Source organism: Staurois parvus, unplaced genomic scaffold (assembly GCF_062004578.1).
Source record: "Staurois parvus isolate SC_StPar_1 unplaced genomic scaffold, SC_StPar_1.0 ptg000299l, whole genome shotgun sequence".
NCBI lineage: Eukaryota > Metazoa > Chordata > Amphibia > Anura > Ranidae > Staurois > Staurois parvus.
This window is the reverse complement of record NW_028318095.1, coordinates 22,199,627-22,482,476: the sequence shown is the minus strand read 5'-3', so window position 1 is coordinate 22,482,476 and position 282,850 is coordinate 22,199,627. Positions and strand designations below refer to the sequence as shown.

Here is a 282,850-nt window from a genome sequence, read left to right as displayed (position 1 = left end):
CAAATCTGGTGACTGTGGAGGCCATTGGAGTACAATGAACTCATTGTCATGTTCAAGAAACCAGTTGGAGAAGATCTGAGCTGTGACATGGTGCATTATCCTGTCCAGTAGCCCTCAGAAGATGGGGACACCGGAGTCATAAAGGGACGGACATGGTCATCAACAATACTTAGGTAGGCCATGGTGTTTAACACCCTCCCACCCAGCCTATTGCAGATTGACGGCCAGACGGGACACTCCTCGTTGGGACTGGGCGTCATATGATGTCTTGTCAAAATGAGCCGCTTGTGGGGCCACGCAGCAGCGCTATCACGGGGACACAGCCGATGACATATTACTACACTGGCCCAGTGTCATGTGACCGCTGTGACCAATCACAGCAAATTACATGTCACTATTATACAATGGATAGCTTCCTGTCATGCCATCCATTGTATACAATTATGTTGTTAGCTGTGACTGGTCAAAGCAGTCACATGATACAGACAGGGCCAATCACAGCCCATCTGTATCATCTGATCAGCTTTGCATAATCACAACAAAAGATTGAATGAACCAGTTTCTTTCAGTAACAATGGTTGCAAATATCAATGAAATACACTGGTATTTGCAATCATGTGTTAAAAAAAAAATAGAAAAATCCTGATCACTTGCCCAGAGTAGTTCAATGTCACTATGGTAACATTGAATTGCTTTGGTCACAGTGTGTTTGGAAAAAAAAATAGAAAAAATAATGTAATGAAAAAAATAGAAAACTTTGAAAAAAAAACGTACAAATTAAATTATTATTTAATTTGCGTCAGCACTGAAAGCTGAAAAATGGCCAGGGCAGGAAGGGGGTAAAAGGGCCCAGTATTGATGTGGTTAAACAATGCTGAATTGGTACTAAGGAGCCCAAAGTGTGCCAAGAAAATATCCCCCACACCATTACATCACCACCACCACCAGTCTGTACCATTGATACAAGGCAAGATAGATCCATGCTTTTGTGTTGTTTATGCCAAATTCTGACCCTACCATCTGAATGTCACAGCTGAAATCAAGACTCATCAGACGAGGCATTTTTTATTTACAGGTGAAACTCAAGAAATTAGAATATCATGCAAAAGTTCATTTATTTCAGTAATGCAACTTAAAAGGTGAAACTAATATATGAGATAGACTCATTACATGCAAAGCAAGATAGTTCAAGCCGTGATTTGTCATAATTGTGATGATTATGGCTTACAGCTCATGAAAACCCCAAATCCACAATCTCAGAAAATGAGAATATTGTGAAAAGGTGCAATATTCTAGGCTCAAAGTGTCCAACTCTAATCAGCTAATTAAGCCATAACACCTGCAAAGATTTCCTGAGCCTTTAAATGGTCTCTCAGTCTGGTTCAGTAGGAATCACAATAATGGGAAAACTGCTGAGCTGACAGTTGTGCAGAAAACCATCGACACCCTCCATAAGGAGGGAAAGCCTCAAAAGGTAATTGCAAAAGAAGTTGGATGTTCCCAAAGTGCTGTATCAAAGCACATTAATAGAAAGTTATGTGGAAGGGAAAAGTGTGGAAGAAAAAGGTGCACAAGCAGCAGGGATGAGCCTGGAGAGGATTGTCCGGAAAAGGCCATTCAAAAGTGTTGGGGACTTTCACAAGGAGTGGACTGAGGCTGGAGTCAGTGCATCAAGAGCCACCACACACAGATGGATCCTGGACATGGGCTTCAAATGTCATATTCCTCTTGTCAAGCCGCTCCTGAACAACAAATGTCAGAAGCGTCTTACCTGGGCTAAAGAAAAACAGACCTGGTCTGTTGCTCAGTGGTCCAAAGTCCTCTTTTCTGATGAGAGCAACTTTTGCATCTCATTTGGAAACCGAGAACCCAGAGTATGGAGGAAGAATGGAGAGGCACACACTGCAAGATGCTTGAAGTCCAGTGTGAAGTTTCCACAGTCTGTGTTGATTTGGGGAGCCATGTCATCTGCTGGTGTTGGTCCACTGTGCTTCATTAAGTCCAGGGTCAACGCAGCTGTCTACCAGGAGATTTTGGAGCACTTCATGCTTCCTTCCGCAGACAAGCTTTATGGGGATGCGGACTTCATTTTCCAGCAGGACTTGGCACCAGTCCACACTACCAAAAGCACCAAAACCTGGTTCAATGACCGTGGGATTACTGTGCTTGACCTGAACCCCATAGAGAATCTATGGGGCATTGCCAAGAGAAAGATGAGAGACTTGAGACCGAACAATGTAGAAGAGCTGAAGGCCGCTATTGAAGCATCCTGGTCTTCCATAACACCTCAGCAGTGCCACAGGCTGATAGCTTCCATGCCACATTGAGGCAGTAATTGCTGCAAAAGGGGCCCAAACCAAGTACTGAGTACATATGCATGTTTAGACTTTTCAGAGGTACGATATTGTTCTATGTACAATTCTTGTTTTATTGTTTGCATGTAATATTTAAATTTTCTGAGATTGTGGATTTGGGGTTTTCATGAGCTGTAAGCCATAATTATCACAATTATGACAAATCACGGCTTGAACTATTTTGCTTTGCATGTAATGATACTATCTCCTATATTAGTTTCACCTTTTAAGTTGCATTACTGAAATAAATGAACTTTTGCACGATATTCTAATTTTCCGAGTTTCCCACACACACATATACTATATATATATATATATATATATATATATATATATATATATATATATACACACACACACACACATACATACATACACACACAATCTCCCAGAAGTGAGTACACCCCTCACATTTTTGTAAATATTTTATTATCTTTTCATGTGACAACACTGAAGAAATGACACTTTGGTACAATGTAAAGTAGTGAGTGTACAGCTTGTATAACAGTGTAAATTTGCTATCCCCCCAAAATAACACACAGCCATTATTTCTAAACCACTGTCAACAAAAGTGAGTACACCCCTAAGTGAAAATATCCAAAGTGTCAATATTTTGTGTGGCCACCATTATTTTCCAGCACTGCCTTAACCCTCTTAGGCATGGAGTTCACCAGAGCTTCATGGGTTGCCACTGGAGTCCTCTTCCACTCCTCCATGATGACATCACGGAGCTGGTGGATGTTAGAGACCTTGCTTTCCTCCGCCTTTTGTTTGAGGATACCCCACAGATGCTCAATAGGGTTTAGGTCTGGAGACATGCTTGGCCCGTCCATCACCTTTACCCTCAGCTTCTTTAGCAAGGCAGTGGTCGTCTTGGAGGTGTGTTTGGGGTCATTATAATGTTGGAATCCTGCCCTGCGGCCCAGTCTCTGAAGGGAGGGGATCATGCTCTGCTTCAGTATGTCACAGTACATGTTGGCATTCATGGTTCCCTGACTGTAGCTCCCCAGTACCGGACCATGACACTCCCACCACCATGCTTGACTGTAGGCAAGACACACTTGTCTTTGTTCTCCTCACCTGGTTGCCACCACACATGCTTGATACCATCTAAACCAAATACGTTTATCTTGGTCTCATTAAACCACAGGACATGGTTCCAGTAATCCATGTCCTTAGTCTGCTTGTCTTCAGCAAACTGTTTGCGGTCTTTCTTGTGCATCATCTTTAGAAGAGGCTTCCTTCTGGGATGACAGCCATGCAGACCAGTTTGATGCAGTGTGCAGCGTATGGTCTGAGCAAAGACAGGCTGACCCCCCACCCCTTCAACCTCGGCAGCAATGCTGGCAGAACTCATACATCTATTTCCCAAAGACAACCTCTGGATATGATGCTGAGCACGTGCACTCAACTGCTTTGGTTGACCATGGCAAGGCCTATTCTGAGTGGAACCTGTCCTGTTAAACCGCTGTATGGTCTTGGCAAATTTCTTATATCCTAAGCCATCTTTATGTAGAGCAATAATTCTTTTTTTCAGATCCTCAGAGTTCTTTGCCATGAGGTGTTGTCACATGAAAAGATAGAATACAATATTAACAAAAATGTGAGGGGTGTACTCACTTCTGGGAAATACTGTATACACATACACACATCCACAGCATATTTTGTGGACTTTATAACTTTCCTACAGACTAAATACATACTGATATGGGCTATTTTCACTCAAGAAATGTAGCAGAATACATCTTGGCCTAAATTTATTAAGAATAGTTGTTTGCAAAATTTTATAACAAACAGAAAAAAAAAAAAACAGAAAGTAGGTTAAATAGTTGTCAATGTCATAGTTCACATCAGTGCTTGCAGTTCCAGTGCATTTTGGTTGCAGAAAAAAAGTAGAACATGCTGCCTTTTTTTTGCACAGAACTGTACTGGACCACGGTAAAACGCATAAAAAACACACTGGAACGCACATATCCATATTTAGGTTGAAGAGAAAGAGGGGAAAAAATTAACTGGCATGCATAAAAAATGCACAATAACATGCCAAAAATGCGCATGCAAAAATGCATTTGGAACACATCTGGACTGCATTTCTATAGTGTGAACCGGCCCTCACGGAATTTAGTTTATCAACATTTTATGAGTTATTTACCTCGTGTTTTTTATTTTTGAGGTAAATACCTGATAAGGTGATGGTGACATTTTCAGCATCTCATGAGATAATTGGAAATCATATGTCACATGATTCAATTATCTCATCAGATATTCTTTAGTAAATTGAGTCCAGAGCCCAGTAAATGTCTTACAGGGGTTCCAGCCCTACATCTCCCTGTTCCAGACAGTTTTGACTACAGGTCCTTAATTACCACTGTGTGCCAGTCACAACCCGCTGCAAAACTTCCTCAGTGCTTAAAACTGCCTCACTTTTGGTGGAACAGTGAGCCATTCTATTCACATCTATGGAGCCGTATCCCAAGACATCTAACTAAACTATGACTTTTGGGTGAACTAATGATTTGAGCTGATTTTGCCAGAAAGTGTGTCAAATAAAATTATATAATTATAGCATGCATAGGACCAAAATATACAGATGGAGCAAAAGGACCAAAAGATTTGAAAGAATGCTCCTAGTTCAGCAAGTAGGAAAAATAATGATCCTTAGATATAAAAGAATATTTTCAAGAAAATCCACAAGAGGGCAGCAGGCAGCAGAAACTGTAATAATGGGCTGGTTCATGCATTGGCCTTTAAATGTTCTTCCAAGTTTTAAAATGTTCATGTTTTTGACATATTTTTGTAGCAGTACTTCCATGGGAGCCTTCCGTATTAAAAGATCCCTTAGGGCTTTTCCAGGTACTCCCCCACAGCCAGGCACACAGTCAGTCCTTTGGCTCAAAGAACAGTCCAGGGGTGTGTTTTCTTATGCTTTATTGTAGAACTTGAACTTTGATAGTAGGGCAGGGCTTTTTTTTTTCCTTCAGCACAAATATGGGGTAATGCAGTTCCAGTACCTCCAGCCCTGAATGTATATAATGGTAAGGGGTGCTGAGGTGTACTGGAGGGTCATTGGATGCTGGCTGCTGGAGGATCTATTGTTGCTTGGGGGGGGGTGAGGGAGATTGTTGCTGAGAGGGTTCTACAGTTGAGGGAGGGATCTGGGGCTTCTGGGAGATTTATTTATTACAGATACTGCGCCATCAATTTTTGCAGTGCTTTACACACACACACATGTATATAGTACATTCATATCAGTCCTATCCCTCAAGGAGCATACAATCTAAGGTCCCTAACTCACATTCATACATACTAGGGCCAATTTAGACAGGAACCAATTAACCTACCAGCATGGCACAGGGAGAACATGCAAACTCAAGGCAGGTGGTGCCATGGTTGGGATTCAAACCAACGACCATAGTACTGCCAGACGAAGTGCTAACCTTTTTAGCCACTGTGTTGTGGAGATCTATTGTTGCTGACAGGGTCTATTGTTTCCAGGGTGGATCTATTACTGCTGTGGGGGGTATTGTTGCTGACTGCAGGGGATATATTTTACAGCTTATCAGTAACAAAATTACACACAAATTATGTAAGACCACTAAAAGGATACTTGGTTCTGTATTCTCTAAATGGGGCGGTGGGTAGGGGGGATCAACCAAGAGATGGTGCTTGGAGGTGGGTAGGGGGGCAAGACAAGGGGTGACTTGAAAGGGGGAGTTCCTGCCCCTATTCGCTAAGGAACAAAAAGCCCTTGTGTAGGGTAACTGAGATGTTCCGGTAACCATTAGTAACAGAGGACACTAAACATTCTACTTTAGAGCTATGAACCATAAAGTCCTTGCACAAGTAAATGATGGACTAAGCTTTGTAGTAGCAACTGCTGGATATTAATCTCTTAGAGATCTGAGCAGAGTCCTTTCACTAGGAATTAATTAGACTGAGCTCTTCAGGACACCAGACATAGTGCCCCTTTTGAACAAAGCTGATTCTAAAGCACCAGAGGGGTGGCAACAGCACACAGTCTCTAGGATCTCTCACACCCATCTGTACTCACTAATGTCTTTGAATGAGTGGTTACCTCCTTACAATATCTTCTAGATACTTTCTCCCTGTGATACCAGACAGCATCTTTAGACGAAAAGCCCCTCAGTCAGCTTTAGGAGCTTTCATCAAAGTAGGCCTCTTCAGCTAGGGGGCACACAGAAACCTCAGGCTGTGATCTTCTCTTTAGGGGCAAGATACTTCTGTACTAGGTTTCAGGCTATTTATACACCTTCCCAGCAACCTTTTGTGCAGTCTGCCACAGGGATTGGCTGAGATAGTATAAATACAGTTGCAAGAAAAAGTATGTGAACCCCTTGGGATTACGTGGAGTTTTGCATGAATTGGGCATAAAATGTGCTCTGAACGTCATCTAAGTCACAATAGAAGAACACAGTCTGCTGAACATAATACTACACAAACATTAGATGTTGCCATGGTTTAATTGCACATAACATGTAAACATTCACAGTGCAGGGAGGAAAAAGTATGTGAACCTTTGGACTTAATAACTGGTTTACCATCCTTTGGCAGCAATAACCTCAACCAAACGTTTCCTGTAGTTGCAGATCAGACCTGCACAACGATCTGGAGTAATTTTGGACCACTCCTCTTCACAAAACTGTTTCAGTGTAGCAATATTCTTGGGATGTCTGGTGTGAATCGCTCTCTTAAGGTCATGCCACAGCATTTCAATCAGGTTGAGGTCAGGACTCTGACTGGGCCACTCCAGAAGGCGTATTCTGTGCTGTTGCAGCCATTGTTTTGTTGAATTACTTGTATTCTTTGGGTCATTGTCCTGTTGCATCACCCATCCTCTGCGGAGCTTCAGTTGGCGGACAGATGGTCGTACGTTTTCCTGCAAAATGTCTTGATAAACTCTGGAATTCATTTTCCCATCAATGACAACAATCCGTCCAGGCCCTGAGGCAGCAAAGCAGCCCCAAACCATGATGCTCCCTCCCCCATGTTTTACAGTGGGGATGAGGTTTTGATGTTGGTGTGCTGTGCCTTTTTTTCTCCACACATAGTGTTGTGTGTTCTTCCCAAACAACTCAATCTTGGTTTCATCTGTCCACAGTATATTTTGCCAGTAGTGCTGTGGAACATCCAGGTGCTCTTTTGCAAACTTCAAACGTGCTGTAATATTCTTTTTGTACAGCAATGGCTTCCTCCGTGGTGTCCTCCCATGTACTCCATTCTTGTTTAATGTTTTCCGTAGATGTGTCAACAAAAATGTTAGCATGTGCCAGAGATTTCTGTAGGTCTTTAGCTGACACTCTGGGATTCTTCTTTACCTCATGCAGCATTCTGCGCTGTGCTCTTGCAGTCATTTTTACAGGACGACCATGCCTAGGGAGAGTAGCAACAGTGCTAAACTTTCTCCATTTGTAGACAGTCTGTCTTACCGTGGACACATGAACGTCAAGGCTTTTGGAGATACTTTTGTAACCCTTTCCAGCTTCATGCAAGTCAACAATTCTTGATCGTAGGTCTTCTGAGAGCTCCTTTCTGTGAGGCATGGTTCACATCAGACAGTGCTTCTTGAAACCAGTAAACCCAAAACAGGTGTGTGTTTTTTAAGGGCAGGACAGCTGTCAGCAACACATCCAATATCATCACACTGATTGGAGTCAAGGTTGGCTCACTCCTGGCTCCAATTAGCTCTGGGAGAAGTCATTAAACTAGGGCCTCACATACTTTTTCCTCCCTGCACTGTGAATGTTTACATGTTATGTGCAATTAAACCATGGCAACATCTAATGTTTGTGTAGTATTATGTTCAGCAGACTGTGTTCTTCTATTGCTGTGACTTAGATGACGTTCAGAGCACATTTTATGCCCAATTCATGCAAAACTCCACGTAATCCCAAGGGGTTCACATACTTTTTCTTGCAACTGTATTAATGCTGCCCATTCGCCTTGCTCCACACCTATGTACCAAAATGACCCAGAAAGTTCTGGAGTGCCGTAGAAGCAGTCATACCTGCAGCCTATGAAACATAGAACAGACATAAATAATCACATACAGCTACACTGCTCACAGTGAGCCCAGAACTGAATAGACATTTTCAGGTAGCTAAGGGGGTAACCTTTTGCTACCTGAAAATGCATTAACAAATACAAAGAGAAACACTTGAAAAATATTAAAATGTGTGTAAAATGAATATTGTGTGTGTTTTTCATGTAGTTTCATTTGTGTTTTCTATGGTATGTATTGGTTCACCTGGATGCACTTGTGGTTTTTTCAACCAGATTGACTATGTAGTTATGCTTATGTCAGAATGCAGCACAATGGTGCTTTTTGAAAATCTCCGAGGATGGTGAATGACAGAGAAATGTAATATACATGTAAAGTGCATTTTTCAATGTACAAGTGGCAACAGACTCAAAATCTGAAGGGTAGCTAGTGTGACATGGCCCTGACATTGTACTGTTACTTGTTACAATGTAATCTGTTGGCACACACATGAAAGCAAGTCAGAGCTCCTTGGCAAAAAGGTGACCTTGAAATGATGGCCCACCTTATCGAGGGGACCCTACACAAAGAAAAGAGCAGACCTCAAACATGAACTGACAGCTATTGATACCAGGGTGATCTCTTTAGATGAGGATAGGAACACAATCCAGTTCTCTCATCAGTGCGTCATATTGATGATAGTGAAAACTAGAGTTATAGAAAATCTCCAGCTCAAGGGGATACCCAAAGCCATTGCTGGTCTGGACATGATATCTGAAAGAGGAGATCCTGAGAAAGGCATGACAGAGGGGCAAGTGTGAGTTTGATGGGGCCCTTAGTACTGCTTGACCTTTCCCATAACCCTTTCTGGATGGGAGATCTGTCACACAGACCTCCCAGCTTTCTGAGAAGGGAAAGAGGGACACTGTTCAGCACAATCTGGGGAAGTAAACAAATCTCCTGTGCCATTATAATGATGCAGAAAATTGTCTATCTTCACCACCGGCACCAGTCTCTGTTTCAGAGTGAAATAGAAATTACAGTACAATAGGTCTGCCCCTAATTAATAAATGGGAAGATGGCAGTTTTCAGTTAAGAAAACTGCCGCAGATTCCTGCCAGGTGTGACCTGTCATATGGGATGTGAGCTGTCAGTAGCCAGATCTCATCCCTTTCTCTGCTCGTACAGTGAATATACTTCACAAGCAGAGCCTGCAAGGTTAACTATTTTCCTCTGAGCAGAGCGGGTGGAGGGGGATGGTGGGCTAGGGACAGCAAAGAGATCAGGTCATGTAGCTCCAGCTCTCACATTCCCTGTGCTGCCTGTCAGACAAGGCAGAACAGAGAAGGGTTCTCTCCTAATTAACAAAGGAGTTTGCAGCCCTTTTGGTAATAAAGTGCATAATCTGCTCCATTTTGTATGTTTAGAAGAGTGGTTCAAGATTGTGCTTGCATTCCTCTTTGTCAGTTCCCCCCAATGTGTGTTGGCAAAGAACTTGCCCCCAGTTACAGTCCAGATAGACCATGAAATTTTATCAGCAAAAACTGATTAAACCCACAAGTGCTCATGTGAGCAGGGCGGAGCCTAGACATGGCGGCGTCGGAGAGCACGATGTGAGTGCTCTCCGATAATCTCATTCCCGACCACCCCGAGACCCTCATGAAGTGAAGCCCTACCTGATTGTGGAGGGACCTGGGGAGCGAGCGGCAGAGGCGGTGAGCGGAGCGTGTGCGGACATCCGGGAGGTGAACTTGCTGGGGAGATCCAGCGCAGACGCCGGGTTGCCGGGGAAACGAAGCTGGGAGGCGTGAGCCGCAAAGGACGACTGGGAAGTAGAGACGCCGGCCGGTTCCCTCGTGGAGAGGTAGTGACAGGTCGGCTCCCCTGGCACCACATGAGTGAAAACCCGTGCGGCTAGAGGAGGAGAGATGCTGCAGGAGTAAGGGGCCAGCTACGGAGGACCCCTGGAGGGAAAGTGGATGCTGGCTGGCGCCCTGATGTGACAGGGTGTTGCCGGCGTATAGCTGCCAGTACCCCCTGGACGGCTGTTTGACCCTGGGGCAGGGAGACCCATAAATACCAGACGAACCACCCTCCTTCCCTGAGTCGACTTCTAAGGACCGAGAAAGGAGGAGGAAAGAAAGAAAAACAGTATCGGAAACCCTGAGGAATCCCCCCCCAGGACTGAGCAGCAGTGAAGACCTCCCACACAAGTATGGAGTCACCGTCCTGAGAAGGGAAGGGTGAGTGAAAAATGCTGGGAGCTTATTGTGTGGTGAACCCCTGAGTGATTTAGGCTACTAAGGGGTGAAGGAGGGGGAGGATTCCCAGGGGTTTGAAGATAAGAAGAGAGGAGGCCCAGGTGCCCTAGGAGAGTAAAGGTTATAGGAAAAATTGCAAGTCTACCAAGATATTTAAAGGATATGAAGAATAAAGGTCCCAAGGGAGCAGGGCCCAAAGGGTCCCAAACAGGAACAATAAAGAAATATACATCATATGGAAATACTACGCCAGAAAGGGCCCAAGGTACAAAGGGGGAAATGGACACTAGTTCAGGAAGTAGTCCTAGATTATCAATGGGCTTGAATAGCAGCAGTAGCCAACAAACAGTGGATGGCCTGGGAAGGAAAGGATCTGAAGGTGAACTACAGGTACCAAATAAGAAGGAGATGACTGAAATGTTTCGAAATCTGGAAAAAACGATAAAACATGAAATGACAGCTATTCGAAACGATTTAGGACATCTGCTAGCAAGAATGGAAGAAACGGAGGAGAAAGTTAAAACCCAGGCCCAGAACATAGATAATCTAAGGAAAAAAATAAGCCAATTAGAAAATAACCAGAAAAAAATGATCTATAGGATGGAAGTTCAAGAAAATAAAGAAAGAAGGTGTAATCTTAGATTACGAGGAATCCCAGAGACTGCTAAAGGGGAAACATTATACGAACTAGTTAAAAAAATTCTAAACTCCATAAGAGATAGACCTGAAACAGATGGGATCAAGTTAGACGGAGTATTTAGAATAGGAAAGTTCAATCAGGCTACCGAGAAGGAAAGACCGAGGGACATAATTGTCCAGTTCCAAAAATTTGGGGTCAAAGAGGAGATCTGGAAGAAGACCAAGGGAAGATCATTAATTAAGTTCGGGGACCTGAGTATCCAAATTTATGCGGACTTAACAGTAGAGACCCTAAGGAGAAGGAGATCCCTGAAACCCCTGTTGGAGCAGATGAGAAAACAGAATGTGCAGTATAGATGGGGTTCCTCAGCATTTCTAACTGGCTGGAAAAATGGGGTTACAGCGTATTTGCGATTTCCGGAAGATTTAAGAGATTTTTGCGATAGACTGGACTTGCATAGAATGGAGATAGCTGGGTGGGAAGAAGAAAAAGAAGACAAAGGAAATATAACTAATGCAAGAAAAGAGGACTGGCAGCACGTGGGGGGAAGGGGGGAGGGAGAATTAAGTAGAGACTGAGTTTTTTTTTTTTTTTTTTTTTTTTTTTTTCTCTCTCTCCACTCTCTCGCCACTGGCCTTCCTCCTCAGGAGGTCGTGAACCGCTTAGAGGATACGGTTAAGGGTGGGAGGTAAAGAGTAAAGACTCTTGCTAAGTCTAGACTATAGAGAGAGGGAATCGGGTGGCTCGGAGATGAGGTGAGCCGTACATAGGTGGAGCTTACGCCCTAAATTTTAATCAATGGTGGAAATGGATCCACAAATGATTTGTAGGCAGCTTATACGCCTAAAAATGGGAAGGGGAAAAAAAAGAGAGGGTGGGAGGGGTGGTAGGAGGGGGGAAGGGGGGGGGGTGGGACTAATATTCTGCAAGTCATTTGGGCCTAATAGGAGGAGACGAATTAGAAGAGAGATAATAAAAATTAAGAAGGATGGATGAAATACAGTTTATAACATATAATGTGAATGGGTTAAATTGCCCTGGGAAAAGATTCAAGTTGTTTAAAGAGCTACATCATAGGGCAACGTCAGTGGTATTTTTGCAGGAGACACACTTTGAGATAGAATCTAATGTGAAACTAAAATCCAAATATTATCCTACATGGTATTATGCCGACTCTCCAACTAAAAGAGCAAAGGGGGTGGCAATAGGATTGGCAAAAAATATGAGGTTTGAGCTGGAAGATAGAAGGACTGACCCGGATGGGAGATTCCTGTTTTTGAAAGGTAAACTACAGGGAATTGAATGCACACTAGCCAATATATATTGCCCCAATAAGAAACCTGAGATCTTTCTAAAGGGTCTGTTAAAAAAATTGATAGATTTCAAAAAAGGGCGTTTGATAATAGCAGGAGATTTAAACCTCTGTATGGACCCACAGATGGATGTAACCTCCCTGGTGCAGAGAGAAGGGGGTAGGTCCCTGAGAGCTTTGAGGAAGGTGATCCACGAATACCAACTGGTGGACACCTGGAGAATAATGCATATGAAGGACAGAGACTATACCTTCTTCTCTAACGCACACGAGATGTATTCGAGACTGGATTACATCTTAATAGATCATCAACTCATTGAAATGCTGGTTAAAATAGAAATAGAGACAAGAACTTTTTCGGACCATGCCCCAGTTGTGATGAAAATGGGATGGGGAAAAAGGTGGACGGGAGGTTTAGGTTGGAGGTTAAATGAGGCTTTACTCTTTGATGAGGATATTGTGCAGAGGATCAGTGAAGAGATTAAGGTATACTTCCAGGAGAATGAAACGCAGGAAGTATCGACAGCTACAGTATGGGAAAGTCATAAGGTATATATAAGAGGAATCCTGATTGCGATGGGAGCAAGGAAAAAAAAGGAAAGAAGAGAGAGGGTTAGTGGACTCTTAAAGGAAATCCTGGAATTGGAGTGGATACATAAGAAAAAAATAACAATAGAAACAAGACAGAAGTTAAGGGATAAAAAAGATGAATTAGAGAGATTGATGGATGAGGAGAGGAGAAGAGTATATAATAAAGTATTAAGTGAAAGATATAGATGGGGTGATAGACCAGGAAAATACTTAATGAGAGCCCTGAATAAGAAAAAAAACAGAAACTATATAGAAAAGATAAAAAGCCCTAAGGGGGAGATAGCCCACTCAACTAAAGAAATCATAAAAGTATTCACGGAGTATTATAGAAAGTTGTATAACATCAGCCCCCAAGGAACATCAAAAGAAATTAGAGAAGGTATTAATGAAAAAAGGAGGATATATTTAAAAAATGCGGGATTGCCAAAGCTTAGTGAAACACAACTGAACTCCCTGGAGGTAGAAATCTCTCAGGAAGAAATAGAAGTGGCATTGAGAAGTACAGGGGGAGGGAAAAGCCCAGGCCCGGATGGTTATACCGTTAAGTATTATAAAAAATTTAGTGAAGTACTGTTACCAAAGTTAAAGAAATATATGAATGACTTGGGAGACGGGATGGAGGTGAGGAGGGAATCCCTTCAGGCCCATGTAGTTCTCATCCACAAGGAGGGAAAAGATCCCTCTCAGTGCTCTAGCTACAGACCCATTTCCCTATTAAACACAGATACTAAGTTGTACGCAAAGGTCCTAGCAAACAGGCTGAAAGATCTAATGCCCGATTGGATCCATGGAGACCAGGTGGGCTTTGTCCAGGGGAGAGAGGGTAGAGACAATGGTTTGAGAACTCTGATGCTTATCCAGAAAAGTAGAAAAGGGAAAGCCCCGGTGGTGCTCTTGGCGATCGATGCCGAAAAGGCGTTTGATAGAGTGGACTGGGGCTTTATGATAGACAACTTGGAAGGGTTGGGGATTGGAGAGAGAATGCGAGAATGGATAGGTAAACTATATAAGGAGCCCACCGCAATCATTACGGTAAATGGGGAGAGGTCGGAATCCATTGGGATGTCCAATGGAACAAGACAGGGATGTCCATTGTCCCCCTTGCTGTATGTATTGACATTGGAACCCCTGCTGTCAATAATAAGGAATAGTGGAGCGGTAAAGGGAATCCAGATAGAAAATATAGAACATAAAGTAGCGGCCTTTGCGGACGACCTACTGTTTTATGTAGGCAACCCCCGAATAACATTACCAAATATAATGAAGATTCTGAAGGAATATGGGGAATTATCTAATCTAAAAATTAATCCAACGAAAACTGAGATTTTGAATATTAATATACCAAAGAGCGAAAAAGAAAGGCTACAAAAAGAATTCCCCTTTATTTGGAGAGAAAAAGATATAAAATACCTAGGCATAAAACTCGCTACCTCATATAAACAACTGTATAGATTAAACTATATTTCTCTGATAAATGAGATTAAGGACGAACTAAAAAGATTAGAAGGAGGAAATCCATCATGGTTAGGACGTATGAACCTAATTAAAATGGTAATTATACCTAAAATACTCTATAGATTTCAAATGATCCCGATCAAACTCCCAGAGGTGTTTTTTAAGATAATGAGAAAAATGTTAACAAGATATATTTGGAGGAATAAAAAACCAAGAGTATCATATGAAACACTAAGTAGGACTAAAGAGAAAGGGGGGATGGGACTACCTGATGTCAAGAGATATTATAAAGCAGTAATGTTAGCAAGAATTTATGATTGGACTTTTAATCATAAGGGGAAAAGTTGGGTAAAAATAGAGAATGATATGAGTGGAATTAATCTGAGCAAGATGATATGGGTTCCAGCCCACTATAGGAGAACCAAAGAGGGCACAAGCACTTACACTTTAACTGTCTTAAGGATATGGGACAACTTACATAAACACATGAAATGGGAATTCAACTCTATATTAATGCCTCTTGCAAACACGGAATTCTTCCCTCCGGGAAAAGATGAGATATCAGGGAGATGGATTAAAAAGGAAGATATCCAACTGAGAGATGTATTGGTAGAGGGGGAATTGAGAACATTTAGAGAATTAAAAGAGATGGTAGGAGATATGTTTAGTAAAATAGATGAGTGGAAATATCATCAATTAAAATGTTTTATAGGAACTCTCCCAAAACCCTTGAGATTAAAAAAGGAATGGAACATGTTTGAAAGGCTATTAGAAACACGTAGAGACGGGAAACACGGAGTTACAAAAATGTATAGAATACTCACAGAACTAGACACAGACACAAAGTTAATTTTTATAACAAATTGGGAAAGAGATATGGAGGTGGTGATAGATGAAGATCAACAGAATAAGATATTTAGATTGGTTCACGAGAATGTTAGTATGAGAGATGTTGAGATTAACTATAAATGTTTGACACGATGGCATATTACACCGAGCACTGAGCACAGGATGAGGGGGGAGAATTCAAACATGTGTTGGAGAGGATGTGGGGAAGAGGGCACGATGTTTCACATATGGTGGCAATGTCCAAAAATTCAGGTTTACTGGAAGACAATAGTCAAATTAATAGAAAAAATAACTGGAAATGACATAGGACTAGACCCAACCATTTGTCTCCTACATAGTGTTGAAACAACAGTGAATAAATATAAGGAATCAGGTATATGGCACTATTTAAGTGCTGCAAAAGGGTTGATCCCCAAGTATTGGCGGAAGGTTGAGATACCAACGGAGGAGGATTGGATCAATAGGGTAAACCAGATTAGCAGAATGGAAAAATCTTATCATATTCAGGAAGATAGGATGAAAATATACTATTCACGATGGGAAAAATGGGAAAAATCGGAAATGAAAGAGAAATATAGAAAACTCTAAGTTAGGAAGTTATCCGAAGTTACTGGGCCTAGAGAGGTTTGAGATCTTGCAGAGGGTAGGGGGGGGGAGAAGAGGGGAAATGGTGGGGAGGGAGGGAAGGGAATAGAAAAGAGGTAAATAGAAGGGACAGAGTAGAAATGTATGGATATTTATATGTATTGTGTCTCTTCTTATGGATTTTTGTAATAATATGAAAAATTAATAAATATTTAAATTAAAAAAAAAAAAACCCACAAGTGCTTTTATCATCTACATTTTTCCTATATACTGGCCTTTTATAATAACAATGTGATAATAAACACATATAAGGCGCATATGTATGTGCTACTGCCGGACAGAGAATGCCTTGGCCATGTACGATCGGCCCAGATGGCCACTTGTTAAATGCAGCAAAAACGTGTCTCCCTGTCCTTTGGAAGCAGACCACAATGTCATCCTCGTCTCAGTCGTCTCTTTGCTTTACTAAAGTTAATGAAATTTTAAGGATGGAAGAGCTAACCTCTTTCCTCCATAATAATGAGGAGAAGTTAGACACACCTAGCTCCTATTTGCCTATTTACGAACATGCCAACTTCCAATAGCTGAAATGCTGCAGATTGGAGGAATGCCACAGCATGACCTGCACAGAGTTTGTATGTTCTCCATGCGTGGGTTTCCTCTGGGTACTCTGGTTTCCTCCTACACTCCTTAGACATGCTGGTTGATTGGCTCCTGACTAAATTGACCCCAGTATGTGTATGTATGAATGTGAGTTAGGAGGCTAAGATTGCAAGCTCCTTGAGGTCAGGGATGGGAGTATATATATATATATATATATATATATATATAGCACTTTGTAAAGTACCTGTAATCAATAAATAATGCCCTTCAAGCACATTTGGCATTTGGTCCAGTTCCTCATTCTGGGCATAACCTAAGACCATCTCACATTCATCCCTCTATCCCGGGTCAATATTGCTGCACTCCTGATGCAACCCCCCTTACCCTCTGCTCCTGCGCTTTCTTACCCCCCAATACCCACAGACTCTTTCCTCTCTGCCCTCATTGTTCCCTTGCTCTATGAATCCCTTTTCCCACTCCCACCTGATCCATCAGCAAAAGTAATTTACAGGTCAACAGTTTACTGTTTAAAACAGACATATGCATTTTACTTTGTGTTGTCCAGCTGACAGAATGGAATGTTTACAGATTTGGTTTAAACACTCCTCAATAAGGCCTCTTGCACACAGGCGTATTTTTACCAATTTGAATGCAGCCCATTATTTTCAATGTGCCTGTAAATATGCACTGTGTTGATCAGTAAAAAAATAAATAAATAAATTGCAAAAATCTGAGCTGCCACTCAGTATTTGTGCATGTATACTTGCAAATAAACACAAATTCCACCCTTCCTGCTTGTGTGTGCATACTCAAGTACACAAAGAACAAAAGGTATACCGCTCAGGAAAACAATCCAGATCAATCCACAACAGGTGCAGGCTCTGGCTCGCCACCACACACGATGCAATAGAAGAAGGGTCAGCCGCACACCGGAGGATAGATGAATATAGTGTGTATTTATTGATCCATAGGACACACAAAACACCAGGACATGAATACAGGCCTGTTAATGCGTTTCCACGATCTCGTGCTTAATCATAACCAATAAATATACCCTATACTCATCAATCCTCTGGTGTGTGGCTGACCCTTCTTCCTGTTGCATACTCAAGTACATGGGATATACAGCCAATCCTCATGTTTTTTTCTGCCAGGAATGTCTGATGCTAAAATTGAATGCTGTGATTGTTACAGCTAGATTTTTAACTTGCTTATTACCCTCTTCAACCCAGTGGTGTATTTAGGTTTTGTGCTGCCGTAGGCAACACAAAAAATGGTCAACCCCCCTGGCAGAGGACAACGATCAACACCACATCACCCTGTGCCCTTCCGTGGAGAGACGAAAAAGAATTCTCCTGCGCTCCAAGACTCAGACAGGTGGCACAAGATGGAACCAGGCCTGGGGAGAACGAACACCACTGCATAAAGGGCTGTGCAGCTCCAAACCAAGGCTGGGGAAGCCCAATCAGCACTGTAAAATGAAATAAAAAACAAGAAGCGCACCAGCCTTGCGCATTACCTCAGCGACCAAAATTTATTACTTGTAAAAAACATACTCACAAACAGCAAATAAAATCAGGCATGTAAGTCCTCTCAGGGACTTGAAGATAACATGAGTCCCATCAGGGGAATGGGTGTTCAGTACAGCTGACGCGTTTCGAAGGGAGTCCCTTCTTCCTCAGAGCTAACTGAACCATAAGTGCACCCTCCTATATATACACATATCTCTGGACTAAAACTAAGCCCTCCCTACCCGGGTTGGGCAGTCTCAGGATAGTAGGAGGGGCCAAAATCTCATAGACTAACCATCAATATTTACAATGCCATTAGAGAGAGATATAACATATAAGTTGTAAAATGAATAAAATACATAAAAAACCTATATAAAATATATATCTAAAAAATATATATATATAAAAAACACATATATTGCATACGCCACTTGGTGTGCATCTAATCCCTCAATTTGACTATGACACCAGAGGAGATAATGGTCTTCCACAGTTATGAATCATTGTCATGTTCCGTGTTGCATTAGTGAACAATGTGTCCCATGGATACTTCATCCAGAGGACTTGTCATAACGCTGGATGGAAATATAACGATCGATGTGACAATAATCATAGATTCTCAATACAGATTATTAATCACCGGATATTTTGATGGTTAAGTGTCCATAGTGTCACAACCCCATGTATATATATATGTCCAACCATATAGTCAAATCCACCCACACTCAGACCTTCAACCCAGGGCTGTGTGTTTTTTGTATTTTCTACTACCAGGCAGCTGCATGCGTTTCATGATCAGATAATGAAGAGGATTAGATCAGAGCTCTTAAATCCACATGTATATACATTTACACACCCACAGACGTATACATCCACACTCCCACCTTCAATCCTGATGCTGTGTATATTTTATATATATAACTAAATATCACCAGGCAGCTGCATGCGTTTCCCGATCCATTGATGAAGGGGATTTGTAGTCAGCTGCATAGGGAGGACATAAACTTCCCTCATTGCTTGCTGGTTTACCCTGTGGAACGCACGCTACTACTCCATGCTCATAACTGCGCATGCGTGAACCAACATGCGCATGCGCAGTAAAAAAAAAAAAAAAAAAAAAAAAAAAGAAAAAGGGGGCAAATGTATCCTTATAGTATGAAGCAGTGAGAAGAACAATTATTACTATCAGGGCTAATACTAAATAACCATATTCCTTACACTCAGAACATTCCTGTTGATAACAGTATATGTAATGCTGAATACAGAGAATATATATAAATTATATATATATATATATATACATACTTCAAATATATTCAATACACTAGATACATCAAATGTATTTAAATCGCAAACTAAAATTGGGGTGGAACAGTAGAGATCACTAATTGTGTTCGTACTTCCTGGTGACTAAATAAGAGTATGAATCTCCAGGTCATCATTTAAACCTCTAGGGGACAAGGTACCCAATGTGAAGATCCAAAAACTTTCTCTTCTACAGAGTTCTTGGTATCTCCTCCCACTATCTAAGTCCTTTGTGATTGCTTCTATTCCAAAGACTTTCAGTCCATCGTAGTTGCTCTGATGTGTTTCTTTGAAATGACGAGGGACTGAATATTTATCTTTTGCCAATTTTATATTACTTTTGTGCTCGCTGATACGTGTCCTAAGACACCGTGAGGTGCGGCCTACATACAGTAGGCCACAGGGGCAAATTAAGCCATAAATGACAAAAGACGTCCCACAGTTAATAAACTGTTTGATGGAAAATCTCCTGCCGTCTGTGCTCAAAAAATCTTTTTTCCGATGCCATATGACTCCACATGTGCCACAATTGGGAACGCTACATCTGTAGCTGCCCTTTTGGTCGAATAGCACTGACCATGGACCTGGGTTAGATGTCTGCTGGTAGTTCCTTTTACGTACTCTGCTAGGCGCTATTATGCTCCTGAGATCCCTAGGTTTCCTGAAAATTAATGTGGGTTTATCAGGAAGTACCTTCCCTAGAGTAGGGTCGTTTTTTAAAATGTTCCAGTTTTTCGACAGAGTGTGTTTGATATCCCAGGCTTTGTTACTATATCTAGTACAGAAACGTACTACGTTTGTATTGCAAATGTCAGTCGTGGTCTCAGAATGGACACCAGCTTCCACGACAGTACAATCTATGGGATTACTATCATAAAGGGCTAAATATTTATTACATGCTGTTTGAATAAGCTGTGCATCATACCCTTTCTCCTCAAATTTCTTTTGAAGGATCAGACTTTGTTCCAAGTAGTCTTTTTTCATAGTGCACGTACGTTGTAGCCTGCAGAACTGTCCGAAGGGAACATTACGAATCCATTGCGGATGATGATTGCTCTTGGCGTGTAAATATGAATTCCCCGCTGTGGGTTTGAAATATGTTTTTGAGCATATCTGACCGTTTATATCATGTCTTAATTCAAGGTCTAGGAAGACCAGATTATCATCATCAATAACATGAGTGAACGTGATGTCATACGGATTGTTACTGCAATGTTTAAGGAACCCCTCCAGCTGGGAATCTGTACCATTCCAAATGATGATAATATCATCAATATACCTTCCATATAGGATAAGGTTTGCACTATAGGGGTTATTCGTCCAGATATAGTTCTTTTCCCAGTACCCCATAAATATATTGGCATAGCTAGGAGCAAATTTTGCGCCCATGGCAGTGCCCTGTGTCTGGCGATAGTGATTATCCAGAAAGGAAAAGTTATTATGCTCTAGGGCAAATTCAATGCAATTGTATAGAAATTGCATTTGTGTATAGTGAAGTGATGAATTTGTGGCTAGAAAATGCTGAATGGCTCGAAGACCATGCTCGTGTTTAATGGACGTATATAGAGATACCACATCCAAAGAAAGCCATCTATAACCCTCCTCCCACTTGTACCCTGCCAGTATATCCAGTATGTGACTGGAGTCTCTGACATAGGATGAAAGATTTACCACTATATCTTTTAGGAAGTAATCGATATAGCTGCCTAGATTGCTTGTCAGGCTACCTATCCCAGAGACAATGGGTCTCCCAGGGGGATTGTCTTTATTCTTGTGTACTTTTGGAATGTGATAAAAAAATGGAGTAGTAGGGTGTTTAACAAAAAGAAAGAGAAATTCTTCTTTGGTAAGTATTTCTTCTTTTAGTGCTGTTTCTAAGAATAATTTAATTTTAGATTGGTATTGGACTGTGGGATCATTGGGTAGAATTTCATAGGTTTGGCAGTCATTGAGGAGTCTCAGGGCCTCCGAAATATAGGTGTCACGATCTTGAATGACTAGACCTCCTCCCTTGTCTGCTTGCCTAATCACTACATCCTTATTCTCTTTGAGGATCTTAAGTGAGGTTCTTAGTGGATCTTGTTGTAGATAGTGTCTCTGTGGGGATGCATTTCTATTACAGATTTTCCTAAAATCCGCAAGTACTGTCTCATAGAAAGTAGGTACAAAATGACCTTTGACCCAATGCGGATAGAACAAGGACTTGGGTTTAAACCCCGTATGTATAATTTCTCCCTGAGAGACAGTCGCCAATTCTGTGAGAGAAAGATGTTCTAAATCACTATCCATAAAACCATCTTCCGTGTAAAGGTCTTCAAGAATGTTTAAAATAGGCTTTTCAAGTGAAACGTCTAAGACAGGAGAGTTCAATGGAAGACTTGCACCGTTGGCGCTGTCAGTAGTATTGTCATTTTTGAGGAGAAAAAATCTCTTTACTGTCAAATTCCGAATGAACTTGTTTAAATCCACAAACAGTTCAAACAGGTTAGGTGGATTTGAAGGTGCAAAATTAAGACCCTTTTTCAGGAGTTCAAGTTCTGAGTCGGAAAAAGTCGATTTTGATAGATTATAGATTTTAATAGTAGAGAGGGGAACTTTGCTATTCATCTCCTTCCTCTTTTGGTGTCTCTTTCCCCCTCTCTTCCCTCGTCTCGTCCGCTTTCTCTCTTTTTCCTTGGGGGGATTGATGGTAATGTTTGATCTGCTGGGGCTGCGAACAATGAATGGTTCGCAGCCGCTTCCCTTAAAAAATGGAATTGATTTTGATCTGAATGTGCATTGCCATGCCCATCCGCATCCAATGGTCCCTTTGGGCCCATATAATTAGGATGACCAGATACATGGTTAGAATCTTGGTGAAAACTAGGACAGTTCTGAGCTGTTCTATAATTGTAAGGAGATAGTGGTTCTCTTGTTGTATTTTCATGGGCTAGTGTCCCTTTATACTGAGTGCCCGTATGGTTCCTAGTAGATGTTGTTGCTAGGCCATTGGAATGATTGACATATGATGAATGGGCTTTATAATGTGTGGTCTTATACGGCTGCCTGGTGGAATAATTTCCTTTATTACTGGCATTCTGATTATTGTTCTGTGTGTAGGAATTATACTGATGAGTCTTAGACTGATTATAGGTACGTTTAGAACCTTTATACCCATTTTTTGATTTATGGGGCCCTTGTGAATTATGGCCTGTTGGGTTATTTGTGGTTTCAGGTCTAGATGGATGTGTATTGTTCCACTGGCTATTAGACTGTGAAGCAGGTGCACTGGAAACCTTCTGTTTCCAATTGAACTCACGCCCATGTGAGTAGTCCAATCTATCCCTTTCAAATTTATCTGATTTACTGCTGATGGTATTGGTTTCAAAATACATAATCTGATCATTAACCTTGATATCCCATTCATTGAATGTAGGAATGTCGATGTACGCAGCCAGTTCTTCTTGTAAACCGGCAATTTCTGATTTAATATTTAATAAATTCCTTTCTCTTTGTTGGATTATGAGATTCATCCAAATTCTATTGCATTTGCGGAGTTCATCCTTCCAACTACTATCTAGATCTTCATCTAGGAAGCTACATAGTTTAGTGATTCTAAGACCTCTAGGGGTCCTATAGGTTTCTAGATATTTTTGCAACAATAGTATGTCCCACCATTGGACAATTTCTCTCTCTAAGGCATGTTTCAAATTATAGAAAAGTGATACCATTTTATCTTCCCTCATAGCCATGTCCGACTTAGTATTTACACCAATTGCTTCATTATTACAACCTTTTGGCTGATGTTCAAATGCATTAATGCTACATGCAAAACCTTTCGCTAGGGAAGTTCTCCTGACTTCCCTTTCTTCAATCGATAAAACCATGATAGAGCAAAATATGACAAAGGAGAGTCTTTACAGTCTTTGCAGTCTAGTGTGTCCTGTAACAGTTGAAAATGCTGAACTAGGAGAAAAACAGGTCAAAGGTATTCAGAGGCTGAGTCCAGGCTGCAGGAGCCCCAACAAACACACCACGGAAAATCGAAAAAGAATTCTCCTGCGCTCCAAGACTCAGACAGGTGGCACAAGATGGAACCAGGCCTGGGGAGAACGAACACCACTGCATAAAGGGCTGTGCAGCTCCAAACCAAGGCTGGGGAAGCCCAATCAGCACTGTAAAATGAAATAAAAAACAAGAAGCGCACCAGCCTTGCGCATTACCTCAGCGACCAAAATTTATTACTTGTAAAAAACATACTCACAAACAGCGAATAAAATCAGGCATGTAAGTCCTCTCAGGGACTTGAAGATAACATGAGTCCCATCAGGGGAATGGGTGTTCAGTACAGCTGACGCGTTTCGAAGGGAGTCCCTTCTTCCTCAGAGCTAACTGAACCATAAGTGCACCCTCCTATATATACACATATCTCTGGACTAAAACTAAGCCCTCCCTACCCGGGTTGGGCAGTCTCAGGATAGTAGGAGGGGCCAAAATCTCATAGACTAACCATCAATATTTACAATGCCATTAGAGAGAGATATAACATATAAGTTGTAAAATGAATAAAATACATAAAAAACCTATATAAAATATATATCTAAAAAATATATATATATAAAAAACACATATATTGCATACGCCACTTGGTGTGCATCTAATCCCTCAATTTGACTATGACACCAGAGGAGATAATGGTCTTCCACAGTTATGAATCATTGTCATGTTCCGTGTTGCATTAGTGAACAATGTGTCCCATGGATACTTCATCCAGAGGACTTGTCATAACGCTGGATGGAAATATAACGATTGATGTGACAATAATCATAGATTCTCAATACAGATTATTAATCACCGGATATTTTGATGGTTAAGTGTCCATAGTGTCACAACCCCATGTATATATATATGTCCAACCATATAGTCAAATCCACCCACACTCAGACCTTCAACCCAGGGCTGTGTGTTTTTTGTATTTTCTACTACCAGGCAGCTGCATGCGTTTCATGATCAGATAATGAAGAGGATTAGATCAGAGCTCTTAAATCCACATGTATATACATTTACACACCCACAGACGTATACATCCACACTCCCACCTTCAATCCTGATGCTGTGTATATTTTATATATATAACTAAATATCACCAGGCAGCTGCATGCGTTTCCCGATCCATTGATGAAGGGGATTTGTAGTCAGCTGCATAGGGAGGACATAAACTTCCCTCATTGCTTGCTGGTTTACCCTGTGGAACGCACGCTACTACTCCATGCTCATAACTGCGCATGCGTGAACCAACATGCGCATGCGCAGTAAAAAAAAAAAAAAAAGAAAAAGGGGGCAAATGTATCCTTATAGTATGAAGCAGTGAGAAGAACAATTATTACTATCAGGGCTAATACTAAATAACCATATTCCTTACACTCAGAACATTCCTGTTGATAACAGTATATGTAATGCTGAATACAGAGAATATATATAAATTATATATATATATATATATACATACTTCAAATATATTCAATACACTAGATACATCAAATGTATTTAAATCGCAAACTAAAATTGGGGTGGAACAGTAGAGATCACTAATTGTGTTCGTACTTCCTGGTGACTAAATAAGAGTATGAATCTCCAGGTCATCATTTAAACCTCTAGGGGACAAGGTACCCAATGTGAAGATCCAAAAACTTTCTCTTCTACAGAGTTCTTGGTATCTCCTCCCACTATCTAAGTCCTTTGTGATTGCTTCTATTCCAAAGACTTTCAGTCCATCGTAGTTGCTCTGATGTGTTTCTTTGAAATGACGAGGGACTGAATATTTATCTTTTGCCAATTTTATATTACTTTTGTGCTCGCTGATACGTGTCCTAAGACACCGTGAGGTGCGGCCTACATACAGTAGGCCACAGGGGCAAATTAAGCCATAAATGACAAAAGACGTCCCACAGTTAATAAACTGTTTGATGGAAAATCTCCTGCCGTCTGTGCTCAAAAAATCTTTTTTCCGATGCCATATGACTCCACATGTGCCACAATTGGGAACGCTACATCTGTAGCTGCCCTTTTGGTCGAATAGCACTGACCATGGACCTGGGTTAGATGTCTGCTGGTAGTTCCTTTTACGTACTCTGCTAGGCGCTATTATGCTCCTGAGATCCCTAGGTTTCCTGAAAATTAATGTGGGTTTATCAGGAAGTACCTTCCCTAGAGTAGGGTCGTTTTTTAAAATGTTCCAGTTTTTCGACAGAGTGTGTTTGATATCCCAGGCTTTGTTACTATATCTAGTACAGAAACGTACTACGTTTGTATTGCAAATGTCAGTCGTGGTCTCAGAATGGACACCAGCTTCCACGACAGTACAATCTATGGGATTACTATCATAAAGGGCTAAATATTTATTACATGCTGTTTGAATAAGCTGTGCATCATACCCTTTCTCCTCAAATTTCTTTTGAAGGATCAGACTTTGTTCCAAGTAGTCTTTTTTCATAGTGCACGTACGTTGTAGCCTGCAGAACTGTCCGAAGGGAACATTACGAATCCATTGCGGATGATGATTGCTCTTGGCGTGTAAATATGAATTCCCCGCTGTGGGTTTGAAATATGTTTTTGAGCATATCTGACCGTTTATATCATGTCTTAATTCAAGGTCTAGGAAGACCAGATTATCATCATCAATAACATGAGTGAACGTGATGTCATACGGATTGTTACTGCAATGTTTAAGGAACCCCTCCAGCTGGGAATCTGTACCATTCCAAATGATGATAATATCATCAATATACCTTCCATATAGGATAAGGTTTGCACTATAGGGGTTATTCGTCCAGATATAGTTCTTTTCCCAGTACCCCATAAATATATTGGCATAGCTAGGAGCAAATTTTGCGCCCATGGCAGTGCCCTGTGTCTGGCGATAGTGATTATCCAGAAAGGAAAAGTTATTATGCTCTAGGGCAAATTCAATGCAATTGTATAGAAATTGCATTTGTGTATAGTGAAGTGATGAATTTGTGGCTAGAAAATGCTGAATGGCTCGAAGACCATGCTCGTGTTTAATGGACGTATATAGAGATACCACATCCAAAGAAAGCCATCTATAACCCTCCTCCCACTTGTACCCTGCCAGTACTAACCATGTATCTGGTCATCCTAATTATATGGGCCCAAAGGGACCATTGGATGCGGATGGGCATGGCAATGCACATTCAGATCAAAATCAATTCCATTTTTTAAGGGAAGCGGCTGCGAACCATTCATTGTTCGCAGCCCCAGCAGATCAAACATTACCATCAATCCCCCCAAGGAAAAAGAGAGAAAGCGGACGAGACGAGGGAAGAGAGGGGGAAAGAGACACCAAAAGAGGAAGGAGATGAATAGCAAAGTTCCCCTCTCTACTATTAAAATCTATAATCTATCAAAATCGACTTTTTCCGACTCAGAACTTGAACTCCTGAAAAAGGGTCTTAATTTTGCACCTTCAAATCCACCTAACCTGTTTGAACTGTTTGTGGATTTAAACAAGTTCATTCGGAATTTGACAGTAAAGAGATTTTTTCTCCTCAAAAATGACAATACTACTGACAGCGCCAACGGTGCAAGTCTTCCATTGAACTCTCCTGTCTTAGACGTTTCACTTGAAAAGCCTATTTTAAACATTCTTGAAGACCTTTATACGGAAGATGGTTTTATGGATAGTGATTTAGAACATCTTTCTCTCACAGAATTGGCGACTGTCTCTCAGGGAGAAATTATACATACGGGGTTTAAACCCAAGTCCTTGTTCTATCCGCATTGGGTCAAAGGTCATTTTGTACCTACTTTCTATGAGACAGTACTTGCGGATTTTAGGAAAATCTGTAATAGAAATGCATCCCCACAGAGACACTATCTACAACAAGATCCACTAAGAACCTCACTTAAGATCCTCAAAGAGAATAAGGATGTAGTGATTAGGCAAGCAGACAAGGGAGGAGGTCTAGTCATTCAAGATCGTGACACCTATATTTCGGAGGCCCTGAGACTCCTCAATGACTGCCAAACCTATGAAATTCTACCCAATGATCCCACAGTCCAATACCAATCTAAAATTAAATTATTCTTAGAAACAGCACTAAAAGAAGAAATACTTACCAAAGAAGAATTTCTCTTTCTTTTTGTTAAACACCCTACTACTCCATTTTTTTATCACATTCCAAAAGTACACAAGAATAAAGACAATCCCCCTGGGAGACCCATTGTCTCTGGGATAGGTAGCCTGACAAGCAATCTAGGCAGCTATATCGATTACTTCCTAAAAGATATAGTGGTAAATCTTTCATCCTATGTCAGAGACTCCAGTCACATACTGGATATACTGGCAGGGTACAAGTGGGAGGAGGGTTATAGATGGCTTTCTTTGGATGTGGTATCTCTATATACGTCCATTAAACACGAGCATGGTCTTCGAGCCATTCAGCATTTTCTAGCCACAAATTCATCACTTCACTATACACAAATGCAATTTCTATACAATTGCATTGAATTTGCCCTAGAGCATAATAACTTTTCCTTTCTGGATAATCACTATCGCCAGACACAGGGCACTGCCATGGGCGCAAAATTTGCTCCTAGCTATGCCAATATATTTATGGGGTACTGGGAAAAGAACTATATCTGGACGAATAACCCCTATAGTGCAAACCTTATCCTATATGGAAGGTATATTGATGATATTATCATCATTTGGAATGGTACAGATTCCCAGCTGGAGGGGTTCCTTAGACATTGCAGTAACAATCCGTATGACATCACGTTCACTCATGTTATTGATGATGATAATCTGGTCTTCCTAGACCTTGAATTAAGACATGATATAAACGGTCAGATATGCTCAAAAACATATTTCAAACCCACAGCGGGGAATTCATATTTACACGCCAAGAGCAATCATCATCCGCAATGGATTCGTAATGTTCCCTTCGGACAGTTCTGCAGGCTACAACGTACGTGCACTATGAAAAAAGACTACTTGGAACAAAGTCTGATCCTTCAAAAGAAATTTGAGGAGAAAGGGTATGATGCACAGCTTATTCAAACAGCATGTAATAAATATTTAGCCCTTTATGATAGTAATCCCATAGATTGTACTGTCGTGGAAGCTGGTGTCCATTCTGAGACCACGACTGACATTTGCAATACAAACGTAGTACGTTTCTGTACTAGATATAGTAACAAAGCCTGGGATATCAAACACACTCTGTCGAAAAACTGGAACATTTTAAAAAACGACCCTACTCTAGGGAAGGTACTTCCTGATAAACCCACATTAATTTTCAGGAAACCTAGGGATCTCAGGAGCATAATAGCGCCTAGCAGAGTACGTAAAAGGAACTACCAGCAGACATCTAACCCAGGTCCATGGTCAGTGCTATTCGACCAAAAGGGCAGCTACAGATGTAGCGTTCCCAATTGTGGCACATGTGGAGTCATATGGCATCGGAAAAAAGATTTTTTGAGCACAGACGGCAGGAGATTTTCCATCAAACAGTTTATTAACTGTGGGACGTCTTTTGTCATTTATGGCTTAATTTGCCCCTGTGGCCTACTGTATGTAGGCCGCACCTCACGGTGTCTTAGGACACGTATCAGCGAGCACAAAAGTAATATAAAATTGGCAAAAGATAAATATTCAGTCCCTCGTCATTTCAAAGAAACACATCAGAGCAACTACGATGGACTGAAAGTCTTTGGAATAGAAGCAATCACAAAGGACTTAGATAGTGGGAGGAGATACCAAGAACTCTGTAGAAGAGAAAGTTTTTGGATCTTCACATTGGGTACCTTGTCCCCTAGAGGTTTAAATGATGACCTGGAGATTCATACTCTTATTTAGTCACCAGGAAGTACGAACACAATTAGTGATCTCTACTGTTCCACCCCAATTTTAGTTTGCGATTTAAATACATTTGATGTATCTAGTGTATTGAATATATTTGAAGTATGTATATATATATATATATATAATTTATATATATTCTCTGTATTCAGCATTACATATACTGTTATCAACAGGAATGTTCTGAGTGTAAGGAATATGGTTATTTAGTATTAGCCCTGATAGTAATAATTGTTCTTCTCACTGCTTCATACTATAAGGATACATTTGCCCCCTTTTTTTTTTTTTTTTTTTTTTTTTACTGCGCATGCGCATGTTGGTTCACGCATGCGCAGTTATGAGCATGGAGTAGTAGCGTGCGTTCCACAGGGTAAACCAGCAAGCAATGAGGGAAGTTTATGTCCTCCCTATGCAGCTGACTACAAATCCCCTTCATCAATGGATCGGGAAACGCATGCAGCTGCCTGGTGATATTTAGTTATATATATAAAATATACACAGCATCAGGATTGAAGGTGGGAGTGTGGATGTATACGTCTGTGGGTGTGTAAATGTATATACATGTGGATTTAAGAGCTCTGATCTAATCCTCTTCATTATCTGATCATGAAACGCATGCAGCTGCCTGGTAGTAGAAAATACAAAAAACACACAGCCCTGGGTTGAAGGTCTGAGTGTGGGTGGATTTGACTATATGGTTGGACATATATATATACATGGGGTTGTGACACTATGGACACTTAACCATCAAAATATCCGGTGATTAATAATCTGTATTGAGAATCTATGATTATTGTCACATCGATCGTTATATTTCCATCCAGCGTTATGACAAGTCCTCTGGATGAAGTATCCATGGGACACATTGTTCACTAATGCAACACGGAACATGACAATGATTCATAACTGTGGAAGACCATTATCTCCTCTGGTGTCATAGTCAAATTGAGGGATTAGATGCACACCAAGTGGCGTATGCAATATATGTGTTTTTTATATATATATATTTTTTAGATATATATTTTATATAGGTTTTTTATGTATTTTATTCATTTTACAACTTATATGTTATATCTCTCTCTAATGGCATTGTAAATATTGATGGTTAGTCTATGAGATTTTGGCCCCTCCTACTATCCTGAGACTGCCCAACCCGGGTAGGGAGGGCTTAGTTTTAGTCCAGAGATATGTGTATATATAGGAGGGTGCACTTATGGTTCAGTTAGCTCTGAGGAAGAAGGGACTCCCTTCGAAACGCGTCAGCTGTACTGAACACCCATTCCCCTGATGGGACTCATGTTATCTTCAAGTCCCTGAGAGGACTTACATGCCTGATTTTATTCGCTGTTTGTGAGTATGTTTTTTACAAGTAATAAATTTTGGTCGCTGAGGTAATGCGCAAGGCTGGTGCGCTTCTTGTTTTTTATTTCATTTTACAGTGCTGATTGGGCTTCCCCAGCCTTGGTTTGGAGCTGCACAGCCCTTTATGCAGTGGTGTTCGTTCTCCCCAGGCCTGGTTCCATCTTGTGCCACCTGTCTGAGTCTTGGAGCGCAGGAGAATTCTTTTTCGATTTTCCGTGGTGTGTTTGTTGGGGCTCCTGCAGCCTGGACTCAGCCTCTGAATACCTTTGACCTGTTTTTCTCCTAGTTCAGCATTTTCAACTGTTACAGGACACACTAGACTGCAAAGACTGTAAAGACTCTCCTTTGTCATATTTTGCTCTATCATGGTTTTATCGATTGAAGAAAGGGAAGTCAGGAGAACTTCCCTAGCGAAAGGTTTTGCATGTAGCATTAATGCATTTGAACATCAGCCAAAAGGTTGTAATAATGAAGCAATTGGTGTAAATACTAAGTCGGACATGGCTATGAGGGAAGATAAAATGGTATCACTTTTCTATAATTTGAAACATGCCTTAGAGAGAGAAATTGTCCAATGGTGGGACATACTATTGTTGCAAAAATATCTAGAAACCTATAGGACCCCTAGAGGTCTTAGAATCACTAAACTATGTAGCTTCCTAGATGAAGATCTAGATAGTAGTTGGAAGGATGAACTCCGCAAATGCAATAGAATTTGGATGAATCTCATAATCCAACAAAGAGAAAGGAATTTATTAAATATTAAATCAGAAATTGCCGGTTTACAAGAAGAACTGGCTGCGTACATCGACATTCCTACATTCAATGAATGGGATATCAAGGTTAATGATCAGATTATGTATTTTGAAACCAATACCATCAGCAGTAAATCAGATAAATTTGAAAGGGATAGATTGGACTACTCACATGGGCGTGAGTTCAATTGGAAACAGAAGGTTTCCAGTGCACCTGCTTCACAGTCTAATAGCCAGTGGAACAATACACATCCATCTAGACCTGAAACCACAAATAACCCAACAGGCCATAATTCACAAGGGCCCCATAAATCAAAAAATGGGTATAAAGGTTCTAAACGTACCTATAATCAGTCTAAGACTCATCAGTATAATTCCTACACACAGAACAATAATCAGAATGCCAGTAATAAAGGAAATTATTCCACCAGGCAGCCGTATAAGACCACACATTATAAAGCCCATTCATCATATGTCAATCATTCCAATGGCCTAGCAACAACATCTACTAGGAACCATACGGGCACTCAGTATAAAGGGACACTAGCCCATGAAAATACAACAAGAGAACCACTATCTCCTTACAATTATAGAACAGCTCAGAACTGTCCTAGTTTTCACCAAGATTCTAACCATGTATCTGGTCATCCTAATTATATGGGCCCAAAGGGACCATTGGATGCGGATGGGCATGGCAATGCACATTCAGATCAAAATCAATTCCATTTTTTAAGGGAAGCGGCTGCGAACCATTCATTGTTCGCAGCCCCAGCAGATCAAACATTACCATCAATCCCCCCAAGGAAAAAGAGAGAAAGCGGACGAGACGAGGGAAGAGAGGGGGAAAGAGACACCAAAAGAGGAAGGAGATGAATAGCAAAGTTCCCCTCTCTACTATTAAAATCTATAATCTATCAAAATCGACTTTTTCCGACTCAGAACTTGAACTCCTGAAAAAGGGTCTTAATTTTGCACCTTCAAATCCACCTAACCTGTTTGAACTGTTTGTGGATTTAAACAAGTTCATTCGGAATTTGACAGTAAAGAGATTTTTTCTCCTCAAAAATGACAATACTACTGACAGCGCCAACGGTGCAAGTCTTCCATTGAACTCTCCTGTCTTAGACGTTTCACTTGAAAAGCCTATTTTAAACATTCTTGAAGACCTTTACACGGAAGATGGTTTTATGGATAGTGATTTAGAACATCTTTCTCTCACAGAATTGGCGACTGTCTCTCAGGGAGAAATTATACATACGGGGTTTAAACCCAAGTCCTTGTTCTATCCGCATTGGGTCAAAGGTCATTTTGTACCTACTTTCTATGAGACAGTACTTGCGGATTTTAGGAAAATCTGTAATAGAAATGCATCCCCACAGAGACACTATCTACAACAAGATCCACTAAGAACCTCACTTAAGATCCTCAAAGAGAATAAGGATGTAGTGATTAGGCAAGCAGACAAGGGAGGAGGTCTAGTCATTCAAGATCGTGACACCTATATTTCGGAGGCCCTGAGACTCCTCAATGACTGCCAAACCTATGAAATTCTACCCAATGATCCCACAGTCCAATACCAATCTAAAATTAAATTATTCTTAGAAACAGCACTAAAAGAAGAAATACTTACCAAAGAAGAATTTCTCTTTCTTTTTGTTAAACACCCTACTACTCCATTTTTTTATCACATTCCAAAAGTACACAAGAATAAAGACAATCCCCCTGGGAGACCCATTGTCTCTGGGATAGGTAGCCTGACAAGCAATCTAGGCAGCTATATCGATTACTTCCTAAAAGATATAGTGGTAAATCTTTCATCCTATGTCAGAGACTCCAGTCACATACTGGATATACTGGCAGGGTACAAGTGGGAGGAGGGTTATAGATGGCTTTCTTTGGATGTGGTATCTCTATATACGTCCATTAAACACGAGCATGGTCTTCGAGCCATTCAGCATTTTCTAGCCACAAATTCATCACTTCACTATACACAAATGCAATTTCTATACAATTGCATTGAATTTGCCCTAGAGCATAATAACTTTTCCTTTCTGGATAATCACTATCGCCAGACACAGGGCACTGCCATGGGCGCAAAATTTGCTCCTAGCTATGCCAATATATTTATGGGGTACTGGGAAAAGAACTATATCTGGACGAATAACCCCTATAGTGCAAACCTTATCCTATATGGAAGGTATATTGATGATATTATCATCATTTGGAATGGTACAGATTCCCAGCTGGAGGGGTTCCTTAAACATTGCAGTAACAATCCGTATGACATCACGTTCACTCATGTTATTGATGATGATAATCTGGTCTTCCTAGACCTTGAATTAAGACATGATATAAACGGTCAGATATGCTCAAAAACATATTTCAAACCCACAGCGGGGAATTCATATTTACACGCCAAGAGCAATCATCATCCGCAATGGATTCGTAATGTTCCCTTCGGACAGTTCTGCAGGCTACAACGTACGTGCACTATGAAAAAAGACTACTTGGAACAAAGTCTGATCCTTCAAAAGAAATTTGAGGAGAAAGGGTATGATGCACAGCTTATTCAAACAGCATGTAATAAATATTTAGCCCTTTATGATAGTAATCCCATAGATTGTACTGTCGTGGAAGCTGGTGTCCATTCTGAGACCACGACTGACATTTGCAATACAAACGTAGTACGTTTCTGTACTAGATATAGTAACAAAGCCTGGGATATCAAACACACTCTGTCGAAAAACTGGAACATTTTAAAAAACGACCCTACTCTAGGGAAGGTACTTCCTGATAAACCCACATTAATTTTCAGGAAACCTAGGGATCTCAGGAGCATAATAGCGCCTAGCAGAGTACGTAAAAGGAACTACCAGCAGACATCTAACCCAGGTCCATGGTCAGTGCTATTCGACCAAAAGGGCAGCTACAGATGTAGCGTTCCCAATTGTGGCACATGTGGAGTCATATGGCATCGGAAAAAAGATTTTTTGAGCACAGACGGCAGGAGATTTTCCATCAAACAGTTTATTAACTGTGGGACGTCTTTTGTCATTTATGGCTTAATTTGCCCCTGTGGCCTACTGTATGTAGGCCGCACCTCACGGTGTCTTAGGACACGTATCAGCGAGCACAAAAGTAATATAAAATTGGCAAAAGATAAATATTCAGTCCCTCGTCATTTCAAAGAAACACATCAGAGCAACTACGATGGACTGAAAGTCTTTGGAATAGAAGCAATCACAAAGGACTTAGATAGTGGGAGGAGATACCAAGAACTCTGTAGAAGAGAAAGTTTTTGGATCTTCACATTGGGTACCTTGTCCCCTAGAGGTTTAAATGATGACCTGGAGATTCATACTCTTATTTAGTCACCAGGAAGTACGAACACAATTAGTGATCTCTACTGTTCCACCCCAATTTTAGTTTGCGATTTAAATACATTTGATGTATCTAGTGTATTGAATATATTTGAAGTATGTATATATATATATATATATATAATTTATATATATTCTCTGTATTCAGCATTACATATACTGTTATCAACAGGAATGTTCTGAGTGTAAGGAATATGGTTATTTAGTATTAGCCCTGATAGTAATAATTGTTCTTCTCACTGCTTCATACTATAAGGATACATTTGCCCCCTTTTTCTTTTTTTTTTTTTTTTTTTTTTTTTTTTACTGCGCATGCGCATGTTGGTTCACGCATGCGCAGTTATGAGCATGGAGTAGTAGCGTGCGTTCCACAGGGTAAACCAGCAAGCAATGAGGGAAGTTTATGTCCTCCCTATGCAGCTGACTACAAATCCCCTTCATCAATGGATCGGGAAACGCATGCAGCTGCCTGGTGATATTTAGTTATATATATAAAATATACACAGCATCAGGATTGAAGGTGGGAGTGTGGATGTATACGTCTGTGGGTGTGTAAATGTATATACATGTGGATTTAAGAGCTCTGATCTAATCCTCTTCATTATCTGATCATGAAACGCATGCAGCTGCCTGGTAGTAGAAAATACAAAAAACACACAGCCCTGGGTTGAAGGTCTGAGTGTGGGTGGATTTGACTATATGGTTGGACATATATATATACATGGGGTTGTGACACTATGGACACTTAACCATCAAAATATCCGGTGATTAATAATCTGTATTGAGAATCTATGATTATTGTCACATCGATCGTTATATTTCCATCCAGCGTTATGACAAGTCCTCTGGATGAAGTATCCATGGGACACATTGTTCACTAATGCAACACGGAACATGACAATGATTCATAACTGTGGAAGACCATTATCTCCTCTGGTGTCATAGTCAAATTGAGGGATTAGATGCACACCAAGTGGCGTATGCAATATATGTGTTTTTTATATATATATATTTTTTAGATATATATTTTATATAGGTTTTTTATGTATTTTATTCATTTTACAACTTATATGTTATATCTCTCTCTAATGGCATTGTAAATATTGATGGTTAGTCTATGAGATTTTGGCCCCTCCTACTATCCTGAGACTGCCCAACCCGGGTAGGGAGGGCTTAGTTTTAGTCCAGAGATATGTGTATATATAGGAGGGTGCACTTATGGTTCAGTTAGCTCTGAGGAAGAAGGGACTCCCTTCGAAACGCGTCAGCTGTACTGAACACCCATTCCCCTGATGGGACTCATGTTATCTTCAAGTCCCTGAGAGGACTTACATGCCTGATTTTATTCGCTGTTTGTGAGTATGTTTTTTACAAGTAATAAATTTTGGTCGCTGAGGTAATGCGCAAGGCTGGTGCGCTTCTTGTTTTTTATTTCATTTTACACTTCCGTGGAGAGAGCCTGACATTGACCATCAGCCAACCCCCACCCCCCCAGCCAGGAGAGTCTTCCACCTCTCCCTATTCACCTGCCACCTCCCCACCCAGCAAGACAGAGAGACACACACGCACACACATCTTCACAGCTCTGGACATCCTCAGGCATGAGAGTCGGGCTCTGCATACACAGTCAAGCATCCCAAAGCCTCTCACAGATCCCACCTGGCCGCCATATCACGTGTGTCCCTTTTTTGTCCATTCCTCTTCCCCCCTGAAAAATGCCACCCTAGGCAAACACCTTGCTTGCCTTGTGATGAATACACCCCTGCTTCAACCATCAACCAGACCAGACAGGTAAACCTGGGTTATGAGAAAGGGACAGTTTAATTATTAACTATGATTCCACAATATACAAATACAGTTTTAAATTACACATTAAAATAAGGTTTTTAAACTGGACTCTAGACAAATTAATGCAGCCCTCTATTAATAAACCATTACATTCATACAGTTAGGTCTATATATATTTGGACACAGACGCAATTTTAGTTTTTTCAGGTATTTACTAAAACATATTCAAGCTATAGTTATATAATGGTTATGGGCTGAAAGTGCACACTCTCAGGTTTCATTTGAGGGTATGTACATCCAAATTGGAAGAGTTTAGGAATTACAGTTCTTAAGTTCCTTTTCAAGGGACCAAAAATAATTGGACAGTTGAATCAAAAGCGGCTTCGTGGCCAGGTGTGGCTACTCCTTTATTATTTCTTCATCAATTAAGCAGATAAAAGGTCTGGAGTTGATTCTAAGTGTGGCATCTGCATTTGGAATCTACTGCTGTGAACCTACATCATACATTCAAAGAGCTGTCCATGCAAGTGAAACAGGCCATTGTAAGGCTTCAAAAAACGAAACAAAACTATCAGATAGATAGCGGCAACATTAGGAGTGGCCAAATCAACAGTTTGGTACAATCAGAGGAAAGAAGAACGCACTGGTGAGCTCAGCAACATAAAAAGGCATGGACGTCCACAGAAGACAACAGTGGTGGATGATCACAGGATCTTCTCTGAGGGGGAAAAAAAAAAGTGTAGAGAAGGCTTGAAACAGCTCATGATCCAAAGCACACAACATCATCTGTAAAACATGGTGGAGGAAGTGTGATGGAATGGGCATGCGAAACTTCCAGTGGCACTGGGTCATTGGTGTTTATTGATGATGTGACAGAAGCAGCCGGATGAATTCTGCAGTGTTTAGAGAGATATTGTCAGCGTAGATTCAGCCAAATGCAGCAAAGTTGATTGGATGGCGCTTCACAGTACAGATAGACAATGATCAAAAGCTCTTGGGTTGCTTTTGCAATATGTTTTGGAAGGAAAAGTGGAATATTCTGCAATGGCTGAGTCAATCACCTGATCTCAATCCAATTGAGTAAGCATTTCACTTGCTGAAGGCAAAACTAATGGCAGAAAGACCCACAAACAAAGAACAACTGAAGACAGCTGCAGTTAGAGCCTGGCAAAGCATCAGAAAGGAGAAAACCCAGTCTCTGGTAATGTCCATGGGTTCCAGACTTCAGGCAGTCATTGCCAGTAAAAGATTCTAAAAAAAATATTACAAATAAACATTTTATTTATGACTATATTCATTGATTGTCCAAATACTTTTGGCCCCTTGAAAAAGGGGGGGGGGTGGCTCCTCTTAAGAGCTGTAATTCCTAAACCCTACCCAATTTAGATGTACATACCCTCAAATGAAACCTGAGAGTGTGCACTTTCAGCCCATATCCATTATAGAACTATAACTTGAATATGTTTTGGTAAATACATGAAAACAACTAAAATTGTGCCTGTGTCCAAATATATATGGACCTAACTGTATATGTATTTTTAACTCTGTTAAAGTATATAAATTTGTTTTAATGTCAGATTCCAGCAATCCCTTAAACTGCAGCACACAATAAGGTAAGCTCAGTGAGTTAAAAGTATAACTAAATGCAAAACTTTTTTCTATAGTTTTGAATGCACTGTAGATGGATTAGGCAGTACAACTAGATTGTAAGCTCTAATGTGCAGGGCTCTCCGTTTCCTCTTGTACCAATTTGTATTGTAACTGTAATATTTACCTTCATTTTGTAAAGCGCTACGCAAACTGTTGGTGCTATATAAATCCTGAATAATAATAATACAACACCAATGCAGAATAGCGATTGCTATCTTAGCCGTTAAAACTGCTTGAACTTTACATACTGTACATTTATTTTGAAATGGTTTAATCAATCCTTGTTGCTGTTTGGATAAATCATTATGCAGGAAGACCTTACTGCTGATGGGAAATATAGTGACCGATTTGCCTGTTATTGCCATGGCTATAGCTTTCTTCCACATGAAAACCGCAAACGCAGCCAAGACTCACATGCTGTTTAAACACATCCAAGTAAAAAGCCTGCTGCTGTTACAGATATTTGGACACCGTACAGCAGAATCCAAAGCCCTCATTAAAACGTGATCAGTTCTTCCACACTTGTCTCTAGATATTTTAAACGTGCTTCTGTGATCCCAAAAAAAGGGAATAAAGCACAGCTTACTGAGCAGCAATGATTTTATTTCATTATTAGGAAACGGTACCTTTCCTAATAGGTCATTGCTCAGCAGATCACCGGCACAGAGGATACAGCCACAGGCTCTTTTTAAACATAAACATGAATCACTGTTCAAACAATTTGGCACACAAACAGTTCAACCTCTTCTAAATCCCAATGCCAATTGTGAGCAAAACACTTAAACAAATAAAGCCTTTGCTAAGTAAGGGAGAAAAATGTTTGTGTTGACCAAAGGTTCAAGGACAACAGATCAGAAAAGGTTACACATCATCTGTGAAGCCACAGAAAATGATTGCGGTATCAGCTTTGTGGAGCGCTTTCTGTTCTTTTCTATGGTCTCTGCTGAGCATTTTTAGCAAAGTTCTATTAAGATTTAAAACAAAAAAAGCTAGCAGGGAAGGAGATGACTACCATGGAGTTGTTTTTGGGAGTTCCTGGGATTACTGTCCTAGAGGGTATGAACTGATATGCAAATCATCAGCTCTTGCCAATTGGTTTCTTAAAGATATCCAGTGTTTGCCAGAACTGGAGCCAATTCGCTGGTGCTGGAGGAGCTGCCCACATCTTCAGACTCTTGTTCAACACTTACTACCAGCTGACAGACCGTTGGAGTTATGCAGAGACCACTTGCAGCTTGCAGATAGTGGACTTGTTGCTTTAGATTGGGTAGTGGGCCCAAGACAAAGTTTAAGAATGAGAAGAGGAACAAATGCAACCGGCAACCCACCACTGCTCCTGGTCATTCCTAACCCCTTTGGAAAATTAACAAGAAACATTCAGAACCTCTGTTTTCAGGCTCTAGAAAAAGGGTACTACCCTGTCATATTTAACAGACGGGGCCAAAATGAATGCCCATTGACAACCCTCAAGCTACAAGATTTTGGTGAACCAGGAGATCTGAGAGAAGCAGTTACTTATATTCGTTTTAGGCATCCAAGTTCCTTGCTCTTTGCAGTCAGTGAAGGGCTAGGTTCTGGACTTCTGCTGTCCTATTTAGGAGAGTGTGGCTCATCAAGTTATTTGACAGCCGTATCCTGCATTTCTCCAGTGTTTCGTTGCCAAGAGTGGTTTGAGAACAAGCTCCCATGGCTGTATGAATGGGCTCTACTGCTTTATCAGAAAACTATTCTCAGCAGGTAAAATCAACCCAGCAAAGATTGTGTGTTTGTTTTGATGACATTCATGGATGATTATGAAAACGTTTTAGGACATTGAAAACTAGGATTTTTTTCTTTTTTAATAAGAAAATTAAGATATTTAGACTTAAAGATGCTTTACTATCAGAAATGAAAAATGATATACTGAAATATATGTATAACATTTGCAATGCTTGCATGTGGTGGGTTATCCTTTATACACGTAGTTATACCTGTAGTGCATCAGGTCACTCACTATTTTAAACTGTCATGTTGCAGTAAGCGCTAGAGTACACGCAAGCCAGTTTGCTGCTATTACTCAAACAGGGAAGCTGGATAGCAACTAATGCAACAAAAAGCTGAAACCCCAATGAGTGTCACACAGAAGGATGAGAATCGATGAAATGCAGAAAAAGATACATTGAATGAACTTTCACTCTATTAGTCTGATGCAAGGTACAAAGTTTTAAAATATAATTATTTGCCAAAAACTGCTATTTCAGAGCTGCCTTTTTCCATAGGAACAGATTGGCTCTCTGTCCAGTTCAGGACACCTCTCCTAAACATCTTAAAAGTGACAATCCTAATGTAATGCACCCAAAAGAATCTGATAAGCCACTTACAGTCCACACTTTTTTTTTTTACCTAGTAAATTGAAAGTAACAACTTTAAGACCAGGTTCACGCAAGTGGCTGGTTTCAATATGATTTGTAAAAAAAAGTCTGGTGCAATTTCATTCAGTTGTTCAGCTGCAAATTTGTATGACACTGGAAATCGTACCTGAACGGGACTGAAAATCATACCTGACCCTTTTTAAAAAAGAACGCACTGTGGTCGGCCTGTATATATGTGAATCGGCTCCATAGAAAGACAGTTTGGTTCACATGTTATGCTAATTCAATGCAGTTCAAGATGCATCCAATTTGCATATATGTGAACGGGGGCTTGATGTCCAAACCAATGACAGTTTCTTGTGGATGAGACCACACTTTGTCAAAGAAGTTAAAGTTGAATTGCAGGTATGGCATTTTTTACATAGTTACATTGGTCCAGGTTGGACCAGTAACTATGCATATACCATACCTGTGGGATTGCTCTAGATCTAGAAGCTGGAAATCACTGTAGCAGACACCAATAGCCAGTGATCTCCACAAGCTTCAAGTTCAAGCATCTGCCATGCTGCATTCTGAACACAGCAGGAAGGCTGCTCAGCATCTGCACCGTTCAGAGAATGTTTTGCATTTTCTCAGTGAATGCAGAGCATTCTCTGATTGGATGAGGGGGAGAGCATGACATCACTGTCCTGTCTCTCCAAAAAATGCAAAACATTCTCTGAATGGCACCTGTGGTGAATGCCTGACATCCTGTGTTCAGCATGGAACTTGGAAGCTAGTGGGGATCACTGGAGTAGCCATGCGTACTACAGTGATTCCCAGATTCCAGGGGATTCCCACAGGTGTGGTATATGCATAAATACATTGGCCCAAGCAGGAACAAAGTAACTATGTAAAAAAAAAAAAAAAAAAGCCATACCTGGCTTAATTCTTTAAGTCTGATGTTAGGTGGATTAGTGCATAGCTTTGCCAGCATAGCTGACCACTAATCTCGTAGAAGAGGATTACTAACTTTCATTTTTATATAATTCTAATTTGCAATGACAGAACAATGCCCCCTTTTTTTAACACAATATTCACATCCAATATAAACCTATAGCAGCATCCCTCACACTTCCCACACTGAACACCTTTGTCCTAGTTAAGACGACCACACATGGATTGAAATTGGGCCAGTTTAGCATGCAGTAGAATTTCAATCCATGTAATGGCACCCTAGTTGAACACAAGTCAATCTATCTTAAGATGACCACAGACTTGACAGATATTGGTCAACAATGGCTATACAGTCCCACTGCCTCAATGATTCACTAATAGACTGGTTGGTATAAATGATATTATAGACACAACTAATGACTAATAAGGTGAATTGAAGAGAAAAGAAAAAAGCATCCAATAGCAGCAGGTTACAATATAGCCCCCATTCCCTTTTTAGCCTTTGTCCAGTCCAAATATAAGAAAATAGGGGCCAGGCTGGAGCCATATCCATATTTTCATACCAACATTAAACCAAAATATATTTAGACTTTACAAGTACTACTCAGGGATGCACCTATAAATAAAAGTATTTGACTTTATTGTTAATTTTATAATTTACAACAAAATATTAAAAATGTATATACAGATATGCATCCATAAATCCATTATATAGTGCAATAAACCCCTCTAATACTGTATATGGAGCCACCACCCACATTTAGTTTTAATGTTCCAAACTATATACAGTTGTGCTCAAATGTTTGGCTGCTCTTTGACTGTGTAGTTGTTTCAAGGAGCACAACACAATAGATGAACAAAAATGAGCTGCATAGTCAGGTTGCCAGAAAGAAGCCTTCACTGCACCGATGCCAGAAAAAAATTCCCTGTGAGGCAAGTCAAGGTGTTGTCGGGCATATTGTAACCAGGCTTTTTTTTTGTGGCATTGGCGCAGTAAAGGCTTCTTTCTAGCAACTTAAACATGTAGTTCATTTTTGTTCAAGTACCATTGTATTGTGCTCCTTGAAACAACCACAAAGTCTCTTTCCAGAGCAACCTGTATTTCTCCTAAGGTTACCTATAGGTGTTTCTTTTGTATCCCAAACAATTATTCTGGCAGTTGTGGCTGCAATCTTTCTTGTTCTACCTAACCTTGGCATCAAGAGATCCCCAAATTTTCCATTTCTTAACCACTTTAATACCGGGCACTTTTACCCCCTTCCTACCCAGGCCAATTTTGAGCCTTCAGTGCTGTCACACTTTGAATGACTATTGCATGGTCAGGCAACACTGTACCCAAACTAAATTTTGGTCATTTTGTTTACACAAATAGAGCTTTCTTTTTGGTGGTATTTGATCACCACTGTTTTTTTTTTATTTTTTGCTAAACTAAAAAAAGACAAAATGTTGAAAAGTGTATATTATTTAGTCTGTTGGACAGTTACAGAGTCCACAAACTATGGTAAATTTAATTCCTATAAACAAGCATTTTACTGAATGAAATCAATTCAGTTTGTTTTGTTGTGGTTAGCTGTGATATAGCTGGGTATACAAACTTTGGAGTACAAGTCTATCCTTATCTCACCTCCTCTATATAACTAACTCCAGGTGGTTTCTACCCCAGGGCCTGAGGATATCTAATTTGTTTCCTGGGGGGGGGTCATGGGGCACCTATTAAACAGGTATGTGACAAGTAAAGATTGACTTACCTGAGATATAATGATAGGCTACAGTGCTCTTCTATGCAGCTGTACTGGTTATTAATCTTATTACTCCTTGAAGTCAGCATAGTTTCCCATTTTAAGATCAGTAGGCAAGAAGCTAGGACAACCTCTCTTAACCAGGGTTCCGATGATCCCTGGGGCTTCTTCAGGGGTTACTAGAGGTCCCGTGAGCAGCAAGCAACTTATTATATTACATTTAGGCCCTGTGCTGATGAGCAAATGTGGATTTCCTTTGAACTTTGTTTGAAATGCTGCTCAATGCGGTCATAATTTCTAATTATTTTTTTCCATTTGACCTACAGTTGACTTCTTTCTGGCCAGTTCCAAACTGCTTTGCATTCTCAGACTTTTAGGGGCACAAAGACCATTGACAGGCTCTTAGAGCTACATATGCTCATGTCCCCCCTGTGGCCCCAGGTGGGAGATCCATATTTTGTTGTATGTACTTTGTGTCATTAAGGACACACATTATGGTGTTTTGCATTACAGCACCCATCGATTATTAATGGAAAGTCAATGCACCACAGAACATTAAAAATGTGCATGACCCTTATTACCAAAACAGAGAACCACAACACATAATACAGTATATGCATTGTGGTGCGCTGTGGAGTGTTTAGCTCCCCAGCAGATTGTACAGTAGAACCAATCACAATGAATGCCACAGCAACACATATAGAGCAAGTCCACCGCCATGTCTTGTGGTAACGCTCAAACATATGCATTTTAATTGCATTGCTACAATGTGCAAGTATGCATGAACCTTTAATGTTCCAGCAGTTGAATGCATAAGGTCTCCTACAGTGGGTAAAAGTAAGGGAGTTGAGGCCCCTGAGTATTTAGTGACATCCCAGCATTTTAGTAAGTGCTGCAGAACCAAATCTTTTATGGTGGGACATACTACACTTAGGCAAACACATTAGGGGAGTTCTGGTGTGGCATGCAGAGTTGATAACAGAGCTATCTGAGCTGGGGAAGAAGATAAGGTAGGGATGAGTAAGGTAAGGTACTAAAAGGTCAGAAAATATCAGTAAGGAGGCATGGCCTCGGTAGCATCCACGATGGACGCTCTGTAGTGAGGCTCTGTAACAAAGAGGGAAATTCTAGCCACCCTGCCAAGCTTATTGAGCGCAGTCAACCATGGGAAAGATCAGGTCCGGCACAGCCCCAGTCCCTGCACTTGCAACTGGGCTACCGCCTATGTTCCGGTCCCAGCACGGAGATACCCACTCATGAAGCTCCTCTCCGCCTCAGGCCGCAACGCCATAGGCCTCCGCACAGGCCGCAACCACGAGTGCTGGAACAGGGGACTCACTGACATCCATGTCAGAAATCTTCCAACAGATGACGCGGATGAGTAACCTACAGAATATCGCGGTTGACATCAAAACAACTCTAACATCAGCTATCACTAAACTTAGAGAGGATCTCCGGTCAGTCACAGCCAGACTCACGGATACTGAACATGCGGTAACGCGTCATGCCACGGAGATCGCTGACATACAATCCACGGTGGCACATCACAACCTTCAACTAATAGAAGTGCAATGCCACATGGAGGATTTGGATAATCGGGGCCAGAGACGGAATTTGATGGTAAGAGGCATACTAGAATCAGTAGTAGTTGAACAGATACCCCAGGACCTACAAACTTTATTCAGTGACCTGCTAGAATGACCTCCGGATTCACCGGTCACATTTGAAAGAGATCACAGAGCTTTAAGGCCTAGGGAGAGAGGCACTGACCCACCTTGAGACATTCTTTGCTGCTTTACAGACTTTCACCTTAAGGAAGAAGTGATTAGTGCAGCATGTGATCAAGATGAATTTACATTCAACGGGTCTGAAGTTCAGGTCTTCCAGAACTTATCCCAAATTACTCTCTATAATCGCAGAGCGCTTAGACCCTTCCTAGAGGCACTCAGAGAACGCAAGATACCATGTAGTACATGCGGTTCCCATTTTGTATGACAGCCTCGCATGCAGGCCGCACAGCAACTCTCAGATATCCGGCAAATCAACAATTTTGCGATACCCTGCATATCCCACTCACAGAAGTGCCGAACTGGTACCATGAGTTCCGTTCTATCATGGAACAGACTAGTGATCTGAATGCTTCCAGCACATCATCCTGCAACAAACGCAGATCTTACTCTTCTTGTCGGGGCCCTCATGGGTGGACGGCGGAGAACCCAGAGGATCCCTTTGAACCTCCACAGCCTTAGAGGGACATTAAGTGGTATTATGGCTACACATTTGTATTGAGCTGTCAGAATGCCTTTGATTTAGGGGACGTCGCACCAAGGAAGCTGTAAGGTTGTGATTTTCTCATTTGTATCACATTGTATAACCTTGGCTCTGAATGTCTTTTTTTGAGGGAGATGAGGACGGGCGGCCAGGGCCCCTGTGATGCATTATGTACCAAGGGGCTGTCTGCTGCCTTTCCCCCATATACTGTATCTCTTTACATGCGTTGTTATATGGCTTATGCTTACCTACACCTATTACTGACTCCTATGGTGTTATGACTACTTTACTTAGCTCACTTCCTGATGGGTATCAGGGGCCGGATATACTACGTAGGCCCTCCCTCCTCTATTAGAGATTTTCCATTGCTAGCAACATTTTGCAATTGTCTTCTTCACAGATTTTTTTTGTTTCCAATGGAATCTTAGGCACTTTGCACTACTCAATAATAGGAAGGGTGCTAAGGAATGGGGATGGTTTATGTGTGTACAGCCGCCATTGATTTAACAAGGTTAGCAGAGTGTTACCCATTTTAGTCCCTTACCATATGCAATGTCAGGGATAGGTACGCCCTAATCTGGCAGCACTTTTGATCTGGGATACTTTATGAAATGGAATTCTGTGAGATGGGCCGTCCCCCAAGGCTTAGCTTATATATTATATCCTTGTAATGTGATGCTGCCTACCTGGGCTGACTATTAATATGAATACTGTTTATTGTAGCCATTACCCCATTTTGCCAAACATAGTTAATATGTTCCTACGTTGAAATTTATGTTATGGTTGATCTTCTAGCCAATGTGGCAGGGCAGCTTACATGCTCTCTCTCTGTATATTTTGCATTTTTTGTGTTTCTACGATTGTGCAATTTGAGCTTGCTGCTCAGTATTTTGGTCCAGCTCTTGCCTCCGATTTTTACCACTCCCCACGTGACAAGATCCCCTTCAAGGAAAGGAATTTTTCCTCTCAGGGGACTCGCCAACGTTGACTGTCTCTGGAAATGACTTCTCTCTTTTAAGACCACTGGGAGGTTATTATTTTTCCCTAGGGTCTTGCCGGAGTAAGAACTTTTCTCCCCTTCCCCCCTTTTTTTTTTCTTTTTTGTTTTTGTCACGCGGGCGGGATTGGATTTCGGGAGCAAGGATGGCCCACGGTAGCTCCAGGGCATTTGACTTGGAATATAAATTCCTCTCCTACAACGTCAAGAGCCTTAATATGCCTGAAAAGAGAACCATGGTCTTACAGGATTTACACAGGAAGAGATGTCAGATAGACTTTTTACAGGAAACTCACTTCCATTCTGATATGCCCCGGCTTTCTGATCATCTCTTTCCTAAGTCTACCATGCCGCGAACCCCCTCGCTATATAAAAGGGTGTTGTCATTCTGTTCTCACACATTATTCAAATTAGAGGATCGGATGGGTCATGAGGGGGGTAGATTCCTTTTTTTGAAAGGGACGTTGTCCAGTAAGCCGATTACCTTAGCTAATATATAAAGCCCAAACTCTAATCATGTCACTTTCTTTAAAAAGTCTGCACTCTCAACTTTAGGAAAGGCATTTTACTTTTGGGGGGGGGGAGGGGGGACTTTACTGTTCCATTAAACCCGATGTTAGATACTTCTAATGGGGCTTCAGTGTTACCTTAGCTCGATCAGGGAATTCCCAATGCTCCGTAAAGCTCTCTAACTCTTCATGACACTTGGAGAACGCTGTATTGTACAGCGAAAGAATTTACATTCTTTTCTCTCCCACACAACAAATACTGTAGGATAGACTATTGGTTCTTATCACAATCTGACCTACATGTCTGTGGATACCACAGTCATTTCTGACCACAACTCTATCTCTTTGACACTGATTTTTCCATCCACAGAATGGCATACAAAAATCTGGCGGTAAGATGCCTCTGTTCTGAACGACCCAATCGACTTTAGTGAGCTTCAAAAATCTTTGAAAGAGTACTTTCAACTTAACATCTCTGATGAAGCCCTTCTCATAACTCAATGGGAAGCACATAAATGTGTCATCAGGGGAAAATTCCTGGTCTTAGCAGGGAGACGCAAGAGGGAGTCACAACTTCATATTGAGGATCTCACGAACAGCATTCGCATATTGGAACAGGCACACAAGCAATCAAAAAGAACTACTCAAAGTCCCATGCATTGGACAACAACTTATCATCTGAGGAAGTTGCCTTTGCTAAAAGGGAATTTCATTTTGTATGGAACACGGAGTGAATCACATACTTAGGAATAATACTTCCAGTGGAACTTCGTGATTTATTTGAGAAAAATGACTGGCACAAGGTACACAATATTATTGCACAAGTGACAGGAGACACAATAACATTCTCTCAGGCCCAATACCTCATATGACTAGCCAGCCATTCGATAGCTACAAGAGATCACTAGCCTCACACATGATCAATGCTGCTCGAATGTGCATTCCTATACTTTGAAAACCAAGAGAGTTCCAAACCTGGGGGATTGGCTCAGTAGACTGAATAGGATAGCTGAAATGGAGGAATTGATTTACATTTTTTATGACCGAAAAGCTTCTTACTACTCCACCTGGGCTTGTTGGATCAACTTTCTGACCACAGATACAAATTATGACCTGAGTGTGTTGACCGGGTTCTCTTTTCTTTGTTACTTGCTGGCTTCCCTGAGAGGATCCAAATGTTGGACTTTGAAGTGAAGAGAGTTTTGACATTGAGGAAAAATGCCATGCTCAGGATATTCAGGAGACCTCAAGCAACAGAGCAAACTGTTATTTCCCTTACTACTGGGTTGTCTCCAATCCCTTTTTGGATAGATGATATTTAACCTCCCTAGTGGTCTGATTATGTCCATATTTCTGTGCTCAAAGTGGTACATTTTTTTGCATGGAAATATGTAGTTTTTTTTATTGTAGGCCTGTCATTTTTAGGAATAACTCACTGAAATCTGTCCACACAAGAGTCTAATAAACATTCCAGGTATGTTAAAATTTGATACAGGAAACCATAAATGATAATTTAATCATAAAAAAATTATAATCATAAAATTCAATAATATAATCAAACAAAAAACACTGAAATTTGAAATATAGCGCCAAGTTCGCACATCACTGAGCAAAGTCGCAAAATCTTTTTCAGTGTCTGATGACGAATTTCCCCACGAATCATCACTCAATTCTGCAAGTGGTTCTGATTTACTATCGCTGTTCTCTAGCTGGTCTAAAACCGATTTTGACCTAAAGGGATGCTTTTTGGACGCCATGGACATTTCTGTTTCCAGGCAGAAAGAACAGTAAAAATGCAGACAGGGCACAGAACAAAGCAATAGGGACAAAATGTATGTGAAATGGTTTGATACAGTAATGTTTTACTATGTGATTTTAGTGAATTTAGTGAACGTCACTTTTTGTCATTTTCATATTTCCTGCCGTTCTGTCCCGACGTCGCAGGGAATGGAACCCAGAAGACAGATGCTGGCATCCACTGGAGGACATTACAGGGGACACTGCAGGAGGGACATTGCGGGAGCGCAGGACAAGGTAAGTAAAGAAGAGATCCCGGAGCAGCGCCGCATGGTAAACCCGAGTGTAGCTCGAGGTTACCGCTTGTGGTACTGAAACTTTACCCCGAGTTTCAGTACCACACTTGGGAATACCGCCAGGGAGGTTAAGTGAGTAACTGGCACTCGAGTTTTTGGGGAGCTGTCTATCCTGGGCTGACAGGATCTTCTCTCCCCCCTTTTATTTTTTTCTCCCTTACCCTCCCTTTTTTCGTTTTTTGTCTGGTTTATGGTTAATGACCAGACTGTTTATACTGTTTCATGTGTCATTGAGCTTGTTTTGTACAGATGTGTGACTTTATTGTACACTGCTGTTATCTTGTTATTGACTGTAAAACTTAATAAAAATCTTATGGAGGAAAAAAGTCATTAAAAAAAAAACAAAAACAGATGGCAATACCTGGGAACTGCAGTGATGGAAGCTGCATCAATGCAATCATATTGAAGCCTTAAGGCGGCTGTGAAAATGGTTAATAACTATGCTAAAAGTTTTTTTTTTTTTTCATCATGCACAAGGTTTCTATAGCACCATTATCACACTTGCCTCTGTACAAAAGTACATACAAAAAGTGAGCACTACAAGACCATAATCATTTTCATAGACAGAAATCATACCTCAGATTATTTCTCTATTTCAGATACTTCACTGTTTTAGGAGAAATTCTACCAACTGAGAAATTATTTGACAGTCAGTCCCTCCAAGAACTACATGAAATTTTGCATTGTGAACGCAAGACTAAAAAGGTTGGTTGGGACGATTACTGGGAACAAAATGATCCGCTCCGTGATGTGGATGAAGTTGCTGTCCCTGTCCTGTGCATCTGTAGCATGGATGATCCTATCCGAGGTCCACCAGAGTCTACTGTCCCCATTGAACTTTTCAGAACCAATCCTTATTTTCTGCTGCTGTTGACACGTTATGGAGGCCACTGTGGCTTTCTTACAGATTCCACTATAGCTTGGAGTCACGAAGTTACATTAGACTACTTTAGGTCAGTGACTGAGTTTTTTAAAGCTGAGGAGAAAACCAAAAGGTTGGCCAACCGGAGATACTCTAACATGATGAGCAAGCGCAGAAGACCAACTTTGCAAAGACGGGATCTTTCTGCTTATAGGGACCTGGAAGAAGAGATTTTTAGCTGGAAGAGATCATACACCAGATGAACCTCACTGAAATATGTGAATTTTATTTTTTAAATAAACGTATTAAACTTAACCTCTTTCTGTCCAGCCTATGGCCGAATGGCAGCCAGCAAAAACACTCACCTTTCCGGGTGGACGCCATATGGTGTCCTATTAGGCATGCGCAGTTTGTGCACCTGCAGAGCCGCGCGTTCTGTCACCGGCCCTGTACCTCGGACACGGCCGATGACAAATCTGAGTATCAGCCCCGTTGCCGGTACCATGTGACCTGCTGTGACCAATCACAGCAGGTCACATGACAGTTGTATACAATGGATGTCTTCATTCATGCCATCCATTGTATACTAGTGTGTCTAGCTGTGAATGGTCACGGAGATCACATGCACAAGCTGGGCCAATCACAACCCAGCTGTTTCATGTGATTAGCCGTGGCCAAATTACAGCTAAGCACAAAAAAAAAAAAAATTAAAAAAAAAATAATAAAACCCGGAATGATGTCGTTCAGGTAAATGCTTGCTTATAGCAAAGTAATTCTTTGTTATAAGCAACTTGTGTAAAAAAAAAAAAATACTGATCACTTCCCCAAAGTAGTACTATGTTACTATGGTAACATTGTATTACTTTATTCATAGTGAAATATGAAAAAAAAAATCTTAAAAAAAAAGAAAAAAAAAAAGGTAATAAAAAACTAAAATACAAATTAGAAAAAAAAAATTAAAAAGTATAACTTTTTTTTCCATACCGTCACCAGTGTCCCTGATCACCACCATGCCAGTTATATGATGACACTGTACTGCACTGGTGACAGTATGTAAAAAAAAAAAAAAATAGTGAAAATAATTTTTTTCATTTTCCGAAAAATGACAAAAAAAATACAACTTCAAAAAACTCGCCATGCCTCTTATGAAGTACGTCGGACTGTCTACTCTGCAAAAAGGGGTCATTTGGAGGATATCTGTACTGTTCTGACATTCTTGGACCTCAAGAAATTAGATTGGCTGTCAGTACTTCAAGATTGATCAATATTCAGATCTATACCATAGTTTGTGAACTCTATAACTTTCCTACAAACTAAAAAATACATCCTAATTTGGGTTATTTTCACCAAAGACATGTAGCAGAATACATCTTGGCCTAAATTTATGAAGAACAATTATTTATTTGCAAACTTTTATAACAGAAACAAAGCAAAATGTGTTTTTTCAAAATTTTCTGTCTTTTTTTGTAAATTTAGCAAAAAATAAAAACACCAGTGGTGATTAAATACCACCAAAAGAAAGCTCTAGTTGTGTGAAGAAAAGGATAAAATTTTAGATTGGGTACAATGTTGTATGACCGCGCAATTGTCATTCAAAGTGTGAGAGCGCTGAAACATGAAAATTGGCCTGGGCAGGAAGGGGGTAAAAGTGCCCAGTATGGAAGAGGTTAACACAAAGAATCTGTTTTGCACAAACAATGGTTCTCTAAGCTGTTTAATACTGCTCTATATCTGCAAAACACTTTTTTTTTTTAAATAAACATGATGGGTGCTTTATACAGGACAAAAGTCACTGGGGAGGTCTATTGCACCATGAATGACTTTACGCAAAGTACTTCCTGTACAATTCCTTAAACTAATATGCCCTGTTAAAGTCCAGCTTCAACAAACTTTTTTGTTGTGGGAGGCTTGAACATTTTTTTTTTTTTTTAAATTAAGCTGTGTTGTGTCTATACTTGGGAGATTTCCCCTCGTTACCTGCAATTTTTCAGGAAACCAGGAAAGGGTTAGAACCTCTGTTAGGTTTATATTAACCTATCTGTGATAACTGCTCCCTGAATTTCTTGCTCTGCTGTTACAAGGACAAGAAGGGAGGCGAAAACTCTCTAACAAAGTCACAAACCACAGTTAAGAAAAACTGACAAAAGTATTCACTCTTTCCAAATCTAATGGGAGGTGGGCTTTAACTTAATCATTAAGTTGTAAAAAAAAAAATTATTATTTCAGTCCCATCTGTAGAATAACAGAGGGGTCTCCTCTGTTAAAAGAGAAGTTCAGGAATAAAAAAGAAAAAAAAATTATATAATATATATATATATATACAGTCAGGTCCATAAATATTGGGACATCGACACAATTCTAACATTTTTGGCTCTATACACCACCACAATGGATTTGAAATGAAACACACAAGATGTGCTTTAACTGCAGACTGTCAGCTTTAATTTGAGGGTATTTACATCCAAATCAGGTGAACGGTGTAGGAATTACAACAGTTTGCATATGTGCCTCCCACTTGTTAAGGGACCAAAAGTAATGGGACAATTGGCTTCTCAGCTGTTCCATGGCCAGGTGTGTGTTATTCCCTCATTATCCCAATTACAATGAGCAGATAAAAGGTCCAGAGTTAATTTCAAGTGTGCTATTTGCATTTGGAATCTGTTGCTGTCAACTCTCAAGATGAGATCCAAAGAGCTGTCACTATCAGTGAAGCAAGCCATCATTAGGCTGAAAAAACAAAACAAACCCATCAGAGAGATAGAAAAAAAACATTAGGCGTGGCCAAAACAACTGTTTGGAACATTCTTAAAAAGAAGGAACGCACCGGTGAGCTCAGCAACACCCAAAGACCTGGAAGACAACGGAAAACAACTGTGGTGGGTGCCCGAAGAATTCTTTCCCTGGTGAAGAAAACACCCTTCACAACAGCTGGCCAGATCAAGAACACTCTCCAGGAGGTAGGTGTATGTGTGTCAAAGTCAACAATCAAGAGAAGACTTCACCAGAGTGAATACAGAGGGTACACCACAAGATGTAAACCATTGGTGAGCCTCAAAAACAGGAACGCCAGATTAGAGTTTGCCAAACGACATCTAAAAAAGCCTTCACAGTTCTGGAACAACATCCTATGGACAGATGAGACCAAGATCAACTTGTACCAGAGTGATGGGAAGAGAAGAGTATGGAGAAGGAAAGGAACTGCTCATGATCCTAAGCATACCACCTCATCAGTGAAGCATGGTGGTGGTAGTGTCATGGCGTGGGCATGTATGGCTGCCAATGGAACTGGTTCTCTTGTATTTATTGATGATGTGACGGCTGACAAAAGCAGCAGGATGAATTCTGAAGTGTTTTGGGCAATATTATCTGCTCATATTCAGCCAAATGCTTCAGAACTCATTGGACGCTGCTTCACAGTGCACATGGACAATGACCCAAAGCATACGAGCGGAGGGGGAGGAGCCTGAACATGGCAGCTGTGGGGAGCGAGCGGCTTTAGCTCCTTGCTGGGTCCCACTTCCCGACCCACCCAGTGACCCTCATTAGGTGCTGACTCACCGTAGTCTGGACGAGGTGGAAGGTGAACCCGGAGAGCCGGAGATGGGAGCTGGTCTGAGGCTGCAGTGTCACGCCGGATCCCCCGGCGAGGTATGAGTGGGAGATCCGTGCGGTTGAGTGGAGAGGAGACGCTGCGGGATCACGTGACCTGCCGCAGAGCATTACTGGGGGAACGAGGAAACCGGCCGGCTTCCTGATGTGACAGGGAGCCGCAGGTCTATTGCTGCAAGCTCCCCCTGGCTGGCTGTCCGATCCTGGGTCAGGGAGACCCATGAACGCAAAGAGACCCATCCTGCTTCCTTGGGACGAATCCAAAAGAAAAACAGCATCGGAAACCCAGAGGAATCCCCCCCCCCCCAGGACTGAGCAGCAGGGAAGGCCCTCCACATAAGCCTGGAGCCACGAGCCTGGAGCCACCTCCTGAGAAGGGAAGGGTGAGTGAGTGCTGCTGGGGGCTTGCTGTGCTGTGGATCCTTGAGTGACACAGGAGTCCAAGGGGTGAAAGAGGGGAGGGGAGGATTCCCAGGGGTTGGAAGAGAAGAAGAGAGGAGGCCTAGGGGTCCCAGGAGAGTAAAAACACATAGGAAAAACAGCAAGCCTGTCTGGTCCATAAAACATAAAGAAGCGGTAAAATCCCATCTTGAGAATATGAAGAATAAAGGTTCCAAGGGAGCAGGGTTCAATGGGTCCCAAACAGGAACAATAAAGAAATTTACATCATATGGAAATATTACGCCAGAAAGGGCCCAAGTCGCAAGCGCAAAAGGGGAAATGGACACTAGCTTAGGAAACAGTCCTAGATTATCATTGGGCATGAATAGCAGTTGTAGCCAACAAATAGTGGATGGCTCGGGAAAAAAAGAATCTGATGGTGAACTACAAGTACCAAATAAGAAGGAGATGATAGAAATGTTTCAAAATTTGGAAAAACCGATAAAATATGAAATGACAGCTATCCGAAATTATTTGGGACACCTGCTAACAAGAATGGAAGAATCAGAGGAGAAAGTTAAAATCCAGGCCCAAAACATAGATAATCTAAGGAAAAAAATAAACCAATTGGAAAACTCCCAGAAAAAATTGATCTACAGGATGGAAGCTCAAGAAAATAAAGAAAGAAGGTGTAATCTTAGAGTACGAGGAATCTCAGAGACTGCAAAAGGGGAAACGCTATATGAACTAGTTAAAAAAATTCTGAACTCCATAAGAGACAGACCTGATACAGATGTGATCGAGTTGGACGGATTGTTCAGAATAGGAAAGTTCAAACAGGCTACAGAGAAGGAAAGACCGAGAGACATAATTGTCCAGTTCCAAAAATATGGGGTCAAAGATGAGATTTGGAAGAAAACTAAGGGAAGATCATTAATTAAGTATGGAGATTGGACTATCCAAATTTATGCAGACTTAACAGCAGAGACCCTATGGAGAAGGAGATCCCCGAGACCCCTGCTGGAGCAAATGAGAAAACAGAATGTGCAGTATAGATGGGGTACCTCAGCATCTCTAATTGGCTGGAAAAACGGGGTCACAGCTTATTTGAGATTCCTGGAGGAACTAAGGGACTTTTGTGATAGACTGGACTTGCAAAGAATGGAGATAGCTGGGTGGGAAGAAGAAGATAAAGGAGATACAGAGAATACAAGAAAAGAGGACTGGCAGCGGGTCAGGGGTAGGGGGAGGGAGGCTTCGGGGTTGGGGAGGGAAGGGAGGGAGAATTAAGTAGAAAATAATTTTTTTTTTTTTTTTCTTTTTCTCTCTCTCTCTCTCTCGCCCCTGGTCTCTCCCCCCCGGAAGTTGAGGTTCTCCAGGAAGCTTCGGTTAAGGGAGAGAAGTAAAGATTCTTTCTGAGTCTAGCTGGTAGAGAGAGGGGATCTGGGAGGGTCGGAGGAGAGGGGAGCCGTACATGGGCGGAGCTTACGCCCTAAATTTTAAATCAAAAGGTGGAAACAGATCCACAAATGATTTGTAGGCAGTCTATAAGCCTAAAAATGGGTAGGGGAAAAAGAAGAGAAGGAGGGGAGTGGGAGTGGGAGATGGGGGGTGGGCGGGAGGGACCAGAGGGAGGGGAGGTTGGGTTGATATGCTGTAAGATAGTAGGGGGGCCTAATAGGAGGAGACGAATCAGAAGAGAGATAGACAGAATCAAGAAGGATGGAAGAAATACAGTTTATAACATATAATGTGAATGGGTTGAACTGTCCTGGGAAAAGATTTAAGTTGTTTAAAGAGTTACATCACAGGGCTACGTCAGTAGTATTTTTACAGGAGACACATTTTGAGATAGAATCAAATGTGAAACTAAAATCCAAATATTATCCAACATGGTATTACGCTGACTCTCCAATTAAAAGAGCAAAGGGGGTGGCAATAGGATTGGCAAGGAATATGAGATTTGAGTTGGAAGATAGAAGGACTGACCCGGAGGGGAGATTCCTGTTCTTGAAGGGTAAATTACAGGGAATTGAGTGTACACTAGCCAATATATATTGCCCCAACAAGAAACCGGAGATCTTTTTGAAGGGTTTGCTGAAAAAATTGATAGAGTTTAAAAAAGGGCGTTTGATAATAGCAGGAGATTTAAACCTTTGTATGGACCCAAAAAAGGATGCAACCTCCCTTGTGCAGAGAGAGGGGGGTAGGTCTCTGAGAGCCTTGAAGAAGGCGATCCACGAGTACCAACTGGTGGATACTTGGAGAATGATGCATATGAAAGACAGAGACTATACCTTCTTCTCTAATGCACATGAGATATACTCGAGACTGGATTACATTCTAATAGATCACCAACTCATTGAAATGCTGGTTAAAATAGAAATAGAGACAAGAACTTTCTCGGATCATGCCCCTGTCATAATGAAAATAGGATGGGGAAAAAGGTGGACGGGAGGCCTAGGATGGAGGTTAAATGAGGCTCTTCTCTTGGATGAGGAAATCGTGCAGAAGATAAGGGAAGAGCTCAAGGTATATTTCAAGGAGAATGAGACAGAGGAAGTATCGACAGCTACAGTATGGGAAAGTCATAAGGTATATATAAGAGGAATCTTGATTGCGATGGGAGCAAGGAAGAAAAAAGAAAGAAGAGAGAGGGTTAGTGGACTCTTAAAGGAAATCCTGGATTTGGAGCAGATACATAAGAAGAAAATAACAATAGAAACAAGACAGAAGTTAATGGATAAAAAAGACGAATTAGAGAGATTGATGGAAGAGGAGAGGAGAAGAGTATATAATAAAGTATTAAGTGAAAGATATAGATGGGGAGATAGACCAGGAAAATACTTAATGAGAGCTCTGAATAAAAAGAAAAACAGGAATTATATAGAAAAGATAAAAAGCCCCAAGGGGGAGTTGGTTCACTCAACTAAAGAAATCATTAAAGTATTTACGGAGTATTATAGAAAGTTGTATAACATCAGTCACCAAGGGTCACCAAAAGAAATTAGAGAAGGTATTAACGAAAAAAGGAAGATATATTTAAAAAATGCGGGATTGCCAAAGCTCAGTGAAACACAATTGAACTCCTTGGATGCGGAAATTTCCCAGGAAGAAATAGAAGCAGCATTAAGAAGTACAGGGGGAGGGAAAAGCCCAGGCCCGGATGGTTATACAGTTAAGTACTATAAAAAATTTGGTAAAGTATTGTTACCAAAGTTGAGGAAATATATGAATGACCTGGGAGGTGGGATGGAGGGGAGGAGGGAATCCCTTCAGGCCCATGTCGTTCTCATTCACAAGGAGGTAAAAGATCCTTCTCAGTGCTCTAGCTACAGACCAATTTCATTATTAAACACCGATACCAAGTTGTACGCAAAGGTCCTAGCAAACAGGCTGAAAGATCTAATGCCCGAATGGATCCATGGAGACCAGGTGGGCTTTGTCCCGGGGAGAGAGGGTAGAGACAATGGGTTGAGAACTTTGATGCTTATCCAGAAAAGTAGAAAAGGGAAAGCCCCGGTGGTGCTCTTGTCAATTGATGCCGAAAAGGCGTTTGATAGAGTGGACTGGGGCTTTATGATGGACAACTTGGAGGTGTTGGGAATTGGAGAGAGAATGCGTGAGTGGATAGGTAAATTATATAGGGAGCCCACCGCAATCATCACGGTAAATGGGGAGAGGTCGGAATCCATTGGGATGTCCAATGGAACAAGACAGGGATGTCCACTGTCCCCCTTGCTGTATGTTTTGACATTGGAACCCCTGCTATCAATAATAAGGAATAGTGGAGCAATAAAGGGAATACAGATAGAAAATATAGAACATAAAGTAGCGGCCTTTGCGGACGACTTATTGTTTTATGTAGGCAATCCCCGAATAACACTACCAAGTATAATGAAGATCCTGAAGGAATATGGTGAACTATCAAATCTAAAAATTAATCCAACAAAAACAGAGATCCTGAACATTAATATATCAAAGAGTGAAAAAGAAAAGCTACAAAAAGAATTCCCCTTTATGTGGAGAGAAAAAGATATAAAATACCTAGGAATAAAACTTGCTACCTCATATAAACAACTGTATAGACTAAACTATATTTCTCTGATAAATGAGACTAAGGACGAACTAAAAAGATTAGAAGGAGGAAACCCATCATGGTTAGGACGTATAAACCTAATTAAAATGGTAATTATACCTAAAATATTCTATAGATTTCAAATGATCCCAATCAAACTCCCAGAGGCGTTATTTAAGATAATGAGAAGAATGTTAAAAAGATATATATGGAAGAATAAAAAACCAAGAATATCATATGAAACACTAAGTAGGACTAAAGAGAAAGGGGGGATGGGACTACCTGATGTCAAGAGATATTACAAAGCTGTAATTTTAGCAAGAATTTATGATTGGACTTTTAACTATAAGGGGAAAAGTTGGGTAAAAATAGAAAATGAACTGAGTGGAATTAATTTGAGTAAGATGATATGGGTTCCAGCACATTATAGAAGAATTAAAGAAAGCACAAGTACTTATACTTTAAATGTTTTAAGGATATGGGATAATTTACATAAACACATGAAATGGGAATTCAACTCTATATTAATGCCTCTTGCAAACACTGAGTTCTTCCCTCCAGGAAAAGATGAGATATCAGGGAGATGGTTTAAAAAGGAAGATATCCAATTGAGAGACGTATTGGTAGAGGGGGAATTGAGAACATTTAAAGACTTAAAAGAGAGGGGAGGAGATATGTTTACTAAAATAGATGAGTGGAAATATCATCAATTAAAATGTTTTATTGGAACTCTCCCAAAACCCTTGAGATTAAAAAAGGAGTGGAATATGTTTGAAAGGCTATTAGAAACACGTCGAGATGGGAAACACGGTGTCACAAAAATGTATAGAATTCTCACAGAATTAGACACAGACACAAAATTAATTTTTATAACAAATTGGGAAAGAGATATGGAGGTGGAGATAGATGAGGATCAACAGAATAAGATATTTAGATTAGTTCACGAGAGTATTAGTATGAGAGACGTTGAGATTAATTATAAGTGTTTGACACGATGGCATATTACACCGAGCACTGAGCACAGGATGAGGGGGGAGAATTCAAAAATGTGTTGGAGAGGATGTGGGGAGGAGGGCACAGTGTTTCATATTTGGTGGCAATGTCCAAAAATTCAGGTTTTCTGGAAGACAATAGTCAAATTAATAGAAATAATAACTGGAAATGACATAGGATTAGACCCAACCATGTGTCTCCTACATAATGTTGAGACAACAGTAAATAAATACAAAGAATCAGGAGTATGGTACTATTTAAGTGCTGCAAAAGGGTTGATTCCCAAGTTTTGGTGGAAGACAGAGGTGCCGACGGAGGAGGATTGGATCAATAGGGTAAACCAGATTAGTAGAATGGAAAAATCTTATTATACTCAGGAAGACAGGTTGAAATTATACCAATCGCGATGGGAAAAATCAGGATTGAAAGAGAAATATAGAAAACTCTAAACTAGGAAGTTACTTAAAGTTATTGGGCCTTGAGAGATTGGAGACCTTGCAGAGGGGAGGGAGGGGGGAAGGGGGGAAAAGGTGGGTTGGGAGGGAAGGGAAAGAAAAGAGGTAAATAGAAGGGACAAAGTAGAAATGTATGGATTATTTATATGTATTATCTCTCTTCTTATGGAATAACATGAAAAATTAATAAATATTTAAATTAAAAAAAAAAAAAAAAAAAAGACCCAAAGCATACTGCAAAAGCAACCAAAGAGTTTAAGGGAAAGAAGTGGAATGTTATGCAATGGCCAAGTCAATCACCTGACCTGAATCTGATTGAGCATGCATTTCACTTGCTGAAGACAAAACTGAAGGGAAAATGCCCCAAGAACAAGCAGGAACTGAAGACCATTGCAGGGCAGAGCATCACCAGGGATGAAACCCAGCGTCTGGTGATGTCTATGCGTTCCAGACGTCAGGCTGTAATTGACTGCAAAGGATTTGCAACCAAGTATTAAAAAGTGAAAGTTTGATTTATGATTATTATTTGGTCCCATTACTTTTGGTCCCTTAACAAGTGGGAGGCACATATGCAAACTATTGTAATTCCTACACCGTTCACCTGATTTGGATGTAAATACCCTCAAATTAAAGCGGACAGTCTGCAGTTAAAGCACATCTTGTTCGTTTCATGTCAAATCCATTGTGGTGGTGTATAGAGCCAAAAATGTTAGAATTGTGTCGATGTCCCAATATTTATGGACCTGACTGTATATATCTATATCATACCATACCTCAACTGCTTGTAAGACCACCAAGAAATGAGCCGCTGATCAAAGCTCACTGATTATTCAGTTATTGGTCTTCAGTGGGCAGCGAGCTGGCGATTGTCAGTCACCAGCTTTCTGTTCTGCCCCTCCAGTGCTCACTGAAGCTAGCTGCTAGTCCAGGCACCCGGAATGATCCCCACATTAAAGTAGGGATCTTTCCAGAGCCTGGATCAGCTCTGTAATAGCCAACAGGGGGCTTTAGCTTGCTGATGGCAGAAAACAGGTCACAGGAGTGCAGAACGAAGTGCCATCCTGTGACCAACAGGAGAAGTAGGGCCAAAAGAGCTGTGTGTAATAATGGGGCCAATGATGTTTGGGGAGCTTTAGAAAACTGACTCTCGTATTCTCAGTACAGATTTTGCCATCAGATGTCATTGTAACACAATTAAACAAAACCTGTAAGGATAGTTATGAATGCTTCAATTACTGATTTACCTGGCAAGTAAAACATTGACCTGTAACAAACATGCAGCCAGTGTCATCTGAAAATTCTATACTCCTGTCCTGAAAGCCCGTAATCCAGTATAGAAAGTCTTCAAGCTGTACTATTCAAAACCAAATTAAGAATGTCAAGTCCTTTATTTCTATTCTTATTGGTTACCTTTTAAGCAAACCTGTCAAAGTAGAAATATGGAAGCTGCCATTGAGACTTTTGCAGAGTCCAGGGTTTGTTATGTTCAAACTTTCCCCCCTCAAAGGGCCACTAATAAGGGAAAATGACTTACAAAAGTGGGTAAGGAAGGATAACAAAGATGGCCACAAAATGTGCACTTTTGTAAGTTATTATTGGCAGCTTCCATATTACTTTCCTGTCAGTCGCACTTTAAAGTGAGTCTGCAACTATGAAACTGAACATATGGCCAACCAGCAAAGAAAAGCATAGTTACCTGTCCCACCGCCAAACTCCACCAGCCTATGTGGAAGGCGCTAGCATAGTTCTGGGCGGGGCCACCCCATCTGTGCACACGGGTCCTTTCCTCTGTTCCTTCTTCAGACTCCTCGGTATGCACACTCGCTAATGCCCAGGACAAAGCGACATTAAGGTGGCACTCCAAATTAGAAGCGAATCGTATACCCTGGGGCATTTGTACCATAAACTGCAGCTTTACTGTACGTGCCACACCATCCCCTGATACATACACCCATTTGGAATGAAACATTTTGAAGGGGCACTATGGAGTAAATTCCCATTCCACCTACCGTCATCACTCCCAGTGATGGCACATGCCTGTGAGAACCCACTTGTGTTCACGATTTAACTCCTTCTGTACTTTTGGCTAGGTCCCTAGGGTCTCCACCATGTGAATTTGGTTCTGATTACAGGGACACCGACTGCTCAGGACAACTGCTTCCCACAGTATGCACGAGATGTGTCATCACTGCCGGTATGGTTCTCCTACTGCCTGGCTGTTCTGCCATTCCCTTGTGCACTTGTTACCCTTAGAGATAGTATGTTCTCCACTTCAAACTTTGTGTGCATTTAAAGGCCCTGTTCTTCCAATACACCACTACCACCATGCACCCCCTTAGGATATCTTCAGACCAGGCTTGGAACTTAAAACTTTACTGGTAACTTTCACATTCATACAGTCCCATCTGTACATAAGTCCCTAACTAGCATCCCTAGGTTACCCAGGCATACCTCAACAGGTAGAAATCCATATCTGGAAAAGTCCACTACTGGTAGGTCCCCTTTAGAAGCACTGATGGGTTGCTACTGCTTACATCCTCACATATGGATCCCTTAGCTCTTTCCCATGGGGTCCTCCTGGCTCTGGACACCTGCGGACCCAGCCTTCCCTCTTTTTATATGTACCACAGAGTGGAGGGCAGAGCATAGAAAAAAACCCAGGATAACAGCAGACTAGCGTTAACTCTTCCCCACCTGGGCAGTCCAAAATCTAATGATCCAACTTGTAGGCACCTGCCTACATTTCTGGGTCTAGTGACCAATGGAAGGAAGCACAGGGCTCAGCAGGGGCATACAAGCATGCAACACTCCCTGCAGTATCCGATGCAAGATTAGGATCAGCGGAGTTCTTTGCCACATGCAGCAGGATAGCAAAGCATCTTCTTTGCAAGCTATTCTTGGGTCTAGACTTTTTTTCCATAGTGACAGAGTCCCTTTAACTCCAGCTTCCATGTTCATTAACTAGACCTTGTTGGGTTTAATCTGAAACAAAGGTTTTTTTTTTAATTTTTTAGAACAGGGACTTTCAAACTTTCTAAACAAAGGGACAGTTTATTGTCCTTCAGACTTTAGGGGAGCTAGACTGTGGCCATTGGGAGTAGAAAAGGTCCCAATGTCCGTGGGAATAGACAATGCCCCATCTTTGGGGTCATTGGAAGGAATAGCGCCTTATTTTTGGTGTCAGCGGGAGGAATTGCGCCCCACTGTGGGCGTTAGTGGAAGGAACTGTGCCCTGTCGTTTGTGTCATTGGGAAGAATTGTGCCCCATTGTTGAGGTCATTGGAAGGAATTGTGCCCCATTGTTTGTGTCATTTGGGTGTTGGGGGGAGAGAGATTATGCCGCATTGTTGGTGTCAGTGGATGAAACAGTGCCCCAAGGGCCAGATAAAAGCAAGTAAGGGGCCACAGTTTGGAGACCACTGCTGTAGAATATTAATATCATGCAAATGTAAAAAATTTAAATTTTTTACTTCGAGCTAAAAATACATTTCTGAATATAACTACATCTTAGCCTTCTGTAATGCCCGTACAGCAGGCCTGACTGAGATTGGCCAAACTGGGAGCAATTCATTTTATTGCACAGTGCTGTCAATCACTAGGTGCTAACTGAAAAGAAGAGAGCTGAATGAGTGAAGACTTCATCGGTGTGATGGTGATTCTTCACTCTCAAACCAATGGTCAAACTATGAGGCAGCAAAAAGTAAAGGTCACCTACCTATTTATGTGGTCTGGTAGGAGTACCTGGATCACAAGACTGGCTGAACAGAATTGCAAATATTGTGGTCATTTTATTTTTAAATGTACATATCAAAACATTATTTTAGTCATTTACCTGAGCTTTAATTATTTTCCAAGGCAGATTTTTTACCTTCACCGGTAATCAAATTCCATCATAGAACATTTACAAAAAGAAAAAAAGCAATTTAAAGGATGACTGCATCACTGCATCCAAGATATACAATTTCAGACTGAAATCACCATTTCGCTAAACAAATTACATTCTTACAAATAAGAAAACAAATATATACTTACTCTCTATAACCCTTGTAAATGTATTTCACGCCATCAAAGTAAAATATGCATATTTACAATGTGAGAAAATAAAGTAGCAAAGAAACTCTCGATGTGTACTAAAATTACTTTATTACAGTTGATTTTTTTAAACATTTCCTTTGCTATGATACAAAGGATAATTACAAACAAAATATTACATAGGATTTCTCTCCTTTTCTGACAACTTGGTAACAGCTTTAAATGCACAATCTATACAATTAATACAGGTTATATAATTATATTGTGAAACCAGAGGAATACCAGAATACTGACATTACACTGTACAAGAGACCTCACTGTACAAGACCCCAACAGGCAGTGGTGTGGATACACAGCACTGCAGATAAAATGCACACCCGCAGGAACTCATACCAGCAGAATATGGTGGAAAAGTGACTGGAAATTTTGCTGACCTGTTTAGTTCCAGAAAGGTTTGCTTAAGACCTAATGCTATCAACAGAATCTTTCTGAAAAGAAATCGACCCTCAGCTCTATTCCACATAGGGTGAACTTGCTACCTGCATATACACCCACCCACTCTATTCGTGCTGGTAAAAGGACAACTGTATATAAAAGGATTTAAAAGCAGCTGTTAAAATGTGTGCATGATGTAACAAGGAACTGCTCTGACTGGTAAAAGCTAGACGTTCCTGCAAGTGCTTGAAATGTTACCCATGTAGCAGATCAGTCCATGTCACAAAAGCCTTACTTAAAACATGGAACAGGTCTGGTAATTATAAAAATAGAACTTTGCTTTTTTCCTGAAGGGAAATTCCTGTGGCATGACTTACAATCACGGCCTTGTAAAAGGTTTTTGCTATGCGGAGAGGCAATAAGGCACGGCATTGGGGTTATTGATTATCAAGTGATCAAAGGTGTCATGCAGAGTGGTGACACTGCTAGCTTTAAGTCCTAGCTATACTTGCTGCAGGCATCTCATGAACTTCTACTGAAACACATTCGCTAGTAAACGTTATGATAGCACATGGTTGACTGGGAAGCAAGCTGTGCTTACTTGCTTGTATGTAAGCAATCCTTATGTCAGCTACACAGAGCAGATCCACTTTGTCAGGTGGACACTGCAGCAGTCGCTGATAAGTTAACTATACCTGTGGCTTTTAGGCACAGTGCAGACAGCCACATTGAGGAGAAAAAAAAAACAACAAAACTGTATAAGGCAGCCTAACTTTCCATTTCTTAAAATAAATTGAATTTCCTGTTCGACTGGGTTCCATCACCTCCCACATCTCTGGGATTAAAAGCAGGACCACTTTTTAAAGTGAAATGCAATACCCAATTTCACCAGTAGGGATTGCTACAGGTGAAATAAAACAAATGGGTATCTGCAGAAGGAAAATGCTTCCAAGTTACAGTGCAGCAGAGGGCTTCTGAAATGGACGAAAAATTAGCTTTTTTAAATGTATTTATTTTTTTACGCAAACCACTTTGATAAAGTCTCTTGTCGCCTCCCTCACTAGTTCCTGTAAATCAAAAGGCTGCTCACATGCAAAATATATGAGCTCAGCAAACAAAAATGGCTGCTCCTAAATGTCTGCTGAAATTGCACCTTAGAGATTACATTAAATGTACTTTGTTTAATCCAGCTTTAAATAGCTGACATTTCAAATGCTTGTTGATAGTTCACTGAATATAACTCTGGAAGTTGGTTTTTGGTAATAGATAAATCTGGGGCACCTTTTGTTATCTTTCCCTGGTATCTGCGGGTGTGCATTCATATTCTCTCTAATTAAATGGCATTATTAACCAAAAATGTCTTCACTAAATAAAAGGGGGAATATGCTTGTTTCTTTGTCCAGATGTTGCAGACAGTGGGAGTGTACAGAGTAAAGTGAATAAAAAATAAAAAAAAGAAGAATCAAACTTAAAAATATATATTCTTGTAACTTCTACAAATAAATGTGCAAATAAAAATTCAGAAACATGCCAGGAGCAGGAAATGCAACAAGAATATATAATTAACATGATAAATAGACTGTGGTTGGTTTGCAATTTGATGCTGACAGAGGTGACAGGTATGCATTGCAATGAAAACTGATACATTTTAAAATGTGCTTCATCCCCACCCTTTAACCTACATTCACATTCATTCTGGTGTGAAATGTAGCAGAAGGAATCTTTATCTGATTCCTGTTGCGGATTCGAGTAGCCGCCAGCCCTTTCCACTATGACAGGTCGTTGTCGGTGGCAGCTATTCGCACAGCCAACAATTACCTGTGGTGATCACTGTCTGTGTAGAGAGGCGCAAATAGCTGTGGCTGCCAATGACCTGTCATTATAATGAACAAGGCCGAGGATCGCACCTAGCCGCTCAAAGCCACAGCAGGAATCAGAAGGTTCCTGCCATTATAATTCACACCAGCCTAAATCAGTGGTGTAAATGTAGCCTTAGAGTCCTATCAACAGCCAAAATGTAATGACTCAAATAAAGGACTTTAACCTAAAAGGGGAATTCCAACTTATACCATGTTGCTTTTGGAAAACTACACATTGAGAGCCTTACACTTTTATCTGCAGCTTTGGGGTTGTCCTCCTTGACAACAACCTTTCTAAAGCTTCAAAATTCACCCATGGCCCAGCAATACTGATATGTGTGAGAGACGACCATTATCATCAATGTACAATTTCTGTATTAGGAATGGAGGAAGAATAAAGGCTTCTTGGATTCTGCTGTTTGCCTCCTAACATGCAAGAAAAATTTCTCAGGAATACTGAGCTTTGGCATGGAAACAGTCGTCTTGTAAGACTGGAATCAGTGGCTATTATCACGAGGTTCAAAAGGGGTCTGCATAAACCTAAAGGTAACGTCCAACTTGAACTTCATGATCAAGACAGGAGAAATGAATTGCAATACCAAAAACTTCTGCTCTTTGGAAAGATTAAAGGCCTGGTCACATTTGTCTGGTTTATTGCATGACAATCCATTTCAAGTAAAGTTACGTGGCTAACAAACATCTATATGCTGCATAAAAAGGGCACATAGCATTTTAATTTATTGACCTACATAATAGCCTGATTAAATGAAAATGCACTTCTGTACCGTGCAATATCACTGCATTTCCATTCTATTTTAAAAGGTTCACCAAATTACTTAACATAATGCACACATAAAAACACATTTAAAATGCACAAAAAAAGTTGTCAAAACTGCATACAATAACATGAGTCACCACTGTTTGTTACTGCATACGCATAGTTGAGAAAAGACTCTAAAGCTGCACTGCTTTGTGTGTGTCATGGCCAGCAAAGAACAGGCTCATTTTCAAACTAACAAATGAAGCTGCTGAAAACTTCCCTCAATGTTTTTCATCCAATGTTGAACCTTTAAAGTAATAGTATTCTGTCATACAAAAGTGCCAAAATTACCTGTGATGTCTGACACCCAGACTGTCACTATGGGTAGTGGTACTACACTCATCTCATAGGACATAAGTATATTAGCTTGGCTTTTTTTTTTTTTTTTTTTTAAATAAAAGAAAGCTAGTCACTCCCAGCAGTCTGAGTTCATGCTTTATCTTTAAGCTATTCAAACTTACCACTGTCCATGTATCACAAAGTCCTATCTACAATGCCAATCAAAGAGGCCTTCCCTCTACATTATAGGGATATTTAAAGCAGATTGTACATTTGCACTGCAATGTAGAACATTAACGATTTTACTAAATTACTTTTTCCCCTGCAGAAAAAAATTTCAGGATGTATTCATTGCAATGTATTCCTGGTGTATCTGTCAGCAATTTGGCAAATTTCGCCAGAGATGAGAAATAAAAAAAAAAAAAAACAAATAAAAACCTCTGACAAGGTTGAGGGGAGGCTGTATTCAGTAGACAATGTTAGACATTTGTTAATATATATGTTAGACAATTCAAACGTCGTGTGTTTTTTTTTTTTCTCTGCCAATCTTTTTTTTTTTTCTCTACACAATACAAGCAAGCTATTTTAAAATGTACAATATACACAAACCTACCCCTTTCCCCACCTCAGCTTTTGATATTGAACTCTTCACAAGCTCGATGCCACACAAATTTGGACTAGGCCGGTCCAGCGATAAATGTCTGTTACATGGCTGGCTGAAATGGGCACAGGAATCTCTTATAAATAGAAATCTCTCTCATGTTTAGCAACTTAAAGTGTTAATAAAAAAGGCTCTAGCATTTACAATTTATTAAGTCAATATATCTTTGTGTATTTATGCACTAAATATTTCTTTTCTTAACATTGATTATTTACACCAGTGTCTTTGCTGCCCTCTCACCTCCCACATATTCAACAGGAAGAATAATTCCTGTTGGGGAACTGGTGATAGACCAAAATAAAAAAACAAACATAAAAAAAAAGTGTGGTACTAAAAACAGGAATAAAATGTGACTTTATAAAACAAGGGTAGGCAACCTGGGGCTTTCTAGCCACCTAAGAACTACAGGTCTCAGCGGACCATTACTAATAACATGCTGTGAGCTGTAGTTCCTCTAATGGGTGGCCAAGGTTACCTATGCCTGTTTAAAACTTTCTCCATCTCAGAAATTCTTATACTTGAAATTTTCTCTTAATCAAAAATACACTATAGCCTTTATTTGATAAAGCACAGAGCAAAGTGCCTTGATGCAAAGCAGCCAATCAAAATTCTTTTTTAATTATCTCCATTACTCTGACCTGCTGAGTTCATATTGGCTCCTTAGAACTACTGTAGAACATTGCTCTTTGAAAATAAATAAAGCCATAATAAAGCTGCCCTAAAAACAATTTAATTACTTACTTCAAATTAACAGGTGGGAGAGATGCAATCTATGCCATCTCTTCTCTAATTTTTTATTTCTTTTTTTCATTATTACATAAAAACAAATGCCACAGCGTCAACAGGAAGCATGTGGACAACCTCACGAAGCAGATCATGTGATTAGTAATTAAGACTGGTCTTGAAAAATTCTGTCTCCTTAACTTGGTAGTTTAGTGTTGAATGGTATCAAGAGAATAGGAATGTTTTTTCACTTCACGCCGCACACAAGACGAATGTGTGCAGTTTAAACCAATACAAAAAAAAACCCTCACCAAATTAATATAAAACTTCTGTATTTCTCAAACATGGCTTGGTTCCTAGCTTTAAATGCAAGTACCACATTTTTTTTCTTAAAATTTATCCTAGGATTAAAAAGTGCAATGTTATTATCAAGCCAAATCATGCAAAAGCTGCATACAAGCTAACCACCTCCCTACTGAGCACATTCTTGTTCACAAGCTGAAGCCTCCGTGCGCACACACGCTTTTACAGGCGTTTAGAGGCAGAAAAAAAAAAAAAAAAAGTCAAGCACGTTCAGCAGAGGTGAGTTTTACTGGTAAATGTTTCCGGACGTGCCTAAACTCGTGTAAACGCATCTAAACGAATGTGAACGCTAGGCACGACAACAGCTCGAGCATTCATTTCAATGGCCAGAATAAACTAACATTCAGGGTAATGCAATGAATGAATACACAAGTGCTTGACGAGCTTAAATGTGTCTAAACGCGTTTGTAAAAACATGCCTTCAGGTGTGTTTTTGATGCCGATTTTCTCTTGGCATTTAAAAAAGCTGGGCAACCAGTGTACATGGGGCCTAAATTGGCACATCTAGCAAAGGTAGCATAATGTGGTATCATTATACATATATATTTGGTGGGAGATCTAATTGTTGGCACGATTCCTGTCTACACCTGTACAGTAATTATCATTTAGGGTCTAATCACACTTGTACATTTTTCTGCAGTTAAAACACATACACTATACTGCCAAAAGTATTGGTCGGCCTGCCTTTACATGCACATGAACTTTAATGGCATCCCAGTCTTAGTCCATAGGGTTCAATATTGAGTTGGCCCACCCTTTGCAGCTATAACAGCTTCAACTCTTCTGGGAAGGCTGTCCACAAGGTTTAGAGTGTGTCTATGGGAATGTTTGACTATTCTTCCAGAAGCGCATTTGTGAGGTCAGGCTCTGATGTCAGACGAGAAGGCCTGGCTCGCAGTCTCCGCTCTAATTCATTCCAAAGATATTCTATTGGGTTGAGGTCAGGACTCTGTGCAGGCCAGTCAAGTTCCTCCACCCCAAACTCGCTCATCCATGTCTTTATGGACCGTGCCTTGTACACTGGTGTGCTGTCATGTTGAGACAGGAAGGGGCCATCCCCAAACTGTTCCCACAAAGTTGGGAGCATGAAATTGTTTAAAATGTCTTGGTATGCTGATGCCTTAAGAGTTCCTTTCACTGGTACTAAGGGGCCAAGTCCAACCCCCGAAAAACAATCCCACACCATAATCCCCCTCCACCAAACTTTACACAATGCAGTCAGGCAAGTACCATTCTCCTGACAACAGCCAAACCAAGACAGGTCCATCAGATTGCCAGACAGAGAAACATGATTCATCACTCCAGAGAACATGTCTCTACTGCTCTACAGTCCAGTGGCGGCGTGCTTTACACCACTGCATCCAACGCTTTGCATTGCACATGGTGATGTAAGGCTTGGATGCAGCTGCCCGGCCATGGAAACCCATTCTATGAAGCTCTCTACGCACTGTTGTTGTGCTAATCTGAAGGCCAGTTTAGAGGTCTTTAGCTATTGACTCTGCAGACGGCGACTTCTGCACACTGTGCGCTTCAGCATGTTCTGAACCCACTCTGTCATTTTATGTGACCTATCACTTTGTGGCTGAGTTGCTGTTGTTCCCAGTTGCTTCCACTTTGTTATAATACCACTAACAGTTGACCGTGGAATATTTAGTAGCAAGGAAATTTCACGGATGGACTTATTGCACAGGTGGCAACCTATCACGGTACCAAGCTTGAATTCACTGAGCTCCTGAGAGCGAACCATTCTTTCACAAATGGGTATGGAAACAATCTGCATGCCTAGGTGCTTGCTTTTATACACCTGTGGGCATGGGGATAATTGGTACACCTGATTCCAAATATTTGGAGGGGTGTCCCAATACTTTTGGCAATATAGTGTATATTTTAATGCATGAAGAAAGCAGAAGTTCCATTATTGCATATGCGGCTGGTTCTTATCCCTGTACATCAGCAAAATTGTTTTTTAAAGGGAAACTATAAGGGCCCCTCCACACCGACGTGTGCATTACTACATGTGCTGACACAGGAGTGCATAGCTATGAATCAGCCTATCCAAACCAAATTTCTTCATATACTTGTGCTCCCAGCTATAACTTTCCCCCTGCAGCCACTGAAAAGTCACATAAGGGATTCAAACACAGCTTCACCATTATCCATATACTACAGCAAAAAGAAATGAGAAAGAAAACCCCCCTTAATAGCAGAAGCAGATGGCTGAATCTGGAAAGATGTGAATATTTGAGTCTACAGCAGATTTAAAGAGGAACTCCAGGAAAGACAAACTGCTGGGTTACAAATTGTTAAATTTCAGGAGATGTATGTCACTTCTGTGATCTCTGCCTGTTATTTAAAATTTTGACTTTTCAATGAGGGACAATAGTATAGCTTCCATTATACTTGTGGCACTTCGACAGGAGACAGCAGCCATCCTGTTCTGTCCATCCCTCTTCTTCTCAAAACTTTGTATTCTGTGATCCCATTTAGAAAACACTGCAGCTTGTGTGTATGAAAGCAGCAAGTCTGCAGTCAAAGAAATGGAAATATAGCAAAAACTACTGGCTCTCAATGGAAGTCTAAATTGTAAGCACCATGCAGTGATCCAGCAGGTGGCATACACCAGCTGAGAATTATCACTTTGTGACCAAACACTTTTTTTTTTTTTTTTTAGTTTCTATCCTCACGTTCTGCTTGAAAATGTCAGAAGGACATACAAATGAGTGGACATATGAAAGCCAAGCATGCCAAAGGAGTAATGTCTTATTTTGAGACATCCTAGCAATTTGCATCAACTAGGTAACGTCACCATAATTAAAGGAGAAGTTCACCTTTTCAGGAAGAATTTCATTTTCATATTAAATAGAAGCGTTTTCCAATACCATTTCTGGCCCAGCCATCTAAATGTACTTTTTCTCTCACTTAACTTAGCCACAGGTTTAAAATCTTGTCAGTTTAATTACATTTTTTAAATGATTTTCAGATTCCATCACTTCCTGTAGATCATCTCTCAGCATTCACTTCCTGTAGCCATCTCCCAGAAGCCTTCACTTCCTTTTTGCATCACAGAAGAGGGTGTGATAGAGTTTGTTCACCACTCTGGACCACGCCTCCCTCATTACAATGCTACCTTCCACCCACTTTCTATACAATCTGATTGTACAATCTCCTTTAGATCTCCCATCAGCTATGTAGTACAAGGGCCTATCTGATGTGATACAGATTGAATGGATTGTTCAGGTGGGTCCTCCTATTCCATAGTTCTGGTAACTCTAAAGGAAATTGTACAGAGATTGTACAATCAGGACTGCATAGTGTATGGCCATCTTTATACAAGCACATAGGAGGGAGTGGATGGAGACACTCAGTTGTCAGGCCCCATTCACATCTCCACATAGCGAAAAACTCACATTCCCGCATGCATTTGTTTTGGGTGTCCATTCACTTGAATGGGCTGCCATACGTGCGACAATTGCCCCAGAGAAGCTCCAAAATAATGTTTTTTTGGAGCGAAGCTCGGTGCATTGCCGCAGTTTTTGATGTGTTTGCCACACTTGGGGAGCCTTTAACATGTAATGACAACACAAACACAATGCACATTTGCAGCGTGTTTCTGAAATGCATGGCAAAGCAAGCATTTTCTGTGCAGTTTGCTGTGCATTCAGAAACACACAGATGTGAATGGAGCCTCATTGTTATTGTGTAAACACACCAATTTCACTTTCAGGCCCCATTCATACTGAGGACTGGGAGCGCATGTTTTTTGGCCTGTTTTCCCCATAACATGCATAGGGCAGCCCGTGGATTTCAATGGATTGTGCTACATGTAGCATAGTAGCTCATGCGACATTTTGACGTGATGTTGGTTGAACTTTTTTTTTTTTACTGTGCATTTTGCTGTGTTTGTGACTTGTTTTTTTTCACGTCGCAAAATGTGTGCTTGTTTGTGTTTGGTGTGCCATTAACAATTAATGGCACCAAAAGCGCAACTAGATAATTAAAGGTGTATAAAAGGTGGCCATAAGCTATACGATTTGATTGCACAATCTCCTTTAGATTCTAAACTATATCATAGGAGGACACACCATCTATCCAATCACTCTGCATCCAATCAGGCAAGTCCTTGCATTACAAAGTTGATGGTAGATCTAAAGGAGATTGTACAATCAGATTGTATAGTGTATGGTGAGCTTTACAGAACCCAGGACACACACCTCCTGTTTTCAAATACCACGGCTCCATCCACAGACTGTTAACTGATCGCTCATCTTCTGCACACTCTGCAAAATGAACGATCTATGCAAGATGAAATTAAGAAAGAAAACAAAATTGATGCCTGCGTATTTCGTGAGAACGGTGATCGCTGATTACTTGCATTGGAAATCCGTGCACCTGTGGAAGTGGGTGGTAGTGATCTGCTGGAAGGGGGGAAAGCAGCTACAGGTGTGTGCTAATGAGGTCAGCTGATTAAATCCTTCCAGTGTATTACTGACTTTTCTGTCCTAGATCTACAAATTAGCAAGTGATGACGCTAAGAAATTTGGCAAGGGCTAAGGTAAGGCCTTCCCAAAATCAAAGAAAGCTTTTATTTTTCTGCAACAGAGGTACATTAATGGTATATTGGCACATGAGGGAGCTGAAATTTAAAAAAAAAGAAAAAAAAGAAAAAAAAGAAAAGGTGAACTTAGCCTTTAATGCAGCACAATTTCAGAGGGGTTATGTTCTACTCCCTGAAAGATCATCCTGTGTGGAAAAGCAAGTTTGCACACTACATTTCTACTGCTAATGTGAAACGCCCTGTGTGCCTGTAAGTGATGCTGTTAGCTTTGAGAGCCGTGAAAACAGCCAAGGCAGAATCCTTTCCAAAGAGATCCATCACAAATCCAATTACATATATCTGAAAGTACATGTCTATGCACAACTTACCATAGTAATAATTCTGACTGTAAAAACTAACACTGCTTGGCATTATCCGATGTGTATCTATGAAGGATGGGGTACATTTAGTCCAACCATAGTGGCTTAAAACGGATTTGCAGCTAGGCAAAGATGTGTTCTTTAATATTTTACTAAAATCAGCAGTCTTTGGTCAGTCAAGCAGAACATTTTACAGGGAATATTGAAAACCTGCACAACTGAAACAGATATAAAACAGCTAACAATAAATGAGAAGATATTAAAATTTTCTTTGCTTAGCAGCCACATTCACTGTCCAGCGCAAAGGTCACTAGTAAGCCAAATCACTGGAATGCAGTCAGGGTTATCACTGCACTTACACCCATCACATTGGATTAAAGTTTACAACTGAACAACTTTCTGCTAACTTGACTCTGGTTTCCTAAGGCTACGATCAACTGCAAGAATTAGCCAGGATATCACAGTACACAGAGTGGCTGTGTGATATGTACAAGACATACTGTGCACTCCAGTTCACTGAAGCTTTGATATCATGGGCCAAATACGCGCTTGATGAAGGAGCTGAAATGATTAGTCACCCAGCGTATATATCTACTGGCACTATAAATGTAGGGATAACCAAATCAGACCAGGCAACCTGTTTAAAACAATGACTTATGCTGGTAATAGATGGATCGAAATTTGACCGGTTTAGCAGGGACTGGTCAATATTCAAGCAGAGTTTGGCACTCCCATTTCAAAAGAAGTTGACGGTTCCATCGACTTCTGTCGAATGTACAAGTTACAAAACTTTTGTATATCAGCGGCTTCAGCTGCTGATCAGTGTGTATTATTCTGACTATATGTAAAGTGCAGTAACCCATAGCAATCTTATCAGATTTCAGTAGAATAAGTGAAAGAGGCTTTGTGATTGGTTATTATGGGCTCCAGAACGTTATAGTTTGCTTATTTTGATTCTGTCCCCACATTAGAAGCTTTGCCAGTCTACCAAGTATAGACATTAAGAGATGATGTAATAAAGGAGTCATTTTTATCATGGTTTATGTCCCCTTCAAACACAATATCTGGGTCAGGGGAAGCTTGTGTTTTTTAAATCTCCATAAAAACAATTCGGCGTATTCAAAAATCACAGGGTTAATGCATGAATTACTAAATCAGCCTGATTGTTAGGGGGATTAAACTTCAGATTTCATATTTGTTTCATCAGTGTAGCTCTATGCCAGGATATTCACCATGCAGTAAATAGACTCCTTAACTGCTTTTCACAAAAACGTGAGTCTCTCACATATTGGGTGTCCAGGTGGCAAAAGGGACAGCACCAAACAGCACAGTAGAGAAAGCACCAGCCCTACAAACCTTGCTAAGTTTATAGTGACTTTATTCATGATTAAATTAAGTTTTGAGATCTCCCATTATCAAGTAGGTCATGAATACTTTGTCAAGAAGAGAGCTGCTTTAATATTTGGAGTGCTGGTGGCTCCTGTTCTCTCCCATTGCCTTAAAAGTTATTTATATACGAAGCCCACTTTAAATGAACAGTTAATAAACTTGGGCAAGGACATAAATCCTAAGATGTAAATCTAATATCTATCATGTCTTTGTTTTGTGAAGATGAATATACAAGACAGATCCATGATGGCATGAAAGAAGCTGTATACCGTAGTGCCACTCTGCTGCATGCACAATTTTTGCATCTTTGTAGAGTGTTGGGCAGCCCATTTTAAGGAGTAGGCTGTCCTCATGCAACATGCGTTAACACGCACATTTAATGTACTGCAGTGCACAAGGTTTGTGTGAACAGACCCTGAAAAACACTATTCACACATTCAATGTTCAATTTACATTTCAGAATCCCTCATGAATAAACCATGGTGTCAGATTCCCAATTGCTGTGTTGGAACAACATCAGGCAAATCATTACAAAGTGTTCTACATTTGCTCAGGTCTGAAAGGTAATAGGCAAACACATGCCATCATATTGTGCAAACAATGTGTAAATATTTACTAAAGCAAAGAGGTTAAAATGGCTCTAAAGTTTCAAGGTTTTTTACGCTGTATGCATGAAGGTAAAAAAGAGCATCAGTTAACCAGGGCTTCTCGCTCCTGATTGGTAAAGGCAGCAGCGTGAGGCATCAGTTCCCGCCACTTTCATTCACAGCCAGTGAGCAAATCAGGAGAGGGAAGGGGCCAAGCCGTGGCTCTATGTGTGAATGGACACGTACGCAGAGCCGCAGCTTGGCAGCATGCCTGCTTGGGTGCCCCCATAGCAAGCTGCTTGTTATGGGGGCACCCGACAGAAGGGAGGGGCAAGGAACGCTGGTGAGAAGAGGAGGATCCGGGCTGCTCTTTGCAAAACCATTACACTGAGCAGATAAGTACAACAGGTTTGTTATTTAAAAAAGACTTTAGTATCACTTTAAGAACCAAAATACAAACAGAAGCATTATTTTGGTTGTTCACAAACAAAATTCTGATCAGGGACAGTTTAGGGAGTGTTCTATAAAAATGAATGTACTTTAAATGGTTCTCTAGCAATGTGGCAGCTAGATATGGACTGAGGCAGTTAACATGCCACCATTCCTTTAAAAGGGCTGTGTTATAAAATTTTAAATTTTCATGTAAGCCTTAAAATACCAAATCAAATAGGGTTATAAGGAAAAAAAAATAAAATAAAATAATTTAGTTCAGACAAAGCCAAGACGGAAATATTCTCATTTATATATGGCTGAAAAAAAGAGAACCAGCAGCTTCCAAAAACAAAGCAATTACAATGCCATGAAAAAGTATTTGTTCACAAGCTGAAATAATTAACAGATGCTCTTTCAAATAAAAAAAAGGACTTGTAAATCATAAACTGCTCCAGCTGAGAATGGGTTTTATACTGTAGTGAAAAGGGAAATCTTAAAATACAGGACGTGTGTGCAAGATAAACATTTGTTGTTTACACTTCTCTATAGCATGCTCTATAGTTTTACTAATGCCTCCCAAAAATAATAATAATGACCCGGTAGCTAGTGTGTGTGGCGCAGCCCATTTGTTTAATGTAGTGAGTATAAAAATTTAAAAAAGCAGCATACCAATTTAAATAGAACGATACGTTCTGAACCTTAATTACCCCAATATTCTCCCATTCTTCCAAATGGAAAAATATTGACTTACTTAAACACTTTGTTCTGTTTTAATATGTAATGCTGCTTGTATAGAGGAATATTTGTTCTAACTGAATTGTTAAAGTAGGACTATAAATGGCACAGTCAAACCCCATGGATATGAACAGCTATTGTGGACTGAGATAACATAGGATCTCAGTGCACAAATTAGAATTTGCCTTTCCCACAAATCCACAGTTTTTACAATTGATAACCCTTCAGGCTTTAGTGCAAATGCACAAGGGGACCTATAATGCATATTTCTATTTTCTAAGTCCTGCAAACATACCTGAAACACTCATTTTTTTTCTCCATGCTTTCCATATCTGACCCACCTGCCAATTCAATTCTGCCCCCAAGTTCAGCAGGATTCAACTTCCTGCTATTGGCACTAACAATAGCACCTAAAGAATTAAGAAAGCATTGAACTAAAATTAGCACGATTCTTCAATTTAAAAACATACTTGGCCCACATACAGTTGAACATGTGGCATGACATCACTGATGTCTTGTGCTGCAAGAACTCTAGGTATTAAAATATCAGAATATAGGTAAATTGACAGCTGCTGGCTGTAACAGGAATGTCCCTTAGCAGCACACCTTCCAGTGCAATGGCAACCAGAGAACAAAATGGATGGCGGTTTGTGGCAAGATCAAGATATGTAAATTCAAAACTAGCTTAAGAAAAATAAAAATGTGGCATTAAACAAGGTTTTCTGCTAGTCTCTTGTACCTGCTGAGAAGTTCTTGCATTCAAAAAGTGACACACCCATAAAAATAAACCACTACAATAGCACAAATGCTGTCTGCAAACAAGGCTGAAATATACTCCCCATACTAAGCACGCAAATAAAGCCCAAAAAAGATTATTCATCACTGCGCTCCAGCCAGGTACATTAGAATGCAACAGAAAACTGCAACTAAAATCCGCGATTACTCAGCCATTTAGTTTGACACATGGCACATACTGATTGCCAATATTCTGTGGTAGCCTTGAATAGATACAAAGTGCACAGACAGTTTTCGCATGAAAAGATATACAAGTAAGAAGGTAGTGCTGGTTTGCGTTAACCACATTAACATGCAAGGTTAATGCAGAATACTCTGAAAAATCCCTGTTAACCAGCACATTCTTCAAACAATAGAACCTGATTAGAAAGTTTTTGGCCTAACTGCAGATAAAATAGTTTGATAAGCAAGAAATATTTGAATCTATTCAATGATGGTTATGACCCTTGTAATATCACAGATTACTGAAAATCCAAATGGGTTAAACCACTCACACAACAGAAAAAAAAAAAAAAAAAAAAAAGACTGAATGACTTCATGAGAGTTAGAACAGACAATGCCCTAACGGAGTGTAATGATGGACATTTTGAGTCAGGGAATGTACCAAGTGCTCACGCTATGGATATACTTCCCAAATATTTACCTGTGTGTCTTGCTTTGTACAAGTAATGCAGCTTCACCAACCACTTTCAAACTATAGCCACCTTCAATACAAAACCACATACTTTACTTTCTTCCTCCCTCTCACTTATCTGTATTATATACCCAGCAGCCAATGCAATCATACACTAGATACACACGTACATGAAACCCTGTACAAACTGATTAAAATACAGCATGTGTAGGAAGCCTTATTTTTGCAGCTGCTCAGTACCATTGAGGAAGCTGCTGTGAGGACATCTGTAGGCAGTTTGTGTTGAATGGTCAAAAGGAATGGCCATTAAGTTCTTCTTGCAGTTATGTATAAGACATGTGTGAACCATTGGATATCTGTGAAGTAACACTTGTGCTCCTGCTCATTCCCTGCTCTGTCCGTCCCCCAGAAGCTGTCCGCCTCAGAGCCTGGGGGCTGTTGCGGACCCCCATTGTACTACCACGAGGGACACCTTGCACAGACCCTGAGGGATGACCCCATGGTTGGGGCCCACCTTGCATTGGGTGGCCCCAGGCTTGTGGTGGGCCTCCCATGGGGTGACCCCAATGAGGTCCAGGGCCTCCAGTGGGATTGTGGGACCAGCCAGAAGCTCCCGGGTAGCTGTGGCTGAACGCCTCGGGGGAGAGATTGGAAAGTATCATGTTGCTAAAACCTAGTCTCATGCTTTCAGAGTCAAATGCTTCTATTTCACGAGCTTGACGTTCAAGAAGGCTTCGTATTCGCTCTGTTCTCTCATTCTGAAGAGCCAGCATTTCTTCTTCAATCTAGAAAAAAAGGCATCAAACCAGGTAAGAATTTTAGAACATGAACAAAGTACACAAACTTGTTTCTATAATGTCTCATGTAAAACTGCTGAACATTTACATTTCATGCACCACTGCCATTTACAGGATTTCATAGTCTGTAAAATTTAAAAGTTCAAATATGGCAGGTGAGAACATTTGGACACCTTCCTATTCCATCCACTGGTTTCAACTGTTTAAACACTTGCCCTCTACAGGATTTACCCCTCTTGCTGACCAGGCCATTTTTTGCAATACGGCAGTGCGTTACTTTAACTGACAATTGCACGGTCATGCAATGTTGTACATAAATGAAATTTATGTCCTTTTTTCCCTCAAATTTTCTTTTGATGGTATTTGATCACCATCTGTGTGGTTTTTAATTTTTCTGCTAAAAACAAAAAAATACCAACAATTTTGAAAAAAAAATATTTTTTTTATTTTGCTATTAAACTTTTCCAATAAAAAACAAAACAAAAAAAAATTTCTTCATAGATTTAGGCCAAAATGTATTCTGCTACATGTCTTTGTTAAAAAAAAAAAAATCTCAATACGTGTAAATGAATTGGTTTATGTGAAAGTTATAGCATCTATAAATGGTGGTATATATACTGGAATTTTTTTTTTCCCCACTAGTAATGGTGGCAATCAGCGACTTATTGCGGGACTGTGGCGGGCATTCTGACACTGGAGGGGAACTGCCACTGACATCTTCAGTGACACTAATACAGTGATCAGTGCTAATATAAAGCACTGACACTGTACTAATGACACTGGGCTAAAGGGGTTAACATCTGGGGCAATCAAAGGGTTAACAGTGTGCTGTGTGTGTTTTACTATGTACACAAGCTGCTTTGTATTGCTCTACTGTGCAGAGCAATACAAAGCAGCCTGTTCGTGCTGACAGGGGAGAGATCTGTATTGTTTATATACAGACATCTCCCCTGTCAGCTCCGGCGATGATCACAGAGTCCCGGCCGAGAATCGGCAGCCGGGACCCGGTGATTGACATGCCGAGGAGCCAATAGCGGCGCGGGTAAGGAGAGACCGAGCATCCCCTGCCCGGAAATACAAAATCACATATAAAATATATATATATACACATACATTCATATACACACACATTATTTTGCACATCTCTGCTGCCCTGTAGCAGTACTAGGTCAGGAAGAGGTTAAAGTGCCTATCACAACAAGTTTAAACTGCCTAAATGGTTTATTAGGCGTTAATCAAGTAATGTGAAAACAATTTAGGCGTTTAATTCTCTGTTCCTTGAAAATGTCTCATGTTGTTGTGATTACATCCAACGGGCAAGAACGTCTCTACACAGCTGAGTGAGGATCTGAAAATAAAGATTAGCAACTCCTAAAAGGCAGGGGCTATTTTAAAGGTTATTGCAGTAATTTCTATTTGGAATGCTTAAATAAAAGTTAATTGTCATTGTTGGGTAAGAAAAAACAAAATGCAGACTCCCTTAAAGAACCTGTAGAAAAGACTGTACAGCACAGCTTTTCACAAATATAGTCTGCATGGTACAGTCAAATAAAGGAAACCCTACCTCTGACCTTATCATAAAAAAACATCAAAGAATTGTTACCTTTCCATTTTACATTATTGAGTTCCCATATTCCTTGGTACCTTGTAACACTAGCTGTGATGTCAGACATGACGCCCTACCTTTCGGGTCTGGCCACCCAAAACCTGAGTTAGCAAGAAGATGGCAGCTTTGTAGTGTCTGTCTCACACTCCTAGCACTTTCGCAATGCAAGCACCAACCAGCAGGTGGAATGCAGAGAAACATGAGGCTAGCTCACCTCACCAAACTCTGCATGCTGGAAGATGGAGACAGGCACTAAAAAAAGCAAAGCAGCCATCTTCTTGCTAGCTGCAGAGTTGGCCAGCCATGTGGCAGGGAGGGGGTTAGCTTATCTGACTTGGTAGCTAAAGTTACAGGACACCTAGAGAGAGCAGACAAAAGTATATGTACTTTTTCCCCATCAGGAACTCAATAACCTAACAAAATAAAGGATATTCTCCAAGTTGGAAACAGCAAGTCATAAGCATTTTGGTACAACCTACTACAAGACTTCTTTGATGCATGTAAGGCAACCCAATCAAATGAAAAGGTCGCCCTTTATATGAAGCACACCAATGCGCTAAAGCACAAGCATATGCGTGACACATGATAGTATGCTCCATAGTGTGAACGGGGCTCTCTGCAGAGATTTTTTCAAATTCTTTCCCTGAGAAAAGCATCTAAACACAGACTGATCAGAAACGGCTACACATGAGCATAAGACCATTGAAAAAATAAATAAAAATCGTACTATACCCCTTTTACTACTAAAAATTGGGCTTGCCATAGACATGAGATTATCATTACCTGAACAGGCCAGCCTGGATTTCATGCCTATAGCAGAAGAAAAACACCTAATGGTCAAGCACACTTTTATGACAGCTCATATTATTGAATAATTTGTCCTTTAAAATATAAACAGGCACTATTAATGCCTATGATTCTGCAGGAAACTGCCCCAAAAAAATATATTCCAATGGTCAGTTTTTGTCTGCAAGTTTGACTGTCTGTAATCATCTTCAGGAGGTAAAAAAATTAGTGCAAAAAAAAAATCAACCCTCTGCAATGCCAGGACACATTACAACCTTCTACTTACCTTCTGTTCAAGAAGTGCCCTGCGTAGAGAAACCCTTTGTTCCAGTTCACGCAGTTCCCGATCATGTTGAGCCTCTGCCTGCATCTTAATTTTGCTCTGATAAGCATTTAGTAGCTCTAGTTCTTGTTGCAGCTGCATCTTCAAAACCTGGCACTCAGCTTCCTGGGCCTCGTCCAATCGCAGCTGAAATACAAGGGGAAATTAGTTATCTAAAGAGAACCAGTCTCCTGGGCCTAATGGAATGCTTTTGCCTCAGCATATCACTGGTGCACATGGGAACAAAGTCACCAATGATGGTGACACAAGAGAAGAGAAAAGTAAACAAGCAAAACAAAACATTTCTAAATGGGCACTGAGGTCGTCAACACCACTGTTTTTAGCATAAACATAATTTATCGGGAATAAGTATAAAATTAATTTTTGGATTTCTGTGCTGGACTTCATTTTATCTAATTTCTACAATCTCATTAAAATTCAGCAGTCAACTTCTGTACGTATATGTAGAAGCATACATAAAGCAGAAGCGTCTAAAAGTCAAATCAAGCATTTAGACATAAAATGTGATGGAACGCCTAGCGATTGCAGTTGGAGGATAACTGCATTTACAGTATGTCGACTTCCAAAAATACAAAACAAGTCAGTTGTAAATGACAGAGCAGCTGTAGAATTGCTACTGTCATTGCTATCTCACCTCAAGCTACTTTTCCATCCATTGCAGTGTCAATGTGGAACGTCGGTTTCTAGACTCTGCCCATGGATGACACTATCAATGTGATCCAGTAAACAAAAGTGGGCGGGGTATGCCTATTAAAGTTCTGATAAGTTCCCTTGAGCACATAGCAACAGAGTATGCCCAGGCACGGTTACATAAGTGGAAATGGTCAGCTGATTTTTAGCAGAATGATATGCTAAAAGGTATTTTTCTTAGCATTTGCATTATTCCATTAAACTGTGCTAATGAATTCCCCACAGGTAGCTTTGGCAGGGTCAGGAGCAAAATCTTGGGTGGGGACTGGGCATGTACTGTATTAACGTCCATTGGGTGTCAATTACAGAGCGTGGATAATATAGTTGCATGCAAAACCGAAAAAAAAAACCACTGCACATACTTAAAGTGATATTAAAAAGGTATATATATATATATATATATATATATATATATATAATGTATAATTTTTTTTTTTAAATAAACATCATACTTACCTGCCCTGTGCAGTGGTTTGGCGCAGGACAGCCCTGATCCTCCTCTTCTGGTGTCCCCCACTGGCGCTCCTAGTCCCTCCCTCCTGCCAAGTGCTCCAAGAGCAAGTGCTGCTTCCCCCACACTTTCCTCACTGGCTCACTAGCTGTGATTGACAGTAACAGGAGCCAAGGTTTTTTTTAACCTTCTTGCATAGAATGCATGAAGGTAAAAAAAAAACAAAAAAAAAAAAATGTCAGCGTTTACAACCACTTGAAAGAATTTTGCAGAAAATTTAAAATGCAGTGATATTTAATATTCTCCCTTTACTTTCTCAAGTCACAGCATTACTTTCTTGAGCTACAAACAAATCCTCGCACTTACTGCTTGTGTGGACAACATTTCATTAATGCTATGGTCATACTGCTCAGCCAGTATAGCCAGCTTGCGTGTCTGTTCTTCTTTCAATCGCTTCAAAACAGCTTTGTGTTCGTTCTTTGGTGTGGTTTCCAAAAGGTGGTTTCGCAAAGCTTTATACTGCCTTGTCTGGATCTTGCAAGTGTCCTGGAACTGCTTCTTTATCTGCAACTCTTTAGACTGAACACAGATTTAAAGTAACGATCAGTTAAAATTATACAGACATGAAATCTTAACCAACAGTTTTAAATATTTTAGTCACAATGTATTGCAAAGGGTCATGAACAGTAGTGGAACTGAAGTAGGCTACATCTCACACTTTTAACTGGAGAGTCCTGTGAGCAATCAGAAATATGTATGCAACAATACATTGTAAAAATAACGCAAATACTATTGGGAATAGTTGCTTCCAAAGATTTAAAAGGGTCAGCCAAATTATCATAGATTTAGAAGTTTGTTTTCTTCTATTGCTATTTTGGGCTGATGTCATGCAGGGATTTTGGGTGTGGATTGCTCCATCACTCTTGTGTGACTAAGGGCAAGTGATCTCAATTCAAATGCTCAACATAACATGCAGAACATCTGCCTGAGACTGCCCACATGGGTACTTCTGCAAGGCAAATACTATTTAAAAAAAAACAAAAAAAACACCACCTAATAACCTCTTGTATACTTAGAAAAAAAATGTTGTTTGTATGTCAGGAAAAGCGTAAAGAAAAAAAAACAAAAAACAAAATACGACTTCCTGGCAGCCCCTTTTCTCTCATCTGCTCCTTCACGCTGTTGCCACTGTACACTTACAACAAGATAGTTTGCCACTTCACATCACCCCATTAATAGCCCAAGTGGCCTTGCTAGACAACTTCCTACTTATTGTTTTATCTACCCCCTAAGCATCTCAATCTGTACTCTTTAAATGTACGCGATTAATCTTACCTATACATGGGTTCCGCAACTTCTGGCATATTCCTATGTATATTGTTTTTGTTTTTTTCTTTTGTATATTTTGCAAACATCAATAAAAAAAGATTGAACAAAATAAAATATATATAAATATTTCACCTTTTATACAAATACCCCTGTATTCCAGAAAAAGACGTGTCTTAAATCCATAAAGATTCAAATCAATTAGTAAAAAAAAAATTAGCTACAGTTCCCCTATCAAGATATAGTCCATTGTACAACACTGAACAAAAGGAAGCTATTTATCACCACTTGTTATCAATGGTTCAGCTTCAAATAAGAAGGCAACTGGCAAATTAGATTTCCTCTACGTGTACACTGTAATAAATGGATGTAAAACCCAGGAAAAAGGGCATTTTAAAACAGGCTTCACTGGAGATTTTTAGTTTCACAGCAAGCACATCTTTGATTTTTGAATATGTAGGTAGTTTGATTACAAATTGTCTGTGTAACCCTGCCCTAACTTTTTTCAGCCTAAATAATAAAAGTTACCTTCAGACTCTTGGGTTGCTGCCGTACTTCCATGACATGTTTGCGCCTCAGTTCTCGCTCACGTCTCTTGTTGTATTCCAGCTGGTTTGTGAGTTCAGTTTGGTGTTGTAACTTAATAAGCTCACAACGCATTCTCTGTATAGTATTGAGATGCCGAAATTCTAGTTCCTGCATGGATTCGTGCTGCCGTAATAGCATGGCGTGCTCCAAATCCTTTTGTGTCTGCCTCTTGTTCAGTTCCTATTAAATAGAGCAAAGAACCTTGCCTTAAGTAAAACCATTATATAATTACACAAAGAGGACCTATGCATATTTCAATGAAAACGTGTGTGTGGATTGCTATGGGCCTCATGTATGAAACTGCTTAATAGGTCTGTTCTGCCCACAGCAACATCTTATTTTTTTAACCCTCCAAAAAATGAAAAGGGAGAAGCTGACTTGATATTACAGCTGCCATAAAGCTGAATGCACACATTTATATATATATATATATATATATATATATATATATATATATATATATATATAATAGATTTATTTATATATTATATTTAAATAAAAATTCTGCTTTAAAGAAAGTTTAGAATATGCTTGCAAAAATGCTGTACTCACAGCTCTTCTACATGAAACCCATGTGTGCAATACCGTAAAGTGGAAGGAAAGACTACATCACAACCCTAACTATTCAGGCAGAGGTATGGCAACTATCATCAAATAAAGTATTAATCTTGGATTAAGTATTGCACATCCACTCTGCATCATCTGAATAGCTCCGCTCTATCCCCTCACAGGTAACCTATGTTGCTTTCAAAATCCACCTCTAACTGAAGTTGACTCATTACTGTCAATGTCTTTAATGGTAACCTATGCTGCTTTTAATACCTGTAGCCCTGTCCATTATATTGTGATGTTTATTTGGTTCCCTTATTGTCTCACGTAAATTATGAGCTGATCTTAAAGCAGAACTATACTCACCTCGGCTTTAGCGATGCGGGGTTCCCGAGCTCCCCACTTAGCCGCTGGCAGCTTTGGACGGCCCGTTTCCTGGTCTCGATCGCCAACCGCTGTCATTGGCTTCGCAGGGATGATATCACTCCGGCACATGCATGGGCGTTCAATCAGGTTAGGTGTTGCAGAATTTGTACAGTGAGCTGCACTTGCGTGGCTCACTGTACAAGGGTGGACAGACAAGTAAGCCAGTTTCTCATACCATACAGACGTTCAGGGATGCTGTGGTCCCTGTTCAGCTTTATGGTAAGCCAGCGGAAGGCAGAGCCCAAACAGGGAGCAGGGGGTACAATGAAAATCTAATTAGCCGCTCGGATCGCCTTTACTAAATAGAGCATTGCCAACTGAAAAAAAATATCGGGTTGATGCCTGCAGCTGGTTTAATTTCTCCTCTTCCCAGAATCAGTTCCCCCTCTCCTGTGCCCCTTGGAATGCCCACTCTGTTTGTAACAAACTCCCCTCTGTCCATGACCTATTTATCATTAACTCCTTTAACTTGGTTGCAATTACTGAAACCTGGCTTCAAAAATCTGATTCTACCTCTCCTGCTGCCCTCTCCCATGGCCTGGTGGATGGAAGGGAGGTGGACTTGAATCCTTCTATCCACTCAAAGCACTTTTCAGGGTCCTCATTACCTCCTGCATTTGAAGATCATGGTATTTGCCTATTCTCACCAGTATCTTTGAGAAATGCTATGATCTATCAGCCTCCTGGATCAGTATCAAACCTCTTGATAACTTCTATGCCTGGCTACCCTACTTTCCCTCTCCTGAAATTCCCACAATTATTCTTGGTTCAATATCCTTAATAATTCCCTTGCTACTTCTCAGCCTAGCCTCCTCTTTTGACGTAAAACAATGAACAAAATGCTTCTACTCACTTTTGACCTTGTATGCACTTATCTCTGCACTCCTCTCCAACAAACCTTTTCCTCTCTGATCACTACCCGATTTGTTTCGCTCTCTCATCTTTCTCTTCCTTTCAAACCAACCACCTAATAGTTACTTGTAGAAACTTCTGCCAACTTAACTCTTCTCTTTTCTGCAAAAGACTGTCTCAAAGACAAAATCTCACCCATCCTACCCCAACCTAGCCACTTCTGCCTACAACAGTTCACGGTCATCCTCTCTGGATACATTGGCCCTTCTCACTACACATAGAATCAGGCCCAGACCGCTACAACCTTGGCAGACAATACCAGAAGTCTCAAAAAAAGAAAGTCGCAGTCTTGAGAGTATGTGACATAAGACTAAAGCCTGGTGCACGTGTTAAGTTTTTTTCCCGTTCATCAAGAGAAAACTGAGGGGCTTTCGAGGAGGTCTCTGTACCAACGATGTGGAGTCAGTACAGTGATCTCCCCGCTGAGCTATTGTGTTCTGACAGGGGGACCACTGCCATCCCCCTGCCAGAACACACAAGGCATTGGCTGAGAGAGCTGATCAGCTATTGATTTTCCAGCGTTCTCGTTCGACAGAAGCCAGTCGTGAGATCAGCTTCTGTCAAACAAGGACCTGCACACACGGACCGAATGTCAGCCAGTTGTTCAGCCCGTTTGTACGGAGTTTTAGTCCCAGCAATACATCAACCAATATAAATCTTCCCTCCAAAAATACAATTCCTGCCACTACACCACCAAACAGATATATTTTATCTCTCATTAACACCCGCTCATGCAGTCCCCGTCAACTCTTTTCTACATTTAACTCTCTAATTCATCCTTCACTTCCTCCACCCACTAGCTTGCGATCTTCTGGGCATTAAGTAAAACACAAAAAATAAGACTGATACAATGCATGACAAGATCTCCACTGTACAGATATATCCCCCACCTTACATTCCATGTCCACCTGCACACTCAATACTTCCCTCATGATGGTCACTAAATATTTTTTCTAATGGGACACCTTACCACCTGCTCCCTGGACCCAGTTGACCAACTCCTCCTCCGAAGACTCTATTCCCTTGGTCTCGGACTACTCTTTTTGGTTCTCAACTTACCCATCTCACCGCACCTTCAGTGTCACTTACAACTCTATCTCACTCTCTCCTATACTTTTCTTTCCTGTTGAGGTCTCCCATGGTTCTGTCCTTGGACCTCTTTTTCTCTTTTCTCCATGTACACATCCTCCCCGAGTCAGATTCCCATGGCTTTCAATATCATTTCTATGCTGATGACACCCAAATCTTTCTTTCTACCCTTTAGCTCACTCCATCAATCTCCTCACACATCACCGATTTACTAACAGACATATCAATATGGATATCACATCATCATATCTATAACTGAGCTCATAATATTTCCTCCACCACATGCCCCTTCACCTGACTTCTGTCAAGATTGGTGGCACAACCATCAATTCATCTGCACATGCCAGGGTGCTAGGGGTAACCCTGGACTCTGAATTCTTTTGGTCCCACATCCAATCACTGTCCAAATCATGCTGCCTTAATATTTCCAAAATATGACCTTTTTTAACCAATGACACCACAAAGCTTCACTCCCTGGTTATCTCTGCACTGCTTCTCCTGCTAACCCCCTAAACAACTCCAAAAACATATTACATCTGCAGCAGTGTAAAATACAATTCAGCACGATTACTTGCAGAGACTATAAGAGAAAGGCGCGTAAACCATCAACATTTTAAAATGCAATAAGCAGTTTCAGACAAATTTCCCTATAATTCTGCTCTAAACAGCAACCTACCTGTCCTGACAGATTCTATCTGAGAAGCCCTAATTATAGTAATCCCTAAACCTGACAAGGACCCCTCCTGTCCAGAATCCTATCGCCCTATCTCCCTCTTACAGGTAGACATTAAGATTTTGGCTAAAGTTTTGGCCTTGCGTCTTAGTCAGGTAATCCTATCTCATATACACCATGACCAAACGGGATTCATGCTGGGTAGAAACACCACCATGAACATTCAAGCTTCTCATGATGAAGTGGGTACCAGAGCAGTGGTGATGCTGGATGCTGCGAAGGCAATTGACTGAGTGGGGCTACCTCTGGGAGTGTCTGGGGGGATTTAGTATTGGTCCCAATTTTATTAAATGGGTGCAATTGCTGTATTACTCCCCTATTGGTAGGGTAGCTGTCAAAGGGTGGGTATCAGACTCCTTTCCCCTGGGTCGAGGGACCAAACATACCTTATTGTATGTGCTTGCGGCAGAACCCATAGCCATTTTGCTCAGACGCCATCCCGATATTAGGGGCCTCCAGGTGGTCTCCCTGGTGGAAACAATTGGAATGTATGCGGACGATATGCTTCTTTACCTGGAAGATACAGGCCCCTCTCTATGGACTGCTTTACAGACTATTGAGGATTTTGGAGTACACTCTGGGCTGCATAGCGATTAGAGTAGGTCGCAGATCCTTCCCCTGGATGTCTGTCCTCCATCATACATTTCTGGTTCCCTGCCTCTACGCAGAGTCTCCGTAATTTCAGTGTCTAGGGGGTTTCTATTCCCAGGGAGCTCCGGGATTATCCTACGCTTAATATCAAGCCGCTATTTATCTTCCTGAAGACACATATCCAATCATGGGCAAGGTTCCCACTGTGGGTCATGGGGAGAATTCATTTAGTTAAAATGATCCTCCTTCCCAAATTCCTTTACATTTTCAGGCACTCCCATGTATTACTACCCTTAAAAACCTTTACAACACTTCAAGGAACCTCAACTCGTTTATTTGGGGTTCAGGCAGCAACAATCTCTCCTGGCTTGCACTCAAAAACCCCACCACGATAGGGAGGGGGCACCATCCTGGATCTTCCTTCTTACTATTTTGTGGCGCAGTTGTCCAATTTTTTTTCGCCTAGATAAGTTCGAGGTTGCTCAATATCAGGCCCTAGTGTGCAGGCAACCTGGTCACACGTTTTCCCCTCTACAGCTGGCTCTGCGAGATGGTGGGCACCTCGGTGCCTATGTGCCTCGAAACCCATTAGCACACCAACATAAATGTATTTGAGAGCTAGCACATCAACATGTAAATGCCCCTTCTTACCACTCACATGTTCCCCTCTGGCTCAACCCCCAGCTGCCCAAATTCCTCACTATTACTAACTCTGAGGTATGGTCCTCTAGAGGTATTATATACCTTTGCCAGGTGATAGTGCCCTCTGGGCCCAAGCCGTTCCAAACCCTAAAAGAGGAATTTGATCTCTCCAATCATATGCTATTTAGATACCTACAGCTACGACATGCCTTGCAGGCCCACTTCCCTGAGCGAGCCCCTCTTCTTCAACCCTTATCTCTGGGTCTGAGCTTTCCAAGTGGATTTCGGTTTTATATACTGCATTGCTCACTCAGATGGTGATTAGTATAGTGAAAGGGGCCAAATCCTGGTGGGAGACAGATGTTGGGCCATTGGAAACAGAGGTCTGGGAACAGATATTGGAAGGCACCAAGCTGGCATCACCGAGACTACCTGATAGACTTACCCAGCTTTACATCATGCATCAAGCTTACCTTACACCACTTCAGATCTCCAGATTTTGCCCCAAGCAAAGCCCCTTGTGCCCCTGATGCCTCAAGGAAACTGGTACTTGTCACCTCCTATAGTCCTGCCCAATCATCCAGACATACTAGGAACAAATCATTAAGTTCTTGCATGACCATATGGGCTCTCCTCTACAATTAGATCGCAAAGCATGTCTGCTCAGCCTCCTCCCAGACCTGTTCGAGGATAAGTTCCCCTCTTCAGTCTATCATGAATGCTGCTGCCAGACTCATCCACCTTACTAACCGTTCTGTATGTGCCACTCCTCTCTGCCAATCCCTCCACTGGCTTTCCATTGCCCAATGGATAAAATTCAAAACATTAACAATAATGTATAAAGCCATTTAGAACTCTGCCCCAAATTACATCACCGATCTTGTCTCTAAATATCACCCAAACCGTACTCTCGCTCCTCGCAAGACCTCCTGCTCTCTAGCTCCCTTGTCTCCTCCTCCCATGCTAGTCTCCAGGACTTCTCCAGAGCTTCCCCATCCTCTGGAACTCTCTACCCCAATTTATCAGACTATCGCCTACTCTGCTCACTTTTAGGCGATCTCTGAAAACCTCTCTCTTCAGGGAAGCCTATCCTGCCCTCAGATAATAATGGAATCTTTTACTCTTCCAACCAGTCCATCCCCCACAGTTACTACCTTTTGTACCACTAGCCCCTCCCTCCTAGATTGTAAGCTCCGAGGAGCAGGGCCCTCCTATCCCTCTTGTATTGAACTGTATTGTTGCTGTATTGTCTCTCATTATATTGTAAAGCGCTGAGCAAACTGTTGGCGCTATATAAATCCTGTATAATAATAATAGTCACCCTTTTACATTAATCCCTATTCAGTGCTCAGAACTTAGTTGCATGCCACTGGATGCAAGCAACCGTTCATGTCCTTCAGGCATGGTTGATTGAAGTGAACTAGACTCTACCGTGTAAGAAATTAATTTTTCATAGGGGTTGCCCCAACACAATATGGGACAGATGGAGTCATACAGTTATTACTTATGTGACTTGATTGAGCAGGGGTGCTTGTGCCCGTTTACCCCGCCCCCCCCCCCCTTCACTGAATTTCTCATCACTCTACATAGAAGGCATAGAATATTTGAGTCTATTGATATTCTGTTTGAACTATGTTGTATCCACGGTTTAATGTCTCGTTTTCTCAAATGTTTATTGGAAGTTTCCTTGTTACAGAGCATGTAATCTTTATTGTGCAATATGTAGTGTCACTGTACCTTGTTTTACCTGTTGTTAATAAAGTTGTTTCAATGTTAAACAGCAACCTACCTCTCTAACTAGATCCTGCTCAAGATTATGCCTACTAAGCAACATTCGCCTCTTGAACCGACGGCACTCCAGCTCTAGGTACTGCCTCTGACGTCGAAGAAGATTGGCTTCTTCCTCAGCTTGGAAATGCTGGAAATTTTCCTTCTGCTTTGAGAGCCATTCCTGTTTCTCTTTCTTTGGAGTGCTCTGGTTTTCATTCAGCTCCTGGTGAGGAAACACATGTCAGCTATGAAAACCAAACAATGCAATGAGTTGTATTTTCAACAAGATTTCAGTGCTCATAACTTCGTACCTACACATCCTTATCTTATAATAATTAAACTAAATTATCTCGAACACATTGTTTGCTACTAAAAAAATAATCTTTTACCTTCTGTACTATTTTGTATTACTGCTTAGAATAACAAAAAAAACCAAAAAACGTACATTAGCATCAGGTCTTTTCTTGAACCCTTACCCTCTCACTGTCAGCCTATGTTGCGCATATATATATATATATATATATATATATATATATATATATATATATATATATATATATATATACACACATATATATATATATATACACATATATATATATATATATATATATACACACACACACACACATACATACACACACACACACATACATACATACATATATACACACACAAATTTATACATGCATACATGCGCATATATACACACATACATATATATACACACACACACACACACACACACACACACACACACACACACACACACACACACACAGTGCACAACTATTAGGCGAGTTGTATTTTTGCGGATTAATTTCATTATTGAACAACTAGCATGCTCTTGCTCAATCCAAAATATTATTAAACCTCAAACCTGAATTTTAAGAATGTAAAAGTGAGCCATTCATGGAGTCTGTCAGTTTCTTGATATGTTGACTATCAACTTTTTGTGCAGCAGCAACCACAGCCTCCCAGAAACTGTTCAGAGAGGTGTATGGTTTTGCTTCACTGCAAATCTCCCGTTTATGAAGGGCCCACAAGTTCTCAATAGGGTTTAGGTCATGTGAGGAAAGGGGCCATGTCATTATTCTTTCATCTTTAGGACGACGGAGCATTGTCCTGCATAAATATCATGGTCTTCTTGAAAGATGCAGGCTTTTTCCTGTACCACTGCTTGAAGAAAGTGTCTTCTAAAAACTGGCAGTAGGTTTGGGAGTAGATTTTGAGTCCATCTTCTGCCCGAAAAGGTACAATTAGCTCATCTTTAACCACTTGCCCTCCTGAGGATTTACCCCCCTTCCTGACCAGGCCATTTTTTGCGTTACGCCGCTGCGTTATTTTAACTCACAATTGCGTGGTCATGCATTGCTGCACCCAATTGAAATTTACGTCCTTTTTTTTCCCCCACGAATTGAGCTTTCTTTCGGTGGTATGTGTGTTTGTTTTTTGTGCTATAAAAAAAAAAATAAATACCGACAATTCTGAAGAAAAATCAATATTTTTGACTTTTTGCTATTTAATATGTCAAGTAAAAAAAATTTTAATAAAATAAAATTTTGTCATAAAATTACACCAAAATGTATTCTGCTACATGTCTTTTATAACAAAAAAAAAATCCCAATACGTGTAAATAAATTGGTTTACGTGAAAGCTGTAGCGTTTACAAAATGGCAGTATATATACTGGGATTTTTTTTTAATTTTTACTAGTAATGGCGGCGATCAGCGACGTATAACGGGACTGTGGCGGACATTCTGAAACTGGGGGGAACTGACTTGGTGTCACTGACATCCCCAATGACATCAATAGTGATCAGTGCAAAAAGAAAAAAAAAGCTCCGACACTGTATTAATGGACTAATGTCACTGGGTTAACATGAGGGGCGATCAAAGGATTAACTGTGTGCAGGAAGTGTTTTGCTAGGGGGCGGTGTCAGTGTGCTTCACTGTAATCACACTGCTTTGGATGGCTGTGCAGTTCTCCTCCCTGCAAGCTCATGCACACTGCCATGCAAAGTAGTATGCTTACAGTGAAGCACACAACACAGCACATAGTAAAACAGCACACAGTTAACCCTTTGATCGCTCCTCATGTCAACCCCTTCCTGCCCAGCACCATTAGTGTAGTGTCAGTGCTATTTTTTTTTTTTCCAGCATTGATCACTGTATTGGTGTCACTGGGGATGTCAGCGACACCAAGCCTGTTCTCCCAAGTCTCAGAATGCCCGCCGCAGTCCCACTATAAGTTGCTGATCTCCGCCATTACTAGTAAAAATTAAAAAAAGAAAATCCCAGTATATATACCGCCATTTGTAAACACTATAACTTTCATGTAAACCAATTAATTTACATGTATTGGGATTTTTTTTTTTTTAAAGCAAAGACATGTAGCAGAATACATTTTAAATTTATGATGAAATTAGATTTCAATTTTTTTTACTGGACATGTTTAATAGCAAAAAGTCACAAATATTGTATTTTTTCTCAAAATAGCTGGTCTTTTTTTATAGCACAAAAAATAAAAACCGCACAGGCGATCAAATACCACCGAAAGAAAGCTAAATTTGTAGGGAAAAAGGCCGTAAATTTCATTTGGGTGCAGCGCTGTCAATTGTCAAAGTAACGCAGCGACATAACGCAAAAAATGGCCTGGTCAGGAAGGGGGGAAAATCCTCTGGTGGGCAAGTACTTTTCCAGCAACAAACGTCAATATTCTAAATTTCCATAGGCGATGCTTTAAAAGCCCCCTTCAGTATAGGGTTACAATGGGCCTCTCTGGCATGCACGACAATATGTAACATTTGAACCGCATTCAATATTCTTGTACATAGGTGCCCTTGACATTCGTGTTTACATTCATATGTAAGGATGGGTGCAAAATCTTTTTGAGGGTAGGGGGGTTTAAGTGCTTGGGTGCAATTACCCTTTTTTCCGACTAAACATTTTGTTTTTTACTACATAGGGTCTAAAAGTCCCTTATGTGATATTTTGCTGCGACAGATTCTCTTTATTGAGACTTCAGTGTAATCTGATGAAACCCCTAATGTCACATTAAAGAGAACTATTAGAGAGAACTACTCTGAGTAATATATCACATTTATGTGCTCTAAAATTAACTTTTGGGTAATTTTGTATTGAAATTTTGCAACTTAATAAACGCCTGTGTGAATATAGAACATGAAATTTGGACTGCCACCACAAAACTTGTGACAAACTTGTGTAAAAAAATGTGGCTGGGTCAGGGACAAATTTGGTTCTTGAGCTTCTTTGGAGTGACAAAGGTGCAAGGGGCAACCCATTCAAATGAACATGCTGTCCTTTGTAAGACAGGGAAAAAAAAAATGAGCAGGAATGCACATTTCTACTAAGCGAAATGTGAATGGGGCTCTATTCTCCGGTTTGTCGGCTTTCATAAAATATATACTATTGGAGGTTGTAAATAATCTTGAGGCTTACAATTATTTTTTAAAAATGAGTGCCAAAACTGCAAAAATGACTGACAGCGAAAAGGTTAAAAGATAAGGCCAGAAAAAAGACAAGAAAATAATTACCCTGACAGCAATTTGTACCTCAGGTACAAATACTCCTTCCAAAGCAGGAGTTGCTACACACCACCCTGGAAGTCAGCTATCAGATTTCCATAGTAGCTCAATTGCTGGAGACCTTCCTCTTCAACTTTGCATATATGTCCTGCAACCCCATAGATTGTAATTGTACCTCCTTAACCCAAGTGGTCTGGAACAGCAGAAGATAAAATGTTCCTAAACTTTCCTTTTGTCTCTGTCAAGTGACCTGTGACTCAGAGAAAACCTGGCAATGTCCCCTCTCAGTCTGCACTGGGACATGCTCGGGTGGTACTACATTTGCACACTACCAGTGCTGCTGCTCCATACCATGGCATCTACACTACCAGAAACAGAATCCAGGCATGCTAAGGGAAACATTCACTGCACCAACCTTGTCTGGGAAATGGTTTGAATAGTTTTTTTTTTAAATGCCTTACCTCTTCACTATGCCGTCAAATTGCCTTTTCTATTTTTACACATGCTTTTTTGCGTCTATTATGTTGTAATTTGCTGTAGGGAACACCAAATGTGGAGAGACTAATTAAGTGGACTGTCTGTAAGCACAGTAAATGGGGTTGTAAAGACAGTGATCTGTCTCTTGTAATATGCTGACAGTCTCTGTTTCCTACAGCAAGTTTGAAGTCTGACCGTTACTTACACAGCATCTCTGCAATCCCCGATTCCTTTATAGCATTTGTGCAGTTCTGGACATCAACATTTCATGTGCCAATTAGTATATGTGGCCCTTCAACTACATGAGGTATTGCAAGTGAGGGCTCCTAAATCTAGTACAGTGACCACCACTGATGTAAAGCATACCTCTTTTAGCTGTTCTTTGCGCAGCTTATATTCACGTTTCTGTGACTCTAAGAAGCTATTCAGCTCTTTCTTCTGTTGAGCCTGAATGTGCTGCTGGAACTTCTTTTCTTCATTAGCCATCAGCTTTAACTGTTACAAAAACACATACAATCAATCAGATAGTGTCTTATGGCTTTAAAACAAACATATATGGGGAACATTGTTATTCTTTAAGGTCTCATACATTAAATCAGCATTATCGTAACTCACAGACAAAAGTAATATCAGTTAATTCTCAATCATGGGCACATTAGTACTAGGTTTCGATGTCATACATTAAAGTGTATTTCCACTTCCGCAGCTAAAATTCAATAACCCCTACTTTATATTTGTTATGCGTTTCCATGGAAATTCCTACTTCGCTTTTCCCCAATGTGTCATTCTAAGGAAAGGGCTATGGAGTTAAAGTGGAGTTCCACCTGAAAAAAAATAAATAAAAGTCAGCAGCTACAAAAACTGTAGCTGCTGACCTTTAAAACACAGACACTTACCTGTCCCTCGGACCACCGCTGGTTTCACTAGCCGTCTTCTCTCCCTGGCTGCAGCATCTTCAGTGTGGGCACCCGGCTGTGACAGCTTGCGGCTTCACAGCCGGGTACCCACTGTGCACGCGCTAGAAGCGCTGCATTTTGTGAATGGCCCCGTACTCTTCTGGGACCTGTCACGTGTCCCAGAAGACTACAGGGAGGGCGGGGGTGGGGGGGCGGTTGACAACTTCCGCTTCCGATCGTCAAGGTGATCGCAGAGGAAGTGGGAGCGAGTACCTGTCAAATTCAGGAACCCGCTCCCTCTCCGCTTCCGAAAGGTGCCAATCCTTAATAGGGAGCAGGGGACAAAGGCTTAAAGCAGAACTTCCCTTTTTTGGTGGAGCTTCGCTTTAAGTTAACCACTGTCTGTACTGTGATGGCAGATCTTCAGTGTCAGTTGTAAACTAGACGTGCACACTGTCCCAACAAAGGGTTAAAGTTCTTAAGTCTAGGGCTGTACATTGCATGTTAGTTCATTTTTTAAAAACTGCCCATACACCTGTCACCTAATTGCACACTGGAAACCATTTTGAACAATACAAGCTGCCTATGGAGTCCTATTTATAAACCTGCTTCAAAAAAACAACTAGAAAAGGTAAGAAATTTGTATTTTTAAATTGCACTTTAAGCTACAAGCACTAAAAATACCCAATAATTAAATATAACATCAGATAAAGCACAGCACACCTTGCAATATGTGCAACCAAGAATCCCTTATTTAACAGTTTGCCAGACATGCTTATCTGTGTATAAAAATGCACATAAAATTGGCTTATTATCTACCTCATTTTCTTTCTATGTCCTTTGAAGAAAAAAACTCGAGAGAAAGAGGAAAATTAGTTTTAACTGCATGGCCTTAAAAGAAGGCCATGAATATTGTATACAGGACAAAAGAAGGCCAAGTGAGCAACAATTCTCCATAAAATTGAATCTACACAAGAACAGCAGCCAGAACTTTTTTTTTTCCTTAAACTGAATTACAGTATGCTTTGCATACTGGCAGAAATCGTGAAATTTTGACATCGATATTTAAAATATGACTGATCATGCCAAAAAGACTTTTATTTAAGGATAATGATCACATGAAGCCATTTATCATCACATAGTTGCTTGGCTCCTTTTTAAATCATAACGATAGCAGAAATCACCCAAATGGCCCAGATCAAAAGTTTACATACCCTGGTTGGCCTTGGTACAGACACACAAAGTGACAAACATAAGTTAAAATGGCAATTAAAAGGTTAATTCTCAACATCTGTGGCTTTTTAAATTGCAATTAGTGTCAGTGTATAAATAGTCAATGAGTTTGTTAGCACTAAGCAGGCTAGATACTGAGTCATGGGGAGCAGAAAATAACTGTCAAAAGACCTGTGTAACAAGGTAACGGAACTTTATAAAGACGGAAAAGGATATTAATAGATATCCAGAGCCTTGAATATGCCAGTCAGTACTGTTCTATCACTTATTAAGAAGTGGAAAATTTGTGGATCTCTTGATACCAAGCCAAGGTCAGGATGACCAAAAAAGACTGCAGCCACAACTGCCAGAAGAACTGTTAAGGACATAAGAAAAACCACACAGGTGACCTCAGAAGAAATACAGGATGCTCTGTAAAAAAAAAAAACGTGTGGTTGTTTCAAGGAGCACAATACGAAAACACTTGAACAATATTGAGCTGCATGGTTGAGTTACCAATTCCCGTTTACAACATGCCCAACAACACCTTGACACATCACAGCTTCTGATACACTGTAATCTGCAGTGACGAGACCAAAATAGAGCTTTATGGCAACAACCATAAGTGCTATGTTTGGAGAGGGGTCAACAAGAATACCATCCCCACTATGAAGTATGGTTGTGGATCACTGATGTACTGGGAGTGTGTGAGCTCTAAAAGGCACGGGGAATCTTGTGAAAATTGATGGCAAAATGAATGCAGCATGTTATTAGAAAATACCGGCAAACAATTTGTTTTCTACACGAAAGCTGCGCATGGACATTCCAGCATGACAATGACCCTAACCACAAGGCCAAGTTGACTCTCCAGTGCTTACAGCAGAAAAAGGTGAAAGTTCTGGTGTAGCCATCCTAGTCTCCTGACCTTAATGTCATCAAGCCACTCTGGGGAGATCTAAAATGCTGCAGGTCATGCAAGACGACCAAAGACTTTGCATGACCTGGAGGCATTTTGCCAAGATGCCTGCAAGAATTCAGGGACTCAGACAACTATTACCATAGACTGCACACGGTCATTGATGATAAATGGGGCAATGAACAGTATTAAGGTATGCAGATGGGGAGTCACTTAATTGGTTTACTTCCGGCCATGTTTTGTTTTATGATTGTGCCATCGGTTATGACATACAATTTTATATGAATCCCATAAGAAATAAAAGAATCCCATAAGAAATAAAAGAAATGTGCTTTGCCTGCTCACTCAGGTGTTCTTCAAAAATGGCACATACTGTACAAACTCTACAAGGGTATGCAAACTTTTAGGCACAACTGTATACAAAGCTGCAGTAGCCTCAAATAATCCCTAGACCCAAACAAAAAATGTATTATATTGCAGCTTACCAATCATTAGATGTGGTGGCTGCATTAGTTTAATTTTTTTTGGGGCTTTTTTAACCTCTGTTTTCACCTGGTGATCTGGCTAGTAACACGCCTCCTGTATTAGAGTACCCTAACTCTTGATGGAGTACAGGGGGCACCTTTGGACAGCAGCATTGTCAGTCGAACTCCAGGTTCGCTGAACTCCTGGTACTATTTTGTAAGCAGTTACAGCAGTTTTTTTTTCTTTTGGGTAAAGATTTTACATAAACTGGTCATTGCAAGCACCCCTGCTAGTGTTAAATGGTTTGTCTCATCCATGTAACTGATGCATTCTGCTGGAGAGCTTGTTTTTTTTGAAAAATAGATTTGCTGGCTGGATCACCAGGTGGAAATAGAAGTAAGAAAGCCAAAAATAGAAAATAAATACATCCATCACTTCTAAGAATTGGTAAACTGTAATAATAAATGTTTGGTTTTCAGTTTAATACTGTTGGAAAGTTCAGACTCCTACTGGCTCACCTCTTTGTCCATAGCCGCTTGGTGTTTTTTAATAAGTTTTTCCATTTCTGCTGCAAAGTTGTTACGTTGAGTTTCCAAATCTTTGTCTAGTCGGAGCCGGTGTTCGTCCATCTCGGCCTTTAGCTTGTTTTCCAGTGCCATCAGTTGCTTTTGATGCTGCCGCCTCATGCGCTTGTATCCAGACATCTGTTCTCGAAGCTCTGAGTCTTGCTCATGTTCCTGTATTTGCCTCGTCACCTGAAGAAGACAGAATGGAACAACATTTGGTTTTCTTATCATATTCATTTATTTTTAAACCGGATTTATTTTAGAATATGGTCAGTGTAATTGCTGCTTTTTTTCAAAGACTCCTTGACCAACAACATCGCTGCATAAGGAAAATTCTATGTTGAAAAGAAACAGTAGAAAGATTTCTGCATAACCTCCTCAACCCTAAACCTTTGAAAGAGTATTGCATCTTACTAGTCAAGTGAATATAACATGGCCTTTATACAATCTCAAGCTAAAAATGTCAGGGTGACCATATACATTACAATCTTAATATAAGTCCATCTACAATTTGTGGTGCATTTAAGTATATATATTCTAGTTTTGGACAGGAAGGGGGGGCAGTTAGAATCTCTGTTAGGGTTACATTTCTTTCTTATACCCATTTAGAAAGAATTATTCTTGATTTTGTCCTAGGTACTGGTAATGATAGAAAGTGAATGGATGTCTACAAATTTATAGCTGTCATTAGGAAAAAAGTAAAGAGAAAATTTCATGATAGACAGGTGTTCCAGTGACAACTGGAACAAGACGGGATTCTCCTTAATCTACAGGACAGGAAATGAAAGCAAATCTTCACAGTGTAGATGCAAAAGGAATGAAGACCTGACAGAGGTCCTCACTCAAAAAAAAACAAAACACTATTATGCCTTCAGATATTGATACCAAAAAAATGAACCTACCAATGAGGCAGTACGAATGGTGGCAAAGTGCTCTCTGTTGCGATAATGAGACTTGTGACGAGAGACCTGGGGAGGAGACTGTGGCTCTGATGGTCGGGCTCTAGGTTCAGATTCCTCTGGGTAATTTTCTTCCTCCTTAATATTAAACAGGAAACATTAGTAAAGTTCAAAAGAGAAATTTTACTTTCTGACATGTTGACTCCAGTAGTAAAGCACCAAAACTATCACAATGTCCAACACATCAACTAATTGAAGATAGAAGATAAAATATAGATCACACTGCAGAACCCAAGAACCAGATCCTGGTTGCAGATAACCATAGTATTACTACCTGTCCACTGGAAGCAGGCCGGTCTCAGTATAAAATGCACCTGATTGTGCAGTGCTCAATCTGCTCACCCGACACCATTGAAGGGAGGTGTAATAACATAAAAACCTCAAGAACTTTGGCACCTTTGGGTGTGGACTGGATTATTCTATGTGTAAAGCAAAAACCTTTATAAAGAAAGCTCATCTAAATGTAATTATCCTTAAATCCATTGTTAAAAACAACCTACTGGGAATGGCAGTGGTTTCCCTGAGGCTTTTCACATTTGACTGTTCCACATCTTTTTGATGGAGAAAAGACAAGTGAATGGCTGAGGAATACAGAAACAAAAATGATCAAAAAGGATGAAAACTGATGAAAATGACAGAGAACATAACCTAGAGTTCATGGAAAAGATACTTGTTATTTATTAGAAAACACTGCTTCAATGCGGTAAAGCAAAGAAAAACCCAACACTCCCCCTTTTTCCACTCCCAAAACGACCTAAAGCCTAATCAGCTAAAAATATGCCCGGTCATAATAAAACAGTAGTTCAGACACAAATGCAATGAGCATATCTGCCTCTACACAGCTCCTACCATCACGATGTGACCGTGCTGGGACCGGAGCAAGCCAGTAGCTACTTCTAGGCAAATATCACCTGATATCAAGGGGGCAACGGTGATGAAGTTCAGGTTGCAGTTTAATAACCTAAAGTATTATATATATACTGGTACTTTCAATATTGTTAATTCTGCAAATCCTTGTCTTTCAGTTATATTTAAACATTCAGAACAGATACTTACTGTTTTGTACACATATACTGTATCAAAAAGCCACAGACTGATTTATTCAATCAGTAAATACTCACAGGTTTTAAATGGATGACGGAGCTGTTTGACATCACAGTATGATCTCCTTCCATCATGTCCAACTCACTCTTGTCATCTGAGGCATCCGGAAGACTATTCACACTACTGCTTTGGCTACTGGCACTAATGGACATGCTTGGAATAGACTGGTTACTGCCGATGCTGTTCACTGTTCCTGTTCTGCCAACTCCATGCTCTTGCTCCTAAGAAGGATATCAAGCAGTGTCATGAGAAGACCTTTCCACCACTCATACACCATCACAAATAGAACATAAAATCAAGTGCAAAAAGTACAATTTTAACAGGAAGGAAAAAGGTAAAACCTAAACCATAGTTAAAATAAAGTCTGCTTCGGTTGATTAGGTAGGCATTGCGAATCAAAGATGGAGTATGGAGGTGCTGTGGGTCCCACACTGAGTTATAATCACATGACCAAGAAATGAAGTGTTATAGGAGGTGTTCATTACAGCTAGTAATGGGGGGGGGGGGGTAGAAGAGGAGGATCCAGGCTGCTCTGTGCAAAACCACTGCACAGAGAAGGTAAGGATAACATATTATTTTTAAGGGGGGGGGGGGGTGAAAGACAAGACTTTAGTATGACTAGCTGCTATTAGACCACAAAGGCCAATTTAATTTCACACACCAGTACAAAGTGATCCTGAGATAGGCATTTTTCATTTGCATGGTCAAAGTTGAATATACTGTAAAATGCCAAGTAAAATGTGTTTGCAGTAGTGTATGGCAGAGCACTAAGAATGGGTCTCATACCTCTTCCTCCTCTTGAGTTTCCACAGCAGGTCCATTGTGGGCCTCCTGGAAAAGCAGCTTCTTCATTTTACGGTATTGTAGGTTATCCAACTCTCTGACTGCATCCTTTGTCCTCTGGATCAGGTCAATTAACACTGTTTCTGGTCGTTCACGCAAAGCAAACATGTGCTGTAATAAAACATATTATAAAACATAAGAAAGATTGACTCATAACACACCACATCTTGAAAAGAAAAAAAACAGACAAACAATGCTATATTTATATCCTCTTTAGAAAACATTTACATTGAGTGTACTATGGGCAACAACACTTATATGGGAAAATGTTTACAAATATACCATCAAAACTGTATATGGACATCCAGACGTTGCTGAGCTCTGGATGCATTATTACAAGCTCCTGTATGTGTGCATACAGTTGTTAATGACTGGTCAGTAAGTATAGTACACACTGCATCCAGAATGCAATAAAGGCAACTGTTATGAACCTAACCTACAGATCAACAATTATAATTAGAGATTATTCACCCTACTCACAAACATACCACACAATGAAAGTCACTGACCTTAAGCAGCTCATCTGATGTTGGCCTGTCTTGAGGGATTTTCTGCAGACAAGAGTCCACAAAGTTTCTGAAGTAGTCAGACCTTTAATATAAAGAGAGAGCACATAGATTTGTATTGAAGTAGTCACAGGATATTCTCATCAACAGAAAATTATAAGTGACAATATATATCATCTGAAATATGTTCACATAAAATCCATCATGCTATAGATTTGAAATGCTGCATTCTGTAATTAATGTACCTTTTGGACAAGAGATATTGTAACACCTTTAGGACCAGTAGATGCCTGTGCACCATTGTGCAGGTGCTCGGACTAAATTTAGCAGTTAATTTGATACCTCTAGGACTCATTTTTTTTGTTAAATGTTCTTGCATGGCAAGACCACTTACTGTTATCTCACATATATATTCTTATTATAGCCAAATTTACCACTCTAACGCCTCCCACAGTTTTTACACTACATAGACAGTAATATACCGAAACGTGCGGATTGTTCCCGATTGGTGTGCTATTATTTTCTGGAACGTTTCGCCGAATGGTTCACGAAATATCGGCGTTTTTGTGGTGAAATTGGTCCCATAGGAATGAGTGGCGGAATGTTCAAAACTAGAGTGGGAGCTGACAAAAGCTAGAGTGTGAGCTGAAAAATCAGGACATGATTTCTAAACTGCCATCACTCTCTCATTTTCAAGCCACTCCACCCAGTTACTCTGCCCACTCCAGTTGTAGACTACTGGTGGAGGAAAGAACACTTCACACAATTTCCCCAGAAATTGTAGCTTTTCTAGTTTTATTTGGTACTTCACAAATACCCTGTGCTTGGACTTTTTTTTTGACAAATGAAATAGTAAGAAAAATGTTTCACATTAAAAAAATAACATGTATCACTATTTTATTAAACAATGTTCATATCTTAGAAAAAAAAAAATTCTGTGTGTGCAGAACGCATGCACCTAGAAGGAAATAGCTTGACAAATTCGAAGCACAAGAGGTTTGTTTATTGACAAACCTCAAGGTGTTTGAGAAGCTAGTAACCGATTAAGGGAGTGATGTCTCATTTCCGTGCCCTGCCTCTGCTAGTGGATTCTAAGGGTCCAAGCACACTGGGCTTTAAAAAAAAAAAAAAAAACCGCCAGTTATTTTGGCAGAAAAAAAAACAAAACAAAAGAACGCTCATATACGAGTGTTTTTGTACAGCCGTTTAGGAGCATTTAGCATTTTTTTCTGCCAGAAACCTCTCAAAAACACAAGTCAGAAGTGTTATTTTTTTCTGCCTCTAAATGCTGAGCTTAAAATATGCCGCTAAACATCCTAATGTGCATGGACATATAGGATACATTGAGCTGCTTCTACAGGCAAAACACAAAATTCCAGTAGAAGCAGCAATTTTTTTTAAGGGCAGTGCATGAAGCCTAAATAGCAAATACAGAGAGCTCACTGAAGTAGAAGAGAACTTTTGCTTGGCTTATGCTGAGATTGTCATGTCACAGCCATAGCGGGGCAGAGTGAAGATCTCTATACAAAGCTCCCAAGGTTCAGCAAAAACTCAGTGGTAAAATCAAACCATTTTGGCTGGAAATGTGCTTTTATACCCACATTTTAATCAGAAGGGAAAAGGGATTGCAGGGAAAGAGCTAGGACCTTTGTTACTGCTTAAATAAAAAAAAAGTCACAGCTTTATCTATACATTACAGCTTTGTAAGGGTTACCACTTTTGTAAGGCACAGCTTTGGGATGTTATGACATAAGCCAAGGTACGTTTTTTTTATCACACTTGCAGGAACAGGCTGGGCTAGCTGCCAGCATACCAACCACAGTTCAATGGAGACTGCTCAGTTACTGGGTGGTGACCAGAAAGAGAACCAAAGAAAATAAAATGCCATGCATGTACTCTGACTGAGGTTGTAGAGGAGATATCACATGTTCACACCGATTCGGGATCCTGCCAGCTTCCACAAATCGACAATGTAATTCCACACTGAGAACTGAGTGCACACGTGGAAGAGCCATCAAGTGTGAAGCAAATGTACTGCTTAGACTATTATCACTGCTCATCCCAATCATTCTCAAGATGTAAATCTTCTTATTAAGCAAAACACAATGCTACTGCCAGCAGATGGAATATTAATCAGAAACAAGGTGGGTTTGTTGGGAATATAAAATTCTAGTGGGCTCATTAGTTAAATACTGTGAGGAAAATGCTTCAGCAACCCATAGGAGCCATTCTGCACAGCCATGCTTCTTTCTGTTGGAGGCTACACACAGGCATAGCTGGAAGGTAAACATTCTGTCAGGTTCGTTCACACAGCTAGGAATCGCAGTGACTTGCCACTCATCTAGTTAACATTATACCGTGTTCCTGCTGTAAAGAAAAGACAATGATGTAATGTCTGTGCACATAATGAACACTCACTACGTTTGGAGTACACTCACTAAGTTCTAGTATTCTGGAGAACAGCTGTAACAGTATGTGTTATAGGTAGTGGCGTCCCTAAGGTTGGTGTCACCCGGTGCGGGAACACTTGGTGACACCCCCTCCCCCCCCCCCCCCCCCCACCTACTCTCTCTCCCCCTACCTACTACATGAAGCTGCAGTGCTGTCACCAGGGTTGGGGGATTACACACTGACCTGCTGCATACTCTGCCTGCCCCTCCAGCTGTCCGACTTCAGCCCCAGTGGCAGGTATGTGGACCCACCCCTCTGCTGAAACGCCGAGGATGAGAGGTGTCCGAAGTGCCTGCCTCACTGTCCGTCCCCTCAATGCTTGCTTATTTCAGCAGCGGAACATACAGGGACGGACTGAGCCTCTCATGGGGCCCTGTAGTGAACCCGGGCCCTTGGTCAGTCCGCCCCTGGTGAAGCGGGTCTGGTGAAACCCCCGTACAAAAGGTGTCACCCGATGCGGCGTGCACCCCCGCTACCTGCCTAGGGACACCCTGGTTATAGGAAAGCTATATTGAAAGAAATAGAAGGGCAGCAATAAATCAAGATATAAAAGTGTTTTTATTGATTTATCTTTTAATAATTGCATGTGGTGGCAAGGAGCACGCTGGCAGGAGAAAAGTGCAGAGGGATAAGCTCATCAGCCTGTTGCTACTCCTTAAAGTGGATGTAAACCTAAAACGTTAAATATGAAAAAAAACACATGCTTCTAAACTATATACTTGCCTCTCTCCAAAGCACCAGTGATTTCTCTCTGCTGCCTGGTTCCTCTGTTGTCAGCATTAGTTAAAAAGGTGAAACGGTGATGGGGAGGGAGCTGTAGCACACTGTCAATAATTCATATCCAAAGTTGTGCCTGTTGTCCATACTGAGTGAAAGGAAGGAGAGGTTTTCCTTCTTTCCAATCAATCCTGCCCCTGCTGCTAGATGCTGCAAACAATCCTTTCCTCTGTGTGCTCAGAACGATCTACAGAAGAAATGATTTCAGATATACAGCGGAGGCAGATTTTTTTCATCTCTGTGTATCACCTAATGCTAGTCACTTCACTGGGTATACGTACGGGTTTACAACCATTTTAACGGTCTAATCACAGGCTGGGTGCAGGCAGGTGACAAAGCTGTATCACTTAACTGCAATGGAGAAAAGTGAGGCCACCAACCAGCATTTGCTGTTTGACTGGGATGTGTAAATGTCAATACTAAATTGAGAGAGCAAATCCTCTGGAGGGTAAAACAGCTCACATAGAGCAGGTAAAGTAAGTATTGAACGTGTCACCAATTTTCTCAGTATATATATATTTCTAAAAGGTGCTATTGACAAGAAATTTTCACCATATAAATCGGTAACAACCCATGCAATCCATACATACAAAGAAACCAAAACAAATAAGTTCAGAAATTAAGTTATGTGTAGAAAAATGGAATGACACCAGGAAAAGTAATGAACACGCTAACTGAAATTTATTTAATACTTCGTACAAAATCTTTTGTTGGTAATGACAAAATCAAGATGCCTCCTGTATGGAGCAGCTAGTTGCACGCATTAGTTTAGGTGTGATTTTAGCCCATTCATCCACACAATCAGTCTTCAAATTTTGAAGGTTCCGTGGGCCTCTTTTATGAACTCTGATCTTCAGTTCTTTCCATAGATTTTCTATTGGATTTAAGTCAGGAGATTGGCTGGGCCATTCTAGCAGCTTTATTTTCTTTCTTTGAAACCAATTGAGAGTTTTCTTGGCTTTGTGTTTGAGATCATTGTCTTTTCCATTCATCCTTCCTTCAATAATATGAAGTTTGCCAGTACCGTATGCTGAAAAACAGCCCCACACCATGATGTTCCCACTTTCAAACTTCACTGTTGGTATGGTGTTTTTGGGGTGATGTGCAGTGCCATTAGACCTCCAAATATGGTGTGTATTATGGCAAAGAGTCCAATTTTTGTCTAATCTGACCAGACTTCCAGTAATTCACAGGTTTGTCTAAATGTTGTGCAGCAAACTTTAAATGAGCTTCAACAAGCTTTTCCTTCAGCAATGGAGTCTTGTGTGGTGAGCATGCATACAGGCCACAACACTTTAGTGCATTACTTATTGTTTTCTTCTAAACAATTGTACGTGCTAATTCCAGGTCTTTCTGAAGCTTTCCACAAGTGGTCCTTGGCTCTTGGACCACTCTTCTGATAATTCTATTCACTCCTCTGTCAGAAATCTTGCGAGGAGCACCTGATCGTGGCCAGGTTATGATGAAATTATGTTCTTTCCACTTCTGGATTATGGCCCCATCAGTGCTCACTGGAACATTCAGAAATTTAGATATCCTTCTGTAGTGTAACCAATGCTATCAGTATGTTTTGCAACTATAAGGTTGCAAAGGTCTTGAAAGAGCTCTTTGCTTTTACCCATCATGACATGTTTCTTTTGTGATACCTTGGTAACGAGACACCTTTTTATAGGCCATCAATTGAGACTGAACCAGCTGATATTAATTTACACTGAAAAGGGGCAGGATTGCTTTCTAATAGATTTCTGCTGGTATCTTGGCTTTCCATGCCTTTTTGCACCTCATGTGTGTTCAATACTTTTTTCCTGTGTCATTCCATTTTATTACACATAACGTAACCGCTTCCCCTCCGCCCTATAGCAGCAATACTGCTACAGGACGCAGGGGTACACAAAAATCACATTTATATACGTGATTTTGCATTTCCGGGTAGGGGGCGCGCGAGCCCTACCTGCACCGCCATTCGCGGCCTCAGCTGTCAATCACCAGGTGTATGTGTATAAACACAGCTCTCCCCCCTATAATTTCCTGCACCCTGCTTCATATGGCTCTGCATAGCAGAGCCATACAAAGCAGTGTGCTTACAGTGAAACACAACACGCTTAGTAAAACACACACAGCACAGTTAACCCTTTGATCGCCCCAGATGTTAACCCCTTCCTGCCGAGTGCCAGTTCTCTGGAGGGCAAGTGGTTAATTTCTGAACGTCTTTGTTTTGGTTTCTTTGTACGTGTGGATTGTATGGGTTGTTACAGACATGGTGAAAATTTCATGTCAGAAGCACCTTTAAAAATATATTTACTTAGGAAAATGGTGACGGATTCAATACTTATTTTATGCGCTGTATATACATTTCAAAGGTGTATTAGAGGTTTGCTTGGAGTTGAAATGTAAAATGAAAAGGGTTAACAAATGTACACCCTACCTCCCCCAGTCCCTGCTCCACTTATTTTGAAGATTCTTATCTTTCACAGCCCAAACAGCCGGTGCAAAGAGCTAGCAATTTGAAAGCTACGGTGCAAAGGTCTGGCAATTTGAAAGCCACAGTCTTCTTCCAGGACGGATCAGAGCGATTCTGGTTGTTCATGTGCTGGCACATGACTGCTTTTGCCAATTAGAATTGCTCTGATCCATCATGATATTCCAAAGGACAGAAGGGGAAGAAAACTTCTGCTTTCAAATCATTGGACCCCTTCACTGGCTACGTGGGCAGTGAAAACTAGGTGGGAGAGTGGAAGGTGTACAGCATTACCATCTTTTTCATTTTTTCTGAAACTGTGAACTTACACTTAAAACTATAAAGCGTACAAGATTGCAAATTTAACTTTTATAAAATTTAAATATTATAGAAGGTTTAATTAATTCCTTTTTGGAAAAGGGCAAAACTGAATGCAAGAGAATTTGTTTTGTGCAAATTTAAAAATGGATAAACTGTCCATTCTGGATATTTCAGATATTTAACGAGATGTCTGAGAGTCTCTTCCCTTATCTGCCAAAATAGCCTTACTGTATCCTACCGGGCACCATTAAATCCCAAAAGTCTAATCTACTGAGATTTCTTCTATCAGCTGCAAGAGAGCTTATCTGTAAATTCTGGAAAACCACGATCACCCCACCACTAACTTTATGGGTGGATAACATTAATGATATCATGCTGATGGAGGAAATGCCGGCTAAGGATTCAGACATTTGGGAAAGACATAAGAAATTATGGTTTATATGGTTACATTACTCTTCTTCGAATAAGCTCCGCAATCGACTCCCCCACCGACCAGGTCTGTCGACGAGTTGATTTCATCCTTTTAACAGGTTACCTTTTTAATTTTGGTCTAATTTACAGTCCCTCTCATGAAAGTATTATTTACCTCTACTTGTGATTCAGGGGATTTATTTACTTAGGTTGACTATTAGATGGAAGTTTCTCGCTGCTTCAGTCTTCTTGAATTTGCAATGTTATTAATACTGTTCATGTCTAAGTATAAGAGCAGCTGTTTTGTAATATCCGAATGCTACTTTCTGTTCTTTAAATTGTTCTCACTGTTTCATCCCCTCCTTCCCTCTCCCATTTTATTTTTCTGTACCCAAATTTCTATGTTTCAATAAAAATATATTCAACATAAAAATGGATACACACAATTAAGTTGTAAAATTATACAGTGGTTTTAATAATCTACGTCATATTACTCCAAATAGGACTCAAACAAACCAAAGGTAAAAGAAATGACCAAACAGTTGGGAGAAAGAATCAAGATGTTCAAAAAGTGGTTACAACACTATTCACAAACTGCTGCAGATAAAAGATTTATCATTCAAGGGCGAATACATCAGGGTTTCATATCATTATCAGAGCACAAGATAATTCAAGGTACTGTGCAATCAAAATGCGAACAGGGAGTACAGCCTAAATGCTCAAGGTTTTCAGCCCTATATCTATACACAACTGTGGTAAACCAGTCCATCCTGCTATCTCTACTATGTAACTAGGGAAGTGAAAAAACAAATATAATGGAGAGCTTTTTGCAGTCTCTCATATAGAAAGCCTTAAACAAAAATGCCAGCAGCTAAGAATTTTATTACAACCATCAGATTAAAACTTACTAGAATGTGAGGGTGAGAACATTACAGCATGTTTCAAAAGTACACTATGCGTTCCTCCTGTACCTTACTCCAAAAGCAAGTTTTAATTTGCAGTGGTTGCCATTTTTTTTCTATTTCTCTGCCAAATCCTCTCCCCCCCACCACCACCTCCATGTGAAGGGGAAGATGGGAAGAGAGGGGTGAATAGGTCCCAGTACTGTGCACGGTTGCATCTATTCTCCTCTATCTTCATCTTCACACAGCACTTGAGCAGCAGCAGGAGCCACTGGATTGTGCAGCTGTCAATCAAATGCAAGGAGAAGGAAGTGGGGGGAGGGGCTAGGTCTTGCTGTGTAAGTCTATTGACCGTGGCTCCATAGACACACAGCTCAGGAGCATGCAGACACTGTGTGCCTCCATTGCAAACGGCTAGCTATGGGGACACACGAAGAAGAAGAGCCAAAATCACCAGCAGGGGACCCAATAAGAGGTAAATCTGCACACAGCAGGTGAATATAACAGGTTTGTAATTAAAAAAAAACTTTTTTTTTTTTTTTTGAGTTATCACTTTAATGCAATTTGTTAGTGTATTTTTAAAAAACATTTTCTGGTAGGCGAGTCTGCTGAGAAATAAATGCTGCTTTATCTACTCTGAAAAGCTCTTCCATGTGCTCTCTGCACACGTTAGAGCATACGACACACAGACCGGGTCTCGGGAGTTAACATACACTTGGGCCCCCATAAAAAGCGGCTTGCTATAGTGGGCACTAGTAGAGGAGATGTGGCCAGGAGTGGCAGCAGCGGACCAGAGAAGAGGAAGATCAGGGCTGCTCTGTGCAAAACCATTGCACAGAACAGGAAAGTAAGACTTGTTGGTTATTTTAATTTAAAAAAAATGATCAGCTTTGCAATCACTTTAAGGTAAACGGAGTGAACTTTGCCAGAAAGCAAAAATAGACTGCGGGTGATATTTTCTAACACACTGCTGGCTTCCTGTGCAATAATATTAAAGAAGAAGTAATATATGATAACCCACCAACTATATTTTATTGCCTCCTTTTGAGTCCAATGGATGCATACATTAGCAACAAAGCTACACTAAATGTCAAATGATTCAATGCACATAAAGCAAAATTTCTTATCTGTTTAGGACATTTACAAAATCCCCAGATGAGCCCTTCAGAACATCATCTAGCTCGTATCTGTAACAAGGGAATAAGCCGACTTCCCCAACTGAGGTCTGTGGGGAATTCTTCCTTTGCCTCCTTTGAACACTGAACAAATCGAGCAAACTATCTACACAAAAAGGTGAACAAAGGTAACTATATATTTTTTAAATATTTTTTTACACTGAGAACTATGTAGCTTAGACTCTGTGAAAAATAGTAAATCATTACTTACGACATGAATTGTGAACATAAAACAACTGAGCTTTTCATAAGACTTTGTTACAGTATATATTTCTGAGCAGAAGTCAAACACATTCTGTATGCAAGTGTTGTCAGTTATCATGTATACAGCTGTATGTTCAATTCACAAAATGTGTCACTGCAAATGAATTACAATATTGTATCATCAACTTCCCACCACATGGTACTTTGAACATGTAATAGAATTACACTTTTTTTTTTAGTGGAATATGAAATTTTCCATAGTTCTCTTTCACTTCAGTTATGAGTAAACGGCTAATTTTAAACTGCTTTAAATCTGATCTCTAAATGAACACCATTGAGACTGTTTGGAAAGCACACAATGCCAGTGATGAGGATGGAACATTTGGACAGTCATGTGAGGTACTCACCATTCACTAGACTGAAGTGTAGGAGAGTCATTCTGCGCTATATGGTATAAGGCACTCATTGCATTCATATTAAACAAAGGAGGTTTCCTTTCAGCTGTGGAGAAAACACATCGAAGTGTTACATTTTACAAATACTGTACATATTCTTCCTTGAATTACAATCAGTAGATTATTTTCCCTGCCTAAATCAATCAAATCAAAAGGTAACATAAAGATGAATGTGTCTTTAGTTAAGCGGTTAATACACCAGGTTATATATACATATACACAGTTTAAAAATTCCATAGAAATTTCTAAACAGCAAAAGAGAAATCACGGAGCATGAGACAGAAGTGTGTTAGAAGAGAATCATTAAAAGAAAGACCATTGGAGAGAACCATAAAGGAGGAAGAATGAAAGAACATAACCAGGGAGTGAGTGGGACAGCATGATATAGAAACAGAGAAAAGACAGAAAAGAAAAGAATAGGTAAAAAGCTGCAGCATTGACCATACATTGCCTATGAGGAAGTCGAATGAATGACAAAATACATCAGTCGGATGTAACGTAAGACGCAACCGGAAGTGCCGTGGCGGCCATTTTGGAGATTGGTAGAATCAAGCTGCTTGTACCTCAAATATATGTAAGCGCAATTGTACATTATTAAATTGGAATTTTAAGCAATACTGCAGTATGGGAGCATGTTTAATCATTCATGATCACTGAGAGTTTATGAAGAAGCGAGGAGGAGATTGAGTACGTTGATTATATGATTTTGAAAAGGCTATTCACAAGACATGCATGGTAAGATGCATGCCTGAAGGGGAAGAGATTGAACACATTTGGCTTCGCACACAGGTGGTGGATGCAGGATGGACACGTGTATTGTGGATTTTATTCACAGTATAAGAGTGAAATGCACATTCTCACCCTAAGAGGGTAAGAGTATTTCAGGGAAGAGTGGTGTACACCTTCTATATATTGCACACGGGTGCACATGTAGCACCTTTATATAACAAATACTACACTATATTAGTTTTTTTTCTTTTGGAGATTTTGGATCAGTACACTGGAAGATCACATGAAACACAACATATTCTGGCTAAAGAGATCTTGATGAGAAGACAGGAAGATTGTAGTATGAAGTAGTGCGCTGTTGCTGGCATATAATTGACCATACAGTATAATTCAAGGAATTATCCAAACTGGGTTTGGCTGAAATGCCTGACAAATAGGGACTGACAAACCGCTTATGGAGCTAGACAGTCATAAGAACAAGATGACCCTTTATACTTAGTAATTATGGATTATGCATTATAAAGGAGAGAAAAGACTGAGGACTACACACATTAGAAAGAAGGCCAATGTGCAAAATTGGGATTCCACCTGAACTGATAACACTATGGCAAGTGGTTGTGGCTTTAATTGTCCAGGAGGCATTTATGGGAAAGTGAACTAGTGAATAAAATGTGGAGCAGGTGGGTCCCTGACAAGCACATCACATAGTTTATAAGATACAAGGAGCCAAAAGAAAAAAAAAAGTCCAAAACATGAGAAATACAAAAACAAACAAAATTTCAAAGTAAAGTGAAGCTAGGCCTCAAAGGACCCAACTGTCTAAAAAAAAAAAAAAAACACAATAAAGGGAAAAAATAAAACTTCCCCCCAGCACCCCTGTGCAGTACCATCCCCATCAAAAACTAGAAAAGTATACATTCCACAAGGACTGACGAGAGCAATTTGTGTGTACATTATATCACTGGAATGACTCCCTTAAAAATGTTAACCATGATTCCATGCTGGTCATGTAGGACAATAATGTCAGATATTCAACAAACATTTATCCCCAAGTCCCAAACAGAGCTAGGTGATAAAGAGCACACCACTGTTGTCCCAGGATTTACATTCCTGTTCTGGCTCATATCTCTTAAAGTGGAACTTTACCCACAATAATTTGAGAATAAAAAATATGTCAACCCTCATCTTTGCATATACCTATAAAAACAAAGCAAATTCCTTCCCTCTTCATAAGTGATCATATACCCTCTGTTCTCAGCTGCATAAGGAGCTGGGGGGGGGGGATAAACAGCACCCCCCTGATCTTCCCAATGAATGGCTGTGTGTATGTTTGAGAAGAAAGCTACATATATATAGTGACTGAACCAGGAAGCGCCATACAGTCCATCTACCCGGAAGTGACGTAACAGATGTCCTGCCCTACACGCTTTGATATGTGCAACGTTCTCAGGAGTTTCATGGGACTTTATTTTGTACATGCATTGTGTTTTGCATCATTTCTTTGTTTTTGCAAGCGGTGTTTAATTTTATTCCAAAATTAACATGTGCTGTAAATTGCCTCCAGCATTGTTCCTGTTTCTTCTTGCTGTAGGCCGCTATTTTGTTGAAGCCCAGTGCAGTCACTTCCTTATTAGATACTCTCCCCCTCTCCTTGGTCTCAACACACTATATGTCACTTTTAATTACTTCAGTTTTTTACCAAGCAATGCAGAGTAACACAGGAACAGAAGGGTACGGTGGTCTGTCCTATACTGTACTGCAAGATAAGGAATATATGGGTAAAGCAACATTCCTTTTAACCTAATTGTACAGTACAGGGCTCAGGCTGGATATTTAAAAACCCTGGGACATCCACAAGCAATGAATCAGAAGGGTGGGCAAGACCAAGGCAAAGAAAAGCATGCCAACAGGTACAACAAAACAGAAAAGGGTCAAAGACACAACTAATGAGTGCTCCTGAAAGAACCTAGCGACCAGAAGCTCCATACACAGCGGCCTAAACATCCACAGTGAACTTGAAGGAAGTACAAACTGGATACCAAGTGGTGGTCTTACAACTCCTAAGGTTTTTGAATTAGGATGCACAGGGCTAAAACCTGTCTCGACCGCAAGAAAGCCAGAAAGTGAAGTACCAAGTAGTCTCTATAGGGTTTAAATGCTTGACACTAGATGGTCCTCCAGGTAGGGTAGTAGATTTTTTTGGAAGATGCTTTTCTGGATTTGAGTATTGTGGGAATAAAAGTCAGATATACCGTGTCCTCCAAGACAGTAATGCAGTTAAAGTCAGTGACTGAAAGTAGGATGTTACAGGAGGCTTTGAGACAGCATGACTGGCCTGTAAGGAGTGGCCAGGAGTTGTCCCCCTAGAAGTTTGAGTACATCTTTTTACCAAGTTCTTCTGGACCAATTGATGCAGTGACAGCTTTCTTCATTTCCTCTTTTCTGTGTATAAATTATTAAAATTTTTATAATTGTTTTTATATATAAAACTTTTCTCCCCCTTTTTCCCCACTTTCCACTCTCTTTCGCTCGCTCTGTTCTATACCCATTTTCTTCCAACTCAGTCCATCCTTATTAGTGACATTGCTTTTCATCACACGCAGCCTCACATGGACTCCGGTAACAATTCATCTCCAGTTCCAGGCCAATTATTAAATAATCCACCACCTCAGGTTAGCTGCATTCTCTATTCAGTTTCCCTCCTCATCTACACAATAGAATAGCCTCTGCAAAGCTCTCATAGGCAGCTGTGCCACGTGTTCAAAATTTCTATGCCCGCTAAATATAGGATATGGCACATCAGTGACACCCACACCAAAATCATGCACCACTTTATGAATTATCTCCATATTATACAATTCTTTCCAAACAGGAAAATAGTCTTAAAAAATTCACCCATTATCGCCTCAGAAATTGTATCACAGATATACTGAATTTTATTTTGAACGTTTGAGTTTCACTACAAACCTTTAAATTTTGTCAAAATGTTTTTCACTTTTATTGCAATTACAAAATATTTATGATGTATTTAAATTTTTTTTTGTATACTAGCTGTGATGAAGGAGGGTGCTTTTCCCCCAAAATGTGTTGGCTCCATTTGTACCCGGTGAACAGTGAATATCAATAAATATGTTGTATAAAAGCCTGAAGTGTGACATCCCTGCATATCAAGTGTGCCTCCCATCTCATCTACACTTACCCTACAAAGCGATCGCACGTCGCTACCAGAGAAGCCGCAGCCGAGTCCCCATCAGGATTAACTTTCCCTTCACCCTTGGGTACCCAAGGAATCCATTTGAAGAGCACCATATCACCTCCAGAGATACCAGAGTCCATATTGGTCCAGTGCTGTCTTATACACACACACTCCTGTGTAGCAATTGATGAAGAACCTGCTCTGGAGGCAGTGCATATTTCAATCTGAAGGAGTCCATGAAATTACCATAACATCCAATGCCACTGCTAGAGGATCCATGGTCCTGGACACAAAGAGGGGTAACTTGCTGAACCTGGAGGCTAGGATGTCCAAATCTGGAGTCCCCCGTTTCGGACATTGCAGTTTAAAGATGTCAGAATGAAGGGGCCATTCCTCTCGGTCCAGGTTGTAATGACTGAGGAAATCCAGCTTCCAACAGTCCACTCCCAGTTTGTGAAGAGCAGAGATTGCTTTTCCGTCCAGGATATAATCAGACTTGCTTCCTTCAAGTCATGCCTGATTCTAGGTTCGACCGGATGATTAAATTAGGCCACTGCCATGGCACTGTATTATTGCACCCTGATTGAGTGTCTCTGGAGAAGGAAGGGGTGTCTATTGGTGCAGAGTAAATTTTTTTACTCTGAGAGCCAAGATGTTGATGGGGGCTATGCTTTCTTGTGTGACCGGGTTCCCTAAATTGTGAGAGACTGAAACACTGGCATCAGTGGTTATCTTCCATGGGGTTGTAAGAAAGGAATTTCTACTTTCCAAGGCAGGATTGGTAATCCACAAAGTAATGGAGTGTCTTGCTTGACTGGAGAGAAGCACAGGAAAGTTGAGCGAAGCGGTATGTCTGGCATGCCAACAGAAAGTTTTGCTGGAGGGGTCGGAACAGAGAAATAGGAACAGCCTCAAAGGAGGCAACCATGAGTTCTAGGACTCTCATGGAGAATCTTATTTAAGGATGTCTTTTGGATCTTAAGGTTTGAGCCTGAAACATTAGGAAGATATGTCTGTCTGATGGAAGGAAAATTATCTCCTGGGCCTTGCTTAGGATGAGACCTAGGTATTCCAGACAAAGGGAAGGCCGAAGGACAGACTTTTGGAAATTGATTACCCAACCCCAAAGAATTTGGATTGTTTATTGGACATTTACAGACAGTTGAGAGGGTGATAAATGCTTCAGAATGTTGCCTAGGTACCCAAGAACATGGATGCCCTGAGTTCTTAAGAGTGTGAGAAAAGATACAAGCACTTCTGTGAATACTCTGGGTGCAGAGGACAAGTCAGGCTGCTATATTTGTCTCATACTGCAAAACACAGAAAGTGCTGATGAGGTGGGCAAATGGGAATATGGGGGTCCCTTTAAGTGCTCTCAAATTAATCAAACATATAAAAACTAAATGTATACAAAGTGCATCAAGTGAGTAAGTTAATCATATAAATCACTTAAAGTGAATAAAGTGCATAAGTGATTAGACAATAAAGAAATAATTATATGGCATTAACAAAACAATGTCAATTTGATTCTCCTTCTTTAGGGTCCTCTGAAAATCTTCCGTGGCAATGAAAATGCACTGAGCAGGTTTAACTGTGATGTCATCTCACACGGTGATCTCAATGCAGTTACATCTGTTCATATCGTGAGTACTATTTACTGTGCTAATAAACTCCTTCTTGAAGACATTACAGGATACAGTCTGTTTTGTATACTTTCCTCAAGGTGTGATTTGTACACTGCAAGTGACTGCTACTGAAATCAGGGGTCTCAGGCATTGTGGGAACATAGGCTGTATTGACCTCCTATAGCACAGAGGTTATCAATATCTGGTAAGAAGTTTGTGCACCTGGAGATGGGGGAGCACATGGAGTATCACCTGTTTGGGCAGTGATTTTACAGCACTGTTTTTGGCACAGTTTTTGGACTTTGACAATGTGACATTTATGTTTTAATGTTATATAATTATTTATTGTCTAAGCATTTATGCACGTTATTCACATTACCTGATTATATGTGGGAAGTTATTTCATATTTATTAATGCATCTATTAATTTACTCACTTGATGAATTTTGTGTAAATTAAGTTTGTATAGGTTTCATTTGAGAGCACTTAAAAGGGACAGCACATTTACGTTTAGTATTTATTTCTACGTATCCCCCATTCGCGTATTCGTGTGCTGCAGTACTCGATTTATATATTTTATTGACACAGAGAAGCAGGTGTTTGTTAATCTACTTAATCTTGAATATCTACTTATGCCAAGTATTCCCCGTGTCTTAGAGAGGTAACTGACCTTGAGGATTCCATGAAAAACATGTGAACATAAAGGCACTTGTTCAGGAACTTTAGGTCCAGAATTAAACAAATACCTCTGTTGGATTTTGGTACTGTGAACAGGCTTGAAAAAAAATCTTATGGACCAATCTTCCAGAGGGATAAGAACAATACTCCCTGGGACAAAAGATCGCTCAAGGCAGTCTGTAAATCTGACTGTCCTTGGACAGATTTTAGAATGCAAACAATAACAGATGTCCCCCACACTTAAAAGTGAGGGTGCACCTTCATTGTGGAGAATGCTTTTTGGCAGACTGGGTGGGCTTTGTGTTCCAAGTCTTGCACTGAAAGGAAGGACAGTTGAAGCCTGAGGAGAGTTTTGTGGTACTCTGCATTTTGAGTAGGTAGATGCCCTTGAAAAGAGGGGCTTTGAAGCCTCCTGCTGTGGGAGAAGGACCTATCCTCTAGTGAAATCTCTTATGAACTTGTCAAGTACCTCACCAAAGAGTCATGGATCCTCAAAGGGCATATGAGCAAGGCATCTTTTATAGGCTGCTTTATCTGACCAGGCCTTCAGTCATAAGATTCTGCACATATGAACAGAAATGAGAACTCTTTGCTTTTTTAAATTTAAGACTTGTCCCCAGAACAAGACATGAAGGAAAATCTTCCCAATGGGGACACCTATTCCACGGACAGCTAAGAGGGAATGGAACTCCCCGCACTTTGGGAGATATCCTTAATGCTGAATCACTGGGGCAGTAAGTAATGGGAAATATCTCCAATGGTACACAGAAAGCCAAAAAAAACAAAACATAGAAAAAAAGGAGAAACAAAGAACCTGGTAGGGTTCTTAAAACTTCCCTACTCTGTCAAAAAAACAAAAAAGGTAAAGATGAACTAACACTAACCAACCCTCTGTATCCCCATCCCCCTACTCCCATTCACTGATGTACTTACCTCTGAGGATAATGATCTGCAAGCGTCCCTGCAGCTGCTCTAGGGTATTTGAGAACCCCGCTTACGGGTTGGACCAGATCAACTCTGACTGGTCAGTGCCAAAGTTAGCCGTTCTGGTCTGTCCGGAAGCAATGCACAGAAGAACAAGAAGAGGGGGCAACTTATTCTCAGACAGCTGTACTAGTTATGGGGGCATTGACAGCCCTGCATCCCCGGAAGTACAGCAGAGACCAGTGAAATGGGGAGGGCATATGGTTTTGATCTTTAAATTATTTTTGTAAAGGTGGTGAATCACTGTAATTTACAGCACAAGAATCAGGTAGTTTGCCCTGCAGTGAATGTAATATTCACTTCTTTATAAATATGCCCCATAAGGCTAATCCTAAAGCAAAAGGACGGAGCATTCTTGAATAAACGGGTTTGGGTACTGACAGCGATTCAACAGTTTTGGAAAAGTATTTCAAATCACAGCAAGTTCAAAACGCCCAGGAAACATTTCAAGCTTTTTGAGCAACTAATCACATATTAAAAGTATATTTTCTTATCAATAATTTCTCAATCAAAATGAACCAACCAATCTATGCACAAACCGTTCCATAGTAGATCAGTCAGACTAGGTTACTGAAACCTATGCCAACAGCAAATTACTTTCTTATAATGCAGTCTTTAAAAAGCGTGATTTTGAGATATGCCATTCAAGATCTATAAATTATCTGATATAGTACTGTAGGGTTTCACATGACATATTACATATTTTGCATTAAAAAACACACGTCAGGGTGGACATACCTAGTTCAATACAAGTAATCCCCAAAGACCAAACGTCTACTTTTCCATCATACTGTCCTTCATCCATGGCTAAGATTACTTCAGGGGCCATCCTAAAATATAAACATGAAAAATTAAAATGGAATCCATGAAGTTTCCTGAAAAGTCCTAATATTTTCTTGCAAAGTCATTTTTTTTTAGAAATGAAAACCAGGTTCCTGTTCCCTTGAGGGTCCTCCAATTAGTACCAGCAATGTCAGGTGTCCTCTAAGATAGGCTCTGTGAATGGTGAGACTCACAGAGAGCCTGCTCACACTGTCAGTGTCCTCTGTCTGGTGCACAGCGTACAGGCAGGAGATCTGCTGCTACTGGATCATTCTCATCATAGGATGAGAATGAACCAGTAGCAGATCTCCTGCCTGTACACCAGACAGAGGACACTGACAGTGTGAGCAGGCTCTCTGCGAGCCTGACGTGTCGCCTCCACTAATGAATGTGAAATATACTCAACGGACTATATCCATAAATAATATAAAATTCAAAATCATTTTTTAATTAATTATAAATAACATATGTGAGTCCAACTTTGGTTTGCAGTCCTTCTGAAACTGCGTGCTTATTTAAACACAATCGGTGCTTATTAAGGAGTCTTCCTTTAGTGCAGTGCTTCTCAAATAGTGGGGCGCGCCCCTCTGTCAAGGGGGGCGCGTTTGACCTCGGGGAACATACCGTATTTTCCGGCGTATAAGACGACTTTTTGACCCTTGAAAATCTTCTCAAAGATGATGGGGCATTATTCCTCCCACTGACACAAACGATGGGGCACTATTCCTCTCCCCACTGACACCAACGATGGGGCACTATTCCTCTCCCCACTGACACCAACGATGGGGCACTATTCCTCTCCCCACTGACAGGATACTATTCCTCCCACTGACACCAATGTTGGGACACTATTCCTCCTACTGACACCAATGTTGGGACACTATTCCTCCCACTGACAGCAATGATGGGGCGCTATTCCTCCCACTGACACCAATGATGGGGCGCTATTCCTCCCACTGACACCAATGATGGGACGCTATTCCTCCCACTGACACCAATGTTGGGACACTATTCCTCCCACTGACACCAATAATGAGGCACTATTCCTCCCACTGGTATAAAATCAATAAATAATAATGAATTCAAACCGATCACCAACATTTACTTAGGTCCTAAGTAAATGTTGGTGATCGGTTTGAATTCATTATTATTTATTGATTTTATGTATTTTTTCAGTATCATATGGTTTGACATGTCCAATCAAAAAATGTTTATAGTTTAATTAGGGATTTAATTTTTTTTGAATTTCTAATGCACTTTAAATCTTTTCTGCTACAGTTAATAAAGCTATTCTTTGTTGTAAATTGATCCACATTTCTTTCTTTTTTTATTCTCTTATACGTTAATAAGGATACAGTGTTATGCAGAGGTGTACTTATAACAATTTTATAGACAAATTATACTATTTACAGTCGCACGGGGGGCGCGAAATGTTTTCTTCTTCCTAGGGGGGCATGACAGAAAATAATTGAGCACTGCTTTAGTGAAACATACAAAAGTCCACAAAAACTTTTACTTCCCCCTGATGAAGCCACGTGACCCGGTGGCGTAACGCGTAGACACAGCAAGTATAAGGAGTGTGAAAAACACACAGAGGATCATATAATATTGTACCAAAAAGCGATTTTATCATGTATATCATGTGAGTGCACTACAATTTGTTTAAATAAATACATTTTAAAGGAGATAAGGCACTATATTATATTCTTTGATTATATGACATCTACATTCATGAAGTAATAAGCCAAAAAGGAGTGAAGAGACCCCCTAGAGGAGAGAGGGATAACGCCATCCATCCAACTCCAGGAGAAAAAGGTCCCTAGGAATCGGCGAGACCCCCTGTTGAATAAAAAGGGAAATACTCCATCCATCTGGGACAGGGATACATAAATCCATTCATTTCCAAGTCCATTTAAAGGGACACAAGCTGTTTTTGACCTCACTTAAAGGTTTGGTCATATAAATCAAGTAAGTCCACACTGGTGAAGGAGCACATTAAAAGTAAACGTTTTTGTGAACTTTTGTATGTTTCACTAGAGGAAGACACCTTAATAAGTAGGAATTGGGTTTAACCCCTTGATGCCAACGTCACACAAATGTGCGGCCTCATGGAACTGGGCTTTTTTCCGTGGGGCCGCATATTTGCGTACTTGTCTTTGTGCTGGGAGCGTGCCGCTCATTGCGCTCCCAGCACAAAGACCACGGTGTCACTGAGAGCCCCGGGACTCCCAGTGTCGGGTCACATGATCGCTGTAATAGCCTCTGATTGGCTATCACAGTGATCAGTCACTGTACAGCCCGGTCCCCTTGCTTTTTTTCTCTCTCTGTGAATGTAGAAGAGAGATACATTGTATCTCTCTAACTCCTGGCATAGAGAGAAAAAAAATGTGTGTGTAAAAAAAAAAAAAAGAAGATAAATATTAAAAAATAAAATAAAAAATAAAGAGAAATACCTAGATCAAGGTTTGATCTAGTGCAGTGCTAGGGTTAGTGTTTGGGTCAAGGTAAGGGTCAAAGGTCGAATGTCAAGATTTAAAAAATAAAAAAAAATTGGTATCAGTGTCAGTTAGTGTCAATGTCAGTGTGTTTTAGGTAAAAAAAAAACAAACTATTGTTTCTGGGCTGTACTACAGGTACACACAACAAATAACGTACACATATATGGTATCGCTGCGATCGTCAAGAGCTGGAGAATTTATTTTGGGTTGTTCTTTGGTGGTAGGTTATGGTAGTAGCAAGAAACACACAGCTAAATAAAAAAATGATTTTTTTTTACTATTTTGGGCCAGTTTTCCTTTGATAAAAAAAAAAAAATCAAGAGCTATCTATTACCATTTACCACCAAATGAAAGCCCAATTTATCCTGAAAAAATCAAGGTATAATCCACCTGGATGTATAAAGTAGTTGTGATGATATGTATGGTTTTACGTTGCAGAATTGCACTTAGGCATTTCAATTTGTTTTACCCTTAGGCGTGAAGGGGTCAAATAAGCACACAGTTTCAGAATGACTGCAAACCAAAGTTGGAGTCACAAATGTTATTTATAAGTAATTGAAAATTTAGAATTTTATATTGTTTATGGATATAGTCTGTTGAGTATATTTCACAGTTATTAGTGGAGTGCGACACGTTTGCATTTGTTTTTGATTATGTTTTCTAAGTTTGTTATAAAATTTTAAAAACAGAAAATCACTTCATAAATTTAGGCCAAAATGTAGCCTGCTACAGTTCTTTGTTAAAAGTAACCCAAATCAGTGATTATTTAGTCTATGTGAAAATTATAGAGTCTAAAGACTATGGGATATATTACCTGAAAGTTGATCAATCCTGATGTACTGATCTCATTTCTTGAGACGCTAAAATGCCAGGACAGCACATATGACTCCAAAAGACCCCCTTTTTTTTGGAAAGCAGACAGGCCAAGGTATTTAGTAAGAGGCATGGCAAGTTTTTGAAGTTGTAAATTTTTGTCACAATTTTTTTGAAGATTAGGAAATTAAATTAGTTTTTTTTACATGCAGTACAGTGTCGTGGATACCTTGCTAGTCTGCTACGTGTGGAGGAATAGTTGTCAGAGTTGGCAAGAGACCCGCCAAGTAAAAGGTGTGGAGGAATAGTTATCAGTATTGGCAAGTGTCCCGCAGAGTAAACTTTACTTGGTGGGACACTTGCCAATACTGACAACTATTCCTCCACACCTAGCAGACTGGTCAGGTATCCACGTGGTGGCTCTTTAGGACCTTTGTAGTTGTGTGGCGAACTGAGGGGCTGCTGTTGAACTGGCGATTCTAGGTGGACATCGGCCCTGTTTTCCCCTCTCTCTGTGGGTTGTTTTTACCAGTATTGGATATGGTTATACCGACACAGATTTTGATTCACTACTATACCCATCTGTACCCCTGAAGAAGGAACTTTGTTAAAAAAACAAGTTGGGAGTTATTGGAAGACCACACCGCTATCAATCAAGATATCTTTTTGTATCGGTGTATGTGTATTCCACAAGGGTAAATGTTGAATATGTAGTGCTTTGTATAATATGTGCAGGGGCGGCACAGTGGCTTAGTGGTTAGCACTTCTGTCTTGCAGTAATTGGGTCATGGGTTCAATTCCCAACCATGGCGCCTCCTGCATGGAGTCTGCATGTTCTCCCTGTGTTCACGTGGGTTTCCTCCGGGTACTCCGGTTTCCTCCCACACTCCAAAAGACATGCTGGTAGGTTAATTGGTTACTGTCTAAATTGTCCTAGTTTCATCCCTGGCCATGAGGGATTTCCTGCATGGTAGGGGTTGGGGAAAGACCTGGCAACCTACCCTGTAAAATAATTGCTAAGAGAATTCATGGAAAAAGTCGCTTACGAGTGACGGTCCATGCAATCGCCAAGGGTCAGATACGACTGGATAGATAGATAGATAGATAAATATGTGCAATTGCTGTTGAACCATTACCAGGTTTTATAGACCTTTCGGCCAAAAATTCCTCATACGAACAAAAATTGACAATTGGTCTTTTAGATTCTTCTTCTATTTTTACTGTCGCTAAAGTCCCAAGGGGATTTTCAGGTACCTTTTAGGTCCTTCTATTTATATATTTTAATGATCAGTGAGCTGTAGGGATCAGTACCTAAATGGTTCTGTAGATGACCCATCCCCTGGCTCCTTCTAAAACATTATGTGCCGGTTTCAGTCAGATACCTGAAGAAGGGGTGTGCCCCGAAACATGTAGCTGTCCAAGCAACCGGTGAATTTTACTTCTTCTCTTGTGCAGTGCACCGTTCAGACTGTGTGTTCAGATGCCCATTTATCCTAAACTCAGACGTTCGGGCAGGCCTCTTGACAGGACAGTGACGTCACATCCGGTTCAGAGCTCCATTTGTTTCTGTCTCTTGAGTGTGAGCTGGTGTCTACTATTGGTGATTTCTTCCATTGCCCGCATCATAAGTTACACATGCCAGCTTTCTGCCACATACATGATGAACCTCTGGTGCGACAGCGACATCCGACCAGTCATACCGGTGTCCCCACAAACCACATATGAGCCCAGCCAGCTCTACATTTCTGCAGGGGACCACACTCCATGATAACCAGGACATGGGCTGCCCATAACAAGGTTTACTCTGTTAACCCTTCAAGACATTTTATGGACACCAATAAATGTACTTTTCTTTTACTTTTAACTCCTTCGTGGACAATTTTGTTATATTGTAGACCTGCATTCCTTGGCGCTCCTTATACAGTTGTAGTCTTGTATTCATGTGGTTCATTTGAGTTGTGAGCTGCTGAAATTGTCTACACTACTCATTATGCTCAACATAAACTGGCGCAAAAGATGAAGGGTTTCCATTACTGTTTAAAAAAAACAGGTAAACAAGCTGTTTATGAATGAAAACCATTCATGACAGTTTGCTTACATAAATATCATGTCATCGCTCTGACTGGTCATAGCAACCACATGATACCCCAGCCACTCACAGTGCCATAATCCGCTGTGTCAAACGGACACATCGGTCACAGGATCGCACCACTGCGTGAAGTAAAAGTACTGTGGGTAGATGCCCAGTGGTTTCTTAGCTAGCTAAAGATACACCTCACACGTATACATACATTAAAGGCTACATTCTTCTTCAAAAACACAGGAGTTTAAATCCTTTTCTTCTGTCTTCTCTCTCTGTATTTTTCATTGTGTATTCATATTTTACTGGATTTTATTGATTTTCTGTATTTGCTGTGCTAAAATTAATTTTCAATGAAGTTTTTGCTGGGGAAAAGTCTAGACATGTATACATATATGCTTTGGCCTGAATTGCTCATACCAATTATCAGTGCTCCATTAGGAGTGAAAATTCTATGACATGTAGTCAGCTAATACTTTCAGACATTTCAGATCCAGTTTCTATAGCAACAAAAATATCTGAACAGAAAGACACTGCCCAAAGTATAACTACAAGTGGAGGTATACAACAGGCAGCGAAAAAACAAAAACACATCCTTACCAATATGGTGTCCCCACAAATGAATTGGCTGGAGATGCTATAGAAGCAGACCCAAAGTCAGCAAGTTTCACTTGGCCCGGCTCTGTGAGAAGGATGTTGCCCGCCTTGATATCTCTTAAAGGAAAAAATACAAAATATGTTAGAACATATGACAAGCTAAGTAAATAAATGTTCATGCTAATTATTTTATGAGACAGAACAGCTCAAAATTATTAAAGAGTAATTGAACTTTTGAAGCTATGCTTAGAAAAGGCAGGAAGGGTTTTACCTAGGCATTCGCTTGACCCCCACCTATGACTCATTGTTTGCTGCAAATTATTATCCATTGCTTCTCTCTGTGTCTTCTCTTATGCATTCTTGGCAATTTCCACACCTGTCTTGGATAGGACAGCTTAATTCAGTGAAAATGACCATCTTGCCGAAATTGTTATACTATTTTCACACCCTCCCAGTGCAGGTTACTCCTCAATTTCTTTGGTTGATTCAGGCGAAGATTATGCGTTTTTATCTGGGCCGATAAACGCCCCAGGAGTTTCCAGAACTAAGCTTTTTGTTCATAGACTTTAGGGTGGTCTTGGGGTACCGAATGTATCTAAGTATTATCAGGCAAGCCAGATTGCCCTGCTATCTATGTTGCATGCTTCCTCAGACGTTCCTCTTGGAGTCCTGCTGGAACTACCTAATTGTGCCCCTATTGGGAGCATTGATGCTTCTATGGCTTACCCCTGCCTGTGCCCTACGGCACGAGTCCGATTTTGTTCCATGGCATACAAGTGTGGGATTCGGTAAGTTACTCCAGTGGCCTGATGTCACCTTTCTTGCCTTTGCTCCCAATTACTAACAACGATCTCTTCCTACCGGGTTTAGATCAACCAAGGGCGTTTTCTTGGTGGGTGGCCAATGGTTTTTCGCAGGTATGACACTTTTTGACTTCTTGGTCCTTCCCTACCTGGAATTTTCTTCGGGAGTCACAGCATGTTCCACCGGCGGAATTTTTTCATTACCTTCAATTGAGGCACTGGCTGATCTGATTACAGGGCACTTCTGCTTTCCTGTACGAGAAATCTGCCTTTGAATTGCTTTGCCAAAGCGCCCAGGCGCCCCGGGCCTTATTTCCCTTCTTTATGCAGCTTTGAACAGGCACACAACGCATACTTCTCTTTCATATGTTGTTCAGTGGGAGCGCGACCTGGGGGCAGATGTGGATCTGGAGGACTGGAATAGGGCCTGGTCGCTTATAGCTAAATGTTCATTTAATACGACCACGCTGGAGGCGGCATACAAAGTATTGTTTCGCTGGTATTGGGTTCCGGCTCATTTGGCCCAGGCGAACCCTGCCTGCAGTCATCGATGCTTTCGGGGTTGTGGTCATCGTGGTGAAGTATTGCATATCTGGTGGTCATGCCCGAGACTGCTTCGGGATGCTTGGTATGCTTTGCTTCATTGTCCCATACCGGGCCTCTTGGCTCGTCAGCAGAAGTTGGCTTCCTATTTGTTTTTGTCGGCCACTAGAAAAATTGCTCAGGCCTGGGAGAGCCCGTTTGTCCCTCTTCAAGGGGTGCGGGACCGTATGACCGCTATGATGCTCAATGAACAGATGTTGAGTATCTGCAACGACTCCCAACATAAATTCTTGAAAATATGGGAGCCGTGGTCGCAATATGCCTTTCCCACGCTCCCCCTGGCTAGTCTGGGGATGTGATGTTGTTCGGCATTGGTGTTCTTGGATCCCTGCTCTTGGTTTTGTTGTCTTTTTTTCTGTTGTACTCCGCCTTTCTTCTCTTTTTTTTTTTGTTGCTGTTTGTTTTTGGTGTGGCAGTGGATAACTGCCTTTAGTTTGATTTACTATCAGTGTTATACTGTTTTGTTATTTAAGTGCCATTAATAGCCCCTGCGTAGGTGCAACTTTGCGCTGTTGGTGTTAGAGCACTGATTTTTCTAATTTTCTAATTTTTTATGTGCAATTGATAGCCCCTGCATGGGTGCGATTTGTTGCTCCTGTGTTAAACTGTTACAAATTAATAAAACCATTGAAATACAGAAAAGGCAGGAAGAGGACAAAGGACTGGTCCTCAACATTGCCTGCGGTCTCCCTGCAGTGGCTCTTTTCTGCATTACTGACTTACCATGCCTTGTTCTGGACTTGCTGTGCCTGTGTGGAGGAAGCCATCTTGGTAGAATCAGGGTATTTGTCTTTTCAAAGCAGAGCTTTCAGCAAGGGGAACAGTGAGAAGCACAGTAGTGGCATCACCAAATATTACTCCAAATCTCATGAGAAAGGTGTTGAGGTAGCAATCCCTTGGATCTTTTACTGTAGATATACAGCTACCTCACTTACCAGGAATTTCACTTTTTTCCCAGAAGGAATTCAAAACAAAAAGGTGCATTTTCAAGGTACTGCTTAGACACAATTATCACTTCTACATGTTCCTTATAGCATAGCAAAGCTTCACATTTTGAATTCAGTTTCAAAAAATGTAGGCTATTTTTCAGGACATTTCAGCAGCTTTGTTAAAATGTAATAAAAGTACATTGTAATGGAACTAGCACAAGAACCTAGAATTGTCTTTAGACAAGTCTTCTGCAATCTTCTGCACAGCAGCCCCCAAAATGGAAGTAGGAGGGACAGTTGAGTCAGTCAGCTGCACTTTAAAAGGCAACCTGCCTAAAAACTCTGGCTGACCTCCATATAAAAACCATATTTGCCAAACGGTTATACCGACACACTGCCATCAACACTTGATCACTGATGGAAAACAAGTGTGCAGATTAGGACAGTTTTATAGAAGTCATAAGTCCTTATCTGCAAGGCTGCAGGTTACTGATTCCAACACTTAGAATTTGCAGATGCAGAAGTCTGTACATGTTTTTCTAATAAGAGGTTTCTTTAAGACAGTTAACATATTTACAGAAGAAGAGGAATGCAAAAAGAGAACCCTATCAGTGTGCTGCTACTCCTCAATTGTTCAATCACAAGGTGGGTTCTAGACCAGGCTCTATCACATAACTTCACTGAGGTCCAGGACCTCTCTAGGATTCCTGGATCAAAAACATATGTATTTTAATTGTGTTTTTAAATTTTTGACTGGAGTTTAGCCTAGACTAGTTAATTATTTTGAAAGTTATAAAAGAGAAATAACTATAACAAATTCAGATTCAAGCTTCAAGACTTCAAACTTATAACCCTCTCTCAACCTTTTAAACACAAAGGAACCCTTGAAACAACATTCTCAGGGTCTCAGGGAACCCCAGCTAAAAATGACTATATTTACAACTCATGATACATTAGTCTGACAGTCAGTGGGAAGAATGCTACTTACACTTGTGGACAATCGGAAGAATTACCCCTTACAGAAAGCTAAAAAGATTTATTAGGAACTTATCTGGGAGGCAGAAATTGCTCAAGGAACCTTTAGAAACCTCTGCAGGAACCATAGGGGTCCATGGAACACTGGCTGAGCCTTAATGTTTTATTTTTTATGTAGCAGGGGCAATTTAGACACTGTCCGTAAGAAACGGTACCCACCTATGGGGAGGTTGCTGGAACAGAACTAGGAAGGCCACTGACAGTTACTAAGCGAGGTCAGCAAATGTTTTCCTTACAAAATGATGCACAATTGGGCCAATGTACAAAAGTCAAATGTGTGAATATTTACTTCAGTTATTCAATCAGATGAAATAAGTAAACAGGAATGTGGTTTTCACATGACTGGATAACTGAAGTAAATATTCACACAATTTACTGCGTGATGATCTTTTAAAACTCCTTTAGTAAATAAGCCTCAATGCTTCACAAACTATGAATTTCGCATTTTAAAAAGGACTTGACAACATACCTCAAACCTGGAAAGTATCCATGCTGGCCACTGTACACGTACTGACCACTGCACTTGCTAAAAAAACCTAGTTAAAATCTTCCTATGCCTTAAATTATTGTAGTTTTTATTATTGAGCAAACACATTTTACCAGCAAATGACTTTGGACATGATGCCAATTAAGTACACTGCATAAAGCCTTGTGGCAGACAGTACAAGTTGATTCTCTACAAAAAACATTTAACGTTAATTGAAAATTGTAAATACAAATGTGAGAAAAACTTTACTCATATGTACATATACTTTAAACAACACCCTATATTAAAATTTATAATACACTCACCGATGGATTAAATTATGAGAATGCAAATAAGCTAATCCCTGCAGTGCTCCATGTGTAATTGCGGCAATTTCATTTTCTTGCAATGGCTTTTTGTGTACTGAAAGAAGAGCATTAAATATTAAAACAGCATATACCCAACAACCTGTAACCTTTAAGGTTAAATTACTAACATTTATCACTCTGACTGGTACCAAGAATAGGCGGCTTTGATGTCTTAACTCATATGGATCAAGTGCTAGTAAATTACAGTTTCCTTCTATAGAATTTGTAGATAAAAGAAAAATAAAATATAAAAACACACCAGCACCAATTTTCTAAAGTTTAATTTCTATGTTTCTAATAAAGATTGGTGACTCCGCAGACTACTGATCTTTACTCCAGCCCAAGACCTATCTTTCAGCTCAGTGTTTGCGCTGGGAGCACACTCTTAGCACACAAACATCGAAAGCATAGTGACATATATTCTGAGCATAAGAAATGAACTTTTAAAACATTATAAGTTTCATTTACGTCAATTTAGGAATTACCTTCTAATAAGTCTGATGCAGATCCTAAGCAATATTCCATGACCAGCTATGAAGAGAAGAATATAAGTATTAACGTTTTGCAAAATATTATACAACACAGATCAACAAACTGCTGCTTAAGGCTACTTTCACACTGAAAGGAAGGACGTTGCTGATGGTCAAGCTAAATGACCACAAGAAGACAAAGTCAGAATGGGGGCAACCATCAAGAGGGTACTAGTGACCTAAACAAATATACTACCAAGCTCAAGGGAGCCTAAAGGCTGAGCAAGAGTTAGTGAAACAATCTGCGACAGTGCCACACATGTGAGGTTATCGCCGCAAAATATCGGAGTGAGAGATGTAATTCTAGGGCCACAATTCACGGTTAACTCTAAACAGATGATCTATAAAGACTTTTAAAGCATCCTCTATGAATAATTGTAAGCATGCTAGTTTCTAGCAATTTCACAGTTGTGCCCAAAGTTGTATCTTAAAATGTTTGGTACCCATTTACTTGAGGCAACTCCATCTTTTATGTTTTATAAAAAAAACTGGGGATTACATTGTATCGTAGTGTGTGGACCTGAAAATATGAGTTTGATAAACAGCTGTGCAAATGTTGTCTGATGCAATGGCCACCATTCTATTTTCCAGGGTACAGTTTAAAAAAAAAAAAAAAAAAGCAAAAACAAAAATAAACTGCCCCAGTAGGGACCTTGCACCAGGTATACCACAGTTCTGACCTATAAAGCACCCTGCAGCTAACTGCACATTACACTGCATGCCAATGGGGGGTGAGCACCGCAGGATCCAGTACAAAAGAAACATTACAGGTTGGCGGGGTTTGGGGTATAGTGCTCCATGGTGCTACCAAGAGTTCCACAGATCCAGAGGCTGCAGACATAGCTGAGAGAGAGAAAGAGAGAAAGACAAAAAATGTTTCATCATCTACAGACACTAGAAGACTGAGGCTATTTGGGAGTGCCAGGGGTTATACATGGGGATGTCCATGTGGCCTTTTTTGCCAGTGTCCAGTCACCTGAAAGTAGCTGCATATAACCCAGTCATAATGATTTAAAGAAGCCGGATGCCTGTACTGTACAATCAGTAAATGTATCTCTAGCAGCAAACAATCTCCTAAATGAGAAAGCACGATCCCAACAAAATGAGGTAGTAAAATTAAAATCAATGACAGAAAAAGAATAGACTTCATGCTTTTCCTACAAGAAACAATAACCCCAGTTATATTTATTAAACAATAGCATAGGAATTTTCAAAATCAATATATAAACCGTATATTCACTGCGCAAATGAGATGTAAAAATATATAAAAAAAGAAAAAAAACACATAATAAATCACTCACCTAAGTCAATAAATGAGTGCATAAAATGTGTAAGCACGCAGCTGCCCTAATAGTGAATAATGCAATAATCACCTCATGAACCAATGATGAAAAAAAGCAGCGCAAAAAAAAAAAAAAATAAATATAACACACACACACACACACGCACACACACACGCAGAGCGAAAATATAACACAAAATAAAACGCTGTAAATATACACAAATATTTTAATCATTTGACACAAGTCCATCAACTGAAAAATGAAAATTGTGATGAAGAGCAAAGTCCTTACTGATACACCGAAATCACCACGTAAAACATAACGATAATTAAGTGCACTCAGATATCACCACGTGCTCCAGAGGAAAACCTCCCCCAATTCAGTAGCACTCACCAGATATCGTGGCCTATCCAAACCTGATAGGCAATAGCGCTTATGGCGAGTGTCAGCGTAGTACAGACCATCAATCAACAAGCCCTTCATCAATTAGAGAATGATATGATGACGGGACATCCTCCAAACTATTACACTCTGTAATCAAGGAAAGATGTAAAAGGAAACTCATGGCATGAATCCATTAAAAAACATTTATTGTGTAGAAAGTATTGCACTCGCATGAAATAAATGAAAGCATGCCAAAATATTCACAATAACCGAGAATGGTATCTGTATATCACATGAAGTGAGCGTCTCACCCGCTTTGATAAAGTCAAGTGACGAAACACGTGTCAGGGTCGAGCCGCACGACATAGTCTGTAATGAGGCATCCACCTTACATCCCCCGCTGGAAGTGACGTATCACTCGCATGCAGCGAGGAGGATCGAGTGAGACGCTCGCTTCATGTGATATACAGATACCCTTAACGGTTATTGTGGATATTTTGGCATGCTTTCATTTTTTTCATGTGAGTGCAATATTTTCTACCCAATAAGCGGCTTTTAATGGATTCATTCCATGAGTTTCCTTTTACATCTTTCCTTGATTACAGAGTGTAATAGTTTGGAGGATGTCCCGCCATCATATCATTCTCTGATGAAGGGCTTGTTGATTGATGATCTGTACTACGCTGACACTCACCATAAGCGCTACTGCCTACCAGGTTTGGATGGGCCAAGATATCTGGTGAGTGCTACTGAATTGAGGGAGGTTTTCCTCTGGAGCACGTGGTGATATCTGAGTGCACTTCAATCAATCAATTATCGTTTTGTTGTTTACGTGGTGATTTCAGTGGATCAATAAGGACTTTGCACTTCATCACAATTTAAATTTTTCAGTTGATGGACTTATGTCAAATGAACTAAATATATGTGTATATTTACAGTATTCTATTTTGTGCTATATTTTCTCTCTGCTAGTGAGATATTATATAATTTATTTTTTGCGCTGCTTTTATCCACCATTAATAGCATAGGAATGTCCAGCAATTTATTTCAACTGCTAATATTTTGGTTAGGGAAGAATAACTTTTTGTTTTTTTCCCCAATGAAAGACAACATTGGTATTGGGGTTAGGTTCCTTCACACCAATGTTGGCAGAAGCTGTGAAAAACTGCGCTCAATCATGCTAACAATAACTGTAAATGGGTGTAATTTGCCTGTGACAGCGTACAGTAGCAGACAGGGAATAAACATCCCAAAGCAATAACAGTTCTACAAGAAAACAATTTTATCTACTAGACTGGCTACATGACTTGTCAAAAATCACTTGCAATTTGAAAAGGTAACCGCATATCAAAAGAAGCCTAAAATTATAGTAGGGGAATCTAATACTTTGTTTATATTCTGGTATTAGCGAGCTTCTGGGAAGTAAATATGAATTCACAATAGTTTGTAGAGATACTCAGTTTGGAGTAAAATATCCAATAACACACAAAAGACACATCAAGATCCACTGAGACCATGCAGATACAGTGATAACACAATGGCACAGTGGTATTTGAGTGAAATGATTCTTACCCATGCTGTATGCTCCCTCAAATAGCAGCCTTTATATTCTATACTGTTTGGATGTTTTATCCTTTGAAGAAATTTCACTTCTTTGATGATATCCTGCCATTTCTGTAGAAGGAAATATATATAAAAAAAATCTCTTTCATATGACCAGTATAAAAAAGTGATAAAGAAAACAACACACACACACACACTAAAGAACTATTTTAAGAGGAAAACATCTAAAAAGGGCTACAGTATTTCTTCAGAAATTTAAACAGGTTGCCTTTGTAAAAAGGTATTAAAAGACAAAACATATTAAATACCTGAGAAGTGTTTTACTTTAATATAAGACAAATTGGAGATTTGTACATCAAACCAGAATAGAATCATTACAAATAAGAAAAAAACATTTGAGGACATTAAAGACGACTAAGTAGTTGCACTTCTGCTTGGCAGTGCTAGGTTTGACGGTTTGAATCTCAACCACAGCACAACCTGCTTTGAGTTTGCATGTTGTACTTGTGCCTGCGTGGGTTTCCTCTGGGTACTCCGATGTCTTCCCACACTCCAAAGACATGCTGGTAGGTTAAATGGCCCTAGTATGTATATGTATGAATGTAGTTCGGGACGTTAGATTGTAAGCTCCTTGCGGACAGGGACTGATGTGAATGTATAATACATATGTAAAGTACTGCAGAAAATTGACTGCGCTATATAATTACTGTAATAAATAAGAAGTTCCCTTGATGGCAGAAACTGGATGGGGAGGGTGAAGGTCCCCTTTAACTGCATCTCACAAGCAGATTATAGATTAGTGTTATACTACACAATACCCCCTGCTGAGTGATCATTAACCTACATTCCAACTTTTACAGCTAGCAGCTGATGCTATGAACTGCTGTTAGCTATCAGGCTGGGTTATCACTGACAGCTCAAGTTCCCAATAAAAATGGGAAACCAGGCTGATGGCTCTTGATTACAAGTGTTTAAAAGTATCAAATAAATCTTTATATATTATTTAAAACAATGTAAAAAATATTTAGGTATAACTACTGACAGTTACAGTCACGTTAACCAACACGGCTTTGGCCTGGACATCTAGGCTTATATGACGACTGGTCACAAAAAGGATATAAACCCTACAGTCACCCAAGTTCATATACACAGTGGCTGAAAGGATGGATAAATAAGTATATGTTCCCATACCTGGTAGATAACCCACCATGCCAAAAATGGGGTGTGAAAGAGTATTAGGCCAAATGGCACAAAGCACTTTGGTCACAAAAAAAAAAAAAAGTCAGATTTATTTTGTACACCTAGAAAATCCTTTTCACTGTGTTCCCTGCAGTACACAATTCTGTTCTAGAGCACCACCTATTGGTTAGAATGCCAACTGCAGAAATGGATGTTGGGTACAAATAAAAACAAGCCAGCCCAGGAGAGACTCATGCTGCTGGAGGCCAAAGCCCCTACAATATGGAACAACCTCAGTTAAATGACACAGAAGTAGAAAAAAACCCAAAATGTTTTAACACACAAGCAAGTCAAAGCCAGAGGGGAGTGCGCTCTGTCCTCCAATGAACACAAGTATGAAAAATTAAATCGTCACTTTCATTCATTTTGAGGACACAGCTCTGTTCTACTGGGATATGCTAAAGTACACAAGATCCCCGGAAAAAAATGATAAAATAATAAAAGAAAAGAAAGCCAGAATAAACGCCTCAAGAGATAACTATACAGACTAGAGTGCTGCCTGCAGAACTCCCAAAACTGGCATCAGCTGTTGCTGACCAAAGAACAAAGTGGCCACATTACAACCCCAAGAAACCTGTGGCTGAAAGTCCAGTATGCACTTACCACTCTCAAAGAATATGCTGTGAGCGCAAATGGTAGTTCTCAGTGCTTACAAGAATATGCCTGAACAACACTTTGCCGGGCCCAGTATGAGTCTGTAGTAGTCAATGCTGCAAGGTCCTTATGTGGCCCTCTACAACTACAGAACAGGAAATCTGATATACAAAACTCAGACGCAGCATTCAAATACCGTACACCCTATTCACCCTAACTATATCCAAAGAATATTTAAGGCAATTTTTATATTAGGGTGGCAGGACAAGCATATCCTTATGAAGATTCAAAAATGGAGGCTTGCAAGACATCGCTACCAGCTCCAACACACTACGTACCAATAATGGGTGCTGGAAATGCCTCTTTTTGAGAGTCCAGCAGGACCTGCTGGTGGTAGGGGGTGACATAACTGGAGGGGTGATGTGCATAATGCTCAGAATAAAGGTGCAGACAAGTTCCAAAGGATGGGGAAATAAAACTGCCAATACAGACACCTGACCGTTAATAGTGCTTAATGCCAACCACAACTCCACCCTATGCTGGGGGGAACACACACAACACACACACACACACACACACAACACACGCGCGCGATGAGCAATGAAGGAGACTTAAGAACTTTCACCACAGATAACTTTACAAGAGGTGGCATTACAGGCATTAAGCATAATGTGGACAACTGCATCTGATAGCCCTCTGTCCCTCAGCAATTGTAATTCAACAAGCAAACTGACAGTGGGACATTTAGAATGCCCTTGACTTCTATCTGATGATGTAGCCGATATGTGCTTACCTGACAGGTAAGCACATATTAAGAGTGTAGCAATCCCATAGTCACCAATCTGCCCTAGGGTTCTACAATCTTGCTACAAACCTGTTCACCTTTTGATTAAGGTAAGTAAAACATCTAGCATTCCCCAATGCAGGTAGATTTGTTGCAAAGCGTCTAGATAAAAAGGGCCCACTCCAGACCCTTTTTTTAAAACCAAGATAGCCCGGCTGTCAATTTCCTCCCTCTGGTATATGTATTACAGACAAAGGCAGCAAGGGATTCTCTGCCCAACACTTCCACTGCTGCCATTATGCTCTTGGACTATAGCCTGACCAACACCCAAATTGTCTATACATGCCAACATTGTGGCATTATCTGACTGCCCCTGTACAGGATGTCCCTCCAGGAGGTTTGTCCAGCAAAGCAGAGCCCATCTGATCACTCAAAGTATCAGCACACTGATGAAAAACAGGGACTCCTCCAGGCTACAAGAACCCTGGGTGGCCAGAGACCCATTACTCCTCCTCAGTTGTGGAAGCTGGCATCTGTCGACACTTTCCCATTGCAGAGGAAGAAAGGACTTCTCAGCAGCACGAGGCAGCAAAACTACCAAACTAAAGATGACTTTGTCAGGGGACTTACCTCTATTTCCCTGCTCAGTGTTGCAGAATCTAGTGCTGTACTGAGTTGCTGAGGTGCTGAGCAAAAGGAATCTCCTTGAAGACCGCAACTACACGACCAAAAAGGGGCATGCAGCAAATTTACAACCAAATGAGATCTTGCTGCAGGTGAATCTGAAGTTTTAGTTTTCGTAGTTTTTCCAATGGAAGGAGTCTGAATGATGCAGATCAGGCATGTAAGATGCCACATGCAATAAGAGGTCATCCAGGTACCTCATAAATCTGCTTCTGTCTTGACCTTAAGGCCACTAACACTTACAGCAATATCTCAGTGAATAACCAAGGCGTCATGGCTAAACCGAAGAGCAAGGCTGCAAATGTGTCTCAACTACTGTTAAGCGCAAAATCAGCTAGTGCCTCTGGTAAATTGGTACATGCAGGTATGCATCCTTAATAAATATAAAACTCAGAAAGTGCCCCTGATGCAGGGACACCACTACCCAACAGAACAATTCCATTATAAACTTGGATTTTGATGAAAACATTCAACACTAAGACTCTGGAAAGGTCCCACTCTGCCCTTCTTGGTCACTGTGAAAAAGTTTAAGTAGAAACCTTTGAACCCTTCCACAGGCAGAAATGGAACCACAACCCCTGGGCCAGGAGTCTAAAAGTGGCCAGACGTTAGTCTAATAACCAGAGTAGAGAGGTGTAGGCTGAAAGTGAAAAAGAGGTTCCTGAGTCCAGTGCAGCATCGCAAACATACTTCAAAGCCCTGTACCAGCTGCTCTGCCAAATCATAAGCATGTGAAGCTTTATCCTCCTCTAAACCCTTCTTATAAGAGTTTTGCCTAGTCCGATGGGATCTGTGAAACAAGCACCAATGCCAAAACAGGATGCAGTAAGGATATCATGTACTGTAAAATGTGCTCTGTTTGGGGTGCTTTGATTCCATTGAAAGACCACTAGCTTTTCAACCAAGGGTTGGGTTAATTTACAAATAGGGATATACAATGTAGTACTGTAGGGTTGCTCTTCTATCCCCATAACCCACCACAGAAGGGCAGACCTCGACAAATCCCAGGCACCAGCTCACAATGGCGACTAGAAATTGCGTCCTGGCGCCAGTTTTCACACACACTGCTTTCCACACAGACTTCTAGGTGAAACCGCCTCCCATAGACTTCAATGGGAAAACAAGAGAACGAGAAGGCGCTTCTAAGTGCAGTAAATGCATAACGGTTAATAAAGAACGGTTAATAAAGAACGGTTAAAAACACTTACAAGAGTGATAAAACAACAGGCTCAATAAATACACGTCTCTGCGGAGCTCTTGTCACTGTATGTCAGCCCGCTGTGCCAGCCAGTAATTGCAGAGGGAGCTCAGGATGTGATGCCAAAATGGCCAGCGCTCTTCTGGGAATGCTGGAATGTACGCTGTCCGCATGGAACACAAACCAGAAGTCATGCATTTCGGAGCATGCATGGAACACCCCCTTCTTCATGACCGAGCACAAGGAGTGATAGAGCCATATAAATAGGGAAAAGGGATGGGAACAGGGCGGCACTAAAAATGTATGTGTAGGCCCCTAAAAATCAAAGCCAAAGAAAAACCTTACGGTTTGGACGAGCAGTATAAAAAAAATATTTAAAAAAACAGGAAAAGAATATAAAAAGGAGGAATGTTCCCGCCTCTTTTCCCTATTTATATGGCTCTATCACTCCTTGGGCTCAGTCATGAAGAAGGAGCGTTCCACGTATGCTCCAAAACGAGTCACCACCCCCTGTTCACGCTCCACGTGGACAGCGTGCCTTCCAGGAAGATCATTGGCCATCTTGGCATCACATCTTGAGCTCCCCATGCAGCTGCTGGCCGGCACAGTGGGCTGACAGAGTGACAAGAACCCCTGCAGAGATGTCTACAGTGGATAAAAAAAAAGTCTAAACACCCCTGTTAAAATGGCAGGTTTCTGAGATGTAAAAAAAAAAATGAGACAAAGATAAATCATCTCAGAACTTTTTCCACCTTTAATGTGACCTATAAACTCTACAACTGAGTTGAAAAACAAACTGAAATCTTTTAGGGGGAGGGGAGGAGGGTAAACATAAAAAACTAAAATAATAAGGTTGCATAAGTGTGCACACCCTCTTATAACTGGGGATGTACCGGTGTTCAGAATTAAGCAGTCACATTCAAAATCATGTTAAATAGGAGTCAGTACACACCTGCCATCATTTAAAGAGCCTCTGATTAACCCCAAATAAAGTTCAGCTGTTCTAGTAGGTCTTTCCTGACATTTTCTTAGTTGCATCCTACAGCAAAAGTCATGATCCGCAGACAGCTTCCAAAGCATCAGAGGGATCTCATTGTTAAAAGGTATCAGTCAGGAGAAGGGTACAAAAGAATTTCCAAGGCATTAGACATACCATGGAACACAGTGAAGACAGTCATCAAGTGGAGAAAATATGGTGCAACAGTGACATTACCAAGAACTGGGTGTCCCTCCAAAGAAGAGAAGCAAACTGATCTTGGAGGCTGCCAAGAGGCCTACAGCAACAGTGAAGAAGCTGCAGAAACGTCTGGAAAGTGCTGGCTTTGTGGTACATGGGACAACAGTCTCCCGTATTCTTTACATGTCTGGGCTATGGGGTTGAGTGGCAAGACAGAAGCTTTTTCTTACGAAGAAAAACATCCAAGCCTGGCTACATTTTGCAAAAACACATCTGAAGACTCACAAAAGCATGAGGGAAAATGTGTTATGGTCTGATGAAACCAAGATTAAACTTTTTGGCCTTAAGTCCAAAAGATATGTTTGGTGCAAAAACAACACTGCATATCACCAAAAGAACACCATATCCACAGTGAAGCATGGTGGTGGCAGCATCATGCTTTGGGGCTGTTTTTCTTCAGCTGGAACTGGGGCCTTAGTCAAGGTAGAGAGAATTATGAACAGTTCCAAATACCAGTCAATATTGGCACAAAACCTTCAGGCTTCTACTAGAAAGCTGAACATGAAGAGGAACTTCATCTTTCAGCAAGACAATGACCCAAAGCATACATCCAAATCAATAAAGGAATGGCTTCACCAGAAGATAAAGTTTTGGAATGGCCCAGACCCAAATCCGATCGAAAATCTGTGGGGTGATCTGAAGAGGGCTGTGCACAGGAGATGGCCTTGCAATCTGACAGATTTGGAGTGTTTTTGCAAGGAAAAGTAGGCAAACATTGCCAAGTTAAGATGTAACCCTCTCCCACAATCTCATATACATAAATATAAATGTAAATGTCCACACCTCAATCCAAAAATATAAAATTGTGTAATAAAGTCCAAAAATAGAAAAAAAAAAAATGGAAAGTAAAGTCCAAATAAATAACAATAGTCCTTTTGTGTGTAAAACATCCAAAGAATATCCAAAAATATCCAAAAATATCCAAAAATATCCAGAATCTTCCTACTCAATCCAAACGATCGTGTCAAAGCAGTGCCACACTCTGTAAAGGGATATGGTTGCAATTACCCTCTTGTTGTTTAAATAGAGGACATATAAAATACTTAAATCCCCAAGGTAGCCTTCCTGCGAGGTGCGTCTTCCTCCCAGGAATAGACAGTGGGGTCCCTTTTTCTTCCAAGGTCAAATCCCTCAAAGAGACCACGGTCCCCGTATCTCTCGGGTGGAAAATAGGAGCAAACTCAGTGGAGTGTCATAAAAGTACACTTTAATTAGGTAGACTCACATTTCAGTTAATACCGTCCATCTCCCCCTCCGTTCGTTCGTACACAGAAACAAAAATGGCCGCGCTGCTCCTTCCGGCTGCAGCGTCTGAGCGTCTGACGTCACGACCCTGACGCGTTTCGTCACTTCCGACTTTTTCAGTGACGAAACGCGTCAGGGTCGTGACGTCAGACGCTCAGACGCTGCAGCCGGAAGGAGCAGCGCGGCCATTTTTGTTTCTGTGTACGAACGAACGGAGGGGGAGATGGACGGTATTAACTGAAATGTGAGTCTACCTAATTAAAGTGTACTTTTATGACACTCCACTGAGTTTGCTCCTATTTTCCACCCGAGAGATACGGGGACCGTGGTCTCTTTGAGGGATTTGACCTTGGAAGAAAAAGGGACCCCACTGTCTATTCCTGGGAGGAAGACGCACCTCGCAGGAAGGCTACCTTGGGGATTTAAGTATTTTATATGTCCTCTATTTAAACAACAAGAGGGTAATTGCAACCATATCCCTTTACAGAGTGTGGCACTGCTTTGACACGATCGTTTGGATTGAGTAGGAAGATTCTGGATATTTTTGGATATTTTTGGATATTCTTTGGATGTTTTACACACAAAAGGACTATTGTTATTTATTTGGACTTTACTTTCCATTTTTTTTTTTTTCTATTTTTGGACTTTATTACACAATTTTATATTTTTGGATTGAGGTGTGGACATTTACATTTATATTTATGTATATGAGATTGTGGGAGAGGGTTACATTGGATTATTGAAAAGGTGTTTGTTGTTTGCACTTTCAAGGGTGAAAGTTTGACTTTTCAGAAGGGAGCTATAGAGTATTGGTTTGTATTACAAGTTAAGATGTGCCATGCTGATACTCATACCCAAAAAGACCGAGTGCTGTAATAAAATCAAAAGGTGCTTCAACAAAGTATTAGTTTAAAGGTGTGCACACTTATGCAACCATATTATTTTAGTTTTTAATTTTTACTTCCCTCCATCTAAAAGATTTCAGTTTGTTGTTCAACTGAGTTGTACAGTTTATAGGTTACATTAAAGGTGGAAAACGTTCTGAAATGATGTATATTTGTCTAATTTTTTTCATCACAGAAACCTGGCATTTTAACAGGGGTGTGTAGACTTTTTATAGCCACTGTATTTGATGAGGCTACTATTTTATCACTCTTGTAAGTGATTTTAACTGTCCTTTATTAAAAGTTCTGGATTTACTGCACTTAGAAGCACCTTCTTGTTCTCTTGTCTTCTCACCTCAGAGTCCGCTTCACACTCTTAGAGGTGCTGCCCAGTGCATGTTTCCAGTTATCCTATACACCATGTCATCTTCAAGTTGATTGTCTCCATAGTAGATGCGCCCTACGAACTTTTCTCTTCAAATGGGAAAACACCTCCATAGACGTCAATGCAAAAACTCTTGTCAATAGAAATCCTATGTGAACACTTCTCTCTATACACTTATGTCCACAAACTCGCACAGGACCCTTTTCATAATGGTGCTGAAAACACAACACGTGTGGATTGCATCTGTGTGAACAACCTCAATAGGAACACAAAGTATCTAGCCTGTCATGTGAATCTGTGAGTTTCAAAACAATCCAGAATCGCATATGTGTGAACCAGGGAGGTTCCATGCACACCTGGGTGCTTTGGGATTGCAGCAAAACCACTGTGATCGCAAAACAGCTTCAGGTGCCATTATTTTCAGTGGCGCCTAAAACATGGTGCAGTGATTGTCGCGTGGCAAATCGCATTGTGTGAAGTCCTGGGCAATGACAACCCACTCTACCCTAAAAAAAAAAAAAAAAATGGCTCTTAGATTCAAAGAAAGTTTGTCAAGCCCTGCAGAGGGGTATGCAAGAATTTTCTCCCAGATGACAAAACCTTACTTGCGACCTCCTGTTATAATACCCTACTGTGTATTCCAGTTCCACTGGCTTTTATTATGGAATCTGGCAGTGACCGGATGTCATATTGATAACCAGAGTAGCTGTCCAGAAATGTCTGATATGAAAAAAAAAGTGTTATGTAATCCAATATGTGCATAGATCTACTTGGATCCTGTTACCATGTGATGACTTTCACCTTCCTGTCTGTGGGATCTTTAAAGGAAGTGTAATCCTCCAACATAATAACCATGACCTTGTCTAATTGAGAAACTGGAGGATCCACCACAAGCACAGTTGCCCACTTTTTGGCAACGCCTTCTAAAAGAGGTAATGCACCTTAAATGTAGTGGCAAAACAGTCAAGGAGGTTGCTTCCACTCTTATAGATAAAATTATTAAAAATGAGTGCTTTGGGAAAAACCTTATCAGAGTGCTTCAGCTTATGTGTCCTAAAAAGGTATTACCAGATGTAGAATACACAAATGAATGTAGGTCTGTATCCATTATGAAGTCATTAAATGTATTCTACTAAATGCAAGCGTAGCAAGTACCTGAATTTGAGCTAATAACATTTTACAATCTCCTGCAGTCAGACTAGGGTGGGCAAAGCAGCAAAAGGAGCCAAACTACTTGTGTTGCTTTGTAAGGTGTATGTGAATAGGAGACTGCAGAGTGCTCAAGGCCACCAGTGTGCAGTTCTTGCTCACTTTCCGGTCAAAGGGTGGGGACAGAGACCTTGAAAAGTAAAATGGTTCTCATATAAGTATTTTATTGGTTAGTTTTTCTATTTGCTTTGAAATCTGCTTTAAGTGCATCCCAAACTGACAATCAGTGATGACACCAACTGTTTTTATAGGAGTAAAAGTTGATTCTAAGGTGTCAAGACTGTGCTCACTGCCTGGGAAGACTAGTCTTTGAAGTCACAGAAGAGGGAGTCCGGTGTCTCTTACTCATCCTTCGTTGAGAAAAAGCACATTCTAACCTAGACACAAAACCTTCCAAATGGATGCCAGGGTATTCAGGGATTTAGACTGTTGTGGAAAACTCGAGCTTGGCAGTGGGGAACCATGGGAGGAATGCCACCAGTGATGGTTTTGAGGTAAAAAAAATTGAGCCCTTGCAACCCCCTGCATTGTCATATTGCAAGTAGTGATACATTTCGGCCTGCAATACCCCCACAGAACTGTGATCAGCAAGGGTCACATTTTTTACTCCATGAGAAGAGTTAAAAAGTGGAACTAAACCCTACCATTCTTTACAGCCAAGTTGCCACCTTAGCCAATGTTTAATCTGCAGTTGCCACGGTGCTTCACATGTGATCAATTTTGACACAAGGCATGTGATGGTTTGGCAGTTCAAATGCGACAGATGTCATTCATGACATGCCTTGAATGATACTGCTTTGAGAGACTGTTAAATATATGGGTTTAGTTCCGCTTTAAATACTGGTTCTAATATAGATCTTGTGTTGAGCCATGATGAAGGGGAAGTGGTGTTGCCCCCGACGTATGTTAGCTATTTATATGACTTATTAGCCACCAATTAAAATTTTGTGGTTTGTGGTCTGGCACTCCCTTCTGTATTTCTAGGATTTGAGAGCTACACCTCGATTCCTCAACCAATCCTGGTCACAGCAGCTAGCCTCAGTATCTTACAGGCTTATTACCCTCTCATGCTGGCTCTCTTCCTAGCCAGGGCACTTGCAAGGGAAGAATTACCCCTTCCTCCCACCAACAGGGCAATGCGCCCTTACTACAGATGTCAGCTGCTGTGAGGTGTTTGGAGAAGGCTCCAGGGAAAAAGAGAACTGTAAATAAGCACTTTCCATGTTCTAATGTCCACATGCAGTCTCGCCAGTCACAAAGGCCATCAGCTAGGACGTTTCTCCAGTCCCCATAAGGGTAAAAGCAGCATACTGAAGGACTTGCCAGAAGGAGGTGCAGGATGCCACCAACTGCACCTGGGGAACTGATGACCTGAAAGTAAATGTTACTATAGTTGTAAACCAATATCTAAACTGAATGGAAAGGGGGGAAAGTTTGTTTTTTTAACACATTACAGGGGTAATGTCATGGAGATGCTAAATGTAAGTTTATTACATTTTATACTCACAGGCCTATTCAAACGCAAAGTGTACAAAAAAATGTACCCTCGTGATAAAAGTGAGAATTGTCCTGCCGTTCCTTATACCTAGCTCAAGCAACGATCATTACATCCATACAACCAAGATGTCTATACAGTGCGAGTCTCCATTGAAGCATTTAACCCATTTACAGACATCAGTGTTCAGCTAGCCAGGTCAGTATGCCTTACATCAGGCATCACTAAATGGCAGACCAAGTCACTGCCCCATCCAAACCCACAGTCCGCCATTTAGGAGCCACCTCCATCTCTCAACTTCCACCGCTGTCACTGTCAAGACAGATGGAGTTAACCTTTAATATTAACCAGCAAGTGATTTGCCGCAAGGACTGCCCTGTGTCCTAGCAACCAATCAGCTGCTGGTTAATCTGAAACTTCCATCCAATGCTGAGCTGTGCCTCCGATCCCATACTTAGTTCATCAATATCCTGCCTTGTGCTCCAGTGATGTAAGAGGGTGGGGGGGGGGGGTAGTGCTGTGTGCGTGTGGGAGGGGTGGTTTTTGGTGTGTGTGTTTGGGAGGTTTTGGGGTTTGATGTGAAGGGGCAGAGGGCAGTATGTGATCATTTGACATGTGGCTGAGGACATTGCTGTGAATAAAGGGGGGGTGGGTGATGTGAAGGGGGCCTGAGAACACTGCTCTGAAGGGAAAACTGTGATGTCAAGTGCGCGGACTGAGGACAATGATGCAAGAGCAGGGTCGTGAAATAAGGGGGGCTGCGATGGAAAGGATCTGAGTCTTCACACAAACAAGCGATTTTACTTAAACCAAGAATGTGTAGTGCGCTAACTCCACATCCAGACATATAAATGAAATTAAAAAAATCCTCCAGTAATCCCATGCAAGATAAATCCACACTCCAATAAAAGTCCAACTCCCAAATCACAAAATATCCAAATTCGTGCATTTAACAATCCAGAAGACATGCTTGTGCTCAAGACATTCTCCCTGCTCACCTTTAAGTTTGACCTACAAATCATAATAGGTCAAATGCGTTTTTACAGAAGTGAATCCTTTCATGTAGCGATGAATCCAACTGTGATTTTACAGATCAGACCTCCATAAATTTTAATTCAATACCCCTGCCTTACATCACTTGCATTTTCCCTTCTATAAACTCATGGTCACTTCTGTGACAATGAATGTACAGCCAAATTGTTCAGCAGTGTCTGGTGAACAAAAGAATAGCTGTGATCAGTGCTTGATAAGCCACTGATTGCTGCTCTTAATCTAAAACTGCTTGAATGTGTGCATGGCTGTACGCAAACACCTTTGAATCCTGGGCACAGAAATATACTTCTTTTTGAGGCTGTATGGGCCTTTGTGGTCATGAGAATGAGACCTACAGCACAATTTTGTAACGCACTGTATTGCAATAAAATGTATGCCTGCATGGTACCAATGGATGTTTTATCCTTTGCTTTATAACAGCTAAAAACGGTTTGAATGAAAAAAATCTATGCCTGCATACTGGGCGTTACCACAATGCATAGGTGAAAGCCAACCTTCAAATTATTTACAGTTTTCCATATCTTCGATTTGCACCATTTCACAATAAGGCACAATTTAAAATGTAATATTTGCTATTAATCACACTAAATATTTTATTTAGCGTATGTTAAGTGAAAATATTTTTATTTTATCAATCTGTTGCTTTCAGAAAATGAATGGTTTGGGAAAAGGGTGGGGAGTCTTTTACAAACTTAGATTTTTTCCCCCCTCTGGTTTGATCTGGTCAGTAACTCACCTCCTGTATTAGTGAGACAACGCCAACAGGGCACAGCAGACAGCAGCAATGTCAGTCAGGGGAGGGGGGGGGTAGTGTAGTGTTAAATATATTCAAGGTATTGTATGTATACAAATACATTAAAGCAATTCACTTTAGAATCAGTTATATCAAACATTTTACCTTTTGGGATAAACGTTTTAAATGAATAATTAAAGCGGATTTCAAATCACCCCTGCCAGTGGTATCTGGACAGTCTGAGTTTTTATGAGTGCTGGGGCAGGAGCTAAAAGGAACGGTTGTGCGCGGGGAGGATTGGCGGGTCAGGTGAGTGTTTTCAGTGTCCTCTCCCCTAGAACAAAATGAGCAGTTAACCCGTGCAATGCACAGCCCCACTGCACGGGCAAACAAAAAAAAAAATCCCGGAATTCTGCTTTAACTTTAAAAGCATGCGGATTGTGGCATATTAACCTAATAATATAATTAGAACAATCCATGTAATCTACTTATATTACAGTACCAACATACTGGACAACTAGTTTCAAATGTTTTGCTAGGCAAGCAGTAGAGACTGCATACTGAAAAGCTGCACGAATAGAGTCTACAGTATGTCAGCTAAACCTCTGTGTACAGAAAAAAATGCAAACTCCCCGATGTCAGATAAATTACGTGGTAGAAAGCCAAGCAAATCAAAATGTCAACAGCATAACAATTAGCTCCCTAATTTGTATCCAATGATAGCCGAGTTGGTTATAGCCAGCAAGTAATTTGTAGAGAGATAACATATTGGTGAACTAAAGGGGAAAAAAATGATAATAACTGAGGCTTTGTTGACACTAGTGCAATTTCAGACGCAATTTGAGTCGTACAGAATCGCATGACAATAGAAATCACATTGTTTTCTATGGTGCCTGTTCATATCAATGCACAGTACGATATTGGAAAGGTTTCCTGTACTACTTTGGTTTGATTTCCACAGAATATGCAAACCACTTTAAAATAGCATCCAAGTCATAATCACAGTGAAAGTCAAATCAAAATCGAATCGCAGCAGAGTGAACCTAGCCTAAACAGGTATTAATCCTTATCAAGTGGTTAGAACTACAGATTCTGCTATGAGCGTAAAAGTATCACTGGTGCTTTTATTATAATGTATAGTATAGTAATAATAATAGTAGACTATAGCATAGAAGTTTTATTTTGTGCATTAACACAACATAAAAGGCCATTATCACTATTATATTATATTCTCCTCTCTCTGCAACTTCCTACATATACAAAGAAAAGAGCTGCAAATTTAGGGCTACAGAGGGATGCACAAGATTGGTCCCAAATTTGAGAAATAACCAACTTTTTTTCCATAATGTACTGGCAAGACTAATTATAAAAGTTCTGAGTCCGCTGTGTCACGCTGGACACAGCGTAACAAAGCTCGGCAAAAGGGCCCTCTGATCATAGGATGGCTGTGTCCAAATCACAGCCATCACGTGATATCAACAAAGCCGCTATTTAGTTGATCGGCTCTACCTCTCCTCACACAGAGCCCATGAGTGAGAAGAAGCAGAACCGATCAGTGAGTACACACAAGCACATCGCCTACACATCACCCTGTCACAGTGCCCATGATCCACATCTGTCACACAGTATCCGTGATCCACATCCATCAGTGTACCAGTGGTCATCCACATCTGTCACTGTGTACCAGTGTAAAATTCACATCTGCAATAGTGATCCACATGTCAGTGTACCAGTGCTCATCCACTTCTGTAGCAGTGATCAACATCTGTCATGGCCTACCAGGGTCAAATCCACATCTTTCACAGTTTACCAGTGCTCAATATCTGTCACAGTGTACCAGTGTTAAATCAACATCTGTACCAGTGAACATCAAAATGTCTAAAAAAATTATACACCAGTGAGATGGCTTTCCAGATATGGAGTATGACGGACGAGAGTAGCAGGGAAGTCTCTTTGTCAGACTCAGATTCTGAGTTTTAGCCAATTGAAAGCAGTGGGTCAGCAACGGATTCTGAGGAGGAGAGTCTCCAAACAGAGGTTCAGGAGATCTGAGGAGGAGCAGGCATCCACAAGTAGCGCAGAGAAGAGTACAAGCAGTGCAGCACACCCAGAAGATAGGCAGGCATCCAAGGATAATTCCATTGTCCTGGTGCTCCAGGGCCTTCAAAATTGTGATAGGTAGTCAGGAATTGAGATGTGTAATTTTTGCCTCGAGAACGCCTGTAGGCGCTACTTGGATGTTGGGCCTCTGTATCTGGCCAGGCTGCAGAAAAGTCTTACACATGTGGTATCCCCGTACTCAGGAGGAGCAGCAGAATGTATTTTGGGGTGTAATTTTTGGTATGCACATGTTATGTGTCATAAATATCTTATAAATGGACAACTTTGTGTAAAAAAATAAATAAATAAAAACCACACACACTTTCATTTTCTTTCCACATTTTCTGAAAACTTGTGGGGGAAAAAAATGACATTTTCAAAAGACTCAATATGCCTTGTAGAATATACAATGGAGTGTTTGCTTTCCAAAATGGGGTCATTTTGTGGGTAATTCCATTGCCCTGGTGCTCCAGGGCCTTCAAAATAGATATGATAGGTAGTCAGGAAATGAGATGTGTAATGTATGCCTCCAGAATGCCTGTAGGTGCTACTTGGATGTTGGGCCTCTGTATGTGGCCAGGCTGTGGAAAAGTCTTACACATGTGGTATCTCCATACTCAGGAGGAGCAGCAGAATGTGTTTTGGGGTGAAGCTGCAAGTATGCATATGCTGTGTGAGAGGAATAACCTCTTAATAAAACAGCTGAGTGAAAAAAAAAAATTATTTACTTTCTTCATTTTCCAAAGAATTGTGGGGAAAAAAATTAAAGGTTCAAAAAAACTCACCAGGCATCTTACTAAATACCTTGTAATATCTACTTTCCAAAAAGGGGTAATTTGGGGGGTATTTGTACTGTCCTGGATTGTTAGTGTCTCAAGAAATGAGATAGGCCATCAGTACATCAGGTTTGATCAGGTGTGTTCAATTTTCAATGATTGGTACCATACTTTGTAGACTTAAGCAGGCCATAGATGGTTCGTTTATCGGCCGATTTTTCGTCCGAAAGAATAATCAGCCGATTTTTGCACTGTTAGTGCGGCAATGGCATCAGCCGATTTTTGCGGTTCCTCCTCATTTCTTTTATCAGTCATGCTGGAAAATTTGCGAAAAACGGCCACAATCATTGGTGGCAACAGAACGACCGATGTTTAGTTTTTTGGACGAAAAATCGTCCGATAAACGAACCATCTATGGCCTGCATAACTTCCAGACAAAATACTACACACCGATTGGGATTATTTTTACCAAAGCAATGTAGCAGTATACATTTTGGGCCAAATTTATGAAGAAAAATTAGTTCTTTGCAAAATTTTAATCACAGAAACCAAGAAATTTTTTTTTTCCCCCACATTTTTCGGTCTTTTTTCCATTTACAGAGCAAAAAAATAAAAAACCCAGTGCTAATTAAATAGCACAAAAAGAAAGCTCTATTTGTGTGAAAAAAGGACAAAAATTTAATTTGGTTACAGTGTTGCATGGCTGAGTAATAATCATTCCAAGTGTTGGAGCGCTGAAAGCTGAAAATTGATCTGGGCACGAAGGGGGTAAAAGTGCCCAGTACTGAGGTGGTTAAATACACTGCTCAAAAAAAATTAAAGGAACACTTATTAATCAGAGTATAACATCAAGTCAATTAAACTCCTGGGATATTGATCTTGTCAGTTAAGTAGCAAAGGGGGGGTGTTAATCAGTTTCACCTGCTTTGGCGTTAAGGTGCACTAGATGTGCAACAATGAGATGACCTCTAAAACAGGAATAGTTTTACAGGTGGAGGCCACGGACATTTTCTTCCCTACTAAGATTAAGGAATTGATACCACTAAATGGCCCCCACACTTGCTTGACCTAAATCCAATAGAACACCTCTGGGATATCATGTTTCGGTCCATCCGACGCCACCAGGTTGCACTTCAGACTATCCAGGATCTCAGTGATGCCCTGGTGCAGATCTGGGAGGAAATACCCCAGGAAACCATCCATTATCTCATTAGGAACATGCCCCGACGTTGTCAGGCATGCATACAAGCACGTTGGGGCCATACAAACTACTGAGTACCATTTTGAGTTGCTGTAATGAACTTTCAGCAAAATGGACCAGCCTGCTGCATCATTTTTTCACTTTGATTTTCAGGGTGTCTTTGAATTCAGTCCTCTGTAGGGTGAAAATTTTCATTTCCATCAGAAGATGAGACATCTTCACATTCCTAACACATTACCCAGTCCATATCAGTATAGATATCCAGCATATTTTTCCCCATTGAGATCTGATGCGTTTTCAAAGTGTTCCTTAAATTTTTTGGAGCAGTGTATATCTTCAGCTACAGTACACAATGTGAATCTCAGACACAGAGAATTCAGAGACTTCAGAGAATCTCAACACCATTTGAGGAGATCTGCTTAGCCACTGGCAAGATCAGACGCTCCTCATCTTTTTCCTACCAACTCCTAGGGAATGCACATTCTTCCAATGACCCTAAGTTTCGACATGTAGGAAAGAGACCCATAAATTACTTTGTCAGACAAAGTAGCAGGATTTTATTTTTTGCTCACAACAAATACCAAGAAATCTCCTGCAAACAGTTGACCAGATGCTATAGGTCTGGTAGTCCTTGCAAAACGCTTTCCACATAATACCTCCCTATGCTGGTGAAGTGACACTCAACCAGGCTCTGTTTTACAGGTTTTCTGGGAGTGCCCTGTTTTACACCCCTTTTGACACTCAGTTCTGGAAATCATTCAGCAGGTTACAGGTTTTGATCTAGATGATAAACCCGAAGTGGTATTACTTTACCTTACATCCACGTCTGAGAAAAGGTATGAAAAAAAAAAATCTCTAGTAATCCATCTCTTGAATGCATGGCATGTATCCTGAGTTTCTGGAAACACACCGGTCCTCCTCCCTTAAAATATTGGTTTGTCAGAATGAACGACATACAAGAAGTGGAAGGCCTTACTGCGGCCCTTGGGAACAGGAGCTCCAATCAAACAAAATCATTTTTATTTTATTTTGTCGTGGTATGCATTTGGCTGGTGATAAACAGTCAAATAATTAATAAACAGGACACTGGATAAAAGGAAGCATACCTCATTTGACTGCTTGCCACTGTAGGACATTTTCTTGATGGCCACCACTTCATTGGTGCGCACGTCATGTGCCTAAGACAGGAGAGAATGAAGCACAAAAGCAAAAAAATTATCTTTAGTATATGGTTTTTCAAATGACATTTCCAGTTTGTACCTTTAATATATGACAAATATTTTTACATTAGATTAATTTACATATTACCAATTAGGACATTTTGTCTCAACACTCCCCAAACCACTGAGGATGCCGGAGGACATGCTTCCATTTGAAATGATGTTGAGTACTAGGACAGTACATAAACATGTAACCTCTAGGATATATAAGATCTTTATTGAATGGATGGGATCTGAACCTCCGTTATTCTTAAAGAAATGGGAAAGAGAATTGGGTACAAAAATGAATGAGCAACAGAAGAATAAAATGTTTAAGTTGATGCACGGGGTGGTGAATATGAACACAGTAGAAATGAACTATAAATGTTTAACTAGATGGTATTTTACACCGAGTGTGGCACATAAACAGAGAAGAAATTTCACCACTACATTAGAGGGGATGTGGGGTAAGGGGAACAATGGCTCACATATGGTGGAAGTGTTCAAAAGTACAGGGGTTTTGGCAAGACATAATTCAATATATACAGGAAATCTTGGGGATAACTATTCAAAAGGATCCGTGGGTGTGCCTATTCTATAGGTCAGAGATGTCAGTAAAACAATATAAAAATAGTATATTATACCATCTAATCAGCGCTGCAAAAAGGTTTAATCCCCTTATTTTGGCATGCACAGGACCCTCCAACAATGAGAGACTGGATAGACAGGATCGAGTATATAAATAAGATGGAGGAGCTATACCATATAGATGAAGATAGAATGGAAAAATTTAGAAAGGACTGGAGTAGGTGGTATGATTTTAAGACATCTGAAAAATACCTTAAAGTGATGGGTGCCCCGGCAGTAGAGTTGGAGAATTAAACTGAATAAATGGACAGTCGAAAAGTGAAGAGAGAATATAGGGTTTAGACTTAGATTGGGAAACAGGGTAGGAAAGAAATGGAAATAATTATTTGGACAGGGGTAATTTATTGGGGAGGGATAAGGGGGGGGGGTGGAAATAGGGGTAAAGAAGTTATTTAGATTGTATGTGTTTTCATAAATTATATATTGTTGATCTATGTATTGAAAAAAAACTTTATAAAAGACATTAATAAAAAAAAAAAAAATGTGAAATGTGAGGTATACATTTTAATATGACTGAATTTACTTTCTTCAAATAATTGCCCCAAAGCCAATGATTGATAGTTACAAATATATGCACCATTTCCATAACTCTAAAGACAAAGTGTGGCTTCCTTGGCTCAAAGATCCCTCCCTTCTCGGACCTCACCACGGCTAACCCACTCAAGGCTCATTAACATTATTTGTGTTTCCATGCGGTTTTTACCATATGGTAATTTAAAATGAGCCATTTTTCTCAAGCAAGCAATACATTTATAGTGTCCCTTTGTTGGTGTCAGTGGGAAGAAAAGTACCTCATATCATTGGGAGGAATAGTGCCCCAAGGGCCGGATAAAGGTTAGCAAAAAGGCCACATCCGGCCCTTGGGCCGCAGTTTGGAGACCCCTGATCTAAACCATTCCATTGTAGCTCTGGCTGTATGTTTAGGGTCGTTGCCCTGTTGGAAGGTGAACCTCTGCCCCGGTCTCAAGTCTTTTGCAGACTAACAAGTTTTCTTCTAAGATTGCCCTGTGTTTGGTTCCATCTAATCTTCCCATCAACTCCGACCAGCTTCCCTGTCCCTGCTGAAGAAAAGCATCCCCACAACATGATGCTGCCACCACGTTTCATGGTGGGGATTGTGTGATCAGGGTGATGTGCAGTGTTAGTTATCTGCCACACAAAGCATTTTGCGGTTAGGCCAAAAAAGTTAAATTTTGGTCTCATCTGACCAGAGCACCTTCATCCACATGTTTGCTGTGTCCTCCACATTGTTTCTTGCAAACTGCAAACGGGACTTCTTAAGGCTCTTTCAACAATGGCTTTCTTCTCGCCACTCTTCCAAAAAGGCCAGATTTGTGGAGTGCATGACTAATAGTTGTCCTGTGGACAGATTATCCCACCTGAGCTGTGGATCTCTGCAGCTCCTCCAGAGTTACCATGGGCCTCTTGGCTGCTTCTCTGATTAATGCTCTCCTTGCCCTGCCTGTCAGTTTAGGTGGACAGTCATGTCTTGGTAGGTTTGCAGTTGTGCCATTCTCTTTCCATTTTCAGATGATGGATTGAACAGTGCTCTGTGAGATGTTCATAGCTTACGATATTTTTTTTTTTTTTATACCCTAACCCTGCTCTAAACTTCTCAACTTTATCCCTGACCTGTCAGATGTGTTCCTTGGCCTTCATGATGCTGTTTGTTCACTAATGTTCTCTAACAAACCTCCGAGGGTTTCACAGGACAGCTGTATTTATGCGGAGATTAAGTTACACACAGGTGGACTGTATTTACTAATTAGGTGACTTCTGAAGACAATTGGCTCCACTAGATTTAGTTAGCAGTAACAGAGTAAAGGGGCCTTAATACAATGCACACCACACTTTTGAGATATTGATTTGTAAAAAAGTTTGAAAACCATTTATCATTTTCCTTCCACTTCACAATTATGTTCAACTTTGTGTTGGTCTACCACATAAAATCCCAATAAAATGCATTTACGTTTTTGGTTGTAACATGACAAAATGTGGAAAATTTCAAGGGGTATGAATACTTTTTCAAGGCACAGTATGTACAGTAATGGTATGGAAATAATCAAACAAAAAAAATGTGCATGATCCGAAGCATAGAACGCTACACTTTCTCTTCTACTATGCAGCTACGTTTGTCTTTGTCAGGTGAGAATTTTCTTAGTAGTCAATACCATCCCGACTACATCATCATATGCACTTTCATAAAAAAAAATCGAAAGATCAGTGTGTACTAGGCTTTAGTTTCTCATCTCTGCCTACAGGGATAAGAAAGAGATTGTTACACAGCTGATCAGCAGGTCCCGGCCATGAATAATTGGCCGCGACTTGCTGATAAGACTCCTGCTGTATATTTTGTAAGAGGGAGGTTACCTTGAAGATGTATGTGTGACAATGAGGCACCCGACCCTTGCCCTTCTCACCAACTCATGATAAAGGACCAGCCAATCTCACACTGCGCTCACTTGCATAACAATGCCACTCTCAGCTGCACCCTGAACAAAGATTTTTCCAGCTCGCAGGACCACAATCTATGTGCCAGCAGCCTGAGAGCGATTGTCACTGGGTTAGGATAATTACGCAATTAACCCTTCATACTGCCGCCGCCACCACCTTTTTACAGAGCAGGAAACTCACAAATCCTAGCAATAACACTGATTTTAGCATAAGTGTCTGCAACACACACTGTCACCACAGACAGGGATATTCAGAAGATTATTACATGCAGCAGCAATCTTCAAGAGACAGGGATTCTTTAGTTTACATTAAAAGCTTTAGAGACAGTTTCAACACTTTTCAAAATAGAGTTTATTACTAGAAAGGTCAAAACGGTGCAATTAAAATATTTACAGAAAAAGATGTTACAAAAGACATAAAGAGAACAATAATGCAACAGAGAAATAAAAGAAAGGAGTTAAGAAGGCAGAATACGTCCAAAGTCCTGGTTTAGCAGAGTCCAATTGTCCTAGCAAAAATGTTGCCTTGGCTCTCAAGTCCGTTAAAATGTTTCTTCGTAGATGTTAAACAAGAGCTTCCCTTCACCAGGCCGGTCAGTCTTTTTCTATGATATTAAAGGGGTTTTGCCTGAGAACAACTGACCAATCATCCGGTTTAGGGGATGGGTTGTAGGAGGTCACCAAGTTTATGACTCCCAACTACAATTTCATACTACGACTATAACTTCCAGTATGTGCAGGTGGTATTCTAGCAACTGGCAGATTAATAATCAGAATTATATTTCAAACCCAGGGATATCAAACACAGCACACTTTTGTCACCCAGGAGGGAAGAGACTGCTTTCCTCCCTTTCCTATGTGCTGATATAGTCATGTAGGACTTTGATTTGTTTGGCATGATATGCCCTATTCAAATATGTTCCTAATATTAAAGTGCCCAGTTCCTGTTGAATTCTATTAATTGAATGTGGAACTGTTACATGTGGAATCGACGTTTTATGACACACTCTGCATTCCTAGAGCTCTAATGGCCTAACAGGTAATGTGTGATGGCTGACTGAGTGACTGTTTTACGATAGGGCAGAGGAAAGTGTCTTTGCAAAACAGACATCCTATGAAGACTAATTATCAGTTTACAGCTTTGGAGCTGGCCTATATTTGTGTTTTATTTAAGATAAGAGGCTCTTTTGAAGTTCCTTACAACTTACAGCCACAAGTTCCATTTTCAAGAGGAAGGAGGGGGGGAGAAAGATGATTGTTAAAGAAAAACAAAATGAGACCTTAACAAGATGGCTGTCGCGTACAGCTTCCATGTCGTTATTGCGTATAATCATTACAGTATGCACTATAGAATACAGCATCTTTCTCTGGACTACACGAATTGTGTGGGGCAGCACAGTGGCTAAATGATTAGCACTTCCGCCTGGCAGCACTGGGGTCGTTGGTTCAAATCCCAGCCACAGCACCACCTGCCTAGAGTTTGCATGTTCTCCCTGTGCCTGCATGGGTTTCCTCCGGGTACTCCGGTTTCCTCCCAAACTTTAAACACATGCTGGTAGGTTAATTGTCTCCGGTCTAAACTGGCCCTAGTATGTGTATGTATGAATGTGAGTTAGGGATCTTAGATTGTACACCCCTTGAGGGTTAGGGACTGATGTGAATGTACAATATATATGTAAAGTGCTGCGTAAATTGACGGTGCTATACAAGTACCTGAAATAAAATAAATAAATATATATGGAGACTTCTTTATGAAATACAAGAACTATTGCTATCATCATGTTTCATGGATTACAATTATCAATGAACTATATGTCTTTGGTGGAAAATTAATTCTACACTCCATACGGGATATACCAAATCTGAAAAGCAGAGGATTGTGGGAGTAATCTAAACTATAAATATATTGAGCAGTTGTTTGCGAATTTAGAAAGTTTATATGGCCTAATAATACATGCAATATACTGTACCAAGGAGATTCCTTATAGGAACATCTGAGGTTTATGGAGATGTATTTATTACATTTTGAATGTTTATTTCTTTATGTATACTAAAAAGAGCTGTTTATATGTTCTGGCCACAGAATTATATTTAGACATGGTTTATACAAAACCCACTAAAATTTGGTTGAGCCCATAACTAATTTTTTTTTTTTGGTTTAAACAAAGATTTGGTTCTACTACATTAATTACATCTTTGTGATTGGAATACAAATCCCATTTCTTGATGTTAGTCACTGGCAATCACCTACAAAATTACATTTTACAAGAAACCTACAGGAACACACTCCTAACCTGTCAGAGTGCACGCCCAATAACCTGGAAGACAATAATACCATCTCACAATTCCACAGCATGATAAAAATTTGCTCCACTCTGATGTACCACAAATTTGAACTCAGGAGTTTTCATCCCTAGACAGGGGTTTTCCCCAAACGCATCCTAGACTACACCTTACAACAGGGAAAAGAGTGTGCATCGATTCCTGTTCACACAGAGAGATTCGGTACTGCTACTAAAACACTGGGATTCTGTAGCCCTTTCCTGGACCATGAAGCAGACAAGAACCCCAAACCCTGATGTGGGATCAGTGTACTGATGGAAAACTATTTGCTGTATGTCAGAAACATAGGGGGTTATTTATTAAAATTGGAAACTGCAAAATCTGGTGCAGCTCTGCAGAGAACCCAATCAGCTTTCAGGATTTATTACCAAAGCTTAATTGAACAAGCTGAAGTTAGAAGCTCATTGGCTATCATGCACAGCTGCGCCAGATTCTGAGTGCACCAGTTTTAAGAAATATCCACCTAAAAGGTGGGAATAAAAGATTAGAAAATCGACTGATCGGTCATCAGAGGACCGAGAGGCATTCGTTCGTTGGTTGAAATCGTGGCCCACATTAACCAATCTAAAAAAATCATTCGTCGGGCAATACGTAGTGTTGATGTCTTTCGTACAAGTGGAAGTGATGCAGTGTGCGCATGACTTTGTAGCCACGCCCTTCCGGCCAGATAGAACGATGTACACAATTACCAGCAATGAGTATAATATAGTTTATTACATAGTGATACATAAAATATAATATGCAGAATTCTGGTTTCATTATCTCATTAGGCCAATCTACTTTTAACATTTGAATTTTTCGTTTGTGTTTACGAACATTCCTTGAACATAAACATCCGGGTCATCTTCTGTTTCTGCTCATGCGTGATAGATTTTATGACCATCATACCATCGCATATGCGAGACAAAATTTTTCACTGTTGTCCAACTGGATTTTTTTTGTTCACAATATCATTATCAGTTAAAACATTCTGCTCATCAACTAAGAGAAAATTGTTCAATCTGTGGTTCCGCAAAATTTTTGGACGATTTTATCGTGTGTACGGGGCATTAGACTGTTTTTGTCTCATTTACGGAGGAAAGCAATTTTTGTTTTCCTGTCTTTTGCCAGAAAATTGATGAATTTACTCTTACAAGCCAATGGCTAGTTTTCCGAACACCAAAGGTAAAAGTAGGAAAAACTGTTAACTCCTTCAAACAAAGATTTCAAAAACATCATTTAAACTAGCTAAAGAACACAAAAGAACAAAGAGAAAGAAAAGGATCCCAACAAACAAGTTGCAATACATTTTGCCACACACAACTACCATGTTCATGAATTTCATAGCATGATCACTGAAGTGAGAAAACAACAAAAAAAGTGTAACCTGGATAACCTACCACTTATGAGGGAAACATTTAATATATACATCCTGAATACAGTTATCTCCAGAAGTTTAAACACATCATTCAGATATAATGTACATGTTTTCCTGATGACCAATGACCAACACCTTCAAGGAATCACATTTTTTCCTTCCAGTATTGCTGTTTCATCTGTGTGAATGAGCAGTATGGCACTTTGCGAAGGAATACCTTAGTAATGTTTAGCACTTTGCACTATGTTGAATATTTATGGAATCTTTTTGACATACTAGAAGATTGCTTTTTATCCTTAGTTATGTTTATACTTGTGTTGTGCTGCTAATTATACATTTCATTAAGTGCCCTTGCTCTACTCCCTGCCTAGTCCGTCCTCTCAGTCTTTCACCTCGTTTCTTCCCCCCTCACTTGGAATACTGCTGACTTAGCATTTTTGCATTCAATACCGGCATGACATTGTCCATGGTATTCTATTTGAGAACCAATCATTACAGGGTCTAGTACTGTAAAGAGTGAGGCTTCTATTTGGACTTTATGGAAATGAATGGAGGACTTGTCTTTAGGAGTTACAGTCTGGAAAGGATAGAATGAGCGCTCACTGATTCTGGAAGCACACAGTTTTCTATTCTGCATTAAAAAGATCTGTGCACTTATTATACTGTATTTTTTAATCCACTGTGGTCACCTGTCCTGCAGTTCAAGCTTTCCTGCATCCCTAAGCAGCTGCTGCAGAGGAGAGGATGGAGCGCCAACAATAGCTGTACCATAGGAGCCTATGGGTGATCCCAGAGCTCCAGAATTCACAGCCTTTGTCAAGTGTTCCCTTATATAGGGGGAGCCAAAAGTTGATTGATCAGGTAACTGGAATTGAGAATATTTTTGTTTTGTAATAAAACAAACTGGGGAACTGGAGAAATTACAGAGAAGGGCAACCAAACTGATAAGAGGCATGGAGGAGCTCAGCTATGAGGAAAGATTAGAGGAAACTGAATTTATTCTCTTGAGAAGAGGAGATTAAGGGGGGATATGATCAACATGTATAAATACATCAGTGGTTCATATAGTGAACTCGGTGTAGAGCTATTCACCCTGAGGTCATCACAAAGGAGAAGGGGGCACTCTTTACGTTTGGAGGAAAAGAAATGTAATCTACAAACGCTGAAAGGTTTCTTCACAGAAAATGAGGAATAGACTCCCTCAATGGTTGGTTCTGGCCAGCTCAGTGGATTGCTTTAAAAAAAAGGCCTGGATTCTTTCTTGGATACACCGAATATAACTGGATACTAACATTTCTAGGTAAGGTTGATCCAGGGAATATCCGATTGCCTCTCGGGGGATCAGGAAGGAATTTTTTTACCCTGCAGGAGCAAATCTGATCATGCTTTGATGGGTTTTTATCCTTCTTCTGGATCAACGGTGGGTGTAGGATTATAACTTTCTTTTTTTTTTTTCATAGTTGAACTGGATGGACTTTTGTCTTTTTTCAGCCAGACTAACTGTAAATACACAGATTTTTTTTTTATACAGGATAGGTACTTAACAGTTAGGTTTTACTACCACTTTATTAGAACAGAGAGACCCAGCACACCAAGTAATAAATTCCCAGATTATTTTATATAGTCAGGTACATAACATCGCTGCTCTGATGAAATTCAACCACTTCCCACCTGGCCTATAGCAGAATGACAACCGTGTGGGCCTTCTGTCCCTCCAGCTGGAGGTCATATGACGTCCTCCCAGTCTCGCCTCTCGTGCGCACCCCTTGGACATAGCGCATCACTATCAGGGCAAAAAACCAATAACAGCTGCTATTTACCATGTGATTGGCTGTATCTAATCCCAGTGTATCACGTGTTTGCTTTCCAAAATGGGGTTATTTTGTGGGTGTTTCTGCTGTCCTGGTGCTCTAGGGCTTTCAAAAGTGTGATAGGTAGTCAGGAAATTAGATGTGTAGTTTATGTCCCTGTAATGCCTGAAGGTGCTTCTTGGATGTCGGGCCTATCTGGCTAGGCTGGAGATGATACACATGTGGTATCCCCATACTCAGGAGGAAGAGTAGCAGAAAGTATTTTTGGGTTGTAACTGCAAGTATGCCTATGCCATGTGTGATTAATAACTTGTTGAAGTGTATTTTTTCGCTTATATCACAAAAAGCAAAAGAAAGCCTTCTCCAAAAATGTACCATAGTTTTCCACATAGCTACAGGAAGTACCTAAAGCCCGCAATATATAGCACTGTTTAACCCCTTGACGCCGATGTCACACAAATATGCGGCCTCACGGAACTGGGCTTTTTTCCGTGGGGCCACATATTTGCGTACCTGTCTTTGTGCTGAGAGCACGCCGCACTGCGCGCTCCCAGCACAAAGACCGCGGTGTCACAGACTCCCGATTCTGGGTCACATGATCTCTATGAATGGAGAAGAGAGATACATTGCATCTCTCTAACTCCTGGCATGGAGAGAAAAAAAAAATGTTTGAAAAAAAAATAAAATAAAAAATAAAGAGAAAGGTTTGATCTAGTTCAGTGCTAGGGTTATTGTTTGTGTCAAGGTCAGAGTCAAAGGTCAAAAAGGTCAGAGTCAAAGGTCAGGATTTTAAAAAAAATTGGTATCAGTTAGTGTTAATGTCAGTGTGTTTTAGGTAAAAAAAAAAAAAACACAAAATGCGCACTACTGTTTCTGGGCTGTACTAAAAGGTACAAACAAATAACATACACATATATGGTATTGCTGTCATCGTCTAGAGCTGGAGAATTGATTTCGGGTTGTTCTTTGGTGGTAGGTTATGGTAATAACAAGAAACACACAGCTAAATAAAATGTGTTTTTTTTTCACTATTTTAGGCCAGTTTTCCTTTGATAATTAAAAAAAAAAAAAAAAAAAAAAAAATAAGGATATCTCCATTACCATTTACCACCAAATGAAAGCCCAATTTGTCCTGAAAAAAACACAGTATAATTCACCTGGATGTATAAAGTAGTTGTGATATGTACGGTTTTACCAACACATGTCAATGTTGCAAAATTGTGCTTAGGCATTTGGATTTGTTTTACCCGTAGGTGTGAAGGGGTTAATAAGCTTAAACACACCCCTGCTAACAGTGTTTCCAGGAGTCACAATCTATTGCTGTTCCTTCAAAACACAACTTTAAGTGTATTAAGACCTTTGCCTGGAATTCAATTTCTACATATTCTAAAAAACAGACTGCTTTGGTGGGCATTAATAAATCTTCCATTGTTAAGGAACAATACTTTTTCTTTCATTTTTTCTTACAAATAACTAGAGAGGGGAAAACAGAATTTGACGTGGAAAATTGTATTGCTTCCTTTTAACAAGCAATATAGGACTGCAACTATTCTTTGCTCGAACATTATATGAAAATCAGGATTTTGTTATTGAAAAGCATACTCTGAACAGCAGCCATTCCCACCCATGTCATGTTGGACAATTATTCACCCTGAACAAAGTAATGGGGAATGAGTCACTGCCTGTACAGGCCGCACTAGTGTGTAGCCAAATGTTTCTTTTATGATGAGCATAAAATGTTTGCTTTATGACAAGTGTCCAAAGGGTTTGCAGGAAAAGTGCTCTCTGGTGAGCACCAATCATCTATCTCACTGTAACTTACCCTAGTTAGATTTAAAATAGCTAGCTGAATTCCAATTGTTCTTTTACATTCAAAATGTGAAAGATTACACTGAAATAAGGCCAATGCCAAACACTGGAAGTATTGTAAGGGTAAAAAACATTCCAGATAACTATTAATTCATGTAAATATATACATATACACACATATATATATATATATATATACATACATATATACATACACATACAAAGACCTGGGTGGGCTGTTGTGATTCCTCTCAACAACTGGATTTTGAATCTGCTATTTGTAGTCAGACCCAACCCATAGAGAATGTATGTGAAAAAAAAAAATGGGATTTTTTTGTTACCGCAAAATCCCTTTGAGTTCATTGATGGACACAGCTCTTCTGAACCTTGACCATAGGGTTATATTGCCACCTACAGGAGTGGGACACTAGGAAGAAAAGAACACAGCACTGCCTAAAGGCAGTCCTAGCTGATATAAAACCCCCAGTTTGTAACAAAGAAGTGTCAGAATTAGAGCGGTGGGTGCTGTGTCCGTCAATGAACTCCGAGAAAGGGATTTTACAGTGAGTAACGAAAAATCCAGTTTTTTCTTTTACGTTCATTGACAGACACAGCTCTTCTTGACCATAGGGATGTCCCACAGCAGTTCCTCCAAGAGAGATAGGCAAAAAAAACAACTGGAACAACCAGGCAAACATGCAAACCACCCAAACAACCATAAAAGGGACAAACAAGGAACCTGAAACAGTAGACAGCAAAACTGTGACCAAAACAATCATATGAAGATACAAATACATCAACTTAGAAAAATTTAGTAAAGGTGTACACAGACGGACAGGTAGCCACCTCACAAATTTGAGACACAAATGTCAGAAGCACAGAAGGCGCTAATCACCCTAGTGGAGTGTAACATAATAGGGAAGCCCCACATCAGGGGTTCACCAGTGTAGGCAGGTCTGATGAAACACAACCGGGACCCAGTCATCTATTCCAACATTGGACAACTGATGTAATCCGCTTGCCAATTCACGACTCTGGGAATATGTACAGCGGAAAGAGCCAGATTGTGCTGGTCTACCCACCACAAGTAGCAGGAAGTCTCCAGTACTGCTGCCACACTTTCTGTGCTGCTCTGGTGGTTGACACAGGCCACTACGGTGGCAATGTCTAATTGGGTCTTGACCAGGAGCCCCGAGGCAGGTTTTTTCAGTGATCCAGATACAAGCCGATCGCTCATAGCTCCAAAACACTGATGGGCAATTGAGCCTACTCTGGAGTCTAACAGCCCAAAGCCGGTCTTGAACTCAGGACTGCTTCCCAGCTGGACAGGCTAGTACCTGTTGAGACGACCGTCCAGAGGAGAAGAAGGGACTTCCCAGCATACACAGAGTAGACCACCATAGCAGGAAGGTCCTTGTTGATTATTTCAGACTAATCCAGTTGTCAAATAAGGATGTAGATTTGTTTCTGCTGCAGAACTCCTGTGCAGAATTGAGCATGTGAGCTGGATACCATAAGGCCCAGAGCCTTCATGTAGGACAGGAAGACCGCTAATGGGACACGAACAGGTGGACTGTAATCCAAAGCCAATGGAAGCTTTTTGGCGTGCTCCGTTTCGAGAACGAGGCCCAGATAATCCAGTCTCCCGAACAAGGCAGACTTCTTGAGGTTCTGGACCCAACCAAAGTCCTGCAGGTAGCGCATCATGATCTCCACATTGTCCAACCACATGACCTGGATGTCTGCCCACAGGCACAGATCATCCAAATAACCAGTTACAGAAATTACCAGTTGTCTCAGAAATGCCATGACTTGAGCTGGCACCTCGGAGAACACCCAGGCAGGAGAATCCAACCTGAAGGGAATGTCCTAAATAGATAAAGTGATGTCCCTTGGACATGGAAATGTGTAAGTTTGCATCTGTCAGAGAACTGCTTCCTCATCGCTTAGACACAGGAACACGGTATAATGGCTGAGCATCGCACCCAATACTAGGCAACACTAGCTTAGGTGCAAAACTGGAACTGCTTTATTGAACAGAAATACAGGTTCTCAAAAAAATAGGGCAGTCCCCACATGAACAATAAAAACAAATATTACACATGGGGATAAACATCCAAGACTGATTAGGCAAGAGCTTGATCACATTATCTTAAACAGTGCAAATGGTAAACAGTACAGTCAACAGCTAACAGTGATCTAATTAACAGTAAGCTAATCAACAGCTAAGCACCCAGACAAGCCAGGGATCCCACCCGAGACAGTCCAGTGCCTCCAACCCTGAAAACACAAAGTACATTACACATGCTGCCTTTCAGGTGTTTGCTTTCTCTTGTATACTCTGTCCATCATAAGCCAAAACTCATACAATATTCTAACAGTCTTAAAAAGTGAATACATCTAACTTCATAGATTTCTTGAGGGAGATTGTTGATAAATATTTCTGTCCCAAGTGGAGGAGCTTCTCCAACCCAGTCTTTAGGAGGACCCCTCTAACCGTTAACCTGTATAAGATTATTAAAAATTTCCATCCACTCCAGAAGGGAAGCTTTATTGACTTTATTCCAAGAATTAATCCAAGCCTCGCTCTCAGCGTGCAACATGCTATTATCCATCATCACAGACTGTTCCGCTCTATATGATCAGAGGCTGAATTGACCTTTTTTCCATGCTTTGACTGGGAGAAGCAAAATCCCCATCTCCTCCATGGGCCATAATCAGTGGGTAGAAGGCTAGCTCCTAGTCCTCTACCAAAAGCCCCTGCCCCGGTTGGGTCTGTCATATTGTAAGTATGCATCTGTGATGTTTATGGATGCTAAAAAGGTACCCCCGATAAATGGAGGCCACCACCTAAATGGATAGAATCTCAACCAGCACAAGCAATTCAGGGTCTACAGGACCAGAATCAGGCGAATCCCATCCTCTGTCAAGACCAAAACAGATTGAAGTAACACCCTCCTAGCCAGTCCGGCTTAGGGACATGGACAATGACCCTCAGACGAAAACAGGCCCAGCACCACACTGTACAGGGCCAGAGGGCGCGACAGTGGAGGATGAACATGAAGGGGAAAAAAATGCATTCTATGTTCGGACACAATCCCTTGTCGAGAAGAGGGGGGGGGGGACCACGTGCTCAAGATTCAGCAAAGACAATCTTCTACCCTTGAACAGGTGGGAAAAACCTTCATGCTGATGTGGACTTAGCTGCAGGCTTGTTGGATTAGTGGGTCCAGGAGGAGGAATGGAGGACAGAAGGTGCACAGGCAGTAGTACCGTGTGCATACACCAGTGGCCCCTGCCTGATCGAGTTCAGGGGGCTGCCTGGGCATGCACTGCACAAATTGTCCCCACACATACAACCCGCACATAGCCAACTGGGGGGGATGAAGGGAACTGGGTACCCATCCCCTAGCATCCCACCATGTCCGGGGCAGAAAAGGAGGGGGGGGGGGGTGGCTATCAACCTTTTTTAAAGTAGTAAACGCTCCCAGTTTAAGTATAATGTTCTAAACAAATTGCTATATATTTCCTTGGGGGGGGGGTGTCTATCAGCCACCTGGGGTACGCTATTGAGTCACATGTCCTGTAAAATAAAAAAAATAAAAAAACAGTAAAAAACGCATATGCATGTTTGCTAGGATCAGTGTGAAAGTAGCCCAAGTATAAGCTACAAACCGTATACAGAGCCATGCTCCAGGCAGTGGAATGGGGACTGCCCATCACACTCTGAAGACAAAATCAAGTTGGGCTAGGTGCTGCTCAGCCATTCACAGGAAGCCTTGTATTTTCTGAATTAGTACACAGCTTCCTCTGATTGGCTGAGGTGGAGTGACAGGAGGATGGCATCATTATCTTCACCTCAGCCAATAAGAGGAAGCCTTGCACTCAATTCAGAAAATACAAAGCTTCTTGTGAATGGCTGAGTAGTACTTAGTCCAGCTCTATTTTGTTTCAGGATGTCCCCATTCTGCTGCCAGAACAGGATGTATACTGTATGTAGCTGATGCTAGTTACAGTTTACACAGCACACATATCCATTAGTGAAGGTAATAGTTTGCTAGGACCATCATGGGCCAAACCAAAAATCTTAAAGTGACAAAAAGCTGCAGCACAGCTTTAAGCTAGTAAATGGACAACTGCTTGAGCCTGCACTGTGCCTTGTCACATAAAACTTGGTGCTCCCCTCCCTTTCTCCCTTACAGGAAATTCAGGGAATCTGCACCGAGGAACCCGGAACTGTGGCAGAGAGTACTAAATATTGTAAGTCTTTTTGCCAACATTTACAGGAAACCATGTGCCAGGAAATATATAGCAATTTGTTTAGAACATTATACTTAAACTGGCAGCGTTTACTACTTCTTTAAAGAGGGTTGAATGTTACTATGTTAGTAGTGGCAGCTGAGACTTAAAGATTGATGACTTTATGAAAGACTGCTAAGCCAGTCTCTGTCTCTGTTGTATCACAGTACACAACTTAATGACCAATTCCTGTAAATTATACCACACAATACTAAATTTCATACTGACAACAACACATGGGTATCTGGCCCCAGCAGGACCCTGTATGTACGTATGTATGTTTCCACACATACTATTAAGCATGCCACATACTGCAAGTAAAACCTATAATGTTATAGAACGAGTAGTTGCTTGATGGGTCTCTATATAACCTTCTTATTTACAAATGGGAGATACTATGTTCAGGTAGAACTGCTGACTGGCCAGCTCTGACATGGTTTATCAGTACCCATGCCCCCATATGACCACATGCCAAATACTGCAGCACCAGTCATAAAAACATCAAAAGAAAGCGAAGCCCTGCTTTTGTCAGGACAGTCAAACTACACAGCTAAAATAACATTTTATACATCTGACTTCACTCATCTACAGCATACAGATTAAGAATAGTATAAGTACACATCAACGATGACATACAGTATTAAGTGGATGCTTTTACAAACATTGATGCCACTTTATTCTAGGTCTGCATTTGGTGTACAAAGAGATCAGTTATGCCTCGTGACTATATATGATGGATACAAAGCAGTTAGGAAAACAAATACAAAATAAGTGAATGATCAGCATCTTATGGAAAAAATTGTGAAGTCATGTCAGAAGTCACCACAGGTTTCCCTTTTTTTTTTTCTTTTTTTTTTGGTAATCTGGATACTTCTATTTAAAAAAAAATATATATAAAAAAGACTTACAAAATAAACTGCTCCGAAACTCCCATGACCAATTTCTCGGAGGTCAGTGAAAAGCTTTTCCGGGTCATCCCTAAAGAAGAGCTCTGCTATTTCTGGGTCCTTTAGGCTTCCAGCTCGACTTGTTGACGGCATCCTGCTTGAGCAGTCTGCCGTCTAACTATCTAGGATTACACAGCTGTCTCTTCTCTTGGTTCATCTGTGTGAATGTGTCCTCTTCAGCATGGGAAACTGAAAAAAACAAGATAAAATTCAGTAATGGCAAAAAAACCTAAAATGTCACTTTTTTTTCCTGTACAAAACTATTATGGTCTTTGTGCTTAGTAATTTACATATACTGTAATTAACATGACACATTCATTCTACAAAACTGCACAGCATGAAAAAATAAATAAAAACAAAATGCCAATATGCAATATATAATGGAAAATAATGATCTGGTTATGAGACTTCACACACACCACTTCTAGCAGATATGGCCATATCCTATAACTTCATCAAGGTATGATAACTATCCCTGCGACAACAATTTTTGTTAATAGTTTAGCCTGTCCATTAAGGCCTCATGAACACAAACACAAGTTTTAGAGACATTTTCCCTCTGAACAGAATTTCTAAGCTGCATTTTCCTGTCAGCTCGTGGCAGAAAGATCCGGTATAGATAGGAGTATTTTAACCACCTCCTGCCCGCCATATAGTCCAATGACAAGCGCAAGGTGGTTCTCTCATTCTGGGAGGACGTCATAACATCCTCCCATTCTCACTGCGCATGTGCAGCTCAGGAAGCGTGCAGTGCGGCAATCGGCGGTGCGCTGTGTCCCTCGGACACAGCGGATCACCGATCCACAGAAACAGCCGAAGATGTCGGCTCAGTCATGTGATCAGCTGTCCAATCACAGCTGATCACATGTAAAACAGGGAAATGCCGGTTATCGGCATTTCTCTCCTCTCGAGCTGTCATGCTGACAGTTTGAGAGGAGAGGAGAGGAGAGGAGAGCTGGTAATCGGCATTCCTTGGAGGGGACATGTACACTGATCATCAGGGCACTGATGATCAGTGTAGCCCCAGCAGTGCCACCTGTCAGTGCTCATCCATGCCAGTGCCACATCAGTGCCTACCAGTGCACATCAATGCCACATATCATTGCGCATCTGAGCTGCCTTTCAGTGTCACCTATAGGTGCCGTCTAACAGTGCCCGTCAGTGCTGCCTAACAGTGCCCGTCAGTGATGCCTGTCAATGTCCATCAGTGCCACCTACCAGTGCCACCTATCAGTGTCCATCAGTGCAGCCTATTGGTGCCCAAGAAAAGATTAAAAAAAAACCCCAGAGATGATTAAATACCACCAAAATAAAGCGCTATCTGTCATTAAAAAAATGATAAAAATTTCATATGAGTACAGTGTTGCATGACCGCGCAATTGTCAAAGTGCGACAGCGCTGAAAGATGGAAATTGGCCTGGGCAGGAAGGGGGTGAAAGTGCCCTGTAGGCAAGGGGTTAAGAGACCAGTGTGTATGCAGGCTAATTGTCAAGACCCAGATGTGACCAAAACAATGCCTGATTTTCTATTTCAGCAATGTTTTTAATTATTTTGTCAGGGTAAACAAAATCTGTAGAGATAGATATATATATATAGATTTTTTATTTTTTTTTTTTAAACACTTCCCCTTGTAATTCTTATTCTTCACCTCCCCCAAAACATGACCCTTAAGCAGTGACTGCAGCACTTGCCAGGATAGAAGGAAAAAGGGATGGGGCAAAATAACAGCAAATTATTTAGGAAAAAAGCCGCTTCCCTCTGCCAGAAAGTTGTCAATGAGAAGAAGATTTACCTTTCAACATGACAATGAACCAAAGCACACAGCAAAGATGACCACACAGTGGTTGAAGGGAAAAAGGTGAATGTCCTTGCATGGCCTAGTCAGAGCTCAGACTTAAACCCCATTGAAAAATCTATGGATGACTTTAAGACTGCAGTCCACAGTCACCATCAAATTGAAATGAACTTGATCAGTTCTGCAAAGAAGAGCGGGCAAATCTTGCAAAGTCTAGATGTGCAAAGTTAGTAGAGACATATCCTAACAGACTAAAGGCTGTAATTAAAGCAAGAGGTGGTTCAACAAAATACTGACACAGATTCTGTTTCAGATCTTTTTTTTTTCTGACATGTTGGTGTTCTATCTTATACTTATATCACTTGGATGTTATAGGTTGCACTGAGTAAATACAGCTAGATAAAACAAAAACACTATCAGGATGCAAAGCAACAACATTTTATTATTCTAAAAGGGGGGAAGATAGATAGATAGATAGATAGATAGATAGATAGATAGATAGATAGATAGATAGATAATTTCAAACAGGAAACCTCTGAGGAAGCTGAGGGGGACTCAAGACCAATGAAAGAATTTTATTTGGATGAACTGTGAGGCTGATGTCATGCTGTTCCATCTTTGAAGGAGGTTTTACAAAAAGAACATTGTTGAAATGTAACTGTTTGAATCCCACAATGCATCACACCCTACATCTGTGAATCAAAATGAGAACGTGTGCATATAAAAAATTAACCCACTGGGAGACATTTATACAAACAGTAAAGACGAATAGATAATAATGCATGTCTTATCAAAGAACATCTACCAACTGGTGAATAAGAATTTAGTACTTATTGCAAATTTTTTTCATAAAGTCCAACGAAGTCACAGGTGTGTCATATTCTTAGACATGAGTAATACTTCCACTTTCAGGATAATGGGGACTTCAAGAAAACTCTCAGCAGTAAATTCAAAAAGGGGAGAGTGAAAGGAAACGAAGGAAGGGTAGCTAAAGTGCAGAAGAGGATCTATCTGCCAGTAAGTTGTTTGTAATGGATATGGTCTTACTAGGAAGAATGGAGAGCACTCACATATAGAACTCCCCCACTTAATAAGGTGGGGTAGAGAAGGGGATAGAATTTAAAAATAGGCAATGCAGCTGAATACAGAGGAAGTCCTCAAAGTTAAATGGAGGGGAAGACCTAGTAACCTTCAGATGTAATAGCAGAGGCCAAGAGCAGGATTCCCGATTGGTCCTGTAGAATAGACCGTTTCTCAAGTCAGACTGAAGGAGTAGTCGAAGAATGGAAAAAACCATAATGGGAATCCATCCCACCAGGATGGGATACAGGAATAATTTCCACACTGAACAGAATTCAGTAATAGTTAATGTGAGGGTTTTGGTCCAAAAGGTACAGCCTTTTGCCTTTCCCAAACCATGAACTTGGTGAGAAAAATGAGAGGCAGCACAAGAGAGGGACCACGTTAAAGGGAATTCCCCAACAATGCCATATATCCACACTGGATCAACGCAGGTCACCAATGAGCTCATAGAAAATAATTGTTTTCTATGTGCCTCGTGTACACCACAACGCTGGTGTGATGTGAGGTATGATACAGAAACATGTGGAGACACAAATATAATGTACACTTACAATAAAGTAATTAAAGTAAAAAAAAGAAAGAAAAAAAAAAGCACATTTGCAACTTTAGAACATTGAAAAGAGCTGATAAGGTAAAGAGCAGTACGAACTGATCCCTGTTCGTCTAGCAGACCGCAAAGTCCTTCATAAGAGGTATAGTGTTGTAAAGTGTGAAACACTACAAAGGAGTAACCATGGTGGAAAAAGGATCTCTCCTGTGGAAAGGACTGAAGTATCCACTGGGAAAGAATTTCTCAAAATATAGTATTCCCATATTGGGAACTAAGACTCACAGGGTGCCAAGTACCCAACGAATCTGGGAAAAGACATTATGGATCCACGGCTAATAGGGAACAGACAGTCATGCCAGATAACTCAAACTAGGACCAAAAGTAAGGAATCCAACTAGTAGTCAGTGAAATCCCTTAAGAACATAAATCAACCTGCTTGGTGGTGAGGGTTTTTTTTTTTTTTTTCCTTTAAAAGGTAGATGACAGGAGTATCTACAGTGGCCAGAGCCCACTTCTCAAATTCCCTTTCAAAGGGAAAAGCTCCTTCACATTGTCAGGAGAAAGTCGTGATACCAAAAGGTTGTTTCTAGTCTTTAATAGAAGAATGTCTTACATACCAAATGTATAGGGAAGGTTATTGCAGCTGCAACAGCTCTAAAACACCCTATGCCAGGAACAGCAGGCTGATCCTACAATTACAGGGAAGAACACACTGAATCAGATTATCAAGAATTCCTTGTAAATCTAAGTCATATGGATCTTGCTGAAACACTGGTTACTTGAGAGAAGACTAAGGTTTCAGTCTCACGCTGCACAGCTATGCAAGGTTCTGATGAGGATGACCCTATAGTAATAGAGGCCCATGATCTATGTCACAGGTATTAGTCTCTGCTAGGGATAATGAGAAACTGCCCCTCCCAACAATGAAGCAGTATGCAGAGGAAGTGTCCTCTGTGTGTCTATTAAAAAGCATTGTACACTGCGTACAAACAGCGAGAACCAAAGAGAGGCAAGGCCTTACTCACAAACCCAACTAAGTCACTAAAGGTGGGCAGTAAAATGAGACCAGAGAACAGTGGACATACAAAGTGCTTCAAAGACAGGAACCAGAAGCACTTTTCTCTAGGCTAAATGGGTGAAAGAGTGCAGAGTGAACATGTGCAGCTAGCAGATGACATCAGTGCTCAACTCTCTCAGTCTTAACCCTTAACATAAGGTGGCAGTGGTGAGAAATTTAAATGGCATTGAACAGCATTAATTAGTGGCTAGTTGCCTAACCAATCTTACTCACTATGACCGTCTTTAAAAGACTGGGTCACACCAGAGGCTGTTACAGCTCTGGACCTGTAGAGCGCTCTGTGACCAACTAACACAGTACAATGAGATCAGAAAGTACCAAAATGCACAGCCCAGTGCCTGAAGGTCACATTGCAGGTTAGGCTTGCCATCTCCGGAGCCCTACTTACGGCATGAGTCTTCAAAGACTGAGTCCCACAAGAGCCTGGCTCCTGACACACTACAAAAGGTCTGGAAAAAGCTGCACTGCAGAGCCCAGTACCTGAAGGTCACATGCCAGGCTAAGGTTACAAATTCTCAGTCCTGCGGGGTCTGGGTATGGCAGAAATCTGCTGTGCACAGACTAGCTAATGAAAGAACGAACACACACACACACACACACACACACACACACACACACACACACACACACACACACACACACACACACTACAAGAGATGAGGAGCAATGAGCCCAAATAAAAGAACACATCCCTGAAGCTGCTGGCATGGACTGAAGATATAGACACTTTTTCAAAGTAGGAAAAATATATTTAAACAATAATACAATGTTTTGTGTCAGTGATTATTGCTCTTTATTAATACTTAATGTAATGAATGGGACTTTTGCACTCAAACTAATAAATGGAATAATCGTGCAAGACAGTTTAGCTCAAACTAGTCTTATACAAACTGACAGCAGGGGAACACAATGACATCAGTAAAAGGAAATATGGCAGTTAGAAAGTCACAGAAAAATGAAGCTGTACTGTAATGCTATTGTAGGAAAAATAAGTGGGCTGCCATGTTTCTCTGGTGAAAGGTTGCTTCTACGTTAGCAACTGTCAGTAGCCTTACAAAGCAAGCATCAATAAGTGACTGCATGTAGCTTTGGATTTTTAAGTGCTCAGAAAGCCTATTATGAAACTACTAATCATTAAAGCGGAACTATGGCCCCCGTGACAAAAATTGTACACTTAAAGTGGAAATAAAGGCTAGTAAAAGGTTGCGTCCTCTTTGTACCTAAACTGTATACTATTTTGAAAAGTTTAAATCAGCTTGGGGGCAATCATGTGATCCAAAAGCAGCGGTTCCCCTTTGTCAGTAAAAAAAATTTGATTATCAGTGGTCTTGTGTGTCTTCCATTTTCTAATTATTGCTCCCACAGTTGATTTGTTCACACCAAGCTGCTTGTCTATTGCAGATTCAGTCTTCCCAGCCTGGTGCAGGTCTACAATTTTGTTTCTGGTGTCCTTCGACAGCTCTTTGGTCTTCACCATAGTGGAGTTTGGAGTGTGACTGTTTGAGGTTGTGGACAGGTGTCTTTTATACTGATAACAAGTTCAAACAGGTGCCATTGATACAGGTAATGAGTGCAGGACAGAGGAGCCTCTTAAAGAAGAAGGTACAGGTCTGTGAGAGCCAGAAATCTTGCTTATTTGTAGGTGACCAAATACTTATTTTCCACCATAATTTGCAAATAAATTCTTTCCAAATCAGCCAATGTGATTGTCTGGATTTTTTTCTCATTTTGTCTCTCATAGTTGAGGTCTACCTATGATGCCAATTACAGGCCTCTCATCTTTTTAAGTGGAAGAACTTGCACAATTGGTGGCCGACTATATACTTTTCTGCCCCACTGTACAGTGGATATAAAAAGTCTACACACCCCTGTTAAAATGTCATGTTTCTGTAATGTAAAAAAATGAGACAAAGATAAATCATTTCAGAACATTTTCCACCTTTAATGTGACCTATAAACTGTACAACTCAATTGAACAACAAACAAATCTTTTAGGTGGAGGGAAGCAAACATTAAAAACTAAAATAGTTTAAGGGTGTTTATGCAACCATATTAATACATTGTTGAAGCACCTTTTGATTTTATTCCAGCACTCAGTCTTTTTGGGTATGAATCTATCAGCATGGCAAATCTTGACTTGGCCCACTCTTCCTTGCAAAACACTCCAAATCTGTCAGATTGCGAGGGCATCTCCTGTGCACAGCCTTCTTCAGATCACCCTACAGAATTTCGATTGGATTCAGGTCTGGGCTCTGGGTGGGCCATTCCAAAGCTTTAATCTTCTCCTGGTGAACCCATTCCTTTGTGGATTTGGATGTATGCTTTGGGTCATTGTCATGCTGAAAGATGAAATTCCTCTTCATGTTCAGCTTTCTAGCAGAAGCCTGAAGGTTTTGTGCCAATATTGACTGGTATTTGGAACTGTTAATAATTCCCTCTACCTTGACTAAGGCCCAAGTTCCAGCTGAAGAAAAACAGCCCTAAAGCATGATGCTGCCACCACCATGCTTCACTGTGGGTATGGTGTTCTTTTGGTGATGTCCAGTGTTGTTTTTGCACCAAACATAGCTTTTGGAATTATGGCCAAAAAGTTTAACCATGGTTTCATCAGACCAGAACACATTTTCCCACATGCTTTTGGGAGACTTCAGATGTGTTTTTGCAAAATTTAGATGGGCTTGGATGTTTTTCTTTGTAAGAAAAGGCTTCCATCTTGCCACTGTCACATGTACCACACAGCCAGTACTTGCCAGATATTCCTGCAGCTCCTTTAATTTTGCTGTAGGCCCTTTGGCAGTCTCCCAGACCAGTTTTCTTCTTGTCTTTTCATCAATTTTGGATGGACGTCCAGGTTTTTGTAATGTCACTGTTACGCCTTTTTTTCTCCACTTGATGACTGTCTTCACTGTGTTCCATGGTATAGCTAATTGCCTTGGAAATTCTTTTGTACTCTTCTCCTGACTGATACCTTTTAACAATGAGATCCCTCTGATGCTTTGGAAGCTCTCTGCGGACCATGGCTTTTGCAGTAGGATGCGACTAAGAAAATGCCAGGAAAGACTTACTAGAACAGCTGAACTTTATTTTGGGTTAATCAGAGGCACTTTAGATGATGGTAGTTGTGTACTGACTCCTATTTAACATAGATTTTGAATGTGATTGGTTAATTCTGAACGCAGCTACATCCCCAGTTATAAGAGGGTGTACACACTTATGCAACCACATTATTTTAGTTTATGTTTACTCCCCCCTAAAAGAGTTCAGTTTGTTTTTCAGTTGAGTTGTACAGTTTATAGGTTACATTAAATGGTGGAAAAAGTTTTGAAATTATTTATCTTTGTCTCATTTTTTTTAAACCACAGAAACCGACATTTTAACCACTTGCCAACCACGCTATAGCCGAATGACAGCTACAGCGAGGTTGTCCAATTCTGGGAGGGCGTCATATGTGAACGTGTCTTGTGGGACATGTAGTCCTGGGCAGAAGAAGGAAGTGAATGATTCCAAAGGCAAAAGTATTTTACATGGCTATGGGGCACTCTATACTTTGCAGCTTGCTCTAGGGGCACTCTGAAGGCACGAGAAGTACCAGCAGGAAACCCCAGAAGAGGAGAATCAGGCTACTCTGTGCAAAATCATTACACAGAGCAGGTAAGTATAATATTTCTGAACGAAAATCACATACACTGTCCAAAATGAATCACATGCAGCCTGAAATGAAGACAGACACAGTTTGTTTTATCCAGCTGTATTTACTCAGTACAACTTATAACATCCAGGTGAAAGGTATAACAGCAACATGTCAGAGAGGAAAAAAAAAAAACACAACAATCACTGAGTTGGAAAAAGGATCACCCCCAATATTTTGTTGAACCATTTTTTGCTTTAATTGCAGCCTTTAGTCTCTTGAGATATGTCTCTACTAACTGCACATTTAGACTTTGCTATATTTGCCCACTCTTTGCAGAACTGCTCAAGTTCAATTAAACGTGATAATGACCATTTGTGGACTGCATTCTATCAGTCCACAGATTTTCAATGGGGTTTAAGTCTGGGCTCTGACTTGGTGATGCAAGGACATTCACCTTTTTCCCTTCAACCACTGTGTGGTCATTTTTGCTGTGTGCTTTGGGTCATTGTCATGTTGGAAGGTAAACCTTCTTCCCATCGACAATTTCTGGCAGAAGGCAGTAGATTTTCCTCAAAAATGTGATGGTATTTTGCCCCATCCCTTTTTCCTTCTATCCTGGCAAGTGCTCCAATCCCTTCCTGCAGAGAAACACCCCCATAATAGGAAATTACCATCTCCATGCTTTACTGTAGGAATTGTGTTATTTGGATGGTGAGCTGTATTAGATTTCCGTCAGGCATCTTGTTTAGTGCTGAGGCCAAATATTTCAGCCCTCCCATACAAGCCACATTTGTTGAGAATTTGTGATATTGTTGTCACATGCACACAATGTGACACTTTGTCATTAGGCTTTTCTGACCAGTTTCCTCTTGGCTCTTTCATCTAGTTTGGAGATGCCTCCAGATCCAGGAAGGGTCTGTGTTGTGCCAAATACCTTCCACTTCTTAATAATAGACTTTACTGTGCTTCTATGCATTGATAAAGCCTTTGAAGTTGTTTTGTATCCAACTCCTTACTTGTGCCTGTCCACAACTTTATCCCAGAGATCTTTTAACAGTGCCTTGCCACCCATAGTTAATTATTTGCTTCAGGTGCACTACTAGGGACTGAAATACTCCAGGAAAGTTTTTTATGCTGAGCTACTGAAAATGACCACAGCTGATCACAGTTGAAAGTCAAATGGCTTTGTGTGTCATTGAGAAGGTGTTAAGCTACACCTGATTGAGCTTACAAATCATTTTAGTAGGGGGGGTGATCCTTTTTCCAACTCCGTGAATCTGTTTTTGAACTTTGGTTGGTGTTATATCTTTCACTTGGATGTTATAAGTTGCACTGAGTAAATACAACTGGATAAAGCAAAAATGGTGTTGGTCTTCATTTCAGACTTCAAAGAAACAAAATGTGATTATTTTTGGGGGACTTTGTATAACCACTGTAGCTGGTTACTTATATTTACCACTAGATATTCAAGAATAAATTGTCTTTTTTTTTTTAAACTTCACATATTAACTAAGTTATACACCAAAAAAATTTTTTTCTTATTTTTATCAGATTAATCAAAACAATAATCGGCCAACGAATCAAATAAGAAAATCGCTAGTTGCAGCTCTAGTTTAAGAACACCTGTATTTTGGGTGTAGCATGTTCCTAAACACTACCCCTCTACCCCCCTGTGTGCGGGTGGTTCTTCCCCACAGCAGCTGTAACATTTAAAATTGGCACGGCTGTGCGGGGCTCCACCCACACTGTCATATCACATTTACAGAAATATGTGAATGAATAAACTAGAAGTCCGTCAGCCATGGTGGCGGACACTGATCAACATGCTCTTAGCCCATGAATTCTTCCTCCAGCTTTCTAACTGAAAGGCCATATGGAGATACGGGCAGAAAGCTGGAGGTAGAATGTGCAGGAGCCGGACGATGCACCCACGATCCACTGAGCGAAGGCGCAAAGCTTAGCAGACTCCAATAAATAAATAAATGTACAAGCAGATGTTGGTAATCATGGAACCAAGGCTGGTTTCTGTCTGGCCTTGAGGATTCCAAGAAGGAGGTGCTATTAACACCAACCCACCCCCCACCCCAAGAGAAAAAGTTTTTGTGATGTTGGAACAGATACAATTTTTACAATGGAAGGAAGTACACTCAAGTAGTCTAACTTGCAGGCAGCCATTATTTCTCAGAGATTACCATTTAGACTTTGCTACACATTAATGTAACATGTTATTGTGCGCTGATGTTCACTGGTACGGTATGTTAGGTGCCATTCAAAACGGCCATCAGCATTAAAGCTGAATTTGTTAAAAACATTTTTTTCTCCTCTCTATAGGTTTGGATGCATTACTTGCATATAATGAGTATTTCCCACTATATGAAGGATGTTGTATTCTATAGAAATCTTCACTGCAGGGTTGCCAGGTCATCTTCCCACTCATCTGACAGGATTCGGTCCCTGCTCCTTCAAAAAAGGTTCTTTCACCGATTATACTGCCTGTAACAATCTGTGAAAGGTCATGGATACTAATTTGACTGATCATTGTCCCCCATTCTCAAATTGTGTTACAGGCAGTGTAAGCCGTGAAAGAACTTCTTTCAATGGAGGGGAAGGCAGCAGGGTATGTGTCCCTGTCGGATCATCTTTAGTACAGTTGAACCCAGAGATCCTAACCTGCTCACCTCCACATATCACCCGAAGTTCAGAAGCAGGAGGAGGATAGGGCAGCCCTGCAGCAGAGACTTATACAGAATCCAACAGCTTGCACGTCGTGAGACATACTTCATTACAGGTATGTAATATAGTTAAAAAAATTAAATATTTACAGCTTTAAGAAGGAATCTTCAGCTTCTTCTGCAAAAACTACATGATTTCTAACTTGAAATAAACGGACATGTCACAATAGGAGTGGCTATAAGCAACCCTACCATTTTCTTGTGCACTTGTGAATAAATGAAGTTCAGAATTAAATGCACATGAATAATGTATTAGTAGTATTAACATTTTTACTGCTAGATACATTTTTAAAAAATACTGCTAAAGCACAACTCAATAACAAAAATATTGAAAATTTAAAAAATCTTGACCTTTTTATTATACTTAAAATTAAGTAGGTTACATACAGATATAAAAACAGAACTATTTTTACCACTTTCCAAGCAATTAGATTCTTTCATCTTATAGAACACTGCAAGTCCCAAGGAGCTTTTTCACCTGCAAAGTAAAGCCTTTCTTAGCTATCAATTGTATTACCCAGCAGGGTTCAAAATGAGGTTGTGATCTGACTCACACTTTCTGTGCGTGAGGAAAGAAAAACTATATTTAAAATGTATAGAATTATTTATGATATCCACATTTCTAGCTGTATATTTGAATTTTATATTCACTAATTCCAATTTGCAGCTTTACAAGTAATGGGTGCTTAAAAAATACAGACAAAAATACATTTTTATATTCTAGCCTGTGTTAGAGCATTCTCAGCTGGAATCTGTTTGCTATGGGCAATAGCTGCACTTTTATCTACCTAACATTTTATCAATAAGTCTAATTAGATCATTCCCTGCCACGATGAAAACATGTAGCCCCTACAATATTCACATGCTGGTTAAGGCTACTTTCACACTGATCCTGACGCATATGCATTTTTAATGCTTTTTTTTTTATACGACATATGACTCAAATGCATTGCGGTTGCATTTTTGCCACGTTTACAATTGATTTCAATGGGGAAGTAAGTTTTATTTTTTTACACCGCACTGAACCTGCACCAAAAATGCAGTAAGCAGGATTTTTTAAAAACCGCATTTGGCCTGCAAAGGATCAGCGTCAAGACTTCCATAGGAATTCACGGTCACACGTTTCTTCTGCTTTTTTAAACGCAAAAGTGAAATAAAAACTGATCAGTGTGAAAACAGCCCAATTCCATCAGAAGCTGACTGGACAGTCATCGGAATTACCTTTGTAATATGATCTAGCTTGATGTAAATTATGAAGTTATCTAGCAAATGAAGTTCATTTCTAGAGACACAATGTACAATTCGGTTATAGTTACACAACATGGCAACATGGTCATCCATCATTTATTAAGCCCCTTAAAGCATAAGTTCAACATTCAGTGGGGAAAAAAAAAAAAATGTGCATTTTTTTTTTGCCTGCAGGAGCCTGTAAAGCATTGCACCAGCAATCAGCAGAATGCTGGTACCATGTAGGTCCCCTGCAGATTTGTCAGTATATCTGAGTGCCCGTACGGGATGTACGAGAACTACAAGCTGACAGTTGTTAAGGCTGTCGGGACTCGTAGTCTCTCATTCACAGGAGACCTGAATATGGGTGTAACATGTAACATGTTAGGAAAGGTGAACTTATCCATCAACAACTTACAGTGGTATTTTTCTAACGTAAACTGGTTGTGAACTGCTTTTAGGATTCTTGTCATGTCCAAGTGGATCCTGTAGTGACTGTCCATAAGTCAAAGCAGTGTCCTTGTGAACTCCAGTTTTATTACCTGCTTACACTGCGACAGCCAGATTTAATTGCAACACCTAACGCGGCCACTTGAAATCATTAACCACCAAGCCAATACAGAGATCATTTTAACTTTCAATGAAAATAAACAAATTTTAATATTTAGGTTTCTTGTGCAAACCTAATGACCATTAACCTTATAGCTTTGCAAAGATTCACTAGGTTTGTTTTAGATTCTCAACTTATTTAAACAAATGCTGTTAAAAATTCTGAACTTCTTTATGTCCAGCATCAGTTGAGAACAATGTTCTATACAGCTCTAAAATGGATAAGGAACACATCCTTTGATTGTGCTTTCCAATTACAGCCTTTTACAAGGTAGGAAAATGTGTTGATGCTGGTGAAATCTTTTATGACTCACTAAACTATGCAGGTAATTGATTCCATAGAGTACGCTGGCTTGAGGCAATGTATATACACATGACAATCACAATCAATAAATGATTCACCAGGGCCAGGATACAGCATGGGTTTAGGCATGCTCCCATTGACCTTTAAAAAATGTATTTTTGTGAAAGGTCATCAAAGATGCAGCAAGCAGGACTTTAATGCACTTCCAAGAAAACCCACGTTCTAATAGAGGTCAATGGGAACATGCCTAAAAATGTGTTTAAAGTGAGCCAAAAACACAACACCCATGTGAAAGTAGCATACAAAAATAGGCATCACACAAATGCAAATACAAAGAAAACCTGTAAAGTCAATTTTAAAACACACTTTTTTTTTTTTTAGACCATTGTAAGCTTACCAATGATAAATAGTGTAATTCATACATAGCTCTGAGTCTCTGCTGTACTTTAACATTGTCTATGATCAACACTAGTTCTGGTGTTGTGTCTCCACCACTCCCCTCACTCTGCTGTGTCATTCTGCTATGTTTTATGAATGGCAGAGCAGAGTAAGGGAGTGAGGCACACCAGAACCGGTGTCCTTTATGCACACCTTTCTGATTCAGCAGGGAGCCAAAATAATGCTTCCTGCTGTACATATCAGGAGCAGTCAGTGGAGTTTACAGAGCTCCAGCATTATTATAAAATTGACAAATTGGGCTCTAATTTAAAGCAGAAACATTGTCCTACAACCAAACAGAAAAAGGGGCCTGCAAAAAAATACCTAAATGACTACTTTATTTAACACCTTCCCGTCCGGCCTATAGCAGATGGACGGCAGGGCAGGACACTCGCCGTTGTAACAGGGCGTCATATGACGTCTTGTCAAAAGCAGCTGTGCATGCGGCCGCACGAACTGTCACTGGCTGTGTCCACGGGACACAGCCAATGACATATCACTAATCCGGCCCATTGCCAGTGTCATGTGACCAATCACAGCAGATCACGTCGATTGTATACAATGGATGGCTTCCTGTCATGCCATTCATTGTATACAATTATGTTGTTAGCTGTGACTGATCAAAGCAGACACATGGTATAGACATAGCCATTTACAGCCCATCAGTACCATGTGATCAGCTTTGCCCAATCACAGCTAATCACAACAAAAGACTGAATGAATTAGTTTCATTCAGTAACAATGATTGCAAATATCAATGAAATACATTGGTATTAGCAATCATAATGTGTGAAAAAAAAAAAATCCTGATCACTTGCCCAAAGTAGTTCAATGTTACTATGGTAACATTGTATTGCTTTGGTCACAGTGTGCTGAAAAAAAAACCAAAAAAAAAATGCAATAAAAACAGAAAAATTTGAAAAAAAAATTAAAATTAAATTATTTTTTTTTTATAAACGGTCACCAGTCAGTGTCCCTGATCACCACCACACCACTTGTATAATCACGCTGTACTGGACTGGTGACAATATGTAGAAAAAAAAAAGTGATTTTTTTTTTAATTTTTCAATTTTCCAGAAAATTGTAACAAAAGATTACAACCTCCAAAAAAAACTCACCATGCCTCTTACTAAATACCTTGGCCTGTCTATTTTTCATAAATGGATAATTTGGGGGGTATTTGCGCTAAGCTGGCATTTTCGGGTCTCAAGAAACGAGATTGGTCGTCAGGACATTGATTGATCAATTGTCAGATATATATACCATGGTTTGTGGACTCTATAACTTTCCCACAGTGTAATATACACTAATTTGGGGTATTTTCACCAAAGAAATGTAGCAGAATACATTTTGACCTAAATTTATGAAGAAATGTTTTTTTTTTTTTTGCAAAATTATATAGCAAAAACATTAGTTATTTTTCAAACGTTTCAGGTTTTTTTTGTTTATTTAGCAAAAAAAAAATAAAAACTCTATGTCGATTAAATACCACCAAAACAAAAGCTCTATTTGTGTGAAAAAAATTATAAAATTTTTTTATGGCTACAGTGTTGCATAACCGCGCAATTGTCATTCAAAAGTGCAAAAACACTGAAAGCTGAAAATTGGCCTGGGCAGGAAGGGGGTAAAAGTGCCCGGTATTGAAGTGGTTAAATTGTCTAGTGGCCAGAGCAGAACTGTTAGGCTTCCACCTGTAAGGTTGCCCATCTCCAGCTTAAGTTCAGTGCTTACATCACATTTCAGAAAGGATGCTGTCAGGATTACACAATAGAAAACAAATAGTTTAGTTTAACTGGCTGTTTTACCCCAATTCCAGCAGCTTTGGAATTTGCGCCGATTATCAGCCATGAGTTGAAATCTCTCATACTCAAAGATCACAAACACTTTGACATTGGGTTTCAGTACATTCCTAAGGCAGATGTCAGAAGGGCGACTCTTGCAATTTGTAGAAAATGCCAATGACAGGATCGCCATCTATGGAATTACTCCTTCTACAGCTGAGGCAGCAAGATATCGCTCCCTTTGCGAGCAATCAAGATTCAGCAGAAGATGGGCCATCGACAGAATGACATCTCCCTGCATATGGCAACAGAGTTTCCAGAAAGGCAGCCTCTTTAGCAATCTTGCCACTGACAAATTGTCCCTAGCAACAACATCGCCCATCTGTCAGCCTTACATCTTAGAAACACCTGCTGGTTGTTTGCATTATTGGGCTGGCATGCTACCAAAATGTGCTGTTATAGAGAAACCGTGTTGCAGTTACAAAAGTTAAAAAATTAATTTCACACAATGAAAAAATAAAAAAATGTTGATTTTCTATCTCTCTCTCTCCATCTATCAGAGAGAGAAAGATGGGTCATGAATGACGGCTTGTCCTAAAGTGCCTTCACTGCTTGTTCAGAACATGCAATTGCTTTTAGTACAGGTTCACTTTAATATTATGGATAATAATGCTATAAAATATACTTAACAAGAGGCTAGAAATTCACAGACTGTTGTGGAAACTTCAGGCAGTAGTGTCTAGATCTTATACCTTGTAAGCTGTGACAGACTGGTTAATATTTCTTCATCTTGGACATACCACTGTAGACCTCCTGTGTCAGGCGCTCCTCCATGACCTTTCCTGTTCTGTCTCCTTCTCTATAAAGATAGAGACTATCCTGGCAAAAGCTAGAATCCTTGAGAAATTAAAGGAGGACAATGCCTGTGTGTTGCTGTTTCCAGATTTTTCCGCTGAAGTGCAGCGCCAACAAGCAAAATTCTTCAACATCAAGAGGCTTTGCAAGTTAGGCATTCAATATGCCATGTTATATCCTGCCAAGCTCAACGTTATTGTCAATGGCACCACACAACTTTTTGACAATCCCACTTCAGCGATGAACTTGGAACTAGTGCTTTACAGGACTAAAAATTCACCGACATTTTGTCATATCTAGGCTTCCCTATTATGCAGCCCAATTCATTTTGTACACCTAGAAGTGATCCCCTATATTTGTTTTGGACATTTTTCCCAGGGAACTGTTCTCTCAGGTTTAGGAGTGCACTTTTTGTGTTTTTCTGTTTTCTGAGCTGTAGAAGATACTGTACACACTACATCAAATGTGATTGGGATGACATACTTATGACCTATGTTTCAGATGTTAACTTGCTGATCGCGTTCTATATGCTGGATCACATATCAATATTTTTTTATTCAATATATTTGATTCAATACATAGTTTTCTGTACTGTAAAACTTAAATATTGAATTATAAAGAAGAAGAAAAAAAAAAAAAAACTCACCGACGAGAGGCATCAGCTTTACTGTCACTAAATCGGTCCAAATCAGGAATAATCCAGGTTAGATTGAGATTGAAAGCCAGTCCCCACTGTATACCTGCATAGAATGAGAATAAACTTTATTGGAACCAAGAATCTAATCTTTGTATTCAAAAACAAAAATCACAAGTAATTATTCTTTGAATCAATGACCGTAGAACAAATACGCAGGACACTTGCAGTACAATTTCCTGTTAAGCAGGATTCCTGATGTTCAAAGCCCTTTTTCACCCTTGTATGTTACTGGAAAACAAATTAAAAATGCATTGGGAGAAAAATATGACGGAACATTTGTCAAAAATAAAATACAAAGTAATACATGCAAAAGGTCCTCTTGTGACAGCTAATAAATGTAGAGAATGAAAGGTCAAGGATGAGCATTCATGAATGGAGAGCCGCACATCAACACCTTGAGCGCCAAAATCCTTTTTGTTGAACAGCTTGTAACTTTATGTCCCCATCCAGAAGTCACCTCTCAACGCGTTTCACTGAGAAATGGCTTGATAGCAAGGGTCAGGGGTGAGCAGTTATCCTCAACAACCTGATGTCAAGTAACTAATCAAAAGTTTCCATGTGTGTAGCAGAATTTTCAGCTTTGGATAGACACTGATAACTTAAACCACATGCTGGTTTTCTAGATCTCATTGTTCACCCTCACATCTTTTCCTTGCATTTAAAAAGTGTCCCTGTTTTTCATTTTTGGATAGAGTAAGGGAGGATTATAACCCGTCAGTTTTTTTGCCATCTGCGTCCCATTGGGGAGATTTCCCTTCACTTCATATTCAATAGCCGGAAAGAATTTCAAAAAGAGGCAATCCCAGGTGGTCACCAGTGTCCCCAGTGGAAGACTATAGCAGCCCTCTAGCACTGTTCTGATAGCCACTTAAGCTACGGAAGATTTCACCCCCTTTATGACAAGGTTATTTGTTGCCATTTAGCACTGCGCTACTTTAACCAGCAATTGCACGGTCACGCCACGTTGTACCCAAACAAAATTTATATATTTTTTTCCACAGAGCTTTCTTTTGGTGGTATTTGACCACCACTAGGTTTTTTATTTATTATATAAATTAAAAAAAAGACCGTAAATTTTGAGAGAAAAAAAAATTGTTACTCTCGGCTATAAAACATATCCTGTAAATAAATAAATAAAAAAATCAAATGTCTTCATACATTTAGGACTAAATGTATTCTGCTACATGTCCTTGTTAAAAAAAAAAAAAAAAAAATCTCAAAATGTGTACATTAATTGGTTTGCGTGAAAGCTAAAGCGTCTGTAAACTACTGTATATTTACACACTGGAAATTTTTTTTTTTTTTTTTTTTTGTTATACTAGTAAGGGCAGCAATTAGCGACTTGTAGCGGGACTGATTAAGTGCGGCGGGCAATCAGACTCTTCGTGGGAACTGACTAAATGACACTGACATCTCCAGTGACACCAATACAGTGATCAATGCTAAAAATATACGCTGTCACTGTACGAATAACACTGGCTGGGAAGGAATTAACATCTAGGGGCAATGCGGGGGTCAATTGTGTGCCTAGCAAGTGCTACTGCGTTTACGGTGTGCTGCTTTGTACAACAGATGGTTTCTTTGCTAAACTAGGAAAATAAATCAAAGCGATCACTCCTTCTGTATAGAATTCTGTGTTGTTTACAAACACAGAGCTCTAGGCTGTAATTTGACACAGCCGATCAGCAAGTCCCACCATGATTCATTGGCTGGGATCTGTTGATGAGCTCCCGCTGTATCAAATTAGAGAGGAGTAGGAGCTCTCCTAAATCTGTAAAGAGGCAGCGACGTACCAGTACACCTTGGCGACTGTTAGGGATGCACCAAACATTTCGGCCGAAAATGCCCCTTTCGGCCGTCGGTCGAAATGAAACAAAAGCACCGATACAAGTGCAGAAAAAAACCCGCCCATCGCCGCTGCCGGCCCACCGCTCGGTAGTTCTCAGCCTTACCTGAGAAACCATCGAACGATCCCTGTGCTGGGCAAAGAGATGAGTGAAGGAAAGATGGCCTCCACTCATCTCTATGCCCTTGGAGGACTGGAGCGATGTCAATTCCGGTTATTTTTAAAGCACTAGATCAATGCTTTTTTTGATCCAATGCTTTACACTGCAGAGGAGAGATATGGGGTCTTATTGACCCCATATCTCTCTATAAAGAGGACCTGTCACTAATTATTTCTATCACAAGGGATGTAATTAAAACTTTTTTTTTAAACAGTGCAAAAAAACAAAAAAAAATTTAATAAAAAAAAAAAAAAAAAGTTTGCCCCCGCCCCCCTGTGCTTGTACGTAGTGATGAACGCATACGTAGGCCATGCCCACTTATGTAAATGGTGTTCAATCCACACACGTGAGGTATCGCCACAAACGTCAGAGCAAGAGCAATAATTCTCACACTAGACCTCCTCTGTAACTTTACACTGCTAACCTGTAGAAATTTTTAAAGCATCACCCATGGAGATTTTTAAGTACCGCAGTTTCATGCCATTCCACGAGCGTGCGCAATTTTAAAGCGTGACATGTTGGGTATCTATTTACTAATTTACTTAAATCCTCTTTCATATTTACAAAATTGGGGTATATATGGGGTTTTTTTTAATCAAAGTATTTTTTTCCAAAAAAAAAAAAAATCTATATTCATTTTTAAAAACTGTGCATTTTGGTTTCGGTTTCCGGCCAAGTGCATTTTGAATTTTCAGTTTTGGCACCAGAGTTTTCATTCCTGTGCACCACTAGTGCCTGCAGCCATCTCCCCACTACAGTAAATTAACTGTGGTGGGTCGGCAAGTAGATAATGGTAAAACAGGACAAACAGAGGGTAAATCTCTGTAATGGAGTACAGACAGCAATAATAAAAACTGACAGGGTTTCTAATACCTTTCCACTCTATCCAAGAAAAAAAAAAAAAGAAAAAAAAAAAAAAAGGGTTTGCCCTTAGTAACCCTTTTTTTTTCAAATGGTTTTTATTTCCATATGGAAGTATTGTGCAGTAAAGGATATACAGTTGTCATAGTCCATCACATACAGTAGACAATGCATAGAAGGGTTACAATTCAGTACCAATATCCAAACCAAACACTTCTCTACTGTATACTATGCCTCCTCCACATTCCCAAAGGAAAAAAAGGATACAAGGAGTCTCAAACAATGTAGTATAGTAAGGCTACCATCATCACATATAGCTTTTCTGTATATTATATATATTAACTGCTTGCCCGCCACTCTATAATAGAAGTACTGCTACAGGGCAGCGCAAAATCACGTACATATACAGACGATTTGCATTGCCGGTTAGGGGGAGCGCACATGCTGTGCTGCCTGCGCCGCCATTAGCAGCTTCAGATGTCAAATAACGGGTCCCAGCCGGCGATTAACGCGGCACTCAGTGATAGTCGGGGAAAGCTGACGGGAGAGACCTGTGTGTACACAACACCGGTCTCTCTCCTGTCGGCAAAGACAAGCGGCTTTGTATTTCTCTGCACAGCAGAGAAATACAAAGCAGCATGTCTCCGTTGTAAAACGGCACAACACATAATGTGAAACACACACAGCACACAGTTAACCCTTTGACCGCCCCAGATGTTAACCCCTTCCTGCCCAGTGTCATTAGTACAGTGTCAGTGCTTTTTATTAGCACAGATCACTGTATTGGTGTCATTGGGGATATCAGTGGCAGTTAGTCAGTTCCACCCACTGTCGGAATGCCTGCAGTCACTCATCACCATCATTCTTAGTATAAAAAATTAAAAATAAAAATTCCAGTATATATACTGCCATTTGCAGACACTACTGCTTTCACATAAACCAATTAATTTATGCGTATTGGGATTTTATTTATTTTTTTTTTGTTCTTAGCAAAGACATGAAGCAGAATACATTTTGGCCTAAATTTATGACGAAATTTGATTTTTTACAACTTTTTTTATTGGATAGGTTTTATAGCAAAAAAGTCAAAAATATATATTTTTTTCAAAATTGTCAGTCTATAAGTTTATAGCACAAAAAATTTAAAACAGAGGTGATCAAATACTACCGAAATAAAGCTCAATGTGTTGGGAAAAAAAAACGACATTTAATTTATATACAGCGTTGCATGACCATGCACATGTCAGTTAAACTATCGCAGTGCCATATCGCAAAAAAAGGCCTGATCAGGAGGAGGCTAAATCCTCTGGAGGGAAACAGAAGCCCAGAAGCATCTAGGCTTCATCATAACCAGTTTGATTAAAATAACCAAGGTCTGCAACAGGTTGACATTAAGGGCTCATTCACACAGATGCTGTGGCCCATACAGCATGAATAAATAGCTTGTTTATGAGATTGGAGCCGCGTGCAGCCAAAGTTTCTCTATAGGGATGCATTGACTATACAGACACAGCTGCTTATCCTAATGTGACAGACATGCAAGGGTGGCCCTGAAGACAGATAGCGTGCATTCACGAACATTCACCCACCCCTGCATATCGGTCACATTATGATGAACAGCTGTGTCTGTATAGCCAGTGCATCATCATAGAGAAACATGGGCTGTCTGCATGCAGGTCAAAACCCATAAACAGGCGCTCACCACTCTGTATGGGCCACAATGACTGCGCAAATGAGAGCCAATAACCCCAAATAAACTCCTCCTGGCCAGGGACTGATGTGAATGCACAGATTGTAAAGGGCAGTATAAACTGTCTGCTCTAAATAAAGAACAGTCACGTAATAATAATAATAATAATCGTATAAAAACCCCATAAAGTGACAGAACTACACCAGTGATTTTTAGTAACTCAAATTCATTATGGAAATTGCAGTCACTGGACATATACATGGCAGTTTGTATTATTTTGTAACTGGCCAAAGTTAGGCTTTTAAAGTACTTATTGATTGCCAAGCCAGGGCTTGACAAAATTTGCTTTGAGTCTAGGAACCAGCTAAAAAAAGTTAGGAGCCAGCATTTCTTTTAGTGTAGCCTGGGTTGTCAGCACCCGAGACTTCACGTGATGAGATTTGTCACGTGACAATCATGGGGAGAAAAAAAAATGCGTTTTGCGATCACAGCTAGTCTGCTGTGATCCCAAAATGCCCAGGTGTGAATGGAACCGCCCTGGTTCACACATATGCGATTCTGGATTTATTATGAAACTCACAGATTCGCATGACAGGCTAGATATTTTGTGTCCCCATTGAGGTGGTTCACAAAGTTGCAATCCACGTGCATTGGGTTGAGTGCCATTATGGAAAGGGTCCTGTGCGAGTCTGATAGAGTGGCATGCGGACATAAGTAGGGATCCATGGATATGTCAGCAGCCAAAATGTATCAACTGAAAAGGGTTTTATTGGCATTTTGCCATTAGGAAAAATGGTGCCAATAATGGCCGCCGAAAGCATGCAATTTTACCACGTTTAGGGAGCGTTTTTCATAGGTCACGTGACAAAAAAAAAAAAAATCAAAACGCAACACGTGTGCGTTTTTGATGGATTTTTAATGCATTTCAGGCCGGTTTCACACCAGTGCAGTTTGTGGTTTCCCCATTTTGCACGCACATTTTTTGAATAATTTTTTTCGTCCAAAATAAAAACGCAAAATGCAACATGTGCTTTTTGATGCATTTTCAATTATTTCAGGCCTGGTTCACATCAATGCAGTTTGTGTTTTGTGCATTTTGAAGTGCGTTTTGCATTTTCAATTTTTTTTTTGGGCCAAATTAAAAACGCATCAAAATGCAGCAAACGAGTGAAAAAGTACTGCATGCATTTTCTGCAGCATCTCCATTGAAGTCTACTGAACCAAAAATGCTTTTTTTTTTTTTTTTTTTTTAAAGTCCCTGACCCTTTCCAAAAATTCAGCAGCTCAAAAAAGCATAGATGTGAACGGATTCCATAGGAAACCATATTAAATGGTTTCCACAAAAAGCCCTGAAAAAAAACGCACTGGTGTGAACCGGACCTCAATGGGGAGGTGTGTTTGGATTTTTTTTGTTTTCTTTGACTTGCCAAATATACACCAAAAATGCGGCAAGTAGGATTTTTAAAACTGCAAGGGAAGCACAACGGACCAGTGTGAAGACATACATTGAATTTAAAGAGATGAGTTTTTCTTGAGCTTTTCTTATGCCTTTTTAAAGCAAAAGAGCTGCAAAAATTGATCAGTGTGAAAGCAGCCTATTGGCTACAAAGGTGCTGAAAATAAAGTCATATTCATGATATTAATTAAAAAGTCAAATATAATACAACTGTATAGTAAAAGAAAGTATTTAAAAAGAAAAAAAAAAAAAAAAAAACTGTCCATTTCAGTTTTTGGGCAGATGCATCCTGAATTTTCATTTTCGGCCCATTTCCTTGCACCACTAGAGATACGTTTTCCCACTGACGTCTAGGGGAGGCAGTGTGTGAACCCAGGAGCCAGGTCGCAATTTCTAGTCGCCAAGGCAACCCGACGCCTGGGATCTGTCGAGCCCTGTACTAAGCAGATGAAACAACAAACCTTGCTATGGGTGAAAGCTCTAAAAGTAGCATGTATTAATCAAATCACATTCAAGTAACCAAGGCAGGCCACAGATTATGCGATTTTCTTTCCTGCAATCATGGGTTGTGGGAAAGAAAGAAAGGGAAAAAAAAATATAGACAGTAATATACGGAAACGTGCGGATTGTTCCCGATTGGTGTGCTATTACTTTGTGGAAGGTTTCGCCGAATGGTTCATGAAATATCTCCCGTTTTTTTGGTGAAACTGGCCCCATAGGAATGAATGGCGCAATGTTCAAAAAAAAAAAAAAAGAGTGGGAGCTGACAAAAGCTAGAGTGTGAGATGAAAAATCAGGACATGATTTCTAAACTGCCATCACTCCCTCATTTTCAAGCCCACCTACACATATCTTATATCAAAACGTTCAGCTAACCCTGCTGCCACTACAAATGTCCACAGCTAAGCCATAGTCCTGATAGGTTTCACAATATGACCATTTGTTTGCAACTCACGCCGCCCATTGACATTCATTGAAACTCCACTCTAGCCACCTTTAATTTGAAGGGCAATTTCTAAACTGCAACTGTGCCTTCATTTTTAATATTTCAGAGACATACTATGCATCAAAATGTAGGTCTGGGTCTTGCGATTCTCACAATATAAATCTCTTCGGTATAGGATTTAAAATTTTTAAACTACAACCGTTTGAAGATGGCAACCGCCAGTGAAGTGAGCAAGTTGGAGCAGTTTGTTTTTAACCGCTCTTCTCTGCCCTTGCTGTAGAGTGAGTTGCCATAGGAACCCAGGTGTGTGAGCAGGCAGCAGAGTGACAATAGCTAGAGTGTGAGTTGTAGACTACTGGTGGAGGCAAGAACACTTCACACAATTTCCCCAGAAATTGTAGCTTTTCTAGTTATTATTATTATACAGGATTTATACAGTGCCAACAGTTTGCTCAGCGTTTTACAAAATGAAGGCAGACATTACAGTTACACTACAATTTGGTACAAGAGGAAACAGAGGGCCCTGCTCCATAGAGCTTACAATCTACGAATGTAATGTTTTGAAAGTGTTTGTATAAAACAAAAAATAAATAAAAGCCCAAAGAACACAGACAATGATATATGGTTCTAGAATTAATTATATGAAAATAGTAGGTGTGATGCATCTAAAAGTATTTTTGCATCTGTGATTGCTAGTATAATCAGATTTCATTCCAAAATGAGTAAGAGTTGTGTAGCAATAGCTGACACACCCTATATTAATGAATAACCTTGCATGAAATGTTTTTGCTTTCCAAAATCTATTTTGGTACAAAAGCCAGCCTTAAAGGAGCACAACTCTCCTACACCAAAAAAAAATCCATGCATTTTTTTTAAGCTGCTAGAAGCTATCATGAGCAGTTTTGTTCTGCTTCTAGAATCTAATGGTGTCACACTGTGTCCATGCACACTATTTTATGCTAGAAGTGTTTTTCAAGCTTCAATGTTTAGAGCAGAAAATAAAAAAATGGTTCTTGTAGTGTTTTGGGGACTGTTTTCCCGGCAGAAAAAAAATGCTGAATGCTCCCAAACACTTCTAAACGCTACTAAAACATTCCTAGCAGCTTTTCTATGCTTTTTTTTTTCTTCATGTACTGTAAAAATGCTAATAAAAACGCCAACACTCCTAAATGCTTCTACAAGCCGGCATAAAAACACTATTATTAGCGTTTTCATCCAGCGCTTCAGTTTATTTAAAAAAAAAAAAAAACCTAGGGATGCATCGAAAATTTTGGTGGCCGAAACGCTTTAGCCAAAAACTCCCCTATCGACCTTTGGCCGAAATTAAAATAAGCACCGATACGGGTGCCAAAAATAACCCCACCCCTCGCCACCGCCAACCGCCGCTGCTCGGTGGTTCGAAGCCTTACCTGAGAAACCACCGAACGATCCCGCCGCTGGGCATAGAGATAAGTGAAGGAAAGTTGGCCTCCACTCATCTCTATGCCCTTGGAGGACCGTCACTTCTGGTTCTGGCGCCTTGTAAACAAGGACACTTTTTATTTTAAAGAACTAGATCAATGTTTTTTTTTATCTAATGCTTTACATTGTAGAGGACAGATGTGGGGTCTTTTTGACCCCATATCTCTCTAGAAAGAGGACCTGTCACTACTTATTTCTATCACAAGGAACGCATGCATTCCTTGTGATAGGAATAAAAGTGATTAAACTTTTTTTTTTATTTTTAATTAACTTTTTTTTTTTTTTAAGGGACAGTGTAAAAATAAGTAATTAAAAAAAAAAAAATGCCCGGAAGTGACATCGCTCCGGTCCTCCAAGGGCATAGAAATGAGTGGAGGCCATCTTTCCTTCACTAATCTCTATGCCCAGCACCAGTATCGTTTAATGGTTTCTCAGATCATGCTGAGAACTACCGCACAGCAGGCAGGTGGTGGCGAGGGGCGGGGGGTTTTTCAGCACCTGTATCGGTGCTTTTTTTCTTGTTGGCAGAAAGGGGTGTTTGTGGCCGAAACGTTTCAGCCACCAAAATTTCGGTGCGTCCCTTACTCACATTCACACATACTAGGGCCAATTTAGACAGGAGCCAGTTAACCTACCAGCTTGTCTATGGAATGTGGGAGAAAACCGGAGTACCCGGAGGAAACCCATGCAGGCACAGGGAGAATTTGCAAACACCAAGCTGGTGATGCTGTGGTTGGGATTCAAACCAATGACTCTAATGCTGCCAGGCGGCAGTGCTAACCATTGTGCTGCCCCAACTAGAGGTTTTTTTTAGTGGTGCACCAGAATGACCGAAAATTCAGAATGCACTTGGCTGAAAACCGAAATGGACAGTTTTTTTTAAAAAAATCAATAAGCTTTTCAATCGCAATTTGAAAAAAAAAAAAGAAAAAAAACTTTATTTAAAAAAAAAAAAATAATATATATATATATATATATATATATATATATATATATATATATATATATATATATATATATATATATATATATATATATATATATATATATACACATACCCCAATTTTTTTGTAAAACATGAAAGATGTTACGCCGACTAAATAAATACTCAACATGTCATGCTTTAAAATTGCACACGCTCGTGGAATGGCGGCAAACTACGCTACTTAGAAGCTCCATGGGTGACACTTTAAAAATTGACATGTTTGGTATCTATTTACTCCCCGTAACATCCATTTTCATATTTTACAAAAAAATGGGGTATATATTGTTTTTTTTGTTTTTTTAATCAAAGTGTATTTTTTTCCAAAAGAATCTATATTCATTTGTAAAAACTGCACATTTCGGTTTTAGTTTTCTGCCAAGTGCATTTTGAATTTTCGGTTTCGGCACCAGAATTTTCATTTCGGTGCACCACTAACAGGGACCTTAGATTGTATGTTAGATTGAGGGTTAAGGACTGATGTGAATGTACAGTGCTCAGCATAAATGAGTAAACCCCAACAGATTTGTCAGAAAACCTTTAATTTCCTTTCAGAATCCACATTTTCTGTGGGACTGAATACTACAAAATACTCCCACAAAAGGCAGGTCATTGATTGCAAACAAGATTTGTTCATTTGCACACACAAAAAAATTTTTCCTTACAAATTCATTCAAGACCATGTTGCAAAAATGAATACACCTCAATGAAAGTCTTAGAAGCAAAGCTAAATTTTAGAAAACAAAATCCTAATTTACAAGCATTCAACTACAGGTCTAATTGTTCATTAAACATTCATATAAAAGGGCGTTACTTAAAGAAAACCCCTTCCCATTTCATGTTGTCAGCAAGGGCACCACATGGAAGAGAAATGTCACAAGGCCCGAGAAAGAAAATAATTTCTTTACACAAGAAAGGTAAAGACTACAAGATCAGCAAAGCTTTATTTATCAGTCAGAATACTGTAGCAAAAGTGATACAAAAAATGTAACAAAGATGTAACTACAACCATCTCAGAGACGTCCAGGCCATCCATGAGGGTTAACACCTCGACAGGAGCGTCTTCTGAGAAGAAGGGTTTAAGAAAATCGCCATGCAAGTTCACTGCAGTTAGCTAAAGAAGTAAAATGCAAAACTGGGGTGACTGTTTCGCATGACACAATACGCCGTACACTGCAGAGATATGGCATGCATGGTGTCATCCATGAAAGAAGCCTTTCCTAAAGTCCATGCACAAAAAGCATGCCTAGAATTTGCCAGGGCCCATGCTGAAAAAGAAGACTGCTGGAACTCTGTACTCTGCAGTGATGAGATCAAAATAAATGTTTTTGGAACTGATGACTAAAAAAAAAAGTTTGGGTGTTGCAAAGGTGATGAGTACAAAGAAAAATGCATGGTGCCTACTGTGAAACATGGTGGTGGCAATGTCCTTCTGCTGGGCTGCATGAGTGCTGCTGATGTCGGGGAGCTGCATTTCATTGATGGCATCATGAATTCACAGATGTACTGCTCTATACTGAAAGAGAAGATGCTATCATCACTCCATGCACTTGGTCATCGTGCACTTTTCCAGCATCACAATGATCCAAAACACATCCAAGGCCACTGTTAAATTTCTAAAGAACAGGGTGAAAGTGATTCATTGACCAAGTATGTCTCCTGATCTGTACCAAATTGAACATCTAGGGGGAATTCTGAAGAGACAAGTTGAGCATCACTCTCCATCCAGCATCCAGGCTCTAAAAGAGGTCGTTCTTGAAGAATGGAAACAGATAGATATTGCAATATGTCACCAACTTGTTCATTCCATGCCTAGAAGACTTATTACTGTCCTTATAAATCATGGAGGTCACACAAAATACTAGATGGAGTAGTTTTTGTTGTGGGGTGTATTCATTTTGGCATCAACTAATTTGAATAAAACTGAAGATTTTGTAATCTATTGAGCATCAAATGTTCTTTAACCACCTCCTGTCCGGCCCTTGTATATAAAACGGCCGGACGGTGGCAGTGCAGGGTCGGGTGGCCGTTTATAAAACGGACTCCCCGCACCCTGCTTGTGCGCGCAGCACCGCAATCCGGTGCCCGCTGTGTCCTCCGGACACAGTGGAACACCGATCGTCAGACGGGACCTCTGTACGAGGTCCCAATCATGTGATCACTGATTGGCCAATCAGTGATCACATGCAAAGTAGTAAGCAAGATGTCACTTGTGACATCATTGCTTACAACTTGTGAAATCTGTGAATGATCACAGAGGTCACATGGTACAAGGCTATTCACAACAGCCTTGTACCATGTGACAAGCTGTGAACAATTACAGCTCACTCAGTAGTTCTCAATAGCTGCAAGAATACAGCTAGAGAGAAGGAGAAATGATTGCTTTTACATCCTTTATGGGTGTAAAAGCATTCAGTGTAAAAAAGAAAAAAAAAAAATCATCACCCCCCACAAGTAGTACATTGTCACCATGGTGACACTGTACTGCTAGGGTGACAGTATGAAAAAAAAAAAAAACAAACTATAAAAAAAATAAGTAAAAAAAGTTTAAAAATTATAATTTTGGTTATAAATTAATTTGGGTTATTTTTTTTTACTAAAAATATATAACGGAATAAATGCTGGCCAAGATTTATGATGAAATACTATTTATTTGCAAAATTTTATAAGAAAAACACTTTTCAAAATTTTGAGACTTTTTAATTTATATAGCAAAAAAAAATAAAAATCCCAGTGGTGAATAAATACCACCAAAATAAAGCTTTATCTGTCTCAAAAAAATGCTAAACAATTCATATGGGTACAGTGTTGCATGACCACGCAATTGTCATTCAAAGTGTGATAGCGCTGAAAGCTGAAAATTGGCCTGGACAGGAAGGGGGTGAAAGTGTGCGGACTGGAAGTGGTTAAAACTCAGTTTTGCCAAAATTCTGGAAATTGTTCTTGTGTTCATTGAGATATTGATTAAAATCTCACTTTTCAAAAGGGGTAAATGGTGTTTTCAAAAGTATTACAGGGACATTCGTGGGGCCCTTGGACTTCAGTCCGCAAATACCCATCAATCAGAACAAACCAGTAAGTGCACCCTATGTAGATGCACATCAAACACATGAATTGCATGCCATGGTCACAGATCACAACCCTAAGCCCAATCATGCCAGTTATAGATACACACTACTTCTACATTGGAAATCCTTCTGGATTCATACATTCCAGCCTTTAATGCCCAGGGGGTTTTAAAGGAGAAGTTCAACTTTCAGAGCATGTTACACATTACACCCATAATTAAGGTGTAATATGTAACATACTCAAGACCTGCCCCCTTGATCCCCCCACCCCTGGGGCAGCAGGCAGGGAATCTTCTCCCTGTACCCGCTGTCACATTTTTAAAATAATATGGCTGTGCGGGGCTCCACCCACTCTGCCATGTAACTCATTCACAGTGACCTGTGAATGAGAGAACTACAAGTACCGTCAGCCATTGCGGTTGACAGCTTGTAGTTCTCAATGAACTGTGAGGTCACTCATGAGCATTCTCAGTTCATTCACAAGCTATGCAGCTTGTAATCAATCAGCCTATAAGTACAGACTGAAATCTGCAGAACATGTCTGCAGGAGCCTGACACTGCACCCCTGACCACAGGTGCAATGGTTTGCAGGCTTCTGGGGGAAAAAAATAAATGCACATTTCTTTTCCCGCAAAAGAAAAAAAGTGCATTCATTATTTGTTCTCAAAAGGTGATCTTAGCCTTTAAACACAAAACTGCCGGTTACCTTTCTACTCGATCGTTAATTCTTCCTCTTGCTAGTGGTTTTCCTAGTGTGGACACGTCTATTTTTTCACATAATTTTGTACAAAAAAAAAAAAAGTTTTGGTAGATTTGTTGTTCTATATGTAAGAATTTTGTTTGTGTGTGTGTGTTAGTTTTTGCAGTGTGACACGCCAACACTTGAAGCTGCTCAACTTTATCCCAGATTTCCCCCTCCCTCCTCTTTACATTGGTGAGTTTATTTTCATAATTTTTCTAGTTGTCCGCTGCTCCCTTTTTTCCATTGCCAGAGTCCTCATCTCCTAGCAACCTAGACCAATCTTTCAGAAGATAGTCCAGAGAGGAAATGTGGCCTTGCAAATCTGCAAAACCTCATAATAGTTTAAAGACGACTGTGCGGTATTGTATGATGTATTACCAGCACTAAAAACCTGACAGGGGTTCGAACTCCCAACGGTGTCTTCCCCTGTAGCTCCTACATATTACCCGAACAAAGACTGCATATGATTGGCCTCTGTCCCTGTTCAGCAGGGAATTTACTACCAGACTCCTTAGATTTTCAGCTCAGAGTCTGTTGAATCAGGTGGTGCTGATGATACAAACCAAGCCATACATACAGGTAGGTCAGTTTTTTGCAATCAGCCAGCGGGCTGATAGAATTAAATAGCTCATGGAGAGTCTATTCAGTTTTTTATTCAGACAGCGGGGACTCTTGCTGATCAAACTAAAATTTTCCAACAAGCCTGTTCGAGACCGGTTGATCATTAGATTAACTGTTCTTGAACAGAACAGCCATACGTGGATGATAAATTGGCCATTCCCTGCTGAACTGGCCAAACATTGATTCATCTATGGACAGCCTTACTCACAAAAATCACCACTCATCAGAATTATTAAGCAAAAATTATACCGCTACACATTGCCAATCCTACAAGAATTAGAAGATTTAAGGAACGTTTACAGCATATAAACAAAATCTTCAGTGAAATACATAACTCACACTACGCAATAAAGAGTCCAAACATGAGGAGCTTATCAAAATACTGGTGTTATCAGTGCTCTTTCATGACTCATGAGAAACAGGGTGTAGGTGAGTCCCCAGAGGTACTTTAGGTATAAATTTAAACATGGGTAGACAGGCAGGATTTTCAACGCAGAAGAGACATGCTTTGCGTCTGCTGCATTAAAGCTACCTACCTGCATGTCCATCCCTGTACAGTGAGGCGCATAGGCACAGCTCACAGTACAAATTAAGCAATAATAAATTTGCAGGAAAACCCACGCATGCACAGGAGTGACGTTGTCCCCACCCGGCCAATAACAGCAGCTGGCATTCAGGACCCGGAAGCCGCCCGCCCGAATAGGTCAGTGGCCAGGTGGGGAGGTCCGGTACAGCACTTCACTGGTTCAGAGGAGAGTAGAGTTCTACTTTAATTCCAAAATTGTACCTATAATGGTTTCCACAAATGCTGAAAGTTCAATACCTAAACAGCTAAAATTACTACAAAAATACCTTGAGGGCTCATTCACACTTGACTGTTTTTCCAACTCTTGCCAAACGCCCCTATAGAGTTTGACAAGCGTTGGTCCGGCATTTGCGGAGCGTTTTTAACGCTCCGCAAACGCCGCATCCGTGGTTTAGTGGCAGTTACTAGGCGTTTGCAAAGCGTTAAAACCGTCCCACAAACGCCTATAATGAGGTTTGAATGGTGTTACAGCTCCGCAACCGCACTGCAAACGCCGGCCGGGCGTTTGCGGAGCAGCACCATAGACTTGAATAGGAGGCTTCAACTCCTCCTGACTCGACCAGAGGCATCCGTTTTGCCGCGACGCTAACGCTCCCGTTTTAACAGCACCATGTGCTGCAATGTACAGAATTTTCCCAGGCGTTTGGGAAACAGTAAAAACGCTTCCCAAACGCCTGTCTGCCGCTAGTGTGAACGTAGCCTTAAGGATAAGTTCAATTTTCGCAGCATGTTACACCCATATAACATGTTATGAACGGACTGCCCCCCGCTCCTCCTGCTCCCTGTTTTGACAGTTAGCAGGGGATCTTCTCCTCCCAGCTAGCTGTCAGAATTTTGCATCATTCATTCTAGGTGTTCTGTGAATGAATGACACACAGCAGGACAGCCTTGCCGCACCACTTCACCGCACTTGATTACCAATAGCACCTGCTGCTGTAGAAGGGGAAGCAAGGGGAGAAGAGATGCAGCCGTGCACAGAGTTGATCTCTTCTCCATCACACAGGGAAGGGGGAACACAGGGAACGTAAAGTTTTTTACCTTAATGCAAGCAACGGTTTAGGTTTAGTATCACTCGAAGGTTAAATATCTTACATCCAATGTTTCTGATTGACAGCAGACCTGAGAAACAGGAACACACTCTTTTTTTTTTTGCTGCATTCTCATGGCAAAGGGCATTTTACCTTTGGATTTATAAAGTTGTACTGTGGTCGCAAAGGGGTTAAAGTCCAACTTTTAAAAAAAAATTTAATACACAACTCAGCTCTTGTAAAGCGAAGATCTCAATTACGTCAACATCTTATTATACAGCAAAAGAAGGGAGATTGTTCTTCTAGGGAGAAGCATGACCATTTCATCAGCTTCTCAGATTAGCACAAAACATAATACACACTTTGACCGGTATCATTCCAGAGAAGCTTACACAAATGCCACCCTGTAATCAAGCTCTACTCACTGGGGTCTGTTACAATAAAATGTAAATGCTTTTGATAGTAAAATATGAAAAAGAATATTTAAATAAGCTAATATCTGCACACAAATTTACCACATAAGCCCATGTGTAAAATCACAAAAACAATACTTCCTGTGAACAAATGTTATTAATGACCTCTCTATGCCTTTACTGGTGGTAGAATGTTAAAAAAAAAAAAAAAAGAAAACGAAAAAGAAAAAGAAAGGAGCACCCCCTCCCCACCTTGCCACTGCTTTCAGTGGTGGGAAGTAGGCTATGTGGCTAGGAGATTCACAAATATTATGGCCTTCTGGCCTGCAGATAAAAATAAGCTTCACACAATCACAGATTCTGAACCCTATCTTCAGCTCTGTTTTTTAAAACCACCTATGGCTTCCTGCCCAGCACATAATGCTGAGTGGTAAAAAGTGCCAATATGCAAGTATCAGAGGAGGTATGGCAGAACTGTTAACCACTGAGGCAGGTTGAGACCTGCATAAGCAGAATAACCCATTTTTGGGGGCTCTTGGGATGCTGCACAGTTAATGGGAGTCAAAATACACATGTAAGAACCTCTAGGTACCCACTTTTCAGCAGTGACGCCAATTTAAAACACAAGTAACCCCTGCTTCACTTTAAAGCATTTAAATACAATATTAAAGACAATGTACAGCTTGGCACAATATTATGGCAGGGATAGTCAGACAGGACATGGTCAGCATCAAGATATGAAATATTACATGTTGAATTAAGTGTTCTTGCATGGCAGACCACTGTTATCTCACATATATATTCTTCTTATTATAGCCAAATGTGCCACCCTAACTCCTCCCACAGTTTTTACACTACATAGACAGTAATATACCGAAACGTGCGGATTGTTCCCGATTGGTGTGCTATTACTTTGTGGAAAAATGGTTCACGAAATATCAATGTTTTTGTGGTGAAATTCGTCCCATAGGAATGAATGGCAGAATGTTCAAAACTAGAGTGGGAGCTGACAAAAAGCTAGAGTGTGAGATGAAAAATCAGGACATGATTTGTAAACTGCCATCACTCCCTCATTTTCAAGCTCACCTACACAAATCTTATATCACAATGTTCAGCTATCCCTGCTGCCACTAAAAATGTCCACGGCTAAGCCAGAGTCCTGATAGTTTTCACAATATGACCATTTGTTTACAGCTCACGCCGCCCATTGACATTCATTGAAACTCCACTCTAGCCACCTCAAATTTGAAGGGCAATTTCTAAACTGCGACTGTGCCTTCATTTTTAATATTTCAGAGACATACTATGCATCAAAATGTAGGTCTGGGTCTTGTGATTCTCACAATATCTTCAGTGTAGGATTTATCATTTTTAAACTACAACCCCAAATACATGTGGTCGTACCTTCATCTGCTAGGCTTGATAATGCTGCTAATGTTTTTATAAATGTATGTTTTAATGTTACTGTGAAGCACTTTGGGCAACAACATTGCAATTAAATGTGCTATATAAATAATTAAAAGTTGAAATGCATTTCTCACTCTATCAAGCTTGCCATGTGCACTTTTTAAATTTGATCAATTGGTTAGTGTAATGTTTACTATCTTTACTCACTCCAAACACTCCACACAGTTACTCTGCCCACTCCATAAAGTTACTCTGCCCAGCCCAACCTTTTCACAGTTACTCCAGCCACTCCACCCACACAACAGTTACTCCAGCCACTCCAACCACACAACAGTTACTCCAGCCACTCCAACCACACAACAGTTACTCCAGCCACTCCAACCACACAACAGTTACTCCAGCCACTCCATCCACACAACAGTTACTCCAGCCACTCCATCCACACAACAGTTACTCAAGCCACTCCACCCAGTTACTCCGCCCACTCCAGTTGTAAACTACTGGTGGAGGCAAGAACATTTCACACAATTTCCCCAGAAATTGTAGCTTTTCTAGTTTTAAATTGTTCTTTGGAGCCAGAAAGCAGAAATTGAAAACAATGCACAGGCTCTTTTGCTGCTTTGATGAAAGAAACATGAGTTTACAGACCTCAATAGCAGAAGCTCCTGAGTCATCAAAGCAAAGTGTCTTCCGGCAACACGTAGTGATAAGACAACCCTACCTCCGCATGTTATTACTTACTAAAGGAAATGCATAGTACACAAGCTATAATCAAGAGGTAACAATGAGGCTTGTTGGGAATTTTTTTTGTTAGAGAGACCCTCTCACCGCAGGTAAATATTATATTGTGGTTCGGCTTGTCCAATGCACCTTCCAATGCTTTAGAAAATACTTCTGGATGAAGAGTCTCCCACAGATGCACACTATTACTGAACAGATCTGGGAGGGCACTGGAGCACAGAGCATGAAAATCGGATGGCCACACCCATAGAGTCAGGTCTTGGTTGGACATGAAAGGGAAGGTCCTCCAGTCTAATCTGACATTGGGGACACTCAGAATACAGCCAGTTTCAAGCCTACAGAAGCTCACAGCATAGTGTTTCAGATTAGAAAAACATGCTGGGTACCATGCCAGCTTTTCATTTGGCTGGGCAAAGTGCCATTTGTGGCTGCATATGGACAGAGAATTGCTTTTTGATCTGCTGGCCAGAAAGCCATATTGTTCTATTCCTGGTACCCCTATAAGGGGTACCTCTGCTGTTGCCAAGAAAAAAAAAAAACGTGAGAGCAAACTTTGAAACTAAGATTTCCATACGGAGCATATGCGGACATCCCTACTATTCATTACTAGTCTCACAATGTTTACAGATTCACCATGGCATATGCATAGATATTTCCCAGGCCACCACTACACACAAAAACATATGTAAGTAGCACATAGCGTCCCCTGTTTGCACACATGTAAATGGCGGAGGGCTTGATGAGACAGTTATTACTGTGCGTTAGCCAATCAGAGGAAGCTTTGTATTCATTGACAGAATACAAAGCTCCCTATGAGTGGCTGAGTGCCGTTCACACAGATTCTGTTTTGTTCCAGGTATGATACGGGAAGTCTCTGTCTCACAGCCTGAACCCAGCCCTGTGTGCTGTATGTAACTGAAGCTACATACAATTCATACAGCACTTAGAGCCAGTGCAGCACTTAGTGAAGGAAATAGTTTATTTGGACCAACTTGGTCTAAATGAACTATTTAAAGTCACAGGAAACATGGAGATCAACCTTAATGGAGAACCCCATAAATACAATGTGTAATGAGATTAGCGATTTGTGTCCACTAAGTCATGCTTAGGAGAAAATCCATAATTTTATTACATTTTCGCCAGGCTTGCCCAGAGGTTTACTTTAGGTGGATGTCACATCAGCATTCCTGTTGTTGGCAAGGACCTACCAGCACGTTCATTATGCAGGACACAAGTACTCGCTTATATATATATATATATATATATATATATATATATATATATATATATATATATATATATATCGCTCCCTCACTGGATGGATGAGCAAGCATTGTCCTCTCGCGACGTCTGCGGAACTTTCTTTAGCTAGGGAGAAACCCCTAGCTCATCCAGCCAGCAGGAAAGCAACATGTACAAAACAGGCAAAGTGCTTTTCCTGTATATTTTATTGATTCTTTTGCTGGAACGACAGAAATGTTAGTGTGACATCAGCCTTAGAATTTACCTGTCATTGAAGAAATACTGTATTGCAGGGCAGCACAGTGGCTAAATGGTTAGCACTTCCGCCTGGCAGTACTAGGGTCGTTGGTTCGAATCCCAACCACGGCACCACCTGCCTGGAGTTTGCATGCTCTCCCTGTGACTGCATGGGTTTCCTCCGGGTACTCCGGTTTCCTCCCACCCTACAAAGACATGCTGGTAGGTTAATTGGCTCCTGTCTATAAAAAAAAAAATTGTCCCTAGTATGTGTATGTATGAATGTGAGTTAGGGACTTTAGATTGCACGCCCCTTGAGGGTTAGGGACTGATGTGAATGTACAATATATATGTATGTAAAGCGCTGTGTAAAATTGACAGCGCTATATAAGTACCTGAAATAAATGAAATACATACTGTACTTCCAGACACAAATCACAGTCCTAGAACAAGCAAATAATTACAAAGTAAAAAAAACAAAAGTGAAACTTTGTTCCAGGTCAGTGACTCAGATGGTACTGAATCTGAATCATCAGCAGTAGCACCCAGGCACCTAGCATTTTCAGAGAAAAAGGTCAGCAGTGGCAACACCATATTTCTTTTGTGACCAGTTTACTTTTAATTGATCCAACTATGAATCACTCTATGTAATGCTTGTTCTCAAACTGTGAGGATGGCCTACAACCCGAAACTAAGGAAACATTCCACAGTATTTCTGTCTCACACACAGGTTTAATCCAAGTCAAATTCTTAAAGTGGAACTTCAGTCAGAAAATTAAGTCCTGATAGATCACTTCAACCTGGCCACTTTTGCAGGTATTGCTATGTAAAACATAAAAAGAAGTACCTATACTGTTTAAAATCCAGTAACACACAGCCTCTGTGCTCTGCACATGCTCAGTTGATCTCTATTCTCGGCACCATGTCTAAAATCGGTGCCACTAAAGGCTGATCAGACTGTTTTAAATGCAGAGTCCCTGTTTGGATTTTTCTCTCAGGTTTGCTATCCCCATAAAGAAAATTCACCTCCTGTTCTGTCTGACATCTGTGACCTGGTCAGAAAATGTGGAAAATTCCCTCATGTGGAGGGAGACAGCAATAAAACGTTGACAAAGGTCTACACTCTTCTTGATCTACTAGTAAGGCTCCATGCACACTGGGCATTTTAATAACGCTGGTAAATTTAGCTGTGTAAAGTCAAGTTAAAAATTTGAGTTTTTCAGCGTTTTTGCATTAGCACTGTTTTGCCGAGTTTGTGGTTTTTAGCAGTTTTTTTTTTTAAGCAAAAAAAAGAAAAATTTTTTTTTTTGCTAAAACAAAAAACGTCCAAAAGGCTGGTTTGCCGCGTACCACATTTTTCAGCGTTAGATCATTTTTACAGCTAAAAAGCTCCTCTAGAAACCCACTAGTTCTGGGGGGGTTTCCAGACAAAAAAACGCTGATTACAGTCTATGTGTGAATGGACACATAGGATAACATGCTGGGGAGTTTACTGGCTGTAGAAAAAAAAAAGCCAAAAACAGCCGCTGTAAAAACACCCAGTGTGCATAAGGACTTAGGGCAGTGGTTCTCAACCTTTCTAGCGCCGCGACCCCTTAATACAGTTCCTCATGTTGTGGTGACCCCCAACCATAAAATTATTTTCGTTGCTACTTCATAACTGTAATTTTGCAGTAGGAGGAATAGTGCCCCGTCATTGGTGTCAGTGGGAGGAATAGTGCCCCGTCATTGGTGTCAGTGGGAGGAATAGTGCCCCGTCATTGGTGTCAGTGGGAGGAATAGGTGCCCCGTCATTGGTGTCAGTGGGAGGAATAGTGCCCCATCATTGGTGTCAGTGGGAGGAATAGTGCCCCATCATTGCTGTCAGTGGGGGGAGGAATAGTGCCCCATCATTGGTGTCAGTGGGGGGAGGAATAGTGCCCCATCATAGGTGTCAGTGGGGGGAGGAATAGTGCCCCATCATAGGTGTCAGTGGGGGGAGGAATCGTGCCCCATCCTTGGTGTCAGTGGGGGGAGGAATCGTGCCCCATCCTTGGTGTCAGTGGGGGGAGGAATCGTGCCCCATCCTTGGTGTCAGTGGGGGGAGGAATCGTGCCCCATCCTTGGTGTCAGTGGGGGGAGGAATAGTGCCCCATCCTTGGTGTCAGTGGGGGGAGGAATCGTGCCCCATCCTTGGTGTCAGTGGGGGGAGGAATCGTGCCCCATCCTTGGTGTCAGTGGGGGGAGGAATCGTGCCCCATCCTTGGTGTCAGTGGGGGGAGGAATCGTGCCCCATCCTTGGTGTCAGTGGGGGGAGGAATCGTGCCCCATCCTTGGTGTCAGTGGGGGGAGGAATCGTGCCCCATCCTTGGTGTCAGTGGGGGGAGGAATCGTGCCCCATCCTTGGTGTCAGTGGGGGGAGGAATCGTGCCCCATCCTTGGTGTCAGTGGGGGGAGGAATCGTGCCCCATCCTTGGTGTCAGTGGGGGGAGGAATCGTGCCCCATCCTTGGTGTCAGTGGGGGGAGGAATCGTGCCCCATCCTTGGTGTCAGTGGGGGGAGGAATCGTGCCCCATCCTTGGTGTCAGTGGGGGGAGGAATCGTGCCCCATCCTTGGTGTCAGTGGGGGGAGGAATCGTGCCCCATCCTTGGTGTCAGTGGGGGGAGGAATCGTGCCCCATCCTTGGTGTCAGTGGGGGGAGGAATCGTGCCCCATCCTTGGTGTCAGTGGGGGGAGGAATCGTGCCCCATCCTTGGTGTCAGTGGGGGGAGGAATCGTGCCCCATCCTTGGTGTCAGTGGGGGGAGGAATCGTGCCCCATCCTTGGTGTCAGTGGGGGGAGGAATCGTGCCCCATCCTTGGTGTCAGTGGGGGGAGGAATCGTGCCCCATCCTTGGTGTCAGTGGGGGGAGGAATCGTGCCCCATCCTTGGTGTCAGTGGGGGGAGGAATCGTGCCCCATCCTTGGTGTCAGTGGGGGGAGGAATCGTGCCCCATCCTTGGTGTCAGTGGGGGGAGGAATCGTGCCCCATCCTTGGTGTCAGTGGGGGGAGGAATCGTGCCCCATCCTTGGTGTCAGTGGGGGGAGGAATCGTGCCCCATCCTTGGTGTCAGTGGGGGGAGGAATCGTGCCCCATCCTTGGCGTCAGTGGGGGGAGGAATCGTGCCCCATCCTTGGCGTCAGTGGGGGGAGGAATCGTGCCCCATCCTTGGCGTCAGTGGGGGGAGGAATCGTGCCCCATCCTTGGCGTCAGTGGGGGGAGGAATCGTGCCCCATCCTTGGCGTCAGTGGGGGGAGGAATCGTGCCCCATCCTTGGCGTCAGTGGGGGGAGGAATCGTGCCCCATCCTTGGCGTCAGTGGGGGGAGGAATCGTGCCCCATCCTTGGCGTCAGTGGGGGGAGGAATCGTGCCCCATCCTTGGCGTCAGTGGGGGGAGGAATCGTGCCCCATCCTTGGCGTCAGTGGGGGGAGGAATCGTGCCCCATCCTTGGCGTCAGTGGGGGGAGGAATCGTGCCCCATCCTTGGCGTCAGTGGGGGGAGGAATCGTGCCCCATCCTTGGCGTCAGTGGGGGGAGGAATCGTGCCCCATCCTTGGCGTCAGTGGGGGGAGGAATCGTGCCCCATCCTTGGCGTCAGTGGGGGGAGGAATCGTGCCCCATCCTTGGCGTCAGTGGGGGGAGGAATCGTGCCCCATCCTTGGCGTCAGTGGGGGGAGGAATCGTGCCCCATCCTTGGCGTCAGTGGGGGGAGGAATCGTGCCCCATCCTTGGCGTCAGTGGGGGGAGGAATCGTGCCCCATCCTTGGCGTCAGTGGGGGGAGGAATCGTGCCCCATCCTTGGCGTCAGTGGGGGGAGGAATCGTGCCCCATCCTTGGCGTCAGTGGGGGGAGGAATCGTGCCCCATCCTTGGCGTCAGTGGGGGGAGGAATCGTGCCCCATCCTTGGCGTCAGTGGGGGGAGGAATCGTGCCCCATCGTTGGTGTCATTTGGGGGAGGAATAGTGCCCCATCGTTGGTGTCATTTGGGGGAGGAATAGTGCCCCATCGTTGGTGTCATTTGGGGGAGGAATAGTGCCCCATCGTTGGTGTCAGTGGGAGGAATAGTGTCCCATCGTTGGTGTCAGTGGGAGGAATAGTGCCCCATCATTGGTATTAGTGACACCAATGATGGGGCACTATTACCACTGACACCAATGATACTTACCTTGCAGACCCCTGCTCCAGCCTGGGCTCGCTCGCTCCCTCCCTCTCCCATGGTACCGACACTTACCTGTCAGATGTCTTCCTTCTCCGGCCGCTCTCCTCCTCTTCACTCGCTCGATCTTTGCGGTGCCGCTCGGCTCCTCCTCTCCAAGCTCCACCTCCTTGCCGGTGATTGGCCGCCTGTGTGCCTCTCCTGAGCTACAGTGCCGGCGGCCAATCACAGGCGAGGATTGATCTCGAGGTGTGTCCAGATGACAGGGGCGGCATGTCATCCCGCCCACACCTGGAGACGGCGGTGGCGGCGGCAAGGAGCGGTGTCTCGGTTCCTAAGACCATCGGAAATATGTGTTTTCCGATGGTCTTAGGCGACCCCTGTGGAAGCGTCGTTCGACCCCCAGGTTGAGAACCGCTGACTTAGGGTGATTTTATTGCCGCCTTTGTGAGAAGGAGGGGAAGAATGTTCTGTTGTACATTAACATGCGGTGTGTTGAGTCAGACATTTAAATAGGCTGCCAACATACTACAACCAACGTAAAATTGAACCTGCACTATTTTTTCCAACACAGAGCATACCACACTATATGGGATTGGCTTCATTGAGATTGGTGCGGACACATTTGTTCTGCACTCTGGCTCACTTTGTGATTGTGCCTGCATCTGGCCCATCACGTATGCGGGCAGCATATAGAAGTGGATGCATGGACAGTCACATGCAGCCATAAAACAAAATCTGACATGCAAGCAAGAGCACGCAGACAGTGTGCATTGAGCAAATGCTCCTGCCCACGTCTTTTGATGTGCAGCTGTGCAGGGGCAGATTCAGGCGTAATAACAAAGGAAGCCTGCAAGCAGGAGGGGTTTCCGCACCCAGGAGGGGTTTCCGCACCCGGCTTTGGTGTGCTACAACACAATAGCACTGAAGTGCAAGCAATGCACACAGACTTCATACAGAACGCTAATCCTTCCTAATGCAGGCCATAGATGGTATGAAAATATTCCGATATTTTGTTCAATAAACGAAATATCGGTTGGTCTTATATCCAACATAACCACCAATGATTACGAAAATCGGCCGATTAAGTCATGAAAATAAGCATTGCATATTTATTTTCCTGGTCACTGCACATGAGCATAAATTTTTCATAAAAACGATCGTACGGTTTGATCATCAATGAGGAGAAAATCAGTCTTTTTTTCCGAAAATTTCCCAACATGACCGATAATCCAAAAGTGCAAAAAACACGAAAAACGGCCAACGAACTAACCCACTCACGGTACGAAAATCGGACAATTTTTCTTTCGGCCGAACAATCGGCCGGTTTTCGCCCAGTCTATGGCCTGCATAAGGGTGATTTGTTGTCTCCTCAACATTTTCATTCACAAAAACACAATCTGACTATAATGTTTTTGTGAATGAGAGCACTTTTATCAACGTGCACTGGTTCATTCTGACAATCGGTGCTGGCTCCAAACCCCCACTTCCATGGGAATCCTCATATTTTTTAGCCTTCAAGTGGTATTAAACCCAAAAGCAAATATTTATTACGTTGCAACTTACACATTTTTAGATGTGATGGCGCCAAATGGTTTCATTTTTAGGCTCTCCTATTTTCATCTGATAATCCAGACAGTCAGTAGACACACTAGTACATCGAACACTCCCCTCCGACTGATACTGCTGTCCAAAGGTGCCCTACTGTGCTTCTTCATCCAGAGTGGGAGCAGACTAATACAGGTGGTGTGTTTCTGGCCAGATCACCAAGTGAAAACAGCCTAAAAAGGAAAATAATACAGCTACCGCATCTACCGACTGGAAAGCTTTCAAGGAGGAGCCATACGTCGTGACGTCACGCCGCTGGAGCCGCACGAAGGTCCGGCGGCCATTTTGGAGAGTGGCTGATCAGCCACGTTATTGCAATATGGATATTTCGTTATTTTATGCCCTTTAATGCATGTTGATGCAATTTTTATGCATTCCTTGACCAGATGATCATCTAGAATTAATAAATTACTACACTACACTACTACACTAGGAGGCAATTTTTATCATTGGCTCTGATCTGAGCTAAAGATCACAAAGACCTCCAGAGGAAGTGTGGCTGCAGAGGAGGCTTGTGTCCAGAGGAGGGATCCTTGTTCCAGGCTGGCTGACAGATCTATCTAAAGGGGCTCCCTACAGAGTCATATTCTGCTTAATTATTATTATTATTATACAGTATATAGCGCTAAAAGGTTTGCTTAGCGCTGTACATTATAGTGGGGGACAGAACATGAGACAATACAGTAACAAAACACGAGGGGGTCAAGGGTCCTGCTTAATGCGCATATTTTATGTGCATCTGGTGAGTGCGCATTTTATACAGTATCACGCGGATTTTTACCAGAAGTCACAAATGATTATATATGAATGGAGCACTAATTTGCTGACCTGACCGAGTCAAGTCTGCCTATCTTTGAACACTTTTCTGAATTACAGACTATTGATATTATCACGTTATCTGGCGCCTGATGATGCGCCAAATTCACTTGGATTTATAGGTTATATAATAATTTATTTTATTGGAGACAATATTTATTGGTGACAATATTTTTCATTATAAGTGTTTTCAGCGCTGCACTTTTTATTGATTATATTACAGAAAAGATAGATTTATTTTAACATCCATTGCTTGGATTTTAACAAGCTGCTTTCTATTTTGGTAATAGATCTTCTTTAAAGCAAATATTCAGGATTTACATACGCGCACACACAGCATAGCTAGTAAAGGTAGAAATCATTTACCGGGAATTGATCAATGTTTTAGATTATGGAAAGCCAACATAAACAGGCAAAGAGCATATAAATCTCCCTGTGGACCCCGAGTGCCATTAATGGAATTTAATTCCAGAACCCAGTGATGTAAGGCAATAGTATAAAGCAGGGTGTACACGGTTTTTTTTTTTTTTTTTATGTTCAACCAGCTGGGTTGGAGGAAAAAAAAAAAAACTCACCAAGTGCTCTGGATGCAGGGATGTTCCCCACAGCACTATTGCATTCTGATAGCGAGGAATCCCCCACCCCTAGAATATCCAGTACATCTGTACAACACACATTTTCCAATATTTTATGCCTTTAAAAATGCTGTTAATCTATAAGAAATCCAGTGTGCTTCTAACTTCTGTTTGGCATTTCAGTGCAACAAAAGCACTGTATTATATTACAAAATAATTATTAGATGTGCCTGCTGGACCAGGGGTTAAAATTTCGAGTCCAGACCTACTAGCTGGTCACAAAACTTACTCTCCACCAGTTGCTCCACCCAACCTTGCCCAGGTCCGCCCCAAGCCCCAAACCCTACCCCGGCCCGCCCCCCCCCCCCCCCAAAGCTTATGAAATTACATTTTTCTATAGAAGAGTCCAAAATATAAAACTGTACACAGTAATGTATATCCCAGCTCCCCTGTACTCCATTATAGTGATATGACATGTATACAGTAATGTATATCCCAGCTCCCCTGTACCCCATTATAGTGATATGACATGTATACAGTAATGTATATCCCCCCCTCCCCTGTACTCCATTATAGTGATATGACATGTATACAGTAATGTATATCCCCCTCCCCTGTACTCCATTATAGTGATATGACATGTATACAGTAATGTATATCCCAGCTCCCCTGTAATCCATTATAGTGATATGACATGTATACAGTATGTATACCCCCCCCCCTGTACTCCATTATAGTGATATGACATGTATACAGTAATGTATATCCCAGCTCCCCTGTACCCCATTATAGTGATATGACATGTATACAGTAATGTATATCCCCCCTCCCCTGTACTCCATTATAGTGATATGACATGTATACAGTAATGTATATCCCAGCTCCCCTGTACTCCATTATAGTGATATGACATGTATACAGTATGTATACCCCCCCCCCTGTACTCCATTATAGTGATATGACATGTATACAGTAATGTATATCCCCCCTCCCCTGTACTCCATTATAGTGATATGACATGTATACAGTAATGTATATCCCAGCTCCCCTGTACTCCATTATAGTGATATGACGTGTATACAGTAATGTATATCCCAGCTCCCCTGTACTCCATTATAGTGATATGACATGTATACAGTATGTATACCCCCCCCCCTGTACTCCATTATAGTGATATGACATGTACACAGTAATGTATATCCCCCCTCCCCTGTACTCCATTATAGTGATATGACATGTATACAGTAATGTACATCCCAGCTCCCCTGTACTCCATTATAGTGATATGACATGCTGTATACAGTACTTACTCCTAGTCCCTCCGAATCCCCCGCAGCGGTGCAGAGGGTGTCTCCTCTCAGCAGAGCCGAAGAAGCCGGAAACCGGAAGTTGTAAACCGAAACTCGGCTTCACAAGGAGGCTTGGAGCGCAGGTGCAGTCGCTCCATGCTTCATCTGTACTCACAGCTCGCCACAGAGGAATTACTCCTCGCATTTGGTGAGCGGATTTTTCAAGCCCTGTGCTGGACTATGGAACTCCATCAATCCCCCAACATTCTCTTTCCCATTCCTCATCCATACATTTGATTGCTTCAATGGTACTTCTGCCTTGACTCCCAAAAGCCTGTCTATGTGCTGTATTAGCCGTTTCTGGCTACAAGTCAAAGAAAACTTTAAGTATTACTAAACCCAGGACCCTGCATTGACTTTATCTGGTCTCCCACAGTACACAGAACATGGAAATCCAATTATTTTAGTAACTATAAACTGCTAAATACCTTTTCCCATCAGCAGTTAGAGAAGTCTTGTGACATTTATCTGTGTCCAGTAGAGAACTGGTTAAAGCTTGTAAGAGGAGTTTTCATTCTCCCCTGTGAGGCTGCAGGACCCCTGGCCCTCTGTCTGGACAGTGCTGATTGGCCTTGTGCGGATTACACGCACTCTTCCAAGAAAATAAAAAACTCTATAGCAATAAACACCAAACTGAGCATGTGCAGTTTGCCCCCAAACCTCTGTTCTATCAGGAGATATGTTGGGGACAAGGGAAAAAAAAAAAGGGGCGGGTCAGAGAAGACAGGATCAAACAGCCTTTTACACAATGCAGAGCATTAACCCCTTAAGTTCCATAGTGAGTATAAAACATGCTTTACTGCATATACAGACTGATTTTACAATTGTGGGTTTTGTAGCACTAATGCTGAGCCTAGTTCTAAAGGGGGAAGAGGGAAAATTGTGGATTGCCTGAACAAACCCACTATAGAATACAGCTAACAATAGCACAGTGGCTAAATGGTTAGCACTTCCGCCTGGCAGTACTAGTCGTTGGTTTGAATCCCAGCCACGGCACCACCTGCCTGGAGTTTGCATGTTCTCCCTGTGACTGTGTGGGTTTCCTTCGGGTACTCCGGTTTCCTCCCACACTCCAAAGACAGGCCGGTAGGTTAATTGGCTCCTGTCTAAAAAATTGTCCCTAGTATGTGTATGTATGAATGTAAGTTAGGGACCTTAGATTGTACACCCCTTGAGGGTTAGGGACTGATGTGAATGTACAATATATATGTAAACCGCTGCGTAAATTGACTGCGTTATACAAGTACCTGAAATAAACTGCTTGGCTGGCAATATTACATTAGGTACACAGGGTATAACTAGCATTGTGCTGTGGTACAAGTTATTACAACATCAGCATATACTGATGTACAAGGAGAACATTTTCATTCCTCTACATAGTTACTTGACTGATTGGGAACCTCTGAAACACTTTATGGAAAAGATTCTGATATGAAGATGTGATCACATGTATATATTTGTTACTTGTCGTGAACAAGCAGTTTAGGAAGAACACATCTATACGAAACGGCCTGAAAAAGATTCCTATATATCACAGTAACAAAATGACTCACAGCTATCAAATCCTACGTAATTACTGGTCTGGAGAGCCACTGACATGTTCTTCCCTCCTACAACTTATATCGTGATAAAAATAACTCCTAGTAATGATTTCACACAGATTTCCAGTATGATGAAAATCCTACATCAAATCAGATCTCAAATATTTTGGTGGCTGACCTGAAAAATAGGAGGAAAAAAAAAAAAAACAAAAAACCTTGTAGTGAGACTCCCCTTGATTTAAAAGCTCATTTACTTACCTTATCCTTCAGTCTTGCAGAATCTTTCTTCCATGCACCCGGTCCCTCACAGCTTCTCATGACATCACACACAATGCAGGACCATCAGAGCCCAAGCCACACTTCACTAAATGTCTAACTCTAACCAAACGCTCCTACAGCTTTAGTATAGGCGTTAGACAGGCGTTAATGAGCTTTAGTACAGGCATTAGACTGGATTTTTACAAGCGTTACAAACGCTACCCAAACACCCTATGTGCAGTTTTGAAGCGTTTTACAAAGCATTGAAAATACACCACAAACGCCTATAATAAACTGTAATGTTATTAACACGCCGCAACTGCACCACAAATGCCCTGCAAACACCTGCTTGCGCGTTTGTGGAGCCTCACCATAGACTTGAATGGGAGGCATTGAAAAGCTTTAAACGCCTCCTGACTCGACATGAGTCTTAGATTTTGAAGCGACGTGACACAACACCAACGTTGCATGTTTTGATAATGTGAACAGCACTGTCTGCTGCTCATAGTATCATTTGTATAGGCGTTTGAGAAACGTTAAAAACACCCCTCAAAGCCGGCTTTCAATGCTAGTGTGAACTATGCCTTAGAGCAGTGGTTCTCAACCTTCCTAATGCCGCGACGCTTTAATACAGTTCCTCATGTTGTGGTGACCCCCAACCATAAAATTATTTACCCAGTAATCATAATTCATGAGGTGTCGTTTTACCTCCAATACTGCTGCTTTCAGCACAGTAGCTGCTTTCTACACAGTAGCTGCTTTCTACACATCGGAAATATGCGTTTTCCCGATGGTCTTAGGCGACCCCTGTGAAAGGGTCATTCGACCCCCAAAGGGGTCGCGACCCACAGGTTGAGAACCACTGCCTTAGAGAAAAGTGAGGAACAATTGCAGAGGAGTGAGGGATAAGGAAAAAAAGTGATTTTTACTGTTACCTTAGGGCAGGGGTGGGCAACTGTGGCCCTGCAGCTGTTGTAGAACTACAAGTCCCATGAGGCATTGCAAAACTGACAGCTACAAGCATGACTCCCAAAGGCAGAGGCATGATGTGACTTGTAGTTCACCAACAGGTGGAGGGCCACAGTTGTCCACCCCTGCCCTAGGCAAAAATAGGTGTTTAGCTCTTGCAGTACTTGGGAAGCCCCATTACAAGCTGAGTTTTTTTCATGTTTGGCACTCAGCTTTAAAGAGTTTCTTCAGCTAAAACCAGCATCAATAAAAAAAAGCCTGCAGCCTTAGAGCAGGGCATCACGTTTCCTTTAAATTCCCATGCCATCTTAGCAAATATTTACCTTTCACTTGTTTGTCTCTTGCCTCAGAGCTGGGAGCCAAAAGGACATACCCAATACTTCATGGTTTAGAGGAGCATGTGCCAGCATTGGGTCAATATGTGCTATCACTGTTCATAGCCCTGTGCCGGCTACATCTCAATAGATTTGTAACGGACATAGGACTTTCCATGCCTTTCAGTGGCTGAACAGAACAGCAAGGGAGTGAACCGAATTTCTTGCACTGTGCAGAAAATGAATTGGTTCAATTTAAAGAATATCTCACTTCAAATACTAAAATACCATATAAGCTTCAACATGTTAGGAGTTTGGGATTTTTTTTTTTAATATACCTACCTTGGTGGATGCAGCACCAATCCGATGCTGCATCTGTTCCCCATCAGCTCTAAGGCTGAGAACAGTCAGTCACCGCTGTCTGCTCTGCCAAGCTTTGGTTGTACTTCTCCTTTAATGTAATTTCAAAACTTGTTTAGTTTTGGTTGTCTGCTTGGGGTCACCATCTTGCTGGAAATAAATCTCCGGAGACTGGTGCAGCACCTGAGCAACAGTTGTTGAAATGCATGGTCACTCAAATGGCAGCCACAAGGCTCGGAACCACTTTACAGATGGTGTCGTTCACTAGTCATCTTCTTGCAGTCACTCACTTTTGGTGGAGAACAATTTGAAAAATGGCTGCATAAGCACTCTATAGCTTGTTAGTTCTCAGGCACAATGGACGTTTTGCCCATCTCATCTGGACTCCTTTCCTTCTGGCAGCAGCATTTTGGCAGAAAAACACTTGAAACTTGTAAACGGGAATGGGTTTAGGCACGTCAAGGGTTTGGACATTAATTCATTTCATTGGCCAGAATAATTTATTCTGGTCAATGAAATGAATTAATGCTCAAGCACTAAACACACACAGTGTTAACATGCATTTATACTCATTTACACACATCAAGCGTTTTTTTTCCTGCCAAAATGCTGCTACTCCTGGACATGCTCAAAATGAGTTTTTTTCTGCCTCTAAATGCCTGTGTGTGCATGCAGGGGCATTTAGAGGCAGAAAAAAAAAGCCAGATGTCCACAACAACGTTAAAAACAGAGTTCTACTCACCAATCAAAAAATAAAAGTCAGCAGCTACAAAAACTGCAGCTGCTGACTTTTTAAAAACAGCCACTTACCTGTCCCTCGGTCCCGTGGTGTGTTCCCCGCAGCCCGTTTCACCAGCCATCCTGCATTCCTGGAGACCGGCATCTTCAGTGTGGGCACCCGGCTGTGACAGCTTGTGGCTTCACAGCCAGGTACCCACTGCGCATGCGCGAGAAACGCTGCGGTTCATGAATGGTGCTGTAGTCTTCTGGGACCTGTCATGTGTCCCAAAAGACTACAGGGAGGGAGGACACCTTCCACTTCCGATCGCCTAGGCCAGGGGTAGACAACCTGCGGCTCTCTAGCTGTTGTGGAACTACATTTCCCATGAGACATTGCAAAATTGACAGTTACAGCTATGACTTGCAGAGGCATGATGGAACTTTTAGTCCTGCAACAGCTGGAGAGCCGCAGGTTGCCTACCCCTGGCCTAGGCGATCAGACCGGAAGTGGGAGCGGGTACCCCGCCCTCCAAAGGTGCCAATCCTTAATGGGGAGCGGGGGAGCAGTCCTTAAAAGCGGAACTTCCTCTTTTTGGGTGGAGCTCCGCTTTAAGCCGACACAGAAGCACAATAATACCATAGCCATTACCAGGTAAGGCACGCACAGCAGGTATCTGGCTCTGATGCATGAGACTCCGGAGCTCCAGTGCAGGTGTAAGACATATTGCGCCTTCTAGCCCTGCTGCCAGCAACCTGCAAAACTCTATAGGAAGCTGACAGCTGCTATGGCTGAACAGTACACTGTGGTACTAACATTTAGGGCAGTATGCACCCAGGGATGAATGCCTGGAATACTAACAGTCTTCATTCCGGACATTCATTCCTGGGCACATACCGGCCTAAAGGTTAGAACTACTCGGTGCACCATGCAGCCCTATTCAGCCCCTAAACGTTTTACAGATTGCCAGCAGCGGGGCTATATGGCACACCTGTGCCTTCCACCATAACCTACAGCTAAACAACAGGGTTTCATGCACCGGGGCTAACTGCCTGACTGCACGAGGCCTAAGAGGTGGCAAATTGTCACTAATACGGATTAAGTTAAACAAAAAACACAGCTAATGTGGGGGGAAAAAAATTCTTCCCCATTTACAGCTAAGAGCAAAACTGCACTGCAATGACAACTGAAGGCTGGGAATGAACCTGATAAAACACCATGTGAGTGACGCACAAGTTCAGCTAAGGTTATACATCTGCCCTTAAAGACTCATGCAGACTAGAATTACAAGCAGTACTACAAATAAACCACAATAAACACTTCAAATACTTAGGCAAATAGATTGTATCTTTATATAATTAGCACAATGACTGCAATGCAATTAAAGATTTAGGAAAAATACCACTGAAAGTTTTGTTTTTTGTTTTTTTGTTTTTTTAAGAAAAAAAACAGAGTAATATGACCAAGATTTTTTGGCTATACTTCTCCTATGGATCACATGAATGCAATTAGTTCTGCACTCCTGTGACCCGCTGTCAGCTGACGTCACACAGCCAGTCCAGGCTCTGAAAAGATCCCGACCGTATGGTCGGGATACATCCAGAAGCCTGGACCGGCACCTGGCTCAGCCTATCAGCGATCCGCTGAGCTAACCCCATGCACCTGCTCCACAGCCAGCACTCCAGTGAGCACTGGAGGGGTAGAGCAGAGAGCCGGCGATTGACAGTCACCAGATCTGGGCAGGCAGAGAACCCAGAGGTGAGCGATCAGCAGGGCGAGTCTTAAGAGTCAGCAGGGGAAAGCTGCAGCTGGGATGAGTTGTCAGTCTGCCCCTGCTTGGAACCCCCAAATATTAAAGTATTTTTTTGAAAAAAGAGGCCCTAGAGAATAAACCACTACTTAAGCAGTGGTTTTACAAAACACATTTTTTTTTTTTTTTTTTAAAAAAGACAGTTTTTCATTTTAATGGTAAAAAGCACAATACATAACCCAATTTTGTGGAAAAATATAAAAGATGATGTTATGCCGAGTAAATAGGTATCAAACATGTATCGCTTATAAACTGCACACACCAGTGCAATGGCAACAAAGGCAAAATTTTACCATCCATTGGTGACGCTTTAAAAGCCCTTACACATTACTACTTTATAATTACACAGAAGGTCTGGTGCTAGAATTATATCCCCTCTTGCTGCTTGTAAAAGCGATCCAGCAGCCACTCGGATTGCTTTTGCAATAGAGCCGACAGTCGGCTCTAAACCCTGAAGTTTACCCGCAGCAGGGCTAAATGCAAAAAAAAAAAAAAAAACCAAAAAAAAAAACCAAAAAAAAAAAAAAAAACACACACCTCTTGCCCGGCACTGTATGTCCTGGGCATCAGGCGATGGAAAAATGCTAACAGAGATGTGCAATTCCTATCACAAATGTTGTAAAAACCTGCAGAATATATGAAAAAGAAGGTCTTTGGAAAAGCAATGGGTACCATTTGCAGGAGGGAAAAAAGTGTTTTTAGCCCCCTGCAACCACACCAACAGGCATGTAAAATCCCTGCAGGGGCAACTGCTGGGAAAAGAAATGAGTTTCCATTAATGTAAGCCACCCCCCCAGAACTACATCTCTCAAGAGCCCTTTCCCTACACACAGGGTGTAGAATACTCTTAGGAATCAAGGGCAGCAGCGCTGTTTCACTAGGGAAAAAAAAAATCATATATACCCATGTATGAGAGGGACAGAGGTGGGCAGGTATAGGCAGGATTCTGTAGCCTGAAGGGAGGAATCTGGCGAGACTAACAAGGTTGCTTGAGATTATCCTGCAAAAGTGGCAGACATAACAGCCCAGAATAGAAATTAGAAGCTCAATGGATGTCTGGGAGATCCACAGGTTTTTTTTTGTTCTCGACATGTTTATAAAAGGATAAAACATATGAAACTGTGAATGCTGTTTTTTGTTGTCTTTTTTGCTCCCGCACATACATAAGCTAGAGACAGCAAGGCAAAAACATTTTTATGAAGAGGCCAGCAATTGTAGCCCACATATTTCTTATTTCCCTTAAAGCTAGGTGTCCAAAACCTTCTAGAACATTAAGAACATATTCAGGTCAAGTCTGAATGTATGATGCCTTTTTTGAGGATCTCATTTTCATCAATAGATAAGTCCAATCAGTGGGCTAAAGTAAAGATTTGCTTGGCTAAAAGCTTATCTAGACCCAACAATAATGTAATGTTTACCAGCCCTTAGATGCAATGGCTTTTATCTCTGTATTTTAGACCTTGTAATCCTGCAAGTAAAACCCTTCCTGCCCCTGGTGGGCACCATGATCCCCCATGTCCTGTGCCGAGAGGCTATCCCACTACACACTGACCGCAGAGGGTTGACTATCACCACTTCTACTTATTTCAAGGAATACAAAGCATTCTCTGACTGGACAAGGTGTAGAGGAGGGGTGGTGATGTCATGAACACCACCTTGTCAAAACACAAATAGCCTTGTATTCAGTGAAAAAGACTGAAGTCTTTCTGTGAATGGAGGCAGTGCCCAGAGAAGCTGTGGTCAGTGTGCACAGAGGAAGCCACTTGGCACAGGAGACTGCAGCAATTACTAGAGTAGCACCGACTACTACAGTGATTGTCAGCTTCCACAGCGATCACTCATGTATGAGATATGCACAATTACATTGGTCCAAGCTGGACCAATGTAAATAAGCAATGCAAACCTGGAGTTCAGCTTAGAGGGCAAGGGGTTTTTCACCAGTTCTTTCATTTGGAGTTCTCATCTGTGAATTCCTATCTCCACAGTTAATTATTAGTCTCTTAATGCAATTAGTTCTACTCTCCCCCTCCTCCCTGCAGTCTTCTGGGACACATCACAGTTCCCCAAAGACTTCGGGACCATTCACAAAGCACAGCTCGGCTCGCTCATGTGCATTAGGTAGCCGGCTTTGAATCCGAAAGCAGCGAAGCCGGCTGCCCACAATTATAAAAAAAAAAAAAAAATTAAAAAGCGAGGAACCCGGAGGCTAGTGAAGAACTAGCCTAGGTGAGGACGGCACTGGATCTCTGGACAGGAAAATGTCCTTTTATTAAAAGTCAGCAGCTACAGGATTTGTAGCTGCTGACTTTTGTACCTCCTCATTAAACACTTGCTGACCGCAGATAGATTGCAGAATGATGGCTTCAGTGCGGCCAGCCAGTTCTGGGAGGGCGTCATATGACGCCCTCCCATGCGCCCCCGGGGGGCACACACTTGGCGATCTCTGTGATTGCCGTGTCCTTCAGACATGATGTGGTAAAAGGCCAATCACAGCGGCCTTTTACCTTTTGATCAGCCGTGTCCAATGACACAGCAGATCACCAGTAAATGCAGTTGCCGGTTATCGGCTGCACTTTCCTCATGATGTCACAGCGTGAGGAAAGTACTGCCGATAACCGGCAATTGTCAGAGGACGGATTTGCACTGATGATCAGTGCCCAGCAGTGCCACCCACCAGTTCCGCCTGCAAGTGCCCAGCAGTTACCCCCATCTGTGCCCAGCAGTGCCACCTATCAGTACCACCTCATCAGTGCCACCTACCAGTACCGTCTCATCAGTGCTGCCTATCAGCGCCCTTCAGTGAAGGAGAAATATTACCTGTTTGCAAAATTTTATAATAGAAACAAAGAAAAACTTTTTTTTTTCAAACTTTTTGCTTATTTGTTTATAGCACAAAAAATAAAAAACACCCAGCGGCGAGTACATTCAACCAAAAGAAAGCTCTATTTGTGTGAAAAAATGTAAAACATTTCATAGGAGTGCAGTGTTGCATGACCGCGCAACTGTCATTCAAAGTGCGACAGCACTGAAAGCTGGCCTGGGCACGAAGGGGGTATAAGTGCCTGGTAGGCAAGTGGTTAAAGGTATGCAGTGTGAATGGGAACACATAAAACAAACATGTAGCTAAGGTAAACATGCATGCTCTTCCCTACATGTGTAATGCAATGTCGTTGTTAATCCCTATATAAAGCTGTCCATGAATCATTCCAATGGTGGATGTTTTTTTTTTAAACCCACATATCCCAGCAGGCTATACTGCAAATATTTTAGAGCAGCGGAAACATGCAAGCGTATGGCTGAAACAACTAATTGACATAATCGATCATAAATCAATAAAAATATTATACCTTGTTTTTTTTTCAGGACAAATTGGGCTCTCTTTTGGTGGTAAATGGTAGCGGATTTCTTCGTGTTTTTTTAATGGAAAAATAGCCCAAAATAGTAAGCAAAAAAAAAAAATATTTTAAAATTTAGCTGTATATTTCTTGCTACCACATGCATGTATGCATTTAATTCCTTATTATACTGTTCACTAGTTAGACAAGTGTGTATGCTGTAATAAAGTGGATCCTGAATTAGCCCTTTTTAGGGGCGAAATGCGTTAATCTATTCGTACTTCGATCCTTCCAATCAAGCGGATATACAGTGGGGATCGAAAGTTTGGGCACCCCAGCTAAAAATTTGTATTAATGTGCATAAAGAAGCCAAGGAAAGATGGAAAAATCTCCAAAAGGCATCAAATTACAGATTAGACATTCTTATAATATGTCAACAAAAGTTAGATTTTATTTCAATCATTTACACTTTCAAAATAACAGAAAACAAAAAAATGGCGTCTGCAAAAGCTTGGGCACCCTGCAGAATTTATAGCATGCACTGCCCCCTTTCCAAAGCTGAGACCTGCCAGTGTCATGGATTGTTCTCAATCATCGTCTGAGAAGACCAGCTTATGTCAATTTCAAAGGTTTTAAATGCCCAGACTCATCTGACCTTGCCCCAACAATCAGCACCATGGGTTCTTCTAAGCAGTTGTCTAGAAAACTGAAACTGAAAATAGTTGACGCTCACAAAGCTGGAGAAGGCTATAAGAAGATAGCAAAGCGTTTTCAGATGTCAATATCCTCTGTTCGGAATGTAATTAAGAAATGGCAGTCATCGGGAACAGTGGAAGTTAAAGCAAGATCTGGAAGACCAAGAAAAATATCAGACAGAACAGCTCGCAGGATTGTGAGAAAAACAATTCAAAACCCACGTTTGACTGCACGATCCCTCCAGAAAGATCTGACAGACACTGGAGTTGTGGTACACTATTCCACTATAAAGAGATACTTGTACAAATATGGTCTTCATGGAAGAGTCATCAGAAGAAAACCTCTTCTACGTCCTCACCACAAAAATCATCGTTTGAACTTTGCAAATGAACATATAGACAAGCCTGATGCATTTTGGAAACAAGTTCTGTGGACCGATGAGGTTAAAATTGAACTTTTTGGCCGGAATGAGCAAAGGTACGTTTGGAGAAGAAGGGGCACAGAATTTTATGAAAAGAACCTCTGTCCAACTATTTAGCATGGGGTTGGATCAATCATGCTTTGGGGTTGTGTTGCAGCCAGTGGCACAGGGAACATCTTACGAGTAGAAGGAAAAATGGATTCAATAAAATTTCAGCAAATTTTGGATGGTAACTTGATGCCATCTGTGAAAAAGCTGAAGTTAAAGAGAGGATGGCTTCTACAAATGGATAATGATCCTAAACACACCTTGAAATCCAAGGGGGATTACATCAAGAGGCGTAAACTGAAGGTTTTGCCATGGCCTTCACAATTTCCTGACCTCAACATAATTGAAAATCTATGGATAGACCTTAAAAGAGCAGTGCGTGACAGACAGCCCGGAAATCTCAAAGAACTGGAAGACTTTTGTAAGGAAGAATGGGCAAAGATACCTCAAACAAGAATTGAAAGACTCTTGGCTGGCTACAAAAAGCGTTTACAAGCTGTGATACTTGCCAAAGGGGGCAGTACAAGATATTAACTCTGCAGGGTGCCCAAACTTTTGCAGATGCCATTTTTTTGTTTTCTGTTATTTTGAAAGTGTAAATGATGGAAATAAAATCTAACTTTTGTTGACATATTATAAGAATGTCTAATCTGTAATTTGATGCCTTTTGGAGATTTTTCCATCTTTCCTTGGCTTCTTTATGCACATTAATACAAATTTTTAGCTGGGGTGCCCAAACTTTCGATCCCCACTGTAATTAGTGTCCAAACCACACCTTGTATAACATGTTTTTAGAATGCCTATTTTCGTTCTATTAAATTTGTTTAAAATAAAAAGTAATATTACACTAGTATTTTTTGATCTGAGATTTGATTGCACCTAGAGAACTGCACATTCTCCATGGCTTTTCTTCAACCGCACCACCCTTCCCCCTTCTTTTCTTCTGAGTGGTGGCGAGGTTATGCACAAAGTAGATTTACAAATTTTTTTACTCATACTTATTTGCGGTTTCTGGAGATGGTGCCTTGTTTGTTTTATTCTTTTTTTTTTACATTTCTTATGACAAAGCCCTCCACCTATTTTTTTTATATCCTTTAAATAGGGATGCACCGATACTGGCATCAGTGCTGATACCGAAAATTTTCACGAGTACTTATGAAAATGCTCCCAATACCCAGAATGATGTGTCATCATATGACTGATGTGGAGGTGATCAGGGGACACTGACTGGTGGGAAAAAAAAAAAAACACACACAAAAAAAATTATTAATTCTATGTTTACTTTGTTCTTTTTTGTGTAATTTACATATTTTCATCAGAGTAGTTTAGTGTCACCATAGTAACCATTGTACTGTTCGGGGGAAGGGGGGGGGGGGGTTTGATCAGGGACTTTTGTTTTAATTTTATTTTACACATGGATTGCTGTTACAGTGATGAACAAAGATCATGAATGGGTTACATTCATAACAGCTGTTTCTAGTGATCTGTAATTGGCTACAGCTAATCACATGGTACTGTGATCGGCCCAGGTAACGTGATAGCTGTGGGCCAATCACAGCATCACTCTATAGGATGCACAGTTGTTATGAAAGACAGCTATGAATTCATAACAGCTTTGTTGACACTGATCATGTGATCGCAAAGCAGTCACATGATCCCCATGCCACTGAATGCAGCCGGGTATCGGGAGCTGCAATTCACTGTGTCCCGTGGCCACTCTGACTAAGCTACAGAGATCCTGTGTGGAGATGGGACAAAATTCCAAAACGACATTCATTACTGCAGCCCTCTACTGATCTGGGCTCTATGGCAGAGTGGCTACACGGAAGACTCTCCTCAGTGCAAAACACATGAAAGCCCACTTAGAGTTTGCAAAAGAGCACTTGAAGAACTCTGACTGTAAGCAACAAGATTCTCTGGTCTGATGAAACCAAGACTGAACTGTCTGGCCTCAAATCTAAATGTTATATCCGGAAGAAGCCAGGCACCACTCATCACCTGCCATCTCAACAGTGAAGCATGGTGGTGGCAGCATCATGCTGTGGGGGTGTGTTTCAGCAGCCCGGACTGGGAGACTGTTCAGAGTTGAGAGAAAGCTGAATGGAGCAAAGTACAGAGATATCCTCAATAAAAACCTCTTCCATAGGGCTCAGGACTTCAGACTGTGCTAAAGGTTCACCTTCCAACATGACAATGATCCTAGACACACAACCAAGACATCCCAGGAGTGGCTTAGGGACAACTCTGAATGCCCTAGAGTGGCCCAGCCAGAGCCCTGAGTCGAACCCTTTTAAACATCTCTGGAGAGACCTGAAAATGGCTGTCCACCGACGGTCCCCATCCGTCCATTCAACCTGACTGAGCTTGAGAGGATCTGCAAAGAAAAATGGCAGAAAATCCCCCATCCAGGTATGCAAAGTTTGCTGCGTCATATCCAAAACTACTTGAGGCTGCAATTGCTGCCAAAGGTGCTTCAACAAAGTACTGAGTAAAGGGTCTAAAGTACTTAAGTACATATGATATTTCAGTTTTTTATTAAATTCACAGACATTTCTAAAATTCTGCTTTCACTTTGTAATTATGGAGTACCGAGTATTGATTAATGAAAAAATACAAGAATTATAGATTAAATATAGATTAATTAAAAAAATACATTTAAGAAACTATAGTATCAGGCTGCAACATAACACAATTGGAAAAAAAAAAGTGAAGGTGGTCTGAATACTTTATGACTGCACTGTACATGCGCACACACACAGTGTGTACATCTTTTATTATTTTCACAGTATGAATTACCCCTATTAGTAGTTCTTATCTACAGCTGAGCTGCAGGTATTTGTTTCTGTACTATAAAAAGGGACAATTTGTTTTTTTAACCCCATGATGACAGGTGATGCAAAAACCATGCTGCTGCTAATACTACTACTAAATGTATTGGTGACAGCAGGCTCAGGTAGCTTGTATTAAGTTGCCTGCCTATCTGCAAAACAGTATTTTAGGTCTCCCCGTTAGCTAGGTGTCTCATCACACAGCAGAAGCAAAGGAACGTTGCATCACTTCCAATGCAAACATGATGTCACTTTTACACCTGCAAATGTAGTGTTTCCATTTTTTGTCTAACCCCTCTACAGTTGTTCTGAAAAGGTTGGATACCCTTGGAGAATTGGTAATATTATGTACCATTTTTGAAGAAAACCTGAGTAACCAGGTAAAAAAAAAAACATTTCTTCAATTTCTTTAGGATTCATATTCAACAGTAGATCATAACAGAATGACACAATAATAAGCCCTGGTTCACAATGAATGAGGCTTTGAAATTGCGCTCCTTCAGCTGAAATAGTATGATTTCAAAGCCGCCGGTCAGTGCGATTTCATGTGCAGCTTGCCGACATTTATGACTTCATGCACAGATGTCAATATAAGTTGCACATGAAATCATCGAAAATAGTGCAGGAACCTTTTTCAAAATCGGTGGAGTTGCACAGATTTGAATGGTTCCATAGGCACAAATAGGGTGTGACTTGTCATGTGATTTTAAACTGTCAAATTGTATGACAAAGCGCATTCATGTGAACGGGGCTAAAAGAAAACGTGGCATCAAGTAAACAAATTAAATGATCCCTGTTCAAAAGTCTGCATTCCCTTAGACAACTATTCCAAAAGACTCCACGCTGTTATTGATGCTAAGTGGTCCTGAATTCTTGCAGGTGGTATAGCTGCTCATTCATCTTGGCAAAATGCCTCCAGGTCATGCAAAGGCTTTGGTTATCTTGCATGAACAGTACATTGGAGATCTCCCCAGAATGGCTCCATGATGTTAAGATAAGGAGCATGCAGGGATGTTGAATTTATATCGCCCGATGCCTGGGACATGTAGTTCTGGGCGCCGGGCAGGTAGTTTTTTTTATCCTTCAGCCCTGCTGCGGCAAGCAGCAGGGCTCACCTGTCCGGTGGAAACATTCGTGCGGCAGTGTTGTTGCCGATTGCTTCCACATAGTGCCAGCCTCTATTCCCCCCCGTGTGAACCACCCACTGTCTCCTGGGCTCCGCTTGCCCATCTGCGGGCCTGGGACCAGCTCACCTGACCCGGAAGTGATGTTATGATGTCACTTCCGGGTCCCCGTTCAAAGATTTCCCGGCCATCAAGGCCGGGAAAGAATGTAATACAGTGCACGGGTGACATCCTTCTGCATCTGCCAATGAAGAGGCCCAAAAACCAGCACACAGAAGAAGATGCCAACACCAGAGGGAGTGTTGGAAAGGTGAAAAACTCTGCTTTTAGTTCCGCTTTTAAGGGAATGCAAACCTTTCCTATTCTTTACAGCAAAGATAGATACCATCTAAGCTTCTGTTTAATCAGCAGTTGCCATGGTGCTGCACATGTGATCAGTTATGACAACAGCCATTTGATGTCTTGACAGTTTGGTTGAGAGCACATGCAACTGTGACAGTTATCAATCAAGACATGTCTGGAATGTAATGGTTTTAGGAAACAGTAAAAGCGACTGGTTTAGTTCAACTTTCAAAGTGCATTTATCTTATAAGGCAGGTATATTAGCATATGAAAACTTTCCATAGAATTATGAAGCAATTTCCTGCACACAAGTACTTTGAGGCCTCCTGTACAGTGCATCCAGAAAGTATTCACAGCGCTTAACTTTTGCCACATTTTGTTATGTTACAGCCTTATTCCAAAATGGATTGAATTAATTTTTTCCCTCAGCATTCTACAAATGCCCCATAATGACAACGTGAAAGAAGTTCATTTTGAAACCTTTGAAATTTATTGAAAATAATCACAGGTACACAAGTATTCACAGCCTTTGCTCAATACTTTCTTGAAGCACCTTTACCAATTACAGCCTCAAGTCGTTTTGAGTATGATGCTACAAGCTTGCCACACCTATTTTTGGGCAATTCCTCCCATTCTTCTTTGTAGTACCTCTCAAGCTCCATCAGGTTGGATGGGGAGCGTCGGTGCACATCCATTTTCAGATCTCTCCAAAGATGTTCAATCAGGTTGAAGTCTGGGCTCTGGCTGGGCCACTCCAGGACATTCACAGAGTTGGCCCTTAGCCACACCTTTGTTATGTGGGCTGTGTGCTTAGGGTCGTTGTCCTGTTGAAAGATGAACCGTCGCCCCAGTCTAAGGTCCAGAGAGCTCTAGAACAGATTTTCATCAAGTACATTGCTGCATTCATCTTTCCTTCAATTTTGACTAGTCTCCCAGTTCCTGCAGCTGAAAAACATCCCCACAGCATGATACTGCCACCACCATGCTTCACTGTAGGGATGGTATTGGCCAGGTGGTGAGCGGTGCCTGGTTTCCTCCAGACATGATGCTTCGCATTCAGCCTAAGAGTTCAATCTTTCATTCATCATACCAGAGAGTTTTATTTCTCCTGGTCTGAGTCCCTAAGTTGCCTTTTGGCAAACTCCAGGCAGGCAGGCTGCCATTTGCCTTTTATTGAGTGGCGGCTTACGTCTGGCCACTCTACCATACAGGCCTGATTGGTGGAGTGCTGCAGAGATGGTTGTTCTTTTGGAAGGTTCTCCTTTTTCCATAGAGACACTGGAGCTCTTTCAGAGAGACCATCAGATTTCAAAACAAATTTCGTTCACGTTGTCATTATGGGGTATAGTTTGTAGAATGTTGAGGAAAAAAATTATTTAATCCATTTTAGAATAAGGCTGTAACATAACAAAATGTGGCAAAAGTTAAGCGCCGTGAATACGTTCTGGATGCACTGTACATGGGAGTACAAACATCACTTTTTCACTGATCTGAATACAGGTGCATTGTTGTCTATTGAACATTGCACCTAGCTGCATCAAGATCAGTAATACAGTGTTGAGTACAGAGCAGTAAAAGAAGAATAGAAAATTTTCTGTTTCAGTCTGGTCATTTACATGCATATGCCTGTGTGTACATGTACAGTATATATGTGAGTATTTCAACAATGGCAATTAGGAAGAGGATAAGCACGGTGCAATTTTGAAAAAGGTTGCTGTGCTTCTTTGGTGTAATTCAGCACAATTTTGGTCCTCAAGAAAATGTAAACCATTTGAAAGTAGCAATCAGGTTGCACTACTACATAAATTGCCCTGAAAGGTGTATCACAATCGGACTGCAGCAGTGTGAACCGTCCTAGCCTAAAGCAGAACTATAACCAAACATCCAGTGGGAAGACATGTCTAGGAATTGTTTTACTGGACACAGTATGTTAAACAGGTACTTCCTTCTTCACCGGCCTGCTCACTGGATGGACAGACCAGCTTTTCCATCTCTCTACAGTAGACCTTACAGCTAGCAGTTCTCTTAATAGTAAGCTTTCTTTAAAGTACATATATAGTACTTTTTAGTATAGTACTTTTTAGTAAGTTTTACATGAGAGCAGCTAGGTGCAGCTGCCGGCCCTGTTCACTATCACGACAGGCCACTGGTGGCCACAGCAATTCGTGGCTCTCCGCATAGCTAGCAACTACCTGCAGTGATCAATGCTGGCTGCATCCATCCAAAGTGCGTCCAGCAGCAATCACTGCCAGTAATCAAAGGCAGTGCCAAGAGCCACGTATAAAGTGCAGCGCTTTTCACAAATAATGTAGTTGCCTCTTTAATGAATATAAAGTGCTATTAGTGCAATCCGTGCAAAGCGCAATCAATAAATATCCGTATGTCATCAATCAGAAAAAATATAATAACTCAAGTAAATGTTCATATTGCATACACAATCAGGTAATAAGGTGCTATTGTGCAATATGTGCAATAATTGGAAATGAAATGTCCAGAATAATAATAATAGTAATAATAATATGCTCTTAAGAGCGTATAGGAATGCAAATTTAACAGGAATCTTTCTTCAAGCGATATAATCCTGTGCCAAAAGTGCAATGGTGCATGTGTCTTTAAAAATCATCCTCCACTTCTTATGGGTGCGCACTCACCAGAACTTTGATGTATACAGGCATTAGTTACAATCTGTCACATCTGGATGCAGAGGTAGGGCAGCTTAGGGGTTAATCCAGCATCCTCACAGTACTGGTGGTTCATGTCTCCTTTAATCTGGGGAAGATTGCTCAACCACAGGAGCCAAAGGATTCTCATATAGTGTAGTATTTTATTATTCCAACATAAGTAAACATGTAAACAATATTCCACGTGGAGAAGTAAAAACAGGTACCCAAAATGGCCACCGCTCCTTGCCCAGGAGATGACAGCGTGACGTCAGCAATGTGGCTCCACTCAACACGTTTCGTGCAACAGCATGTCCTCAGGGGTACGCCCATGAATACATTGATAGGGATTATTACCCATACTCTTCAGTGCTAGTGGCTACTTGGTATAATTATTGTCATAAAATCTTAAGCATATGTGCTTGCTTTTACATTTCTTTATAAGAGCCGTGGATAGCTTGTGTCCACCGGCACCATGTCATTATAGAGAACAGGGGGGGGGCCCACTTGCTAGACCTAGCCACTCCCATCCGCAGCTGTACACAAAGGATTCCTGCCGCTACAATTCGCACCAGTCGTAATCACCAGAGTGATAGTAGCCTAAGGATTTATTCATACCAGATACAATCATTTGCATAAGCAATAAGAGGTCATAGTACAAGAGAAAAAAAAAATCTTCACAATAGATGACTGAAGTCTGATTTCATCAACGGAAGTCTAAAACATATCACTGGGAACATAAAGGACCCATTCACATCTTTACATTGTTTAATGCATGACTGTCAGCAAGGTGCATTGAGCTACCATTCAGAATTAATGGCACCACAGAGCATCAATGCACACAATGTGGCTGTGCGTCTTCCCCATGCAAAATAATTCACAATCCTCACTCCTACCAAAACAGTCCATACAATAGTGTATCATATTGTAAATTCAAATGAATGCTGCTAGGTCTAAACAGAGAACTAATTTCAGGCAGGTGGAAGAAAACGCAGGAGTGTCCCTGTAAACCCCACATCTTATAGTCAACTTGTCTGCACTCTCAACCGCCATTTTCTACATGCAACTGGCACTGAAATCAGTGTTGTGACCAAGAGGGAGTGGCAACATTGTTCTGCCTTGAGATGGTGCTTGGGCCTAGTGACTGGCTGATAGGCCTACGCACTGTCAGAGAAGGTATTATGCTCCTCCATACCCACGTTTGAATGGACTGATTGTGTTGGGCAACCTGTGAGGAAAAATTATCCATAATTTCAGCACCACATAAAGGGCTCATTCACACACGGGACTACACACACAAAGGCTAGGCTCTGCTTAGCTAGCAAGTGGCAGGTAGGAGCTTAATCACCAGTGCAACTAGAGGCAGTGATTAGTCCCAATGACAGGAAGGAGCAGAAAAAGCAATTTCAAATACTTCAAAGTGGGCATTAAAGAACAGCTTACTTGAAATTTCCTTCGTATGGTCATTGTGCCTCTCCTCTGCCACCATGTTTAAATATCCTGCACATGCACAGATGCGCCAAAGGTCTCTGCCTAAGGCATATCTGTGCACAGAGTTTCCCACACATGCGCACTTACCACTGATATCTGGGACCTCGATATCTGCATCCCAAAGACCTGTGCCACTTCTGCGCATGGCTGAGCTTCAACACTAAAACAGATAAGAAACCATTCTAAAAATGTGGAAAGCTTGTTCAGTTCCGGAAGAGGGAGAAGGCAGAAACAAAAACTGTTGTACTGGGCAAAGGTCCATTTTAATAGGCAATGATATGTAACATTTACCTTAGGCCTTATGCACACGGATCGTCAAACCTCATCTTTTAAAGGCATTTGACTTTTCTTTCTGCCTCTAAAACGCCCCTTCATGTTAGCCTATGTGTCCATGCACATGTAGGCATTTAGAGACAAAAATGAGAATATGAGGAATTATTCAATGTATTCAGCAAAAATTTAAAGGACTGAAGATCATGAAAAGCTTGTCAAAATGCTTCTACATTTCTGCCTGGTGTTAGGCTTCAAATTAAAGTGGTTAAAAATGTTTACCTTAATGCATTACCTGCATTAAGTTAAAAAAAAATCATTTTGCAAATTGCTGTCCTGCTTACCCCCTTCCCCGTGAAACCCTTACCCGAATCGTGGATTGATCCAGCCCTGCAGTTTTTCTCCCCTATTGCAGGAGGATCAAACAGTAGAGGGAGCATTTGGTTCCTGCTGCTGTCAGTCAAATCCAGTGAGCAGAGAGAGAAGGGCGGGACCAAATTGCGGTGTGTGCATCTATGGACGCCCACAGCCTGGCTTGGGAGAAAGCATGCACATCTACCTCCATAGCAAGTTGCTTGCTAAGGCGGCAGACACAGAAGAGGGGCAGAGAATGCCAGCAAGGGAACAGAGAACAGGGGGTTGAGGGTCACTCTGAGCAATACCATTGCACAGAGCAGGTGAGTAGAACATGTTTATTATTTTACGTTTAAAAACCATTTTGTTTTAGAAACGCTTTAACCAGTCATTTTAACATCTAGGCCTTGTTGGGGCATACTGGGGTTGCTTGCACACAGTACTGATGTACAAAGATCAGATATTCTTAGCATAAAAAAAAAAAAAACCAGGAGGGTGGGCTAATTAAGGGAGCATGGCGTATGCATGTAAAAATACTGACCAGCAATGAAGCTTTTTTTTTTTTACTAAATTAGCCAATCCTCTTTTTTTTTTTTCTTTTATGCTAAAAATATCTGATCTTTCTACATCAGTACTGTGTGCAAGTACCCCAAGTATGCCGCACATCGCAATCTCACGTGCTTGTGTGTACAGGCCTATTAATAATAGGACTACATTTACATCAGTTGAGAAAGAAAAACAAAAAACACGCCTGAATGCCTAAAAACGTGGCAGTTTTGGGCTACAGGCCCTAAGCATACACCCATGTGGGGTGGGGGTTGTGTGTTTGTCTCATGGAATGTACAGGTGCTCTGTGCAACCGTGGGCAAGCAGTCCCAACCATGTCAATTTGGACACAGTGACTGCACAGACACAGCCGCTGTGCTTTGTGACATCTGTGTGGATGTGGGTGCAAGTCCTGAAATACTGTGAGTTTGGGAACATGCACCCACATGGATGTCAAACTGGGAGCAGCAACTGTAACTATGCAGGCACAGCATCCCAACTGGGGCTGCCTACATGTGGAGGCATGTTAAAACCGGTGTCAAATGTGGGAAACACATGGCCCCCACAGAGCTGTGCACTTACGTTCACCTATGTGAATGAGGCCTTATAGTGATTGCAAGACAATTATTTTTTTTTTAAATAACAAACATGTCATACTTGCCGCTCTATGACATGATTTTGCACAGAGCAGCCTCAATCCTCTTCTTCTGGGGTGCCCTGGCAGTACTGTTGGCTCCATCCCCCTGTCGAGTGTCCCAATAGCAAGCAACTTGCTATGGGGGGGCACTCATGCAGGCTCAATCCTGAGCCATGCTGTGTGTGTTCACTGACACAGCATGGTCGGTCTCTCTCTCTCTCATGGCTCCTGATGCTGCCTCCATGTCCAGTGAGGTGAGAGAGCCCTCTTGGGCACAGCGCTGGATCGAGATAGGGCTCAGGAAAGAAGAGCTGGGGTGTGAAGCTGCACCCCAAAGGTTCCTTACCTTAATGCAGAGAATGCATTAAAGGAGAACTTCACTTTTCATAACATGTTACACCCATATTCAGGGTGTAGCATGTAAAATATTACAAATGGAACACCACAGTCTCCCCCTCCCCCCCCATCCCTGTTGTGACAGCAAGTGGGGGAACTTCTCCTCCCCGCTAGCTGTCACAATTTTTTTAAAAAATGTGGTGGGGCAGGGCTCAGTCCGCCCCGCTGCGTCACTCATTCACAGTATTCTGTGAATGGGAAAACTACAAGTCCCGACAGCACCTGCGTGACACCAGCGATCTGCGACAGCGACAAAGCGCTGCGCAAACTGTTGGCGCCATATAAATTCTGTATAATAATAATAATAATAATAATCTGCTGATCGCTGGTGCAATGCTTTAGGAATCTCCAGAAACAAAAATTAATAAATGCCCATTTTTTTTACCTGCAAATAAATGTGCATTTACTACTTTATGTTAAAGGTGAGCTTATCCTTTAAGATAAAAAAAAAAAAAAACCTTCTTCCTTTACAACCACTTTAAAAAGGAAACTTTGAAGAAGAAAATAGATGCTGGTAGTGCAGACCTTACCTTCAGGAAATGCTAGTTGTAAAAAAGGGCTAACAGATTTCTCCATCCACACAATCAAGAAGGTGGAGGACTCCCCTCAAACTGCTGGTATATACATGGATCAGTGGCTGCAGCTGTAGATCGATGGAAATTTTTCCATGTCCCTTAGACACAATTAAATTAAGCAATTGACTTCTGTTGAGCAGGTGAGCCCACATACAGATCTAAATTGGGCTGATGTATGTATGCCAGCTTTATGTTATCTTTATTAGTAGTCCCTACTGCCCCGATTGTGAGCTAAGCACCACAACTGCACATCACCTTGTCATCTTAAAGCAAACATATTGCCAATACCAAATTCAAAATCCAGCCGCCCCATACAAAGTCCACCCGCCCCATACAAAGTCCACCCGCCCCATACAAAGTCCACCCGCCCCATACAAAGTCCACCCGCCCCATACAAAGTCCACCCGCCCCATACAAAGTCCACCAATACAACTTCAAAAAGAAGACAAAACACCTCTCCTCCTGCCTTTACCACCAAATGCTGCTGTAGAAGAATCATCCCCTGGGAAAACAGCCCTGCAATGAATGAGGATTTCCTGTGTCCCTTGCAGAACTATGTGGTCCCTCCTTCCAACCTCCACACCACTAAAGGACACAGTAGTGATACAGGTGACAGTAAGAGGGACTATTGAATGGTGGGGGACACGGAAGAATGACATTCCCAAAGTGTCAGTTTCCATTGACACTGTACTGTATTACTGCATCACGGCATGTGTTGTGGTACGCATGCATCACCCACAACTGTAACAGGACGTCAGGATGCCTTGCACAATGAAGTGCACTGCAGTGCAGTTTGCACATAACTTCAATAAATGTGAATAGGACCTTAAGGGCTCGTTCACACTTGACTTTATTTTCAACTCTTGCCAAACGCCCCTATAGCATTTGACAGGCATTTGGGAAGCGTTTTTAACACTCCTCAAACTCCCCATGCACAGTTTTAAGGTGGTAGATAGGTGTTTGCCAAGCGTTAAAACCGCACCACAAACTACAATGAAGTTAAATGGTAATAACGCTCCGCAACTGCCTCCCAACAGTGTCGCAACCAAGGAGCGGCACCATAGACCTGAATGGGAGGCTTCAACTCCTCCTGACTCGACACGAGGCATCAGTTTTGCCGCGACGCTGATGCTTCAGTGTGAACAGCACTGTGTGCTGCCATGTGCAGAATTTTCATAGGCGTTTGAGAAGCGTTAAAAATGCTTCCCAAATGCCTGACGCCTGCTGACAAAGCTAGTGTGTACTGAGCCTAAACGTAAAGCAGGGCTGGACAAATCCCAGGAGCTAGGTACAGTAGACCATACTCTTTATAAATTACAGCTGCTGTCTTTTGAAGTCAAAGGAGCTGGCCCCTGTGGCAGCCCATAGTTGAGGTGGATGAGGGGGTTGTCCCTAGTCATTGGATTCTGACAATGGGGAAACTTAGGACTGCTATAACCTGCAGCAGCTAAAAGCCTACGAGGTGGTTGAACAGAAGCTGATTGGTAGATTAACCTCTGTTCAAATACAGTGGACATACATGAACCAAAATTGAGCCAGTCCCAGCTGAATGTCAATGCATGTATGGCCAGCTTAAGACCAAACACACACACACACACACTGGCTTCTGGATTGAACAGACTCCTGGCTCCTAAATTCTACATTCATTTGTCTATCCCTGATGTAAAGCATATGTCCGGGTGACAAAAAAAAAAAAAAACACACACACGCCACAATCTATATACATTTCTGCAACACATTTCCAATGTCTTTCCCATAAAAAGGCTGCAGGTACAAAAAAAGAAAGAAAGCCTGTTGATCCTGCCTGAAACCTAGTGCACTTATAACTGCAGTGAGCCACCACTATAGTCAACTATACTGACAGCCCTGCCTGAGCTCTCCCCTGCTGAACTACATATTAAAAGGGCAAATCAGCAGGGAAAAGCTCAGGCTCATTGAGATCAGTGGAAGGAATAGTGATTGCTACTGCCGTATGGCCACCATGACAGCACCCAGCCATCCAGCAAAACACCACAGGTACCATGACATGCCTATGTGTTCCAAGTAATTACTCAAAGGCCATTTCCCAGCCAGAAGGTAGCAACCCTACTCCCTAAAATGGATCGCTATATGGGCTGCGTACTGGGAGACAGCCTACACAACAAGCACTATAAAGTAAAAAAAAAAAAGTTTAAAAAAAAAAAAAAAAGAGCATCTAAGGCTAAGTTCGCACTAGCTATGTTAGCAGGCGTTTGGGAAGTGTTTTAACACTCCTCAAACCCATATAAAAATTCTACACATGGCAGCACACAGTGCTGTTCACACTGAAGCATTAGCGTCACGGCAAAATTGAAGCCTCATGTGGAGTCTATAGTGATGCTCCTCAAATGTCTGGCATGTGCTTGCGAGGCATTTGCAGAGCGTTAATACCATTAAACTTCATTATAGGCATTTGTGGTTTTAATGCTTGAAAAACACCTCTAAAACACGCATAGGGCATTTAGGGGAGCGTTAAAAACGCCTATCTAATGCCTCTCAAACGCTATAGGGCCGTTTGGCAAGAGTTAGAAATTGGTCAAGTGTGTTCGAGCCATTAAAGGGCTGGAGTGCTTGAGTGGAGGCCATACCGCAATAACCCATCCTGCTAAAGGAATGACAGCCCTCAGGAGGTTCCTGCACCTAGCATGAAGACCTGATAGAAAAATAAACAGGGGATGTGACCTATCTGGGTGGAGGAAACACATAGAACCACCCAGGGGATTAAAGGGCTTTTTTCTATAAGAGTGAATCATGTGTTTCTTGGTGGGAGGAGTCTAATGTTATTGGTCCTGGAAGATGACTTGGGAAAAACAGTGCTCCATCATTGGTATCAGTGAAAGGAACAGTGTCCCAGTGATTACCCCCCAGTTTTACCCCCCTTCCTGACCAGGCCATTTTTTGTGTTGGCACTGCGTTACTTTAGCTGACAATTGCGCGGTCATGCAGCGCTGCACCCAAATTAAATGTATGTCCTTTTTTCCCACGAATTGAGCTTTCTTTTAGTGGTATTTGATCACCTGTGCTTTTTTTATTTTTTGCGCTATTAAAAAAAAAGACTGACAATTGAGAAAAAAAATATATATATTTTTGACTTTTTGCTATTAAACATGTCCAGTAAAAAAATTTCAAAAACCAAATTTCGTCATAAATTTAGGCCAAAATGCATTCTGCTACATGTCTTTGCTAAAAAAAATTAAAAAAAATCCCAATACGAATAAATTAACTGGTTTACGTGAAAATTACAGCGTTTACAAATGGTGGCATATATACTGGAATTTTCTTTTGGAAGCGATCAGCGACTTATAGAGGGACTGCGGAGAGCATTCTGACACTGGGGGGAACTGATTTGGTGTCACTGACATACCCAGTGACACCAATACAATGATCAGTGCTAAAAAAAAAAAAAAAAAAAAAAAAAAAAAAAAAAAAAAAGCACTGACATTGTACTAATGGCACTGGGGAGGAAGGGGTTTACATGAGGGGCAACCAAAGGGTTAACTGTGTGCTAGGAGTGTTTTACTAGGGGCAGCGTGTTGGTGCTTCACTGTAAGCACACTGCACACCGTAAGCCGGAGAATCACCGGCCGGGACCCGGTGATTGACAGCTGCGGCCGCGAATGGTGGCGCGGGTAAGGCACGCGTGCCCCCTACCCAGAAACACAAAATCACGTATATGTACATGATTTTGCGCATCCCTGCCACCTTGTAGCAGTATATCTGCTATAGGGCGGTCGGGATGTGGTTAATAAACACACACTTACCTGTCCCATGGTCCAGCGATGTTCTTACCCACGCTGTCCCTTCTCCCCTCCTCTCCTCCACGGCGTTGGTATCTCAACTGTGGGCACCAGGCTAAGACAGCTTGCAGCTTCACAGCCTAGTGCCCACTGCGCATGCACGAGTCTCAATGCACCTCCTAATTGGTCTGGCAGTCTGCTGGGACCTGTGAAAGTTCCCAGGAGACTGAGGAAGAGATGAGGTGGCCGAACTTCTGGCTCACTTCGCTGCAGCGAACTGAGCCAGAAGTGGGAGCAGGTACCTGTCAAAACCAGGTATCTGCTCCCCCCAAAAGGTGCCAAATATGGCAGTGGAGGGGGAGAGGAGGCTTAGAAGTGGAGCTTCCGCTTTTGAGTGGAACTCTGCTTTAATAATGGCATGTAATGCCAAGCTGCGGTTTCTAAAGCGCGCAAAATCCTCTCTTGTATTAAAAGAGGTATAGACTCCAGAGAGAGAGATATCATATTACCCCGGTACAAATCATTAGTAAGACCTCATCTGGAACATGCAGTTCAGTTTTGGGCACCAATTCACAAAAAGAACATTGGGGAACTGGAGAAAGTACAGAGAAGGGCAACCAAACTACTAAGAGGCATGGAGGAGATCAGCTATGAGGAAAGATTAGAGGAACTGAATTTATTCTCTCTTGAGAAGAGGAGATTAAGGGAGATATGATCAACATGTATAAATACATCAGTGGTTCATATAGTGAACTCGGTGTAGAGTTATTCATCCTGAGATCATCACAGAGGACAAGGGGGCACTCTTTACATCTGGAGGAAAAGAAATTTAATCTCCAAACAGAAAGGTTTCTTCACTGTAAGAGCTGTGAAAACGTGGACTAGACTCCCTCAAAAGTTGGTTCTGGCCAGCTCAGTGGATTGCTTTAAAAAAGGCCGGGATTCTTTCTTAGATACACAGAATATAACTGGATACTAACATTTATAGGTAAAGTTGATCCAGGGAATATCCGATTGCCTCTCGGGGTATCAGGAAGGAATTTTTCCCCAGCAGGAGCAAATTAGATCATGCTTTGCTGGGGTTTTTTTGCTGCCTTCCTCTGGATCAACTGTGGGTATAGGATTATAACTTTTTTTTTTTTGGTTGAACTGGATGAACTTTTGTCTTTTTTTCAACCAGACTAACCAACTATGTAACTATGATCAGTGTCCCACTGATGGTGTCCAGCGGGCGGAACAGTGTCCTACTGATGGTGTCCAGCGGGCGGAACAGTGTCCCACTGATGGTGTCCAGCGGGCGGAACAGTGTCCCACTGATGGTGTCCAGCGGGCGGAACAGTGTCCCACTGATGGTGTCCAGCGGGCGGAACAGTGTCCCACTGATGGTGTCCAGCGGGCGGAACAGTGTCCCACTGATGGTGTCCAGCGGGCGGAACAGTGTCCCACTGATGGTGTCCAGCGGGCGGAACAGTGTCCCACTGATGGTGTCCAGCGGGCGGAACAGTGTCCCACTGATGGTGTCCAGCGGAACAGTGTCCCACTGATGGTGTCCAGCGGGCGGAACAGTGTCCCACTGATGGTGTCCAGCGGGCGGAACAGTGTCCCACTGATGGTGTCCAGCGGGCGGAACAGTGTCCCACTGATGGTGTCCAGCGGGCGGAACAGTGTCCCACTGATGGTGTCCAGCGGGCGGAACAGTGTCCCACTGATGGTGTCCAGCGGAACAGTGTCCCACTGATGGTGTCCAGCGGAACAGTGTCCCACTGATGGTGTCCAGCGGAACAGTGTCCCACTGATGGTGTCCAGCGGAACAGTGTCCCACTGATGGTGTCCAGCGGAACAGTGTCCCACTGATGGTGTCCAGCGGAACAGTGTCCCACTGATGGTGTCCAGCGGAACAGTGTCCCACTGATGGTGTCCAGCGGAACAGTGTCCCACTGATGGTGTCCAGCGGAAGGAACCGCTTCCAATCAAAGTCATCGATGGGAAATTGTGCCCCTTCAGTGATGCCAGTAGGAGGGATTTTCTGGTTAGGTGTGCCTCATCTTTGGTGTGGTGGTAGGAATAGTACCGCCAGAATCAGACAAAGGCAAACATAGAGCCACATCTGGTCCGAAGGGACATACGGTCAGCTACCTGACTTGCAATAAATCACTGGTACTCTGTCACTCCACGCTGTGCCATACATGTCAATCACCGACCACAATTTCCACTGGAAATTTTGAGTATACGGAAAGCCTGTTTATTTCACATTTTAATAATGCGACAATCATCATCAACAGTGTTGATATGTTTGATTTCAAGTGTTGACTTCTGTAGTAACAGTAAACACTGGTAAACTAGTATCTCCATTTTCACCCACAAAAAAAACTCAAAGATGGGCCCTACATTCACTATCTGGTCTCCTACAGTACACAGAACATGGAAATGCAATTATGTTAGTAAATATAAACTGCTTAATACCTTTTCTCAGAAGTCAGAAGACTGCTCAAACTGTTTATATCAGTGTGCAGCAGAGCACTGGCTAAAGCTTGAAGGAGGAGTTTTCATTCTCTCCTGATTGTGCTATGAGGCTGTATAACCCCTGAACCACTGTCTGGACAACACTGATTGGCCCTGTGCTGATCATATGCAAAAAAAAAAAACAACTCTAGGAATACACACCAAACGGAGCATGTGCAGCATGCCCCCAATGCTCTGTTTTATCAGCAGGTGAACGGGACCATATAAGAAGGGGAGGATCAGAGAAGACAGGATCAAACAGCCTTTGTAAACAATGAGGATTAATCCCTTAGGATCCACAGCGAGCAGCATAACAAGCATTGCTATACTGCATATACAGACAGATTTTACTGTTGTGGGTTTAGTAACAATTTATGTAATTGGGCAGCGAATGCCTGTTGAATAAACATATACAATAATTCGTGAATCAGTTGTCTAAACTATGCCATTATACTATAAAATACAATGTCACTTTAATGATCTTTTAAATGGCTAGACAGGATCTAAGACAATGATGTCATCAGGGGCAGTAAACTTGTCAAACAGGAATGAATGATGAACACAGCAACAAGGTAACAAAAAGCCGATTTGTAAATAAGTAAACTTCCCCAGTTCTCACAGGCATTGAAAGCTTTCATCAGCAAGATTTAATTGTGAAAATCTCTAATACATCTATAGAGAAAAACAAGAAGAGTCCTAATGATGACATCACATGTGGTCTGCTGATTACACCTATGCATCATGTAAAACATTCCAGATACAACCAAAACATGCTACTGGCAAGGAAAACAAGAGACTGGTGAGAGCACAGCACTACATTCCAGCATGCGTTAGGTGGGGCTAGAAAGTAACTAAGGATAAAGACAATGAGAATGATTTTCTTTGTTATTAAATGTAAGTATGTGGTGCCACCAACCTTTCTCTAAGCTCCTTCCGCTGCCTTTGCAGGCCTCCCCCTCCTCCCCTCCAATAACATTTACAGTAACAAGCACACATCCAGGCTGTGTTTGTCAGGAGAGGATAGTGGAGATCTGCAGCACTGCACCACTCAAGATACAAACACAGAAATAAATAGAAAGCAGAAGAGAGGCAGGAAACATTCCCACCAAGGCTCACTTTAGCCGTTAGCCTCGGCACTGGCAATTACATCCAAATCCTCATTACTAAAAAGAAGTGAAAAAAAATGAAATAAAATACTGCAACGTTCATTGGCCGTCAAGGATCCGGCTTCATCGGTGACACCTAAAACAGCCAAATAAACAATAACCAAAGTGACATAATAGAGAATCCGAACACACGGCTGTGCAGCAATCTGCTGCATCTCAAACCTTCTGCTTCCATAGGATTCTGTTCACAAGATCTTCTGCTATAGTAAGTGTACAGAGCTACAATACACAACTATGGGGGGGGACACACTGGACAACACCTCTGCCAGAGGACCCCCAGCGCCACATTCTGACGGTCACCCCAAAAAATACCAGCACAAGCTACACATCACCCCACACCTTGGGAAAAACACCACCACACACACCTTTGTCCGAAACACCCCAACATGAACACTGACAGGACCAACACAAAACTCAGCTTTATACATGTACACATCAGCTGAAGTGTGACACCAACAGACAATAGGTGACAGGGGAGGAAAGTACAAGAGAACATACCAGTGTGACAACCCAATGCCAGCTCAGACAGGGAGTTCTCAAAATTGACAATGCTTACTCAATCCAGGAATGCACTGTCACTGCCCACATCACCGGGGTCACTCCACAAGGTGTCACCCTACTCAACACTAGGCGTCACCCTACAAGGTGTCACTGCCCACAGCACCGAGGTCACCCTACACAACACCAGGCGTCACCCTACAAGGTGTCACTGCTCACAGCACCAGAGTTACCCTACAAATCTAAAGGCGTCACCCTACAAGGTGTCACTGCCAACAGCAACATGGTCACATTACAAGGTGTCACTGCCCACAGTACCGGGGTCACCCTACACTTCACCAGGTGTCACTGCCCACAGCACTGGGGTGACCCTACACATCACCAGGTGTCACCCTACAAGTTGTCACTGCCCACAGCACCGGGGTCACCCTACAATTCACCAGGTGTCACCCTACAAGGTGTCACTGCCCACAGCACCGTGGTCACCCTACAGAGTCAGTGCCCACAGCACCAAGGGTGACTCCACATGGTGTCATTCTGCCGACAGCACCAGGGGTCACTATAAATAGTGGAAATGCCAACAGCACTGGGGTCACCCTACACATCACCAAACGTCACTGTTCACCACACCAGAGGTCACCCTACAAGGTGTCACTGCCTACATCACCGTGGTCACCCTACACATCACCAGACCTCACTTCCCACAGCTTTAGGGGGGTCACTCCACATGATGTCACTGCCCACAGCATTAGGGGATCACTCCACATGGTGTCACTGCCCACAGCATCAGAGGTCACGCCACATGGTGTCACTGCCCACAGCATCAGAGGTCACGCCACATGGTGTCACTGCCCACAGCATCAGAGGTCACGCCACATGGTGTCACTGCCCACAGCATCAAGGATCACTCCACATGGTGTTATTCTCCATGGTGTCTCTGCCGACACAACTGGGGGTCACTATACATAGTGCTCACAGGACTGGTGTCACTCTATACAGGGCCAGCATCACTGACAACAGTAATGGTCAGGCTGCACAAGGGTCATTGCCAGCATCACTCTGCAGAGAGCTGATGTCACCCTACAAAGAACCGCCATCACTGCCCGTAGCCTAGTGCCACTTCAAACAGCACTGGTGTCACCACATATGGTGTCACTTCTATACAAAACTGTAGCTACTGCTCACAGCCCAGCATCACTGCATAATGTCTCTGTACACAGCACCAGTGTCACCACATGTGGTGTCACTCTTACACAGCACTGGAGTCACCCTACAAAATAACATGTCACCACACACGGTGTCACTCCACACAGTATTACTTCACATGGCGTCACTCCCATACAACACTGGTGTCACTGTACATGGTGTCACTACGCATAGTGTTACTTCACATAGCACAGATGTCACCACACATGGGGTGACTCTTACAGCAGTGTCACCACACAGGATGTCCTTGTATTTGGTGTCACTGTACACAATAACATCTTCCCCCCCGGTGTCAGTCCTCTTGGGTGTCTCCGGGATCAGTGCCCACCCCCCGTATCAGTCCTCTGGGTGTCCTCAGCATCTATCCCACCCCCCGGATGTCAGTCCTCTGGGTGTCATCGTCCCCCCTCCGGATGTCAGTCCCCTGGGTGTCCCACCCCCCGGATGTCAGTCCCCTGGGTGTCCCACCCCCCGGATGTCAGTCCCCTGGGTGTCCCACCCCCCGGATGTCAGTCCCCTGGGTGTCCCACCCAGATCAGTGTCCCCCTGGTGTCAGTTCTTGGGGTGTCAGACCTTTGGGTGTCTCCTCATGTCAATCCTATGGGTGTTCCCCCAGTCAGTTCTTGGGGTGTCAGATCTTTGGGTATCTCATGTCAGTCCTCTGGGTGTTCCCCCAGTGTCAGTTCTTGGGGTGTCAGACCTCTGGGTGTTCCCCCAGTGTCAGTTCTTGGAGTGTCAGTCCTTTGGGTGTTCCCCCAGTCAGTTCTTGGGGTGTCAGACCTTTGGGTGTCTCCTTATGTCAGTCCTCTGGGTATTCCCCCAGTGTCAGTTCTTGGGGTGTCAGCCCTTTGGGTGTTCCCCCAGTGTCAGTTCTTGGGGTGTCAGCCCTTTGGGTGTCCCTAGGATCAGTGTCCCCTCGTGTCTGTCCTCTGGGTGTCCCCAGGATCAGTGTTCCCCAGTGTCAATCCTTAGGGGTCCCCCCTGGTGTCAGTCCTCAGAGGTGTGACTCCACGGGGTACCCCTCCGGTAGGGAATAGATCTGTACCCCCACACTTCCCCATAATCCCCCGGGAAGCAGCTGACTGACACGCCATGGGCCCCTGATCTCTCCTGGAGGGGCCGGGCCCGGCTCTGTCACAGCGAAGGACTGACAGGCCGTGGGAGTCCGGGGAAGGAGGCCTCGGCCCCCGCCTCATGTTTACCCCGCACCAGGGAAGGGCCAGGCCCGCTCTCCTCCTCCCTCCCACACCTCAGTCCCGGCGGACCGGGCTGCTTTACCTTCCAATCAGCGGCGCTCCGGAGCGACCTCGGACAGATTCGCAAAACCCGAGCTGGGGAGGGGCGGCAAGAGGGCGCTGCGAGCACCGGAAACAAAGGCCGGCCCGGGGCAAGGGGGGCGGGGACACGAGGGGGAGGAGCCAACGCTCGCAGCGATCTGCAGAGGTGACCGCTCGGCCTCCGCCCCCTCCTCCTGATGTGGGGAGATGGGCGGGGCAAAGATGGCGCCGCGCTGGGAACGGAGAGAGTAGCCGGGAGCGGCACCTCCAGCACAGCGCCTGTGGACCGCCCTCCGACCCTCCCACCGCCGGCCTGACTCAGCCCTGGGCAGGGGGACCCCTAGGTCAGCGCCCGGTCTCCCTCCCCTCCGTACATCGGGACATGTGACCAGAGAAGCCGCACACTGCAATATAACCAATGAGGACAGACCGATCGAACCAGAAGATCCTCCGATTATGATCGATTTATGGAGGGCACACTCACATTTTGTATACGATGGTATAGGCAGTTGATTCAGGCCCTATTCACCACACCTGTGCGTTCCAGGAATGCGCTACAATTACACGGTGCATGTGAGGCTGTGTTCATATCTGAGCGTGCTCAGAAATGCGTAAAAAACATGCAACGCGCTTTCTTAAGCACACCCCAAATGCGTGTAGCGGTGCTGCATCATGACGCACATTTGTTGCATGAAAAAATAGTAAAATGCAGACTAAAGAGTGCTCAGCGCCCTGCCAAAAACGGGAAATTAGTGACTTTGGCGCAGGTAAGGGAAGACTTTCCAAGTGAATGGGCTGACCTATGCTGTCATGTGACAAACACTTGAAAAAAATGACCTGCATTGCGAAGGTGTGAATGCAGCCCAGATCTTCCTCTTCTCGGGCCAGCGCTCCTGGCTCCTTCTATTGGGTGCCCCCACAGCAAGCATCTTGCTATGGGGGCACCCGCTGCTCCGTTTTTCCATTAACACACGGAGCTGCGGATTGGCCCTGCCCCCTCTCTTCTCACTAGCTGTGATTGACAGCAGTGGGAGCTGACGGGAGGGGGCTTAGGTGAGTATTCGGGGTATGCTGCACAGGTTTTTTACCTTCATGCATAGAATGCATAAAGGTAAAAAAACTTTAGCTTTTATAACCACTTTAAAGAGTTCCTAAACCCACAACAGTAAAATCAGTCTGTACATGCAGTAAAGCATGCTTGTTATATTCAATGTGGAACGTAAGGGGTTAATCCTCTGCATTGTGTAAAAAAGCTGTTTTATCCTGTCTTCTCTGATACTCCCCTTCTACTGTCCCCAATCCATCTACTGATAGTACAGAGCCCTAGGAGACACTCTGCACACGCTCAGTTTGGATTGTATTGCTAGAGAGTGTTTTTTGGGGAGGGTGCATGTGATCAGCACAGGGCCAATCAGCACTGTCCAGACAGAGGGTCAGGGGTTATGGAGCCTCATAGGACAGTCAGGGCAGAATGAAAACTTACAAGCTTTAACCACTTGCCCTCCAGAGGATTTACCCTTCATTCCTGACCAGGCTATTTTTTTGCGATACAGCACTGCGTTACTGTAACTGACAATAGCTCGATCATGCACCACTGCACCCAAATAAAACTTGTCCTTTTTTCCCACAAATGGAGCTTTCTTTTGGGTGTATTTGATCACCTCTGCATTTTTTATTTTTTGCACTATAAACAAAAAAAGTCAACAATCTTGAAGAAAAAAAACAATATTTTTGACTTTTTGCTACAAAACATGTCTAGTAAAAAAAATTTAAACATCTAATTTCTTCATAAATGTAGGGCAAAATGTATTCTGCTACATGTCTTTGCTAAAAGAAAAAAAAAAAATCCCAATACGCGTAGATGAATTGGTTTTTGTGAAAGTTACAGCGTCTACAAATGGCGGTATATATACTGGAATTTTATTATATATATAGATATATATACTAGTAATGGCGGCAATCAGCGACTTATAGCGGGACTGTGACGGGTATTCTGTCACTGGCGGGAACTGACTAACTGCCACTAACATCCCTATGACACTAATACAGTGGTCAGTGCAAATAAAAAGCACTGACACCTTACTAATGACACTGGGCAGGAAGGGGTTAACGCCTGGGGCGATCAAAGGGTTAACTGTGTGCTTTTTCACACTATGTACTGAGCACTGTTTTACTGTGTAAGCATGCTGCTTTGTAGTATAGCAATACAAAGCAGCATGCAGGTGCTGACGGGAGAGATCTGTATTGTTTACATACAGACCACTCCCCTGTCACTGTTCCTGGGCGATCATCAGGTGCAAGCGGGGAATCTTTGGGCCGGACCCGGTGTTTGACAGCTGTAGCTGCCAGTGGCGTCGTGGGCAGGGCAGCGCACACATCCCCTACCCAGAAATGCAAAATCACGTATACAGTGAGGAACAGAAGTATTTGAACACCCTGCGATTGTGCAAGTTCTCCCACTTAGAAATCATGGAGGGGTCTGAAATTCACATTGTAGGTGCATTCCCACTCTAAAAGACAGAATTAAAAAAAAAAATTCAGGAAATCACATTGTATGATTTTTAAAGAATTTATTTGTCTTGAAACACTTCTACGCCCCTTACGCAATGGTTGCTAACCCAACACAAACCATGTCCTCCTTTGAACGAACTTGTAGTAAAGACCCTCACAATGGCCTCATTTCATACCTGTACTCTCTCCTTACAACCCCGTCCGAAGGTTCCCTACCTTCTTACGCATGGAAATGGGATTTGGACCTGGGCCACGAAATTGATCCCTCGGATTGGGACCGTATTTGGTCTACTACCAAGGGGTCGTCGCAGAATATTGTGGCTTTGGAGACCAACTACAAAGTCTTAACCCTTTGGTACTTAGTACCAGCGAGAATAGCTAAATGTACCCCTAACTATTCTTCAGCATGCTTCAGAGGTTGCGTAGACCCGGGCACTTTCTTCCATACATGGTGGGAGTGCCCAACCGTCAGGATCTTCTGGACGGAAATATTCAAAATGCTCTCCTTATTAAGTACAAAAAACCTCCATCCTAACCCGCTAACAGCGTTACTTAACCTACGACTACCCGAAGTCACAAAACTACAATTTAAGCTTCTATTACAGGTAACTACAGCTGCCAAACAGGTCATTGCCAAATCGTGGAAGTCTACATCGCTTAACATTACCGCGGTCCGAAACAAAGTAACCCAGGCGATGATCCATGCTAAAGTAGAAGCCACAATCTTGAATACTATCCCCAAATTTAGGATGATTTGGGACCCATGGGTAGAACATTTTCTACCTTCTAACTTTGATGAAACTCTTCTCACCCCGTAACCAGCACTCCTAACTATTCTGGTACCCTCCCCTTTACTCTTACAGCTCCCCTCTCTTTCCTTTTTCTCTTCACTTGCGGAGTCGCATACCTTTCCCCTGTCATCTCCCACCTTCACATTCCCCGCCTAATATTGTTCACCAGTTCTTACCTGTTACCGTTCTGAGGTTTACGGTTAATACTGCATTCCCAAGAAAATTCACTGTATAAGTATTGTATATTGTATACTTTATTTGTTTTATCTATGTTACCCCCCCCCCCCCTACGAACAAAATAAAAAATTTGAACATGAAGAATTTATTTGTCTTGCACTGCTGAACATAAGTATTTGAACACCTAAGAAACAGCAAGAATTCTGGCTCTCAAAGACCTGTTACTGTGCCTTTAACAAGTCCATCTCTACTCCACTCATTAATCTAACTTAGTAGCACCTGTCTGAGCTCTTTAAAGACACCTCTCCACCCACAGTCAGTCAGACACCAACTACTACCATGGGCAAGACTAAAGAGCTGTCAAAAGACACCAGAGACAAAATTGTGGAGCTCCACAAGGCTGGAAAGGGCTACAGGGCAATTGCCAAGCAGCTTGGTGAAAATAGATCAACTGTTGGAGCAATTGTTAGAAAATGGAAGAGGCTAAAGACGACTGTCAGTCTCCCTCAGACTGGGTCTCCATGCAAGATCTCACCTCGTGGGGTATCACTGATGATAAGAAAGGTGAGGAATCAACCCAGAACTACAAGGGAGGAGCTGGTCAATGACATGAAGAGAGCTGGGACCACAGTTTCAAAGGTCACTGTCGGTAGAACACTACGCCGTCATGGTTTCAAATCATGCATTGCATGGAAGGTTCTCCTGCTCAAGTCATCACATGTCCAGGCCCGTCTGAAGTTTGCCAATGACCATCTGGATGATCCAGAGGAGGCATGAGAGAAAGTCATGTGGTTAGATGAGACCAAAGTAGAACTTTTTGGTCTAAACTTCACTCGTCGTGTTTGGAGGAAAAAGAAGGATGAGTTGCATCCCAAGAACACCATCCCTACTGTGAAGCATGGGGGTGGTAACATCATGCTTTGGGGGTGCTTTTCTGCGAAGGGACAGGATGACTGCACTGTAGTAAGGAGAGGATAAATGGGGCCATTTATTGTGAGATTTTGAGCAACAACCTCCTTCCCTCAGGCAGAGCATTGAAGATGGGTCGTGGCTGGGTCTTCCAACATGACAACAACCCGAAGCACACAGCCAGGATAACCAAGGAGTGGCTCCGTAAGAAGCATATCAAGGTTCTGGAGTGGCCTAGCCAGTCTCCAGACCTAAATCCAATAGAACATCTTTGGAGGGAGCTGAAACTCCGTGTTGCTCAGCGACAGCCCCGAAACCTGACAGATCTAGAGGAGATCTGTGTGGAGGAGTGGGCCAAAATCCCTGTTGCAGTGTGTGCAAACCTGGTCAAGAACTACAGGAAATGTTTGACCTCTGTAATTGCAAACAAAGGCTTCTGTACCAAATATTAACATTGATTTTCTCAGTTGTGCAAATACTTATGTTCAGCAGTGCAAGACAAATACATTTTTTAAAAATCATACAATGTGATTCTCTGAAATTTTTTTAAAATTCTGTCTCAGAGTGGGAATGCACCTACAATGTGAATTTCAGACCCCTCCATGATCTCTAAGTAGGTGAACTTGCAAAATCGCAGGGTGTTCAAATTCTTCTGTTCCTCACTGTATATACATGATTTTGCGCAGCCCTGCCACCTTGTAGCAGTAGTTCTGCTATAGGTCGGTCGGGAAGTGGTTAACCAGTGCTCAACTGGACCCTGATTGAAGTCACAAGACTGCTATATACTACTGATGAGAAAAGGTGTTTAGTTTATATTTACTAAAATAATTGCATTTCCATGTTCTGTGTACTGTGGGAGACCAGATAGAGTGAATGCAGAGTTTAAAAACACTTTGTTTTCAGGATAATTTGGGAATTTATAATTTATTAGTAAATATGAAGTGGTGATATCGCTGTGTATAAAAACAATTCACATATGTAATTCAAGTAACATGGTAAGGGTCATTGATGAGCAGTAGCAGTCACAAACACACGTAGGCTACATGTACACTAAGCAACCCATGTCCGCTGGACACGGGAAAATGAAAAACGCGGCAAAAACACGTGTAACTGCAGTACTGCATTTGTGAGCGTTTTCCTGCAGCCGGCAGTCAAAACATTCCTATCCCGAAAGCAATTCTTCTGTGTTCAAGAGAGGGAGGTTTAACCTCACCTAAATGTGGCAGCTCCTAAACTGTTAAAATCCTGTGTGTACATGAACACATAGGCTTTTATGGAGTCGAGTTTAGGAGCTTTGGCAAAAAAAATCGCCAATAGCTCCTAAATTCAAGTTTAGGCGCTGTCAGTGTGCATGAAGCAATAGGGAGGAGTTCAGATAATGTACACATGTAAACACATCATTTTGTTAATAATATTAGGTTGTGACATAGAGCGGGTTTATATATACATACCTATTTGTTTCCATCCAGACTGATGTGAACGATTTTGATTAGACTGATCAGTTTTGTTAAAAATCAATCAATAACCGTATGAGTCATTTCAGTGATTCATAGATCTGATTAATGTGGGATCCAAGCAAATCGGCATAGCTTTCCTTCCCATCAGTTTAGAGCGATCAATCTAAATAGATTGGCCAGGGTAGATATTATCGATCATGTTGCATTGATCGGTAGCATTGAGATTTTTTGTTCATGAATCAGATCACATTTCGACTGAACAGATTATGAGACTACATGGTGAAAACAGAGATGTGATTGAAATATGACCATGGTATCTTCACACTATCAATCTGAATTTACTTTCCAGTGTGTTCGTTATCTTTTAGAAGATATCAATCTGGACATAAATCAAAAATTTATTGAAGTGTGTGTTGCTACCAAAAGGATGATTTCAGGTGTACTCTGGTCCTAGACCAAACCCATGTGAGCAATCCCATTAGGAAGCTGTCACTGTATTGAAGAAATCGTATTGCTGGGGTAGTCCCTGCAGCTACACATTTACAAGGGGTGAGGAATACCTGAGCCGCCCAAGAATGGCCCAATACAGGGGCAGCTTCCTGGTGGGCTCGACCAAATGATCATATCCACATGTGTGTCAGAGAACCAATCATAGTTCATATCAATTAAAATATTGTTTTTTTGTAATACATCATATACATCCTATTTCCTATATTTGAGCAATCGATTTTTCAGTCCATCACGAGATTCAGAACATTGCAGTGTGTGCATCATTCTATGGTTTAATGGAGGATATATCACTTATTTGTGATTGTTGTTTAACCTTCCTGACGGTATTCCCGAGTGTAGCTCGGGGTAAAGTTTCAGTACCACAAGCGGTAACCCCGAGCTACACCGGGAATACCATGCGGCGCTGCTCCGGGATCTGTTCTTCTCTTACCTTGTCCTGCGCTCCCGCGATGTCCCTCCTGCAGCGTCCCCTGCAATGTAATCCGGCGGATGCCGGCACCTGTCATCTGGGTTCCATCCCCTGCGACGTCGGGACGGAACGGCGGGAAATTTGAAAATGACAAAATGTGACAATCACTAAAATCACATAGTAAAACATTACTGTATCAAAGCATTTCACATACATTTTGTCCTGTGCCCTGCTTGCATTTTTACTGTTCTTTCTGCCTGGAAACTGAGAAACGTCCATGGCGTCCAAAAAGCGTTCCTTTAGGTCAAAATCGGTTTTAGACCGGCTAGAGAACAGCGATAGTAAATCAGAACCACTTGCAGAATTGAGTGATAATGATTCGTGGGGAAATTCATCATCAGACACTGAAAACGATTTTGCGACTTTGCTCAGTGATGTGCAAACTTGGCGCTATATTTCAAATTTCAGTGTTTTTGGTTTGATTATATTATTGAATTAAATGTATTATTATTATATTATTATTTTTTATGATTATTTATTAAATTATAATTTATGATTTTGTGTTTAAAATTTTATCATACCCAGGATGTTTACTAGACTCTTGTTCGGACAGATTTCAGTGAGTTATTCCTAAAAATTACAGGCCTACAATGAAAAAAATACATATTTCCATGCAAAAAAATGTACCGCTTTGAGCACAGAAAAATGGACATAATCAGACCGCTAGGGAGGTTAATCAATCTCTAGGTGTATGGACACCTTCTGAGTCAGATGTTCTCGTCACATTGGTGTACGGTCAATCCTCCCTCTCTATCACTATACCTCCCAACTGTCCTTAAACCCCCAACTCACTGGAACAAAACTCTCAATCAACGTTTTTAATCCTTATTCTACTAGCCTTAGTAAAACGACAGGAAGGTATATTATATTTTCATGCTTTAAACTTTTTTTTTTTTTACATTTCTGCAGTTTCTGGCCTACATAAAATGATGTCATACATCCCACGAGTCTCCAAGGGCTAAGGGCAGATTGATTCCAGGAAGAATCATCTGCCCTTACTCAAGATGGCCAGAACTACTAGGTGATGTTTTTTAAAATGATTTCTCAATAAAATAAAGCAAGGAGGCATGGATGGGGGGTTTGCTTTGAATATTCAAAATTAGTTAAACAGCGTTTTCAGTTTGTAATGCTCAGATGCAGTTTAGTTCCACTTTGAACATCCGACACTCAGATTTCCATGTTATTCCAAAGTACATGTTCACATCGGAGTGCTAATGCTCAGAAAATGTACTGGAGCTTTGTTGGCCCCAATAAACTTTAATGGCAGCGCCTGAGAAAGGAGCAATTTCATGACTAACAATTGTCTCCTCCAGCTAGTAAATGGCATTTCATTGGCTAAATCAAAAATCCTCATGCCTGAAAACTTGTATAAATGCTCAAAAAAGAAACAACAGACACCAACACTCAAGGGTGAATGTAGCCTCATAATGAACCCTGGTTCACACTGATGCGGTGTGGAATTTGCAGCGTTTTCTGTGCAAATTCCACACCGCATCAGAATCACAAAACGCGGTGCGATGTGCAGAATCAGATGGCATAGGTATAAATACCACAAAAAAGGGTCCTGCACGTTTTTTGGTGCGATGCGATTAGAGCCATACAATATGTATGGCTCCAATCGCACAGCACACAAATCGCATGTGATTTGCACAGGAATGCAGTGCGGTTCCTGTGCGAATCACATGTGATATACCGCACCGCATATATGTGAGCCCAGGCTGAATCAAATGTCCCTTTCTCAGCTGTCCTTCTTTTCGGTCTGATATATAACCTATAGACACATTTTCATCTAACTACCAGAAGTTAAGTGGTCTCCGGGAGTGTCTGTGCTAAGGTTGTCATTCATATAGATATGACCAGACAGACCAGTTTTTTTTCATCCCCATTGTCCGGTGTTTATAAATGCTATGTACAGCCTCTGCTTTGGGCCTTCTACAGAAACTGGACCTCCCTCTCATTCCACTCTTGCTCTGATGTTGAAATTACAGGTTGTCCTCTGGCAGCCTCAATACTCATGTTTGCATCTCCATGGACCATAAGGTGACAACTCTAGTCTGTGCATTCCTTCTGTGGTCATCCACATTACCTGTTTTGGGCAAATGGTGGTAGTTCGTTACATTCAGCTGGACTTGTCCCATAGCGATCTATTTACTAAAAGGAGTGTGCAGAATCTGGTGCAGCTCTGCATGGTAGTCAATCGGCTTCTAATTTCAGCTTGTTCAATTAGGCTTTGACAAAAAAAAAACAATAGAAGCTGATTGGTTTCTTTGCAGAGCTGCGCCGGATTTTGCACTCTCCAGTTTTAGTAAATCAACCCCATTAGGCACCTTTCGCACTTGCGGACTGATTTTATCCACCTGTCCATTTTTCAAGCGAAGCCAATCGGACTCTCCATGTCTCATCTATGTCCGTTTACACTAACCTACATCTGATCCTATCTGCTAAAAACAGCTGATCGGATAATATTCGGGTGTAAACGGACAGAATGTGTAAACGGACAGTTACATCTGACTGCTCATAGAGGAAAGCGGGCTGTGTACTCAGACCTGTCATCCGCCTGCTCAGCAAGGGTCATAAGACATATACCCCACTGAGCAGGCGGATCCACTGGTGGAGTTTGCCTCATGTGAAAGGGGCCTAATGCTGAAGACAATTCACACATTATTCAAGAGACTTCTTCAGAAATGAGGAGGTCCCCATGGATAAGTGGTTAAACATCTCTCACATTACAAGTCCTGCTGAATGCGACGGACTGCTTTCAGGTATACCTTGACCTGATAAATGAAACTTTATAGACCTATGCAGATATGGAAGACCTCAATGTTTTGGTTCTGAAAGGAAAATTCAAATCTATCCAGGAAAGAAAAACATTTGAACTAAGAATGATAATTCTATTTGACACAAAAGATAACGGCCTTAACTTGGACATGGGATTCCTCAACCATGACTATCTATTAGCTGAAGCATGACACCCTCTGCGTGAGTGTAGTATCCCCCCCCTCCCCCCCTCGCTCTTGATGTATCTTATCTGTAGCCCTTTTTTTTTTTTCTCAATCCCTTCTAACATTCTGCTTAAACTTTGTGATTTGTAATAGTACTGTTTGGACTTTGAAGAAGGGGACATTCCCCGAAAGCTTGTCCGCAAAATTGTATGTTAATGCAAATAAAAAAAGTATCACGGACAGTACTCAATTGTTTCTGTAGACCTATGCAGGAAACGTTCCTGTTGATGTATAAAGCTGTATGAGAAGTCTGAGGTTGTCAAAATTTGCATTAACTTCCAAACCTCTGAGGTATGTATGTTTGTTTAAAGTGGTTTTAAAGCCAAAAGCAAACAATCATATTGCAGTCTACCAATTCTTAGATGTAATGACTGCATTCATTTTCTTTTTTAGGCTTTTTTTCTTCTATTTTCATCTGGTGATCCAACCAACAAGTCTGTTGTTTTTGAAAGGCACAAGCTCTCCAGCGGAATGTATCAGTTTACATGGATGAGACAAACCATTTAACGCTGACAGGCGTGCTTAAAAACGATCAGCTACCACCCCCTCCCCCTCAGTCTGATACTGCTGTCTGATGTGCCTCCTATGCTAATTAATTCAGTGTGGTGGTCTCACTAATATTCGAGGTGTGTTACAGGGCAGATCATCAGGTGTAAACGGGGGAATAGCCAAAGAGAAGAAAACTGATGCAGCTACCTCATCTAATGATTGGTAAGCTGCAATATATTATAGTTTTTGTTTTGAGTTTAATACTACTTTATGGCTCTGTTCACACTTGTGCGACTTTGAACTGTGACTTTGATACGACTTTACACCCTCTGACACCCAAGTCACATCAAAGCCACATCAAAGTAGTGCAGAAACCTTTTCAAAGTCTCTGCAACTTTAAAGTGGTTCTAAAGCCTTAGCCTGGGTTCACACTGATACAGTCTGGAATTCATAACATTTTCTGTGCGAATTCCGCACCGCATCAGAATCGTATCCTGTTCATGCCAGCCACTGCGGGTGTGTATGTTAAGTTAACACCCCGAAACACGGTGCGATGTGCAGAATCGGATCGCATTGGTGTGAATCCCCATGCGATCCGATTCTAGTGCAGACCAAAAAAAGGGTCCTGCACCTTTTTTGGTGCGGATGTGTTGCGATTTGAGCCATACATAATGTATGGCTCAAATCACACCGCACACAATTTGCATGTGATTTGCACATGAATGCGGTGCGATTCCTGTGCAAATCACATGTGATGTACTGCAGCGCATGAGTGTGAACCTAGTCTTAAAGTGGAGCTCTAGTCAAAATGTGACCAAAAAGGGCAGCTTGGGAGCGAGCCCACACAGATGCCCCCATGGAAAGCGGGTTTCCATGAAAGGCACCCTCCAAAGAGGAGGGGTCAGGAGCGCCAGCGGGGGATCCCAGAAGAAGAGGAGCGGGGCTGCTCTGTGTAAAACCATTGCACAGAGCAGGTAAGTATAACATGTTTGGTATTTGAATTTTTTAAAAACTAAGCTTAAATGTCGCTTTAAGTTCATAGATCTGAACAGGTGCCACTGAAAACAATGGGCTACTACTTGTCATGCAACTTTATGTCTCCAAAGTCTCATGACAAGTCACACATGTGTAAATGTAGCCTTAATGGGTCAAAGCATATTAGTTATTTTGGCACACTTGTTGAAAAGTGGTCTGCAGTTGATTGTAAAGAACTGATGATGACTGATCCACCCATTTTTGTATCAGTGTCACTGAGACAGGAAATGCGAGAAAAGACACTTCACACTCTAACTAACAGCTTTTCAGCAATTAGCTAGTATTAGGCTTTAAAGGAGAACAAAACGTGAAATGTTAGCAGGTAGAGTTTTCAATGTCAAAAAAGACTTCTTTCCCTTCATGCAATTGATTTTTTAACTGCATGCAGTGAAGCATACATAGTGCCATGTATACTTAATATTGGATTAATGATTGTCACTTTTTTTTGCATACTAGGCTCATATTGATAAGGAAAATGTTACTAAATTTACAAAAATCCTCATAGGACAGAATAAAAAAGTGACCACAAACCAGCTTATTCACTCCTTGGTTATTTACCGCCTTGACTACTGCAACTCCCTCCTCACTAGCCTACCCTTACACAGGCTCTCCCCCCTTCAGTCTGTTATGAATGCTGCTGCTAGACTAATACACCTTACTAACCGATCCGTGACTGCTGCCCGTCTGCCAATCTCTTCACTGGTTTTCACTAGCCTAACATATAAAAATCAAAATACTAACCTCAATGTATAAAGCCATCCACAATATCACCCCCAGCTACATCACCAACCTCATCTGCAGATATTGCTCAAACTGTCCTCTCCACACCTCCTGCTCTCTGGTTCCCTTGTTACCTATTCCCATGCTCTCCTCCAGGACTTCTCCAGAACCTCTTCCAACCTCTGGAACTCCCTGCCCCAGTATGTCGGGTTAGCTCCTACCCTGTCCATCTTTAGGCGCTCCTTGAAAACTCATTTATTCAGGGAAACCTACCTCACCTTCACCTACAGTAAGACGTGTACTTGAGTCACCTCCATCAAATCATCCCCTGCAACTATTACCTTTTGTACCACCTTCCCCTCCCTTTTAGATTGTAAGCTCCATGAGCAGGGCCCTCCTATTCCTTCTGTATTGTAATTGTACTGTCCCCCTCTATATTGTAAAGTGCTTTGTAAACTGTTGGCGCTATATACACTAAATCCTGTATAATAATAATGTCATGTATTTGTATTGTATTTTCAGATGAAAACTGTACTGATTAGATGAAAATTGTACAATTGGTATTGTACGAGAAACATTTTTGTGCTTGTCTCTTTGAATAATTTCAGACAGAACTGTGTACTAATGATCAGATTATTGTACGATCGCTTTGCAAGCAGTACTTTTTGTACGATTTTCTGATTGTTTGCATTAGGCTTAAGAGTTGGGTATCAAAACAATGAAACTCCCATATACATGCATGGGAGTAATCAGTCATCATCCAAAGGCCAAAGAAAGTAGACAATGGATCCAGAAGAAGACCAGGAGATGGCAGTTGGCTTGACCTAGCAATGAGGGGGAACAGCCTGGGTGGTAAATATGCCATAATGTGCAGGTTACATTATGGCAACTGTTCCAGTGACATGCTGTAGATTCAGTGCTATCATAGTCTTTTTGAGACTTTCCCCTCTTCCTGGTCTCTCTAACACCAGGTATCTCCTCAGTGGGGTGCATAATAGTAGCATCGCCATGTAGAAAGCTGTAGCCGCAAGGTCAGTAAGACAGTTTTCTGTGTTTTTTTTGTAATTCTTTATTAAGAACGGGTGTTAAACTCAATTTTATTGCTGGCCTCATCAGCATTATGGTTGCCCTCAGAAGACCGGTTGGGTTAAATCTGCAAGACTATATAAATGTATCTACTTTTTGTCATATTAAATTATGCCTCTGCATTTGATCATTACTGATTTTAGTAATAAGACATAAGCGGTAAAGGGCCCACTCACACTCCGACAGCAGATGATGCAAATCTGAAAAGGAGTGTCACCCACCGCTGGTATCATTCACAAGGAACTTTATTGAAACGGCTCAGACAGAACAAGGTTCTGCTATGGTGTTCTATTTGACCAGTCTCCAATAAAGTTTCTTGTGGATGATACCAGACATGTGCGACCCTCCTTTTCAACTGGCATAGAATTACATTATTCTCATAATAATTACAAGCAAATGTCCAGCACCCCCCCCCCCCTTTCCACTTTACAACAGATGTCAAGAAGAGCCCACCCAACATCGGAAGTGAAAAGTTCCCCAGCCTCTCTTACATCACAGTGCACTCCCCTTACCATGTGCTGCTATCAGTTAAAAGCTGGGATGTTCAGGATCTCGAGGAGGACCAGAGGAGGGATGGAGTCAGCTGCTGAATTCTGCTGAATGCTGAGAACAGGGGAGGTGAAGACGAGGGAATTCTGCAGCTGCACAGAGGAGCAGGATCTGTAGAAGGAGTTCTGTCTTCCTCTCCGCTGCCAATTACTGAGAGGGGCACAGATGAGACTCTCCATGGCTGCACAGAGAAGCGCAGGATCTGGCAGAGGAGTTCTGTCCTCCTCTCTGCTGCCGACTGCTGAGATAAGGTTTGGTTGGAGATGTGTTTGACACGTGAATATACAATGAACATTGTGCAAAAAAAGAAAAGACATAGTCCAGTCCTGTGTTACGTTCACCTTTACATGATCAGACACATTTAACAAACAACATACTGTAGGTTGAAGAATCTTACATAAGCCTATGACAACCCAATGTGTAGGAGAATATAAACAATATACACACACCAACCTGGTATAGGTTATGCATTCAACCATTTCTAAATTTGCTTGAATGTGAGGAACAATGACATTGTTCATTGGCTACACCCACAGCAGTAATACAGGTTTCGGAAAGAAATGTGTCAACTTTTGAGGGAATCACAAGGTTTGAAAATGTCTCATTTTCTGAGGTTTTAAGGGCATTCTGGCATCACTTGCAGATGATTTTCTCAAATGAGTACAATGCTTCTCATCAGAGACAAAAACAAATCACCTTGCTCAGCTGAGCTCTAAGTAAACAGAATGTAACCTTCTCTACACATTCAATAGTGTAAATTCAGCCAACTGAACATTTGCAGTATTTGTGTAGTAAAGCACCATACTGCACATAGTTTCTGTCTGTCACAGCTCCAGCTTCTCTGTAATCTGGCTCTTATACACTATGAGCCCTTTCACGACTTTGTGTTTTGTTGAGATTTTTTCTGCCTGATGGCTTTTCTATTGACATCCGTGAAAACACATAAAATGCATGTGCATTCTAGTTCATGCTGCAACTCATTACACTGCACTGAATGCGTGTCCTAATGCAGGTTTTAATATTCATCTCCATTGATTTCAATGGAAAACCAATTAGTGAAAAAAAAAACAAATATGTGAATCCATTCTAAGAAATATTCCCTTAAAACAGGCATCTGTGGCCTTCCAACCAGTTGCTAAAACCCAAAGCTGTGGTCTAAACCTAGGTGGCACATATACCAATCCATCACTTGTCCTGGAGTGATTTGAATCTATGGGGTTGATTTACTAAAACTGAAGTACAAAATCTGGTGCAGCTCTGCATAGAAACCAATCAGCTTCCAGTTTTTTTTTTTCTGTCAAAGTTTAACTGAACAAGCTGAAGTTAGAAGCTGATTGGTTACCATGCACAGCAGCACTAGATTTTGCACTCTCCAGTTTTAGTAAATCCACCCCTATGCAAGGTGGTATCAAAAAGTTTTGAGACTAGAAAAGAAAATACTTTATTCATCTACGTTTACATACTTCGACTTCAAAATAGTCCCCTTGCACAGCAGTACTCCAAGTGGTTCTGCCACTTCTGGAATGTGTCCTGTATGTCTTCTTTTCGGTGTCAAGCACCTTCTGCTATTCGCGCTGGATCTCCACAGTGTTGTCAAAACGGCAAACTTTGAGCTGGATCTTCATCTTCAGGAAACCAAGTATCATTTGGTGGTGCTAAGGAATTTCTATGTAATTTGTTATTGATAACAGAACAGCAGTAACATAGATCTCCTGCAGCCAACAACAATAGATGACCCCCCAGTAACAACAGACCCCAGCAACAATAAACCCCAAGCAGCAATAGATCGCCCCCAGCAACAATAGACCCCCCAAAGCAAAATACCCCAATAACAATAGATCCACCTCAGAAATAATAGACTCCTACCAGCAGTCAGCATCAATAGACCCTTCCCTCAGCAGTAGATCTCTCTTAGCGACAACTGACCTCCCCAGCAACATAAACCCCACCCCAACAACAATAGATTCCCCCCATGTACCTGCTAAGAAAAACGCCCTGAAAACACTTGTGAGTTTCTTATTACTGTCCGTGCCCTAGGGAGATTCACCTTCTCTATTTACGCTGTTAACTGCGCTGGTCAGGTATAAGATTTATTGATGCATCGTTTGTTCAATTATATTGGATTTTTAAAGCTACCTATTCAAGTTGTATTGTTATCAACCTCCCATGATACTTTACATAGTAGGAAAAAGACTAGGGGAGGGGTATAAGATGCCAGAGGAGCCAACCAGGTTCTTCTTGAATGTACAAGGGCTGACAACCTAATTCTTACCACTCAAGATATAGCACACCAATAAACCTTGCACTCTGTATGTTACACACCCCTGACCTCTGAACTCTATAAGTTACATGCTCCTAACCTTTGCAGTCTGTACATTACATATTCCTGAGCCTGAACTCTGTACATTTATTTATTTCAGGTACCTATATAGTTTATTTATATATTATATAATATATATATAATATTATTATTATATATATTTATTATTATATACTATTATTATATATATTTACGTAGCGCTTTACATGAATATATTGTACATTCACATCAGTCCCTAACCCTCATGGGTTGTACAATCTAAGATCCCTAGCTCACATTCATGCGTTCACATACTAGGACCAATTTAGACAAGAGCCAATTAACCTACCAGCATGTCTTTTACATTACATACTCCTCACCCCATCATGCTAGGCTGTAGGTTAGATAAGCCTGACCCCTGCACTTTGTACATTACATACTCCTGACCCCTGTATTCTGTATGTTACATATTCCTGACCCTTTCAGCACTGTAAAGGTCAGGGTCAGCACTGAATACTCCTTACCTTTGCACTCTGAACATTACAGACTCTTCACCCCTTCACCCTGTATGTTATCTCAGCTGAAGTTTTTATGTGTGTTTGAGACTTTTGCTTGTGTCATAGTAATAAAAGCATATTTTGTGGGTATAACCCTGGTATGTGTGCTCAGTGTATATACAGAGTAGACTCAGGTTCTATGTAACCATGCCTCTTTAAGCTCCTCCCACAGTCAGCATAATGTGACCACACATACAATGGCATGCGTAACGCAGCATAATTAGAGTGCCCCAGGTCTTTTGCAACCTTAGTGACAGACATGCTCTCCCCTATATTATGGAGAAGGGGAGGTGTTTTCTAGTTCTAACATACCTACTGTCTTAGGATAACAATATTTTTTCTCTGTATTTATATGAAGCCCCATTCACATCTGGCAAATCACACTGATCATGGCAAAACACACCACGTGTGTTTAGGTGCCATTCATTTTTAAAAGCACCTCAAATGCGATGCAGTTTTGCTGCGATAGTTGCACTTCTTTTGGATGACAAGCTTTGCGCAATGCAGATGGCCTCAACTGCCATGTGATAAATTGTGTAACAATCACAGCAAGACGCACTGTGTTTGAGGTGCCATTAAAAATGAATGGCACCCAAACTCGCATAGTGCGGTTTGCTATGATTACGTGGCGATTCTGCCAGTGATCCCAAATCATCAGAAGTGAATAGAACCTTACTGTGAGTAGGTGTTTTCACCCTAGTACAAAAAGTTTCCTACTTCTAGGTCATAGAAAATGTTTTTTAAAAAATCAAATGTACCAGCCAAAATGTAAGGGTTTGTATTCTGCAATATATTCTAATATTGCTTTTGGGTTTAGATATGCTTCAATATAGTACTATAGTCTCATCTTTTTTTACCTTAATGCATTCTCTGCATTAAGGTAAAAATGCCCCACCAACTATTCTTGTGTCTTGTGAACTCATGCTAAATTCTGAGCTTACTGATCAAAGGACTATATCTGAGTTACATCTGTGTTCTGCACAAGCTGCTTCTTGCTGGTCTTCCCAGCCACATGCAGACCATTGCAGTCACGAGTAAATCACAGAAGAATGAATAGTGTTTATGAAGTCTAAAGTTAACACATGTGCCTGTGCTAGCCTAGCCACAAACATTAAGAGTTTTTTACAGTAGTTGAGGGTGATGTTGCAAAATTGTAAGTTTCATTCTTATGTTGTATTATTAACATTTGTGAAGCTAGACTGACAATTCAAACATTTGTGATAACATAAATCTTTTTACCAAAAGATATTATCCCCATCACTTCCCAGCACTAACACTATATATAGATCCACAATGGCAATTAGAGGTTCTGGTATTTGACAGCTTAATTAAAGAGGTTGTAAAGGATATTTTTTTTAAATAAAATGTTAAACATGTATACTTACTTGCTGGCCCCAAACCTCATCTTCTAGGGCCCCTTGACGGCACATGGTAGTGGAGCCGCCCCTCTCACCAATGTCATTTCTGACAATGTAGGGCCAGCATCCACCACTGATACTGCACTGTATGCGATCACATCAAGGACCTTTCCACATTTGGGGGCAAAAGAGAAGCATACCAGGGTGCTGACTGCCATGTGACAGTGGGTTAAAGCAGTATTAAACACAAAAACAAAAATTTAATATATTGCAGTTTACCAATCCTTAAAGTGGAAAGGAAGTCTTTTTTATTAAAGACTGGGAATAGGCAGACTATTATTGCAGAAGAGACTTGCAATGGTCTCCTCTACAATAATATGCACCTACCTGCTTGCTCGTAGCTATCTCAGGCATGTAAACTAGGCTGCACATGCGCAGCTCATTTTACAGAGCTGGGCTGATCCCTGTGTGACTGGCTTCTGAGCATGTGCGGACGTGACGTCATCCCGCGCTAGCCAAAGACCAGCACACAGGAGAAGATGGCGGCACCAGCGGACTATCGAAAAGGTGAGTGTTAAGTCCCTCATTAAAATGCGATGGTTGAATTAGTTTTCTTTTTTCAGGCATTTTTTTCTCTTTATATTCACTTGGTGATCTGGCTAGTAACACACTTTGTATCTTAGGAAGTCAACACTTTGGATCAAGGAGCAACCAAGACACATTTGGACAGCAGCATTGTCCATCTGGGGTGAGGGTAGTGTTAGATGGACTCTCCCTTTATTTTACTTTAAATTATTGAGTTTTGTAGCATAACCTGTAGTCTAAATCCACGGAGCTTAATTTAACCCTTTGAGGACCAAGGGACGTATTTGTCCCATGTTTTTAATTACGTGTATCATCTGATTAAGAACTTAAAACTTTTTTTTTTTGTTTGAGTCAATATATTAGTTCTTATCAACAAACAACAAATGGATCTAGCTTTTTGCCAATTATTTCATGAAATGGCTTAGTTACAGCAACTGAAGTGTACGAACTTTAAAAACAAAAAAATTTATTCTTTTGGCGTTCCAAAACCTTACGGTCCTCAAAGGGTTAAGGAAAATAAGATAACATAAAAGGTACCCAAAGCTTGTAATATACTACATGCCAAAGACCCATCACCTACATTGTTGTATAGAAAATAGAGCCATTGTTGCAATTTCCTTGTTTATCATTTTTGTGTTTAGTTTCTAAATAAATCTACAGCCCTGTTTAGCCTGTTTGGAATGCGCAAGTATGCCTACAAATATGTAATCTTAGTGAACTCATATTTCATTCTTTTCAGCAGGTTTTACTTGTGCTTCCTGGTGTATTAATGTATGGAAACAAATAATTACCATGCTTAAACTTAGCTACAATATCAACGCAATTTTTTTCATACCATAAAGTGAACCTACACTTTTTTCCCTAAGGTCTTCTCTCCTGCCTCCTGCAGGTTCCACTCACCCCACCTCCTATACAACTGCAGAAGAAAAAAAAATGATAATATAAAAAACCTTGTTTTTATTTTTTTTACGTTCAGTCTTCTGAATGACATATTTGGAACCTAGGCATGCAAAGAATCAGTTTGGGTCTCTGCCAACAATGTGGCGGAAACTCCACGCGCATCTATGCATGCCCCAGGATCTTGCAAACTGCCTTCTGGATTGTGTGCATATCAGTGGCAGGGAGCTGAGCCACGTCTACACATGCACCCAGTGTGGATTCAAGATGGCAGCACAGCAGGGGAACAGAGTTGGGAGAACTTTGCCAGCAAGCAGGAGAACATTGGAATCCAAGGACTAGTACAGTAAGTACTGTATGCATTTTATATTTTGTATACAGGGACAAGTGTTAGGGTTTTAAATTTTTATTTTTGATAGGTAGGGTGGAGTTCCTCTTTAATCTGGTCTTGATAAAAGTTACAATGGTCACAATTTGTGGCTGTGATGATGAGTATTGGGATTATACAGCACATATTAGACAACATAGAAATCAAATGGAAGAACCTCAGGTCTCCTTATACTGTATGTTCTCACTGATACTCAATGGTCAATTTAGCAATGGTTTCACGCAAGATTCACAAATATTTTATATTGAATTTAATTAAAATGTATGAATGTTAGGTCAATGTTATGTGAATTTTGGGTGGAAACATTGATGAGTAGACTCCTGAATATTTGAAATATGCATTGAGCTGACTAGCTATATAAGTGTAGTGCTTTCATTTACAGCTAGCATTTGGCATGGCAATAATGCTGCTTCTCATTAAATGGAATATGAAATGCAGCATCTGCATATGTTTGCTGATAAAGTTACTGTTAATCTGTTTTGTCCCCCCAGGCCCAGGAGAACTCTGATTCACTATGTCAACATGAGAAAACATTGTACAGTATGCTATGTGCAATCTATAACCAGTGTACACAAGGCCATATCAGCTGACTATAGTTTTACAATTAGTCAATCTATTGATGCATCCTTTAAAGTCTAACTACAGTTTTTCCCGTATGTACTATTTAAACTGATGGAAAAGTTGGAGTTAGGCTTTAATTCTTTTCCTTTATACCTAAATCAATTCCTAATCATGGAAGTCAAATATTGCACTATACAGTAAATGCATAATCCCTGCACACTTTAAAGAGACAATCTCACCAATTAAAAAATTGCAGGTATATGCACAGAAAAAATAAGAGCTTTCTTTTTTTTTTGGAAAATGTATTTTTATATTCTCAGAGCGGCATCAAACCCAAAACCAAAAGAGAAATATATTGTAGCTTACCAATCATTAGATATAGTGGCTTCTGTGTGCTGCTCGTTACCCCCCCCCCCCCCCCTATACTTACCTGAGTCCATCCTTGATCCTGCAATATGCTAGGGAGCAGCAGTTCAGACACAGTAGCCAGTGATCAGGGAGGGAGGCAGGGCGGGGCTGAGCCTAAGGCTGGCCATACACTATACAATTTTCTGCCCAATTTCCTTTAGATTTACCTTGAACTGTGTAGTGGCCTGCCTAATTGGATAAAATTGAAAGTGTTGTTTAGGTTTGACCTCCTATTATATGGTTTTTGGTAAATCTAAACCAAAATTCTCAAGAAAATTGTATAATGTATGGCCAGCCTTACTGTGTGTGTCAATGGAGAAACAAGACAGGCATGCACAAGTGCCTCCATAGCAATCAGCTTGCTGTGAGGGCACTCAGAACGGTGGAGGGGCCAGGAGCACCAGTGGGGTAAGAAGAAGAGGATCAGGGCTGCTCAGTGCAAAACCATTGCACAGAGCAGGTAAGTATAATATGTTTCTTATTTTTAATAAATAAAAACTGAACCTTTTTATATTACTTTAAATACACTAACAAATTGAAGCCAAACTCCGGCTTACATTTAATAATCAGTTACAGCGAACAGTTTTTTTCTTATTTTACATGAATAAATAAAAGCTGTAAAAGCTGTGTAAGCACCCCTGTCAGTATTAAATGGCAATACTCTCTGAAACTTAATATTTGTAACTGATACATTCTGCTGGAGAGCTTGTTCTTTTGAAAAACAACAGACTCACTGCCAGGATTCCTTAATGAAAATAGAAGAAAGAAATACAAATTATACAGCTATCACATCTAAGAATTGGTAAGCTGCAATGTAATAAATGTTTGCTTTTGGGTTTAATACTGCTTTAAGGCTAGGTTTACATTTGTGCGTCTGCATTTTCATTCATATTTTGTGTTTTTTAATGCATTTTTTTGTACAGTGTTTATGTGTTTTTCATTTGCTGCCATTGATGTCTATGGGACCAAATACACCTAGAAGATAATCTATTAAGACTAGAGCAGACAGAATCTGGAGCAGATGTGTATAGCAACCAGTCAGCTTCTATCTTTCATTTTCAAAGCTTAAGGCCTTATTCAGATGGGCGCTGGCACCTATACTGCATGCAGACAGCCTAAGGAGGTGCAGTGGCTGCACTGCCCCAACATACACTGCCTGCATTCGGGGGCCATGCAGCCACTCCAGCATGACTGTCAGATTTTGACATGCTGCTGCATCCATGCAGCTGTTGCATTTGCATCCAATTCTATGGGCTGCCTGCACACAGCTCGGAGTGGATGCAGATGCCAAAACAAAGGCAGCCTGCACGCAGTATGGATGCTAGCCCCCATATGAATGAGGCCTTACTGAACAAGCAGACGTCAAAAGCTAATTGTAACTGATTGGTTACTGGGTACATCTGCTCCATATTCGTCTGAATTCAGTTTTAGCAAGCACCATTTTCTAAATTGCTCAGAAAAAGGGGCAATTAGGGCCAATATGGGCTATTATGCTATATATGCTTTTGGCCCCATAGATTTTAATGGAGAGTGTGGAAAATGTATAAAACAAATGCACAAAAAATGCATGAAAGTGCAGACACACAAGTGTGGATCTAGCCATAGACACTAATGAGATTCCTTTTTCCATGGAGGGTGGTGGCAACTGCGATAATGAATGTTCAAATTGCTACTGGTGGGCTTAAAATTATTTTTAGTAATAATCCAACCACCATTATGTGACAGCTGCAAATCTATTAACACTAAATGACTAGGATCCACCACATAGGTAAAACTAAGGCCAAGGGAATTGTTGCAAAGTTTTATAGAAGAATTTAATCATAGTGCTTGTCATCAATTTCTTTGATGTTATTATTACTGATCTTATTTCAATAAAATAAGCCAGTTCACATATATGCAGATTGAACTGCATCCAGTCCACATGACATGTGAAATAACATTGCTTCCTATGGTGCCTGTTTATATATGTTCAGTGTACTGGTGGTGCGGATTCAGTGCGGTTTGAAAAAGAGTCATGTATGATTTCTGAGCAGTGTGGTCCGGTTCAGGTGCGGATTACAGGCTATTGTCTTCTATGGGAACCATCTCTAAACCACACTTGTGTAAACAGGATAAAATCCTGACCTGATCCTGTCCTGAACCTGATGTAAACCTGACATGAACCTGATGTAAACCTTACATGAACTGCTGAACAAGTACTGTGTCAATTAGCTGTAAAACCAGAGCTTCAATCCACACCACACATGTGTGAATCAGCTCTAAGGCGCCGTTCACATCAATGCATTTTTTAGTGGCTTTTGCAGAAACACACTACAATCCATTTAACATGGTTTCCTATGGAACATGTTCACATCTATGCTTTTTTGAGCTGCTGCATTTTTGGAAAGGGCCAGGGACTTTGTTAAAAGTGAAAATTAGCATTTTTGCTACAATAGAGTTTAATACAGAAGCTGCTGAAATACATGGTAGTGCATTTATGCCGCATTTTTGACGCATTTAGCATTTTTATTCTGCCCAGCAATAAAAAAAGTTCCACTTTAACCAAAAAAAGAGCTGAACAAAACGCAGTAAAAACGAGTAAAAAACTCATGTAGAAAACTGCCAAACGAACTGCGATAAGCACTGCAAAACAGGCAAAAAGCAAACTGCATAGGTGTGAACAGAACCTAAATATTCCTCTTGGACTGAAGATGAAATATCTCTGTATGCATAAGTAATGATACAATTCCGAATGGCTTTGCTTACAGAACTTCTAGTGAGCTTCTCTTTATTTCCATTGCACACTATGAAATCTCCATTCAATCCTAGACAAGAGGTAGAAAGAAGGAGATCAATATATTACAAAACCATACAAATGTACTGCATTTGATTGGATATAGATTTAAAATCCCATAGGAGATTTACTTATCATAAAACTGTTTTATTTGTTGTCTCCAATGGATGCTTCCATATTGCAATCATAAATTGAATCTAGTGTCAGTTATTGAGAGATACAATTGTACCATGATGTGATTTTAAAGGAGATCTGTTGTCTCAGCATACACCTTTTAAACATCAGCATTGTAATAACAATACAAACAATAGCTATGTTTGATAATCAAATATAAGCTTTCTTTAAAAATCATTTTGCGAGTTCTGCCTTCCTGCTGCCTGTCTATTTCCACTATGTCCTGGATTCCCTGCATGCTTTGCAGCTTCTTCTCTTCTGTTTACTTAAAGTGGTTCTTATGGCTCAAGGTTTTTTACCTTCATGTATGCAGCAGCCCCCCCCAATCCTTACCTGAGCCCCCTCTGATCCAGCGACATTCTCAACAGCCCCTGCCCTCTGGGGACTCTTCTTCCTCAGTGGCTGAGACAGCAACTGGAGCCCTTTGACTGTCAATCACAGCCAGCGACCCAATGAGGAGAAAGCAGGGAGTGGGGGTGACTTGCAGCTCTATGTGTCTTATGGATGCACAGAGCAGCAGCTTGGGGATGAGTACACGGTGGTGCCCCCAAGGAGAATGGCTTTCCCTGGGGGCACTGCTCGAGGGGGAGGAGCCAGGAATGCCGGCGGGGACCCAAAAAGAAGAGAATTGGGGCTGCTCTGTGCAAAACCATTGCACAGAGCAGGTAAGTATAGAAATGTTTGTTATTAAAAAACCCCTGCTGACGATCCCTGCAGAGTGGATCGGATCTGCGGATTGAGCATAATGGATCGGACTCCGATCCATTATGCTCAATCCGCAGATCCGATCCATCCTGCGGGGATCGTCAGCTTGCTTTACAACTTACCTTTTCGTGGAGCGGGTCCGGTGTCACCCCGTGTGGTAGGTGTCACCTGGTGCGGCGCGCACCCCCTTCACCTGCCTAGGGACACCACTGCTAAGGACTACATATCCCATGGAACCTTGCTGCCTGCAACATGCAAATCCTGTACTGACTCCGCCTCCTAAAACTCCTCTACTCAAGACTTCTGTAGTACAAAAGGCAGGCTCTGTAAAAATGTGTGACACATCAGTCCCTACTTACAGGGCATAGTGAGTACACGTCACAGAATTCAAGGAAGTAAATGTGTGATGATCTTCACAAACTTCAGGATTGTTTAGATTAGTAGGAGTAGGATAGAAATAATTGAAATACAATGAAATACAATAAGTTCATATTTTGACCATAGATACACTTTCAAATCCACATTTAGTACACTTACACTGACTTTTGAAAACTGGAACATAGTCGGAATAGGACTGTTGCCATAGCACCCATATTTTTTTTAGCTCTTTTGATGTCCAACCCGCAATGCAAAAAAAAATTGTGTATCCACTGAGTTCTATAGTGTTCCAGTGGTTTGAGTTTTATTATGCGATATTAGTCACAGTATGAAAAAATTTGAAGAATTGCTAATAGTGCAAATTGTGCAACAGAGAAAAATATTATTTTTTGAATTGAACTTTTAGGTAAGAAATGGACAACAACAGCTAAAGTGTATTGGCTTCCATGTGGAAAGAGTAATTAATTGACAAATACAGATGGGCAGGTTATGCCCTGACCATCAAGTCACTTTTCAGGGTAGAAATTCCAGCACAAATGTTCTTCTGTGTCTATGTCAGTGGTGTTGACAGCTATGTAAGGAACTAATTGTTCATATAGTAAATGATCAGTGGACACAATAGAACTCTCAGTGCATTCTTTTGCAGGCCCATATCCTGTCTTCTGGTGCAGTGAGAACAGGAAAACATCTCTCCTACAACTGCACAGTTAGGTTTCACGACAAGTTTCACTGCTACTGGACTTCTGTTAATACCACATTTCTTAAATTTTTTGTTTCTTTAAATGGCCAAAGCAGGTGCAATTAAAAGCAGTTTGGATGAGAACACAATTTGCATTCACAGAGTGACATTCTTTTGTAAATTTCCAGTTTTCCTTGCCCTCCCTTTTGTTAATCTGTGGGAAAACAATGACATTAAATACTTTTGTGCAATTAAATTGTGGCTGCTTGGGGGATGAGAGGGTAATCTATTAAGTGCTTAAAGCCTAATACACATGATGAGAAAATCAGGCAAAAAATACCGCTTTCAGAAAAATCGTCCAATAATCTGATTGTTGGTACACATAGCCAATCATGACAGTTCATGCAAAATTATCAAAAGTGACAAGCAGGAAAATGTTTCTGTTATGATAACAGAACTAACGATTTTTGTTTAATCAGCACAGTATTTGTAAAAAATTGAGTGAACAAAATTGCGCATGCTCGGAAACAAAAGAATATATAACAATACAATACAATACATCACTTCCAAATTGTATTTTGTCATACGAGAATTATTGGAACTTTAGTAACCTCTGCATTTTTGATTTGAGACTAGCATGCAAAAAAAACCCAGACAATTATTTTTCTGATACTCTTATCGCGTGAACATGGCTTAAGTTATCTGGATACATTATCTAGATGCACCTACTGTATATTTCAATGATAATCTATAACAGAGTGCCCGAAAATATCAAATCTCTAACAATGCAAATGGGCCACTATGTGGCTAACATTTAGTGCAAGAGGGATGTGCTAACCTCATTGCACATCAAGCCCAACTGGTCCTAAAACTTCACTTTTATTTATTAACTATTTGTTAACTACTAAACTAAAGTTAATACAAAAGTTGAAAAACAATGGTGGTGAGACTATGTACAGTATATTCCCTGCAGACGAGTACAATGGAATAATACATAGCTTCTAACCTCAAATGAGGAGCTAATTGAGTCTCATATCATCTTTTATCTTTGCCATCATAATTAATAGCTGCCCTGAGTACCTGACTCACTCATAATAAAGTGATCAAAATAAAGCTTTTTCCAGTTTTTTTTTAACACTTTATTATCAGTAAGTCAGGGACTCAAGGCAGCTTTAAATAATTATGAAGGCAGTGAAGAGAGATGATTTTGATTTAAGACTCATTTAGCTGCTCAGTTTTGCCATTGGAGGTTACAAGCTGTGTTGTCATCCCATTGTACTCATCTGTAGGGTATATAGTCTCACCACCATTATTTGTTTACTTGAAATATTTTGACAAATAAAATTGAAGTGAAGGACCAAGTGGGCTTGATGCACGATGAGGTAAGTGCATCACTCTCAACAAAAAGTTACTGTATATGTAGCGCTCTCCTATGTAGTCCGGGGGGAGCTAGACTCAAATGGTTAGACAAGGACTGAGTAGCAACCCAGGTGTAATAGCCAGACTGGGGTCAAACTGTGGTCAGGGCTTAGAGGCTCTGCAAGCCAGCCCCTCTGGAATTTTCCCCTGTTCTGGAGCTTTGGAGGGAGTCTCTAGAGGCAGTGGGTGGATCTGAGGAGTGGTTGGCTGCACTCTTGAGGGACCTCAGCCAATCCCCAACAGAAGGTTTGGCAAGGGGCTAGGACACCCTTAAAAGTGCTGGAGCCTGCTAAGTAGCAGGAGTGTGTGTTGTGGAAGATGGAGAAGTAAGGCTGAGATGCAGGAGCCTGGGAGGGAGCCCAGGCTGGAAGGGGCTCACCTCCAGGCAGAGGGACCTTGAAGGGAAGAAGTCTGTATGCTTCACGGGCCGCCTGAGAGAGGACCACCTGATTGCAGGGAATGAGAGGCTCAGCTGATAGGCCTGGTAGCAGCCACCTACCCATCAGCAGCACGGGAGAAGGACTCAGGGAGTACCTCTACACCTCCTGGGTCAGAAAGGGGAGAGAGCTTTTGGGTGGGGAACCTGACTAGCGCTACACCCTGGACTGTTACATTTAATTGGCAGCTTGCACTCCCTTGCTCATGGATTCTTCCAGACAGCTGGATAAGAAGATGACTTATCTGGGGACTGGGGTGGTACACCAGGAGAGGCTGGCTAGCTCTCCAGAAGAGGATTTCTGTGTAAAGGCTTGTAATATAGTTCAGGAAGTTTTGTCCTCTGTTGCCATTACCCTCAGGCACTCATATACCCCTTACCCTATCCAAGTTCTACATCCCCAATAAAACTTCAAAACAAAGCTCAAAGACTGGTTTTCTGTTTCTGGAAGCAAGTCTGAAAGGAAAATGTGCGATGCCTGGCTATGCAGGACTGTAAGGGGACCCAATTCTTCAGCAACTCCTAAGGGGGTAGTGCTACATATATTTCAACTGAAATGGCTCTGAAAGTGTAACTCCAGGACTTAAAAAAAATTCCCTTGAAGTGGGACTATAGGGGAGAGTGGGAAGAGTCTCCAGCTGTACTTCCCCTAGCTTTAACAAGGTACCCCTCTGCTATGATTAGTGTTTGCACTTGGGCAAGGAGTTTTGGTAAAGCCATTTAAGTGATAGTTCCACCATAAGTTGCTTGGCAGCCGTGCCCAGACAGTCAATAAGATCTGGGCTCAGATCAGGGCCAGGATATCTAATGAGTTGGTTGATTAGAAGGAGCTGTCTGCAGTCACCGGTGTGGGTACAAAGTATTTAACCCCAATTTTCTGCATTGGACATTACCAGAGCTAGGATGTTGTCAGCAGCATCTGAATGACAGCTCTTGATCTTCTCCAACTTGACAAGGTAGGGCTGATTGTATTCCCCACCGGAGGAATACTGCGGTTTCCTATAACCTACTGCCAGGATGCAGATCCCTTTCTATCTCTCTTCTGCAACATTATGGACTGTTATTAGTTTGTTTAATCATTGTGTCACCACTACCCTGTATGGTAAGACATACTCACAGTAGTTCTTCAGTTAGTAAATGCTCTTTCTAAGGAGCTTGCTGTGGACTGTGTAAATTCTGTTCTAATAGGTTCTATACCTGAACATGAGCTTGCATCCAGAGAGAGAAATGTGACAAGGCTTGCAAGTGAAGTGTGTTGGATAGAGGTCCTGGGTCCTGGTCAGGATGGGCCACCCACAGGGTGTCCCTGGAGGTAATGAGGTCTGCAGGTTTCTGCCTGGTAAATGTGAGAAACATGGTAAGCCTAATGCTAGAGAACCACAAGAGCCTCATGGATCGCCTAGGCCAGCAGGGAAGGAGTAAACTACACATAGCCCTGCTATGTTACAAGGCCCCCCTGCTTTGCAAAAGTTACATTTTTGTTAACTCTGGGGTATGAGGATAAAGGAAAAATATTTACCTGACTTTGGCAGGCTCCAGTGCTCTCTTCCCCTCTGGCTTGTGGGCAGTTTCTTGATGTCCTTACACAAACAGCAAGTCTATTGGCTCGGTGACATTATTGTGTGACTGAGTCCCAGATCACCTTATAGAAGAGGCTTCAAAGGAATGGTCACATGTAGGGAGCCTGCTAGAGCAAGGAGTAGGTAAGTATTATACCTTTTTCCTCATCACCTAGAATTAATGAAAATCTAACCTTACCAGTGCAGGGATGAGGGTGCATTTTTTTTATATTTCCTAAAGTTGGGCTTTAACAGGGAAATCATAATGATTTCAGGTATATTTTGTTTCTAGGTATTTAGATTGAAAAAAGCCACATGTCTATCTAGTTCAGCAAATTGAAAAATAAAAAATCATAAACCTGTTTCTACAGTACCCTAAACCCACAGTTGATCCAAAGGAAGGCAAAAAAATGTTATGTTTGCTTTTTTTTTGTTTAAAGGTTTTGAAACCTAATATTTTAACTATATCTAGCTTTGGTTTTACCAGCTTTTATTAAATGAAAACAGATTTCTCAGTCTCTCCTCCATTCACAATGTGAACATAGCAGAGCACACCTGTACTCTTAATGACTAAGTCTCAGCTATAGTGCAACCAATAGAATGGGAGTATAATATCACATGTAGCAGGAATAGCCATTGGATGTAAGGGAGTTCCCACTATGACTTTCAGAAAAAAAAATGTAATGGGCATAGGAACAGCTCAGATAAATTAATTTTTTCATGATTTCAAATCAGCATAATGGCAAATGAGTAAAGCTGGCCATAGATGGATAGAATTTTGAATGAAAATTCTTAGGCAAATTCACAAACATTCTCAGAACATTCAAATGTTTGACGTTTGCTTTTAACATTTGATTTAGGAAGGAATAGATTTTGCCAAATGAGCACCACAAACATTGTTAACAAATTATTTCATTAAAGAAAAAAAATTCATCCTGCTGCTTTGAATTTTCTTGTCGGTTCTTGCTGTTGAAAACAAACATCGATTTGACCCATCAGGGAAGAAATCCTGGCAAATGTGCTAATGCCCAATATGGCCGCTCTAATGTGCACAAAAATGTACGCATGTGTATAGGCATGTGCAGCACTTAGTGGCACATCTACTTGCACAATGGCACATCGATGCGTGCAAAGTGCAATAGTTGCTGGCATGCCAGGGGCTTTATAAGGACTGCAGCCCCTCTCAGTAATTGCTGGATTATCATCAGCCTTCGGTTCCTGTGTGTGTTATTCTGCTTGATTACTTGTTGCCGACCCAACTTGACCCTAACCTGCTCCTGCTTCTCTCCTGGCTCTGACCTTGGCTTGCTACATGGATCTGCTCCTGTCTATTCCAGATTGATGTCCTGTGTCTAACACTGGCTTGCTCCTGACTACACTTCTGCCTGTTCCTGATTGATACCTTATGTTTGACCCCTGGCTTCTGACTATGCTTCCTGCTCTGCCCATCTGTCAAGATCTGTCAGTCTTCCAGAGAGTCATCTGCCATGTCCTCTGTACTCTCTGGTATCTTCTCATCTGGAATCACCAGGCAACCACACCACTGGCAACCTGTGCTTCTTTGGGCACTGCATCTTCTGTCACCACCTTCAGGGTGCCCTCTGGTCACCTCAACCTCTGGCCAGGTATGTGACAACCGCACTAATTATTAGAAAAGCAATCTTTCTTAGAACATTCTGTTCTTAAGAATTGTTGTTCGAAATTCTAACCATCTATGGCTAATTTAAAGGAGAAGTACAGGCAAAGCTCTTTTAGCTGTACTTCTCCTGTGGATCACAGGAGTGCAGTTCGTTCTGCACTGCTGTGACCCATTTTAAGCTGACAGCGGGCTGACATCACTAAGCCAGTCCAAGCTGTGGAACGGTCCTGATTTTAAAGTCGGGATCCACCCCAGAGTCTGGAGTGGCACCTGAGCCAGCCGCTTCCTCTCCCTCCACAGCCCTGCACTCCAGTGAGTGCAGGGGGGAAGCGGGCAGAGCAGTCAGAGGTGACTGGCAGTCACAACTCTCTGCTGACAGCAGTGGTAAGAACTCAGCGATCAGCAGTTATGCTGGGGACAGCACCTAGGTAAATATGATTTCAGAAAAATATAAACCCTAAATTTCTCTTTTAAAGTGGTTGTAAAGGTAGAAAGCCTCTTGTGTACAGCGGAAACCCGAGCACCCCCCCCCAATCCTTATCTGAATCCCCTCCTATTCAGCAACGTTCTCGACAGCCTCTGCTATCTAGAGGAGGAGCAAGGCTGAGCCGCGGCTCTGTGTCTTATGGACACATAGAGTAGCGGCTTGGTGACGAACACGCAGGGTGCCCCTAGGGCGCACAGCTTTCCCTGGGGCACTGCCTTAGGGGGAGGAACCAGGAACGGCGGTGGGGACCCGAAAAGAAGAGGCTCAAGGCTGTTCTGTGCAAAATCACTGCAGAGCAGGTAAGTATAGACATGTTTGTTATTTAAAAAAACAAAACAAAGCTTTAGTATCAAGTAATGTACATTCAGCAACATATTTTGTCTACTAATGGAAATGGAAAGTTGCAATGTTTAAAGAAGGAAAAGGACCATAAATATGATTATTTGTTTTCACCATAAAAGTATCAATTTTAAAATGTCAAAATGTTTGTTTTTCGGGTGAGGGCTTTTTTTTATTATCAATAATACGTATATCATCTATTTAAGCAGACTGTGGAGCCAATTTATAAAAACTGGTAAAATACATTCCTCACTGTTCACATACCTTGGCAGTTTTAGCTCTCCACTTCGTCTTGTAATTATCATGGTATTTATAGAAGTCAAAGTGATGTGTCTGTTATGCAAAGTGCAATGGTATTTAGCTGTGAAGAACAAATAATGGATATGCAAAAACAAGGTGAACTGGTAAAGAGGTTTTGTTTTAAAACAAAAAGGAATAAAAAGCCGATTGATTGCCAGTTGTCTTTTAGCTGATCCTACGGGCACGCAGTTGAAGCCCAAAGCTAGACAAACTTTTTTTCTTTTGAACAGAATGAGGAAGGGTTATAGCCTCTCTGTTAACTGCCACATGTGACTCTGTTATGAACATTTCCCCTCAGTTACTGTCATGGCACCCATTCATTCATAGTATGTCCTCAGTCTTCTGAAGACTGAGGATATTAAAGTATTGAGGGCACTGGTTTGAAATGGTGGTGAGTACTTCAGTTTGAACTGCTTTTTTTATTCTGTAACCTGCCTGGGGACCTATTAAAAAAAAAAGAAATTGTGCTTTAAACAAGATCTTAACCCAATCACCAAAACCTCAAAATGTAATTCTAAAAGTTGTCAATCTTCTTAAATATGCAGCTTTCATCAAAAGAATCTTTGGCGATACTCCCATGAAGGTCCTTGTTCTGCCACTTACTATTTTAATTTAATATCTGTCTCCTTGTGTTGTTACCCATTGCATATGCCCTTGGTGGAGACTACTAGCAACACTGAGCAGGAATGACTCACTATTATCACTTAGGAAGCCCATCTATACATTGATGTATGTACCCAATGCTGAAGCTGGTGCACACAAACACAACTGGGTTGAAACGATCTGACGGTGAGGCCAGATGAAGATGGAGATGATGAGAGACTCTGTGGTCTCTGATTGCCTCTATCATAATGGAGGCCCAAAGCAACATTATGACATCACATCCAGTCGGCGGCAGATGTAAACAATTTTTTTCTTTTTTGAAGCAAAAAATAAAAAAAAGTTTCTTTTTAATCTTTTGCTTTAAAGGTAAAGAAAAGATTTGGGGTCTTTTTGACCCCAGATCTCTCCTTAAAGAGGGCCTGCCAGGCATTGTCACAAGTTGTTTATATTCCTTGTAATAGGAATAAAAGTGAGAAAAAAAAAACAAAGAGACAGTGTAAAAAAAGAGAGAAAAATTAAGAAAAAAGAAAATTTCTTTAAAGCGCCCCCATTCCTCTGTGCTCACGCGTAAAAGCGAATGTATACGTAAATCGCACACGCATATATAAACGGTGTTCACAGCACACATGTAAAGAATTGCCATGAACGTTAGAGTGAGAGCAATAGTTCTAGTGTTAGACCTCCTCTGTAACTCTAAACAGGTAGCCTGTAAACATTTTAAAAGCATCTCCTATGGAGATTTTTAAGTACCATAGTTTGTCACCATTCCACGAGCGTGTGCAATTTTAAAGTGTGACATGTTAGCTATCTATTTACTTACCGTAACATCCTCTTTTATATTTTACAAAAAAATTGGGGTATATATATATATATATATAGTGTTTTTAAAAAAAATGAGTTTGAAAAACCACTGCGCAAATACCATGTGACATAAACAAATGTAATGATTGCCATTTCAGTCTCTAGAGTCATTGCTAAAAAAATATAAATATATATATATATATATATATATAAAATGTTTGGGGGTTATAAATAATTTTCTATAAAAAAAATACGGATTTAAACTTGTAAACAAAATGTTACAAAAAATGCTTGGTCTTCAAGTGGTTAATTGAACAAACTGAAGTTAGAAGTTCATTGGCTACCATGCACAACTGCGTCAGATTTTGCAATCTCCAATTTTAGTAAATTAACCCCATTGTGTCTGTGTGCACCAGCTTCAGTATTGGGTGCACATCAATGCTATGGATTGGTTTTCTAAGTGATAATAGTGGGTCATTCTTCCACAGTGTTGCTAGTAGTCTCTAGGCATTGAGGCTGGAGAAAATTAGCAATACAGAAATGCTAAAAAGGATAAAAAAGCATAACAACAGTATTTTATGGAGAATAAAAAAAACATTGCAGTTGTTTATATTGCACAGTACTTTAGCAAACTGATACAATTCTGTTATGATTTAGATTGATCTATGTTGATATACAGCATATTAATTGGAAAGCAGTATTTATAAATAAATATAAAAGATTTTTGAATTTGGGATTTTTTTCAAATACTTATCTCTGTAGAGTGTACAGGTGAGGCAAGCTATGAGAGTTGTGAAAAGGAAAAGCTGTGGAATTTTTCTTTAGCACACTTCCTCCACTTTTGTTATTTACTCTATCATATATTTTTGCGGTAATATAGATTCAGTGAAACCTTTCACCATTTTAATTTGTTCCTATATAGTGAGCAAAAAACATGAAGGAGAGTGGGTATATGATTGTACAGAACTACCTATGTTATAAAAATTACAGAGAATGTTTGGTGGAGAGAACAGGAAATGTCCACACTTTGTCATCTGTATTCTTTCCATTGGTTACAGTGGAAAAACATGAGGAAACAGATCAAAAAATATGATTGTTGATCATGGCTGTTTTTAGACATCGTGCTGCCCTTGGCAAATGGTGACGCTGTTGTGGGCATGCTCCTCCCCATAATTATTTTAGTGAAACCTGATGCCATGAAGGTGTTACTAGAGTCACCATATAGTCTTTTTTATAGGTAAATCTACTTTCACCCTATCACCAAATATGAGAAAGGAGAGGTGGTTCTGTGTTTTGTATACTACAAAGAGCCATTTGACTCTTGTATTCCCTTCCCCTACAGTCATCATGTCAGATATAGACACAAATGTCCAGAGGTAGCCACAAAATAAAATAAAATAAGAAAAAAGGTATCACAATTTGTACATTTTGCCGCTTGTGTTGCAACCTCTAATCCTACAGGCCCACAAATGTCATTATGGAAAATACAACCTTGCCGTTAATGAACATTTCATCTCCACAATGTTTACACCATGACCCTAGACGTTTTCATGTCGTTTCATTACAAATTGATTTTTGGAGATTTGGATGTATACAAATCTCTGAATGGACATAGTAACGAATGTCAATGAATCTGAAAAAAGTTATAACAAAATTTGTTCCATTCTGATGAAGTCACATAATGCAACAGTAGTTCAGGCCCGTGGGGAAATGAATTAAATTTTCAAATTTGTTTGATAATTCAGATTCCAGTAAATTTGTGATTTAAATTGAACTTTTATTTGTCACAGTCAGTCAGTTCAGTTCCGCAGTCTAATGCAACTCTTAAGTTTGAAAAATTTGGGGCCACTGAGTTTTGCATTATTTATTCTGTTGTGTCCGAAAATATAAAATCCTTTATAATAGTTTGGATATATAAATAGTGAATCCACCCGAAATATTGAAATCGAAAACTAATACATAGCAATCTTTCAGAAAAAACTGCAAAATGTTTCTAATCCACACAGACCAATGAATATACGAAATGAATGCCGAAGATAAGAGACAAATTCTGAAAACAAATTGGTTCAACATAATGAATATGACAAAACTAAATTCTTCAATGAACTAATGCATCCGAAACAAAACAAAGATTTCCGGCATGCACATGTCTACATAGCCCCCTAATTTTGACTTCAGGTTTAAGCTGAATAGTTTTGCTTTTAAGGTTAAAAAAGAAGGATGGGGTGGAAAAGCAGCTATCATAGATAAAGGTGGCAGACTGATTCGGTAAATACTATTTTCTGTGGATAGCTTTAATATAACTTAAAGCGGTTGTAAAGGTTGAAGGTTTTTTTACCTTCACTCATTCCATGCATGAAGGTAAAATACCTACTGTGTGCTGCTCCCCCCTCAGCTTCCCCTAATACTTAACTGATCCCCCTCTTTATCCAGCGATGTGCACGAGAGCTGCGGCTGCCTCAGGACTCCCTGGAGAGGAGAGGGCATGCAGCAAGGCGGAGGCACGGCTCTATGTGTCCATAAGCTCTGCCTCACCCCCTGTCCTCTCCTCATTGGCTCACTGGCTGAGATTGACAGCAGTGGGAGCCAATGGCTCCCGCTGCTGTCTCTGCCAATGAAGAGAGGGAGTCTTAGGACAACTGAAGCTCTCGTGCACATCTCTGGATCAAGGGGGGGATCAGTTAGTTATTGTCTTACAGACACATAGACCTGGGCTCGAGAGCAAGCACTCACCAGTGCCCCCAAAGCCAGCGGCTCGCTATTGGGGGCACTGGTCAAGGGGGAGGGGCTAGGAGTGCCAGCAGGGGACCCAAAAAGAAGAGGGTTGCTATGTGCAGAACCTTTGCACAGAGCAGGTAAGTGTGATATGTTTGTTATAAAAAAAAATGCCGAACATTCAATATCACTTTAACTGACTTAAACAATAATTCATTACTCCATCCCTTCCCTCTCCTTCTTGCACAGATGCTAGAAATCTTTATTCCTTTTTTTTACCACATTCTTGATTTTTGTGCTGCAAGGCAGTACTTCCGGGTTCCTGGCTCAGGACGGGACACGCTGCCTGCTGGGAATGCTACATCATAGCTACCCCAGAAGACAGTGGGGTTGATTTACTAAAACTGAAGAGTGCAAAATCTGGTGCATCTGCACCTGGTAGCCAATCAGCTTCTAACTTCAGCTTGTTCAATTAAGCATTGACATAAAATCCCAGAAGCTGATTGTCTTCTATACAGAGCTGCACCAGATTTTGCACTTTCCAGTTTTAGTGAATCAACCCCAGTGGGCCTCAAGTTGATTTCTATGCATGCATGTGCATAAATGCTGTGTGGCAATACAGTGACCATCCACCAGAAGATGGTGATATTTGTACAAGCGTGGAATTCTGCTGCGTGTGCGCATATGCGCTGCCAGTCTCTGCCAGCTCCAAACTGCCTGAAATAAACTGGTGGAGCGTCTGTGCATGTGCTGTTATTTTAAAAATGGTGGGGGGAGGTAATTTAAGGAAGGTTAAGTTCCTCTTTTATTTGTGCTGAAAACTGACATTTCTGTAAAGAAGAAGAGAAGCAACTACAGGAGTACAGAACATTATACAGATTTCTATACCCAACCATTTCTTTTTCTGTAAAAGAGGAACGAAGATCAACAACTAACGCCTGTATGCAGAACTGATATGACTGCATCTCATGGCAAAATCTTATTTGATCCCCCTGAGTTTCTAACCCTCCTTTTGTAGGGTAATCCCATAACAAGATTTTATGATTTCAGAACTATGACAAACACTTTGCTAGTTAGTTGAATGCTTCCATAACAATCTGATCGCTGTGCCTTAAATCTACTTAATGCACATTCAGATTATTATACTTGCCCACAAATGTCTGTAGCTTGAGCAAGCTATTTTCATCATCGCATTGAATCTCCCAGGATGTTGGTCTGATAACAATCACACAGTCTGCTATGACTATGGTTTTATACCTCTGTAGATATACACAGACCTTTGCGCCTCTACTGATGTAAAACACATTTACATTATTTCGGAACAGTAAGAAGGAGGTTACATAAAGGACAGTGCAATAGAAAGTAAATCATAAGATAGCTTCCAAACAGATCTGATTGTCTTCTAGGGAATACAGCACTTTGCCTTTCCTCATTACAGTTCACACTTCCTTATTGAATAAGCCTGTGTGTGATTCAGTAGCAGCAAAGGCTCATTTGGTTTGTATGAGCAGAGGTCAACATTTAACAAACCACCCTGATGGATGGAGACCATGGACATTGGCAATTATAGCAGAATGAATATCCCTTTCTATATGCGAAACAAATTGTAAGACTGATCACTAGATGAGATTGACACGTTAACAGAGAAACGGAAATTCTTCAGTCTGATTGTTTTAAGCTTCTTCCACCAGCAACTTAGTTATCTGTAGTACAGTATAATCCCATACACTACCATAACAGGACCAGTTGTTGGCCAAACCTGTTAAAAATCACAAAAATAGGATACAGTGCACTTCTTTCTTCTATAGGGACCACAAGGAAAACCTCTGCTTAAAATAAGAGTAGGAAATGTGAGATAAGTGGATAAAATCCATAGTGCTCCCCTGTGTTGTCCTCATTCTCTGGTCTATTGGCCATGATTCTTATTGTCATATACTTCTAGTGTGTCTTTAGTGCATCTCAGGGTGGGGGAATATATGAAGCTGGCCCAGGGATTTGGAAGCGGTGGTATCAGGACTTGGATGCAGTGGATTGGGTCATCTAGGTATTATTTACCTTATTTACTAACAGTCCCATTTTTCCTTGATATCTGTAGTACATCCCCCCCCTTCCTGTAAGAGCCGCTGGTGATTTGAGCCTAGTTCCTCCCCTTAGAGCACACACAGCCAGACACATTGCATTTTCAATGAAAAGAGTAAAAATAGCTTTGCCCTTCCCTCCCCTGCACACTTGTTCCCTATAATATTTAGGAGCTGTTCATGTATAGTTGTTTTATTACGATGAAAGCCTATGTAGGAGGCTGAAATGCGTCAATTTTTAGCAATTGATTCCTTTTTATGGTTTGATGGATTAAATAAAGATATCAATTTTTAATGCCAAGATGTCCTGGTGCCGG

At 41.2% G+C, this 282,850-nt stretch overlaps 2 protein-coding genes across 2 annotated transcripts; one reads left to right on the top strand and one right to left on the bottom strand.

Moving 5' to 3' along the window:
* The first annotated feature begins 39,116 nt into the window (after positions 1-39,116).
* Positions 39,117-50,331, top strand: ABHD15 (abhydrolase domain containing 15). Its single transcript, XM_089683021.1, has 2 exons — positions 39,117-39,995; positions 49,754-50,331. The coding sequence occupies exons 1-2, from the start codon at positions 39,148-39,150 to the stop codon at positions 50,277-50,279; spliced, it is 1,374 nt and encodes a 457-aa protein (XP_089539147.1). The 5' UTR covers positions 39,117-39,147; the 3' UTR covers positions 50,280-50,331.
* Positions 50,332-63,656: 13,325 nt separating this feature from the next.
* On the bottom strand, positions 63,657-244,816 carry TAOK1 (TAO kinase 1). The gene is made up of 21 exons (XM_089683020.1): positions 244,692-244,816; positions 184,533-184,626; positions 167,765-167,992; positions 152,044-152,115; positions 134,130-134,231; positions 130,846-130,891; positions 130,319-130,415; positions 126,160-126,273; positions 120,085-120,176; positions 112,087-112,180; positions 102,984-103,065; positions 102,418-102,585; positions 101,649-101,852; positions 100,471-100,605; positions 99,521-99,757; positions 95,880-96,008; positions 91,509-91,712; positions 84,718-84,957; positions 83,230-83,442; positions 81,666-81,848; positions 63,657-78,975 (listed from the first exon to the last, which is right to left on the bottom strand). The coding sequence occupies exons 3-21, from the start codon at positions 167,894-167,896 to the stop codon at positions 78,514-78,516; spliced, it is 3,006 nt and encodes a 1,001-aa protein (XP_089539146.1). The 5' UTR covers positions 167,897-167,992; positions 184,533-184,626; positions 244,692-244,816; the 3' UTR covers positions 63,657-78,513.
* Positions 244,817-282,850: the final 38,034 nt, after the last annotated feature.

Bases quoted from the DNA above. Each gene is read 5' to 3' on its own strand.
- TAOK1 (XM_089683020.1), bottom strand. From the start codon at position 167,896: ATGCCGTCAACAAGTCGAGCTGGAAGCCTAAAGGACCCAGAAATAGCA. The intron at 100,606-101,648 runs GTGAGTATTTAC...TTTAATATTAAG, and splicing joins CCGTCATCCATTTAAAACCT to GAGGAAGAAAATTACCCAGA. The intron at 83,443-84,717 runs GTAACTTTTATT...ATCTGTGTTCAG, and splicing joins AGCAACCCAAGAGTCTGAAG to TCTAAAGAGTTGCAGATAAA.
- ABHD15 (XM_089683021.1), top strand. From the start codon at position 39,148: ATGATTGCGGTATCAGCTTTGTGGAGCGCTTTCTGTTCTTTTCTATGG. The intron at 39,996-49,753 runs GTAAAATCAACC...TCTCTATTTCAG, and splicing joins CAGAAAACTATTCTCAGCAG to ATACTTCACTGTTTTAGGAG.